General features: G+C 42.7%; 1 protein-coding gene across 3 annotated transcripts; it reads left to right on the forward strand.

The window, feature by feature from the left end:
- The first annotated feature begins 62,443 nt into the window (after positions 1-62,443).
- rcor1 (REST corepressor 1) lies at positions 62,444-226,278 on the forward strand. Of its 3 annotated transcripts, none has more exons than XM_068038962.1 (12): positions 62,444-62,859; positions 62,971-63,027; positions 124,671-124,751; positions 195,427-195,479; positions 200,997-201,158; positions 207,582-207,703; positions 209,988-210,072; positions 213,048-213,245; positions 215,438-215,515; positions 220,812-220,869; positions 220,983-221,212; positions 223,992-226,278. In XM_068038962.1, the coding sequence occupies exons 1-12, from the start codon at positions 62,706-62,708 to the stop codon at positions 224,031-224,033; spliced, it is 1,320 nt and encodes a 439-aa protein (XP_067895063.1). In that variant the 5' UTR covers positions 62,444-62,705; the 3' UTR covers positions 224,034-226,278. The 3 variants fall into 3 exon arrangements, with proteins under 3 accessions (XP_067895063.1, XP_067895064.1, XP_067895065.1); XM_068038964.1 differs by having other exon boundaries at positions 62,445-62,859; positions 213,045-213,245; XM_068038963.1 differs by lacking the exon at positions 215,438-215,515 and having other exon boundaries at positions 213,045-213,245.
- The last annotated feature ends 20,944 nt before the right edge of the window (positions 226,279-247,222 follow it).

The following is a 247,222-nucleotide window of genomic DNA, read 5'->3' on the forward strand; positions in this document are numbered from 1 at the left end:
CCTGGTAGCTATTTTCTCAAAGGAGATAAAACAGGACTCGACCTCTTCCTCATTAAATCTTGGTACTAATCGTGAGTGTCTCAAAACTTTGCTGCGAATTGGGGATAATATTTAAATGGCTGGTGGCATTCTCACCTTGTGCTTACAGCGTGTCTAACTCAAACTGTCTCACCACTGCCTTTCTTTGCATCTGTCTTTCTTTTTTCATTTGAAACTGCAATTCTCTTTCCTCTCTTTCCTTTTGAAACTGCAATTCCGCTTTTCACAGGGCAATTTCTTTGTCTTCTCAGATTTTAGCTGGTGCTATTTTTTTTCCAGACTCTGATTCCGTGCCTGTTTCCTTTGGTTCTGGGGTAAGATTAAAATGTCTAGCTAGGTTCTTAAGTATTTCAGGTTTCTTTGTCTTTTGCTTGAAAGTGACTCACACCTGAGTAGATGCAGCTTTTAAATCCTCAAGAAAGTGCATCCAAAAACACAGAGTTAGGTTCCACATGTTTACTGATGACACCCAGCTCTATTTCACCACCGCCTCTCCCAATGCCATCACTGTCTAAATTGTCAGACCGCTCGTCCGACATCCAAAAATTTCCTCCAACTAAATATTGGGAAGAACGAAGCCATTGTCTTCACTCCCTGCCACAAATTCCATTCCCTAGCCACCAACCATCCCTCTCCCTGGTGCCTGCCTGCTGCTGAATCAGACTGTTCGCAACCTTGGTGTTATATTTGACGCTGAGATGAGCTTCCAGTCACATTTCCACGTCATCACTAAGTCTGCCCGTTTCTCCCTCCTTAACATCACCCAACTCCACCATGCCTCAGCTTATCTGTTGCTGAAACCCTCATCCGTGCATTGCCTACCTCTAAACTTGACTATCCAACACACTCCTGGTCAGACTCCCATCTTCACCCTCCATAAACTTAAGCTCTTCTGCCTGTATCCTCACTCACACCAAGTCCTGTTCACTTATCACTCCTCTGCTCGCTGACCTGCATTGGGTCCCAGTTAAGTAATGTCTCGACTTTAAAATCTTCATCCTTGTTTTCAATTTCCTCCATGGCTCCTCCCTATCTGCTTAATTTCCTCCAACCCTACAACCCTCCAAGATATTTGCACTTCTCCAATTCTGGCTTCTTGCACATCCCCAACTTTAATCGCTCCGCCATTGAGTTCAGTTGCCTAGACTGTAAGCTCTGGAATTCCCTCTCTGCCTCTCCTTCCTCCTTTAAACCTACCTCTTTGACCAATATTTTGGTCATCTGCCTTAATATCTCCTTATGTGGTTTGGTGTCAATTTTGTTTGTAACACGGGGCGGCGCAGTGGTTAGCACCGCAGCCTCACAGCTCCAGCGACCCGGGTTCAATTCTGGGTACTGCCTGTGTGGAGTTTGCAAGTTCTCTCTGTGTCTGTGTGGGTTTCCTCCGGGTGCTTCGGTTTCCTTCCACATGCCAAAGACTTGCAGGTTGATAGGTAAATTGGCCATTAGCAATTGCCCCTAGTATAGGTAGGTGGTAGGGAAATATAGGGACAGGTGGGGATGTGGTAGAAATATGGAATTGGTGTACGATTAGTATAAATGGGTGGTTGATGGTCGGCACAGACTCAGTGGGCTGAAGGGCCTGTTTCAGTGCTGTATCTCTAAACTAAACTAAACGCCTGTGAGGTGCCTTGGGACGTTTCACAATGCAATAAAGGCACTATGTTATAAAGTTGCTGTTGTTGTTAATTGGCTGTAAAGTGCTTTGGGACATTCTGATGTTGTGAAAAGTGCTATACAAATGCAAGTCATTCATTTTCAAGTCCACTTTGGTCCTATAGCTGCTAGGCTACCATACCTACTTAATTAAATGCATAATGTAACTTTTTGAAATAGGCCATGTAAATGAATTATTGAAATTGGTTCCAGTATATTGCAACATACAAATCTGTAGCCTGACATGTCGCCTTGACTTGTATAATAAACTGCTTTTACTTTTATTCAACTGTTTGCCGCATTCCATTTGAACTTGATGACTAAAGTACTGGTCAAGGGTTTGACCTGGATTAGGGAGGTGAAGTAAATGCTGTAACACCTGAATAAATAACAACCGTTTAGTTTCCATCATAAATTTCACTGACTGAAGAAACCTACGAAGCTCCATTGATGAGTGCTTTTTTCAACCACTTCATTGGTGATGTGTTGATATGATACAGTTGGACAAAAACCCTTGCAGGATAACAACTCCATTACATTGTAACAATAAACCCATATTCTATTCTGAAGAAGTTGATTTTTCCAATGGGGTATAGTTCCACTAGTGTTGATTCCCCTTCCAAAAGCTCACACAAATGATCATTATTTATTTTTGTACCTTGATAGTGAGTATAAGCAAGACATTCAACTCCAGCAGGCATCATAACCAAAGCTGTTCTAGTTCTTGCTTAACAACTATAGATATGTACTTCCAGCAGGGGTTGCTACATAATAGTCAGGAGCAGGAACCTTTGCTATATCCTCTCCACCCGCTAATCAGCAGCACTAACTTCATTGTTGGTTTATAGACCAATTGTGGATTACTTTTTGTTTGCTTTTTTCAGTCTCTGTTGAATATTTACATGTTAACTTTTTTATGATATGACAGATCTGGAGGGTCTGAGGTTGGGCTTACTGCAAAAATAGCAGCAAACTGCAAACATTCAAGAATGAGGCTCACAGGAGGAACTTTAGGCTTTTGTAGAATTGTGCTAAAGCTCAGTCTACTTATTTAAAACATTTATTAAAGAGAATTTACTTGTACTGAAGATGAGTTTCCAACTCACCCAAATGTATCCGTTTTTACATTATTACTACCAAAAACAAGTTAGGTTGTTTTTATACAATGCTTCCAGTGGTGCTCCAAGTTAGGTTCAATGAGTAGCCTGCTGATGGCTGCCGATGCCTTGTAAAGTATCTGACAACCATTTTGAGTCAGGTGATTAGTACCTGCTGTGTTTACCACTTCAGGCTCCGTTTACCTGTGACAGACATAAGAACATAATTTCTAAAAAAGGGCTAAAATTAACCCCACCTGTTTGAGGGACCTTCTTCATTCATTTAATTTTTAGTTTAAACAAATACTTAATTAGTATTGACTGTTTTCTGATCAGGTTAATTCCAATATTGGCCTTGTAAACTGAGCCTAATATAAAATTGCAATTACACTTAACATCTATTTGTATCCTTACCAGCAGTCTGTCCGCAATGCTGTCCAGCTTTGCTTGTTTTTAGCCTAACCTAAATAGGAATTCATGTTTAAGTATAGCAGGCAATTTTATTTGCAATAAATCACAATTCACACTTGATGTGATCTTTGCTTAACAAACCAGGTTAAATATTAATGTAGCCCTTTTCAATGGAGAAAGTAATGTAGTAACTGGTCATTCACTGTCCTCCCCCCCGCCCACCCCTATTCAATTGTGCTCTTCATATGCATTTGTAATACTAAAATGTTCCATTGTATTGCTGTGGACAGCAAAATTAAGCTAGGCTTTTGCCACTTTAATGGAGAGTGAAATGTTTCTTGCAGCATCTGCTCTGAGCTTTATTCCTCACAGCTCTGCTGTTATCATTTTCCTGAAGTCAGTAAAAGCAAATTTAAAAATCAGTACTTTCCTGTTTTCACTTACCTGATAACTGCCAACTATGTGCCTTGCAGAAGTTGTTAATTGAATGTCCTCACTAGATGATTCAGCCTTCAGCTGAAAATAGATCAGGACAAAAATCTGCCTGTTTTAAAAGATTACATGGAAATTGATTTTCTCATTTATTTAGAACTGCACACAGATGGATTTCCCCATAAAAAATTGTGAATTGAGTTTTCTTGGGATTTGCTGCACTGTGAAGAAATTGTTTGGTCACCAGTTTTTATGCACTGTATGCAATGAGTTGAGAGTTAACCATTTCATAAACTACAAACTTAGGCAGCTATCAAACTATGCAGGTGATTTCTTTCATATTATTACTGAAACAAAATATTTTCAGAATATTCCTAATGATAGATATTGTGAATTGTAACAGAAATATGAATCATGTCAGAGAGCCGACAATCCTAACATTTGCCCCCAGGTAAGGCCCAGTCTCTGAATACAAAGGTCAGAAAAACGTCAGATGCCGGGACATTGAGTAAATTTAAGGAGGAGATTGACATATTTCTAATTAGTAAAGGGTTGAAGGGTTATGGAGACCAGGCAGGAAAGTGGAGTTGAGGCAGAGATGAGATCAGCCATGATCATAATGAATGGCGGAGCAGGCTCGAGGGGCTGAATTGCCTACTCCTGCTCCTAGTTCTTCTGTTCTTATGTTCTTTCTTAGAAAAAAAGGGCAGAGACTCAGTTCACCAGGATTCTGCCCCTTTTACCTCGCCCTGAGAATTCTGAGACTTTCCCTGAAGAGTGAGATAGCCCAAATAGGCGTAAAACTGTAAATAAGGTGGGAAGAGACATTCCCAGCCTTCCATCTCATTTACTCGAATCAACATATTCAGGGTGACAATAGGTACGCCTAACAAACATAATGCTCTGATCTTCCCCTAACTCCAGCCGACCAGGCATTTGCAAGGAACATGGGGCAGACCAAAGACTAGAGTTGAGGGCTGTACTGAAAATCTTTAATTGCCTGCACCCCAGCTCTGGAGTATAAACATAGCATTGAACAGAGATGGATACACTGTAAACCTGGAGAAATTGATTTTTCTCCTTCTCCCCTATGTTTCTGAAGGAGTTGTGACCTTTGTGGGTCGGGGGAGCAATTTTCACCATCAGATTTACATCGTTTCTAAACAGTTCAGAGCAGGCGCTAATCCCTTCCTAAAGGTCAGGGAAATTTTTCACCTTCACCACCTGGTTGGTGATCTGAAAGAGTAGGTTTCCCCTCTGCCCCACCCCCTGTTGTGGAACCCACATGATTTTCATTCCATTGATGTAGGATGAAAAAGCATAGGTTCTACAACAGGTGAGTGATCCACTCTGCTGGATCGCTGCACTGGTGCTGACATTGGAAATTATCCCAATCAAGAGCAGATAGCATTTAAGTCTCTGTTCTAAGGTCATTTGAATAATTACCTGAAATTCCAAGTGCAGACTAGACAGATTGAACGAAGATGCTGGTGGAAGAGAAAATTTATGAAATTTAAAACGATTAGCAAAATTAAAGGTGAGTGGCACAATGGGGATGGGTGGAGGGGATAAAAATTTGCCAAATATCAAAAAATGTTTTCATAACCTCCTAGGGGATAACTGGACAGATGTTAGGAAATCCACATCCTTGAGTGTTCTCTTGCTTTTGATGGGCTTTCTTCTCCTCCAACATCAGTGCAACAAGTGAGATTATTACGATTATATACTGTACTACCCAAGTGCCAACATGTAACTGAAAATGGGTTTGATGGTATATTGTAGCATCAGGCAGCTGTTGTTGTGAAAGTACTTCCATTTTTTAAATTTTTGTGAAGACTCGTGTTTTAAATTTATGGATATGGATTCCTTTGGAGGATAAAAGTGATTCCATAGATGCTGAACTTTGATTTTTTTTTTGAAAGGTCACTGAAAGAACTTTGGCACTTTGTTTAAAAACACTTACTGGAAGTCACATGTCTTCAGCTAAGTAAACAGCAGGTGCCTTCTGACTATACTATGGGAGTTGTTTAAAGAGAAGTGTCAAGATTTATGGTGGTCAAGAGTTGATTTCATTTTGGCTTGTTTTGAGTCAGTTGGGGGTCAGCCTGCTAAAAGAGAAGACCAGTTCATTCTTTCTCCACCTCGCTGAGAAACCCTGAGAATCCAGCATGTGATAGCTGAAACCCCTGATGCCGCATTTCTCCTGGAAAGCCTGCCAGACTAATCCTCGATGTCACCTGAAGAAAACTGCTCCAAAAAGATCCCAGTGACAGCTGATTACATGTATTTGGGATGCCAGGAAAAGGGGCATCTGATATCATTCCTGTGTGTTAATGTTAATGTTCATCTTTACTGAATAAGTTTTGTTTTATAATAAATTGATAATTTTGTTGTTTATTAAAGAAATCTGGTTGGTTGATTTTATTCTGAAATAAAAATAGAGTATATAATTGGCCATATCGGTAACTGGGTAAACATTAAAATATATGTTGTGACCTGTGGAGGAGTGGAAGGAAAGAAAGACAGTGCACTCCTCCCGCCTCGATCATAACACTGTGTGACATGAAATGGATTCCTTTGTCTGAAGGCTTATAACATGAATGTACCAACAATTTCAGGGAAGAAGAGAACCCCACAACATATTGGGAAATCCTGCCAGCATCCGCAATAAAGCGTGGCTACCCGACCCGAACCCAACCAGACCTGACGACATGTGTCGGGTTCGAGTCAGGTCAGGTCTCTCTTCCGGGTCCAGCATTTGGGCTCGGGTCAGGTCGGGCTGGACGTGGACAGTGCTGCCTTGCTCCAGGAAGTAATCTTCAAATGAACATTCAGGAGGTAAAGGCGGGAAATGTGCAGTCCGGACTCCGCACTCTGCAGTAAAGCCTGGCTACCCGACCAAACCCGACTACATGTGTCAGGTTCGGGTTGGGTTGGGCATTTAAAAGAATTAGAGGACTCAGGCCCGGATCATGTTCAGGTTGGCTGTTGTCAGGTCGGGTCAGGGTCAGGTTTTAATTTTATACCCGAGCCAGGCTTTAATCCGCAATAGAACCAACCCCCAGTCCCCCACACCCCCACACACATCAACACCACCAGGCGCCCACAGCAGAATTTCTAAGGCCAGATTTGATAAACAGGAGACACAAAATTCATTCACATAGAGCCACTTTGTGAGTCAATTGGTGTGGTGCATGCAGGTGTGTCCCCTGTACAAGCCCAAAATCGCTGTGCGTGCACGGTCAGAATGTCATTGACCTGAACAGACTGGTGCAATGCAAGACTATAAATTTGGCCAACGAATGTGCAGGCAGCGCCCTCCTTAGTCACTCCTGAAACAACAGAAAGCAAGACGGGCCCTGTGCTGGAGCTTAGTTGGTGGAAGTACAGTGGTAAATTGCTGAAGGAGTTTGGAGGTTTTTGCCGACTCTCACATGGGTATGGGGGCAGTAGTTGTTGTGCCACTTTTTCTGCAACATCAGCAGGATATGCAGAGGGGGAGACAGATAGGGAAACCTCCGTAAGGAAGGAGGATAAGGAGGCCTCTCCATAGAAGACCCTACCCAGCGAGTACCAGTCCTACGTTGGGATGAGCCAGGTGCAGTCTCTCAGGAGGCTTCACTTTACTAAGGAGGAGTTGTGTCACCTCCTTCATGATGACCTGGAGACTCAAACCAGAAGCGAAGACCAGGATGAGAGGGCATGTGCATTCACCAGGATAGCAGACTTCCCAATGGTGCATAGCCATCGATTGCATACACGTGGCTCTGCGCGTCGTGCTCCCCCCCTCCCATGTTAACAGGAGCAATACTGCAAGGGCCATAACTCTGTTAATGTGCAACTACACCAAGAAGTTAATCTCAGTGAATGTCCGCTAACGCACAATGCGTTTATCCCACAACAGTCAGGAATACTGACCATCTTTGGGCCTCCAAGACATACTACAGGATGGCTGTTTGGCAACAAGGGATACCCTCTCCACACATGGTTCATGACTCCCTTCCACCATCCCACCATGCGAGGTCAGAGGGTCTTCAATGAAAGGCATGGAGGCAGCCAGAACACCATGGAACAAGCCATAGATCTCCTAAAGCAAATGTTTCGCTGCTTAGATCACTTGGAGGAATCTCTGCAGTACACGCCTGAGAGGGTCTCCATGTTTGTGATGGTGTGCTGTGTCCTCCACAACCTTGCAGTTATGAGGGCCCAGCCACTACCTCCTGGGATCAGGCGGCCACCTACAGAGGAGGAGGAGAAAGACAAGGAGGAAGAAGTGGAGGGGAAAGAGAGAAGGAGGAGGAGGAGGAAGGGAAGGTTACGGAGTCTTCGCTTCAGTTAAAAGGAACTTCCCAACCCCAATGTGTACCCACCATTCCCTTACAATACATCCATTTCAGACTCCCCGTGACAAAGTCCCCTTGGCCTACCTCACCCAATAAAGGCTAACAGCAAAAACCTTCACACAACAATTTTATCCAGCAATAAACCAATAATACAAGAAAAAAAACTGAACTAATCACCCTGTGTATCCCCTTAGTGCCTTTCTTGTGGGTGTCCTTACCTGTCCTAGTGCTCCTATGCAGTGCTACCCCAGTGGCTGCAGCATGGCTGGTGGAAGGCTGCTCCCCTTTCACTGGGGCAACTGCAGATATCCTTGTAGGACGACCTCAAGTAAGCTCTGAGCCTTGAGGGCCTTGATTCAGACTGTACCACCTCAGCATGAGCAGCGACAATCTGGGCTGGCTGGCTGAGAGGCAATAACAAGGGCAATGGTGGAGTGGCATATGACCGTACGAATTAGGAGCAAGAGTAGGCCACTCGGCCCTTTGAGCCTGCTCCACCATTCAATAAGATCATGGCTGATCTGATTGTAACCTCGATTCCACATTCCTGCCTACCCCCGATAACCTTTCACCCCCTTGCTTATCAAGAATCTATCTATCTCTATGCGAATGGTGGGAGGACGAATGCTATCATTCTGTGAGAGTACAGGTTTGTGCTCCAGTCCCATGCACCCAGGGTGGCACCTCAGCAATCCTCATAATTTGCTGTAGCACAGATTGCTGGACTGCTGTGAGAGCCAACATGCCCAGTCAGGCACTGAGATCCATATCCATGATGGCAGCTGCTGTGCCTGGATGGCAGCAGTCTAAGCCTGCATGCCAGAGATCTCATAACCTCTGTCTGAGCTTCTACTGCAGCAGTGTCTGACAGGCCTATCAATGCAGCAAGCATCTAAGTGTGCACCGTCATCAGCGTTTTCCTACAGTCCACCCCAACAAGGTCCTCATCTGAGACCCTGCAGCAGAGCTGATGTGTGCCTTCACCCGTTCGGGTGTTCATACACAAATTGACCTATCGCCCTGAACTACCTGCAGCTGACCCATGCCTAGTGACTCACCATGAACAAATCCCTACTCAAAACTAGCCTCTAATGTTCATGCAGTGCCAGTATCTGAGCTGGTGGCTGTGAGTGTAAGGCAAGTGATGGTGCCTCTTCCTCAGAGCTCTCTTCCTCCTCTCACCCTTCCGTCTGAGGCTACAGTAGCTGAGAAGCTGGAAGCTCCTGACTATCTGAAAGCACAAAAGCATAAGGTGTGAGGGAAGGCAGGTGGGGAGGAAAGCAGGATATCCACGGTCACTCCATCTGCAGTTTCCACTTAATGCCACCTTTCAGGATAACAGTGAGGAGTAAGTAGAGAGGGGCATAAGGCAGCAACTTACCTTCATTCGGGATGGCCTTGGCAGCACCAGGTGCTACTAGCTCTGTGACACTGCTGCCCATGATCCTGTGGACCATCTGCTCGAGGGCACCTAGGGGATGGATTCTTGGTGGTCCTCCATCCATCATCTGCCTCTCCCTCCTCTTGTGGGTGACCTCCTCCCCCAAGAGAGAGGGCAGAATGTTAGTGACTATGTGTCAGTATGTTTGGGTGATGTACCTGTCATTGCTGAATAGCTGGAGATGTGAGGAGGCAGTGAGGCATGGATGTGAGGCTGTTCGTATTGGTAAGTATGTGGGGGTGAGATATACTGCAAGGATGTTGGGGGTGAGTCCTGAGTGTTGAATGTGCTGCTGGGTGAGTGATGGTGGTATGGTTCATTGAGCATATGAGAGGTGAATGGTGTGGTTGGTGAGAGAGGTGATGCATTCACTCACCTAGACCACCCTAGTGAGGTCATTAAACCTTTTGTGGCAGTGCTGCCAGGTTTGTGCAGCCATGCTCTGGGCATCCCCAAGCTTCGTCATCTGCTCCCATTCTCTTCGCAGGGTTAGTTCAGAAGGCCTCCTGTTCCCTGCCAGAAACATTGCCTCCTTCTTGGCCTGAACCTCTCAACACAATGAGTCCAGGGTAGCGTTGATAAATCAAGGAACCCTCTCCTTCCTCTGGTCTGCTATTCTTTATCCCTCAATGGCAAGAACTAGCCTGTAACGCATTCCTGCAACTTCACTTTTATGGGGACTGCACCTTTAAAAAGGGAAGGCTGCCTGGAGAATGTGGTTTCTAAAGAATGCTACTTGGCACCCTGAAGTGTGCAGAGGATGCTGGCACAGGAGCCGTTCATAGCCACAGCACAATAAGGGAAATCTTGGACAGCAGCAGGAAACAGCGAGAGCATAGTGGGGCGGAAAGAGCCCAGGAGAGAGAGAGAGCAAGGCTTCACTGCAAGAGCAGCGGGAAACAGTGAGAGTGGAGCGGGCCAGGCCTAGCTGCCGCCATCAATCTGTAGGTTCAGAGCTAGCGTTCGGAAAAAAAAATCGAGGTGTGACATCACAGGGAAGCAGGCAGTTGACTGGCTAGTGAGTATTTCCTATTTATCTTATCTAAACTACGGAATAAACTGGTGACTCATATGTTTCTTTTTTTTTAAGTAAGGTTTATTACTACTAGTGTGTATTAAGTATTAGAAGGGTTTATCAGTATTAATAAGATTTAATAGCATTAGTAATGTTTATTAATAGTAGTCAGGTTTATTAGTATTGGTAAAGGTTTATTAGCAGTAGTAAGGTTTATTAGCAGTAGCAAGGTTATTGGCTAAGGGATAGAGGAATGGCAGGGCTGCTCCAACCTCTAGAGTGCGCATCCTGTGCTATATGGGAACTCCAGGACACTTATGGTGTCCTGGATAACCATATGTACAGGAAGTATCATCGGTTGCAGCAGCTTGAGCTCCAGGTTTCAGAAGTTGAACAACAGCTGACATCACTGCGGAGCATCCATGAGGTTGACAGCTTATTGGAAAGCACGTTTATAGATGTGGTCACCCCTCAGCTTAAGAGTATGCAGGGACAAAGGGACTGGGTGACTGCCAGACAGTCAAAAAGAAACAACATAAAGGGAAAATCATGTTTAACTCACTTGCTGGAGTTTTTTGAAGAGGTAATAGAGAGAGTTGATGAGGGCAATGCTGTTGATGTGATGTACATGGACTTCCAAAAGGCATTTGATACAGTGCTGCACAACAGACATGTGAGCAAAATTATACTTCATGGAATAAAATGGACAGTAGCAACATGGATACAAAATTGGCTGAGTGACAGGAAGTGGAGAGTAGTGGTTAATGGATGTTTGTCGGGCTGGAGGAAGGTTTGTAGTGGAGCTCCCAGAGTTCAGAGTTGGGACCCTTGCTTTTCCTGATATATATTAATGACCTAGACCTTGGTGTACAGGGCATAGTTTCAAAATTTGCAGATGATACGAACCTTGGAACAATTGTGAACTGTAAGGAGGATAGTGTAGAACTTCAAAAGAACATAGACAGGTTGTTGGAATGGGCAGACAAGTGGCAGATGAAATTCATCTCAGAGAAATGTGAAGTCATTCATTTTGGTAGGAAGAACATGGAGAGACAATATAAAATAAAGGGTACAATTCTGAAGGGGGTGCAAGAGCAGAGGGACCTGGGGGTATATGCGCATAAGTCATTCAGCATGGCAGGACAGATTGAGAGACTGGTTAATAAAGCATACAATATCTTGGGATTTATTAATAGGGGCATAGAGTACAAGAGCAAGGAGGTAATGTTAAACTTGTATAAGATACTCGTTTGGCCTCAGCTGGAGTACTGCGTCCAGTTCTACTTTAGTAAAGATGTGAAGGGATTGGAGAGAGTACAGAAAAGATTCACAAGAATGGTTCTAGGGATGAAGAACTTCAGGTATGAAGACAGATTGGAGAAGTTGGGACTGTTTTCCTTGCAGAAGAGAAGGCCGAGAGGAAATTTGATAGGTATTCAAAATCATGAGGGGTCTGGACAGAATGATAGGGAAAAGCTGTTCCCACTCATGAAATGATCAAGAACAAAAGAACACAGATGTAAAGTGATTGGCAAAAGAAGCAAAAAAAACATAAGGAAAAACTTCTTCACATAGTGAGTGGTTAGGATCTGGAATGCACTGCCTGAGAGTGTGGTGGAGGTAGGTTCAACCGAGGCATTCAACAGGGAATTAAACTGCTATCTGAAAAGGAAGAATATGCAGGGTTATGAGGAGAAGGCAGGGGAAAGGCACAAGGTGAATTGCTCATTCGGAGAGCTGGTGCAGACACGATGGGCTGACTGGCCTCATTCTGAGCTGTAACAAATCTCTGATTCTGTGAAGTGAGGTGGTAGACAAATTTTGTCTTACCCACCTCGTTTCCAACAGACGCAGGCATGCAGCAAATCGCAGCTCCTACGCCAAAAATCGGGGCAAATTAATTTTGCATCCAGGGTGTTCTCCGCACTTTAGATCTCCTTCGAAACCAAGGAAGCTTGCAGCTCTGAAAAGTCAGAAACCTGGTTCTTTTAAATTCCGAAGCAGCACCTCATTTTCCACCCTCCAATTGGGAGGGAGCATCACAATCAAGCCAATTCCTCTGATCACTCAGCATTGAACATGTACAGTTCCATCAGGGGGTCAACAGTTAATCAGAAGTGAGAACCATTGGCCAGCTTTTCCTCTCCACTGCCCCAGTTGAGATCAATTCACTCGACACAGATCATGGATTGAACCTGGAGTTGAACCACATAGTATAGTTTACTCATTGAACAACTGCTGGGACCTGACTGGTCACATCCTCCTGCATTCAATCAGGCATTATTGACTATGGGATTTCTGTAATCATTCCCTGTTGCTTGGTAGGAGTTAGTAACATTCCTTTTAATTTGTTCATGGAATGTGAACATCCCTGGCAAGGCCAGCATTTATTACCCATCCCTAATTGCCCTTGAGAAAGTGGTGATGAGCTGCCTTCTTGAACTGCTACAGTCCATGTGGTGTAGGCACACCCATAGTGTGGTAGGAAGGGTGTTCCAGGATTTTGACCTAGCAACAATGAAGGAATGGTGATGTACCTCCACGTCAGAATGGTGTGTGACTTGGAGGATAACTTGCAGGTGGTGGTGTTCCCATGCGTCTGCTGCCCTCGTCCTTCTAGGTGCTAGAGGTTGTGGGTTTAGAAGGTGCTGTTGAAGGAGCCTTAGCAAGTTGCTGCAGTGCATCTTGCAGATGGTACACACTACTGCCACTGTACGCCAGTGGTGGAGGGAGTGAATGTTTAAGGTGGTGGATGGGGTGCCAATCAAGTGAGCTGCTTTGTCCTGGATGGTGTCAACTTTTCTGAGTGTTGTAGGAGCTGCACTCATCCAGGCAAGTGGAGAGTATTCCATCACATTCCTGACTTGTGGCTTGTAGATGGTGGACAGGCTTTGAGGTGTCAGGCGATGAGTTACTCACCACAGAATTCCCAGTCTCTGACGTGCTTTTGCAACCACAGTATTTATATGGCTGGTCCAATTAAGTTTTTGGTCAGTGGTAACCCGCAAGATGTTGATGGTGAGGGATTCAGCTATGGTAATACCATTGAACATTAAGGGGAGATGATTAGATTCTCACTTGTTGGAGATGATCATTGCCTGGCACTTGTGTAGTGGGAATGTCACTTGCCACTTGTCAGCCAAAGCTTGAATGTTGTCCAGGTATTGCTGCATGCGGGCAGGGACTGTTTCAGTATCTGAGCAGCTGCGAATGGTACTGAATACTGTGCAATCATTAACGTACATCCCCACTTCTGACCTCATGTTGGAAGGTCATTGATGAAGCAGCTGAAGGTGGTTGGGTCTAGAACACGACCCTGAGAAACTCATGCAGCAATGTCCTGGGACTGAGATGATTGGCCTCCAACAACCACAAACATCTTCCTTTGTGCTAGATATGACTCCAAACAGTGGAGAGTTTTCCCCGATTCCTATTGACTTGAATTTTGCTCAGGCTCTGATGCCACGCTCCGTCAAATGCTGCCCTGATGTCAAGGGCAGTCAGCCTTTTTTGTCCATGTTTGGACCAAGGCTATAATGACGTCTGGATCCAAGTGACCCTGGCAAAACCCAAACTGAGCATCAATGAGCAGGTCATTGCTGTACATGTGCCACTTGATAGCATTGTCGAACTCCCATCACTTTGCTGATGATTGAGAGTAGACTGATGGGGCAGTAATTGGCCAGATTGGATTTGTCTTGCTTTTTGTGTACAGGAAATATCTGGACATGTCCACATTTTCAGGCAGTTTCAGGCAGCTACAACCAATGTTGTAGCTGTACTCGAACATCTTGGCTAGGCGCGTGGCTAGTTCTTGAGAACAAGTCTTTAGTACTACTGCTGGAGTGTTGTCAGGACCCATAACCTTTGATGTAACCAGTGCCTTCAGCCATTTCTCACTATCTTATGGACTGAATTGAATTGGCTGAAGACTGACATCTGTGATGTTGGGGACCTCAGGAGAAGGCTGAGATGAATCATCCATTCGACACTTCTGGATGAAGCTGGTTTCAAATGCTTCAGCCGTGTCTTTGGCATTGACACATAACATTTATTAAATGAAATTATCTTCATAGCTATAGGTACTGCAATTGCTACTAGTGAGGAAAGTTCCAGGTCAGTGTGAAAATATCAGTAAGAATGACTCTGCCAAGATGAAACTAACATAGATGCAGTTGTACAGAGACCCTGTTGTTTGATTTTTGTTCTGTAAATCCTTCAGAAAGGACAATTGCTCTTCCTCCAAAACCTTCTTCATATTTCTCCACTGCTTAATAACTGCCACATGCCGCGTACAAAGCCAAATTAACAACTGCTGCGTACATAAACAGATAAACTTCATTTAGCCTACAGCTTTTAATTCAACTATGAGGTGTACTGGCAGATTCACCAAATTAAAAGCAGTCTTGTAATGGAAATAATGTGCAGCAGGGAAATCAAGAATTGGAATTAAAAATACTCCAGCACTCCTTCTTGGATTTGGAAGTATTTTGCTGCCGTTTACATTGAAATAGAATATAGCCATTCAGCCCTTTAAGCCTGTCCACCATTCCATTTGATCATGGCTGACCTGCACCTCAACTCTATTTGCTTGTGTTTGTTTCATCTCTGTTGACACCCTTAACTAATAAAAATGTGTCCTCTCAGTCTTGAAAATTTTAATTGATCCAGCATCCATTTCCTTTTTGGGGAGAGAATTCCACATGGTGGCAAAAGTGTTTCCTAATTTTAATCCAAAATGCCCTCGCTCTAATTTTAAGATTGTGTCCCCTTGGTCTGGATTCACCAGATGATAGATGCCAGTAACTTCCCCACAAGTTATTTTAAGTTGACAAGTCTGTAGTTTATTTGTTTCTCCCTCTCCCCTCACCCTTTTCTTAAATAATGAAGTGACATTTGGAATTTTCTAACCCAATAGCATAGTTCCCGAATGTAGAAAACTTCAGGTACTGACCCCCTTCCTTTCAAAACCAGTATTATCAGCTCCTCCTTGAAGTCCAACCTCTGCCCTTGCAGGTTACTGCCACATCTGTAATCTCCCTCCTTCTCCAAAGTCCTTGAACCATTCCATGTTTGAATCGCTTCACTTTGAATCTCACCAATCAGGTTTCTGCACTTGCTATAGCACTGAATTGACCCTGATCAGTCAAACAAAACATCCTCTATAACTGTAACCATTGTGAATTTTCCCTTCAACTCCTCCTTGGCCTTTCTGCAACTTTGATACCGTGGACTAGATCAACTTTCCCCAATGCCTCCCTTCTGTTGTCCAACTCAGTGGGACTGCCCTCACTGATCCTACACTTACTTATTCAATCATTTCCAGAACATTTCCAGCAACAACTTATCTTTCCAACTCAGAACCATTAGTTCTGGAGTCCACAAAACATCTATCCTTAGCCACTTCACCTTCCTCATTTACATGCTACTTCTTGCCAACATCATGCAAAGACACAGAGTCAACTTCCACATGAATGCTGATGACATCCAACTCTACATGTCCACCACTCTCTCGACCTCTCCAGTGTCCCTGTGCTTTCAGATTGCTGGTCCAACACCCAGTTTTTGATGAGCCACAACTTCCTCCTTTTAAACATCGGTAAGACCAAAGTCATTGTTTTTGTCCCTGACCACAAACTCCATACGTTTTCCACTGATCCTATTTCTCTCCCCAGCACTGTCTCAGGTTGAACCAGAGTATATACAGTCTTGGCATCCTATTCGATGCTCAGCTGAGCTTCCATATATCGTCTCCATCACAAAGACCACCTACTTCCACTTTAATAGCATTGCTGGCCTCCACCCTGCCTCAGCTCATCTGCTGAAACTGTCATCCAGGACTTTGACCCCTCAGGACTTGACTATTCCAATACTCTCCTGGTCAGTCTTCCATTCTCCACACTCTGTAAACATCAGCTCATCTAAAAACCCTGCTGCCAATATCCTATCCTATGCCAAGTCTCGCTTGTTCATCACTCCCATCTTGCTGATTTACATTGGTTCCCAATGTCCCAATGCCTTCAATTAAACATTTTCTTCCTTGTGTTCAAATCCCTTCATTGTCTCACCCTTCCCTACCTTTGCCTTCTCTATCTCTATATCTCCATTCTTCCACCTCTGCCCTCTTGTACATCCCATCCTCCCTTCAGCTGACCATTGGCAATCATGCCTTCAGTCACCTAGGTCCTTTGCTCTAGATTTCCCTTCCTAAACCCATACGTTATAGACCCTAATTAAAACCCACCTTTCTAACCAAGTTTCACGTCACTCCTCCTAGTATATCCTGCTTTGGATTGGTATCCATTTTTTTCTGATTACACTTCTGTGAAGCACCTTGGGATGTTTTTCTACATTAAAATTATTTTGGGAACCAATGCAAACTTGTTTTCATTGTACTTAGGACTTCAATTTGCTTAAAATAGACAAAACGTAATTGCAATATATCACCAGAAATCTATTATGACTGCACCCTGGATAAGAACTGGGCTGCAGTCACCCTTAATTTCTGGCACTAAGCCCACCTAAACAGGGTCAGGGGAGGTCCATTCATTTAATACCAAAAAGAGCCGTAGTGTGCTGTTTCTGAGGAAGCGAGGGTACTGCCCTGCCACTCCAGAAACACTACGTAAGTGCCATTCCGATCTATTTCTAAGGGGAAAAGTTTTTTTTTAATTCCCAGGCTTCATTGAGCATGAAGGCCCTAGCACCCAGTGATTCACACTTCCACCTTTCATTGGGCAGATACACAATACCCGGTGAATATGAAGCTGGGGGTATTGAAACTCCTAGCACTGAGAGTCCTTGCCACTGGCCTCATCCCACTCACATGAATGTCCTTGTTTGCGGCAAGGGGAAATTTCCATCTCTTACAAGTTATCAGGGGCTCCAAGAAAGCGAGCCAGCATATCTTGTTCCTAATTTGTGATCCTTCCTGCAAATGATCAAAAAGAGGAACTCACATTAGGAAACCAATTGATGACATTAGTTGGTAGGATAAAGAACGCCTCAGAAAAATTGCTACAAATGCTCACGAAAGCAGAAAAACAATGCAGTAATGTCGTTAATACAGCATATGAATCTTCTTACAAGGCCCATTAAACTTGCTTCTGTGTACAGATCAGTACGTAACAATGCTTTATGCCTATCATATAGAGACATCATTTATAATCCTATGCTGAATCAGTGCAGCAGCCAACAGAAAAACGCAAGGCGCATGGTGACCACTTCAGACAGCAACTTACTCCACACCCACCTCCACAAACAGACCAGAGATCCAATTTTATGGATCTTTGCACCTTGCCCTGGTTAATAAGGCCCATAAACTGACATAAATGGAAAGCGGGTGCTTTGGGAGGGTGGGGGGGGGGGGGGGTGGGTCCTTCAGAAACTATACAAAGCCAGTTGGGAATGTAAGCTGTGAGGAGGACACAAAGAGGCTGCAAAGAGATATAGACAGGCTAAGTGAGTGGGTAACAAGGTGGCAGATCAAGTATAATGCGGTTAAGCGTGAGGTTATTCATTCTGGTAGTAAGAATAGAAAAGCAAAATATTTTTTAAAAGGCATGAAACTTGTAAATGTTGATGTTCAGAGGGACTTGGGTGTGCTTGTACAAAGAACACAGAAAGTTAACATGCAGGTACAGCAAGCAATTAGAAAGTCAAATGGCATGTTGGCCTTTATTGCAAGGGGATTGAAGTACAAGAATAAGGAAGTCTTGCTAAAATTGTATAGGGCTTTGGTGAGACCACACCTGAAGTACTGAGTGTACTTTTGGTCTCCATATTAAAGGAAGGATACACTTGCATTGCAGGCGGTGCAGCAGAGGTACACTGGATTGGTTCCTGGATGTCCTTTGATGAGAGGCTGAGTAAATTGAGTCTATACTCTCTGGAATTTAGAAGAAAGAGAGGTGATCTCATTGAAACATAGTAATTCTGAAAGGGCTTGTCAGGGTAGACACTGAGAGGTTGTTTCCCCTAGTTGGGGAATCTAGAACACGGGGACACAATCTCAGGATAAGGGGCCGATCATTTAGGACTGAGATGAGGAGAAATCTCAACACTCAAAGGGTTGTGGATGCTCCATCGTTGAGTAGATGCAAGACTGACAGAAGCAGATTTTTGGTCTCGCAGGGAATCAAGGAATATGGGGAGCGCGCAGGAAAGTGGAGTTGCGGCTGAGGATCAGCCATGATCATATTGAATGGTGGAGCAGGCTCGAGGCGCTGTATGGTCTACTCCTACTCCTATTTCCTATGTTCTTATGTTAAAATGGATGTTGGAATCATAATGCAATATTCATCGTGGCCCATTCAATGTGATGCAGTCAGCTAGTGAAATTCATGCTGTCTGCTGATTAACATGATTGTAACGCGCAGCCAGTGCTGGCTACACATCTCAGCAAGGGGCCCAAAATCGTGAGAGGCTAGCACCAATTAAAGCTGGCCTGCACTACTTAAAATCAGCCTGCACCTCTTAAAGGGAGGGGCGTTGTGGATAGAGGAGGTTCTGGAAGTCCTTCGACAACTGATTCTGACCTGGGAAACAAAAAAGAATGGCGCAATAAGAGAGAGCGGGCTTCAAGATTTTCCAACACTGTACTGGAGGCCTTGGTGCTGGTAGTGAACAGAAAATTTCTTGTATCGGCAGGGGACCAGGAGGCCCTCCAGAGAAACGCTCAGAAAGCAGTGGGAGCAGATAGCTTTAGAGGTTGTAATGCACACAAGAAGTGCGATGATACAAATTTTGAACAAAATCTGAAGAGCTATAAAAACTGACTTTACCTTTTAAAAATGGTCCTTTCTTTTAAAAAGTGAACAATGCTCCAAATTGGCCACCGAAGAAAAAAAGGCTTGATGAGGACAAAGGAAAATCTTCAAAGCTGAGAGGTGTCAATTGCACCCATCCTAAAAGTCCCAGAATTGAATGTCTTCTGAAACAAATAAGGTGTGAAGTAGCCATATACTGGACCACTGTATGATCACCATGGGGGAGAGACCAAAGCATCTCCTACCAGGAGGTGAGAAGTAACGCAGCCGTACCTTAATAAGCAGCCTAGAGAAAAGAAGAAAAGCAGCATCCAGAAGCTTGTTTCCAGCAAAGCAGAAGCACATGCCCTGCTGTAGAATTCTGCATCTACACTATACAGCAGTGAACTAGAAGTGATCTACTGACTTCAGCTGAGCTTTCAACCAAGAAAGACATCTACAGTCATCTCAGGCTGCACCCAACAAGAACTCGATTTCCAAGAGAATTCAACAAGTTTACTGTGACCTCCCCCAAAACCTACCCTCCACTTATAATCGCTTACCTCTTTTTTTCCTCTCTTTCTTTGTGTTTGTGTGTGTGTGTGTGTGTGTGTGTATACATGCGTGCATGAGTGCATGTGGTTGCAACAATTTTGGGATAAGGCGTATTGATCAATAAACAATTGATTTTCCATTTTTAAACCTACAAGAAAACCTGCCGCTGTCTGTTTATTTGACAAATAAAACACCAAGGGGTTAAACCCTAATAACAAAACACAGTTGCTGCAGTCAGATGGAAGTTGAACAGTGGGTACCCCCCAAATCTCACCACGTGGTCTTAACAGGGTGAATATCAGGGGTCAAGCCCCGAAGACCTGGATGCACTGCCACCAGAAGTTCAATTAACTGAAACAAGTGGGTAATGTCAGTGAATCCATCTTCCAATGCCATATCCCACCAACCTCAGACAGTGCTCAATTCACCACACCCACATCTCTTACCTACCATCAATCTCTATCAATCAGGGCGCATACCTGACATGCATATGCTTTACCACACCCTCTCATTCTTTGCATTGTTGCAAGCTTCACACCTATATCTCATAGGTTACACACACTGCCAGCTATTCAAGTAGTACAACCTGGCCAGGCAGTGGGGGAACACCAAGCAGAGAGTGATGATGAAGACACAGCACCATCACTTGATTTCACACAGGCAGCCACCAGCTCAGACTCTGACAATGTACATAATTCAGAGGATGACATAGAGGCGGGAACTGCATGCGGTGAAACACAGGAGCATGAGTGGGCTGCAGCCAGAGCAGAAGGCTGGTGCCAGCTCACCACGAGGTCACACACGGGTTCTGCTGAAGAGGGCTCAGATGAGCACTTCAATGGGCAGTGTACAGATGATGGGCATGCACAAAAAAATGCTTGATGCATTGGGAAGCCTGCCAGAAAGCCTGTGGACAATTCACGGAGCATGGAGGAGTCTGGAACCAACTTGGCACAGAGCTTTATGCAGAGCTTGGAGCTCATCCTTTTCAACATAGAAGTAGTGACCAACTCCATCAATGCATTTGTGGACCCAAGCATGGTGCAGTGTCTCATGGTCGATGACTTAGCTTCCATTGCAGCACAAGCAGCTTCCACCAGAGGTCTGAGTGCTACACTGGAAGCTCAGACTACTGTCATGCAAGGTCAACTTGCAGCCATGCAAGCTTAGACTGCTGCCTTCATGGCTGTGGATTGCAGTGTGCAAAGGAGCATGCAGGATCTCACAGCAGTCCAGCAATCATAGATTACTAGGACTGCTGAGGCACCACCCCAGGGAGTGGCAGCTCCATGGAGCATGCACCTGCTGTCCTCCCTCAGGATGACAGAATTTGTCCTCCCAACCCTGCCAATGCTCTTGCTATTGCCTGTCAGTCAGCCAGCTCAGGCTGCTGCTGCCCATACTGCGACGGTGCAGTCTGAAGGCAGGCCTTCCAGGTCCAGAGCTGCTCGAGGTTTTCCTGTAAGGCCACCTGCAGTCTCCCCAGTTGAAAGTTAGCAACCTTCCACCAGGCATGCTGCAGCCACTGGGGTAGCACTGTGTAGGAACACTAGGTGATTAGTTGACTTTTGTATGCAATATGGAATGATTTGATTCATAACTTTGGTTTGGAATGTTTATTTTGCAGTATCTTTTATTTTTGCATTGTGGCCAAGCGGATGGTGTGATGTCAATGACAATCAGCAGGTAAGGTGTAGGACTGTTGGGCAATGGGGAATTGAAGTTGTGGTTACTGGTATCACACTCAGATGAGTTTTTCGCAAACAGCCCAGGTAAAAAGGAGCTGTCTAGTTTGCCACCTCTCTTCCTTTTCCTTCTCATTCTCTTCCTCCTGCTTCTCTTTCTCCTCATACTCTGTTCCTGAGTTGCTCACTGTATAGCTGGTGGCAAGGGCTGTCTCCTCATCATGGCAAGAATTTGCAGCATGCCACAGACCACAACAAATCTTGACACCCACTCTGCCGTGTACTGCCATACTCCTCCAAAGTGGTCCAGGCAGTGGAAGTGTTGTTTCAGCATGCCAATGGTTTGCTCTATCACATTTTGTGTGGCAGCATGGCTTTCATTGTATGCATGCTGTGCACATTTGCGTGGGTTACCTACAGGAGTCATCAGCCACTTGGCCAGCAGATAGCTCTTGTCACCCAGTAACAACCCTTTGGTTTGCCGTGATGGCTTAAATGCAGCTAGCACCACAGAAATCTGCAGAATTGAGGCATAAAGACTGCTGCTGGGATATTGGCATTGACCTGCATGGTTCTCTGCATGGTCACACACACCAGCTGGACGTTGAGGGGGTGGACTCCCTTTCAGTTGCGGTATAGGGCTGAGTTGATATACGGCGTTTGCAAAGCGATGGATATGCTGTCAAAGGTACCCTGTACCATGGAGGAGCTGGCAATTTTAGATGAACCATGTGCTCTCTCCACCTGCTTGTCTCTGGCAAGAGGGAATGAAATGTAGTTAGCTCTCAAAGAATAGAGACTGTCAATAACCTCCCTTACGCAACAGTGGATGTCAAACTGTGAGACGTTGCAAATATCTCCATTTCCTGCCTGGAAGGAGCCAGGTACATAAAACTGCATTGCCACATTCATCTTGACAGTCACTGGCAATGTGGCTCTTAGCCTGCCCTGAGGTTGCAGTTATGGCTGCAGCAGGTGGCAGATTTCATTCAGGATGTTCTTATGGAAGCACTGACCTCTCACACATTGTTCCTTGCTGAGGGTCAGATAAGAAAATTGCTTCCTAAACATCCTGGACAGATATGGCCTCCTATTGAGAGCCGTTCTCCCCTCCTGCTGCTCCCTCTTTGAGCAGCTTGTCCGGCTCCCCGTGGCCTCTGTTCATTCTCCGAGTTATGCTGTATTCCAAGGAGAATGCCTAGTAGTGCACCAATATCTGGGAGCAACTGGTTTCTACAGAAGCCTAAGGTCAACAAAAACTCCTTCAACACCGACGCACAGTGGCAGCAGTGTGTACCATCTACAAGATGCACTGCAGCAACTCACCAAGGCTCCTTAGATAGCACCTTCCAAACCCGCAATCTCTACCAACTAGAAGCACAAGGGCAGCAAATGCATGGGAACACCACCATCTGCAAGTTCCCCTCCAAGTCACACACCATCCTGACTTGGAACTATATCGCCATTCCTTCACTGTCGCTGGGTCAAAATCCTGGAACTCCCTTCCTAACAGCACTGTGAGTATACCTACATCCCAAGGACTACATCAGTTCAAGAAGGCAGCTCACCACCACCTTCTCAAGGGCTATTAGGAATGATCAATAAATGCTGGCCTAGCCAGCGACGCCCACATCCCATGAATGAATTAAATAAAACCATTCCCTTTAGAGTTTTATAACTTTGAACAACTATAGTAAGCACCAAACACTTGTAGAATCGAAGCAACAGCCACAAAAAGTCAAACAGCAACCTGTCAAGTAGTTGATGATCACTTTAAATAGTGCTGGTGGTGAGCCCTTATTGCTGTTGAACGTGTGTTCAGCTGTGTCAGGCTAAGAGATGGCATTAGCTGGAATGTTGAGTCACAAAATGGCAGAGCTGGCATCAATTCATTAGTGAACCAGTTGAATTTTTACAACAATCTGGTAATTTCATGGTCACCATTACTGATACTATTGTTTTATTCCAGAACTATTTAAATAACTGAATTTAATTTCCCAATTGCTGTGGTGGGATTTGAACTAGTGTCACCAGATGTTGAGTCCAGGCCTCTGGATTAATGGTAAAATAACATAACCACCATGTTACCATACCTGTAATTTTATCACCAGTATCCTGGTGCCCCAGTGGGGACAAAAGTAACCGTCTAGTGTTTTAGTGTTTATTGATCCATTCTGTGTCCTACAAAATGTTAACAAAAGCACATATACTGCAATGATTGATGAGAAAATGATTGACTGGGAGACAGACAATGGTAAACCAGTACTGTCATGAAGTAGGAGCAGAGGGAGGCATTATTGTGGAGGTGAACGTAAGTGGCCTTTGTGTTGGAGAAGATTGTTGCATTTGAAACTGAGCTCAATGTCAAACGGGACGGTTGTGTTGCGAAACATCTGATTCAGTCTGCGAGGGAGACTGGGGAGGGGGAAGGAATCGGTTGCAAGGGAGCAGAGTTTATGGCAGGGTCTTCCTCATGTTGAGCTGGAGAAAGTTGAGCTTCATGTAAGACTGGCTCCTGTGAAGTGCAGTGGGATGTTTTACTATGTTAAAGGTGTTATATAAATGCAGGAAGTTGTTGTTAGTGCACTATGGCAGTTGACTCCATGGCTATGGATGATGCTACTGAGGGGCAGTGTAAGGAATGGGACGGGACCAAGAATAGACCCTTTGATTTCAGAGATGATGGCGAGTGGAGCTGGTGGAAGAAGTGGAGCTGTTGCTGGAGGTGCACTCATTACATTCCGAAATTAAGGTAGCCATAGGACCATGGGAAAGTCCCAACAGAATGACATGGTCAATGGTGTTGAACACTGCAGAGAGATAGAGTAGAATGGGGTTAGATAAAGCATGTCCCATCTGTGTCTGTTTCCAGAGTATAACACAGACTAAATGGTCACAGACCTGAAACATTAGATCTGCTTCTCTCTCCACAGATGCTGCCTGACTTGCTGAGTATTTTCAGCACTTTCTGTTTTTATTTCAGATTTCCAGCATTTTGCTTTAATTTACTAAAATTGATCCCCACTGGTACATAGTATTTCTGAAACAGTTATACAATATGACGGTGAACATATACATACTGGATTTAAACATAACACACAAGCTTGTTGTAAGTTCTCACTGACTTGGTATTCTATAAAATGTTTCAGGTCCCACTGAATTAAAGTAAAAATGTTAACTTCTTTGCATCAACCTATGTTCAACTATGGTTGCTGTTGTACTGTGGTGTCCAATTAAAATTTGCTTCTAACAAAATTAATGAATTTTCCAATATATTGATTTATTTGTCAGTTTTAATTTTAGCAATAAACTTACCAAACCTGTTGAAGCCTTTTTCTTCCACGCTCTTTTTGTCCTTACATGCTTAACTCTTTCTCACCCAGACTCGATACAAGGGTTATTTTCACAGCCGTTCCTTGTTGCCTTGGCTGGAAAAGAGTTATGTGTGCATGTTTGTTATTATTGTCACACCCCTGGAGGGGATGTAGATGCCATAATTAGAATCCTTTGTCTGCACCTGCCTCGTAACTAATAATGGATACATTTCAGTCAAAGAGGGAAAACTGAAAATGTTAGAAGTCTGGAGTAAAACAAAAAATGTCAGAAACACACAGCAAGCTTTCCAGTATCTGAAAAGAGAAAAGGTAGCTTAGTATTTCAAGTGTAGATTCATCAGGAATGTGTTTTCCTCTTGTGCTCAAAAATGATTTGTAGTGAAGCCATATTTAGCAACCACCAATCAAAATGGCAAGTGCTTTCGATGGCTTTACCCAGTTTGAAAACGTGAATAACAAAAACCAGCCAATCACAGTGCCTTTGTAAGAATGTTCATTCATACTTGTCAAGCAACTGAAACAGCAAGTAAACAGTAAAATGGGAAAAATTAATTCTTAAAGCTGGAGTGTGCAAAGTTAAATCAAAATGGCCCAACAAAGAACTTACAAAGGCCTCATTACACATTGTGTTACAGTGGTCCCATTATGGAGCTTGATGCATGGTGCGTGATCCAACCCCTACTCGCGGATCCAACTTGACCAGTTGGCAGTTCATGTAGTCAAAATGAATGAAATTGCTGTGGATTGGTCAACTTCATTAATTTGTGTCTTTTTTTCCCAAAAATATACTTTATTCATAAAAATTTGCAAAAATACATTAGAAAACAGTTCTAAACACATAGAGATCAGATTTCTTTGATACAGAAAACATGAATTGCCTCACAATTCTTGCCATTCCATTTTAAATGCAATGTACATTGGCATTACATAGTAAAAAACATTTTGGTGCATACAGCCCAAGGGGTTTTATATAGTTTCCAGACCTTCGGTATACTATGGGGGGACCTTATACAGTGGCCTTTCCCCATTGAGCCTTTGCGGCAGCTGCCCCAAGCTTTAGTGCATCCCTCAGCACGTAGTCCTGGACCTTGAAATGTGCCAGTCTGCAACACTCGGTTGTGGACAACTCTTTGCTCTGGAAGACCAGCAAGTTTCGGGCAGACCAAAGTGCGTCCTTCACTGAGTTGATGATCCTCCAGTTGATGTTTATCTTGGTGTGCGTCCCTGGGAACAGCCTATAGAGCACAGAGTCCTATGTTACAGAGATGCTCGGGATGAACCTTGACAAAACCACTGCATCTCTTTCCAGACCTGCTTTGCAAACGCACATTCCAGAAAGAGGTGGGCAACAGTCTCTTCCTCACCACAGCCACCTCGAGGGCAGCGTGTGGAGGCGGTGAGACTCTGCAGACGTGCAGGAAGGATCTGACGGGGAGGGCCCTTCTCATCACCGGCCAAGCTACGTCTTGGTGCTTGTTTGAAAGTTCTGGTGATGAGGCATTCTGCCAAATGACTTTGACAGTCTGCTCGGGGAACCATCCGACAGGATCCACCATCTCCTTTTCCCATAGGGCCTTGAGGACATTCCATGCAGACCACTGCCTGATGGATTGGTGGTCAAAGGTGTTTTTCTTCACAAACTTTTCCAAGAAGGATAGGCGATACAGTACGGTTCAACTGGATGGAGCGTTCCATGGCAATGAGGCCAGACCCATCCTTCGCAACATCGGGTACAGATAGTACCTCAGCATGTAGTGACACTTGGTGTTTGCGTACTGGCGTTCTACACACAGCTTGATGCAGCCGCACACAAAGGTAGCCATCATGAGCTGTCAGCAAGAGTTGAGTTAACTGGGGCTATTACTGAATGTGAGCTCATTGCGACTACTGGGAGTTGGGTTATAATAAGGTGAAAGTGACCGATAAGTCCGGCTCCGTCATCGATTATTTTTCAGTAATATGTATTACTTGTGTTAACAACTGACTTTTAACAGCGATTTGTTTCAGCTATTTGCTTTTTTAGCTTTTCACAGTGTAAGCATGGCACAGAATAGCACAAAGTGGAATTTTTGGTATGTTTCTGCTTCCAGCTTGTCCTGCTTGCCTGTTTACTCATCTCTACTTCATCTTTCACTTTACACCAAGAGAAAATCTAACTTTTACTTACTGTATTATGACACAAAAAATACATACATTTTATACAAACATAATGAATGCAATGCTTACAGATCATATGATAATTTATATTGAATCTACTAAAGCTTTACTATTGCAACAATTATATTTTTGTAACACAGCCACCTCTCTGATTTCACATTATGGCCTAGAGGACACTAGTGACAAACCATGAATCTGGAGAGCCAAGGCCTATGTGACAGAGCAGGAGGCCAGACAGAAAGTGTGTAGGTGCGTGGGTGGGTAGGTGAAAATAATCAGGAACTTGGAATCAGTCCAGAGGAGTTGGATCTTCAAGCCAGGTGTAAGTATATGCAGGCAAACTGCAATTGGAGTTATTTGAAAACTGCAATGCTGGTTCTGTTGTAAATCAGCTTCATCTGCTATTTCAGAACCATGGCTGCGTATCAATCATGCCATCTTTTTTCTAAATTCAAAGATTTTCTCATATTTTCTACCAATACATTAGTATCCTTCATTTTGTTTTGTTTGGTGAATTTCAGTAATAACAATTATGCAGTAGTAAATGTTTAAAATAAATTGTAATAGCTGAGCATTAAAAAGTAGAGCAGGCGTGAACTCTATATTTGGAATACACAGAATATGAAGAATTAACTAGGCACTTAATATGTTCTGGGTTCTCACTGTATGTGATTAATTGCCTCACTTTAAAAGTGCAAAGGTATGACCATATGGAGCACCTGCTCAGAATTTCAAAGAAACAAAGATTATTTTATGAACGTTGTACAATTCTCCACATCATCATTGCCCCCTTTTTTTGAGAGCATCAGTCACAGATGCACTGCAGCAACTCACCAAGATTCCTTCCACAACACCTTCTAATCCCGTGACCTCTACCATCTAGAAGGACAAAGGCAGCAGATGTATGGGAATACCACCACCTGCAAGTTCCCCTCCAAGCCACATACCATCCTGACTTGGAACTATATTGCCTTTCCTTCACTATCACTGGATCAAGATCCTGGAACTCCCTTCCTATTAGCACTGTTGGTGTACCTACCCCACACGGACTGCAGTGGTTCAAGAATGCAGCTCACCACCACCTTCTCAAGGGCAATTAAGGATGGGCAATAAATGCTGGCCTAGCCAGTGAAGCCCATATTCCCACACAAATATTAAAAAAAATGTGCTTGCTTATTTTGTAATGTAGCTCAAACAGCCTGGGTAGTTAGTATGAACTCACAATTCCTGTTCTACTAAGTACCCTATTGCTAAACTACTGAATAAGTTTTCACCTGTTCTATGTGCTGTGACACTGTTTTATTTCTAGATTTCATTGAATAAAAACTTGATCTAATATCCTTATTTATCCATTGAACAACAACCTTTGATACACTTCTTTTTCCTGACTTGATTGTACCTTTTTCTAGCTCCTGTTTAAACAGTTCACATTTCTCGTTCACAGTTCAATTGCTGACTTTTCCTTCCATTTAATGTGAACATTATCTTTTATCTAGTTTTAATTTGCTTTCTCCAGTTAAATACCCTTGTCCTTGAATTTTCCTTTTCTGATCTTATGGTGATTGTATTTGTATTTTGGTGACCTTGTCTCTCATGGATGGCTCTATACATGTCTGTTATAGCATAAGATTCTTTTCTCTGTGCCATTTCTCTCTTTTTTTACAAGAATTCTCCCATTGCATGTGTTTCTGTCACCATTTTATTCCTATATACGTGTTTGAGTATCTGCCACTCACTATTTATTCATGTGCATCTCTTTCCCAACTTGTGTATCTTTTTGCATTGTGTTATTTAGTTTTGTGTGTAGGCAGCTACTTTTTCTTGCATGCCCTTGGATGGTGGTATTATGCCTTGAAGGTGAACTGAACATGGTGTGAGATGATCCACTGAACTTGTTCTCACATTGAACTCCTTCTCCTTCAACTCCACTCACTTCCTTCAAGTAAAAGGTGTTGCTATGGGTACCCAGTTATGCCTGTCTTTTTGTGGGATATGTCGAACATTCCTTGTTCCAGTCCTACTCAGGCCCCCTTCCCCAACTCTTTTTCCGGTACACTGATGACTGTATCGGTGCCGTTTCCTGCTCCTGCCCGGAACTGGAAAACGTTATCAACTTTGGTTCTAATTTCCACCCTTCTCTCACCTTTACATGGTCCATCTCTGATACTTCCCTTCCCTTCCTCGACTCCCACAGCTACCTTGACTACACTTCTTCACACACTGCCTCCTGTAAGGACTCCATTCCATTCTCCCAATTTCTCCATCTCTGATCCATCTGCTCTGTGCTACCTTCCATGACAGCGCTTCTGACATGTCTTCCTTTTTCTTCAATCGAGGATTCCCCCCCACTGTGGTTGACAGGGCCCTGAACCGTGTCCGGCCCATTTCACGCACCTGTACCCTTACCCTTTCCCCTTCCTCCCAGAACCGCAAAAGGGTTCCCCTTGTCCTCACTTTTCACCCCACCAGCCTCCACATCCAAAGGATCATCCTCCGCCATTTCCGCCACCTCCAGCGTTATGCCACTACCAAACGCATCTTCCCCTCCCTTCCCCTGTTAGCATTCCGAAGGGATCGTTCCCTCCACGACACCCTGGCCCACTCCCCCATTACCCCCACCACCTCGTCCCCTTCCCACGGCATGTTCCCCTGCAATCGCAGGAAGTGTAATACCTGCCCATTTACCTCCTCTCTCCTCACTATCCAAGGCCCCAAACACTCCTTTCAGGTGAAGCAGCGATTTACTTGTACTTCTTTCAATGTAGTATACTGCATTCGCTGCTCACAATGTGGTCTCCTCTACATTGGTGAGACCAAACGCAGACTGGGTAACCGCTTTGTAGAACACCTCCGCTCAGTCCGAAAGCATGACCCTCAGCTTCTGGTTGCTTGCCATTTCAACACTCCCCCCTGCTCTCATGCTCACATCTCTGTCCTGGGATTGTTGCAGTGTTCCAGTGAACATTAACGCAAGCTCGAAGAACAGTACCTCATTTACCGACTTGGCACGCAACAGCCTGCCGGACTGAACATTGAGTTGAATAATTTCAGAGCATGACGGGCCCCCCTTTTTATTTTTATTTTTAGTTATTTTTTCTTTTTTCGGTGTTTATTTTATTTTAGTTTGTTTAGTTTGGTTCTACTGTGCCTACCCACTGTTTTTTTCATGTTTGTGCTTGGGGCCAAGCTGCTCAGTTTTCTGTCCATTAACACCCTCTCTGTACTAATGCTTTGTCTTTCAGCACATCATTAACATACCGTTTGCCTTTGCTCCATGACCTTCTGGTCATTCTCTGTGACCTTGTCCTATCAACCTTCTCTTTTGTTGTCTCATGCCCCACCCCGGCTTTACTTGCTTAAAACCTTTTACATTTCTAATATCTGCCAGTTCTGATGAAGGGTCACTGACCTGAAACGTTAACTCTGCTTCTCTCTCCACAGATGCTGCCAGACCTGCTGAGTGTTTCCAGCATTTCTTGTTTGTGTTTAGGATTTACTCCCTTGTGGTTTATTGCCTTTGGTAGCATCCTGAATTATACTTCCATTTTTGCCTTGATGTACATCCAGTTTGAAAGTGGAAGGGTAACTGCACAGTTCTTCTCACTTCATGTCTGTATATCTCTTCTTGTGCTTCTTTTGTTCTTTCTCTCCCTATTTCTTTCTCCTTCCTATAGCTTTGTCCTTTTCTTTCTCATTGTCTAATTGTGATTATATGTCATTCTCTGTATCATTTTCTCGCTCATGGTGTTTCTTTCTCATTGTATTTCTTTCACGGCACTTACTAGAGTGTCCCACTTTTACTTTGCAGTTATCTATTTTTCTTTCTCACAGGATATCTCTTTTTCACTATGTCAATGCGTTTTTCACTGTATGCATGTTTGTCTTGCTCATGTTCTTGCTGAATATATGTGTCTTTCCCTCTCTTCATTCTACTATATATGTTTGTGTCTTTCTTATCTGTGTATATTTCACTGTATCTGTGCGAGCATGCTGTCCTCTCCTCTCTATTTTGCATGCTTCTTTGTGCAATGATGTCTATCTTTCTCTTTATCACTGTCTGTATATGTTTATTATGATAGAAATACACTTTTTGTTTTTGTTCCTTTCATATCTTTTTCTTTATACTTCACTTTCCAAATAAACCTCTCATCAGGATATGTAATGTATCTTAAAGCACAGAGCCATGATGATTTGTGACTATTTTAACAGATTGTTAGATTATTAAACACATGAAAAATGGCAATTGTTAAATCTCTTACATTGAAATCTGAAGCACTCATTCTTGCTGACTTGGATGTTCTCTTTATAATTCTTTCTTCATACAGTGTCCCAAAATTGGATGCAAAGTCTTTAATGCTTATGGAGTGTATTCTGTGTTCCAAGGGCATGACTGTCTGAAGATTCTATTTGTGGGTTTCTGGTTTTAACGTTACAAAATAAATTGGAACAAGATATTATTGACCTGCATAACCCATCTGAACATCATAAAAATATACTTTAAATTTCACTAAAATGCAATTTTGTCTTCTTTGAACATTCCAAGTTGTTTTAATACAGCATCGAGTATGTTTGAGCACGATCCCATTCTGTGGAACATGGAAAATGAAAAATTACCTGTATTACTGTGGGAAATGATTCTCTTTAGCTAGATTTAGAACATGCACCAATGTTGCTAAAATAGTTCCCAATAGAAAGAATAAATACAACGTAACAGAGTGTAAACTTCCTGCTAAACGTTCAATTACTATGACTTTTCTTCAGAATGTATATATTTAGCTAATAATAATTCTCTATCTGTCTGAGATTGACAATTTCTTTTGCACTATTTCTTCTCATGCTGGCAGTACTCATACTGGCCTCGCAAGCTACTCAGTTGCATCAAGCTGTTACAAAGAACAAAACTGGATTGACCACTCGATGAAGGCACACCCAACCCAGGTGATCCTGCAAAGTCCGCTCCATTAGCATCTGGGGACTGGTGCTAATGTTGGGAGAGCTGTCCCACAGACATGTTAAGCAACAGCCTGACATACTCACAGAATCATATCTATCAGCCTATGTCCCAGATTCCTCAATCAATATCCCAGAGGTTGAGGGCACAGTGGTATATATAATTAGGGGGGAAGTGGCTCTTCGAGTCCTCAGCATTGACTCCAGACCCCATGAAGTTTCATGGCTTCAGGTCAAACATGTGCAAGGAAACCTCCAGCTGATTACCAGCTACTATCCTCCTTCAGATGATGAATCAATACTCCTCCATGTGGAACACCACTTGGAGAAAGTGCTGAGGGTAGCAAAGGGCATAAGTCTTGGTGGGGACTTCATGACCTTTATCGAGTGGCTTGGTAACATCACCACTGACTGAACTGACTGAGTTCTGAAGAACATAGCTGCCACTGGGCTTGTATCAGGTACTAAGAGAACAAACACAAGGGAAAACCCCACTTGACCTTGCCCTCACCAATATACCTGTTGCAGATGCATCTGTCCATGACAGTATAAGTAGGAGTGACCATCACATAGTCCATGTGGAGACTAAGTCCTATCTTCAGTATAAGGACACCCTCTGGTGCGGTGTGTGACACTACCACCATGTTAAGTGGGATAGATTAAACACAAATCTGAAAGTTCAAAACTGGGCATGCATAAGACACAAAGCGCCAGGAGCAGCGGCAGAATTGTACTCCATCACAATCTGTAACTTTGTTGCCCAACATAGCCCTCAATGCTCCATCACCATCAAGCCAGATGACCAACCCTGGTTCAATGAAGAATGTAGAGGAGCCTGATAGGATAAGAACCAGATATTTCTGAAAATGAAGCTGCATCACAGGACTACATGTATGCTAAATAGTGCAAGCAACATGCTATGGATAAAGCTAGGTGATCCAACGGATCAGGTCAAAGCTGTGCATTCCTGCCACACCAGTCGTGAATCATTGTGGACAATTAAACAATTAACAGGAGGAGGAGACTCCATGAACATCTTCACCGATGGTGGAGATCAGTACTTTATGAGTGTAACTGACAAAGCTGAAGAATTCGCAACCATCTTCAGCCAGAAATGCTGAGTGGATGATTCTTTTTGCCCTCCTCCTGAGGCCCCCACTATTACAGATGCCAGTCTTCAGCTAATTTAATTCACTGCGCATGACATCAAGAGATGGCTATGGGCACAGGACACAGCATAGACTACATGCCCCGTCAGCAACCCGAATGAAGTACAAAAACTTGTGTTCCAGAACTAGTTGTGTCTCTAGCCAAGCTGTTCCAGTCCAATGACAACACTGGCATCTCCCTTCCAATGTGGAAAATTGCCTAGATATGTCCTGGCCACAAAATGCAAGATAAATCCAACATGGCCAATTACCACTCAATCAGCCTACTCTCAATCATCACCAAAGTGAGGGAAGGGGACTTCAACAGTGCTATCAAGCAGCACTTTCTGACCAATAACCTGCTCATTGATGCTCAGTTTGGACCACGAGACTCCAGATTTCATTACAGCCTTGGCCCAAACATGGCACCGGTGTTGAATTCAGAGGTAAGTGGAATGAGAGTCCTTAACATTAAGGCAGTATTCGACTCAAAGTGGCACCAAGGAGTCCTAGCAACACTGAAGTCAATGGGGACAACTCTCCATGGCTCCATAGTTGGTACAAAGGAAAATGGTTGAGATTGTGAGAGTACAATAATTTCAGCCCCAATCCATCGCTGCAGGAATTCCCCTGAGAAGCATCCTAGACCCAATTATCTTCAGCTGCTTTATCAAAGATCTTCCTTCATCATAAGGTCAGAAGTGGAACTGTTTGCTGATGCTTGTACAACAATCAGATCCATTTGCAATTTCTTAATGAAGCCGTCTGTGCCCACATGCAGGAAGATCTAGACAATATTCAGGCTTGGATTAATAAATGACGAGTAACATTCTTGCCAAACAAATGCCAGGCAATGACCATCTCCAACAAGAGAGAGCCTAACCAACTCCCTATAATATTCAATGGCTTGGTGAGGCCACACCTGGAATATTGTGTGCAGTTTTGGTCTCCTTATCTGAGGAAGGATGTTCTTGCTATAGAGGGAGTGCAGCGAAGGTTTACCAGACTGATTCCTTGGACGGCAGGACTGACGTATGAGGAGAGATTGAATCGGTTCGGATTATATTCGCTGGAGTTCAGAAGAGTGAGGGGGAATCTCATAGAAACCTATAAAATTCAAACAGGACTTGACAGGGTAGATGCAGGAAGGATGTTCCCGATGGTGGGGGAGTCCAGAACCAGGGGCCATAGTCTAAGGATATGGGGTAAACCTTTCAGGACTGAGATGAGGAAAACTTTCTTCACCCAGAGAGTGGTGAGCCTATGGAATTCGCTACCACAGAAAGCAGTTGAGGCCAAAACATTGTATGTTTTCAAGAAGGAGTTAGATGTAGCTCTTGGGTCTAAAGGGATCAAAGGGTATGGAGCGAAAGCCGGAACAGGCTACTGAGTTGGATGATCAGCTATGATCATGATGAATGGTGGAGCAGGCTTGAAGGGCCACATGGCCTATTCCTGCTCTTATTTTCTTTGTTTCTATGTTTACCATTGCTAAACTCCCCACCAAGAACATCTTGCGGATCACGGTCAGAGCTGGGTATTCTGCAGTAAGTTGCTCACTTGACAGGACTTGACAGGGTAGATGCAGGAAGGATGTTCCCAATGGTGGGGGAGTCCAGAACCAGGGGCCATAGTCTAAGGATATGGGGTAAACCTTCGCCAGCACCTCCCAAATCCAGGAAACACTACTGCCTAGAAGGACAAGGGCAGCAGATGCACGGGGACACCGTCACCTCCAAGTTGCCTGCAAGTCTCACACCATTCCGGCTGGACATATTTCATCATTTATTCATTGTTGCTGGGTCAAAATCCTGAAACTTATTATGTAACATTGTTTTGGAACTATTGTTGCCACATGGCTGTGGCTCAGTGGGTAACACTCTTGCCTTTGAGTCAGAAGGTTAAAGTTTCAAGTCCTACACTAGGGACTTAAACACTAAATCTAGGCTGTCATTCCAGAGCAGTCCTAAGGGAGTGCTGCACTGTTGGAGGTACTATTCTTCAGATGAGCTGTTAAGCCAAGGCCCTGTCTAGATGTAGAAGACCCCATGGCGCTATTTGACAAAAGCAGCAGAGGTATCCTTGATGTCCTGCCTAATATTTAACACTCAAAAGAAAACAGATTATCTGGTCATTTATCTCAATGCTGTTTTTGAGATCTTATTGTGCACAATTTATTTAGAGATACAGCACTGAAACAAGCCCTTCGGCCCACTGAGTCTGTGCCGACCATCAACCACCCATTTATACTAATCCTACATTAATCCCATATTCCTAACACATCCCCACCTTCCCTCAATTCCCCTACCTATACTAGGGGCAATTTGTAATGACCAATTTACCTATCAACCTGCAAGTCTTTAGCTGTGGGAGGAAACCAGAGCACCCAGCGAAAACCCACATGGTCACAGGGAGAACTTGCAAAATCCGCACAGGCAGTACCCAGAATCGAACCCGGGTCGCTGGAGCTGTGAGGCTGCGGTGCTAGCCACTGCGCCACTGTGCCACCCGAATTTAGCTGCCGTGATTCCTACATTACAACAGTGATTACACTTCAAAAATATTTATTTAGCTATAAGTGCTTTGGGATGACCTGAGGTTGCGAAAAGTGTAATAGAAATGCAAGTCTGTCTTTCTTTTTGTCATGGACTGCAGCAATTCAAGAAGAATACCCAATGCCATCTTCTCAAGGGCAATAAGGGATATGCAATAAATGCTGGCCCTTCCTGTGACACCCATATCCTGAATTTTTTAATAAATAACAGGCCTCCAGTACTTTGCTTCTGTGGCTATTCTTCACATTTTAGTTGTAGGATGGAAGGGTTTTCGTAAATCAAGGACCTCGGTAAGATTAAATGAGATATTGGCATATTGGTATTGGTATATAATATTGGCATAAATATATATATTTAAATCGATCATAGGATAAATTTTGTGAGGCCTGCAACACTGCATAACTTTCCCTTCCTGTCTGTGGAGGAATGGCACTTCGGGAAGGAATCTAACTTCTTGTTGAAATCCAAGAATCCCACTTGGACACCAGGAAGTTTATTTCTAATATCAGTAGAGTTGCCAACCATCCTGAATTGTCCTGGAATCTCCAGGAATTAAAGATTATTCTCTAGGTCACTGCTGCAAACAACCTGGGAGAAAAATCATAAGGAGTGTTTAAAAATGTGTCTATTTTTCATTTTCATTTATTAGTTATAACTTTAACTTGGGTAGGCAGATTCTAACTCCATAAAGTTTGTTCTGCATTATGGTTACCAGAGTCAGTTCAAAGCATCTGTGAATCCTACGGTCCCATAGATTTCACAGATTGACATTGGCCTTAATGCTGAACTACATAAGCCTTATATCTTACTAAGTTATGAAATGTGCATTGATCAGCTGTAAATGAGATCAGGGAACAGAAGCACAGACAAAGAGTAACAGAGAAGCACAGAAAGAAATGGGGAGTGTAGCAGAGACATAGCAAGAGAGATCAGAGAAATCAGGAAAAAGAGGAAAAGTAGCAGACACTGAAGAAGAAAAGAGAAACTCAGGGAAAGAGGGTGAGTAGTAGAAATGGGATGAGGCACTGAAATTTTTCATCTTAATTGGAGGAAATACCACCTTATAATGGTCATACATTTTTGTAAACCTTGTGAAAACTTGCTTGTCAGTCTCAGGAAAAGACCAACAGAAGGAGAAATGAGACATGGGGAGTAAATAACAGTTAAAGATGTTTCTATTGGGCTCATAAAACCAGGAATGAGAGACTGTCCTATCAAGACCTCAGTCAAATCAGTAAATGAGCTAAGTGCAGGGGTGGACTGTTTCTCCCTGAAGTTCACGAAATTCTTTGCAATTCTCATGTTAAAAAGGGCGTTGCTGATATCGGAACCATTCACATGTTTCAGAATGATGGTTGTGGATAATTTTGGAATGTCATTCATCCAAGGAGATAGAAGCATACTTCAGGAGGACATAGACAGACTGGTGAAATGAGCAGACACCTGGCAGATGAAATTCAATGCAGAGAAGTATGAAGTGATGCATTTTGGAAGGAGGCAAGGCAATATAAATTATGTGGTATATATGTTGGGGGGGGGAATTTATGTCCTCCCCCATGGCAAGTTTGGAGGCAAGGAGAGCATTTAATTAGGTGGGATGGCTCATCCCCATTAAGTCCGTGGCAGGAAGGCCCGTGGACGTATTTCCTGCCCTGCCGCCAATTGAGGACCTTGTGGGCGTTTAAGGGCATCATCCATCTCCACCAGTATTAGCCCTGTGGCGGGTGGGCCTGTCGCCACATGGGGACCAATGCCAAGAAAACTCATGTGGGCTGCTTGCCAGCTCCTGGGTGGGTGGGGGGGCATATCCCTTGCTCAAAGGCACTTGGTGCTTGATCAAGGGACCTGGCATCGGGAAGGAGGGGGCCCACTGAGAGCCACCCCCTGCCCTTGCTGCCGAGTCCGCACAACCCCTTCCCCATGGTTCCCACCCAACGAAACCCCTCCTGCCATGACTCACCTGTGACCTGGGTACCTCGATGATCCTAGGCCTTGGGTGGGTGCAATAATGGCAGCAGCCATCCTCTCCACAGTGGCGCTGCTCAGTAAAAGAGCTGCTGGCCTCTGATTGGCCAGCAGCTCTCAGCAGGCGGTATTTCCATCCCTGGGGAAGGCCCGCCACTGTCCACTTAAATGCCTGATTGGCACGTAATGCAGCGGGCCTTCGCACAAAGAGGTGATGCAGGGCTCTCGCCAGCTCTTCAGCTGGTGGCCAAGACCCCTGTTGCCGACAGAAAATCCCCCCATGTTAGATGGAATGCACATACACAAATCTTTGAAGGTGGCAGGACAAGTTGATAAGGCTGTTAAAAAAGGATACGGGATCCATGGCCTTATAAATAGAGGGATAGAACAGAATTTGTACTGCCAAGGGGAGGTGGGTTCGAGTGCGGGCCAGGGGGGTTAAAGACCCAACAAGTGGCATCGGGACAAGAACGCGACATCATCTCGTCCACTCTCAGGTTTAATCCAGGTGGGTTTGTAACCCGAGGACAGATTTAAGATAATTGGTAAAAAAGCCAGGGGAGATGAGAAGAATTTTTTTATGCAGCGAGTTGTTAAAATCTGGAATACATTGCCTGAAAGGGTGATGGAAGCAGATTCAATAGTAACTTTGAAAGGAGATTTGCATAGAAACTTGAAAAGGAGAAATTTGCAGGACTATGGGGAGACAGCAGGCAAGTAGTTCTAATGGCTAACTCTCTCAACGTGCTGCCACAGACATGTGGGCCTTCTGTGCTGTATGATTGTATGAATGTAAAAGCATATAAGAACGTAAGAAATAGGAGCATCCACAACCCTCTTGCATAGAATATTAAATATTCCAGAATACTTAACCTTTAGGAGAGATAGGCAAAATGGAAAAGGAGGGGTGTGTGTGGTGTAGCCATGATAACAATGGATGGGAGAAAGACAGTAGAGAGAAAGGATCTTAGCTCAGAAAATCAAGAAATAGAATCAGTTATTGGAGCTAAGAAACAGCAAGGAGCAGGAAACACTGATAGGAATAGTTTATAGGCCCCCTAACAATAGTTGTAGTGCAGGGCAGAGTACAAATCAGGAGATTAGTGGTGCATGTAACAAGGGTGATACAGTAACCAAAGCGGTCTTTAATTTTCATATTGACTGGGCAAACCAAATTTGCATTAACAGTGTGGAGGACAACTTTTTGGAATGCATTCATGATAGTTTTCTAGATCAATGTGTCAAAGAACCATCTAGGGAACAGGTTATTTTAGATCTAGTATTGTGCAACAAGACAGGGAAAATTAATAACAAAGTAACAAAGGAGCCTCAGGGGAAGAGTGATCATAACATAATAGAATTTTATATAGAGTTTGAGAATGATTTAGTTAAGCATGAGACTAGGGTCTTAAATCTGAACAAAGCAAACTATCTTAGTATGAGGGGAGAGTTAGCTAAGCTAGTTTGGGAAACTAGATTAAAAGTGGAGAAGCCAAGCAAACATAATTAAATAATTAACCCATAATTTGCAACAAATATACATTCCCTTAAGGAATAAAAAAAATCATGGGAAAAGTGGTCCAACTGTGGCTAACAGGAGAAGTTAAAAATAATATTAGATTAGATAATGTTGCCAAAAAGAATAGTGAACCTGAGGATTGGGAGGATTTTAGAAGCCACGAAATTGATAACGAAAGAGAAAATAGATTGAGAGTAAACTAGCAAGAGACATAAAAACTGATTGTGAAAGCCTCTATAGGTCTGTAAAAAGGAAGAGATTAGTAAAAGTAAAGATGGGTACCTTAGAGCCAGAGACAGGAGAAATTATAATGGGAGATAAGGAAATGGCATAGACATTAAACAAATACTTTGTATTTGTCTTCATGGTAGAAAACACAAAAAAACAGTCTGGATGTAGTGGGAAACCAAGGGCTGCATTTTATTCTGAAGACGGAGATCTCGGCAGCAGGCCAGAAGATAGGAGAAGACCCTGCCTCAGCCCTCCGTCAGACACCCAAAGCCATTCCATGGCAGGCAGGCAATTAACTGCTTGCCATTGGGGACGCCATCTCTTTAAGGGACGGGCTTCCACCTCCAGAGCTGCTGGCCGGCCCTGCATAACCGAGGACCTCATGAGTGGGGTCGGGGTCGCCGGGGCCATTCCGGCAGGCGCTGGTGAGGGGTGGGGTATGTTGGTGAGGGTTGGGTGATGTCTTCCTGCGGGGGGGGGTGGGGCAGGGGTGGCAATCCCTGCAGGGGTGCCCTCCCGGGGTCCTGGATTGCCCCTAAAGGAGGGACACCCCCCAACCCCAAAAGGAGGCCGCCAGGCTTTATCTGGTGGAGTCTCCCCATGGCAGCAGGCCCCTTTGCCTTTTCCAAAATAGAGGTGAAGGCGGAGAAAGGCCCTTAAGTAGCCATTAATTGGTCACTTAAGGGCCACAGTTGGCTCAGGGGGTTGAGTGGGGTGGGGGTAGGCCATCCTCAGCCTTCCCCGTCCTGGACAATATGGCAGGGGGCTTAGGCAATGTCGGGAATGGCACCCCCTGCTAGTTTATTCGCACCCCTCCACCTCAATGCCTGCCTCCAAGGACACAATAAAATTCTGCCCCAAGGGTCTACTGAGAATGAGGAATTTAAAGAAATTTGTATTAGTAGAGAAATAGTACTGGAGAAATTAATGGGAATAAAAGCTGAAAAATTCGCTGGACCTTATGGCCTACACCTGAGAATTTTAAAAGAAGTGTCTCAAGAGATGATGGATGCATTGATTTTGATGTTCCAGAATTCCCTTGATTCTAGAAAGATCCCCATGGATTGGAAGACAGCAAACACTAAGAACGGGGACAGAGAACAAACTGAAAACTATATGCAGTTATCCTGACATCAGTAATAGGGAATATGCTAGCATCTATTATTAGGGGCCTGGTAACAGGGCACTTAGAATATGACTGGACAGAGTCGGCATGGATTTATGAAAGATTTATGGAAGGCAAATTGTGTTTGACAAATCTACCAGATTTTTTTGAGGTTGTAACTAGCAGGGTGGTTAAGAGGGAACCCGTGGATGTAGTAGTGTATTTGTATTTTCAAAAAGGATTTGATGAGGTGCCACACAAGAGGTTATTACACAAAATCAGGGCTAATAGTTTGGGGTAATATATCAGCATAGATTGAAGATTGGTTAATGGACAGAAAACAGAGACTTGGCATAAACTGGTCATTTTCAAGTTGGTAAGCTGTAATTAGGGGTTCCCACAAGGATCAGTGCTTGGGTGTCAACTATTTACAAACTGTATCAATGACTTAGATTAGGGGACCGAATGTAATATATCCAAGTTTGCTGACGATACAAAGTTGGGTGGGAACATGAGTTGTGAGGAGGACACAAGGAGGCTGCAAAAGGATATAGACAGGTTAGGTGAGTAGGCAAGAACATGGCAGATGGAATATAATGTGGAAAAATGTGAAGTTATGTTCTTATGTTTCTTATACACTTAAGGTCTTGTGAATCTGATACCTCTTGTCCCACTCTCGCTATTTAATTTTAAGTAATTTTGCAGATTTTCAATACCATTTACTACCTTAAACACCTTTATAATATCATCACTCAATTACCAGCTTTTAAGACTTAAAATCTAGGTTTCTTCAGTTTCCTCATATTGCAGATTTCTGACACGACAGATCGGCTTCATTAGTCTCTCTGTACCGCCTCCAGCAGCTGAATGTTTCCCTTGTGTCTTGATAATCTGAACTGGATACAATTCTTAAGGTCTGATCTGGCCAAAGTACTATATAGTTTAAGCATTGATGACTCTATTTGTACTCTTACTGTTTTGGCTTTATTCTTTACCCTTCTATTTAATTAGTTGATTGTTGCTCTGAAGTAGTTGAATAAGTTATGCACCAAGTGCACTAAATCTCTAAGATCTCTTTCAACTTCATATTAGCCATTTAACACAATTCAAGGAGCACTTATGTCACGCATTCTTTCTTCCGTTACATAATACACTATATGCACATGATATGAATTTTCCAACATGTGGCTCAAATACATATTTTGTTTGGTGCATTTTGTAGCATCTGCCTTCTTAGAATCAGCCGCCTTTCCTCGTTTCTCAGCTGCAAATTGATCATGTTGCATTAAGTTTCTCAATTGAAGTTCCAATACTGATCTCCAAGGCACCCCATTTACACCTCTCCCTTACCCAATTTAACTCCTCTAACTAGTCCCTACAATCTTCTATCTGTTAGCCAATTTTGTATCCTTTACCAAGACTTAATTTGAATCTCCACTACTTTCAACTTTACTGGTAGCCTTTGTGGAAGTTTGTCATTTTTTTTTGGGAATTCTGAACACAACACAATGTATGACATACCACAGCCCACCTGGGCTGTCAATTCCACAAAAATGTAAATACGATTGGCCAGGCATGATCGTCCCTCTTTCGAAGTCATGTTACTTTTCTCAAGATGAATCCTGATTGATTCCATTATTTTACACAATATTAAAGTAACATCAATTGGCCCATCAAGCCTGCTCCGCCATTCAATACAATCATGGCTGATCTTGGGCTTCGATTCCACTTTCCTGCCCGCTCCCCATATCCTTTGATTCCCTGCGAGACCAAAAATCTATCTATCCCAGCCTTAAATCTATTCAATGATGCAGCATCCACAACCCTCTGGGGTAGAGAATTCCAAAGGTTCACAATCCTTTGAGTGTAGTATTTTCTCCTCATCTCAGTCCTGAATGATTGTCCCCTTATCCTGAGACTGTGTCCCCGTGTTCTAGATTCCCTGACCAGTGGGAACAATCTCTCAGCTTCTACCCTATAAAGCCCTTTCAGAATCTTGTATGTCTCAATGAGATGGCCTCTCATTCTTCTAAACTCCAGAGAATATAGGCCCAATTTACTCAGCCTCTCATCATAGGACAGTCTCCTCATCCCAGAGACCAGTTTAGTAAATCTTCGCTGCACTGCCTCCAGTGCAAGTATATCCTTTCTTAAATGTGGAGACCAAAACCTGCACACAGTATTCCAGGTGCGGTCTCACCAAAGCCCTGTAAAGTTTCAGTAAGATTTCTTTATTCCTGTACTCCAATCCCCTTACAATAAAGGCCAACATGCCATTTGCCTTCCTAATAGCCTGCTGCACCTGCATGTTAACTTTGTGTGTTCCTTGTACGAGTACCCCCAAGTCTCTCTGAACATCAAGACTTACCAGTTTCACACCTTTAAAAAAATATTCTGCTTTTCTATTTTTACGACCAAAGTGAACAACTTCACAATTCCCTTCACACTTTGCCATTTTGTTGCCCACTCATTTAACCTATCTATATCTCTTTGCAGCCTCTCTACATCCCCCCCGCAGCTTACCTTTCCACTGAGTTTTGTATCATCAGCAAACTTAGATATATTACTCTCTGTCTCTTCATTCAAGTCATTAATATAGAGTGTAAATAGTTGAGGCCCCAGCACTGATCCTTGCGGCACCCAACTATTCACTGCCTGCCAACTTGAAAATGCCCCATTTATGCCCACACTCTGCTTCCTGTATGTTAACCAATCCTCTATCCAGGCTAATATATTACCCCCAACATCATGAGCCCTTATCTTGCCTATTAATCATTTATGCAGCACCTTATCGAATGCCTTTTGAAAATCCAGGTATACTACATCTACTGGTTCCCCTTTATCTACCCTACTAGTTACAGCCTCAAAAAACTCTAATAAATTTGTCAAACGGGATCTCCCTTTAGTAAAACCATGCTGACTTGTTCTAATCATACTATGCTTTTCCAAGTGCGATGTTAAAACTTCTTTAGTAATAGTTTCCAGCATCTTCCCAACGACTGATGTTAGGTTAACTGGCCTGTAGTTCCCTATTTTCTGTCTACCTCCTTTCTTGAAAAGCAGCGTAACATTTGCCAACTTACAATCTGACGGGACCATTCCTGAGTCTAAGGAATTCTGGAAAATCATAGCCATATCTCTTTTAGAACCCTAGGATGTAGGCCATCTGGTCCCGGGGACTTATCAGATTTTAGTCCCTCAAGTTTCTCCAGAAAATTGTGAAATTGGGCTCTCCCAGTGCCAGGCTTGCCATGTGAGAAGCTCACCTGCCCCTGCAACCAATGCCTGCTTACCATGGGGAGGGAATTGCCAAACCCTCACTCATATCGGTCTCCAGCCCCAACCCCCAAGGACTTACTTTTGAGGTCCAGTGCTAGCCTGCACAATTCACTGACATTTTATGTCTTACTTACAAAATATAGCACTCATCCTCTGTGTCTCCTTTATTCCAAACAGGCCATCAGATTACAGGCTGGCTCATGACTCTGATCTGGAACCTGGGCACAGCTGTAAAGATGGCCTTTAATGAGAGTCATGTTGCAGTCAGAAACATTATTGAGCAGACAGTCGGCATGCTCAAACAACTCTTCCACTGCCTAGACCATAATGAAGAAGCTTTGTAGTACAGCCCCGAATGTATATTCCGTTTTGTGGTTGGCTGCTGCATGTTGGAAAACTGTGCCATAATATGGGACCAGCCCTTACCACCACCTGGGCAGCAAGAAGGGGGAGGCAGGAGGAGGAGGAACAGGAGGAGGAGAATCAATGATGAATGAAGATGAGTAAGAGTTGAAGCGACATTAAAGACCAGTGGTCCCAGTATTTATCCCTCAATCAACTTTACAAAACAGATTATCTGGTCATTACTACATTGCTTTTCGTGGGAGTTTGCTTTGGTGGTTGTGAAAAGTACTATATAAATGCAAGACTTTCTTTCTTTCTTACAGTGCCTCTAGCTGTCAGGGCTCCCACAGAGCAGCTCATCCAGGGTGCTTCATGTGAACCATCCCTCCCATCTAGAATCTATTCTGAAGGATGTGATAAATGGATACTTAGATTATAATGATCTGATTGGGCATAGTCAACATGGATTCATGAATGGGAAATCATGTTTGACGAACCTGTTGGAGTTTTTTGAGGATGTTACTAACAGAATTGATGAAGGGGAGTCAGTGCAGGTAGTATACTTGGATTTTCAGCAGGCTTTTGATAAAGTCCCTCACAGGAGGTTGGTTAGAAAAATTAAAGCACATGGGATAGGAGGTAATATATTGGCATGGATTAAGGATTGGCTAACAGGCAGAAAACAGAGAGTAGGAATCGCATTGGCAGGCTGTGGCTAGTGGGGTCCCACAAGGATCAGTACTTGGGCCCCAGCTGTTCACGATATATATTAATGATTTGCATATGGGGACCAAATGTAATAATTCCAAGTTGGCGGATGACACAAAGCTAGGTGGGAATGTGTATTGTGAGGAAGATGCAAAGCAGCTTCAAAGGGATTTGGACAGACTTAGTGAATGGGCAAGAATGTGACGGATGGAATATAATGTGGAAAAACATGAGGTTATCCACTTTGGTAGGAGGAACAGTTGTGCAGAATATTTCTTAAATGGTAAGAGATTAGAAAGTGTAGATGTACAAAGGGACCTGGGTGTCCTCGTCAATGTCACTGGAAGATAACTTGCAGGTACAGCAAGCAATTAGGAAGGCTAATGGTATGTTAGCCTTTATCGCAAGAGGATTTGAGTACAGGAGTAGTGAAGTCTTGCTTCAATTGTATAGAACCTTGGTTAGACCACACCCTGGACTACTGTGTGCAGTTTTGGTTCCCATTACCTTCGGAAGGATATTATTGCCATAGAGGGAGTGCAACGAAGGTTCACCAGACTTGTTTCCGGGATGGCAGGACTGTCCTATGAAAAGAGATTGGGGAAGCTGGGCCTGTATTCTCTAGAGTTTCGAAGAATGAGAGGTGATCTTATTGAAACCTACAAAATACTGAAAGGGATAGACAGGGTGGATGCAGGTAAGATGTTTCCCCTGGTTGGGGAGTCAAGAACCAGGGGATACAATTTCAAAATAAGGGGGAAGCCACTTAGGACTGAGATGAGGAGAAATTTCTTTACTCAGAGGCTTGTGAATCTTTGGAATTCTGTACCCCAGTGGGCTGTGGAAGCTCTGTCACTGAGTATGTTTAAAGCAGAGATTGACAGATTTCTAAATACCAATGACATAAAGGGATATGGGAATAGTGTGGGAAAAAAGCATTGATCAGCCATGATCGTATTGAACGGTGGAGCAGGCTTGATGGGCTGAATGGCCTACTCCTGCTTCTATGTTCCCTATGTTCCAACCCCAATATACCAAGAATCCTGAATTCCTTATCACCATTGTACTTATTACCATCTACTGCCTTCCTTGAAACCAGCCTTGTGGGTCTTGCCCTCATTTTACTACAAATATAAATTCCAGCACTAAATTTTGAACAAAAAAACAAATTTATCAAACAATCTAGCTGCATTTGTCTCTTATAGTTGACAGGAATAATTAAGAATCACCTTTATGCAACCCCTTAGTTCCTGTCTTCTACCCATCTCAGTGCTCCAGTGAAATGTTTCCCCAGTTGCTAGCCCTTCCATTGAGGAGGCTTCAGCTGGATATGCTGGATAAGCTTGAACAGCTCTAGGCTTTGAGGTCCCAACTGCAGACTCCAGCATCTTGGTGCCAAGGCAGTCTGGCCTGGCTGGCTGTGTGGCACCAATAAGGGCACTGGCAGAATGGGTGGTGGGAGAGCAGGCATGCTGTCTTCCTGAGAGGACAGCATGTTCCTCTTTCATGGAGCCTAGGCCACTCTCCTGGGACTCTCCACACTCCACACTCTTATAGCTCTGCATGAGAATAGAGTGCAGGAGCGATGTGACACTCTAGAAGCCCTTGTCAACATATAAGATAATATATTAGCTATCTAAGCTCCTATGGCAACAGTGTGAGCTGCCATGAAGCTGTCAGGGTTGCCAGCAGAGGCTCCATCATGGTGGGTGCCACTGTCGTATTCATGTTGCTGACCACATGATGCATGTTGGACAGAATAGTCTCCATGATCTGCTTATAGCCCTGACATGATTGGAGGTGGACTCCTCCATGCTCTGAGCCATTGTGCACAAGCTCACTAGCAAGCTGGCCTGTGCACAAAGCATTTCTTGGTGTATGCACATCAGCCTCCTTCGACAGCCTGATCCCTTGAAGTCAACTTTTGAGTCCTCCACAAGTATGTGATCTCATCCTCCAGCAAGGTGGAACCTATGGTGCACTATCAACATGCTGTAACTCCTGCAAGTGCCTAGTAAATCACCACCTAATGACCCTGTCCTCTAGTCTACCCTCTAAGGTACACATGGTGCCAGTCTCTGAGTTGGTGTTTGCTAGGGACAGATGGAGTGCCAGTGCATCTTCTGGAAGAGGCAGAGGCGTCTCCACATTTTCAGCACCTGAAATAGAGAGGGACAAAGTTTAGCTTTTAATGTGAATGGACAGCAGAGGAATGCGTGGCTGATGAAAGCATCTGAAGTTTGCCACCCAGGGTGTGCAGGGTGAAAGAGAAGTAATAAGGGGGGAAAGTGTGTTAGTGACATCATAGTGCAATGCTTAGAGAATGTCATGCAAGAATAATTGGTATGCAGTGTGTAAGATATGAGAGTTGCAACAATGGTGAATATGTGAAGAAGGAGGTGGAGTGAAGTGTATTGCAGTGATAGGAGGAGAGAGAAGGTAAGCAGGGGAGGAATGTATTGTGAGTAGTGCAGCTGGAGGTGTGAACTAAGAGTAAGATTTTCTGGGACCCCCAAACAAGTATGGATAATGCTGGCTGCACGCCTGAAGCATTTTAATGAGCTCCCAGAAACAATTTCATGCTTTTGGGAACAATTGAATTTTTAGGCCAGCTACTTTTAGTGGTCTTAAATCTGAGCACAATTTAAAGTTACTCGGGTTTTGCTAACTACTCCTTTTCAAATTTTTATGGCAGATTCACTTTTATATTCATTGCTCAGTCTTTGCCCTTTTGAAACTGATATTGGAATTAAATTTGCCACTCAATCAATTGAAATGGGAAGAACAAACCAATTGTACAGCACTAAAAATGGTAAAATATATTTTTTGTTTCAGGCAACAATTGCTTATATGTTCCTCAATTTTAAATCTTTGGTGAACATATTATTTTGTTTATTATTTTGAATTGAATTACATTGCTTTGTGGTATTGGACTTTAGACCTTATGTTGTTAAAATTCTCTGGTTTCTATTGATATTTCAATACATTGCTACTATGGAGCTCATTGACCTTAGTCTGCCTATCATCTGTGTTCACACATTTTGTTTTAATAAACAGAATAACTTTAGCTTCTTTCATGTTTTTCTGGAATTCATAAATTGTGCTGTAGCAAAAATTAATGGGGAGAAAATATAACGATTTGCAATAAGATGGGCAAGGAATTGAAATATTTGTTGTCCATTTTTGGGTGCTATGAGTGCCTTTAGAGCTCCAAAATGACATCCGTGAAGTGCCCGGATACTGGTGGGGCGAATCATACCAGATGCCATATTGGTGAAACTGTTAGCGTGTGCATAGTGTCTGTCTGCAGGAGGTATGCGGAGCAGGCGGATCATGATGCCAATCAATGTGCAGAGCTGATTTGATGCCTGTGGTGCCATTTTGGAGCTCAGTGCTCCAGCTAATGCCTCTCTTAGCATGGCTTAGCATACTCTCAGCTGCAGGAAGGACGCCCACCAACACTATTTACAGGGATCATCAACCACTTATAGGTTAGATGCTGGTTGATTTCTTCTGTCTGTTGGAACAATTCTACAAGTGTTTGGTACTTTCTATAATTGTTTCAAGTTGCAAAAGTCTACAGGCAGGGGTGTGGCAGGTGCTGAAGGAGGTTTTGCTGACTTCAACAGTTCTGCAGAAACCAGTTGCTCCCAAACATGGGTGCACAAATAGGTATTCCCCTTGGGATATAACATGTCTTGGAGAATGAACAGAGGTCATGCAAAGCAGGACAAACTGCAGGAAGAGAGGAGGAGGAGGAGGAGGAGGAGGAGGAGAAGGAGGAGAAGGAGGAGGAGGAGAAGGGCTATCAACAGGAGGCCATATTTGCCCAGGGTGTTCAGGAAGCAGTTCTCCTACCTGAACCTTAATGAGGAACAATGTATGAGAATGCTTTCACTTATTGAAATCTGCCACCTGCTGCAACCTCAGAGCAGGACAAGAGCTGCATTGCCAGGGGTTGTGAAGGTGCCCATAACAATGAACTTTTATGCATCTGGTCCCTTCCAGGCTGGAGCTGAAGATATTTGCAACATGCCGCTGTTTGCCATCCACTGTTGCATAAGGGAGGTCATTGAGGCGCTCGACTCAATGAAAGCCAACTCCATTTTATTTTCTCTTGCCAGAGAGAAACACACGGCTTTGTGAGGACTGCAGGCTTCCCCATGGTGCAGGGTGCCATTGACTGCATGCATATCACTTCACAGTCACCACATATCAATTCTGCCCTATACCGCAATTAAAATCCGCTGCCTCAATGTCCTGTAGGCAGAGAATCATACAGGTCAACGCCCGCTATCCTGGCAGCAGTCATGATGCCTTCACTCTGCTGTGGCAGCTGCATTTGAGCAATCAGGGCAAACCAGAGGGTGGTTACTGCGTGACAAAGGCTATCTGTTGATGACATGGCTGAGAACTCCAGTGCACAAACCACACAAGTGTATAGCATGCATTGAAAAAGAGCCATATTACTATATGAAATCTGTTAGAGCAGATCATCAGCATGTCAAAACAATACTGCCACTGCCTGAATCGCTCAAGAGGATCCCTGCAGTACTTGGCTGAGTGGGTGTCAAATTTCGTGGTGGGCTGCACAACCACATCATCATAAGGGGAAAGCCCTTGCCACCAGCTGCAAGGTGAGTAGCTAAGGAGCAAGAGCATGAGGAGGAATAAGAGCATGAGATCAAAGAGGAGGATGAGGAAGGGAGAAGGTAACCTAGGCAGCCCCTTTTTGGCCGGACTGTCCATGAAGAATGCATCCGAATATGATACCAGTTACTGCAACCCCAGTTTCCCCATTTACCGACGGTCCCATACCTTTCCTTCCCTCTGTCACTGGCCATCACAGTGACTGCTTGGCCACAATGTAAAAATAAGAGTCACCACAAAATAAACAACCCAAACAAAATTTATCAAAATGCCATATTTCATACAAACATCAACTATTCACCCTTGTGCATTCCCTTAGTGCCTTTCTTCCATGTGCTTTTGCCTGTCCTGGTGCTGCTACATAGTGCTACCCCACTGGCTGGTGGAAAGCTGCTGACTTTCAGTGGAGGAGACCGTAGATGGCATTGGAGGATGACCTTGAGTAGCTCCGGGCCTGGAAGGCCTAGCCTTAGATTGCACCACCTCAGCAAGGGCAACAACAGTCTGAGCTGGCTGGCTAACAGGCAACAGCAAGGGCATGGGTGGAGTGGCAGGGGTTGAAGGATGAACCCTGTCTTCCTGAGCAAGGACAGTAGGTTTGTGCTCCGTGGAGCCACTGCCAGTCCCCTGGGGTGATGCCTCAGCAATTCTAGTAATCAGTTGGAAAACAGATTGCTGAACTGCTGTGATATCCTGCAAGCTCCTTTGCACACTGAGATCCAAAGCCATGATGGCAGCAGTCTGTGATTGCATGGGAGCAAGCTGACCTTGCATGACAGCAGTCTGAACTTCTACTACAGCACTTAAATGTTGGGTGGCTGCTACAATGGAAACTGTGACACTGGCCATCAGATGTTGCATCATGGTTGGGGCCACAAGTGTGTGAATGGAGTTAGCCATCACTTCTATGCCTGAAAGGATGGGCTCCAAGCTCTATACAAAGCCGTGCGCCAATTTGGTGCTGGACTCCTCCATGCTCTTTGACTTTGTGCGCATGCTTTCTGGCAGACTTTCCAATGCACCAAGCATTTTGCTGTGCATTGCCATCAGCCTTCTTCTGCTGGAAGCCCCAACAAAATGCTCATCTGTAACCTCTGCAGTAGAATTCTTTGTGCGATTTGGCACCTGTGTTATCCTTGTCCCTTGCCTGGCTACAGCACACTCATGCCCAGTGCCTCATGACATGCACGTCCTGCTCCTTTCTTCTTCTTTGGCCTCCTTGTCTCGAGAGACAATGGGTAAGTGCCTGGAGGTGGTCAGTGGTTTGTGAAGCAGCGCCTAGAGTGGCTATAAAGGCCAATTCTAGAGTGACAGAGACTTCCACAAGCGCTGCAGATAAAATTGGTTGCCGGGGCTGTTACACAGTTGACTCTCCCCTTGTGCTTCTGTCTTTTTTCCTGCCAACAGCGAAGTTTCTTCGATTCGCCACACTTTAGCTCCGCCTTTATGACTGTTCGCCAGCTCTGAAGCTCAGCAGCAACTGACTCCCACGACTTGTGATCAATGTCACAGGCCTTCATGTCGCATTTGCAGATGTCTTTAAAGCGGAGACATGGACGGCCGGTGGGTCTGATACCAGTGATGAGCTCGCTGAACAATGTGTCCTTGGGGATCCTGCCACCTTCCATGCGGCTCACACGGCCAAGCCATCTCAAGCGCCGCTGACTCAGTAGTGTGTATAAGCTGGGGATGTTGGCCGCCTCGTGAACTTCTGCGTTGGAGATACGGTCCTGTCACCCGATGCCAAGGATTCTCCGGAGGCAGCGAAGATAGAATTGAGACATCGCTCTTGGCTGACATACGTTGTCCAGGCCTCGATGCCATAGAGCAAGGTACTGAGGACACAGGCTTGATACACTCAGACTTTTGTGTTCCGTGTCAGTGCGCCATTTTCCCCATACTCTCTTGGCCAGTCCAGACATGGCAGCGGACGCCTTTCCCATGTGCTTGTTGATTTCTGTATCGAGAGACAGGTTAATGGTGATAGTTGAGCCTAGGTAGGTGAACTCTTGAACCACTTCCAGAGCATGGTCGCCGGTATTGATGGATGGAGCATTTCTGACATCCTCTCCCATGATGTTCGTTTTCTTGAGGCTGATGGTTAGGCCAAATTCGTTGCAGGCAGCTGCAGTCCTGTCGATGAGTCTCTGCAGACACTCCTCTGTGTGGGATGTTAAAGCAGCATCGTCAGCAAAGAGGAGTTCCCTGATGAGGGCCTTCCATACTTTGGTCTTCGCTCTTAGATGGGCAAGGTTGAACAACCTGCCACCTGATCTTGTGTGGAGGAAAATTCCTTCTTCTGAAGACTTGAACGCATGTGAGAGCAACAGGGAGAAGAAGATCCCAAACAGTGTAGGTGCGAGAACACAGCCCGGTTTCATGCCACTCAGGATAGGAAAGGGGTCTGATGAGGCACCACTATGCTGAATTGTGCCTTTCATATTGTCATGGAATGAGGTGATGATACTTAGTAGCTTTGGTGGACATCCGATCTTTGCTAGTAGTTTGAAGAGACCACATCTGCTGACGAGGTCAAAGGCTTTGGTGAGATCAATGAAAGCAACGTAGAGGGGCATCTGTTGTTCACGGCATTTCTCCTGTAGCTGGCGAAGGGAGAACAGCATGTCAATGGTGGATCTCTCTGCTCGAAAGCCACACTGTGCCTCAGGGTAGACGCGCTCAGCCAGCTTCTGGAGCCTGTTTAAAACAACTTGAGTGAAGACTTTCCTCACTATGCTGAGCAGGGAGATTCCACGGTAGTTGTTGCAGTCACCGTGGTCACCTTTGTTCTTATAGAGGGTGATGATATTGGCATCACGCATGTCTTGTGGTAATGCTCCCTCATCCCAGCACAGGAAAAGCAGTTCATGGAGTGCTGAGAGTATTGCAGGCTTGACACTCTTGATTATTTCTGGGGTAATGCTGTCCTTCCCAGGGGCTTTTCCACTGGCTAGAGAATCAATGGCAAAACTGAGTTCCGATCTTGTTGGCTGTTCATCCAGCTCATCCATGACTGGCAGAGACTGGGCTGCATTGAGGGCAGTATCAATGACAACATTTTCCCTGGAGTACAGTTCTAGGTAGTGCTCCACCCAGTGGTCCATTTGCTTGCGTTGGTCTCTGATCATGTCCCCTGATTTAGACTTGAGGGGGGGTGCAATCTTCCTGATGTTTAGCCCAAAAGCTCTCTTAATGCCATCATACATTCCTCTGATGTTTCCGGTGTCGGAGGCCAGCTGAATACGAATGCAAAGGTGCTGCCAGTAGTCATTTGCACAGTGCCTGGCTGTTTTTTGTGCAGCGCTTCTGGCTACTTTAAGTACTACAGATGTTAACTCGCTGGGGGCTTTCTTGTAGATCAGCACTGCAATGCACAGTGGCTATGACAGGTTCCAGCTCTTCAAAGTGAGATTAAAACCAGTCTGCATTCTGCTTCACACGTTTGCCATAGGTGGTTATTGCTGAGTCATAGATGGTGTCTCTGATGTGGGCCCACTTGGTCTCTGCATCCCCTGTGTTTTGAAGGGCTTTTTCAAGTGAATTTAGAAACTTATGTAACAGCTGTGGATAAGAAATTCTGCTAGTGTTGATGCGCGGGCGGCCCTTCTGCTTGGAGTGATGCAGCTTCTTTGGTTTGAGTGTAACCTTGATGCACACCAGGGAGTGGTCGGTGTCGCAGTCCGCACTGTGGAAGCTGCGTGTGATTTGAACGCGGTTTTAAGAGGCTCGCCTTGTGACGATGAGGTCCAGCTGGTGCCAACGAAGTGATCTTGGGTGCCTCCATGAAACCTGGTGATAGAGTTTAGTATGAAAGAACGAGTTGGTGATGCAGAGGTTGTGATAGGTGCACAACTCTAGCAGTCTCTGTCCATTCTCATTCATCCTTCCAATGCCATAGCGCCCAAGGCAGGAGGGCCATGAGTCATGGTCGGCCCCAACTTTGGCATTAAAGTCCCCCAGCAGGAACAAATGTTCGGTATTGGGAATGCTACTAATGATAGTATGGAGTTCCTCGCAGAACTGGTCTTTAACTTCAGGTGGGGAGCAGAGTGTTGGAGCATAGATGCTGTGTGGATGTACTGGACCAGAGGCTGCGAGCAGTCGATGGACAGTATGCATTCCGAGCCATTTGAAGGTGGCTCTATCATGCTGAGCACAGAGTTTCTGATGGCGAAGCCCACTCTATTGCTGTCTTGGTTCTTCAGGATCCCTACCCTGCCAGAAGAAGGTGTAGCCTTGCTCTCTTAGAGATCCGCTCCTAGGGAGGCGTGTCTCCTGAAGTGCTGCAATGTCCACATTGAGTCTACTGAGCTTGTTGTTAATGATGACGGTCTTCAGAGAATCGTTGATTTGTGTAATGTCTTCTGACAGGCCAGGACACATAGTTCTGACGTTCCAGCTTGCAAAACAAAGGGCTGGTACCTTCTTTCCTTTTTCTGTCGTGTTGTTTGATGCGGTGTTACAGTCCACTTGTCGGACAATGACCCTGAGCTCCAAGCACCCATTGAAGCAGGTGGACTGTGGCGGGACAGAACCTTTCTGATCGAGGGCTGCCCGGTTTGAGGCGGGCGGTAGCTGTCCAGTGAGATGTGATGACCTCTCCCACCGACAAAGGCAACCCGTGGCGCCCAATCTCTACGCCAATTGAGCTGGACTTATAACCTGTAACTGCTGCCTTCCGTGTTGTTTTGGTCGCTGTGAGGCAACTATGGAGTGACCTCTCCATGGCGTATGCCTGGGCACATGTATGGAGGTTGAGTTGCACAAGCGTCAAAACCACCCTCTTGGTCCTCCTGGTGGGGTCCAAAGGCGTGCAGAGCACGATGTTTGGCACTGGTATGGCTACAGGAACTGCCAGAAACATGCCAAAGGTGACACATGACCACCTTCGGGGTTCCACGCCAGATGTTCTGTTAGGGTTTACTCCCTTAGCCTTGGCCTCTCCCAAGATGCCCACAAGGCAGTGGGGTTGTTAGCTCCTATCCCTGCCCCTTTACTATCCTATAAATTACACACAATATCAGTATTGGAGCTGGTGGCTGTGAGTGTAAAGTTGAGCAATGGTACATTTTCATCATTACTGTTTTCTTGTTGTTCCTCCACTGTCTGGCTAGTTTGCAGTTCTTGGGTATCTGAAAGGAGAAAGGCACAAGGGCACACTAGTGGTACAGGAAGAGGGGGGAAAGTAAGAGGCGCATTTTTGCACCATCTGCAGCATGTAAATCGAAAACGGGTGTGAGATAAGGGGGAGGTGGGATATGAGAGGTCGGATTAGGTGTGAAGATAATGTTGTCTTCGATGGTTTCAGCCCCTCTACTGCCCTTGTGGCCTCAGCAATGGGCATCCCAATAATGGTCAGCACTGTTTCCTCCATGGAGGTAAGGACATGCAGTTACACCTGTCCATTTCCAGTTAGCTCTTGCTGTCTCTGGTTGTGAGCCCTGTTTTCATGAAAAAGAGAGGGAAGTGTGTTAGTGAGTATTGTGCAATATGTTTGGATGATATGACTGTCATGGCTGAATAGTGTGTTCCATCTATGATATGTGGGTTTGAGACTTGCAGCAGTGATAAGTGTGTAAGGGTCCAGTGGAGCAAATGAATGTCAGGTATATGTCCTAATTGATAGACATTGTTGGTAGGTGAGTGATGGGGTTGTGGGGAATTGAGCAGTGGCTGAGGCTAATGATGCATTTGGAAGGATATGACATTTGAAGATGCACTCACTAACCTTAACAAATTGTGTGAGGTCATTGAACTTCTTGCGACACTGCATCCAGGTCCTTGGGGCTTGACCCCTGGCATTAACCACCACGGCTATCTGCTGTCACTGTCTTCTGAGCATGCGTCTGGAGGGCCTGCTGTGGATTCAGGACATCTCTACTCATTTCCATCTCCTCCATCAGAGCCTTCCATGCAACGACTGAAAATCTTGGAGTCTGCTCCCTCCCAGGTTGTGCCATTCGTTAACCGTTCCCATTTCAGAATCACTGCATGCATAATTGCCACTGCTCCAGTCACAATCCACCTTGCCTTTAAGAGGTGCAGGTTAGCTTTAAGTGGTTAGTCACTCACGATATTGGCCGCCTATTGATGTATCCAGCCAATCAACAGTGGGGGTAGTGGTGACTCAACGCTGAAATCATTGCAATGAGTAGGCAGCACGAAATTGGCACACTGCTTGCATTGTGATCAACGGGCTTGGGTACACCGTGATCCCTGTGCCTGTTTTCGGCGGCTATCAAATTTAACCCCCGATTACTACATATAACATGATTTTAAACTGAAGATTAAGGTCAACACCTATAATATTGGAACCAGATTATAGACTACAAAATATATTTTTAAACCCTCAAATTTGTTTTAGACGTATAAAATAGGCTTTCAGGAACTGTGGAAGGAGTGTTCTGCACAATGAATTTAAGTCATTTGAATGCTGAGCTGTTCGATGAGCCAAATGGCCGCCTTCTGTGCTGTAATGACTCTATGACTTTAGTTTTAGAACAAACTTTTGCGTAATTCTGCTCCGTATTCTGGTTCGGATATTGTAAATGGTATTCATATTCCTCAAGTGTAAACATTTTAAAATCATGCTTTATACATTATTTTTTTATTATCAATCATTATAAATGTTTTTAATTTGTCTGCATTGCAGCACAGTTTTAAAACTGTGGCAAAGCCAAATGTTTATGTCCGCTAACTTCATGTCCAGTAAGGCCACGCTGAGATTATTATCCAATCTCAGTCTTCATACCTTAAAATGGATATTGATTTGTTAAGAGTAGAGAGAAGAAAAACATTGACAAGAGGAACATTTAGATCGATCAGTTACAGGTTTAGTTAAAAAAAAGTGTGAACATGGATCACAGGTAAATTAACATTAGTGAACTCATGTGGAGACAAACTAATTATTAAAATAGTTTTAACTACTAAAAATGTAAGTACACAAGAGGAAAATAACTTTCAGCCTGAACAGAGGATACAGAAACTAGCGACTCAATATGGGGGACTATTAGGATTAAATAGGGAAATCTGACAAAATGGTTAACAAAGTGTAATAGAAGAAGTCACCAAAGAAGACTATTGAAGCAGCTGGTATAAATAGGTCATAGAGACAACTTTTTCTGGACAATGAGTGGCTGAAAGATACAATGAGAAGACTGCGAGATTGACTAAAGACCTTTGCTAATATTTCCTATGTTCTTTTCACTGATCTAATTGCAGCTATTGATTGCTTTTAATTTAATTTACCAGCTTTTACTTTATCTATTCTAATCAAATCAATATTCACTTTTATCTTGCTAAATAGAGTAATCTTAGTTCTTGTAGTGTCTTCATAGTTGATTGATCCATTTCTGCCTCATTCTACTTTGTATTCTCTGTACTTTGTCTAATGCATCAGTATCTGGAGGTCAACTAAATAATAAAAGAATTGTTACAATATTTTTAACAAATAGTGGCTTGTTAATCCAGAACTTGAGTATTTTTGAAAAAGAAACATGCTGTTGAAGCTTTTCATCTTGCACTCATCAGGACAGACCTCAAGAATGTCAAATTTCAAAGGGAGCAACAATTTATACTGCATGAAAAAAGGGTGCTGATTGGTTGGCAAGTCAACTCTGATTGGTCGAGGCATTGCCATGGAGAATGCGCCAAGGAACTGGTGTCCCCCACGCTTTGTTTAATTCAAAAAGGCACAATGCCTGGACATGTTCCTTTTGCCTGCAGAGGACAGGTTCCTGCATATAAATATATGAAGCTTCTAGCAAGCATAAGTGAGCCACATTGCGAGCCTGACTGATAATCATATGATAGTGTAATTCTTGCACACTCGGGATTGTTCAGTAAGTGCTGTCCGATCACGGAATCACATCTAACGTTAAACATTGTTTCTGAGTTTTGCAAGCACCGGCTGGTTGAGTATGGTCAGTACTCTGCCCAGTGCGAACAGCTGAAGGGACATCTTGTTTGATAGGAACAATCCCCAGTGTGCTAAACTCAATAATCTTGACCTTATTTGTGAACCTCCTGTGCCTTTGCTCATGGTACATCTTTTAGTTGTGTTTGTTAAAACAGGTCGAGAATGTTTACAGTGCCATCTCTGAAATAAGTAAGAATAACAGGCAGTGCATTCCAAACCTTAACCACTTGCTTCGTTGAAAAGTTTTTCCTCATGCCTCCATTGCTTCTTTTACCAATTTCTTTAAATCTGTGCCCTCTTGTTCTTGATCTTTTCACGAGTGGGAAAAGTTTCTCTCTATCTACTCTGTTCATACCCCTCATGATTTTGAATACCTCTCAGCTGTCTTTTCTCCAAGGAAAGCAATCCTAACTTCTCCAATCTATCTTCATAACTGAAGTTCCTCATCCCTGGAACCATTCTCATAAATCTTTTCTGCACTCTCTCATACCTTCATATCTTTTCTAAAGTGCGGCGTCCAGAACTGCAGTACTCTAGTTGAGGCCGAACTAGTTAAAAGCAGATACCTGTAATCCTGGGTGGATTCAAAACATGAATGATGGAACTTCAGTTGGAATCCACAAGGAATAGGTTGGAGTCACGACAGCACTTCTGACATGTCTTCCTTTTTCCTCAACCGAGGATTCCCCCCCCCCCCCCCACTGTGGTTGACAGTGCCCTCAACCGTGTCCGACCTATATCCCGCAGTTCTGCCCTCACCCCTTCCCTTCCCTCCCAAACCACAACAGGGTTCCCCTTGTTCTCACTTTCCACCCCACCAGCCTCTACATCCAAAGGATCATCCTCTGCCATTTCTGCCACCTCCAGCGTGATGTCACCACCAAACACATCTTCCCTTCCCTTCCCCTCCTCTGCCAGTATTCCGAAGGTATCATTCCCTCCATGACACCCTGGTCCAATCCTACTTTACCCCTGACACCTCGTCCTCTTCCCATGGCATCTTCCCATGCAATCAAAAGGAGGTGTAATACCTGCCCTTTTACCACCTCTCTTCTCACCATCCAAGGCCCCAAACACTCCGTCTAGATGAAACAGTGATTTATTTGTACTTCCTTCAATTTAGTATACCATATTCACTGATCACAATGTGGTCACCTCTATATTGATGAGACCAAACCCAGATTGGGTGAGCACTTTGTGGAACACCTCTGCTCAGTCCGAAAGCATGATCCCAAGCTTCCAGTTGCTTGCCATTTCAACACTCCCCCTTGCTCTCATGCCAACATTTATGTCTTTGGCCTGCTCCAGTGCTCCAGTGAACATCAACGCAAGCTCGAGGAACAGAACCTGATCTTTTTATTAGGCATTCTGCAGCCTTGCAGACTGAACATTGAGTTCAATAATTTCAGAGCATGTCTGGCCCTTTTTTATATTTTATTTTATTTTTAACCATGTGCCTGTTTTTCATGTAGACAGAGCTGCTCATTATTCCACTATTAACACTCTCTCTGGACTAATGCTTTGTCTTTCACCACAAGCATTAACACACTTTATGCCTTTGTCCCAGAACAGCTTTGTTATTTAATCTCTAATGCGCTCTGCCCTATCACACTTTTGTTCTCTTCCCCACCATCAACCACCAACCCCCCTTCACTTGCTTAAAACCTAATTGTTTTCTAACCATCTGCCCATTCCATCAATTTGTCCAAGTCCTTTTGAAGTTCTACACTGAGTGTGACAGTGCCACAATACGTCAAAGTATGTAGTGCGAGTGTTATCTGTTACGTTAAAGAACTGGAATATGTCACTGATTAAAACGTTACTTAAGTGTTACCGTGCCACAATAAAATCTAAATTGGGACAACAGAACAAATGTGTAAAATTTCAAGAATTTTAATACATATTGGCCAATGTGCAGACAAAATGTAGTTTTCAGGTGAAGTAGGGTTAAAGGGTGGATCGAGCACACAGACATGATTCAGTCACCGTTTTAACATCATATATTCTGCCCTTATTTTTATCTAATACTTTGATTTTACATATTGTTATTTATAATTGTTATTAGCTAAATAGCAAAATCTATCACAATTTGGTGAAACAAGAGGCAAAGTTGGTTAAAACATCGGAGTTTTTCTGCAGCACAGACTGAACAGTGAGATGTAAAACAGTGCCATTCCTGGTGGGAGGGTGTAATTACAATATGACAAGTTTATGTAGCAGTTTCCATTATGAATTGAGATATAAGAATTTATAATGGGAAAAGTTAACCCGAGTGTTACAAAAACACAACTCTCATTAAACTCTTATTAAAACATAATATTTTATTTTGAAATCATGGTACAAGCTTTTTGAACCTACATTTGAACCTGTGTGGAGTTTGCAAGTTCTCCCTGTGTCTGCGTGGGTTTTCTCCGGGTGCTCCGGTTTCCTCCCACAAGCCAAAAGACTTGCAGGTTGGTAGGTAAATTGGCCATTATAAATTGTCACTAGTATAGGTAGGTGGTAGGGAAATATAGGGACAGGTGGGGATGTTTGGTAGGAATATGGGATTAGTGTAGGATTAGTATAAATGGGTGGTTGATGGTCGGCACAGACTCGGTGGGCCGAAGGGCCTGTTTCAGTGCTGTATCTCTAATCTAATCTAATCTAATTTAAACTTTTATCTAAGTGATGAAATACCATGTGTCTTTTCCAGCTCAACTGTTATTCCTCTCCAAATCTCTTCCAATAGTATGGCATATCAGTCTTCCCTACACATACTGCCTTCCTGTAAATTCTTTTGATACAGGCATCTAAGTCATTTATGTAAATTGCAAATACAATTTTTAAGCAGTCGCTGGGAAACTTCAATATTAATACTATTTATGAAGATAGCTTTTGTTAATGACAATGAAAATTAGTTTCCTGTCTGTTATGGTGTTATCATGTGCCAGAATTTACTCACCAGGTAAGCAGTCCCGCTGTCAGGACTGAAAGCGGAACCCAAGCCCTGTACTGGCAGGTGGCGGGACCCTAGGGGGCAGCCAATTAAGAGGACGCCAATAGGACAGAGGTCCAATTGAGTATGGCGGCTAGCCTTCCAATCAGAGGTCCCCTTGCTCGACAGCCTTGGCAGCACCACTGATAGAAGTGACCGCTGCTGAGGTTGCAGGAACAAGGTAGATTTGTTTATGTACAGGGCCAGGCAGGCCTTGGTGATCGGAAGTGGGGTGCACCATCCAGCGGTGGCGCTGTAGCCATGGGGACATGCATTGCTGCTGGAGGGCCTCTCCGTGGGCCATGGAGCGGCCATAAAGGAGGCCCCCCCGCAAACCCACTGGGAAACTGTCAGGGTTTATCTGGCAGTCTCCCCATGTGATGGTGGTGCCTTCCGATGCCAGTAAAATGCCAGCAGGGGTGGGAAGTGGCCCTTAATTTGGCAATTAATTGGCATAATAGGCCACCAGTGGGCAGCTGTGCCTCTGAGGTTCCTGCCACTGGGAATATCCCATGGCGGCAGGAAGCTGAAGAGCTCCCCTCCCAACACCTTCTGCTGCCATATTAGCTGCCAAATTGATAAATGGAAACAATCAGTCTGAAATAAAAAAAAACGTTCAATATATCACAGAGTGAAGACTTTTGATGTACAATATTAACTATATTGCATGGATGTCTCTAGTTTTTCTTTAAAAGGCTGTACAAACATTCACACAAGAGGTGGTTTACCTTGTGGGCTTCACTTTAAAGGGTGTAAAGCACCACTTTAAGGACAGGATATCTGATTTCCATTGTTCTTTAGTCCAAACTTAATTTTAAGGAATTCGTAAAGGCAAGTCATCATTTGACATTTTGATTTTTAAGTGTTCACTTTCTTTCACAATGGTTAGATATGCCCAATGTATTTTCATTGACATTGATAAAATTGCAATGGGACAAAAGCTGCTGAAACAAATTCAATGTTCAAAAAGATTTATGTGGACTGCTGGTGCTTCACAAAGGCTTTCAAGGAAACGATCTTGGTAACTAAGTTTTCAGAAGTAAAACATTTTTGTTTACTACACTCTAGAGTAATGCTGTATCCCTGTTACATTACATGAAACACTATCTTTAATTGCCTCCTCCATTGCAACCAACTGCATGATGCTGGGCAAGAACCTAATGGTGAATTGAGGCTTTTTAGGCTTACCCAATAGAAAGTATCAAATACCATGTCACCGATGTATGTCTCAACCGTCACATATCTAATGTTGCAACATTATAATCTCCACTATGCTAAACTATTAGGAGTTTGTTAGTGGATATGATGTAACCAAATATTTGCATTGCAATATTAAAACCATCATGCATTGCGTGTTTTCACAAAGGAATAGAAATGATAGACGTTTTTATAAATATTTTATTAAGCATTTATTAGAATTTTTGTTAAATTCACACGTAGTCGAATTATGGGCGTTAATGAACTAGAGTTGGACCCGAACGCGGTTGGACGCCTTAAATCATGAACAATCTTCCAGCGTTTGTGGACCTAGTCTAGTACATTTGGGTTCTTTTTAATGCATTTAACTTTCTAGAGCTAGAACAGTCTAATAATTTATTATGTAATCAGCTTAAATAATAGCAATGATCAAACACATAACTTTAAGCCTTTTAAAAAGCACTTCTTCTAGGCTACGAGTTTATCCTTCTAAAGATGGCAAATTTTTCTGTTCGATGCTAATTCCCAGTTTATGGAATAATTTAATCTACACCTTAAGTGTAATTATAGAGGAAGAGCTGAAAGAAACTTCACATTTCTTTTAAATAAAGACAATTCCTCTATTCCAGCCAGCTTCAGTGTTCCATTTTGAGTCCTCCGCAAGAATAAGTAGTTCTAAAGCATGACCAATATTCTTCATCAAAGACGCGCAACGTATATTAGTAATATTATACAGTTAATTTTTTTTAAAAAATCTTCAATTATTCTCCGAGCTTGTGCACCGGATAAAAGTATAACAAGGAGAAAAAAAAGTAGATGTGCTGAGTGTGTATTGGTGGCGGAGTAATTGGAAACCACATACAGGAGTGCGCGCTCAACCTAACTTAGCGACGGGAAGTGCAAACGGCCCGTTTGATGGACGCACGCTTCGGCCAATAGCGTGAGGGTCGGGTGCGGACGTCGTCCAATGGGGAAGGGGCGAGTGGAGGCGATCAGTTTGGGGTGCGCGCCAGTGTGTGGTGGCTGGTGGAGAGCGAGCGCGGAGCTGCGCCGGGGGCTGAGGCTGGTGATAGTGTTAGAGAGTTCGAGCCCGAGCCAGAGCCGCCGCTCACAATACACACAAGAGGCGCTGACAGTCAGAGACACAGCCAGAGCCGGGAGGAAAGTTCAACACCACAGAGTGTCTCGCCGCAGCGAAAGGGGGCATCGCGGCGGCCAGGCAGCGCTGGCCGTACAAGAGCAACAATGCCGACCATGATCGAGAAAGGGCCCGAGGTCTCGGGCAAGAGGAGAGGCAGGAACGGGGCTAAAAGTTTTGCCGGGGGAACGGCGGCGGCGGCGGCGACCAACGGCAACAACTCCTGGGAAGAAGCGAGCAGTGGCTCCGATGACGAGCACGGTACTGACAGTAGCCTAGAACTGACTTCGGAAAAAAAGCTGGTTTTATTGAAATGCACTGACATCGGTTTGTTATATTTTAATAGAAATGCATGTTAACTACTTGTTACAGGTGGAGGAATGCGAGTGGGCTCCCAGTATCAGGCCGTTGTCCCTGACTACGATTCTGGTGAGTTTTTCTTCCTTGAATTCTGTGTGTGGAGATAGCCTAAAACTCCTGCCTTCACCCCCCCCCCCCCCGTCTACTATATTCAGGGGGTTAAATTCAATAGAGATCAGTGAAGGAGAGCGGTGAATGAGGGAAAACTGATTGGCTATTTCTTCTGGTTGGTCGTGAGAAGAGTTAATAAAGCAGGTATAAAAGTTCTGGACATTAATTATAACAAAATGAGGGCAGATGAATATTCCCCCCCCCCCGCCCTGCTGTTCGTCTTGAGAATAGCAGTAACAGCAGCGTGTATTGCAGGCGTGCTTTGACTTAAATCATCATTTCCTACCCCACCCTGGATAAAACTGAAATATTGTACCGATATTGTTAGTGCATTCAAAAGTTCTTAATGATAAAAAAAAATCTTCAGCTCCCGTGTTTAAATGGCACTAATTGGTCCGTGTGATTTATAAACTCCTCCGTACGGTTACTTTCACATTCGCTGTGAATAAGCATGAAAAAATGCATTTGGAACAAATGTGGACTTTTGTAGCTACTTCCATTCTCTTTTCAAATTTCGTGAGGTTATATCGGTTTAGCTCTGGTCGACAACGTGATTTAAAAACTAAAGTGTATTTTGAAGTCTGCATAATTTACCTGTGAGCGCATGTGCGAGAAATAGGAAATCAGGAGGGCACCTTAAACGATGCTAAAGGTGTTGCCTTGTGGATGTATGTGTCGATTTATAATTAAACATTGGGCAGTTACATATTCTAATGTTTATTGCGAATAAAGCTTTGGTACTAAAGCCCTTGTATTTGAAGTGTACTGTAGGAAAGACTTTGAGTGCAAAATTTCAAATCGACATTTTTCATGTAGACGTAAGTGATTTTACTTCCATAGTGAGTAGTTTGTAGTTTACTCACATTAAAAGATTGATGTTTATTACACATCGCAAAAGTTATGCTTGGATTTTGTAGTTTGGTTAACAAATTTTTATAAGGAAAATGTTTTAAAACCCCACAATTTTAACTTATCTGCTTGTCATTGCCACAATAGTGACAAGGTTTATGTCAGAAAGCTACAACTTAATGCTAAATTGATTTTGTTTAGAGTCAGAAATTGATCTCAAAAGAGAACTCAACATTGAGGTTTTCCTATCTAATGAGTTTCAGATTTTATCTTGGGAGATGTTGGAATGTAGGGGATGTCATATTAATAAAAGTCTATTTACAGTAAGTACAGTAGGGCAGGTATTAAGCAAAGCTTAAGAACTGTGGTAAATTGATTTTCTGTTTCAGTGTAATGGGCTCGATGGTGATATTAGGAGCAGTGACCCAAAGATTAAATGGGTTTGATGTAGCAACTTAGAGAAGAGGGAGCTTAGGGAGGGCCGCATAGCAGGGGAATAGTGCAGTTGAGGGACTTTGTAGTGTTGAAGGTTATAGAGATGGGGAGAAGCAAGCCCATGAAAGGATTTATCAGAAAGGTGAGAAAGTTATTTGGGGGCTGGCAGTTGATGCAGGTCAGTGAGGAAAGGGTAATGGGTGAATGGGACTTGGTGTGAGATAGGATGTGGGTAGCAGAGGTTTGAATGAGAGGAAGTGGTGGTTGGGACGCTAGCCAAGAGAGCATTGGAATAGTCGAGGCTGGAGCAGTCAAAGGCATGGGTGAGAGATTCGTTGGCAAATGGGGTGAAGTAGAGGATGTATTGGGGAGATCTTTGTGATGGAGAGGATATGACTCGGGGCTGAATAGATGCTGAGGTTATGAACAGTCTCGTTCAGCCTGTGATAGTGTCTGAGGAAGAGAAATAGAATTGGTTACAAGGATATATTTTTATGCATGGACCCTTGGAGGACCTCCCAAGGTGTAGGAATGAGAAACCACCTCGGTGTTTTGCACTGAGCTGCAGTTACTGTCATGGAGGAAAATTTATTCATTATTGGGTGAGTTTGTCTTCAATTCCTACTCTCACCCACCCCAACCCACAATCCTTTGTAAATGTTAACACCCTGCTAGGAGATAGCCTCGCAGATGCAGGTTGGTTGTTCTCAAGTACCTTGCCCAAGTGTCACCGTTGTGTGAAGAAAATGAATTTTGGTGGGCTAGCCATCTGCAGGCATCACAGCTGGGCCCAATCTATCTATGCTCAACATCCAGATGTAAGCTTTCCATACGAATAGCTAAATAGTCGGCAGGAGTATAGCCCTTAATTGTCCTTTTCTATTCAACAACAATTTGCATTTATGTAGTACCGTTAACAGTAAAATGTCGCAGGATGTTTCACAGGAGTGTTATCAACAAAGTTTGACACTGAGTAGCATATGGTATTAAGACAGGTGATCAAAAGATTGGTCAAAGAAGTAGGTTTTGAGGAGCGTCCTGAAGTAGGTTTTGAGGAGCGTCCTAAAGCAGGAGAGAGCGGCGCAGTGGTTAGCACCGCAGCCTCACAGCTCCAGAGACCCGGGTTCAATTCTGGGTACTGCCTGTGTGGAGTTTGCAAGTTCTCCCTGTGTCTGCGTGGGTTTCCTCCGTGTGCTCCGGTTTCCTCCCACAGCCAAAAGACTTGCAGGTTGATAGGTAAATTGGCTATTATAAATTGCCCCTAGTATAGGTAGGTGGTAGGGGAATATAGGGACAGGTGAGGATGTGGTAGGAATATGGGATTAGTGTAGGATTAGTATAAATGGGTGGTTAATGGTCGGCACAGACTCGGTGGGCCGAAGGGCCTGTTTCAGTGCTGTATCTCTAATAAAAAAAAAAAGAGGCTAAGTGAGACAATCCCAAAGCATGGGGCCCAGGCAGCTGAAGGCACGGCAGGCACTGGTGGACTGATTAAAATCACGGATGCACGGGAGGGGTGACCCCATGGAGGGATTTGAAAATAAGACTTATATACTTTATCCATAACTCAACAGTACTAAAATTGTGGTTGCTGTAGATGAGATCAGCTCACTCAACACAGTGGATTGAACTTGGGTCTCTTCTGGTCTGTGTCACTTGTTACTGATACCATAAATTCTTTTGAGCCATTTGGATGGCAAACCTGAATTTCGATACGTCAATTGTATATTACAATTATGTTCTAGGCTAAAGAAGGCTAATTAGAAAATATTTATGTTGTTAAATGGATGACCTAGTCATAGAATAGAATTTTGTTTACGTTGAAATGGTCTTGGATGGAATTTTGTTACCTTGAGTTTGGTTTGAATTCTTAGAATTAATTGTAATCTACTTTAACAAGAAATCTGTTTTTCAAGATTAAATTATGGTACCAGTATTCCTGTTTTTCCTCACAAATGTTCTGGTTTTTGAGACTACTGTTTTTAAAAAAGTGGTATTTTGCCCTCTGTGGTTGTACATTTGGTAAATGATTAAAAGTAGTGGCCAGTGGGCTTGTGTAATGAAAGTTTGGGGACACATGGAACCAATAGACATAGTGAGTCTGATGGATATTGCTTCATAGATGATTACTGATGGAACAAACCCAAGTATTTTCTTCCTGCTTCAATTTATTGGTAAGCAGAAACTTTCATGTAACCGTTTGAACCACATAGAATTACTATTTTTTGTGACGGGGCATCATTGATTAAAACGAATGTCTATCGGACTTTTGAAAAGAACACAATGAACGGAAGTTTCAAACCTTTTTCATAAATATTAAGTGAATCATTTATAAATGTAGGAGTGCACCTAAGGTCCAAACTTCAAATGTATTTCTTGGGTGGGGTGGGGGGTTGGCAATCTGTTCATTAGTTGGTTTGTAAAAGAAGAGATTGACTGTTTAGCAGAGGAAGAATAAGATATGCTAGAGATCTAAATGGATGTTTGTGTTTCCATTTTGCTAATGGTGTTCTAATCTGCAACCAAATGTGAAGTTATGATGACTAGACATATTGCTATGAAGAAAGTTGGTTTTATTCCAAATTTATTAATTGCTTGCACTTGATCATATGCCTCCAAAGGTATTCAGCTAATGGGAAGCAGAGGAGAAAGACAGAAATGTAAGATCAGAATGGACTACAGAAAAGATTTTTTTAAACGAAGAAAACAAGACCCTGACATGTAGACTGTTTTATTTTTAGAGAAAATATTGGAAATAGAAAACGATTCCCCAAACTTCATATTAAGTGGAACAAATGGTTTAAGGGATGTAGCTTTTGCTTAATTAAATCTTTTTATTTAAGTCTTTTTCAAAAAGTGAACTAAGAAGGACTTTAGAGTGGTAATTAACTGGTAATTTTAACTTCTTTCTATTTAGGATATGTTGAGATTTGGAATAAAGATCTGAAGAGGTAATAGAAAGCATTGGATATATATAATCCATAAAATATTGGTTCCTCTTTGTTTTGGGGCAAATGTAGGTGCTGTAAAAAGAATACAGGAAAGAGAGAAAGAGAAATTGGATCCAGCTCCAGTAACTATAGGGTAAATTGAAAAAACTTTTGTTTATTTTCCTTCAAAGGAGAAAATAAACGGTGTGTGAAAGACACAAAGTACTATTAGTGTGCTTATGTTTTTATCCTTCCCAATAGTGGATAAAGTAAAAAGTAAGTTAAATATTTGGAGTTTACAAACAGCATATAAACCAGGTTGTGGAATACAGTGGAAGTATGGACACGTGTCTGGTTGACTCTGGATTGTTAGAGCAATACATTAAGATAGCTGAGCTAATTTTTAGTTGCACAAAACTGTAAAAAGCTTGCATGTAAAAACTTAACTTTTAAATGCCACTTGGTTTATACAGTTTGTGGCTGATGTGAAATTGCAGAGATTGATTTGGGTAGAATCGCAATCTTGATTGAAATGAAAATGAATTATTGTGTTCATAGTTTAAACTAGTTACTGTTACCATCATTTGATGTGAGAAATTATGTGATGAACCTTGTATATTCAAAATTTCAAAACGCTAAGCGATGGAGGCATCTCCACAGTTCTGAAAGTACAGTGCAACTCTACCCAGTGGTGGTCCTCTTGCCTCTGAGTCATAAGGTCACGGGTTCAAGCCCAACTCCAGGGACAGTTGCAGTACTGAAGGAGTTCTGCATTATCTGGTGCAGTCATTCAGATGAGCTGTTCAGGCAAAGCTCCATCTGCCTATGCATATGGACTTAAAAAAAAATCTCATGGCAGTTTTCAAAGAAAACTATTCTTGTGTCTAAATCCACGCTATCCCTCAATACCACCAAAAATAGCTTAACTGGTCATTTATCTCATTGCTGTTTGTGGGACCTTAGCACAAATTGACTGCTCAGTTTGTCTTCATAACAGTGGCTACACTTCAACACTTCACTTAGTGGTAAAGCCTCGCGAGAATGAGAAAAGCACTAGCTAAATGCAAGTTTTTTTGTGTTCTTTGTTTCTTTAGTGTTGGTGCTTGGGTTGGTTAGTAGGAGGTGCAGCTTCTTGAAGGGAAATGGTCTAGCCAAAACGAAAGTCAGAATTTTAAAAGTTGGATAAGGTCTGAACTTCAGTCAAAATGTAGGATTTGATATGTAACTGACTTCAATAATGACTTTATATGGTGCTTTTAACGTAATAAATTAGCTCAGGGAGCTTCACGGGAGTATTGTTAAGCAAAATTAGACACAGACCCACATACGGCAATTTTTAAGGCAGATGTCCAAAACCTTGGTCAAAGAGGGGAGGGGCGAGGCTGTGGAGGGATTTGAAAGCAAGATGAGAATTTTAAAATTGAAGTGTTGCTCAACCGGGAACATTTTAGGTCAGCGAGCACAGGGGTGATGGGAGTTGGTGTGAATAAGGACACAGGCAGCAGAGCTTTGGATGACCTTGAGTTTAGTGAGGGTAGAATGTGGTAGGCTAGCCATGAGTGTGTTGGACTAGTCAAGTCTAGAGGTAACAAAGGCATGGATCAGGATTTCAGCAGCAGATGAGCTGAGACTGGCTGAGTTGGATAATGTTACGGAGGTGGAAAGAGACGTTCTTCGTAATGGCGCAGATAGGTGGTCGGCAGCTCATCTTGGGGTCAGATATGACACCAAGGTTGCAAGCACTCCAGTTTGGCCTCAAACAACTGCCAGGGGGAAGGATGAAGACAGTAGCTAAGGAATGGGGTTTGTGGTGAAGGGACTGAAGACAATGACTTTGGTCTTCCCAATATTTAATTGAAGGAAACTTCTGCTCATCCAGTTCCAGACAAGTAGTTTGATTTAGTGACAGTGGAGAAGTTGAGAGAGGTGATAGTAAATGAGAGCTGGATGTCGTCAGCATGCATGTGAAAACTTGACATGTTTTCGGATGATTTAACTGAGGAGCAGCTTGTAGATGAGAAATAGGAGGCCAGGGATAATCCTTGGGGGACTTCAGAGGTAACTGCGGGAGCAGGAAGAGAAGCCATTTCAGGTGATGCTCTGGTTAAGATTGGATAGATAAGAGTAGAACCAGGCGAATGTAGTGCCATGCAGTTGGACAACGGTGGAGAGGCGTTGGAGGTGGATGGTTTGGTCAGTCGCGTTGAAGACTGCAGGCAGGATGAGGAGGTATAGTTTACCTTTATCACAGTCACATAGGATGTCATTGGTGACTTTGATGAGAGCTGTTTCAGTTCTGTGGCAGGGGCAGAAACCTGATTGAAGGAAATTTGACATGGAGTTCCGGAAAAGATGGGCACGGATTTGTTCGACTACACGTTCGAGGACTTTGGAAAGGAAAGAGAGGTTGGAGATGGTGCTGTAGTTTGCAAGGACATAGGGGCCGAGGGCTGTGTTTTTGAGGAGGGTGGTGATGACAGCAGGTTTGAAAGAGACGGACAGTACCTGAAGAGAGAGGACCATTGACAATATCAGCTAACTTGGAGACCAGGAAGGGAAGTTGAGTGGTCAGCAGTTTCATGGGAATAGAGTCGAGGAAGCAGGAGGTGGATCTTTACGACAATGTGAGTTCGAAGAGGGCATGAAAGGTAGAGAAACTAGAGAACCATGATGGAAAAAGGTGAGTGTGGGATGTAGTCTTCTAGCTGATTTCTACCACTGTAATTAGCTGTTTCATTTACTGTGTTCACTCTGCAAACTCTAGAAAAATTTTGTATTCTGGTAACTATTCCATCTTGTTTCAGGACTGAGTTCTTTTTGTCTTGCAAAGAAAATAAAGTGTAGACTGCACTTCACTTTGATTTGCTTAGGCATCAAGCTGGGACATATGTGCAGCACAGATAATAGAGCTGAACTAGGCAGTCGGAGAACAAGATAGCAAATGGTAAAAAGTAAAATTGTAATTTTCTTCTATTGCCTGGAAACACTATCATTTAGATTTACAGCGATCATGTGTAAGTGCTCTTGGAGATGATTAACCTGTCACTGCTTCAGTTCCAGCAGCAATCAACATTGAAACATATGCCCCATATGTTTTCAGTGTGCTTGCGCTGCAACTTTCTTCTACTAAACCATTGTTGTAATGGTTCTGTCTATCTAATACATCACACAGCACAAAAGCAACCATTAAGCTTTTCTGATTGGTTCAAATAGTCACTGATTTTGTGAGTTGTTGGATTAACATTCAAATTGCTTCAACAATTTTTTATGAATCCTATCAGTTGCCATGCTCTCTTTTTACCAATCAGAGACTTGTGTTGCAAGATTCTGCAGAAATGTACCTATCAATGTGTCCCTTTGCAGCCCTAGTGATTCGGCCATTGTTTAATCTGGCCTATTCCTGAGTGCTTCTGGGCATCTGACCCATGCTCACTGTTTCCAAACTATCCTTAAGTTCTTCTTGGCTTTATGAATTCCTCTTTCAGAACTCTTGCTTTGCTCCCAGCCTCACCATCAGGTTTGATGGTGACCCCTGTGCCTACCTGTTTTATTCCTCCTCCCTTGTAGCCACTACTTGGCCAAGCTTCTTGCTGTCCCCTGCCAGGGAAGCCTGTCTACCGAAGGCCCTTTAGAGGCTAAAACAGGAGAGATTATGGAAAATAAGGAAATGGCAGAGGCCGTAAACAAATATTTTGTATCTCTATGCACAGTAGAAGTACAAAAAGATACCAGAAATAGCAGGGTACCAAGGGTCGAATGAGGTACTTAAAGTAATTAATATTAGTAAAGAAATAGTTCTGAAGAAATTAATGGTACTAAAATATGACAAATCCCCTGGACCTGACTGCCTACCTACATTTCAGGATTCTGAAAAAGGGTGGCTACAGAAATAGTGAATGCATTGGTTGTAATCTTCCGAAACACTCTGGATTCTAAAATAGTCCCAGTGGATTGGAAAGCAGAAAATGTAACATCGCTGTTCAAGAAAGGAGGGAGAAGGAAAATGGGGGGGCTACGAACCAGCTAGCCTGATGTCGGTTGTTGAGAAAATGCTGAAATCCATTCATAACGAAGTGGTAACAGGGTATTTAGAAAATCATAATATGATTAGGCAGAGTCAACATGGTTTGATGAAAGGGAAATACTGTTTGACACATCTACCAGTGTTTTTTTGAGGATATAACTAGCAGGGTAGATAAAAGGGATGTAGAATATTTGGACTTTCAAAAGGCATTTGTTAAGGTGTCACTCAAAAGGTTGTTGCACAAGATCAGGGCTCATGGGTTGGGGTTAATACATTAGCAGGGATAGAGGATTAATTGAAGGGCAGAAAACAGTGTAGGAATAAATGGGCCTTTTTCAGGTTGTCAGGGTGCCACAAAGATCAGTGCTGGGACTACAACTATTTGTAATCTTATATTAATGACATAAAGAAACCAAGATTAATGCATCCAAGTTTGTGATGATACAAAGTTAGGTGCGAAAGTAATCTGAAGTGGACAAATTCTACAAACGTATAAAGATAAGTTAATGAGTGGGCAAAAGGAGTATAATGTGAGGAATAGAAAAATATTTTTTTAAATGGTGAAAAGCTATTAACTGTTGGTGTTGAGGGATTTGGGTGTCCTTGTACACACAGTACAAAGTTAATGCAAAAGCAAAATACTGCGAATGCTGGAAATCTGAAATAAAAACAGAAAAAGCTGAAAATACTCAGGTCTGGCAGCATCTGTGGAGAAACAAAATTAATGTTTCATGTCTGTGATCTTTCATCAGAATGGAACAGAAAGTTAACATGCAGGTACAGCAAGCAATTAATTAGGAAGGCAAGGGGCTTGGAGTACAAAAGTAAAGAAGTCTTAATGAAATTGTACAGGCCTTTGATGAGACCACACCTGGAGTACTGTGTACCGTTTTGGTCTCTGTACCTAAGAAAGGATATACTAGCCTTAGAGACGGTTCAATGAAGATTCACTAGATTGATTCCTATATTGAGGGGGGGTTGTCCTATGAGGAGAGATTGAGTTGAATAGGCCTATATTCTCCTGGTGTTTAAAAGACTGTGAGGGTGATCGAATTGAAATGTCTAAGATTCTGAGGGGGCTTGAACGGGTTGATGCTGAGAGGTGGTTTCCCCTGGCTGGAGAGCCTAGAAATTTAGGGCGGCACAGTGGCGCAGTGGTTAGCACCGCAGCCTCACAGCTCCAGCGACCTGGGTTCAATTCTGGGTACTGCCTGTGTGGAGTTTGCAAGTTCTCCCTGTGTCTGCGTGGGTTTCCTCCGGGTGCTCCGGTTTCCTCCCACATGCCAAAGACTTGCAGGTTGATAGGTAAATTGGCCATTAGCAATTGCCCCTAGTATAGGTAGGTGGTAGGAAAATGTAGGGACAGGTGGGGTTGTGGTAGGAATATGGAATTAGTGTAGGATTAGTATAAATGGGTGGTTGGTGGTCGGCACAGACTCGGTGGGCCGAAGGGCCTGTTTCAGTGCTGTATCTCTCTCTAAACTAAACTAGGGGACATTGTCTCATAAGGAGTTGGCCATTTAGGAATAAGGTGAGAAATGTCTTCACTCAGGCTTGTGAAACTTTGGAATTTTCTACCACCGATGTCTATGGATGCTCAGTCATTAAGTGTATTCAAGGCTGAGATTGTTAGATTTTTAGACTCTGAAGAAATCAAGGAATATGGGGATCGGGCAGGAAAGTGAAGTTAAGGTTGAAGATCAGCCATGGTCTTGTTGAATGGTGGAGCTGGCTTGAAGGGCCATATGGCCTGCTCCTATTTATGTTCTTCTGGCTCTGTTCCTGACCAGTTCTAATGAACACTGCCACAGGAGATCAACTAGTATTACATTGAAACTGTGAAATGCATTTTGAGTTGTAGAAGGGAGATTTTACTCACCAAGGAGGCAAATTTAATCTTAGTATCTTTAATTGTTTGCAGAATTTAACTGCGTTGAAGATCCTGTAAATGATGCAGTGAAACTGGGTTTCTTGATTAGCTGTGAATTATCACTGTAGCCCTACACTTTTGAATTCTGTCCTTAGAACGCACACTACCTCTCCTCTTTTAAGATCGTCTATAAAACAGCCCTTCGAGCACATCCTCTAGTCACGGCTCCTAATATTTCCTCCTTCGCTTGTTGTCTTGATTACACTTCTGTGAAGCATCTTGTGACAGTTCCATATGTTATACATGTATCATAAACTTGTATAAAATAATGTATTTGCCTATACAAAACACAATGCTGCACAATAGAATTAATAGCATTCATAACACAATTGACAATTTGTCCCAATCAAATTGCTTCACATTCCTTTTGGCAACCCAGATCTATGTATTCTTTTAACACTTTTCCCAGGTATATTAGGAAGCCCTGTTTTTGATGAAAGGTCATCAACCTCAAACTTTAACTCTCTTTCTCGCTCCACAGATGCTGGCAAATCTGAGTTTCTCCAGCATTTTCTGTTTTTATTTCAGATTTCCACAGTATTTTGCTTTTGTATTAGGAAAACCTGCATTGCTCTTGGTAGAACACTTCTACAATAAGAAATGAGACAGAAGGTAAAGAGCCATGACTTTTGTCCCTCAGTTCTTCCATCATAATCAGCAGGATTAGTTGCTTACATTTGTTCCCTCAGTGATTGTTCCATCCTAATTTATAACCATAATTGTGCAGTGTTCTCTTAACCCTGTAGACGGTGGACAGGCTTTGGTTGATGCCATTTGCATCAAGATATATTTAACTGCAAAGCAACGTTTACTTTTTTCAAGTACTTCTTATAAATTTAGGGTGCTTTGCTATAAGCCTGCACAAAGTTTCAGGTGCTGTAAGCTCTTGTTTTAATTATTTCAGCTTCTGGCCATCTAAAGTATCTTTATCTCCCATCAGGATAATAATTTTAATGCTTCAAAGGTGCATTTATTTCTTTCAAATGGGCATGTCAAGACAAAATCCTTAAGTATTCCTGGGGTGTGGGCAGAAAGGATGGCTTTGTTTTGCACAGGTATGATTTTTCACAGTTAAGTCTACCATCTAAATCTAGAAAGCAGTACAACTACTCCACATCAGACAGGGATCAGATAGTATAGGAGACCTCTAGTCTGTCATGGAACGTGTCATGTACAGATTTATTTGTTGAAGCAAGTGTAGTGGTTGGATTACTGGACTGGATTTGCAACTGCTCAAGTACTGAAGCAGTTGTGTCCATATGTAGCAAGGCTTGGGCTGATATGTGGCAAGTGACATTTGCAGCACAAATGCCAGGCAATGCGATCTCCAATATGAGAGAATCTTGTCATCTCACCATTGCATTCAACGGCATTACAATTGCTGAATCCCCCACTATCAACATCCTGGGGGTTGCCATTGACCAGAAACTGAACTGGAGCAGCCACATAAATACTGTAGCTACAAGAACAGGTCAGAGACTGGGAATTCTGTGGCGAGTAACCCACCTCCTGACTCCCCAAAGCCTGTCCACTGTCTACAAGGCACAAGTTAGAAGTGTGATGGAATACTCTCCACTTGCCTGGATGGGTGCAGCTCCAACAACACTCGAAGCTCAACACCATCCAAGACAAAGCAGCCTGCTTGATCGGCACCCCATCCACAACCTTAAATGTTCACTCCCTCTATCACTGACGCGTAGTGGCAGCTGTGTGTACCATCTGTAAGATGCACTGCAGCAGCTCACCACGCCTCCTTTGGCAGACCAGTGACTGCTACCACCTAGAAGAACAAGGACGGCAGATGCATGGGAACAGCACCACCTGCAAGTTCCCCTCCACGTCGCACACTATCCTGACTTGGAACTATATCACTGTTCCTTCAATATTGCTAAATCAAAATCCTGGAACTTGCTCATTAACAGCGCTGTGGGTGTACCTGCACCAGATGGACTGCAGCTGTTCAAGAAGGCAGCTCACCACCTTCTCAGCGGCAATTGGAGATGGCGTTGCTAGCACTACCCACATCCCATGAATGAATATAAAACAACCCGAATAATCCAGAGACCAGGACTACTCTAGAGAATCTGTCCAATGGCAGTTTGAGAATTTAAGTTCAGTTTTAAAATATCTGGAACTATAATGCTGCTCCCTGTGAAAGTGACCATGAATTATTGTAAAACCGTAACTGATTTACTAATGTCTTTAGGGAGGAAAACCTGTTGTCCTTTCCTGGTCCAGTCAACATGTGACTCCAGTGTCACACCAAAGTGACTCTGAAGTGGCTTAGCAAGCGACTCAGCTGTATCGAACTGCTTGCGGAATTTAGGGATGGCAAATAAATACCACTCTTGCCAATGACCCCCACATCCTGAGAGTGACATTTTTATATATAAAGTTCCAGACATCCTTGTATGGCTGGGAGAAATAAGCCAGTGGTTTTCTTCTTGGCAATTCCAGTGTTGCTTCAGAACATCTTCAACTCTGATAAGGTTACAGGCTTACTCTGTGACCTTCTGCAATATTTGCTTATATCTATTGTGCATGCTTTGTTTTACTCTATTTTTGCAATGTACTTTGAGGTCTTTCTGCCTTGAGGGATGGAAAGGAGATGTAGAAAATAAAGTCTTGTCTTATGGTGATCATCACTTGATACCTCTGGACAGATTTCTGTGTATTTTTTTGTCCAGTGCTATTGCATTTGGATTTATCACTTGCATATATAATTATTGCACTTGCAGCCTATGAACCTATCCTGAAACTTTTTGAAGTTTCTCTGGCCAGTGATTTCTGAATTTCACACTCTGCCTTCTTTTGTTATCTGCCCCATATTTGGTTTGAATTATCGGGTTAACTTTTCATTAACTGCGGCTGAGCCAAGAATATGTAAGTGCATTGTAATGAGGAAATATGTTTCCAGAGAGGAATTCAAAAAATGTAATGAGCACCAGAAGGGTTCATTTCCAGGGACTTTAGAAATGAGGATGGCTACAGTCCAAACACATTGAATCAAGTTTTGTCCACCAGTAAGTAATGCAAATTGGCCCAGATTTTCCAGTGAATAAGGTTGACCACACTATGGATTGGTGCCATCAGCTTAGAGAACTTGACTTCTGATATTCCAAGGATCATTTAATGAAAACAAGAAACTGAGTGGGGTTAAGTTTGTGAGGGTCTCCCTTATTGGTACTGTAACAATATGGTGGAAGTCACTGTTTCTACTTTCTGTGTCTTGTGTGGAAGTTGTGTGCCCAGTTCAGCTGCTCAACTAGACACAAGAAGTCTGCTTGTCATTTGAGGTCTGGAACAAATATTCTAATGAGGGCCTGAGATATTTAAAACTGCTGTTCTGATTTTTTGTGGACATTAAGAGAAACCCTTCACTTCTAGGTTAAGAACATTATGAATTAGCTCTGAATTATTGATATACCAGGTTTTGATTGTAGTCATTAGCTGTGAATTCCATGAGCTTTGACATGGATGATCTATGGATATTATTATAGTTATTAGGGCCTGACCAATGAATGGATACAATGTTTAATACTTTCCATTCAATTGAAACTGTACTAATTGATAGTAATAGTACAGGGAAAACAGCTTAGCTCATTCATCACAGGAATTTAATCTCATCTCCCATTTATATTCAGTAGTTTTTCTCTGGGATCAAGCTTTTAAGGTTCAACTTCCTTGTGCCTCACCGCAACTGCTGGTCGAACTTTTAAAACTGTCCTTAATCTTTGGATGCCTTTTATTATTGTTCATTCATTGGATGTGGGCGTCGTTGGCTAGGCCAGCATATATTGTCCATCCCTAATTGCCCTTGAGAGGGTGGTGGTGAGCTGCCTTCTTGAACCGCTGCAGTCCATGTGGGGTAGGTACACCCACAGTGCTGTTAGGAAGGGAGTTCCAGGATTTTGACACAGCGACAGTGAAGGAATGGCGATGTAGTTCCAAGTCAGGATGGTGTGTGGCTTGGAGGGGAACTTGCAGGTGAAGGTGGCCCATGCGTCTGCTGTCCTTGTCCTTCCAGGTGGTAGAGGTTGCAGGTTTGGAAGATGCTGCCTAAGGAGCCTTGGTGTGCTGCTGCAGTGCATCTTGTAGATGGTACACACTGCTGCCACTGTGCGTTGGTGGTGGCGGGAGTGAATGTTTGTAGATGGGGTACCAATCAAGCGGGATGCTTTATCCTGGATGGTATCGAACTTCTTGAATGTTGGAGCTGCACCCATCCAGGCAAGTGAAGAGTATTCCATCACACTCCTGACTTGTGCCTTGTAGATGGTGGACAGGCTTTGGGGAGACAGGAAGTGAGTTAATTGCCGCAGGATTCCTCGCCTCTGACCTGCTGTTGTAGCCATGATATTTATATGGCTGCTGCAGTTCAGTTTCTGGTCAGTGGTTACCCCCAGGATGTTGGTAGTGGGGTTTCAGCGATTGTGATGCCCTTGAACATGAAGGGGAGATGGTTAGATTCTCTCTTGTTTGAGATGGTCATTGCCTGGCACCTGCGTGGCGAGAATGTTACTTGCCACTTATCAGCCCAAGCCTGAATATTGTCCAGGTCTTGCTGCATGTGAACACAGACTGTTTCAGTATCTGAGGAGTCACGAATGGTGCTGAACATTGTGCAATCATCCGCGACCATCCCCACTTCTGATCTTATGATTGAAGAAAGGTCATTGATGAAGCAGCTGAAAATGTTTGGGCGTAGGACACTGCCCTGAGGAACTCCTGCAGTGATGTCTTGGAGCTGAGATGATTGACCTCCAACAACCACAACCATCTTCCTTTGTGCTAGGTACGACTCCAACCAGCAGAGGGGTTTCCCTTGATTCCCATTGACTCCAGCTTTGCTGTGGTTCCTTGATGTCATACTCTGTCAAACACTGTCTTGATGTCAAGGGCAGTCACTCTCACTTCACCTCTTGTCCATGTTTGAACCAAGGCTGTAATGAGGTCAAGAGCTGAGTGGCCTTGGCGGAACCCAAACTGAGCGTAAATGAGCAGGTTATTGCTGAGCAAGTGCGACTTGATAGCACTGTCGACGACACCTTTCATCACTTTACAGATCGAAAGTAGACTGATGGGGTGGTAATTGGCCGGGTTGGATCTGTCTTTTTTTGTGTACAGGACATACATGGGCAATTTCCCACATTGCCGGGTAGATGCCAGTGTTGTAGCTGTACTGGAACAGCTTGGCTAAGGGCACGGCAAGTTCTGGAGCACAGGTCTTCAGTATTATTGCCTGAATGTTGTCAGGGTCCATAACCGTTGCAGTATCCAGTGCTTTCAATTGTTTCATGTGTGAATCAAATTGACTGAAGACTAACATCTGTGATGCTGGGGCCTTCAGGAGGCCGAGATGGATCATCCACTCGGTGACTTTTGGCTGAAGATTGTTGCAAATGCTTCAGCCTTATCTTTTGCACTGATGTGCTGGGCTCCCCCATCATTGAGGATGGGGATATTTGTGGAGCCACCACCTCCTGTTAGTTGTTTAATTGTCCACCACCATTCACAACTGGATGTGGCAGGACTGCAGAGCTTGGATCTGATCTGTTGCTTGTGGGATCACTTAGCTCTTTCTATTACATACTGCTTCTGCTATTTGGCTTGCAAGTAGTCTTGGGTTGTAGCTTCACCAGGTTGACACCTCATTTTGAGTTATGCCTGATGCTGCTCCTTACATGCCCTCCTGCACTCTTCATTGAACCAGGTTGATCCCTCAACTTCATGATTGTAGATTGGAGGATGTGCTGGGCCATGAGGTTACAGATTGTGGTTGAGAACAATTCTGCTGCTGCTGATGGCCCACAGCACCTCATGGATGTCAGTTTTGCATTGCTAGATCTGTTCGAAATCTGTCCCATTTAGCACACTGATAGTGCCACACAACACGATGGAGGGTCTCCACAATGTGCGGTGGTCACTCCTATCAGTACTGTCATGGACGGATGCATCTGCGGCAGGCAAATTGGTGAGGACGAGGTCAAGCATGTTTTTCCCTCTTGGTTTCCTCACCACCTGCTGCAGACCTTCTGTAATATGTTAAACTTTTCTTTATCTACTAAGGCAATGGGTTGTGATAGTAGATTTGATTAACATCCAACAGTTTGTGGAGCCTTGTTGACAATTTGTACTAAAGGACCATTGAGTCCTAATTATCCACAATCTTTTAGTCTGATGAGGGAATACCTGTAAGCATTCCATTTGCTCCTGATTCTGAATTTGGTACATAATTTTCTTACGAAGCAATGCGATAGTAATCCTGTTTTATAAAAGTCTAGTTTTTGTATCTGTTAAACTTCAATGCCTGTCAACTGTTAACTGCTGCTCGTAAATTACCAGATCTGATTCATTTTCTCTCGCAACTGGTTCTTGGGCATTTGGTTAATTACTTCTCCCCCTTCAGTGGCGCACTCAGCATTCAGAAAAATTTCATTTTAGTGGGAGGTGGAAGAGATATATTTTAAGTGGTTCAGAGTTTCATTAATCCTGATGTTATGACCAGGTGGTTCCCACTGTTCATCTCCCAACTGACTGCAGTTGTGTTTTTTGTTTTAAGTGATGAGTTATCCCTTGAGTCTTTTACTTGCCAAATAAACAGTGACAGGTTTTCTTGTAGGTTTAAAACAGAAGATTAACTATTTATTTATTGAACAATATTCATTCCCTGAAATGTTTGCAATACCACTCACGCATGCATTCACTTTCACATGCATTGTTGAAGATCGATAGAAGGTAAAAGGTTCACTAAAAGCAAAATACTGCAGATGCTGGAAGTCTGAAATAAAAACAAAGTGCTGGAAATACACAGCAGGTCTGGAAGCGTCTGTGGAGAGAGAAAAAGTTAATGTTCCAGGTCTGTGACCTTTTTATCACATCAGAGTTCTGGGTAAGGGTTCAAGTTGTGGTGGTTGTTCATGGTTTACAGTAAACCTGGTGAATATTCCAAGTAGAGCAGTCTCTTTTAAAGATGTAAGCCTGTGTTTGTAGTCATGTCTTGTTGAGGTGTTGTAGATTTTTGGTGGTTAAATTTTCAGATTGGACTTGGTGGGTCACCTTTCAGTTCTCTGCTGTATTAAGTTGAAGTGTAGAATTAGCAGCAGGTCTCCTTCCTGGCCTGGCTGGATGACTTTCCATAGCCACTGGCTGGATTGCTTTTCTGTGGTGATCTTGTTATCTCCCTCTCTTCAGAGGGTTACCTTGTAGGATCACAATTCATCATTAGCATTTCTGGTACCTGACAAATGTTTTTTCTCCTCTGGTGTAACCACACAGTGGACCAGGCTGTGGAATCCATAAACATCCATTAATGTCTGGATGAGTGTAATCCTGTTCTTATGCGGCTACTTCACATCTTTGTTTCAGAAGAACACATTCAATTCAGGAATGTGTCTCGATGGTTTCAGGGTGGGTATAATTGACTCCTCTTAGCCTGGAATGTATATTTTTGTCCTTTAACAGACAGTGAGGCAGTGTTCAAATACACAGGCCATGTTGTCTGACCTTCAGTGGCCATCTTCAGCATTGTCCACCTTTTTTTAGAAGGTAAAGTCAATTTTAAAGAGTCTACCTTAAATAGAATTTGTATCTTAAAAGTAGGGATATGATGTGCCTTTACTGGGCATGATACTGATTATAGCTTATCTAGAAACCATACTGTATTGCACACCTGTGGAAGGAACATGTGTAGGAAAGTAGCTGTGAAGTTGTTTTTATGAGAAAGATCTGGATAAATGAGCATTTTGGCTGAACTTTTCCCCTATGTGGGATTGATATGCATTGCTTCTAAGCATTGCTTTGCTTCTGTTTTTAACTTTTGAGTATGCAACCCTTTACATCTTAAATTTCTTGCTCTTAATGCATTTCTTGCCTTTTTAGGCTTGATTTTGGTACGTAGCATTATGAAGTTTGAAGCTTGGCCTACTGAATTTTATCCATTAATCATTGGGCTGTCTGACTTCATCTGAAATTTTTCTTGAAACTTGAGGTTACATGCACAAATTCATTTATATTTATGTCCCTCAAAAGTTACCTCATGGTAAACTCCTGATTAAGGTCAGAGCATGTGGAGTCAGAACAATAAGCAAAATGACTAGAAAACAAAATAGGGGTTAAGGATAGTTACTAAAATTTCAAAAGGTGGATATTGGTGTTCCACAAGGATTGGTGCTGGAGTTACTGTTCACAATTTAAATAAACAATCTAGAATCTGAAGCACAATTGCAAAATTTGTGGCCAACACCAAATTGGGGGCCGGCATAGTTAATACCAAGGACGACTGCGACAAAATACAAGACACAAAATTGCAGATTGGGTGTATAATTGGCATGGTGGTGCATTGTGGTAGGAAGTATAAGGAGACCACATGCTCCTTGGAAAATGAGAGTCTAAATGAAATAGAGGAGCAAAGGGTGGGGGGGGAGGGGTACAGGTACAAAAATCACTAAATATAGTGACAATTAATACTACCATAAAAAAAAAACTAAACACAGCACTAGGGTTCATTTCTAGAGGGATAGAATTGTAAAGCAGAGAGGATATGATGAATTTATCTAGAACCTTGGCTGGATTTCATGCCATTATTATAAAGAGATTTAAAAGGATGTTACAAGAACTGACGGGCGAGCATTCTTTTCTCTAGAAATGAGAAGGGTGGGGGGGCGGAAGCGGATGACCTGATAAAGGCCTTTAAGATTATGATAGGGTTTAATAGGGTAGACGCAGACAACTTGTGGGAGAGAAAAAAACTAGGGGCTATAAGTATGAGTCACTAGTAAATCCAATAGGGAATTCTGGGTAAAGAATTTTTTCCTGAACAGTGGTTAGATTGTGAAACTCGCTACCGCAAGGAATAGTTGTAGCGAATAACATAGATGCATTTAAGGGGACGCTAGGTAAACGTGAGGGAGAAAGGAATAGAAGATTACACTGGTAGGGTTGGATGAAGGGGAGTGGGAGGAGGCTTGTGTGCAACATAAACACCAGGATGGATAAGTTGGGCTGAATGGCTTGTTTCTGTGCTGTAATTTTATGTATCACTGGCCTGCCATGAAAAGCAAAAGTCCATTTAAAGTAAGCCAACATGGAATTGTCTTCGCTTTATGAATGCACGTAGCAAATGTAGCCTACCTTGGTGAATTGATGTCCTATTTTGGCTCCAACTCCTTAAGGTCAAATCATAAATAGCCATTTTTCCCGCAGCTGTGCGAATACAATTTAGGACAAAAGATGAATGAGAAACAAAGTTGATTATCTGCTGTAGGTATTGTTGTAATTGTTTTTCATGCTCTGCATACTACATACTAAATCCTTATCTCAATACCCAGATGTTCTTATTTCTGTTTTCTTTCCATATATTCATATCCTTCTTGAAAGGTTGCTTGCATTGCTGAACTAAGGTGAAACTCCAGCTTTTATGTTGTGCATTTGAAAGATTCAGTTTTCTGTAAGTCTCATGAGCAAAATCTACTCTAATGCATTCCTAATGTATTTGGAGGGTAAGCTGTACCCCAAGAATAAGATCAGTAATAAAAACAAAGTGCTGGAAAAACTCAGCAGGTCTGGCAGCAGCTGTGGAGAGAGAAGCAGAGTTAACGTTTCAGGCCAGTGACCTTTCATCAGAATTGTTAACTTTCCTTCTCTCCACAGATGCTGCCAGACCTGCTGAGCTTTTGCAGCATTTTGTTTTTATGTCAGATTTCCAGCATCCGGAGTATTTTGCTTTTAATAAGATCAGTATGTAGTTTTGTCTTTCAGAATTCTGAAACATACAACACTACAGGAAGTGGTTGAGGCAAAAAGGAAACTAGATGAGTACGAGGGAAAGGGAAACAAAGATATGCTGAAAGGCTGAGATATGGTTGATGGAATGGGAAGAAACTCGTACGGAGTGTAAACACAGCACAAAGTAGTAGGGCCTAATGGGCTGTTTCTGTGCTGTTTTCTATAAGATGTGTGTGATAACTTCAAGCCACCTCTTTTGAGCAGGCTGGTGAGTTGAGTTACATCAGTTCATTTTCATGTTACTGCTTTCTACAGTTGAGGTCATTTTATTACAGAATAGACTGTGGGACACTTGGGTAGTCAAGTAGTCTAAGATCTGAAGCATGAAGGAACCATGTAACTGTTCAGAAATGCTTATTAGGACTAAATCATGTGTTTCTCTGGTACAGATGTGGAGCAGATGTTACTTACATTTGCTGATTTATGGTCATGGTTGAAAATGTGACTGGATTGCTCTATGGAGAGCAGACATGGACCCAACGGGGTGAATGACTACCTTCTGTGCCATAATGACTGATTTTAATACTCTATGGAGTGAAAGGGGGAGGATGCAGTTGGTGTGGTCCATATAGGAACCAACGACTTGGGTAGAATCAGGAATGAGGTTCTGTTCAGTTTGAGGAGTTGGGGTCCAAATTAATACAGAACCTCAAAGGTAATAATCTCGTGATTGTTACATGAGCCATACTATGGGTCAGGCAGGTTAGAGAATTGAAAGCGTGGCTCAGAAAGTGACATAGGAAGAAGGGGGTTTGATTCATGGGGCGCTGACACCAATTCTGGGAAAAAGGGAGCTGTTCAGTTGGTATGGGCTGCACATAAACTGGTTGGTGTCAGCGCCCTAGCGAATTGTTTAACTAGGGCTCTAAACTAAAAGTGGGGAGTTGGGGGATGGTGGTGGTGTCAGGTGAAGGGAGATTTAGAAATCTAAAAGGAAAAGTTGAGGCAATAGAGCAGTTTAGACAAGCAGAGTGAGACAGGAGGCAAAGAGTTTAAAGGTAATAGTGCATCAGCGAATAATATCCATACGAAGGATAGTGGCTTTAAAAAAAAAAATAAAGGCTCTTTATCTAAATGCATGAAGCATTCATAACAAGACAGATGAACTAGCTGGACGAACTGAGTCCAAAAACTAAATACTGCGGATGTTGGAAGTCTGAAATAAAAACAGAAATGCATCAAGTCCTGACGAAAGATCATAGACTTGAAACATTAACACTTTCTCTCCCCACAGATGCTTCCTGACCTGCTGAGTATTTCCAGTTTTCTGTTTTTATTAACTAGATAGACTAACTACAAATAGAGATAAATGGGTTTGGTATAATTCTAGGATTTAGGTTTAAATCCAGACTGAGCTGAGAGTCTCTATTGTTTTAAATGTGCTGACTGAATTTGGGCAGTCTTAATCTGTTTTAAGTGAGCCTGCAACTTACTTTTATGCTAAGTGACAGTTTCACTTGGCAAAGCTGGGGCATAAGTTTAGTTTCCTATTTACCTCCCTTCTGAAGGCACTATTGGTTGGATTATGGTTCTGTGCCCATGCATGAGTCCAGGCAGCGAATGTCAGCAGATCATTGCTGATGTAATTGAGCTCAGTCATTGTGATGTGAACATGGGATCGATCGCAAGAACTTCTCGGGGGGGGGGGGGGGGGGGGGGAAGCTGTCCACTGGTTGGAGTCGTACCTAGCGCAAAGGAAGATGATTGTGGTTGTTGGAGGTCAATCATCTGAGCTCCAGGACATCACTGCAGGAGTTCCTCAGGGTAGTGTCCTAGGCCCGACGATCTTCAGCTGCTTCATCAATGACCTTGCTTCAGTCATAAGGGTGGATGTTTGCTGCTGATTGCACAAGGTTCAGCACCATTTGTGACTCCTCAGATACTGAAGTAGTCTATGTAGAAATGCAGCAAGACATGGACAGTATCCAGGCTTGGGCTGATAAGTGGCAAGTAACATCTGTGCCACACAAGTGCCAGACAATGACCATCTCCAACAAGAGAATCTAACCATCTCCCCTTGACATTCGATGGCATTACGATCACTGAATCCCCCACTATCAACATCCTAGAGGTTACCATTGACCAGAAACTGAACTGAAGTAGCCATATAAATACCGTGGCTACAAGAGCAGGTCAGCGACTAGGAATCCTGTGGTGGGTAACTCACCACCTGACTCCACAAAGTCTGTCCACCATCTACATGAGACAAGTCAGGAGTGTGATGGAATACTCTTCACTTGCCTGGATTGGTGCAGCTCCACAACACTCAAGAAGCTCGACACCATCCAGATCAAAGCAGCCCGCTTGATTGGCATCCCATCCACAAACATTCACTCCCTCCACCACCGACACACAGTGGCAGCAGTGTGTACCATCTATAAGATGCACTGCAGCAGCACACCAAGGCTCCTTAGACAGCACCTTCCAAACCCGCGACCTCTACCACCTAGAAAGACAAGGGCAGCAAATGTATGGGAACACCACCACCTGCAATTTCCCCTCCAAGCTACACACCATCCTGACTTGGAATTATATGGCTGTTCCTTCACTGTCGCTGGGTCAAAATCCTGGAACTGCCTTCCTAACAGCACTATGGATGTACCTACCCCACATGAACTTCAGCGGTTCAAGAAGGTGGCTCACCACCACTGTCACAATGGCAATTGGGGATGGGCAATAAATGCTGGCCTAACCAGCGACGCCCACATCCCATAAATGAATTTAAAAAAAAACACTTTCTGACTATACTAGGTTATCTGGTTATCGACAGAGCAGCAGGTTTTTTTTAACTTGGAAATTTTGCAAGGGTAGTTGTGAAGGAATGAGATAGTTATGTTCACCTGATCTTGAGTTTTGGTACCTGAACGAGATCATATCTTTGGAGGAAAATAGTGGAAGTTATAGTGTCAAATTTAATGGTATTCAGTTTGGGGGAAAAGCTGCAGGACAGGCTGATTTGGCTTCTACTGGTCTTAGAATTGTGTGTTAAGTATCATCTAGTTGTGTTCCATTTGTTTTTTGAACCTAAGGCTTCTTTACTCTAGTTTTAATCATTATTCAAAACAGCAAGCTCATTCACTCTTTTGCTGTTGGCTGTATGACGTGCTGCATAATCACAGTATTGCTGATATCCAAGTGTCTTGGAGGGTTTGCATATACCCATTTTTAAGAAAATCTATTTTTACTTTGGAATTCTGCACCAAAGGAGAGTGAGTGAATATTTGGAAGGCATAATTATCCAAATGTCAAAATCCAGCATAATATAGTCTAGATTTACAGCGCACTTATTTTGGGTCATTTGACACCTACTTAAAAGGAGCTAAATTGAGAATGAGCTCAATACCTGTTGGTTAGCGAGGTTATTAACAGTTGAGATAGTAATAGAAGCTTCAGGAGAGGGAGGAGAAACAACTTGTCCCCTAAAGAAGGTGGTGGGAGGAAAGCCTACATTAGAATAATACAAGGACTCTGGGTAGAGTGGACTTGGACCAAATTTTGTTTTCTCTGTTTTGGAATTTTTTTTCTGTTCACTTTTTTTCAAATAAGTTTGTATTCCTCTTTTAGCAATATTCAGCTGAAACTAAATTTTATCTCCAAGTAAGTCATGTAACTTCAGTATCATTTTGTCAAAGAAATATCAATGTCATGGATCAGGGCTAACCTTCCACATTTTTGTATTGTGTAGTTTTGCTGTGGGTCACGACATTTGTGTAATATTTGAGTTTTTGCAAAATGATGTGGGCAGTTCATTCAGGGAATATTGTGTATGTTATGCTTTATCAAAAGAACATGTAAACCAATCTGAACTTGGTTTTATGTACACCTGGCTTCCCTTCAGTATTTTTTCCATTTAAAAATAGTTTTATTGGAACAGGAATAGGCCATTTAGCCCTCAAGCTTGTTCTGCCATTGCTTGAGATCATGGCTAATCTGTAACCTAACTCCATATACCCCACTTTTTGCCCAGTATCCCTTAATACCTTTGGTTAATAAAAATCTATCAATCTCAGACTTTAAAATTAACAATTGATGTATTAATTACAGTTTGCAGAAGAATGTTCCAAACTTCCATTACCCTTGTGTGTAGAAGTATTTCCTAATTTCATTTCTGAAAGGTCTTCTAATTTTTTGACTATGCCCCCTAGTCTTAGACTCCTCAATTAGTTGAAATATTTTCTCTGAATATCATCTTTGGAATCTCTCCAATCAGGTTTCCACTACTGCCACAGTACCGCAACAGCTCTTATCAAAGTCAGTAATGACAACTGATGTGACTGACAAATGTAAACTATCCCTCCTTGTCCTCCTTGACCTGTCTGCAGCTTTTGACACGGTTGACCACACCATCCTCTTCCAGTGCCTCTCCACTGTCATCCAGCTAGGTGCGACAGCTGTCACTTGGTTCCATTCTTATCTAATTGTATCCAGAGTATCACTTAAAATGGCTTCTCTGCCTGCTCCTGCACCGTTACCTCTGATGTCCCCCGAGAATCTATCCTTGACACCGTCCTGTTTCTCATCTGCATGCTGCCACTTGGCAACATCCAAAAGCACAGTTAGTTTTCATAAGTACGCTGATGACACCCGCTTTACCTCACCACACCTCTCTTGACTCCTCCACTGTTGCTAAATTATCACTGCTTAATCAACTTACAGTACTGGATGAGCAGAAACCTAATGAAGACTGAAGCCATTGTTTTCAGTCCCTGCTCCAAACTCTATTCCCTAGATTCTGACTTCATCCCTCTCCCTGGCAACAGTCAAAGATTAAGCCAGTCTGTTTGTAACCTGGGTGTCACATTTGACCTCGAGATGAGCTCCCGACGACATTTGCGCCACCATTAAGACTGCCTGTTTCCACCTCCATAACATCGCTGACTTCGCTCCTGTCTCGGCTCGTCTGCTGAAACCCTCATTATGCCTTCGTTACCTCTAGACTTGACTATTCCAACGCAATCCTGGCTGGTCTCCCAGATTCTCTACACTGTGTAAACTTGAGGTCATCCAAAATTCTACTGCTTGTGTCTTAACATCCTATTGCCTATCTTTGTTTTCAGATCCCTTCATGGCCCCTCTCCTCCCAATCTCTGTAATCTCCTCCAGCTGCACAGCCTTCAAATATCTCTAATTCTGGCCTCTTGAGCATCCCCGATTTTAATTAGAGAGTCATAGCGTAACACAGCACAGAATCAGGCCCTTTGGCCCATTGTGTCTGTGCCGGTTCCACTGTTGATGGCTGTGCTTTCAGTTGCCTAGGCCTAAAGCTCTGAAATATCTTCCCTACACCTCTCTGTTTACATATCTTTGTGTCATCAGCAAAATTGGATATGCGGCTTTCTATCCCATCATCTAGGTCATTAATAAATACAGTGAATTGTTGAGACCCCAGTACAGCTGCTTGTGGGACACCAGTAGTCACATCCTGCCAGTTAGAGTACTTGTCCGTTATTCCTACTTGCTGTCTCCTGCAGCTCAGCCAGTTTCCCAACCAGATCAGTAACTTGCCTTCAACTATATTGGCCTCAACTTTAACTAACAATCTCTTATGAGGGACTTCATCAATTGCCTTCTGGAAGTCCTTATAAATAACATGGACATTCCCCTGTCCACTACTTTACTCACCTCTTCAAAAAAATTCAGTCAGGTTTGTCAGACATGACTTACCTACCCTTTGCAAATCCAAGCTGGCTCTCTCTGATCTGAAAATGTTTAAGGTGTTCAGTCACTCTATTAATTATAGACTCTAGTAATTTCCTGACAACAGATGTTGGGCTAACTGGTCTATATAGTTCCTTGGTTTCCCTACTCTTCGCTCTTGCACATGTTACTCTGCTGTTGAATTTTCTAATCTAAAGGAATGGTTCCCAAATTGAGAGAACTTGGGAATGTTATAGTCAGGGCATCTGCAGTGTTCTCACTGACTTCCTTTGAACCACTGGGATGGAAACCATCTGGTTCTGGGGAAATTATCACTCTTTAGTTCCAATGTTTTCTTCTTTTACTGTTGCTTTGCTGATAATTTTGGTGAGTCCCTGTCCTTGATTCAGTGTTAGTTTCCTTAGGATGTCTGGCATGCTGACCTCTTCCTGTGCTTTAAATACTGATGCAAAATAATTATTCAACATGTCTGCCATTTTCTTATTTTCATTGACATCATCACCGTTATCAGTTTTCAAAGGGCTCACAATACTCCTGACCACCACCTTGTTCCGAATATAATTTTTTTGGTGCTGGTTTTGATATCCCTTGCAAGTTGCTTTTCATACTCTCCTTTTTGTAGCTCTTGCTATCTGTTTTGTCACCCTTTTCTGTTCTTTGCATCTCTCCCCAGTTGCAAGGACCTATGCAATTTTGTATGTTTTTTTACCTTTTTAGTTTTATGGTGTCTCTTATCTCTAGTCATCCATGGCTGTTTTATTTTCTGCAAGTAGAACTCTTGCCCCTTGAGGGTATAAACTGGTTTTGTATCACCCTAAATTCTTTTTTGAACACTTCCCACTGATCTTCTGCAGTTTTACTTGTTAACACATTTGCCCACTTTACTGTGGACAGGCTCTCTCATGCTTTGAAGTAAGCCATACCTAAATCTCGAATCTTCGCTGTTTTCATGCTTCTCCCTTTCGAACACTTACACTGAGGTTTTCAAAGCATTGATTTCATGGTTGTGTATACTTTGGTTATTAAGCCACAAGTGAACCCTTGATTAAATTCTGGCATTATTCCCCTCAATTTTTGGTAACTATTTAACAGGCACCTAACGTGTGTTTATGTATTAACTCCAAGTCCTACTTGGAGAACTACCTATTTTGTACTGTAGCCTAGTTTCTATAGTAACTGGATTCAATTTCAGAGCTGTTTTACAAGATTTACAAGGATGGTACCAGAACGGCCAGATTATACCTATCATGAAAGGTATAATCAGGAAGGGATGAACAATCTGGATTTTTTATTGTCTTGTAAGGAAGGATGATTGAGAACGGGCAGAGACTGCTTGAGTTGTGTACCTATCATAACCTCTGCATCACCAACTCGTTCTTTCACACTAAACCCTGTCACCAGGTTTCTTGGAGGCACCCAAGATCACGTCGTTGGCACCAGCTAGACCTCATTGTCACAAGGCGAGCCACCTTAAACAGTGTTCAAATCACACGCAGCTTCCACAGTGCGGACTGCGACACCGACCACTCCCTGGTGTGCAGCAAGGTTAGACTCAGACCAAAGAAGTTGCATCATTCCAAGCAGAAGGGCCACCCGCGCATCAACACGAGCAGAATTTCTCACCCACATCTGTTACAAAAATTTCTAAATTCACTTGTAACAGCCCTTCAAAACACTCCCACAGGGGATGCTGAGACCAAGTGGGCCCACATCAGAGACGCCATCTATGAGTCAGCTTTGACCACCTACGGCAAAAGTGCGAAGAGAAATGCAGACTGGTTTCAATCTCATAATGAAGAGCTGGAACCTGTCATAGCCGCTAAGCGCATTGCACTTTTGAACTACAAGAAAGCCCCCAGCGATTTAACATCCGCAGCACTTAAAGCAGCCAGAAGTACTGCACAAAGAACAGCTAGGCGTTGCGCAAACGACTACTGGCAACACCTATGCAGCCATATTCAGCTGGCCTCAGACACCGGAAACATCAGAGGAATGTATGATGGCATGAAGAGAGCTCTTGGGCCAACCATCAAGAAGATCTCCCCCCTCAAATCTAAATCGGGGGACATAATCACTGACCAACGCAAACAGATGGACCGCTGGGTTGAGCACTACCTAGAACTGTACTCCAGGGAGAATGCTGTCACTGAGACTGCCCTCAATGCAGCCCAGCCTCTACCAGTCATGGATGAGCTGGACATACAGCCAACCAAATCGGAACTCAGTGATGCCATTGATTCCCTAGCCAGCGGAAAAGCCCCTGGGAAGGACAGCATTACCCCTGAAATAATCAAGAGTGCCAAGCCTGCTATACTCTCAGCACTACATGAACTGCTATGCCTGTGCTGGGACGAGGGAGCAGTACCCCAGGACATGCGCGATGCCAACATCATCACCCTCTATAAAAACAAAGGTGACCGCGGTGACTGCAACAACTACCGTGGAATCTCCCTGCTCAGCATAGTGGGGAAAGTCTTTGCTCGAGTCGCTCTGAACAGGCTCCAGAAGCTGGCCGAGCGCGTCTACCCTGAGGCACAGTGTGGCTTTCGTGCAGAGAGATCGACTATTGACATGCTGTTCTCCCTTCGTCAGATACAGGAGAAATGCCGTGAACAACAGATGCCCCTCTACATTGCTTTCATTGATCTCACCAAAGCCTTTGACCTCGTCAGCAGACGTGGTCTCTTCAGACTACTAGAAAAGATCGGATGTCCACCAAAGCTACTAAGTATCATCACCTCATTCCATGACAATATGAAAGGCACAATTCAACATGGTGGCTCCTCATCAGAGCCCTTTCCTATCCTGAGTGGTGTGAAACAGGGCTGTGTTCTCGCACCCACACTTTTTGGGATTTTCTTCTCCCTGCTGCTTTCACATGCGTTCAAATCCTCTGAAGAAGGAATTTTCCTCCACACAAGATCAGGGGGCAGGTTGTTCAACCTTGCCCGTCTAAGAGCGAAGTCCAAAGTACGGAAAGTCCTCATCAGAGAACTCCTCTTTGCTGACGATGCTGCTTTAACATCTCACACTGAAGAATGCCTGCAGAGTCTTATCGACAGGTTTGCGGCTGCCTGCAATGAATTTGGCCTAACCACCAGCCTCAAGAAAACGAACATCATGGGGCAGGACGTCAGAAATGCTCCATCCATCAATACTGGCGACCACGCTCTGGAAGTGGTTCCAGAGTTCACCTACCTAGGCTCAACTATCACCAGTAACCTGTCTCTAGATGCAGAAATCAACAAGCGCATGGGTAAGGCTTCCACTGCTATGTCCAGACTGGCCAAGAGAGTGTGGGAAAATGGCACACTCGGACTTTTCTGTTCCGTGTCAGTGCATCAGGCCTGTGTCCTCAGTACCTTGCTCTACGGCAGCGAGGCCTGGACAACGTATGCCAGCCAAGAGCGACGTCTCAATTCATTCCATCTTCGCTGCCTTCGGAGAATACTTGGCATCAGGTGGCAGGACTATATCTCCAACACAGAAGTCCTTGAAGCGGCCAACATCCCCAGCTTATACACACTACTGAGTCAGCGGCGCTTGAGATGGCTTGGCCATGTGAGCCGCATGGAAGATGGCAGGATCCCCAAAGACACATTGTACAGCGAGCTCGCCACTGGTATCAGACCCACCGGCCGTCCATGTCTCCGTTATAAAGACGTCTGCAAACGCGACATGAAATCGTGTGACATTGATCACAAGTCGTGGGAGTCAGTTGCCAGCATTCGCCAGAGCTGGCGGGCAGCCATAAAGACAGGGCTAAATTGTGGCGAGTCGAAGAGACTTAGTAGTTGGCAGGAAAAAAGACAGAGGCGCAAGGGGAGAGCCAACTGTGCAACAGCCCCAACAAACAAATTTCTCTGCAGCACCTGTGGAAGAGCCTGTCACTCCAGAATTGGCCTTTATAGCCACTCCAGGCGCTGCTTCACAAACCACTGACCACCTCCAGGCGCGTATCCATTGTCTCTCGAGATAAGGAGGCCCAAAAGAAAGGAGAAGGCTGAGGGTGACCTAATAGAGGTCTTTAAAATTATGAAAGGTTTTGATGGTGTCGATACAGAGCGTGTTTCTGTTTGTGGGGTAGAGCAGAATTTGTGACTATCTCATATTGATGGCTTCTGAGAAATCAAATTGGAAATTCAGAAGAAATTCCTTTAAGCAGAGAGTGGTGAGAATGTGGCACTTGTTCTTATGGGGTATATTTGAGGTGAATAGTATAGATGCATTTAAGGGGAAGCTAGATAAGTATACGCGAGACAAGGGAATAGAGGGTTATGCTGATAGATGTGGAGGATGGGAGGAGGCTTGAATGGAGCAGAAACGTCAGAATGGACTGGTTGGGCCGAATGGCCTGTTTTTGTGCTGTATATTCTATGTAAACTGAGATCCAAGTACCTTTCCTGATCCATGTTGTTCAACAGTTAATTACCCTGCCAACTTGTGTAAAGTGGAAGTGCAGCCCTTCCTCCTCCCCTCTTTTGAATGGCTGCTCATATAAGATTAATGCCATATAGGTAATCTATACTGTAGATTGATGTATAAATTGTGTCTGCCACTCATGGTTACAGTTTCTTTACAGAGTACAGCTTCACCCTGTTTCAGAAATTTGGGATTGGTTAAGTGGTGTAAGTGTTTTTACCAAAGATTTTTGAAACATCTAATCTGCAACAGATCCAGAGTTTGTAAACCAGCCCATTTTGTAACTCCAGCAACAGAAAAATATAAAATGGCATTGCATTTGCTTCATTGCACAAGCAAAGATTTAAAATATTACTGAATCTACTGAAAATATCTCTTTCTGGGGGTTTCTGGTATGTTATTGTGACATTTATGAAACTCTTTACTGCATGCCATTGTTCCTGTCTCAATATTTTCCAACATTTTAGACTCTAAGCTACATGGAGCAGCTAGGTGGTGAAGAGACTGATGCTTGCAAATTTGTAAACCTGCCCCCCTCCAAAATGTTGTGAAATGCTATGATCTATGACCGGGACAGTGATATAACAGCTGACTATGCCTCAGCTATAAGCGATCACCCCAAAGCACTTCCTATTTAGATTTAATGACAAACAAAATTCCAGTGGCTTATTCCTAAGTCTCATTGAAATGAAAACGAAGCTTTGTGTTTCAAAGTGTAATTTGATCAGAGATGCTTGCAGAATTTAAGGCTTTGTTACAGACTCTGCCTTGGTTTGATGCAAGATTTTAAGCCAAAGCATTTGATATCTAGGTTTTCAAATCACGCTTCATCACAAACTGAATGTTGCACCTGTTATGTCTACGAACAAAACAGATGTACGATGAATCAGAAAAGACTCGAGCAACAGCAGTGCTGTACAACTGCTTCCATTGAAGAGAACGGAGCATGAGTTCAAATCTTGCACAGCAGAGAACAATTGTGTGTATTTCACAGGCTCTGTGGAGCTTAGCTCCTAAAAGTACACTTAGGACTTTGACAATTGATCTAATCTTTGTGAGGACTAAAAATCAAGATTTCTGTGCCAAAAATAATGAAGTTGCTATTTCAGCTTTTTACTTTTAATATGGTAAGCTATTTGACAAAATTGAAAAGCATTTTGTAATTCAAGGTTTACTTTAGAATTTGTTTTCTGTGGCTAAAGGCCGCTTGGACATACATGGACAACTTCTTTGTAGGCAATCCCTCAGGATTGAGGGTAACTTACTTCCACTTTGGTTCGATGGGTTTTGAGATGGCTGATAAGTCCAATGCATGATCTGTTGACTGTCACATGAGGGGCAGGTGGTGTTTAAAGGGTCAGGTAGATGAGTAGATTGGAGGTTTGTACTGTTGGCCACGTGGTGTGATATGGATGGTTCCTACTGTTCAACTCCCTACCTGACCACAGAAAGTGTGTTTCATTATTAGGGTTTAACTCCTCGGTGTTTTATTTTTCAAAGAAACAGGCAGCGACAGGTTTTCTTGTAGGTTTAAAAAGAGAAATCGCTTGTTGATCAATATGCCTTATCCTGAAATTGTCGCAACCGCATCCACTTGTGCATTTGCGCATTCTCTCTCTCACTCACTCACTCACTCACTCACACACCAGATAGAGAGAGGGAAAAGTAATTCTTAGTTGGGGGTGGGGTGTGGAGAGGTCATGATAAACCTGTTGAATTCATTTTCGGCCCTGAAAAGTGCCCAGTCTACCTCAAATTACCCTGGAAGAGTAATGTATCCCAAAATATTGAGCAACAGGTGAAACTAGCTGTTTGATGCTACTGCTATGCAGTAGCAACACATGGGTGTTCGCCACTAACAGGATGCTGCTGTTGAGCCAAAAAGACGTCCTGCCTATCACACAGATGAGTAATGTGAATTTCAATGCCAATGTAATGCTAGGTATATAGGCCGTACGTCCCAAAGACTGGCGTATTGTATCAAACAAGATGTCCCTTCCGTTCGCAACGGGCAAGGAACAGGCTGTATCCTTGCCCGTGCTTGCAAAACTCAGAACGCAGTGTCTAGATGTGATGCCACGATTGGACAACATTTGCTAAATAATCCTCAGTGTGCTAAGAATTACGTTGACAACCAGTTGAAGATTGTCACTCGGGCTTGCTGTGTGGCACATTTTGCGAGTACTGGAAGCTGTGTATATTAATACACGGGGCCCTATTCTTTGCTGACAGAAAGAAGATCTACAAACATTGCGGCTGTTTCAGCTAAACAAAATGGGTGACAGCCATTTGCTGCTCAAGGCATTGCCCTGAGGAATGGACCAATCTGAGTGAAGCTGCCTGGTTTCAATTTCAAACAAAGCTTGGCAGTTAACTGTCAGTCACCGTAACCTGCATTCTCGGTGGCAGCACCTCTACCAACCAATTAGCACTCTCTTCTCATACAGAATAAAAACATTGTTTTCCCTTACATTGGTATTCTTGCAGATTGTCCTGAGTGCAAGACGAAAAGCTTCGACAGTATGTCTCTATTTTCAGCAATACTGCTGAATTCTCTTGGAGATCAAATTCTCGCTAGGTGCAGGCCTGAGATGATTGTAGATTCCTCTCTTGATTGAAAGTTCAGTTGATGACTGTGGATCCCTTCTAGTTCACTGTCTAGTGAAGATGTAGGGTTCTACAGCAGGGCACGTGCTTTCTGGCTTGCTGGAAAACTTTTTTTTAAATTCCAAAATATACTTTATTCATCAAAATCTGTTTTTAAAAAAAAAAAATACATTACCAAACAGTTTCAAACAGCACCAAGTCAAAAAATTACGAACAGTGCAAAGGAGGTCCGTTTCCTTCAATACAATCATGAGTTGCCTCACAATACTTCCTTCCATTTCATTGTCGTGCCAGATACATTTTTACATTTTACAGCAGACAGAATTTTCCCGATTCAGTTCGAGGGGGTTTCCCATGGATCCAGCCCCTCAGTTCAGCTTGGTGGGGGGACCTTACACAGTGGTCTTTCCCCATAGTGCCTTTGCTGCGGCTGCCCCAAGCTTTAGTGCGTCCCTCAGCGCGTAGTCCTGAACCTTGGAATGTGCCAGTCTGCAACATTCGGTCGTGGACAACTCGTTGCGCTGGAAGACCAGCAAGTTTCGGGCAGACCAAAGGGCGTCTTTCACCGAATTGATAGTCCTCCAGCAGCAGTTGATGTTTGTCTCGGTGTGCGTCCCTGGGAACAGCCCGTAGAGCACAGACTCCTGTGTTAGAGCTGCTTGGGATGAACCTCGACAAAAACCACTGCATCTCTTTCCACATCTGCTTTGCAAAGACATATTCCAGAAGGAGGTGGACAACTGTCTCTTCCCCACCACAGCCACCGCGGGGGCATTGTGTGGAGGGGGTGAGACTTCGGGCATGCAGGGAGGATCTGATGGGGAGGGCTCTTCTCATCACCAGCCAAGCTACATCTTGGTGCTTGTTTGAAAGTTCTGGTGATGAGGCATTCTGCCAAATGACTTTGGCGGTCTGCTCGGGGAACCATCCGACAGGATCCACCGTCTCCTTTTCCCGTAGGGCCTTGAGGACATTCCATGCACACCACTGCCTGATGGATCGGTGGCCAAAGGTGCTTTTCCGCAGAAACTGCTCCACGAAGGATAGGTGGTACGGCACAGTCCAACTGGATGGGGCGTTCCGCAGCAATGCGACCAGTCCCATCCTTCGCAACACCGGGGACAGATAGAACCTCAGCACATAGTGACACTTGGAGTTTGCGTACTAGAGGTCTACACACAACTTGATGCTGGAAAACAGACTGCTGAATGGTGCTTTGTCTTCTCTCTCTTTCTGGAGTCTTTCTTTCTCTATGGAGTTTTTCTCTCTAGGCTGTCTTTTTTTTTTAAGGTAAAGCTGTGTTAGTTTTCACCTCTTGGTTGGAGACACTCTGGTCTCTTCGCCATGGCGATTGCACAATGGGCCAGGACATGGCTACTTCAAAAGGGCACATTCAATTCTGGAATGTTTTAGGATGGGTGCATTCGCACCTCTTGGCTTTGAAGATTTTTCCTTTGCCCCTGTCAGACATGTTGAATCCACAAAGGCCAATCCCTTTTTTTCTTCAAGGGTCATTTTGGGATCATTGATCACTTTTTAAAATAAAGGTTCATTTTTAAAGGACAGTTTTTTTTTCACAACTATTCAGGTTTAGTCTACAATTTGTATCATCGCACATCCTGTGTGCGTGACCAACATCTCAACATCGTCACCACATGTCCCGACGAAGTCCCTTACTGTTTACGATGCCTTTCCAAATGAGTTTTCTCCATCTAGGATGGTCACGAGCCAGGGACTCCCACAAGTTGGTGGGGATGCTTTGGGGGCATCTCTAAAGCGTTTCCGCTCTCCTCCTGGGAGTGTCCTGCTGCAATCGGAATAGAAGAGCTGCTTCATAAGTCTCGTGTCGGGCATGCAAATGACGTCTTACCTAGAGGAGCTGTTTTTAGGTGATTAGCATCCTGATGTAAGGAATAATAAAGGAGAGCTAGCATGGATTTGCTAAGGGAAAACCTTATTTGACAAACTTGATTGAGAATATAACATAAGAAATAGGAGCAGGAGTTAGACCATACAGCCTGTCGAGCCTGCTCCGCCATTCAATATGATCATGGGCTTTCACTCCACTTTCCCGACCACTCCACACATCCCTTGATTTCCTGAGACACCAAAAATCTGTCTATCCCAGTCACTACCCTTTGGGGTAGAGAATTCCAAAAATACGCAACCTTTTGAGAGTGAAGAAATTTCTCCTCATCCCAATCCTAAATGATCGTCCCCTTATCCTGATACCGTGACATTGTGAGGTGAGAGTGACTGCCCTTGACATCAAAGCAGCATTTGATTATGGCATCAAGGAGCCCTAACAAAACCGGAGTCAATGGGAATCCGGGAAAACTCTCTGCTGATTGGAGACATATCTAGCACAAAGGAAGATGGTTGTGGTTGTTGGAGGTCAATCATCTCAACTCCAGGACATCAGTGTAGGAGTTCCTGAGGGTAGTATCCTAGGCCCAAACGTCTTCAGCTGCTTCATCAATGACCTTCCCTCAATCATAAGGTCAGAAGTGGGGATGTTTGCTGCTGATTGCACAATATTCAGCACCATTCGCGACTCCTTAAATACTGAAACAGTCTGTGTGGGAATGCAACAAGACCTGGACAATGCCCAGGCTTGTGCTGATGAGTGGAAAGTAACATTTGCGCCGCACAAGTGCCAGGCAATGACTATTGCAAACGAGTGAATGTACCTATCTCTCCTTGACATTCAATGGCATTACAATTGCTGGAACCCCACTATCAACATCCTGAGGGTTACCATTGACCAGGAACTGAATTGGAGTAGCCAAATAAATACCGTGGCTACAAGAGCAAGTCAGAGGCTAGGAATCCTGCGGCGAGTAACTCACCACCTGACTCCCCAAAGCCTGTCCACCATCTGCAAGGCACAAGTCAGGAGTGTGATGGAATACTCTCCACTTGCCTCGATGGGTGCAGCTCCAACAAACTCGAGAAGCTCGACACTGTCCAGGACAAAGCAGCCTGCTTGATTGGTACCCCATCCACAAACATTCACTCCCTCCGCTACAGACGCACAGTGGCAGCAGTGTGTACCATTTACAAGATGCACTGCAGTAATGCACCAAGGCTCCTTAGACAGCATCTTCCAAACCTGCGACCTCTACTACCTTGAAGGACAAGGGCAGCAGATGCATGGGAACATCACCACCTGAAGTTCCCCTCCAAGTCGCACACCATCCTGACTTGGAACTATATCACCATTCCTTCACTGTCGCTGGATCAAAATCCTGGAACTCCCTTCCTAACAGCATTGTGGATGTAGCTACCCCACGTGGACTGCAGCGGTTCAAGGCGGCAGCTCAGCACCACCATCTCGAGGGCAATTGAGGATGGACAGTAAATGCTGGTCTAGCCAGCGACATCTACATCCCATGAACGAGTTTATAAAAAAAAAAAGATTCCCCAACCAGTGGAATCAGACTGTTGTCTATCCTGTCGAGCCCCTTCAGGATCTTGTAAGTTCCAATGAGATCACCTCTTCTGAACTCTATCGGCCCAATTTACTCAGCTTCCCATTCTAGGACAACCCTCTCATCCCAGGGATCAATCTCGTGAAGCTTTGTTGTACTGCCTCCAATTTAAGTATGTCCTTCCTTAAATTTGGAGACCAAAACTGCACACGGTACTCCAGGTGTGGTCTCATCGAAGTCCTGTGCAATTGTAGCAAGACTTCTTTATTCTTGTACTCCAATCCCCTTACAATAAAGACCATCATGCCATTCGCCTTCCTTATTGCTTGCTGTACCTGCATCCTAACTTTGTGTTCCTTGTCCAAGTATACCCAAGTGTCTCATCAACATTTACAAGTTTCACACCTTTAAAAAATATTCTGCTCTTCCATTCTTATGACCAAAGTGAATAAGCTCACATTTCCACGCATTATACTCCATCTGCCACCTGGATGCCCACTCACTTAACCTGTTCTATCTCTTCGCAGCTTCTGTGTCCTCCTCACAGCTTGCATTTCACCTACCTTTGTATCATCAGCAAACTTAGATACATTACTCTGTCTCTTTGTCTGAGTCATTAATATTGCTACGAAGTGCCTCTATGTTTTAAATATATTTTTTGAGGATTCATTTTTGAAAGATTTGAAGAAATGTTAAACTTTGGAGTTTTCAAAGGGGGTCACTTGACTTTGAAAAGCGGTCCCTGGAAATGTTTTTTAAAAGCGGCACTGAGAGGTCTTGTAAGGAAAACGGGCTTTTCCGGGAAACCACATGAATTCCAGCAGCAATAAGCCTTTCTGGGAAAACCACCTGACTTCCAGCTCAATAATCACCAGAGAACTTTGAACACCTGGCGAAGTTGTTTACAAAGAAGCGACAGGTCAAGATTGATTGTGGTCAAAAGGTTGATCTCTTGTCGGTTTTGCTTTTGAATTGTCTTGAGTTGGGGTTGAACTGTATAAAAAGGGAGAGAACTCCCAAGGAGGGGAGAGAAGACCACAATCTAGCTCAGTTGCCAGCATCTCTCTGAAAGACCCTGAGAAGTACACTGTGTCAACTGATCTCGTCTCCTGCCTTTTTTAAAAAAAAGCTTGCTAAATTACTTCTCAACGCCGTCTGAAAAGAACTGTTCTAAAAGATCCCAGTGGCCCATCTACATGTACTTGGAGGCCAGACTGTCTGCCAGTTTTGGAACACGACATATCTCATCTGCTGTTTCTTCAAGAATAAGTAAGTATTCAGCCCAAGTGTATTTTTGTCTGTAATAGAGCACTAAAAACAAAATTCCCTTTTATTTTTCTGTTTAACCTGTGCGTGTATACGTGTGTATGGGATGGGGGGGGGGGGGGCTAAGGGCTAAGGTAAAAAGGGAACTTTAATCTTTCAATCTGTGTGTTTATGCTTTACTTCCTTACTGGTTAAGACTAGTTTAATAATCTGATAATTTTGTTGTTTATTAAAGAAGCCTGGTTGGTGTGTTTTATTCTGGGATAAAGAGTAGAGTCTATGACCGTATCAGTAAGTGGGAAAAAATTTAAATATATGTTATGACCGTGGAGAAGTGAAACTAGAATAAACAGTGCACTCCTCCCACTTCGGTCGTAACATAACACAACTCTGGTTGATCTATAATTTTAATACCCACTTTCTCTGTGAAACTGAGGCAATATTCTTAGTATTACTAATTTTTTGTAGCTTTTCTGCATTTACCATGGTTCTTTTATTTATTCTATAAGCATTGCTTAATGTTTTGATTTTTCTGATTGATCTGATCTCCCTACTTTTCCAAATACACTACTTTTCCTTACTGCAGTAATTGTACCCTTTGCACCTGTTCAAATGTTTTGTTGCCAATCCCCAGTTCCGGTTAGTCATACGGTCATAGTTATACAGCATGTGTCTGCGCTGGCCATTAAGCATATCTATTCTAATCCCATATTCCAGCACTTGGCCCATAGCCTTGTATGCTAAGGTGTTTCAAGTGCTCATCTAAATACTTATTAAATGTTGTGAGGGTTCCTGCCTCTACCACACCTTCAGATAGTTCCAGATTTCAACCACTCTCTGGGTGAATTTTTTTTTCCTCAAATCCCCTCTAAACCTCCTGCCCTTGCCTTAAATCTATGCCCCCTGGTTATTGACACCTCCACTACAGGAAAGTTTCTTCCTATCTACCCTATCTATGCCCCACATAATTTTGTATACCTCAGTCAGGTCCCCCCTCATCCTTCTCTGTTCTAAGGAAAATAACCCTAGCCTATCCAGTCTCTCTTCATAGCTGAATTGCTCCAGCCCAGGCAACATCCTGGTGAACCTCCTCTCCACCCTCTCCAGTGCAATCACATCATTCCTATAGTGTGGTGACCAGAACTGTATACAGTATTGCAGCTGTGGCCTAATTAGCCTTTTTTTATATAGCTCCTTCATAATCTCCCTGCTCTTATATTCTGTGCCTTGGCTAATAAAGGCAAGTATCCCATATGCCTTCCTAAACACCACCTCTACCTGTGCTGCTGCCTTCAGTGATCTGTGCTCTGACCCTCTGTACTTCCTCAGGTCCTACCATCCATTGTATATTCCCTTGTCTTGTTAGTCCTCCCAAAATGCATCACCTCTCACTTGTCAGGATTCAATTCCATTTGCCACAGCTCTGCCCATCTTACCAGCCCATCTATATCATCCTGTAATCTAAGGCTTTCCTCCTCACTATTTACAACACCAGCAATTTTCATGTCATCTGCGAACTTACTTATCATACCTCCTATATTCATGTCTAAATCATTAATGTACACTACAAACAGCAAGGGTCTCAGCACCGATCCCTGCGGTATGCTGGTCACAGGCTTCCAATCACAGAAACAACCCTCAATCATCACCCTCTGTCTCCTGCCACTAAGCCAATTTTGGATCCAATTTGCCAAATTACCCTGGATCCCATGGGCTGTTACCTTAAGGTCCCGCAGGGGAGATTGGTATCAAAAGCCTTACTGAAGTCCCTGTTTTACCCTCATCTACACACCTAGTCACCTCAAAAAATTCAATCAAATTTGTTAGACATGATCTCCCCCTGACAAAGCTATGCTGACTATCCCTGATAAATCTCTGTCTCTCCAAGTGGAGATTAATCCTGTCCCTCAGAATTTTTTCCAATAGTTTCCCTACCACTGATCGATTCACTGGCTTGTAATTACCTGGTTTATCCCTACTACTCTTCTTAAATAACGGTACCAGATTTGCTGTCCTCCAGACCTCTGGCACTTCACCTGTGGCCAGAGAGGATTTGAAAATTTGTGTCAGAGCCCCTGCAATCTCCTCCCTTGCCTCAGTTTTTCATTCCATTTAATCTTGGCACATTCTTTTTCATTTTTTTTCAATTAAGTACAGTTTGTCCTCAACCTTTCATTATAAAAATGTGAAATAACTTATCTTGTGGTCACTGCTTCCAAAATGCTTTTAGGTCACCCATTTGCTCTGCTTTGTTACCCAGAACTGGGTCAAGTAGTTCTTCCCTAATGGAGTAGCAACGTATTGACTGATGTAGTTTTGCATGCACTACAAAAAGAAACCTTGTTTTCTTCTTAAATGTTTCCTTATTCCAGTCTATTTTGGATGATATCTTTAATTTGTCTATGAATTTCAATTCATTGTTGCCAGACCTGCTGAATATTTCCAGCATTTTCTGTTTTTGTTCGTGATTTATTGTTCAATTTCTACATTTTATTCGGAGTGAATGCTTATTGTCTTTGGAGTATAAGTAATGGAGTTTTCCCAAAAGGTGCTTTTATATTGCACTCTTGCCATTGTTTCCTTCACGTGGGACTCGAGTTGAAAACTGGTCTCCCAGTCTTGTGGAATCCTGATAGTTTTACATTTGATTTCGGACAACTGCATAAGCCGTGTTTTGCAAACTCAGTAGCACCAGCTTGAATCTCATGCATTTTAGAAGTCCCTGAAGCTACCTTGCTATTCATTTTTTAAAATTTAAAGTTGATCCATTTAGCAATACTTATGTTTGGGAATTAGATTTTATTTTATTTTTAAGTAATGTTCCCCTGTGCCACCTTTGCTGAACAGTACTGTCATGGCAGGATTTCAAGTCTGAACTGTAACAATGGTCAGGACAGATGTTGAAGAAATAGTAATTTATATCAAATAGAAATGAGACTTTGAGCTAGAAATAGTGTTGTATGGGTGCTGAATAGAGTCACAAATGGTTATTTTTTTGTAATTGGTGTTCTCGTACACCAGTCGCTGAAGGTAAGCATGCAGGCACAACAGGCGGTAAAAAAGGCAAATGTTATGTTGGCCTTCATAACTAGAGGATTCGAGTACAGGAGCAGGGATGTCTTGCTGCAATTATACAGGGCCTTGTTGAGGCCACACCTGGAATATTGTGTGCAGTTTTGGTTTCCTTATCTGAGGAAGGATGTTCTTGCTATAGAAGGAGTGCAGCGAAGGTTCACCAGACTGATTCCTGGGATGGCGGGACTGACGTATGAGGAGAGATTGAGTCGGTTAGGATTATATTTTCCTCAAACCCACCCCCCTCCTGCCCCTTGCCTTAAATCTATGCCCCCTGGTTATTGACACCTCAGCTAAGGGAAAAAGTTTTTTCCCATCTACCCTATCAATGCCCCTCATAACTTTGTATACCTCAATCAGGTCCCCCCTCAGCCTTCTCCGCTGTAAGGAAAATAACCCCTAGCTTATCCAGTCTCTCTTCATAGCTGAAATGCTCCAGCCCAGGCAACATCCTGGTGAATCTCCTCTGCACCCTCTCCAGTGCAATCACATCATTCCTATAGCTGGTAGCTGTGTTTTCGTCGCCTGGGCTCTGAAATTTTGGAATTCCATCTTTGTACCTTTCTTTAATACACTCCTTAAAGCCTACATCTTTGGCCAAATTTTTGGATGTCCCTCCTAATATCTCATTTGGTTCATTGACAATTTTTTGTCTGATTGTGCTAGTGTGAAAAGTGTTGACATTTTCCTACGTTTAAAGGCATGACATAAATGCATGAATGCATAAATGCATAAATGCATGTGTCCTCAGTACCTTGCTCTACGGCAGCGAGGCCTGGACAACGTATGCCAGCCAAGAGCGACGTCTCAATTCATTCCATCTTCGCTGCCTTCGGAGAATACTTGGCATCAGGTGGCAGGACTATATCTCCAACACAGAAGTCCTTGAAGCGGCCAACATCCCCAGCTTATACACACTACTGAGTCAGCGGCGCTTGAGATGGCTTGGCCATGTGAGCCGCATGGAAGATGGCAGGATCCCCAAAGACACATTGTACAGCGAGCTCGCCACTGGTATCAGACCCACCGGCCGTCCATGTCTCCGTTATAAAGACGTCTGCAAACGCGACATGAAATCGTGTGACATTGATCACAAGTCGTGGGAGTCAGTTGCCAGCATTCGCCAGAGCTGGCGGGCAGCCATAAAGACAGGGCTAAATTGTGGCGAGTCGAAGAGACTTAGTAGTTGGCAGGAAAAAAGACAGAGGCGCAAGGGGAGAGCCAACTGTGCAACAGCCCCAACAAACAAATTTCTCTGCAGCACCTGTGGAAGAGCCTGTCACTCCAGAATTGGCCTTTATAGCCACTCCAGGCGCTGCTTCACAAACCACTGACCACCTCCAGGCGCGTATCCATTGTCTCTCGAGATAAGGAGGCCCAAAAGAAATAAATGCATGACAAATGCAAGTTGTTGATTCAAACTACAAAGTGCTTTTGTTATGGTTAGATATGTAAGTGTAATCCTTATTTATTCTAATACAGAAGGAGTGTATTCCTATATTAAGGGGGACTGCAGCATGGTGGTAATGTTATTGGACTCGTAATCTAGATCCCAGACAAATGCTACAGACACACGAGTTCAAATCCCATCAGGGCAGCTGGGGAATTTCAATTCATTTAATTAATAAATCTGGACTAAAAAGATAGTCTCAGTAATGATTGTGATTGTCATAAAAAAAAACCATCTGCTTCACTGATGTCCTTCAGTGGAGGAACTCTGCCATCCTTACCTGGTCTGGCCTATACAGGACACCAGACCCACAGCAATGTGGTTGACTCTTAGCTGCCCTGTGAAATGGCCTAGCAAACCACTCAGTTGCAGATAAGTCAAATAAGAATAAAATCAGACAGACCACCTGGTCTGGACTTAGGCACCAGAAATGACAAAGGGGCACCCTGCCAGGTCGACCCTGCGAAGCCCTGTTCACTAACATCTGGAGAACCTGTGCCGAAATTGGGAGAGCTGTCCCACAGACCAGTCAAGCAAACAGCCTGATGTAGCCATACTCACTGAGTCAAACCATACAGCCAATGTCCCAGACTCCTCCATCGCCATCCCTGGATATGTCCGGTCTCGCCGACAGACAGACTCACCAAAGGTGGCAGCACGGTGTTATACAGTCAGGAGGGAGTTGCCCTGGGAGTCCTCAACATTGACTCCGGACCCCATAACGACTCATAATGTCAAGTCAAACATTGGCAAGGAAACCTCCTAATGATTTCAACCTACTGCCCTCCCTGAGCTGATGAATCAATACTCCTTCATGTGGAATACCATGGGTAGCAAGGGCACAGAATGTACTCTGTGTGGGGGACTTCAATGTCCATCACCAAGAGTGGCTCAGTAGCAGCACTACTTACCGAGCTGGCCACTTTCTGAAGGACCTATCTGCCAGACTGATAGAGTCAACAAGAGCGGAAGAACCTACACAGGCCTGAAACGTTAACTCTGTTCCTCCTTCCACAGATGCTGCCAGACCTGCTGAGTATTTCCAGCACTTTCTGTTTTGATTTCAAATTTCCAGCATCCACAGTATTTTGCTTCTATTTTAGTACTGAAGACTTGTGATCCAGAACAGCCGTGCCCCGAGACGAGCTGTTCCAGTACAGCTGCAACCCTGGCATCAACCTGACAATGTAGAAAATTGCCTGAGTGTCCTGTCCACAAGAGGCAGGACAAATCCAAACTGGCTAAATACTGCCCCATCAGTCTAATCTCAATCATAAGAAAAGTGATGGCAGATGTTAACAACAGTGCTATTACATGGCACTGAGTCAACAATAACTTGCTCACTGATGCTCAGGTTTGGGTTCCGCCAGGGCCACTTAGCTCAAGACCTCATTCTAAGTCCTCCAGTCTTAGTCCTAACTAGAACAAAAGAGCTGAATTCCAGAGGTGAGGTGAAAGTGACTGCCCTTGGCATCAAGGCAGCATTTGATAGAGTGTGGCGTCAAGGAGTCCTAGAAAAATTGATGATGAGAATCTAGGGGAAAACTCTCCAGTAGTTGGAATCATACATAGCACAAAGGGAGATGGTTGTGGTTGTTTCAGGCTAATCATCTCAGCCCCAGAACATCACTGCAGGAGTTCCTCAGGGCAGTGTCCTAGGCCCAACCTCCTTCAGCTGCTTTATCAATGACGTTCCCTCCATCATAAGGACAGAAATGAGAATGTTTGCTGATTGTATAGTGTTCAGTACCATTTGCAACTGCTCAGGTACTGAAGTTTGTGACTGTATACACAAGACCTGGACAACATTTCCGGCTTGGGCTGGTAAGTGGCAAGTAACATTCACGCCACACAAGTGTCAGGCAATGGCCATCTCCAGCGAGAGAATTCAACCATCTCCGCTTGACATTCAATAGCTTTGCCATCACTGAATCCCCCACTATCAACATCCTGGGGGGTTACCATTGACCAGAAACTGAACTGGACCAGCCACATAAATACCATGGCTACAAGAGCAGGTCAGAGGCTGGGAATTCTGCGGCGAGTAACTCACCACCTGACTCCCCCAAAGCCCATCCACCATCTACAAGGCACAAGTCAGGAGTGTGATGGAATACTCTCCACTTGCCTGGATGAGTGAAGCCAGCAACACTCGAAGCTCAACATCATCCAGGATAAGCCAACATGCTTGATGGCACCCCATCCACCATCTTCAAAATTCACTCTGTCCACCACTGGTGCACAGCGGCAGCAGTGTACCATCTACATGATGCACTGCAGCAATCCGCCAAGGTTCCTTCAACAGCATCTTCCAAACTTGCGACCTCCACCTGCAAGTTTCCCTCCTAGTTACACACCGAGTTGGAACTATATTGCTGTGCTCTTGCTGCTGGGTCAAAATCCTGGAACTCACTCCCTATCAGCACCGTGGGTAGTACTGTACTACATGGACCTCAATGGTTCAAGAAGGTGGCTCACTGCCACCACCTCAAAGGGAGTTGGGGATTGGCAATAAATATTGGCTGTGCCAGTGATGCTCGCATCCCATGAATGAACTTTAAAAAAAAAAGGTGGCTCCGTAGCACTTTTTGATGTCCTGGTGTAATGAAAGGCATTATATAATGACCGCAATTGTTGACAACGCGATCGGTAGGTGGCGCTGTTTTGGCACATGCGCAGATACAGTATGTGCCACGAAAACGTCACAGCCTGCGACTGTTGCAGCTGCCAGGACTAAAGATGGCGCTGCTCAAAAAATCACAGATGAAACCTAACAAACACGTGGCAGAATACAATGGCCGGAGTGAGAGAGCAGCGCGGGGGCCGGGGAGAGCAGCGCGGGGGCACCAGTGGTAGCGGTGCCGGGGGGGAGAGGGAGAGGGAGGGGGGAGGGGGGGGGAGGAAAAGGAAAGGGGGAGAGTGGGGGGGGGAGCAGCAGAACGGAAGAGGAGTGCCTTTTTCTGTGCATGCGCCATAAACACAACAGCAAAAGACTTACTGGCCAGTCCCTGGACCCGGTGACACCAAGGTCTTCGCACGCTCGCTCCCCGCGGCTCTCTACGGCCTCTCGCTTCCGGCCCTCTCCATTCAGCCGTTCCCTCCAGTTGCTTTCTCCCCCTACCCAGTTGCTTTCTCCCCCTACCCAGTTGCTTTCTCCCCCTACCCAGTTGCTTTCTCCCCCTACCCAGTTGCTTTCTCCCCCTACCCAGTTGCTTTCTCCCCTTCTCAGTACTTCAGGCATTGCAACTGTTTGGTCCCTGCATTTTGCATGCTCCCTCTCCCCACCCCTCCCCGCACTCCCCACCCCTCCCTCTACCCCCCCCCCCCCCACCATAGTTGAATATCTGAAGTGCAGTTGCAAAGTCGGGGAAATAGCATGCAAAACAAAACCTCAACAATTCTGGGTTTAATTATTGAAAAGTTTTATTAAGTTCATTAAGTATCCGAGGAACTGCTGTGCATGGATACATGAGTGTTGTGTCCAGCATTCCCGTTAGACAGACAGGCCGAGTCTCTGCTATGCACAGCTAAAGAGATTGTTCCTGGAGAGCCTTGTGGTGAATAAACGCTTGGCTCTCTATTCCACTACTGTATTGTCCATGTGAAGAAGGCAAAGTCACAAGAGTCTGAGCTCAGTCTATTCTTGGTGAATGTTCCCCAAGCGCATCCCAATGTGCATTCCCAATTCATCCATAAATGCAATGTTCCTTTCCACATCGTGATGAGCTCCGCAGCATGATCCAGTTGCCTTCGTTGCTTGAATGCTGACCTTAAGGTCTCAGATTGTTTTCTCGACGGCATGTTTTACATGAAAAGAAATAAAACAAATTAGAGTCAGAGCTTGCCTCCCTCCATCCACTGAAATTACTGTTGAGCACACCTTTTTAAGTTCTGCAGTGAAGGCACCAATTGATAACGTCGCCAATGAAGCACTTATTACCCACCTCAGATGCAGGAATCAGCACATCCTTGCGTCCTCTCCCGCACTGCCTCCTTTGCTTGAATGCCATCCTTAAGTGTCAAGGATGGTTTTCTCAAGGGCACGTTTTACATGAAAGAAAATAAGGAAAGAACATCAGTGTCAGAGCTTCCCTCCCTCCAATGAAATTACTGTTGAGAATGCTTTGTGTTCTGCGGTAAAGGCATGTACTGATAACACCGCCAATGAATCACTTAGTACTCACCTCAGCTGTAGGAGGCAGGATGATGTTATTGCCCCTATCTCGTGATGGTTCAATGCTGCTCTCAGGGAAAACATGAATGATGTGAGGGTGCTGGAAAAGAAGCACATTTCTTTTGGGCTATGAACATAAAGCTGGCCATTTAGCCCAGCAGTTCCCTGCTAGTGGTTATGTTACTCGTGCATCTTCCCATCCATTCCCATTTAATCCTGCCTACTACTATCACCAGTTGTGTTCACAGCAAGAGCATTCACATTTCTGCTACCACTGGACACGGCATGCTTGTTTCTTTTAGTGCTCAGTCTCTTCTTGCTGAATGTTCCCCAAGTGCTTGACCCCTTTGGACGCCCTCTCTGCTTGACAGGCAGCAACTGGCAATTGCGGAGTCTCACAAGGCTCTGCATGGTTGTTTCAACGTCGGATGGGGAAACAGGTAACTGTGTGTCCATGTGCACTGCCCTGATGGGTGTAGGAGCAGGTAACTGTGTGTCCATGAGCACTGCTCTGATGGGTGTAGGAGCAGGCAACTGTGTGCCCATGTGCACTGCCCTGATGGATGTAGGAGCAGGTAACTGTGTGTCCATGTGCACTGCTCTGATGGGTGTAGGAGCAGGTGACTGTGTAACTGAGCAGCAAGGAGAGGGTACCGCAGGTAGGGGAAGTGGAGATTTGAACAGGCAGGCATATGTATGGTCTATCAGATCATTAGGCCAGGGGGTGAGACGCTCAGGATCCAGGGTTTGTGACACGTGACTGATGTCCAGCGCGTGGCCACCTCCATCCGAAGGTGCTTCCGGGCAATTGTTGGGCATAGTAAATGGCTCCATCTCATCAGCCAGTCCTTGCTGCCAGCGGAGAGTCTGTTGCCGCAGCCAGTCCAGTCTCCTCATGAATGCTGCCGTTCCACTCTGCAGAACGGCCTGTTGTAACTGGTACAATTGATCTGAAAGCAAGCGGTATTTTTCATTGTGGCTGAGGGGCCTTGGCTGTTCCTCTGTAATCACAATGGCAGCAGCCATGCCTGTCGTCGTTGGTGTCTGAGATGCACGCCAGCGACAATTGGGGGCGAGCCTGTCCAAAGGCAGACCCAGATGCCTCTGCACAACAACAGCATGTTTGCAGGGCAACAAAGTCTGAATGGAGAAGATGCAGCTGCAGGTAGCCTGGCCATCATGTATCTGCAGTGTGTACTGTTTGGCACCAGAAATCACAGTCACTGTGCCTTCATCCTGCTCCTTGACATGTACTCGCTGAATGTGGCTATGATCCTGATGCATCAGCTTCATAGCATGACCGGTGAATCCCGTGTAAAATGATTGCAGATCTGCTGGCGCCTCTGCGATGCGCTTGAAAGAGGCTCCCTGCAGGAATGTGTAATAGGCACGCTCCCGATCCAGGATACTATTGTGGAAGATCAGCGCTGAGATGCATTCCTTCATGGATGAGGAGGAATGGAGCAGGTGCTTTACCTTGCCATTCTCTGACTCAATGCGATAGTTGGTGTTGTTCCCAAACGTTAGGACTTTACTGCGTGAACATGCTGCCCACATCTCCTTCTGTGGAATCCAGTTTGTAAGCAGGTAGTCCTGCAGGGGTGGGTAGAGGTGTCCAATCCTTTCTACACAACTAGTGAGCTTCTCCTCCAAAGGTGCATGAACCATTTCCTTGCAGATCATAAACAACTGATCCCTCAGTTCACCATTCAGTGGGTAGCTGCTGATCTTCCTCCTGCATCACATGGAACTGACAGAGGAGAACCGTTGCAGCTGGGAGATGCTTTCTGATCGCATTGATCTCATTGATGTCTTTATCCACAATGGCTGATCTCACGCGGCAGGTGCTGGATCCCATGAAATCAACAAAAACACCCACAATCTCGTCCAGCATCTGAGCCGTCTCATTCCTCACCATGGCATAGAACACAGCCCTGCCCCTACCAACATTGTCCTGCACCATCACTTGGTACAGAGGGTAGCCGCATTTGTTCACCTTGTACGTTCTGTCCATGAACAGCAGTTCAGGAAAGGCCTGCATGTGGGCCTTCATGGCTGGTGCCATGAAGGCAATATAGAGGATGCTGCTTCCCTGCAAGCCAACCCGCACTGCAGCCCCGTCCTGCTGAATCTTCTCCAGCGTATCACACAGCGCATCCATGCTGTCATCCCTTGTCTTGAGCCGGGATTTTACATTTCTAATGTCACTAAGGGTCATGGTCTTATTGAATGAATGCTCGATATAATCCTTCAGCTGTTTGTTCCCAGCCTGCAGCTTGACCAACTCTTCTACCTTCTGCCTTTCATCGTGGTTCAGTTGTCGTCTCCTTGCATAGAAGCGTAAACATTCTGGATGCAAAACATGACCGGTATGCACAAGATGGTAGGAGCTGACACACAGTTTGTTCTTGGTCGTATTGAATTTCACACTGATGAAGACCTCACAGCCCAGGGCGAGATACCTGAAAGATAACAGACATTCAATGAGCACGCCCCACGTGCCTCATGCCCTCACGAAAACGCCAGCCATCCCCAGGTGTGTTGCTGGCAGCAGTTTACATGTGCACCATGACAAGGTCCCAACATCTGGTGCGCACCTGTTTCGCAGTCCAGAGGAGGTTGCGCTGAGGTAGTCGCCCAGCCATTGGTCTATCCAGGAAATCACAACAAAGGCAGTCTGTAGACACGGGGGCGGTATGCACGTGGCTTTGTGGGCACAGGATCTCACTGACGAGATGTATTGATACTGCAAATCGAATCTTGGTTCAATGCACATCAAGGAACAGCTTTACAGGACTGACAAGCTACACAAGTGGAAATGTAGTGACCGCAGCACCTACCTCTGATTCGGTCTCACTCCAGTGGAACGGATGCGTGGCTGCCTATAGTGTACACAGCACAGCCTCACTGAGGCATACTTAAAGCGGATGGGAATTTCGACTCGCCGTCTCTTGTTTTCCCTCTCAAGCGTATGGGTGCTCACTTTTTTAAATAGACTCCCCGTTGCCTGTAAGCACAACAGTAAAGCGCATTTAAATAGCATTGTTAACATAGTGAAACATAAGGCACATCACAGGATGTGCCTGCAGACCATGCTACCTGTTGAAACATCTCAAGTTTACTGCTGAAGTCGTCATAACTCTCGAACCCCTGGGTTGTGAAGGTGGCAAGGAACTGCTCTGTGGAATCTACTGATGTTGCCATGACCGAAGTTTGAGGTTCAGGAAGGCTATTAAGGGACCACACGGGAAACATGAGATAAGAAATACAGAATGCACTCCATTAAAACGTTACAAAAACGAAAGTGACCGTTAAGACGGTAGGTTGCAGCACATGTACTGCCTGCACACAGCAACTCACAACAGGGGCTGGAGAACATGCGGTGGCACAGACAATGGAAATGTTTTCAGAGCAACTCACAACAGGGGCTGGAGAACATGCGGTGGCCCAGACAATGGAAATGTTTTCAGAGCAACTTACCTTGGAACAATCTCCTGTGTCAAATAAAAATGAAGCAAGTCTCCAAAACAAATAAATAATTAAGATAAAATGCGAGAAAATGCCCGACGAGACCTCTCCTCCTTCCACTTTCAAAAAGTCGCGCCGAAGCTTTGACGCATGCGCAGAGGCCAACCTGGCACGTTGCCCGAGGAAGACGACGTAACGCGATGACGTCATCTGCGCATGCGCACAACGGTCCTGGCATGTCGGACCGCAGCGCATGCGCAGAGATGAGGAGACTGTGCGCATACTGCGTCATCTGCGCATGCGCAAAGCGGTCCTGCCAACCCGGACTGCAGCGCATGCGCAGGGGGCATGAGACCGTCTGCGCATGTGCGCACCGCGGCGCATCCTGATGACGTATGCGAGAACGTAGCATTGTCATGAATTACTTTGTTATATAATTGCAAGTTGTTTCTATTTTCTCCATTTTTTTTTCCAAGGCTGCGTTTGCTGTTAACGCAACCAATAGGTGGCGCACTACTGGCGCATGGACGAATGCAGCCTCATCAACGGAAACATTACTGTGTGTGATGCCTCAGGCAGCTGCCAGTAATAAAGGCGGTGCTGCTCAGTTTGACCCAACAAAATCAAATTAAACCCAAAACCCCTCACCCCTTAATGGCCGTGATCGCCGACCCCCCCCCCGCCCCCCCAAAAAAAAAGCATACCCCACTTCCGCCTGCGATTGCTGCTTCCGTTCACTTCTGCTCCCGACTGTTTGCCGCTCCATCCTGCCGTTCCTCTCCCGCGCCTGTCTTCTCCCCGTTCTCTCCTGCTCGCTCCCCACCTCACTGGCTGGGGAAGAGGTGCAAGCAGAGGTGGGAAGAGAGCGGCAAAGAGCCCGGAGCGGTGATTGCAGGAGGAAGCGGGAAACTGAATGCGGCGATTGAGGAGGCAATCACAGGAGGGAGTGGGGTATTCATTCTTGGGGGAATGGAGGCAGCGATTGCAACTTTTGAGGGGTGAGGCAACACTTGGATGTCATTACATGTCAACATAGCCATGTGCATGCATGGACTCATACTGGGCAAGCTGGGAAATGTTCGGACGCGCTGATAAGGTCGGCGGTCGCTCTGCATTGTCACGCAACACTCCATTTTTTTCAATGGGCTCCTATAATCAGGCTTTTTAGCTGCCCCAGATTACGGTCAGACTATAATCCTGACGACGGGAGCATGCAAACATATGAATTAGGAGCAGGCGTAGGCCACTCAGCCCTTCAAACTTGCTCTGCCATTCATTAAGTTTATGGCTGAACTGATTACTCCACATTTCCCCTTACCCCCGATAACCTTCCCCCCCCCCCCCCCCTTGCTTATCAAGAATCTATCTACCTCTGCCTTAAAAATATTCAAAGACTTTGCGTCCACCACCTTTTGAGGAAGAGAATTCCAAAGACTCATGATCCTCAGAGAGAAACAATTTCTCCTCATCTGTCTTAAACGGGTGACCTCTTATTTTTAAACAGTGACCCCTAATTCTAAAATCTCCCACAAGGGGAAACATCCTTTCCACATCCCCCCTGTCAAGACCCCTCAGGATCTTGTATGTATCAATTAAGTTGCCTCTTACTCTTCTAAATTCCAACCCTAGCCTGTCCAATCTTTCCTTGTAAGGCAGCCAGCCCACTTCAGATATTAGTCTAGTAAATCTTCTCTGTACTGCCTCCAATGCATTTACATCCTTCCTTATATAAGGAGACCAGTACTGTACACTGTACTCCAGATGTGGTCTCACCAATGCCCTGTATGGCTGAAGCATCACCTCCCAACTCTTGTATTCAATTCCCCTCACGATAAATGATAATCTATTAGCTTTCCTAATTGCGTGCTGTACCTGCATACTAACCTTTTGTGATTCATGCACTAGGACACCCAGATCCATCTGCATCTCAGAGCTCTGCAATCTCTCACCATTTAGATAATATGCTTTTTTATTCTTCCTGCCAAAGTGGACAATTTCACACTTTCCCACATTATATCCATTTGCCAGGTCTTTGCCCACTCACTTAACTTGTGTAGCCCCCTTATGTCCTCTTCACAAATTACTTTCTTACCTATCTTTGTGTCATCAGAAACTTTAGCAACCATTCCTCGGATGATGGCAAACACGAGGGGACATAGCTTTAAGTTGAGGGATGAAAGATATAGGACAGATAATTAGAATTAGAACATTACAGCGCAGTACAGGCCCTTCGGCCCTCGATGTTGCGCCGACCTGTGAAACCATCTGACCTACACTATTCCATTTTCATCCATATGACTATCCAATGACCACTTAAATGCCCTTAAAGTTGGCGAGTCTACTACTGTTGCAGGCAGGGCGTTCCACGCCCCTACTACTCTCTACGTAAAGAAACTACCTCTGACATCTGTCCTATATCTTTCACCCCTCAACTTAAAGCTATGTCCCCTCGTGTTTGCCATCACCATCCGAGGAAAAAGACTCTCACTATCCACCCTATCTAACCCTCTGATTATCTTGTATGTCTCTATTAAGTCACCTCTCCTCCTCCTTCTCTCTAACGAAAACAACCCCAAGTCCCTCAGCCTTTCCTCGTAAGACCTTCCCTCCATACCAGGCAACATCCTAGTAAATCTCCTCTGCACCCTTTCCAAAGCTTCCACATCCTTCCTATAATGCGGTGACCAGAACTGCACGCAATACTCAAGGTGCGGCCTCACCAGAGTTTTGTACAGCTGCGTCATGACCTCATGGCTCCGAAACTCAATCCCCCTACTAATAAAAGCTAACACACCATATGTCTTCTTAACAGCCCTATTAACCTGGGTAGCAACTTTCAGGGATTTATGTGCCTGGACACCAAGATCTCTCTGCTCATCTACACTACCAAGAATCTTCCCATTAGCCCAGTACTCTGCATTGCTGTTACTCCTTCCAAAGTGAATCACCTCACACTTCTCCGCATTAAACTCCATTTGCCATCTCTCAGCCCAGCTCTGCAGCCTATCTATGTCCCTCTGTACCCTACAACACCCTTCGACACTATCCACAACTCCACCGACCTTCGTGTCATCCGCAAATTTAATAACCCACCCTTCTACACCCTCATCCAGGTCATTTATAAAAATGACAAACAGCAGTGGCCCCAAAACAGAACTTTGCGGTACACCACTAGTAACTAAACTCCAGGATGAACATTTGCCATCAACCACCGCCCTCTGTCTTCTTTCAGCTAGCCAATTTCTGATCCAAAGCTCTAAATCACCTTCAACCCCATACTTCCATATTTTCTGCAATAGCCTACCGTGGGGAACCTTATCAAACGCCTTACTGAAATCCATATACACCACATCCACTGCTTTACCCTCATCCACCTGTTTGGTCACCTTCTCGAAAAACTCAATAATGATCAAACAGAAATTCTGCTAATTTCCCCTCCGTGCCTGTAAGCATCAAGACAAACCCATCCATCTCCTTGCTTCCCAGGTTGAAGCTAATTTACTCAGCAGAATAAGCAGGGTAGAATTTAAGATAGGAAAGGGAGGAACTTCCATTTATGTGTTCAGAGCATCCGAGAGCATTTTACAACCAATCTAATACTTTTCGAAATGTAATTACTGTAACGGGGGAAACATGGAAGTAAATATGTACACAGCAAGGTCCCACAAATAGTAATAAATTGCAAGAAATTATAATCTATTTTAGTGGCGTTGGTTGAGGGATAAATATTGGTCAAGACACAAGAATTCCCCTGCTACTCTTCATAAAGTGTCATGTGATCATTTGTATCCACCCAAGGATGCAGACTGGGGCTCAGTACATCTCATTCAAAAGATGGCAACCTTGATAGTGCAGCACTCCCTCAGTACTGCATTGCAAGTGCCAGCCTAGACATGTACTCATAATATCTGGAGTGAGGCTTGAGACCACAACCTTGCGATAGAAACGGGAGTGCTACAAACTGAGCCAAAGCTGGCACGAAGAATCTTCTCTTACACAACTAGTACTATACTTTGCGACACACCTAACCATCAAGACAGCCCTTTGTGTTGCTTCATGACTGAACTGGCATATGAAACTGTAACAGATCAGTTATCTATTCTCATGAGAACTGCTGAAACTAGAGACATGTTGTCGAAGCCCCTCGCCCAGATGTCAGAGGTAGTTTCTTTACACAGAGAGTAGTAGGGGCGTGGAACGCCCTGCCTGCAACAGTAGTAGACTCGCCAACTTTAAAGGCATTTAAGTGGTCATTGGATAGATGGCATGAAGAGAGCTCTTGGGCCAACCATCAAGAAGATCGCCCCCCTCAAATCTAAATCGGGGGACATAATCACTGACCAACGCAAACAGATGGATCGCTGGGTTGAGCACTACCTAGAACTGTACTCCAGGGAGAATGCTGTCACTGAGACTGCCCTCAATGCAGCCCAGCCTCTACCAGTCATGGATGAGCTGGACATACAGCCAACCAAATCGGAACTCAGTGATGCCATTGATTCTCTAGCCAGTGGAAAAGCCCCTGGGAAGGACAGCATTACCCCTGAAATAATCAAGAGTGCCAAGCCTGCTATACTCTCAGCACTACATAAACTGCTATGCCTGTGCTGGGACGAGGGAGCAGTACCCCAGGACATGCGCGATGCCAATATCATCACCCTCTATAAAAACAAAGGTGACTGCGGTGACCGCAACAACTACCGTGGAATCTCCCTGCTCAGCATAGTGGGGAAAGTCTTTGCTCGAGTCGCTCTGAACAGGCTCCAGAAGCTGGCCGAGCGCGTCTACCCTGAGGCACAGTGTGGCTTTCGTGCAGAGAGATCGACCATTGACATGCTGTTCTCCCTTCGTCAGATACAGGAGAAATGCCGTGAACAACAGATGCCCCTCTACATTGCTTTCATTGATCTCACCAAAGCCTTTGACCTCGTCAGCAGACGTAGTCTCTTCAGACTACTAGAAAAGATCGGATGTCCACCAAAGCTACGAAGTATCATCACCTCATTCCATGACGATATGAAAGGCACAATTCAACATGGTGGCTCCTCATCAGAGCCCTTTCCTATCCTGAGTGGTGTGAAACAGGGCTGTGTTCTCGCACCCACACTTTTTGGGATTTTCTTCTCCCTGCTGCTTTCACATGCGTTCAAATCCTCTGAAGAAGGAATTTTCCTCCACACAAGATCAGGGGGCAGGTTGTTCAACCTTGCCCGTCTAAGAGCGAAGTCCAAAGTACGGAAAGTCCTCATCAGAGAACTCCTCTTTGCTGACGATGCTGCTTTAACATCTCACACTGAAGAATGCCTGCAGAGTCTTATCGACAGGTTTGCGGCTGCCTGCAATGAATTTGGCCTAACCACCAGCCTCAAGAAAACGAACATCATGGGGCAGGACGTCAGAAATGCTCCATCCATCAATACTGGCGACCACGCTCTGGAAGTGGTTCCAGAGTTCACCTACCTAGGCTCAACTATCACCAGTAACCTGTCTCTAGATGCAGAAATCAACAAGCGCATGGGTAAGGCTTCCACTGCTATGTCCAGACTGGCCAAGAGAGTGTGGGAAAATGGCACACTCGGACTTTTCTGTTCCGTGTCAGTGCATCAGGCCTGTGTCCTCAGTACCTTGCTCTATGGCAGCGAGGCTTGGACAACGTATGCCAGCCAAGAGCGACGTCTCAATTCATTCCATCTTCGCTGCCTTCGGAGAATACTTGGCATCAGGTGGCAGGACTATATCTCCAACACAGAAGTCCTTGAAGCGGCCAACACCCCCAGCTTATAAACACTACTGAGTCAGCGGCGCTTGAGATGGCTTGGCCATGTGAGCCGCATGGAAGATGGCAGGATCCCCAAAGACACATTGTACAGCGAGCTCGCCACTGGTATCAGACCCACCGGCCGTCCATGTCTCCACTATAAAGACGTCTGCAAACGCGACATGAAATCGTGTGACATTGATCACAAGTCGTGGGAGTCAGTTGCCAGCATTCGCCAGAGCTGGCAGGCAGCCATAAAGACAGGGCTAAATTGTGGCGAGTCGAAGAGACTTAGTAGTTGGCAGGAAAAAAGACAGAGGCGCAAGGGGAGAGCCAACTGTGCAACAGCCCCGACAAACAAATTTCTCTGCAGCACCTGTGGAAGAGCCTGTCACTCCAGAATTGGCCTTTATAGCCACTCCAGGCGCTGCTTCACAAACCACTGACCACCTCCAGGCGCGTATCCATTGTCTCTCGAGATAAGGAGGCCCAAAAGAAGGATAGACATATGGATGAAAATGGAATAGTGTAGGTCAGATGGTCGGCGCAACATCGAGGGCCGAAGGGCCTGTACTGCGCTGTAATGTTCTAATTCTAATACCTTCGGTCCCTTCATTTAAGTCATTTATATAAATTGTAAAAGATTGAGGCCCCAGCACGTATCCCTGTGGCACACCACTCGTTACATGCCAACCAGAAAATGACCCATTTATGTTTACTCTGTTTTCTGTTAGCTAGCAATCTTCTATCCATGCCAATATGTTACCCCCTACACCACGAGCTTTTATTTTCTGCAATAACTTTTCATGTGGCACCTTATCAAATGCCTTCTGGAAATCTAAGTGCAATACATATCTTGTTGGAAAAGCTATTTGTATTTTACTTCATCTAATTCTATTTGTAAACTTTTTCTACCTACCACTTCAGTTTTCTTACACGCTTTACATTTCTCAAAATAATACACATCAGATTCCTGTGGAAACTTTGAGATGCTAATGTTTTTCCACTCATTTTTGAAATTACCAAACTTTATAATATGGAAATATTTTATTTTCACAACACAGCTACGGATGGAATCAGTTTATTTGACCTTCATTATCGCTCAGTTTCTCTGCAAATTTTCCTTTTGTTAGCGGATTCATTCTCATTTATCTTGCTGTTTTGTATGATTTTGTTTTTTGGTTCTGTCTCATTTCTGGTGTATCTTCCATTATATGAAAGTTAGATGCAGGTGGAGTGTTCTTTTAACTGGTTGTTTTACAGAATTTGGTCAGTTGAAATTTTCTCTTGCAAATCAGCAGCTTGACACATCAAGCTTACAAGGGCAAGAGAACAAGCATTTGTTGCCAGGTACCTTAGCTAGATTGGTTGAAGTGGGGGATGGGTGGATACAGGCGATTGGACTCAGGGTCCTAATGTTTGAAGGGTGTTTGTTCAGTTTGTTGGATCTTTGTAACCATTCACATGCTTGACAATGTAGCATAGTGCAGATTATTTCCAATTTGTCATATTTAAATACTCCAAAACTGTTAAAGCTATTTTCTTAAAATATTGTTTACAAACTTCAAATTTGTATATCTTGTATGCTTTTAAAAATGTCAAGATTGTGCAAAAACTCTGCTTTATATTTAGTGCTTCTCTCTCTCAGAATGTGGGTGAATGAAATCTATTAGATTCCAAGTTTGCATTATTAAACTGGCACCTTTAATCCTAATGGCAGATCATAAAACCAGAAGCATGGGAGCAACCCCCCCCCCCCCCCCCCCCCCCCCATCCCCTCTTAGAGAATAACCCTTCCTCCTCATATATGCCAGGGTGTTGGAGCAAACCACTAGTTCTGCTGAGGGGTTTGGCTTGCGCATCTTATCTATATACTGTGATGACAACTGATGATCTCTAAAGTGCTTTCTCTAGTATCTTTGTGAATCTTTTATTTCATATGTGACATCAGAAATGAGTTGCAAGGCAGCATATTCAAAAATTCTTCCAGTAGTTGTGTAGGCTCGGAAAGGGACTGTTGGAGGATAAGTCTGGAATTTTTGAACTTTGACCAAGGATAATCTTGACTATAAATAAAATTTGAAATAAATATAGTAGTGGTTGGTTTATGTTGATGCCAGTGTTCAACTTGTCTCTTGGCTGAATTGCCATCTCACCTTAGTGTTTGAGTTTTATTTGCCTCTACTGTCTGCTTTAATTTTTGTTGTTTTTATGTAATGTGGAATTTAGTTTTTCCTTATCTGTACAAGATCTATTTTTATTTTGCTATTTGTTCATGCAGTGATCCTGCATGGGATTAATTCTTTGCTTCTAGTGAGCCACATGGCATGGTTTATGTGAAACAGTTGATGCCATTGAAAACACATTTTGGAAGAAAAATGTATTTAAAGAAGCTAACTTTTGCCATTCAAGTCATTGCTTGAAATGCACTTAATTTTGGGGGAAATATTGCTCAGTTTTATGTCATTTTCATATGACCAGATTTACAGTTGATACTATATTCTACTTCTTGCTGGATAGTTATCTTTTATGTTTTATAATTGTTCAAAGTAAACAAAATATAGATTTTCAAAAAGATTTTGATAAGGTTCCACATAATAAATTGATGAATAAGGTCAGAACGTGCAGAGTCGGGACAAGAAGCTGAGTGGACAGCTAGCTGGCTGCAAAACAGAAAGCAGAGAGTAAGATGAAGGGTAGCTATTCAGAGTGGCAAAAGATGGAAAGTGTGGTCCCACAAGGATCAGCGCTGGGACCACTATTCAGTTTTTTTTTAATGATTTAGACTTTGGAATCAAAAACAATTTCTAAATTTGCAGGTGATACCAACTGGGAGGTATAGCCAATATTCAGGACTGCCACACATTACAAGAAGACATGAATAAATTTGTATAATTGGCAGATGAATTTCAACATAGATAAGTGTGAAGTGTTACATTCTGGTAAGAAAAAGGAGGAAGTCACATTGCTTGTAAAATAAGAATCTAAATATGGTAGAGGAGCAAAGGGATCTAGGAGTACAAATACTCATCAAGTAAAAGTAGCAATATCCGCTAATAAGGCTATTAAAAGCAACCAAACGGTTTATTTCTAGAGGAATAAAATTGAAAAGTAGAGAAATTATGCTAAACTTCTACTGAACCTTGTTTAGATCACAGTTAGGAATGCTGTATGCAGTTCTGGTCACAATGTTTAAAAAAAAGAATTGAGGCACTGGAGAGGGTGCAAAAATGATGTGGAAGGATGATACTAGAACTGCAAGCTTTCACCTATCAGGAAATGACGAGGTCTTCAATTTGAGGGTAAGCTAGATATGCATACAAGGGAGAAGTGAATAGATTTTGATGGGGGAAATTAATGGCACAGTACCCCTCCTGATTCTTCCAGCGCTACAACCCCACCCTCTGAATTGCTCCATCTCTGCCCTTTTTATCAGGGGACACAATCTGACCGACGCAGGTAAATGGACAGCTGGGTGGAACTACCTAGAACTGTACTCCAGGGAGAACAGCAAAATCGGAACTCAGTGATGCCATTGATTCTCTAGCCAGCGGAAAAGCCCCTGGGAAGGATGTCATTACCCCTGAAATCAAGAGTGCCAAGCCTGCTATACTTTCAACTCTGCACGAACTGCTTTGCCTGTGCTGGGACGAGTGTGCAGTACCACAGGACATGCGCGATGCCAATATCATCACCCTCTATAAGAACAAGGGTGACCGCGGTGACTGCAATAACTACCATAGAATCTCTCTGCTCAGCATAGTGGGGAAAGTCTTTGCTCGTGTTGCCTTAAACAGGCTCCAGAAGCTGGCTGAGCGTGTCTATCCTGAGGCACAGTGTGGCTTTCGAGCAAAGAGATCCACCATTGACATGCTGTTCTCCCTTCGCCAGCTACAGGAGAAATGCCATGAACAACAGATGCCCCTCTACGTTGCTTTCATTGATCTCACCAAAGCCTTTGACCTCCTCAGCAAACGTTGTCTCTTCAGACGACTAGAAAAGATTGGATGCCCACCAAAGCTGCTAAGTATCATCACCTCATTCCATGACAATATGAATGGCATTGTAGTCACTGAATTTCCCCACCTTCAAAATCCTGCAGGTTACCATTGACCAGAAATTTAACTGGACCAGCCATATCAACATTGTGGCTGCAAGAGCAGGGCAGAGTCTGGGAATCCTGTGGCAACTAATTCCCCACCTGACTTCCCAAAGCCTGTCCACTATCTACAAGGCATAAGGCAGGAGTGTGATGGAACAACCCCCCCCCCCCCCCCCATTTGCCTGGGTGAGTACAGCTCCCAACAACAATCAAGAAACTAGACACCATCCAGGACAATGTAGCCTATTTGTTCACCCCATGCTCCACTTTAAACATTCACACATTCTGCTACCGGCGCACAGTGGCAGCAGTGTGCATCATCTATAAGATGCACTGCAGCAACTCACCAAGCCTCCTTCGACATCACGTTCCAAACTTGCGACCTCTCACCTCGAAGGACAAGGCCAGCAGTTGGATGGGAACACCACCACCTACAAGTTCCCCTCCAAGCCACGCCATTCTTTCCCTGTCACTGGGTCAGTATCCTGTAACACCCTTCCTAACAGCACTGTGGGTGTACCTACACCACATGGATTGTAGTGGTTGAAGAAGGATGGCTCACTTGGCACCTTCTCGAGGGCAATTGGGTATGGCAACTGCTCTCATCCCATGAATGAATAAATAAATTATGGAATGTGGGCTGATCTGCCATTTTTGTGTAGTGCTGCTTTGGGATGGTAGCTTTTAGATGTATAATTAACACTCTTGTGTTTCTGTATTCTTTAAATTGGATTAATCTGGAAAAGAGACTTGCTATAATGCTGCTGGTTTTGGTGATAGCTGCTTGAATGTATTGCTGTAAATCAGGCAGAGCAAGTGGTGCTATTAGTTTTGAACCTGAGCAGAGTTTCAGCCATGTGATGCTCACTGCAGTAGGAGTGTGTACTGTTCACTAGCTTTCATAAAAAGTGGAGAGGGATGGATTTAGAAAGGCAGTAGGTAAGGAAAATTATTTTGGCTGGAGTTGCACAATAGTACTTAATTGGTTTTGGGTTTCACTGTTCCTATTTGTAGGTAAGCAAAAGGGATGCTCCAGCCTTAATAAAATGTGCTTGTGCTGATCAGATTCCGGGTATAAAAATTGTAGAATATTCTTTGAGGTGCAGTAGCGTGATTTAACACTTTAAAAAAAAAATACAGAATGTACCTTGTTAAAGCTCCCAATTGGCATGTACAAAATTAGTTGTACAATGGAAATCTTAATCATTTCCTTGATGCTCAGTGCTGTTAAATGTGGATTTAAAAGAAAATTATCATTTTTTGAAATTGAAGCATCGTATGTTTGGACATAGTTCATTCTTTTCAAAAGTCATATTGCACATTTGTTTGAGGTTTATTATGCAACCTGTCTAGGAAATAACCTTCAAATCCACATTTACATTTGTGTGCCTGTAATCTCATATGAAATTGCTTTCAAGTTGTAGGGGTTGACCCTGATCAATATTACTTCAAAAATAATTTCTGTGCTGCAACCAGGGCGCAAACCTTCCAGCACATTTTGCATTATTGTGAATGGGTTAAACTGGTAATTTTATTGCATTGTAGTGAAATTTTCCCATTCTATATAACCTGGATGTAACATTATTTCAATATTTTCAATATTCTTTCAAACTGTAGATCCCCAGTACACTGTTATAATGCACCTTTCCAATTTTGTGTGTAATTATTCAAATGCTTTTAAAGGTGCAGTTTCACAATTTTAATGGTGTTTTTAAAATAGTATTTTAACATTCAGTGACTTCTGCAAAAATTTGTCCTTTTCACTGATCTGATGCTTGTGCTTTATATTGCTAAATTGTACTAAATGTCAACCTATTCAAACTTGAGATATGCAGATATATGTATATTCGTGCTAAGTTAGAAATGGGCCAGTTAATCAGCTTATCACAGTAACCTTGAAATAACTTGTGTGGGGGAAGGGAGACTAAAGGGAGAAAGAGAAAATTGAATATAAGAATTGCTTAGTGTTTAACATTTTATATGGTGAATGGGTGCTTGATCCTTTGAAATTAAAAGGGAAATCATCTGGTCTTGCCATTGTTTCCTAAATTTCTCCCCATCTTCCTCACTTCTCCCTATTCTCTCACAAACATACATACTAGCTTGGCCTAACTAAAGCCTAGTCTGTAGTTATAATGTAATAGCCAGTTTTTAATTTAAATTTTATTTTAAAATGCCAGAGAAAAATGTGTAGTGAATCTAAATGTTAATGTTTGTTTTTATGCTCCCCACACAGAGGTTGCAAAGCATTGTCAGGAAAGGGAGAACCTTGGAATGCTGGTCTGGTCACCTAATCAGAATGTCTCTGAGTCTAAATGTAAGTTGGCACTTCTTTTTATAGTCTTATTTTCTTTTTAGAGACGTGATAAATTTGAGTGCAAATGAAAATTTTCTCCAATTTTTGAAGTAGTTTCTGATGAATATTCAATCTACACCTTTAATTGCTATTAAGTATATTTGGAGGAAAATAATGGAAAACACAGTCCACACAGGTGAATAACCTGTTCTGAATTTGTGATCAGTCAAGTTGTAACAAAATGTAATGCTATCTCCTCGTAGCATGATTTCAAGGTATTCTAAGGTGAGGCCATGTGAATTTTAGCCTCTAACATCTTTTGACAGAGCAGGCAAGGTGAGGAAGAGAGGCCAGATCTAATTATATATTGTCTGTGTGCTTGCATGCACTCGTTTTACACCAATAATGTGTACGTAAAAACGGAGTTCTTGACCATGCTTGCAAGTCTATGTATGAGGGACATATCTTTTTCACTTTTCTAATAGGAATGGACCTAATGTAGAACCATATTAATTTGAACCAGAACCATTTCCGCATTTTTGTATCTATTTGTTGCTACCCTTTTTTTTTTCTCGTAATTAATGTACATAACATTGGTCTGAATTTTGCAGTCAGCAGCGAAGGGATGGCACTTGCCGCTGACCTCAAAAGCTGCCCATACCCTAGAGCATTGATTTTCCCCAATTCCTGATGTGACTTCGAGTCTGGCGCCATCTAGAGGGGATCTATGCTGTTCATCTACCATAAAATCATCAAACAGACTGATCAGCCAATCAGATTGAAGAATCTCACAGATGGCAAACCAGGAAGTATAAAGCACAGATTATAGTTAACTTTTTATATTTGTTTTGAAGAAAGCAAAAATACACATACACATAGGGTTAAGGTAGAAGTTGAAATATCATAAACTTTAAGAAGTATTTTTCATTATTTAAAAAATGGTAGAACTTTTAAAAATGTTTTGATGAAATGACATTTCACCTTGTTAAAATTAGTTTTTCATGGCCAGAGAGGTTGTTCATGAGTGATAATGACTTAGCACGTCGTTTTAAAAATTCAATTACACCTTATTCAACAAAGCTTGACATTTTCAATTGTTTTTATAGCATGAGTAGTGCATTAAAAAAAACGCAATTGGTAAATCCCTGATTTCTGCATGGATCGTATTTGCAAAGACTGCAACTGCGCTCCCTGTGGAGGAGCAATGTATCACTGCCAGCAGCTTCGGTATTTCTGCACTTAACTGCAGATGGCAGAAATTTCTGTCACTTTCACACAGTAGTGATGCTGAGTGCTAACAGCTTTGTCATCCATACTACTGCAAATTCTGGGCCAATAATTTTGCTGACTTTGTGAGGTGAAGTCTGAGGTCTGCTTATCATTGTCTTTCAGTGGGCAGAGTGTTGCAGTGCATATTAGAGGTACTCTGAAAGATGTGGAAAGCTTTATTTACATGGCCTTTGGTCTGTTGGTAAGGGCATTATTAGCACTGGCAGCTTCACTCTAGAGCACAGTTTTCCTAAGATATATCTACATAAGCTTGGAAGTTTGTTCATAACTGAGAATTGAAAAACTCTTAGGAAAGTGTTGTTTCACCCTTGTCTATCCCATTCTGAAGTATATACCGAGGACATATTTTCAAAATTTGAGTTGAGCACTGAAAAATCATGCCACAGTTGACATAATTATTCTTCCACTTATCCATATAGGACCTCCAGTATCTGCCAGAACTTCAAAGTTGCCAGCATACAACTGCTTGAATACTTGTTTTAAGGTGATCCAAACTTTGTAACTGCCAATACTGTTTGAACAGTGAGGCAGAACTGTTGATTTTCAGACTTTTAAGAAGCTTTTACTTAACAAGTATATGCTGTAGTTCCAACTTTTACTTTTAAGGGCATCTAATATAGTGCATGTACAGTGATGAAACAAGCATAGTTTCTCCAAGTAGTTAATAAAATATCTGATGTCTTGAAGCAGTGTTAATTGAGATTATAGTTCATCAGTATGATTATTGTACATATTAGTTACTATACACAAAAAATCATCAGTGAAAATGTGCTTTTGATGGCAAAATATTGCTAGATTTCTTCTTTCAACTTACCTGTCCAGTAAAATCAAAATCATGAAAAAAAGGCTTTCTCTGCTGTATTTGTTGAAATTTGTTTAATCTGAAATACCAGAGCAGTCAATTTTTTCAAGCAAAAAAAAACTTTGAATTGACAGGAATGGACTTTATTTCTTATAAGCATCTAGTGGTATTACGAATCCTAATCCCCATCCCCTTAAAGTAAAGGAGGGAATGTGATATTCATACATGATCTCCCTTCATTTATCCACTGTTATGCATTTTTGTCTAAGGTGGTGCATAAATAGGTTATACAAGAACACAATTTCCAGTTCCAATTCTTGCTTATTGCTATTTTTCACCCCACTGTGGCTTCCCCAGGGCAAGGCTACAGATTTGCATGTTGGCAATGTCTTGTCCCCAAATGTGGTGCAAGTATTTTGGCCTCAAATGTGTTCTAAAAGCAAAGCCACAACACTCCTGGTTTAATGAACATTTGGCACTGGGGTTACGCTGTAAAGTAATATACTGCTTGCGTGGCACATCTGTTTTCTGAAATTAATATGATTTAACTACAGATTTGTACATTAATAACAGTGCTACATCAGTGAATGGGCAGGTGTTTTTGAATCTGCTGCTCTAACACTTGAATAACGCTGTTTTTATAAAAATGGTAAAGCTGGGTTATATTGCATACAATTTTGTAGTGTTTATATATGTAGCATCAGTGTTGTATTGTGAGGTGATTTGCTAAGGTTGTTGCATCTTTCATTCATTTCTTGCCTTTTAGGTCTAGTAATTGAAGCTTTATTTGAACTTCCACATTCAGATCAAAAGTGGTGCCTATACAACCTACAATAGATTAAATCAACTGCAGACTTGCCCCTAAAAGCAAAATACTGCAGATGCTAGAAATCTGAAATAAAAACAGAAAGTGTTGGAAATACTCAGCAGGTCAGGCGGCATCTGTGGAGAGAGAAGCAGAACTAACGTTTCAGGTCTACCATCTTCAGTCTCTCCTATTTTCTGAAATTTACAAGTTTTTAAAACACAAGATTGGCATCCCCCAGTCCAGGTATAGTTTCACCTGCGGATGAAAATGAAGCTGCTTCGGCTGAGGCATTACCTTACTTCCCACCCATAAGTGCCTTCTGACAGCCTTCCTGGCTTTCTTTGGACAACAAGAAACATTTGATCAGTTCTGTACATGTATCATTAGAAACTCCAAGTCTGGTCAGCTGCTCATCATGTCTTATGGGTGACCAATTTGAAATTGTCACCGGAAAGTGGATAGGAGAAATTACTTCAGACAGTTGTTGGATAAAAGAATATTTTGCCATAGAGTGTAGTTGAGACAGTGACCATAATGTATTTTATAGGAAAAGTAGGTAACGAAGTAGAAAATGGTCTTGGGTTATGGAGAGATAGCAAGGTAACAGAATTATTTTGGTCCAACAAAGATTCAGTACTGAAATGATGGTCTGAATGTCGTGCTTTATTTGCTGTAAAATTTGGTTCTGTAGACCATAATGAGTTATTTCAAAACAAAAACTGATCTACAACTGCTTCATGAAATGCAAAAAGTATGTAAAGCTGAGACCTAAGAGCCAAAATGATCAAAAACACAATCTTTACAGGAGAATCGCTGCCATGAACCCCATTTTAACACATTATTAAAAGCAATCATTCTAGTTGATTTACTGAAATTTTAAATTATATTATACCGCTGGAACCTTTTTTTTTGTTTCAGCCAACAAAGACCGGTGTCAATTGGTAAAAGCTGACTTAAGCCCTCTACATTACAGTGCACCCTCAACTTTGGCACCATAACTGTCAAGGAAAAAGGTGGAGAAGCTGCGTTAGTAGAAGCAGTATTTCCCAGGGCTGCTGTGGAGGCAGTAATACCAGCAGCCTCCTGTTAGTTTCGCTGATCATGTGGGATAAGTGCCATGATTTTTATTTGGTTTATAGACCCCTCCTTTTGCTAAGTGTTAGAAAAAGTGAAGCTAATAGAAGTGAAAAGATTATAATTTTTTTTTTACATCTGCACTTGCACAAATTGCAAATGCATTGGGTCAGATTCAGCAGCACTAGCATCCTCAGTATATTTCAGAATAATAACTTGTATTTATATAGTGCCTTTAATGTAGCAAAGCATCTCAGTGTTTCACAGGAGTGTTACCAAGCAAGACTTGATACCAAGGCACATGAGGTATTAGGGCAGATCACCAAAAGCTTGGCCAAGGAGGTAGGTTTTAAGGAGCGTCTTAAACACAAGAACATAAGAAATAGGAGCAGGAGTAGGCTGTTCGGCCCCTGGAGCCTGCTCCGTCATTCAATAAAATCATGGCTAATCTCATTGCGGCCGTAACTCCACTTTCCTGCCTGGTCCCATACAACCCTTGACTCCCTTGTAGAGCAAAAATCTATCTAACTCAGCCTTGAATATATTCAGTGACTCAGCCTCCTCTGCTCTCTGGGGAAGAGAATTCTAAGATTAACGACCCTGAGAGAAGAAATTCCTCCTCATCTTGTCTTAAAAGGGCGACCCCTTATTTTGAAACTGTGCCTCCTAGTTCTAGATTCCTCCCTGTGGGGAAACATCCTCTCAGCATCTATCCTGTCAATACCCCTCAGAATCTTATGTTTCAATAAGATCACCTCTCATTCTTGGAAACTCCAATAAGTATAGGCCCATCCTGCTCAACCTTTTCTAAAAGACGAACCCTTCACCCGAGGAATCAGCTTAGTAAACTTCTCTCAACTGCTTCCAATGTAAGTATATCCCTCAGGTAAGGAGACCAAAACTGTACACCGTACTCTAGGTGCAGTCTCACCAATGCCCTGTACGGTTGTAGCAAGACTTCCCTACTTTTATACTCCATCCCTCTTAAAAGAAATGCCAACATTCCATTTGCCTTCCTGATTACTTGCTGTGCTTGCATGCTCACTTTGTGATTCATGTACAAGGATACCCAGATCCCCCTCTACAGCAGAATTTTGCAGTCTCTGTCCATGTAAATAATCATCTTTTTCTGTTCTTCCTGCCAAAGTGGACAACCTCACATTTTCCCACTTTATACTCCATCGACTACATTTTTGTCCACTTATTTAGCCTATCTATATCTCTTTGTAGGCACTTGGTGTCCTCCTCAACTTGATTACCCGCTTATCTTGGTATCGTCTACAAATCTGGCTATAATACAGTCATTCCCTTCATCCAAGTCATTATAGATTGTAAATAGTTGAGGTCCTAGCACTGATCCCTGTGGCACTCCACTAGTTGCAGTTTGCCAACCTGAAAATGTCCCATTTATGCCAACTGTTTCCTGTTTGCCAATCCTCTACCCATGCTGCTGTATTGCCCCCAACACCATTAGCTCTTATCTTATGCAGTAACCTTTTATGTGGCACCTTTTCGAATGCCTTTTGGAAATCCAAATACATGACATCTACTGGTTCCCCTTTATCCACCCTGCTTGTTACTTCCTCGAAGAATTCTAAATTTGTCAAACACTATTTCTCTTTCATAAAACCCTGTTGATTCTGCCTGATCCCATTATGATTTTCTAAATGTCTTGCCACTACTTCCTTAATAATTGAATCCAGCATTTTCCCAATGACATGTTAGGCCAATTGGCCTATAATTTCCCACTTTGTGTCGCTCCCACCAACCCCCCCTCACTGCCGCCGGGCCTATTTTTCTTAAATAGAGGTGTTACATTTGCAGTTTTCCAATCCACTGGGACCTTTCCAGCACATAAGGAATTTTGGAAGATTACAACCAATGCATCCACTATCTCTGCAGCCACTTCTTTTAAGACCCTCGGGTGCAGGCTATCAAGTCCAGGGGACATGTCAGCCTTTAGTCCCATTAGTTTTCCAAGTACTTTTTCTAGTATTGCTTTTAAGTTCCTCCACCCCTTTTGCCTCTTGATTTTCTACTGTTCTTGGGATTTTTTTGTGTCTTCTACTGTGAAGACAGATACAAAATACTTGTTCAAAGTCTCAGCCATTTCTTTGTTTCGTAGGAGCAGGGGTAGGCCATTCAGCCCTTCAAGCTTGCTCTGCTGTTCTAGATCATGGCTGATTGTCTACCTCAATGCCATATTCCCGCGCTGTCCCCATATCCCTTGATGTCATTAGCAACTAGAAATCTATCGATCTCTGTCTTGAACTTACTCAGTGACTGAGCTTCCACCACCCTCTGGGGCAGAGAATTCCAAAGATTCACCACCCTCTGAGTGAAGAGGTTCCTCCTCATCTCAGTCCTCATCGACAATTTCCAATCTCTCAACATTTAAGAAATAGAAACTTAGAAAATAGGAGCACGAGTTGGCCATTCGGCCCTTCGAGCCTTCTCCGCCATTCATTATGATCATGGCTGATCATCCAACTCAGTAGCCTGTTCCCACTTTCGCCCTATACCCTTTGATCCCTTTAGACCCAAGAGCTATATCTAACTCCTTCTTGAAAACATACAATGTTTTGGCCTCAACTGCTTTCTGTGGTAGCGAATTCCACAGGCTCACCACTCTCTGGGTGAAGAAATTTCTCCTCATCTCAGTCCTGAAAGGTTTACCCCGTATTCTTAGACTATGACGCCTGGTTCTGGACTCCCCCACCTACTCTACACCTCTGTTCCTCCTACCAAAGTGGATAACCTCACACTTATCCACATTATATTCCATCTGCCATTTTCTTGCTCACTCAGCCTGTCCAAATCCCCTTGAAGCCTCTTTGCATCCTCCTCACAACTCGCATTCCCGCCAAGTTTTGTGTCATCCACAGACTTGGAAATATTACAATTGGTTGCCACATCCAAATCATTGATCTAGATTATGAACAGCTGGGGCCCAAGCAATGATCCTTGCGATACCCCACTGGTCACAGCCTGCCAATCTGAGAATGACTCATTTTTTCCTTTTTGCATACCTATAGAAGCTTTTATAATCCATATTTATATTTCTTGCTAGTATACAGTTATATTCTATTCCCTGTTTATCAATTTCTTGGTCCTCCTTTGCTGGATTCTAAAGTTCTCCCAATCCTCTGGTTTACGACTTTTTTTTGGCAACTTTATAAGCCTTCCCCCCCCCCCCCCCTTTGATCTAATATTATCTTTAACTTCTTTTGTTAGCCACGGCTGACTCGCTTTCCCTATTGGGTTCTTTTGCCTTAAAGGAATGTATGTTTTTGAAAACCTTTGCATTAATTCTTTAAATACTAGCCATTGCTATCTACCGTCAAACCTTTTAATGTATTTTTCCAATCCACCATGGCCAACTTGCTCCTCATACCTTCATAATTGTTCTTGTTTAGATTTAAGACCCTAGTTTTAGATTGAACTACATCTTTTTCAAACTTAATGGAAAAATCATTTTCCCTAAAGGTTCTTATACCACCAGATTATTAATTAGCCCCTTCTCATTACACATTACCAGATCTAAAATAGTCTGTTCCCTGGTTGGTTTAAGAACGTATTGTTCTTCGTGTATTAAGAATAGTTTCTACGAACTCCTCCTCCAAGCTACCTTTTTCAATTTGATTCATCCAATCTATATGAAGATTAAAATTGCCTACGATTAAAACAGTACCTTTCCTACAAGCCCCCCATTATTTCTTGATTTTATACTCTTATCCTGCAGTACAGCTACTGCTAGGTGGCCTATAAACTACTCGCACTAGCAAGTTCTTTCCTTTGCTATTGCTTATCTCCACCCAAACCGATTCTACATCTTGACCTTCTGAGCCAAGATCATTTTTTGTTACTGTACTGATCTCATCATTTATTAACAGAGCTACCCAAACTCCTTTTCCTTTCTTCATATCCTTCCGAAATGTCAAATACCCTTGAATATTCAGTTCCCAGCCTTGGTCTCTTTGCAACTACATCACTGAAATGGCTATCGTAGGAACATAAGAAATAGGATCAGGCGCAGGCTATTTGGTCCTTGAGCTTGCTCTGGCATTCAACTAAATCATATCTGATCTACCTGAATGCCATTTTCCTGCACCATCCCCATATCCCTTGATATCTTTAATATCTAGAAACCTATCAATTTCTGTCTTGAACGTAATCCATGCCTGAGCCTCCACAGCCCTCTGGGATAGAGAATTCCAAAGATTCACAGCCCTCTGAGTGAAGAAATTCCTCCTTCATCTTAGTCCTAAATGGCCTATCTCTTATTCTGAGACTCTGTCCCCTGGTTCTAGACCAACTCCCCAGCCAAGGGAAATATCCTTGCTCATCAACCCTGTCGAGCCCTGTAAGAATTTTGTATACGTCAAAAAGATCACCTCTCATTCATCTAAACGCTAGAGAATACAGGCCCAATCTTCTCAATCTCTCCTCGTCAGACAATCCTGCTATCCCAGGAATCAGTCTTGTGAACCTTTGCACTCCCTCTATGGCAATTCTATCCTTCCTTTGGTAAGGAGACCAAAACTGTACACTGTACTCCAGGGGCAGTTTCACCAAGGCTATACAATTGCAGTAAGACTTCTTGCACTCAAGTCCTCGTGCAATAAAGGCCAGCATACCATTTGCCTTCGCAATTGCTTGCTGCACCTGCATGACAGCTTTCAGTGACTATGAACAAGGACACTCGGTCCCTTTGGACATCAACACTTCCCAATCTCTCACCATTTAAGCAATACTCTGCATTTCTTTTTTCCATACCAAAGTGAATCACTTCACATACTCCTTTATTTCTATTTGTGCTATCAATTTATCCATTGTTTTACAAATGCTGCGTGCATGCAGACAAGGAGCCCTTAATTCTATCTTTTTACCATTTTTCCCTACTCTGACCTTATTTGCTGTTGCAGTCTTAAATTTGTACACTCCGTCCCTTCCTATCACACACTGGTTATCATTACCTATATTGCTACCCTGCACTGTTGCTTTGTCCTTTTTCATTAGCTTTCTAAATTTCCGCTCACCTGAACCCTCTCCCACTATTTAGTTTAAAGCCCTTTCTACAATCCTAATTATACGGTTCGCCAGGACACTGGTCCCAGCGCAGTTCAGATGAAGGCCAGCCCAGTGGTACAGCTCCCTCTTTCCATGAATCGAAACCCATTTCTCCCACACCAGTCTTGAGCCACACATTCAGCTCTCTGATATTAACACTATGCTAATTTGCTTGTGGCTCAGCTAGTAATCCAGCAATAATTACCTTTGTGGTTCTGCTTTTTAATTTAGTCCCTAGCTGTTCATACTACCTCAGCAGAGCCTCTTCTTAGTCCTATCTATGTCATTGGTACCCACGTGGACCACGACAACTGGATCTATCCCCTCTCACTCCAAGTTTCTCTCCAGCCCCAAGGAGATTCCTTAACCCTGGCACCGGGTAAAAAACACAGTCTTCGGGACTTGCGTTCTCGACTACAGAGAAAGTATCTATCCCCTAACTATACTGTAACCTATCACTACTACATTCATTTTTACTCCCCTCACTTGAATGGTTCCCTGCACCACAGTGCTGTGGTCAGTTTGCTCATCCTCCCTGCAGCCCCGTTCTCATCCACACAAGCTGCAAGAACCTCGAACCTGTTGGCAAGTGCAAGGTCTGAGGGTCTTCCATTACTACCTTCTGAATCCCCTTACTTGTCTGATTCGTAGTCACACCCTCCTGTCCCTGAAAAGGCCCCAAATAGGAAGTACCTAGCCTAAGGGGTGTTGCTACCTCCTGGAACAAATTGTCCAGGTAACTTTCTCCTTCCCTGATGCATCGCAGTGTCCGAATCTCGGACTCCAGCTCATCAACTCTGAGCCGAAGTGCCTCAAGCTGCAGACACTAACTGCAGATGTGGTTATTGTTACCCATATCCCTACCCTGCACTGTTACGTTGTCCTTTTTCATTAACTTCCTAAATCTCCCCTAACCTGACACCATCCCCACCACCTCCCCCCCCTGCCCAATGTATTTATTCCATTTAAAGCCCTCTCTGCAGTCCTAGTTATGCGATTTAAAAATTGAGAGGTAAGGTACTAAAAAGGCTGGATATGCTTAGGGTAGATAAGTCACCTGGTCCAGATGGCTTGCTAAAGAAAGTGGGGATGGAGATAGTGGAAGGGCTTGCAATAATCTTCCAATCTTCCCTGGATATAGGGGAGGCGCCAGAGGATTGGAGAGTGGCAAATGTGACGCCCTTCGTCAAGAAAGGGTATAAAGACAGTCCTAGCAACTACAGGCCAGTTAGTTTAACATCAGTGATGGCTAAGGTTTTAGAAACAATAATCAGGGAAAATATCAACAAACCGTTAGAGGTTTGAGCTAATTAAGGATCGCCAACACGGATTTGTAAAAGCTGGGATTGTTCTCCTTTAGAACAAAGGAGATTGAGGGGAGACTTATACAAGATCATGCTTGACTAATCAAATTGATTTCTTGTTTGGAGAAGGGAATGTGGTGGATGTTAGTGGACTTTAAGAAAGCATTTGAGAAGATACCATATAAAAGCCTGGTTAGCAAAATTGAGGCTCATGGAATCGGAGGGTCAGTGTCCAATTGGAAAAAATATTGGCTTAAGGACAGAAAACGAGTCGCAGTAAATGGTTTCATTTCAGACTGGAGGATGGTAGATAGTGTTCCCCAAGGATCAGTGCTGGGACCACTGCTTTTTTGGCTATACATAAATGAATTGGATCTTGGAATACAGAGTAAAATCTCAAAATTTGCTGATTCTGAACTTGGAGGTGTATAATACAAACCACCTGCACCAGGACATAGGCTAGCGGAGTGGGTAGACAAGTGGCAGATGGTATTTAACACAGCCAAGTGTGAGGTGATGTATTTTGGCAGAAGGAATAGGGAGAACCGATATATACTTAATAGCACAGTTCTAAAGAGAGTGCAGGAATTGAGGGAGGTGGGGGGGGCGGGGGTGTGCATGTTCATCGATCTTTGAAGGTGGCAGGACATATTGAGAGAGTGGTTAGTAAAGCATATGGGAAATTGAGCTTCATAAATAGAGATGTTGAGTACAAAAGCAGGGAAGTTATGCTGGACCTTTATAAAGTTCTGGTTAGGCTCCAACTGGAGTATTGCATCCAGTTCTGGTCACCACACTTTAGGAAGGATGTGAGGGTCCTTGAGAGGGTGTAGAGGAGATTTACCAGAATGGTTCTGGGGATGGGGGATTTTAGTTACAAGGTTAGGTTGGAAAAGATGGGTTTGTTCTCCTTTAGAACAAAGGAGATTGAGGGGAGACTTAATACAAGTGTACAAGATTATGGCAGGCTTAGATAAGCTAGACCAGGAAAAACTGTTCCCATTAACTGACGGTACAAGGACTAGGGGACACAGGTTGAAGGTTTTAGGCAAGAGATGCAGGGGGAATATGAGGAAGCACTTCATTACGCAACGGGTGATAATGACCTGGAACTCGCTGCCCACAAGGGTGATGGAAGTGGAGACAATCAATGACTTCAAGAGGAAGTTGGATGGCCACTTGAGGGAAATAGACTTGCAGGACTACGGGGATCAAGCTGGAGAGTGGGACTGACTGCATAGCTCTGATGAGAGCCAGCATGGACTTGATGGGCTGAATGGCTTACTCCTGTGCTGTAAATGACTGAGTCTATGGTTACAGTGGTTCTCACTGGTGTCCACCAGTTCCGACACCCTACAGCTGCAACACATCACCTGCCCTGCCATTTCTATTGTGCTTTATTTAACCAACTAGGTTTCAAGTTTGGAAATATCGCTGATGATTTGTTATATTAAGTAGTTTAACTAGTTAAGCTACAAATTAAAGGATGAGAGAGAGGTAGAGAGGTGTTGAGGTTTAGTGAGGAGCTTAGGGCCTAGGCAGCTGAAGAAACAGCTGCCAGTGGTGGTGCAATTAAAATTGGGGATGTGCCCGCTACCAGAATTGGAGGAGAGCAGAGTCCTCAGGGTTGTACAGCTTCGGTAGGTTACAAAGATAGGGAGGGGTGAGGCTTTGGAGGAACAAGGATGGGAATTTTAAAATTGAGGTATTGCCAGACTCTGACCCAATGTAGATCAGCAAGCACAGAGGTGATGGGTGAATGGATCTTGGTGCGAGTAAGGACATGGGCAGCAGAGTGCTGGATGAGGTGAAGATTATGTAGGACCGAAGATGGGAGTCCGACAAGGAATGTGTTGGGGTAGACAAGTCTAGAAGTAACAAACGCATGGATGAAGGCTTCAGTAGATAATGAGTTTAGTCAGGCAGTGTTACAGAGCTGGAAATAGACAGTCGGTGCAGATATGTGATTGGAAGCTCATATTGGGATGAAATATGACACCAAGGCTACAATCGGTCTGGTTGAACCTCTGGTGATTGCCTGCACGAGGGATCGAGCTGGTGGCTAGGGAGCAGAGTTTCTGGTCGGGACAGAAGACAATGGCTTTGATCTTCCCAGTATTTAGTTGGAGGAAATTTCTGCTCATCGAGTACAGGATCTTGGACAAGCAATGTGACAGATCAGTAACAGTGGAGATGTCTAGAGAGGTGGTGAGGCAGAGCTAGATTTCTTCATACCTGTGGAATTCTGAAGTGTTTTCAGATTTCTTCAAAGGACAGCGTATAGATGAAAAATAGGAGGGGGCCATGGTTAGATCCTTGGGAAACTCTGGGGTAACGGTGTGAAGAGGGAAGAGAAGCCATTGCAGGTGATTCCCTGGCTATGACTGAATAGATACGGCAAAGGCAGCCGTATCCAGCTGGATGACATAGAGGTGTTGGAAGAGGATGGTGTGGTCAACCATGCAAGAGGCTGCAGATGGGTTGAGAAGGATGAGGACAGATAGTTCACCACTGTCACAGCCACAGGATGTCATTTCTGGTTTTAATAAGGACTGTTTCAGTCTTGTGGCAAGGGCAGAAAGCTGTTGGGAGGGATTTAAATATGGAGTTGTGGGAAAGATGGGCACAGACTTGGGAGATGACAACACATTCAGGGAGTTTGGAGAGAAAAGGGAGGTTGGAGATGGAGCAGTAATTTATAAGCTCAGAGGAATCATGAGTGAGTTTTTTCAAGAAGTGATGACTGCAGATTTGAAGGACCAATTATAATTGATATATAAAGGGATGGGTGGGGGAGATCAAGGATCAACTTGAAATCAACATGGAGATTGACTAACATGAAATTAATTTTAAGATTTAAGTAGCTTTGTTCATTGCCCAACTTATTTGCTATGAAGACTACTTACAAGCTATTGCACTGTTATTTATAACTTGATGTAATAGGGAAATGTTTATGATGATCAAGTCAATACTGTAATTAAATTACTTGAAACTGCTCTGACAGAAATGCTTTAAGCTTTGTACTGAAGAGCTAAAGTTTTTACTCAGACTAACTCTAAAAATTATTACTGGATTTTAATGTCTGACTTTATGATTGCACTATGTCGATGCTGCTTTAACATCTCACACTGAAGAGTGCCTGCAGAGTCTCATCGACAGGTTTGCGGCTGCCTGCAATGAATTTGGCCTAACCATCAGCCTCAAGGAAACTAACATCATGGGGCAGGACGTCAGAAATGCTCCATCCATCAATATTGGCGACAACGCTCTGGAAGTGGTTCAAGAGTTCACCTACCTAGGCTCAACTATCACCAGTAACCTGTCTCTCGATGCAGAAATCAACAAGCGCATGGGAAAGGCTTCCACTGCTATGTTCAGACTGGCCAAGAGAGTGTGGGAAAATGGCGCACTGACACGGAACACAAAAGTCCGAGTGTATCAAGCCTGTGTCCTCAGTACGTTGCTCTATGGCAGCGAGGCTTGGACAACGTATGTCAGCCAAGAGCGACGTCTCAATTCATTCCATCTTCGCTGCCTCCGGAGAATCCTTGGCATCAGGTGGCAGGACCGTATCTCCAACACAGAAGTCCTCGAGACAGCCAACATCCCCAGCTTATACACACTACTGAGTCAGCGGCGCTTGAGATGGCTTGGCCATGTGAGCCGCATGGAAGATGGCAGGATCCCCAAAGAAACATTGTACAGCGAGCTCGCCACTGGTATCAGACCCACCGGCCGTCCATGTCTCCGCTTTAAAGACATCTGGAAACGCGACATGAAATCCTGTGACGTTGATCACAAGTTGTGGGAGTCAGTTCGCCAGAGCTGGCGGGCAGCAATAAAGACGGGGCTAAAATGTGGCGAGTCGAAGAGACTTAGTAGTTGGCAGGAAAAAAGACAGAGGCTCAAGGGGAGAGCCAACTGTGCAACAGCCCCGACAAACACATTTTTCTGCAGCACCTGTGGAAGAGCCTGTCACTCTAGAATTGGCCTTTATAGCCACTCCAGGTGCTGCTTCACAAACCACTGACCACCTCCAGGCGCTTACCCATTGTCTCTCGAGACAAGGAGGCCAAAGAAGATGTCTACTATAGTGTGTCCAAAATATTTGAATAGTATGAAGGGAACACATGTGTAAACACAAATTGAAATGCTTTGACTTGCATTTCTTGAAACTAAATTAGCCGTTTATGAAATAAAAACAAGAAATGCTGGAACCACTCAGCAGGTCTGGCAGCATCTGTGGAAAGAGAAGCAGAGTTAACGTTTCGGGTCAGTGACCCTTCATCGGTTCCACTTCTCTTTCCACAGATGCTGCCAGACCTGCTGAGTGGTTCCAGCATTTCTTGTTTTTATTTCAGATTTCCAGCATCCGCAGTATTTTGCTTTTATTTTAGTTGTTTATGAATTTGAGGACATCAACTAATTGTCACTTGCAGATTTGGAATTCTTTCAAAAGTGTGAACCGTGGAAGCAAGACAAAATTAGAACTAACTCTGTGGGGAAACAAGTTGATGTATCATTCTCTGAACAGTTACTGAATTCTCCTTTTTTGGTCGGTTGGATGAGTGACATGCAGAGAAACCCACGTTTAGTCTTGAAACAAAGCTATTGTGAGATCTGCACAAGTAAAGTTTGTTTGTCCAGTATGAATTGCACATTATCTCTCCCAATCGAGACACATCCAGCATGCCTAAATCCAGAGACTAGATGAACTGCAGCAACTCTGCAATGCTGCTTCAACAGCATCTTCCCAATCTGTGACATGTACCATCTAGAAGGACAAGGGCAGCAGAGTCATGGAAGCACCACCACCTGCAAGTTCCCCTCCAAGTCTTACACCATCCTGACGGAACTATGTAGAGTCCTTATAGCACAGAAAGAGGCCATTCAGCCCATCCATTCCATGCCAGTTTCCTGTAGAGCAATCCAATCTGTCCATTCCCCTGCACTATCCCTATAGCCCAGCAAGTTTATTTCCCTCAATTACACATCCAATTTCCTTTTGAAATTGGTGATTGTCAGCAAAAAGTTCCAGGTCATTGCCACACTGCATATAAAAGTTCTTCTTCGTATCTTCCCTGCATCTTCTGCCCACAACCTTCAGTCTGTGTCCCCTATTCCAAGTACCATTAGCTAATGGGAACAGCTTTTCTTTGTCTACCTTATCTAAACCTGTCATAATATTTTGCACCTCTATCAAATCTTTTTCCAGAGAACACCCTCAGCTTTTTCAATTTAAACTTGGTAGCTAAAATCCCTCATTTCTGGAACCATTCTGGTAAGTCGTCTCGGCACTCCCTCAAGGACCCTCACATCCTTCCTAAAGTGTGGTGACAAGAACTGGATTTGGTACTCTAATTGTGGCCTAACCAGAGCTTATATCTTGTCTGCTTTTGTACTGTATTTATGAAGCCCAAGATCCTTTATGCTTTGCTAATCACACTCTGAAGGTGGCAGGATATCTTGAAAGGTCTATGCACATGAACCCCCAGGTCCCTCTGTCTCTGTGCACTCTTTAGAATTTGCTGCTGCTTCACTGTCACTGGGTCAAAATCCTGGAACTCTGTCCCTAACAGTACTGTGGTGTACCTACACCACATGGGCAGCAGCAGTTCAAGAAGGTAGCTTTGCACCATCTTCTCGAGGGCAATTGGGGATGAACAGTAAATACTAGCCTTGCCAGCGACGCTCACATCCCGTGAACGAATTAAGAAAAAGCTTGTGTATAAGTTGACAGAACCAACACTTAGCAACCCCCAAGAGTGGATTACAGTACTACTCGAATCCAACTAGCAAAGACTACATAACCTACCCAGACAGAACAATGGCAACTTTTAAATTTTTTTTTTTTTTATTCATAGAATATGGGGGTTTCTGGCAAGGCCAGCATTTATTGCCCATCTCTAATTGCCCTTGAGATGATGGTGAGCCTCCGCTTTGAACCGCTGCAGTCCGTGTAGTGCAGGTGCTCCCATAGTGCTGTTAAGTAGGGAGTTCAAGGATTTTCATCCAGTTTTGATGAAGGAATGACCATATATTTCCAAGGCAGTATGGTGTGTGACTTGGTGCTTGCAGTTGGTCCCATGTGCCTGCTAGGTGATGAAGGTCACCTTTTTCAACGGTGCTGTCAAAGAAGCCTTGGTGAGTTTCAGTAGATGGTACACACTGTGCCACTGGTGGAGGGAATTAATGCCCGAAATTTTACCCACCCCCCAAACGAGCTGGCTGGTGGAGGGGGCACGGATGGTGTTCCTGCCCCCGCTGCAATTTTACACGGGGCGGCAGTGACAAGAAATGGCTCCCCCACCTCAGGCCAATCAAGGCACTTGAATGGCCAATTAACTGGCACTTAAGGGCCTCTGCCTGCCGCTGTAGGTATTTTACCCTTGGTTGGTGGGCCACTGAGGCCTCAAAGCCTACCTGGTGGGCAGCCCTCCTGATCGGGCACCCTGTGCCCCACGGAGGGCTGTCCCTAAAGCCCCAACGCACAACACTCCTCCCCGCCCCCTATTCCGTTCATCTACAAGGCATAAGTTAGTAATGTATGAAAAGATTTTGACGAGTTAGGAGGTGAGTTACCCGCTGCAGAATACTCAGCCTCTGACCTGTTCTTATCATAGTATTTATGTAACTCTTCCATTTAAGTTTCTGGTCAATAGTGACCCCAGAATACTAATGGTGGCGGATTCAGCGATAATAAAGCCCGCTATTTTCCAGCTACTCCTCTAGCCATGGCGTCCCTATCTATTGTGGCATTGACTTGCAAGGGTATATGGAGCCAAGTGGAAAGAATACAGACCTCAGCGACAGATTTACCAACCCCCCGCAACCACTGCTCAGGTGCATTAATAACCAAGTTGGCTGGCCAATCATCCGCTCAGGTAGCTGGCACAGTTGAGTTTGTTGTGACTTCCATTGGCATGCATATCATGGAGCCACCACTTCAAATAGGATAATTCCATAAATACCTGTAACAAATAAGTTGCATTTTGTCACCTAATACTGTTGCTTAGTCTTTCAACTAGTTTTGTTGCTACATTGTTGAGTTGAGATATCTCTATTTGGGTAAGATATGAAATACTTAAACTAGCCAAAATTGAAAGACTATGTTTCTGTGTGACTGGCTGGCTGATTTGTTTTTCCTTTTAACATAATTTAAACCAATCCAATATATTTCTTGACTGTTGTGAAATCCAGTATCCAACACTAATGAATTGCACTGGCTTGTACTAAGAGTTCGTATTTCAGTTATACTCACCATGAACTGATATTTCAAAGTGTTTTACAAGCAGAAAATGAAAAACCTGGTTAAGGGAAGGAAGCTCCTAGCTTATAGCATTACCATTCTTACACTTCTATAAAAAGGCAGTAAAGTGAAAGTCGAAAATCCAATTTTTAAGAGAAGTAGTACCAGATTTCCCATCTCCAACTGAAACTCCATCTCTCACTTTTGGAGTAAGGTTGACTCCATTAGAATTTGAGTGAACTCCTAAGCAATGCTATGCCAGTACATGTAAGAAACTGCTGTCTGTTGTTGCTGCTTGCAATTTGTATCAAAAACCTAAGTGTATTGTAACCTTCTGGTTGATTTGCTTCTCTAATTTTGGATTTCAAGTTCTTGAATATTGTTCAGAATGAAACAGTAAAAATGACTGCAATAATGTTGACAAATTAATGGTGATATAGCTGTCAGTGCTAATATTTTATTTGCTGATATTTTAGGAGAGAGCAGGTTATTCCTGTACTATAAATTTGTTTGAAGTATTTTGAAACAGTATTGATATACAGACTTGTGTGGTTTTTTTGGTCTCTGTGCTGTCTTTTCATTGTGATATCTCCATGAAATCTCAGTAAATAAAATCATCTTGGTGTTAAATGGAAATTTATTCAAAATAATTTCAGTAACTACCTAGGCCACAACACTGAGTAGAAGGCACCACCAGCATTGGCTAATATGCATGAGGAGTATTGCTATTAATCTATTTTGTATCTATCTACTGCTGACATCAAATACATTTGCAAATGTATTTGACATCTTGAATTATTCTACAAACAATGAGAATTAATACTTTTTCTATCCCAAGACCTATTGCACAGTTAAAATTTTTTTTTTAAACTTTATCTTTTGTCTTATTGTGAAAGATTACTGTTTGCTTCTCGGTCTCCTGTATCGCACTATATTCCCCAGCCAGTACATCATTACAGTCAAGATGGAGAAGCTGTGCAACATCGTATGGGTTGACTTTCTCTCTCTCCCTTTAGCAAAGGACTTGAACTCCACTTGTCGTACATAGAATTACATTGTGCAGTACAGAAACAGGCCATTTGGCCTAACTGGTCTCTGTCAGTATTTATGCTCCACACAACCCCCTTCCACCCCGCTTCATCTAACCCTATCAACATTACCTTCCATTTCTTTCTTCCTCATATGTTTATCTAGCTTTCCCTTAAGTGCATCTAGTTGTTTGCCTCAACTCTATCTGGTAGTGAGCTCTACATTCTAACCATTCACTGGGTATAGAATCTCCTTACTAATTCTCTGTTGGATATATTGATGACTGCCTTATATTTATGGTCTGAATTTTCTACTTCCCATCAGCAGAAATATTTTCTACCCTATATCAAACCCTTTCATAATATCTCTACCCACCCTTCAGTCTTCTGACTTCTAAAGGAAAGACCCCAGTTTTTTCAGTCATTCCTCATCGGTATAATCTGAGTTCTGGTATCATTGTAATTCGTATTAGCATCTTTTCCAGTGCATTTTTGTCCTTTTATAACATGGAAATCAGACCGTAAACAGCAATCTACAAGTGTGGTCTAACCAAGATTCTATACAAGTTTAACATAATGTCACTGCTTTTCAATTCAATCCCTCTAGAAATGAGCTCCAGTGCTTGCTTTTGTTTTATGGCATTATCCTGTGTCGTCACTTTTAGTCATTTGTGTATCAGTACCCCTAGATTCCTTTGCTTCTCTTATCCCATTTAGATTCTTATTTTCCAAGAATATGGTCTCCTCATTCTTCCAACCCAAATGTAACATCTTGCATTTATTTGCTAATTACATGCCATTACGTTCTGCAGATTAGTTTGTTTTCTTGTAATTTGTCACAGTCTTCCACAGTGTTGACTGTACTAGAAATTTTGAATTTGTACTAACTTGATTTGCGATATTTCTGACAAACAATTGTACATGTTTGCATCCTACTTTACATTTACTGCGATGCTGCTCTCAGTTGAGTATCATTTGAAAAGGGCTTATTTTCAAAGATAAATTGTGACGTATTTCCATGCAAGATTCAGTTTTGAAGGTGAATTAACAATTTCGGAGGTAAATTGCATGCTATGTAATTCACAAGTCCTATTTTGTATCTCTTTCTAGTTATCTGTGATTGGGGTTTTACTACAAATCAAATTTCCTTGCTTACTGAACCAATTATGTGGATGTAAAATATTTTTCTGACCCACTCATACTTAACAAATCAATTGCAAGATCCTTGGGAGGAGGCAGATTTCGAAGCTGGATAACAATGTAGTAATATTTGGGTTAATTTTGAATTTTAGTCATTGTTGATGGCTATGTTCCTTGTTCTAAAATTCTTTGTAGAGAATGTATTTCATGAAATCCTGAGCATTTTGAGGATTCCCTTTCAAAGAAATATCTACTGGTTGATTCTGACTCTATTCATACAGTTCTCCCCACCCATCCCGCCCCTGCGCCAAACCAAATCTCTATGCTCAGCCAGTTCTGGTCTCGTGAGAATTCCCAGTTTTAATTACTCCACTACTGGCAGCCACATGCTTTTAGTTGTCTAGGCCCCAAGTTTTGGAATTCCCTCCTGCACCTCTCCCCTCTCTCCTTTAAGACACTGCTTAAAAATTACCTCTTTGCTCAAGCTTTTGGTCATCTGGCATAATATCTCCTTAATGTGACTCGGTGTCAGATTTTGTTGCATAATGCTCCTGTAACATTACTTGCCTTCAAATATTTTATGAATATTAATTATTTTTGCAATTCTCTTGGTTTGTCAAGGGATAAATTTTCTTTATTCTCTTCTCTTGTTCCTGCTTCTCTCTCCTTTCATCACTTGAATTTTCTTTTCTCTCTCACTTCTCTGTCCTATTCGTACTCATTCCTGTCTTTTTGGTCATAGGTCATAGTTGGTGTGCTAGAGAGTGCAGCATTTTATTGCAGGAGAGGGATCTGCAGGTTGGTTGTGAGTGCCTTTTTGGTGAGGGAAAGGTTGAGGGCGAAGAGAGACGACAATAAAGAGGTACTCTGATGGGAGACAATAGGATGGAAAAGGTGAATGGTAGAAGTAGTGAGACCATGAAGTACATGTCCACAGATGCCTGAAGGTGGCAAGACAGGTAGATAGAGTGGTGAAGAAGGCATATGGAATGCTTTCCTTTATTGGCCGACGTGTAGAATACAAAAGCAGGGATGTAATGCTTGAACGCAGGTTAGGCCACATCTGGAGTTTTGCATACAGTTCTGGTCACTACATTACAGGAAGTACATAATTGCTCTGGAGAGAGTACAGGGGAGATTTACAAGAATGTTGCCAGGGCTTGAAAGTTGCAGCTATGAAGAAAGATTGGATAGGCTAGGATTGTTTTTCTTAGAACAGAAGAGGCCGAGGGGTGACTTAATTGAGGTGTACAAAATTATGAGGGGCCTAGATAGAGTAGACAGGAAGGACCTGTTTCCCCTAGTGGAGATGTCAATTACCAGGGGGCATAGATTTAAGGTGATTGGTAGAAGGATTAGAGGGGGCATGAGGAAAAACTTTGTCACGCAGGTGGTGGCTGTCTGGAATTCACTGCCAGGGACGGTGGTGGAGGCAGAAACCCTCAACCCTTTTAAAAGGTACCTGGACATGCGCCTGAAGTGCTGTAACCTGCAAGGCTGTGGACCAGGTGCTGGAAGGTGGGATTAGATTGGGCGGCTAGTTTTTTTTCAGCCGGCGCAGACATGATGGGCTGAATGGCCTCCTCCTGTGCCATAATTTATCTATGGTTCTATGGGTAAAATGAAACAGGTGTTCAGGATGGGAGAGTTGCTGAGAGTATTAATTTCCCCCCCATGTAATCCCATATTTGGGGTAATTCCTGTTGCTCAAAACCTTTACAATTCAGCAATTTGGGAGGGTGGGGGTTGGTGAGGGATTACCCAAAATTATGGGGAAGCCTTTAAGAGGATCCATTTCTCCAGTTGAAAATATTGTTCCTGACTTTAACTGGAAGCTGATTGTTGAATTGTGGGGTGATATTCCATAAAGTACATCCCCCATGACTTTGGTAGGCTGCCAATATTTAAATTGAATGCATCTTCTATGAAAAGGCTTCCCATAATTCTGTGAAAACCCGTTCAGGGAATCCCACCCCCACACTTGAAATAGCCGGTTTCTGGTTAAGTCCAGGCTTTTGAAATGGAGTGAGGATTCTAACCTGTGGGAACAGTAGGTGTGGTCATGGATAAGGTAATGCCAAGGAGATTTGAAGAGCAGCTATCTCAAGGGGAGTGGGCAGGTGATCAAGGTCTATTGAAGGAGGGGATCAGAGAGTAATTTATTTTGCTCATTTTTAGCAGGCTCTGGGATGGGGAGTCGGACTGGCAGTTGTCTGGGAGGCACATAATGGAAGGTGAAGCTGGATGATTTTCCCCACAGTGTCACAGTGGAGAGGGAAGACTGAATAGAGGGTATCAATGTGAATGAAAGTAGTACAAGCAGTAACAGCTTTCATTTAAAAGCAAAAAGGCCTCTAGGTGTATGAAAAATTGCAGGCGGTTTTGGCTGAGGGACTAGAGGTGTTGGACTTTAAGTGTGACCATATTAAATATCACAAAACTGATTAATTTGTGATGACAGAAAATAAGTGTGATAAATTTAAAGTTGAAATAATTTTTATGTTTTGTAGATTGTAGATGGAATTCAGGTATTTATCCCATCCTGATGGTGCTAAAATTGAGTTTCTGGAAGTTTTTATGATATGGAAATCTGAACACTTCAGATAAAACATGCACAGTAAACAGGAATTTTGTGGGTGAAAATGCATCTGGTGTTTTCAAGATGGCTGGAATATTATTTATAGGCAGTTCTGGTGTATTTAAGCAGGTACACGAGCTAATTGTACCAACCCAACTCAAATTACTAACTTGGCATAGACTGGAAATTGAAGCTATGACTTCTAATCTGTTCAGCTTGGTGCTACAGCAAGTAGTGCACTTACTCATTGGAAATGTGAGTCCTTGCTCTCGGGAAACAGCAGCCATTTTGTATATCGCAAGGTCCCACAAACAGCAATGAAACTTTTTTTCTGTGGTGTTTAAGGGATAAATATTAGCCCTGACATGGCGAGAACTCCCTTGCTGCTTTTCTAATTTGTCTACTTGAGAAGGCAGATGGAATCTCAATTTTACATCTCATCCAAAAGGCAGCATTTTTGACAGTGCAACGCACCCTCAGTACTGTATTAGATTATCAGCCAAAATTATGGACTCAAATCCTGAAGTGAGGCATGAATCCACAACCTTCTGATTCAGGCGAGAGTGCTGAGTCAAGGCAGACCACTCAATTTAAAGAAAAAAATTAGTATCATTGGTTCTCTTTCTCCCTGTTAGTTGTTTGCTGTTTCATAGTTTTGTAGCTTATTGGTAGGTTTTCTATCTGCAGCCCTACCTTAATATTTCGGACAGTTAGAGTTTTTTTTGAATGAATGTTACCCGGATATTTTAATTGAATACTTTATACATCTGGACATGCTGTGGTTTTGTTGAATATAGTTAATTCATTTTAACTGGTTTGAGACAGCCATATGTTCCGTTAAGCCCAACAATTTAGTTCAAATCAGCTGAAGTTCATTTATTGCAGGTATTTGTGGGTGTCTGTACATGTGAGATTCTAATTATTACATTTATGCCACAGTAACTTGAAAGCTGAACTAAATGTATCCTATATTCACAAGCCTTGTGTAGTTATATTGTTTTTTTTCTCAGTTATATTTAAACAATTTTCAGAACCACATCCACTTTATCAGTATTATTTTCAACTGGGGATTTTTCTACGAACTCACTTTTCAATTCAAAATTTAATAGGATGTGGTAAACCAGCTCAATTCAAACTGGTCGAAAGGCACCAACATTTACCTCTACTGACATCTCTAATATTGAATTGTCAAAAGAAGAAAATACTGAATGTTTTACAGTACTTTGTAAAGTGCTGAAATAAAATGTTATTGCTGATAGTAAAATGTCTCGTATGTGGCTTATCATTTAGCTGTGTTGCATATGAAAGTGATCTGCCTGTGGATGACCTGAAGGATACCTACCACCTTTTGGAAAATATCTGCAATATTTTAATGTTGACTTAGCTTTGTTGAGTTTAGTGACTGCAGCTCAGATTTTAAACTAGGGGCCTGTTACTGGCTGAAGATGATCCCAGAAGCAATGCTTGTATGGACTATGTCAGCATCTGTAACATTGCACACAATGTTAAGTGTTTCTTATCGATTACCTTTTTTGCTACTGAGCAGAACTTATGCAATGAAAAAGCAGTCTTGTTTAATTCATATCACGTTTTTAATCTTTTCTATCCATCTAAAATTTTTGGCTTCCAAATTTTAGATATTTCTCTTTGGTGAATCCCAACTTTCTGCGCCTTTTGAAAGTGTCTTTAATAGCCATGATACCTAAATGAGCTTCTGGGTAATTCACTGGGATGATAAACAGAATAACCTTTGCTTTTTGCATTAGATGCAAAATTATGTTGTGCCTCCATAAGATTCTGATTTTTCAAAAATAGTACAGCATCACATCAGACCTTTTAGCTTTAAACTATTAAGAAGCAAATTAATTGAAAACAATAAGATCACAATCTCTAAGCTGTTAGTTAATAGTGCTTGTGTGTGTGTATACATATATATAAAACTATTACTTTTTTCTATATATATATATATATATATAAAAAAAAGTAATAGTTTTATATATATATATGTAAATATGAAATACCTCTTTAAATTCATATGGGCTTAATAGAACTCTATGGAGCAATTCTCCTCTGTTAATGCTGCTTAATGAACAATTCCAGCTACTGAAATTCCTTTTGGTTAGCTGTTGAGGCTTGTTTGCTGAGAATTGGAATAACTGACTTAGATTCAACAATTTAGCTTAGGACAGTAAAGCTTGCTTATAAATTCTGTCACAAAAATAAAGGGGCAGCTGCCACACCAGAAACAGAACGGCTTCATTTTTGGCATGCCGTATTTTCCACACAGCATTAGGTTATAGGGAAATTGTGTGTTGAGCACACAAAGATGTCGTCTTGACGTTGAAGGTAGATTGTGCTGCATGTGGTCTGTAACTCCCACTTGTGTAAGGACCTGCTGTTGTACTAGCTAAAGGCTTTTTTGCTTCAGACCTCTTGCAGTCAGTGGTAGAGACCCAGAATCCTGTGTCTTTATAAGAATAGGCTAACTTACATCAAAGTACATTATTCGGTTGTTTAATCTAGTTTGTCCAGGATTATTATTTTTCCTTTTTTTAGGTGCCCAAAGCAGTTGGCATCAGCTGATGAATTCTCAAAGTATACTACAATTGCCTTTTAGGGCATATACAAAAGAAAGCACAACACTGAACTTGTGTTGTTTTGAAGAGTGAGAAGCCCAGTTATTGCATTTTTAATTCATGAAGCTGAGGCACATTGGCAAGTCATAGTATTCTCTTTTGCAAAAAGCATTTAATGCAACTATTGCAAATATCAGTCATTGAGAGCGCACTGTTGCATTTTGTGCAGCAAACACTTTGGTAGATGTTGGTACAAACATGCTCATCAGTGGAAGCATTTACTTGTTTTTGATACAGGCAATATATTGTATGGGTCAGTGCTGGTCAGCATACCATATGACCCCCATGTAGTTGGGACATACTGTCAGTATAGCCCTTGAGCAATCAAAGCTGGCAAAAACAAGCCAGTAAGAGTATGTGTAAAGACTCTAAAGTACAGACTAGAATTCTGCACCCATTATAGATATGATCCTGACTGGACAGTAAGGGGCCAGAAAATTTCCATGCTGCATTCATCTTTGATGATTTCAGGTCACTGGACCATTGGCTGCATTAGGAATGAAGCTACTATTGGAGGTATTCGCATTAAAGATGTCATCCCCAAAATTTAAAAAATAATTTTTTTTCAGCTAATGAAAGAAAGAAACCTATGTATTTATATAGCATTTTTCACATCCTTGGGAGATTCCAAAGCACTTCACAGTCAATTAAGTATTTTTAAAGTGCAGACAAAGGTGACAGCCAATTTACACACTATAGAGTTTCATAAGCAAGACTGAGAAAATGACCAGATGATCTTGCTTGAGGGGAAATTGTTGGTTAGGACTTTGAGAACTACAGCTGCTGCTGTTTAATGCTCTGGGATCTTATGCGTCCATCTTAGCCAGGGAGATGAGGCATTGGTTCAACGTCTCGTCCAACAGTACAGCACTCTTCAGAGCCTTGATTACGTGCTCTTGGTTCTAGAGTAGGCCTTGAACCCATAATTACCCGAGAGTTCGATAACTGAGTCAAGGCTAAAACCCTAAAAAAATTTGTCCAATAAAAGTACTACTTCCAGGGTGATATGGTAGGTGCCAATAAGGGTTGTGCACATTCTACTTTGTAATTAAAGCATATTGTATTTATATGTCATCTTAAAAGTGTCCCAAAAAACATTCACTGAGGCAGTGAGGACACAAAGCAAAAATGAGAGCCCAGCCCAACCACATGTTTTGATCAAGCGTGAGGTGCTGATGTCAACTGAAAAAAAGTCACAAAAATGGTGTATTCGTTTCTGAAGTACGTTTGGAAGGAAACAATTTAAACTGAACTCAGATTGTTGAATAGAAGGTGGTATCAGTCTGTTGGCTGTGATGGCTTGTGTGAAATGAGCTTAGGCCCTCGCAATCCACTTCCAAATGTTTGTGCACATGTGAAGCTGCCCATAATTTGGTAGAATTGGTAGATTCATTTGAAATGAAAACAAGATAGCTGGTGTGAGAAGTTAAATAAAAGACTAGAACAAGAGTGTTAAAGATGCAACTCATGAGCCAAATTTGGCAGATGAGCACTCCCAAGTTCCTGCCATTTCTTTTTGTCTCTTGTGCCCTTGTGCTGAAGCTGCTTTTAACTTCAGCTCAACCGTTGCTCTGTAAACTTCCTGGACCAAGAGGCTGCTCCCTGATTTGATTGTCGGGAATCAGTCTGTATCAGTTCTCTTAATTCTGTGGCCGGGGTAAAAGACCAGCGGCAGAGAGCGAGAACACAGCGAGACTGGAGGCAGGGATCTGGAGGGTGCAGAGTGAACTGACTGCATGTAGAAAAAAATCTTTGGTGTCACAGGGAAGCAGGTAAGTGGTTGATTATTTCTCGCGCTCTGTCCTCTCGCGCTCTGCCCACTAGGACATTCGTTCAAATTTTGAGCTGGGAAATCAAAAATTTCCATCAGGCTAAGTGTAACAGTAAGTGATTTAAGATATTAGCGCAAAGCTGGTCTAAAAGTGTTAGTAAAAATTAACGGTTTAAATAAGCTACTTACTGAATTCTAAAAGAGGGAAGAGATTTTTGTATAGATCATGGATGGGTAGCTGATGCTGTTGCTTGCAATTCCTGCGCCATGTGGGAAGTGAGGACACCTCACGTCTCCTGGGGGAAACCATGTGTGTAGGAAGTGTCTCTTGCTGCTTGAGCACAAGCTCAAGATTTCTGAGCTTGAGGGGCAGCTGGAGTCACTGCGGAGCATCAGCAGGCTGAGTGTTTCCTGGATCGTACATTCCAGGACATGGTCTCTTCACAGGCAGAGTGTGTTCAGGATAGTAAATGGGTGGCCATCCAGAAATATTGGAAGAGGCAGGAGGGTACAGGAGTCTTCAGGATGTGCGCCACGCTGAAACTGGTACTCAGCTTTGGAGACTGCTGGGAGTGATGATACTTTGAAGGAGGCGTGCAGTCCAGACCATGCAACAATGTGCAAGGGATTGCACAGGAGGGAACAGCAAAGAGGAGAAATGCAGTTTTTGTAGGATTCCATAGTTAGCGGGACAGAGAAGCAATTCTGTAATGTTATCGTGAGTCTCACATGGTGTGTTGCCTCCCTGGTGCCAGGATAGGATATTCTGCGGTGGGAAGGGAGTGGGCCAGAAGTTGAGATGCATGTTGGTACTAACAACTTAGAGGGGGCAGGTACTGAGGTCCTACGGTCATATTTTCAGGAGCTAGGGAGGAAGTTAAGAAGTAGGACCTCTAAGGTAGTAATCTCTGGATTATTCCCTGTGCCACACGCTAGCGAGAATAGTAGGAAGACGGGGAGTATCAATGCTTGGCTTGAGGCACTGGGTCTGGTTCTGGGGCAGGAGGTACCTATTCAAAAGGGATGGGTTGCACCTCAGGACTGGGCCCAATATCCTCGTGGGGAGGTTCACTAGTGTGGTTGGGAAGGATTTAAACTAAATTGCAGAGTGGGCACTGGCATATAGAAGTAGAAAAGAGGAATAGGGTGCACAAAGTGAAAGTGTTGGATAGTACTGAGAAGGGGATAGTACTTGGGAGCAGTCTAAGAAGGACTTTTCAGAATACAAAGACAGGATTACATTGCATGTATGTAAATGCACAGTGTAGTGAATAAGGTTGGTGAGCTACAAGCACAAATAGCCATGTGGAAATATGATGCGGCAAAAATGGAAACGTGGCTTTTAAATGGTGAGGAATGGGCGCTTAATATTCAAGGATACAGCGTGTTCAGAAAAGATGGGGAAGGAAAAAAGGGAGATGGGGTGGCAGTACTGATCAGGGAAGACATTGTGGGGTTGAAAAGAGTGGTGTCCTTGAGGGGGCAAGGACAGAATCCATTTGGTTAGAGTTGAGAAGTAAAAAGGGATGATGCTACTGGGTGTATTCTATAGGCCTCCAAATAGTGAGAGTGTGATAGAGGATCAAATCTGCAGGGAAATCAGATGTGCAAGAACTATAGAGTGATGATATTAGGGTTCTTTCATTACCCAAGTACCAATTGGGATAATAGAGTAAAAGACAAGGAGAGAGAGGTATTTCTGAAATGTGTTCGAGAACTTCCTTGACCAGTATGATCTCAGTCCAACTAGGAAAGAGGCATTGCTAGATCTGGTGTTGGGGAATGAGGTGAACCAAGTGTCTGGTGGGGGGTGGGAGGAGCACTTGGATAAGAGTGATCATTGTATCATAGGTTTAGACTAGTAATGGCGAAGAATAATGGAGAAGAACCAGAACAATTTAAAGTAGAGCATCGAAATTGGAAGAGTACTACTTTCAATGGGATGAGAAGGGATCTCACCAGGGTAAAATGGAACCAAAGACTGTCGGGAAAATCTGTAACGGAACAACGGGTGGTCTTGAAGGAGGCGATTCTTCAGGTACATCCCAACCGGGCCAGAAGGGAGGGGAAGTACAGCCAGGGCTCCTTGGGATGACGAGGGAGATAGAGAATATGATGAAACAAAAAAAGGGTGCATGATGCATGTCAGGTGAATTGTTCAAGTGAGAGCAAGGTCAAATAAAATTAGTTGAGAGGGAAAGTGAAGAGGAAAATAAGACTGGCAGAGAGAATATGAGAATAAAATTTTTTTAAAATTCATTCATGGGATGTGGGTGTCACTGGATATGCCAGCATTTATTGCCCATCCCTAATCGCTAGTCAACATAGAAGAGAACCCAAAAATCTTCTACTGGCATGTAAATAGTAAACGTGTAGTAAGAGGTGAGCTTGGGCCTATTAGGAAAAAAGAGGCGCAAGGCAAGGCTTGAATACTTAATGTGTCCTTTGCAACAGTGTTTACTAAGGATGAGAATACTAACAAAATATCAGAAGTGGAGATGGTAGAGGTAATGGATGGGGTGAAAATTGAGAGGCAGGATGTACTGGAAAGACTGGCTCTGCCTAAAGTGGATAAGTCACCTGGTCTGGATGGCTTGGATCTCGGGTTGCTAAAGGAAGTGAGGGTGGAGATAGTGGAAGGGCTTACCATAATCGTCCAGACCTCTGGCGGATTGGAGAGGAGCAAATGTGACACCCTGATTCAAGAAAGGGTGTAAAGACAGTCCTAGTAACTACAGGCCAGTTAATTGAACATCACTGGTGGGTAAGATTTTAGAAACAGTAATCGGGGGGAGAAAAAATCAACAGGCACTTGAAGAGGTTTGAGTTAATTAAGGAGAGCTAGCACAGATTTGTAATAGGCAGATCATGATTGACTAATCTAATTGAATTTTTTGATGAAGTAGCAGAGTAGGTTGATGAGAATGCAGTGGATGTTTATTTAGATATTAGTGTTTGGCAAAGTACCACATAAAAGGCTGATTAACAAAATTGAGGCTCATGGAATAGGATGGTCCATGTCAGCTTGGATTTTAAAAAAAAGGCTTAAGGACAGAAAACAGTGAGTTGTAGTAAATAATTGTTTTTCAGACTGGAGGATGGTAGACAGTGGTGTTCCTCAAGGGTCAGTGCTGGGACCACTGCTTTTTTTTATATATATAAATGACTTGGATTTTGGAATAGAGAGTAACATTTGAAAATTTGCCGATGATGCCAAAGTTGGAGGTGTGACAAACGGCGAGATGATACAAATCAACGGCAACAGTATATAGTGCTAGCAAAATGAGTAGACAAGTGGCAAATGGAATTTAATACAGAGAAGTGTGAGGTGAAATATTTTGGCAAAAGGGATGGGGAGAGGCCATATAGACTTAATGGCACAGTTGTCAAGAGTATACAGGGACAGAGGGACCTGGGGGTGCATATGCTTAGATATTTGAAGGTTGCAGGATATATAAAGGAAGTAGTCAGCAAAGTATATTAGATAAGCATAAATTGAGACATTGAGTGCAAAAACAGGGAAGTTATGCTGAATCTTTATAAAGCTCTGGTTAAGCCACACCTAGAGGATTGAGTTCAGTTTTGATCGTCACTTTTAGGAAGGATGTGAGGGTCCTTGAGGGTGCAGAGGAGATAGCAGAATGGTTCCAAGGATGAGAGATTTTAGCTACAAGGTTAGGTTTGAAAAGCTGGGGTTCTCGGAGTAAAGAGACTGCAGGAAATTTGATAGAGATGTACAAAATTATCATCGGTTTGGATAAGGTAGACAAAGAAAAACTGTTCCCATTCGCGGATTGTACAAGGACTAGGGAAGACGGGTTTAGGTTTTGGGCAAGAAATGCAGGAGGACTGTGAGGAAGAACTTTTTTATGCAGCGAGTAATAATGACCTGGAATTTTCTGCCTATGAGGGTGGTGGAAACAGACAATCAATGATTTCAAAGGAAATTGGATGGACACTTGAAGGAAATAAACTTGCAGGGCTATAGGGACAGAGTGGGGGAATGGGACTGACTGGATTGTTGTACAGAATGCCAACATAGACTCAATGGGCTGAATGGCCTCCTGTGCTGTAAATGACTGACTGAGTTGAAGCTCCAACTTCATGTTTTCCTGTTGCAAGAGAGGAGTGGACTTTGAGCTTTGCATGTGAAGTAGCCTGGATTTTTGTATCTTTCTGAAGAAATTTCATTTTTGTATTTGAGGCAGGAAGCTTAGATTTTTAGGCATGAAATATGCAGTGCATTTACTAGTTGGGCACATGTATCCAGGGTGGGACATTCAGCTGTACTATGGGATGCTGTTTTGAGGCTGAGGCTGGGTGAACTTGAAGCAGAGTGGAGCGAGCTTTACCTTTTCTCGAATTTATTTTTCATTATTTGTTTCATGGGATATGGGCGTCACTGGCAAGGCCAGCATTCGTTGCCCATCCCTAATTACCCTTGAGAAGGTGGTGGTGAGCTGCCTTCTTGAACTGCTGCGGTCCATCTGGTGCAGGTACACCTACAGTGCCGTTAGGGAGGGAGTTCAAGGATTTTGATCCAGCGACAGTGAAGGAATGGCGGTATATTTCCAAGTCAGGATGGTGCATGGTTTGGAGGGGAACTTGCAGAGATGGTGTTCCCAAGCATCTGCTGCCCTTGTCCTTCTAGGTGGAAGAAGTGTGGATTTGGAAGGTGTCGTGAGTTGCTGCAGTGCATCTTGTATATAGTGCACGCTGCTGCCACTGTACGTCGGTGGTGGAGGGAATGAATGGTGAAGGTGGTGGCTGGGGTGCCGAACACGTGGGCTGCTTTGCCCTGGATGGTGTCAAATCCTCGCTGGATACAGGTGAGGTACCAGATGATTGGAGGTCTGCGAATGTTGCACCATTGTTTAAAAAGGGTGCGAAGGATAGGCCAACGAATCATAGGCCGGTCAGTCTGATCTCAGTGGTGGGTAAATTGTTAGAATCTATTCTGTGGGACAAGATAAACTGCCACTTAGAAAAGCACAGATTAATCAGGGATAGACAGCATGGATTTGTTAAGGGAAGGTTATATCTTGCTAACTGAATTGAGTTTTTCGAGGAAATAACAAGGAGAATTGATGAGGGTAGTGCAGTGGATGTGGTCTGTATGGATTTTAGTAAGGCATTTGACAAGGTTCCACATGGCAGACTGGTCAGTAAAATGAAAACCCATAGAATACAGGGGAATGTGGCAGGTTGGATCCAGAATTGGCTCAGGGCCAGGAAACAAAGGGTAGTAGTTGGCGGATGTTTTTGTGAATGGAAAGCTGTTTCCAGTGGCGTTCCACAGGGCTCAATGTTGGGACCCTTGCTGTTTGTGGTGTATATTAATGATTTGGACTTAAATGTGGGAGGTATGATTGGAAAATTTGCTGATACAAGAATTGGCTGTGTAGTGGATAGTGAAGAGGATAGTCGTAGACTCCAGAATGATATCAATGGTTTGGTTGAGTGGGTGGAAAAGTGGCAAATGGAACTCAATCCAGAGAAGTGTGAGGTAATGCATTTGGGGAGGGCAAATAAAACGAGGCAATACACAATAAACAGGAGGCTATTGAGAGGGGTAGAAGAAGTGAGACACCTTGGAGTGCATTTCGACAGATCCCTGTCGGTGGCAGTACAGGTAGATAGAGTGGTGAAGAAGATATGTGGAATGCTTTCCTTTATTGGCCGAGGTATAGAATTCAAATAAAAACAAGAAATGCTGGAAGTACTCAGCAGGTCAGGCAGCACCTGTGGAGAAAGAAGCAGATTTAATGTTTCAGGTCGGTGACCCTTCATCAGAACAGTTCTGATGAAGGCCCACTGACCTGAAGCGTTAACTCTGCTTCTCTCTCCACAGATGCTGCCTGACCTGCTGAGTACTTCCAGCATTTCTTGTTTTTATTTCAGACTTCCAGCATCTGCAATATTTTTCTTTTAGTATAGAAATCAAAAGCAGGGATGTAATGCTGGAACTGTATAAAACGCTGGTTAGGCCACAGTTGGAGTATTGCGTACAGTTCTGGTCACCACATTACAGAAAAGACATAATTGCTCTGGAGAGGGTACGGAGGAGATTTACAAGAATGTTGCCAGGGCTTGAAAGTCGTATCTATGAGGAAAGATTGGATAGGCTGGGGTTGTTTTCCTTAGAACAGAGGAGGCTGAGGGGTGACTTAATAGCTGTGTACAAAATTATGAGGGGCCTAGATAGAGTAGACAGGAAGGACCTGTTTCCCCTAGCGGAGAAGTCAATTACCGGGGACACAGATTTAAGGTGATTGGTAGAAGGATTAGAGGGGACTTGAGGAAAAGCTTTTCCACCCAGAGAATGGTGGGTGGCTGGAATTCACTGCCAGGATCGATGGTGGAGGCGGAAACCCTCAACCCTTTTGAAGTGCTGTAACTGGCAAGACTATGGACCAGGTGCTGGAAGGTGGGATTAGATTGGACGGCTAGTTTTTTTGGCCAGCACAGACACGACGGACTGAATGGCCTCCTTCTGTGCTGTAATTCTTTTATGGTTCTTTCTATCCACATCCCATGAAAGAATAAAAAAAACAAGTTCATCACATTCCTGGCAGACAAACAGCAGCAGTGGCATGAAGAGAACCCTGGTTTTTTTCGTCAAATCTACTTCAGGAGTGTAATTGACACTTATAGGCCACTGCCTTCAATTCAAATGTATTCATAAAGTGCAAGGTCTATGACTTAACATACTGGCCATCAGCAAATAGTACAGGTCCGTCCACATGCACCGTCAATAAACAATCCATAATGACTCCATTATTTGAAGTAGATCGAAGAATATAAGGTTGGCTCTCAAGTGAGCAACATTATAAGCTGGAGCCATCACTTGAGGCCACCTCTCAGAAGCACAGAAACACTGAGATGCATACGCTTGTGCAGAATATCATACGAGACGCACCCCACTGCTCCCTTACACTGCAATGAAAATGTGCCTCATGTTGTCGTGGTTGTCATACTTTACAACTTGTGCCTCATGTAGCAAAAGCATGGAGTGAGTGGTAGAAGAAGACCACCCTTGCAGCCAGAAAACGAGCACTATAAGCAAGAACAGTAGAAGGATCTACCTTCAGAAGTACATTTGCAGGCTGCTGTAACTATGCAGGGCCCTTAATTCAGTCCATCCAAAACATGAACTGTTTAATTCTACATATTCAACATGCTGTACCCAAATATGCCTTTATCTAAAAGTTTCTGGTTTCTTTGTATCCGCATGGGACAGGCTAATATTTTGTGTGTTGCTTCCTTTTGGTGATGCTGTATAATTTTTATGTTGTAGAACAGTAACTTAGGGTCATTTTAAATAGTCCCTATTGCAGTGGTAAGCGAGATGGCTGGACGTTGTGCATCAGTGGGAGCTTCTTGAGAATAAGGTTGCTCTCGATCTCCTTTTGTCCGATCTTCCACATCTGCAGCTGCATGCTCTTTCCCGCTATTCTGCTATCTATTTAATCATAGTCGTTGGCCTCCTGTGCTGTAAGGACTTTCAGCCCATTGAGTCCATGTCAACTCTATAGCAATCCAGCCAGTGCTATTACCCTGCTCTATCTCTGTCACCCTGCAAGTTTATTTCCTACGAGTGCCTATCCAATTTCCTTTTGAAATCATTGATCATCTCCACTTTTACCACCCTCATAGGCCGCAAGTTCCAGGTCATTATCACTCGCTGCGGTAAAAAAGGTTAGTCTTCATATCCCCCTTATTTCTTGCCCAAAACCTTAACTCTGTGTCCCCTAGTTCTTGTACCATCAGCTAATGGGCACAACTTTTCTTTGTCTACCTTTATCTAAACCTGTCATAATCTTGTACACCTCTATCAAATCTCCTGCTCAATTTCCTTAACTCCAAGGAGAACAACCCCAACCTAACCTTGTCGCTAAATGACCTAATCCCTGGAACCATTCTGGTAAATTGCCTCCTCTGCACCCTCTCCAGGACCTTCACATCCTTCCTATAGTGTTGTGACCAGAACTGAATGCAATACTTTAGTTGTGGTCTAACCAGGGATTTATACAGGTTCAGCATAACTTCCCTGCTTTCGTATTCAATGCCTCGCTTTATGAAGTCCAAGATGCCATGTGCTTTGCTAACTCTCAATATGTTATGCCACCTGCCAAGATCTATGTATATGAACCCTCAAGTCCCTCTGTCCCTATATACGCCTTAGATCTGTGCCATTAAGTCTGTATTGCCCCACTCTATCCATTCTGCCAAAATGCATCACCTCACACTTGTTTGTATTAAATTCCATCTGCTAGCCTATCTATGGCCTGTTGCAGTCGATTTGGTATCATCATCCTCACTGCCATATCTCCAAGTTTGGTATCATTGGCAAATTTTGAAATTGTACTTTGTATTCCAATATCCAAGTCACTTTTATTTATATCTAAAAAAGCACTGACTCTTGGGGAACATGACTGTCTACCTTCCTGTCTGAAAAGCAATCATTTACCATGACTTACTGTTTTCTGTCCTTAAGCTAATTTTTTTTTAAATCCAAGCTGACACTGTGTCTCAGCTTTGTTAACCAGGCTGTCAAACTTATTCTCAAAATTCATATAGACAACATCAACTGCATTCCTTTCATCAATCATCTCTGTTACCTCATCAAAAAATTCAATTTATCAAACGCTATCTTTTTGCAATCTGTGCTGGATCTCTTCAACTCAAACCTCGCCAAGTGCTTTTTAATTTCTTCCCTGATTTTTTTTCTCTCAAATCTTACCCACCACTGATGTTAAACTGTAGTTACTAAGAATGTCCTTACACCCTTACACCCATTTGAGCAGGATAGTGGGAGGGTCTAAATCTGTTTATCCAAGCACCAGTTCCATTTGGGAGGGATGATGGGGCCTCAATTTAGTATCTCATCCAAAAGATGGCCACTCCCTCAGTGCAGCACTCCCTCAGTGCAGCACTCCCTCAGTGCAGCACTCCCTCAGTGCAGCACTCCCTCAGTGCAGCACTCCCTCAGTGCAGCACTCCCTCAGTGCAGCACTCCCTCAGTGCAGCACTCCCTCAGTGCAGCACTCCCTCAGTGCAGCACTCCCTCAGTGCAGCACTCCCTCAGTGCAGCACTCCCTCAGTGCAGCACTCCCTCAGTGCAGCACTCCCTCAGTGCAGCACTCCCTCAGTGCAGCACTCCCTCAGTGCAGCACTCCCTCAGTGCAGCACTCCCTCAGTGCAGCACTCCCTCAGTGCAGCACTCCCTCAGTGCAGCACTCCCTCAGTGCAGCACTCCCTCAGTGCAGCACTCCCTCAGTGCAGCACTCCCTCAGTGCAGCACTCCCTCAGTGCAGCACTCCCTCAGTGCAGCACTCCCCCAGTGCAGCACTCCCCCAGTGCAGCACTCCACTCCCCCAGTGCAGCACTCCACTCCCCCAGTGCAGCACTCCCTCAAATGTCAGTCTCGATTATGTATTCAAGTTTGGAGTGGGGATTTCAATGTGGAACCTTATGACCAGGTATTGGTGGCTTGTTATACCTTGTTTGAGCCAGTGTAGCCTCTAAATTTCCACTTGCCTGGATGGGTGCAGCTCCAACAACACTCGAAGCTCGACACTGTCCAGGACAAAGCAGCCCGCTTGATTGGTACCCCATCTACAATCATTCACTCCCTCCACCACTGACGCAGAGTTGCAGCAGTGTGTACCATTTACGAGATGCGCTGTAGCAACACACCAAGGCTCCTTAGACAGCACCTTCCAACCTTGTGATCTCTACCAACTAGAAGGACAAGGGCAGCGAATGCATGGAAACACCACCACCTGCAAGTTCCCCTCCAAGTCTCTCACCAACCTGACTTGGAACTATATCGCCGTTCCTTCACTGTTGCTGGGTCAGAATCCTGGAACTCCCTTCCTAGCAGCACTGTTGGTGTACCTACCTCACATGGACTGCAGCGTTTAAGAACAAAGCACAGTACAGCACAGGAACAGGCTATTCGGCCCTCCAAGCCTGTCTAAACTAAAACCTTCTGCACTTCCAGGGACCGTATCCCACTATTCCCATCCTATTCATGTATTTGTCAAGATGCCTCTTAAACGTCGCTATCGTACCTGCTTCCACCACCTCCCCTGGCAGAAAGTTTCCAGGCATTCACCACCTCTGTAAAGAACTTGCCTCGCACATCCCCTCTAAACTTTGCTCCTCGCGCCTTAAACCTATGTTCCCTAGTAACTGACTCTTCCACCCTGGGAAAAAGCTTCTGGCTATCGACTCTGTCCATGCCACTCATAACTTTGTAAATCTCTATCATGTCACCCCTCCACCTCTGTCGTTCCAGTGAAAACAATCTGAGTTTATCCAACCTCTCATAGCTAATGCCCTCCAGACCAGGCAACATCCTGGTAAACCTCTTCTGTACCCTCTCCAAAGCCTGCACACCCCTCTGGTAGTGTGGCGACCAGAATTGCACGCAATATTGTGGCCTAACTAAGGTTTTGTACAGCTGCCAATTTTTATACTCTGTGCCCCGACCAATGAAGGCAAGCATGCCGTATGCCTTCTTGACTACCTGATCCACCTGCGTTGCCACTTTCAGTGACCTGTGGACCTGTACGCCCAGATCTCTCTGCCTGTCAATACTCCTAAGGGTTCTGCCATTTACTGTATACTTCCCACCTGTATTAGATCTTCCAAAATGCATTACCTCACATTTGTCCGGATTAAACCCCATCTGCCATTTCTCCGCCCAAGTCTTCAACCGATCTATATCCTGCTGTACCCTCTGACAATCCTAATCACTATCCGCAACTGCACCAACCATTGTGTCGTCCGCAAACTTACTAATCAGTCCAGCTACATTTTCCTCAATCATTTATGTATACTACAAACAGCAAAGGTCCCAGCACTGATCCCTGCGGAACACCACTAGTCACAGCTCTCCATTCAGAAAAGCACCCTTCCACTGCTACCCTCTGTCTTCTATGACCGAGCCAGTTCTGTATCCATCTTGCCAGCTCACCTCTGATCCCATGTGACTTCACCATTTGTACCAGTCTGCCATGGGGGACCTTGTCAAAGGCTTTACTGAAGTCCATATAGACAACATCCACTGCCCTTCCTTCATCAATCATCTTCGTCACTTGCTCAAAAAACTCAATCAAGTTAGTAAGACACGACCTCCCCTTCAGAAAACCATGCTGCCTCTCGCTAATAAGTTCATTTGCTTCCAAATGGGAGTAAACCCTGTCCCAAAGAGTCCTCTCTAATAATTTCCCTACCACTGACGTAAGGCTCACCGGCCTATAATTTCTTGGATTATCCTTGCTACCCTTCTTAAACAAAGGAACAACATTGGCTATTCTCCAGTCCTCTGGGATCTCACCTGTAGCCAATGAGGATACAAAGATTTCTGTCAAGAAGGCAGCTTACCACCACCTTCTCATGGGCAATTAGGGATGGGCAATAAATGCTGGTATAGCCAGTGACACCCACATCCCATAAACAAATTTTTAAAAAAGTTGCAACCAGTTCCTCTGTTGATCTCTGCATCTTGTACAATGTCAACTCCTGCTGTTTGGTGCTCTGTTGTGTGGACCTTGTCCTGTGCTTCCAAAGGAGTCCATTCTGTCTTGCAGCAGCAAATCTTCCCCAAAAGCATCTGGGAATTTATGTACACATGGTGCTGCAACACTTCTCTTCCTGTTGGTCTACACAATCCTTGAAGTGAAGTTTTGCAGCTGATGTATTGCAGCTTCCCTTTAAACTGCTGCTGCAGGACTTGAATTCTGCAGCAGCATAGGAAATCCAAACCCTCAGATAGCAAGTTCCCACTTGCATGTGTTTATGCCAGGGGCTCACTGGAAAAATTGTATTGATGCAAAACTGGATGTTCTCGCATAGTCAGCATTCACCTAATGCGGTGCAAAACCTGCTGTTGCAGCTTCCACCTGCTCAGACTGGAAAATTTATATTTGACTGTCCAAAATGGAAAGTGCTGTTTCAGAATCACTTACCTTGAGTTCATGTGGGAGGGGGAAGGAAAGTTTCCCTTTTCCTTGTTTTAAAAAAAAAAATAGAAAGGAAGGAAATCTTGTAAATTGCATTTGTTCATTCCAAATGCAGTGAAAAGCATTTGATAAACCTGAATTCTTAATTGCTGCTTTTCAATATTTCACTTGTTCTGAAATGTAGTCTATAGAAAAACAAAGATTAGGAAAACACAAAAAGATTAAAACAGAGTAAAACTTAAAGTTTACATGGAAATTAAGTTTAGTATTCAACTGAATCATGTCAGATTATTTTCCTCTTCCCTCACTCACCACCCCAAATGTTATCCACTGTTCCTAACCAAGAGTACATTAGTGACTTACTTTCTGGTTGCTGAAATATCATTGAAAGCCCACGGGTGGCCTGACGGTAGTTGCTACCTTCCTTCTTTTAGATTAGATTAGAGATACAGCACTGAAACAGGCCCTTCGGCCCACCGAGTCTGTGCCGAACATCAACCACCCATTTATACTAATCCTACACTAATCCCACATTCCTACCAAACATCCCCACCTGTCCCTATATTTCCCTACCACCTACCTATACTAGTGACAATTTATAATGGCCAATTTACCTATCAACCTGCAAGTCTTTTGGCTTGTGGGAGGAAACCGGAGCACCCGGAGAAAACCCACGCAGACACAGGGAGAACTTGCAAACTCCACACAAGCAGTACCCGGAATCGAACCCGGGTCCCTGGAGCTGTGAGGCTGCGGTGCTAACCACTGCGCCACTGTGTCTCCCCACACAGCCCAGCTGAGATCAGAAACATGGAGTAGAAAATGATGGAAAAATTGCAAACATTAATGAAAGTTTAATTTAGCGTCTCAATGTTTAAGATCTATACACAACCAATTGGGACACTAAGCACATGGGATCACAACACCTTGGTCAGTCTAAAGGCCAACGGCTCAGTAAATACAAAAGCTTTCAATATGAAGGTTGCATTCCAAACATTTCCCCAGTTGCCATATTTTGTATTTTGCATTGTACCTTTTGTACTTCGGTTTTTCATTTCAGATTTCCGAATTTGTTTTTCTTTGTCGAAACAAAAACAGTACAGAAAGCTGCCTGTAAACAGCAGCACAACTGTGCTCCTCCAGTTTCATCTTGATCGCAGAATAAAGATTCCACTCAACCACGCATAGTTAATATTCAAGAGCTGTGCACTTGCTGCTGAGAAGGTAAATTTGAAAGCTGCAAGCAAGCCCATAAAATGGCAGACAGGACCCAGTAGTCAGTGCACATTTCATCTTTCATACCTCCCTGAGCTGGGACCAAGTGCTGAAATTCAGCCTAAAGCTGAAAACCAAATGCCCAAGCTAGGGTCAGTAATCCATTGGGCAGCTTGTTGGCTTGCTGGAACTTTAAAATATCTCTGAGGGATTAAATTGGGCAACAGGTCCATAGGGATTAACAGGCTCCAAATGGTAACGCACTTTCCTTAAGAGCCTCTTGGCACTTTGTAGATTGTAACCAACATAACTTGACCTGGAACAGTGGTCCACACCTTGCTGGAATTTCAAGAATACTGCTACAAATTAAATATGGTGGCAAGCAAGAATAGCATAGGCAGCTTAAGGGAATTATTAGGGGTGCACTATATGACTGCTTAGACAGAAAATGCCATATCGGGGCACCTAACATAGCTTCTGGAAAAGAAGATTGTGCTTTATGATGTCATGTACTTTTTGAAGAAGTCACTAGGATAGTTGATAAGGGTAACCTGGCAGCCATTCTCCTTGCTCCCTGCCCCCCTCCCCCAATGGAAGCACCCTTGTCACATGTTCAAGAAGTGGGATGATGAAAAAATACAGACTAAAACTGGAGTTATAAAAATTGACTACCTTTTTAACAAATGGACAAATCTGCTAAAAATAGCCACCGAAGGTAAAAGACCTGGCCTTTGTATATTCAAACTATCTGACCGGACAAAGGAGTAACTTTTAAACTGGGAGGGATCCTAAAACACTTCTGAATTGAATGGGTTCTTCCGAAAGAAGGTATAAAGTGGAAACGTCATAACTGGATTATTCTCATCCTGAATCCATCAAAAAATACTTTTGAATTGAATGGGTTCTTCTGGGGAAAAAAAGGTGTGAAGTAGCCATATCCTAGGCCATTGTTGGTCACCATAGGGAGAGAGATCCATATCTCCCAACAAAGGCAAAGGTGTGAAATCATTTTTGACCTTAAAGGTAGCTCCTTGAGGGGAGAGAGAGACACCGAGAAAGAAGCCTCACCAAGCAGCTTGTTTCCAGCTAAGGGGCTGGGAGAAATCCAGCAAGCCAGAAGGGAAGTGCCCTGCTGTAGAATTCTGCATCTTTACTTATGCAGCAGTGGATTAGAAGTGGTCCACTATTTTCAACTGAACTTTCAACCAAGAGAGAAACCTACAAACACCTCAGGCCTGCAACCAACGAGAACTTGACTTCCAAGAGAATTCAATAGATTTACCATGACCCCACACCTCCCCCCCCCCCCCCCCCCCGCCCGAAACCTATCCCACTTAAACCCACTTACCCCTTTTTCCTCTCTATCCCGTGTGTGTGTATGAAAGAGAGAATGTGAGTGGATGCGGATGCGACAATTTCAGGTTAAGACACATTGATCAATAAATAAGCGATATTCTGTTTTAAAACTACAAGGAAACTTTTCGCTGTCTGATTATTTGACAGATAAAACACAAAGGGGTTAAACCCTAATAAAAAAACTTGCTGCGGTTAGGTGAGAGGTGAGCAGTGGGAACCACCCAAACCCCTCACCATGTGGCCGTAACACCCTCTTCTAGCTCTCGCTAATTACATGGCAAAATCTCAATGCTCTCTTCTCCGGGTCTCCATTTACTATAATATCTCTACTGTCTTTGCCTTTGTTACCTTCAGATCAGTTACTGTCTCCCATCTCACTGTTCCCCTGGCATAATCCCCCATCTCCTTTCCCTCAATTCAGAGGATTGTAAATTTGAACACACATGCATGTTGCACATCCGCTGTGATTTTCCATCTCCAGATTTGGGTATTGATGTCTTACTCTCTCTAGCCAAAACCTGTTACTAGTCCAAGCTCATCTGAAAGGGCAAGAGCAATCAAAGTCTCCATTTCTACACTGCGAATTGCCTCCTGAAGCACTTCTCCCTGCTGTATCCACCTTTGTGTCCAACGCATTATGAAGAGTTCATGGATTTATTTGTATAGTTGTGACTGTCAGTGCAGTTGCCTCTGCATTTAATTCCCCTTCCTCTCACTTATCCCACCATAGCTCCTAATGTCTATGTAATCATCCACCCACACTAAGATCAGAACCTGAATCTGTCACTCTGCAGTTTATTCGCCTTTTCCACTATCCTTTCATTACTTATTTCTTTTAAGACCCATTTCCCTGTGCTCTTGATCCCCATCCTTCCTGGCTCCTATGCGAGCTTACGTGGCACCTTCCTTTTTAAAGCTGTTGTCATCACCTTGCTCTTAAAAATTCCAGCCTCAACCCATTGATTTTTCTCCCAACACCATCCTATTTCTTAACGTCCTTTTTCATCTGATATTCTCAAACACATTGCGTACCACCTTCATGCTCATCTTTCAAAACTCCATTCTAATTCCTCCATTCCAGTTTTTGCCCTGATCAAAGCACCGAGGCTAAAGTCACAAATGGCACTGACTGTGAAGGTGTATTCCCTCATTGTCTTTCCTGACCACTCTGGAGCATATTATACAGTGGTCCATGCTACCTTTCTCCATTGTGTGTCTCAATCGGATTACCCTTGCGTGGTTCCACCCATGTATCCAAATGCAAGAAATTCATCTCTAACGGCGGTTTCTCTTCCCACCCTGCGCTATTAGCTCTGGACTCCCATAATGAGCTGTCTTTGAACACCTTTTCATCTTGTACATGCTGCCATTCAGTAACATCAGCTGGTATTGGTCAGCTTCCCCATGAATGCTGGTGATACCCAGCTCTATCTCTTGACCCATGATCACCCCAGTTTATGTCAAGTTGTCTGCTTGACATAAAATAAAAAAACAAACTTGCATTTTAATAGTGCCTTTCACAACCACAGGATGCCCCAGTGAGTTACTTTTGAAGTGTAGTCACTCTTGTAATGTAGGATGCATGCAGTCAATTTGCGCACAGCAAGCTCCCACAATGCAATGACGACCAAATAATCTCTTTTTATGAAGTTGATTGAGGTGAATATTGGCCAGGACACCAGGAATAACTCCCTTATTCTTTTTCGAAATAGTCCCATTGGATCTTTTACACCCACCTGAGAGGGCAGACATGGCTTCAGTTTAATGTCTTAAGTGAAAAGCAAGACCTCTCAGTGCAGCACTTTGAGTATGGCACTGGAGTGTTGGCCTTTTTTTGTGCTGAAGTCCTGTAATGGAACTTGAATCCACAACCTTTTGCCGCAGCAGCGAGGGTACTACCAACTGAGTCACAGCTGACATAGGAACAGGATTAGGCCATTCAGTCCATCGAGCCTGCTCCGCCATTCAGTGTGATCATGGCGTATCATCCACTTCAATGCCTTTTTCCCAAATTATCCGCATATCCCTTTATGTCATTGGTATTTAGAAATCTGTCAATCTCTGCTTTAAACATACTCAATGACTGAGCTTCCACAGCCCTCCGGGGTAGAGAATTCCAAAGTGTCTCAACCCTCTGAGTAAAGACATTTCTCCTCGTCTTGGTCCTAAGTGGCTTCCCCCTTATTTTGAAATTGTCCCTTGGTTCTACATTCCCCAACCAGGGGAAACATGTTGCCTGCATCTAGCTATCCCTTTCAGTATTTTGTAGGTTTCAATGCAATCATCTCTCATTCTTCGAAACTCTAGAGCATGCGGGCCCAGTTTCCCCAAACTCTCTTCATAAGAGAGTCTGGCCATCCCGACAACAAGTCTGGTGAACCTTTGTTGCACTCACTCTATGGCAAGGGGACCAAAACTGCACACAGTACTCCAGGTGCGGTCTAACCAAGGTTCTATACTGTTGAAGCAAGACTTCACTACTCCAGTACTCAAATCCTCTTGCGATAAAGGCTAACATACCATTAGCTTTCCTAATTGCTTGCTGCACCTGCATGCTAGCTTTTAGTGACTTATTGATGGGGACCCCCAGGTCCCTTTGTACATCTACACTTTCTAATCTCTTACCATTTAAGAAATACTCTGCACATGTGTTCCTTAGTGGATAACCTCACATTTTTCCGCATTATATTCCATCTGCCATGTTCTTGCCCACTCAGTAAGTCTGTCCAAATCTGCTTGAAACCGCGTTGCATCTTCCTTATAACACACATTCCCACTTAGTTTTGTATCATCTGCAAACTTAGAAATATTACATTTGGTCCCCATATCCAAATCAATGATATATATTGTGAACAGCTGGGGCCCAAGTACTTTAGATCCAAGGATGAGGCATGTAAATTTGCTAGAAAAAACAACAGACCTGAGGATTGGGAGCTGTTTAGAATTCAGCAGTGGAGGACCAAGGGATTGATTAAGAAGGGGAAAATAGAGTACGAGAGCAAGCTTGCAGCAAACGTAGAAACTGACTGTAAAAGCTTCTATAGGTATGTGAAAGGAAAAAGATTGGTGAAGACAAATGTAGGTTCCTTACAGTCAGAAACGGGAATTTATTATGGGGAACAAAGAAATGGCTGACCAACTAAATGTATACTTTGGTTCTGTCTTCACAAAGGGGGACACAAATATCATACCAGAAATGTTGGGGAACACAGGGTTTAGTGAGAGGGAGGAACTGAAGGAAATCGGTATTAGTGGAGAAATGGTGCTGGGGAAATTGATGGAATTGAAGGCCGATAAATCCCCAGGGCCAGATGGTATGCATCCCAGAGTACTTAAGGAAGTGGCCCTAGAAATAGTGGATGCATTGGTGGTCATCTTCCACGATTTTATCGATTCTGGAACAGTTCCTACAGATTGGAGGGTAGCTAATGTAACCCCACTATTTAAAAAGGGAGGTAGAGAGAAAGCAGGGAATTATAGACCAGTCAGCCTGACGTCGGTAGTGGGGAAAATTCTAGAGTCCATTATCAAAGATTTTATAGTAGAGCACTTAGAGAACAGTGGTAGAATCAGGCAGAGTCAGCGTGGATTTACAAAAGGGAAATCATGTTTGACAAATCTGCTAGAGTTCTTCGAGGATGTAACAAGTAGAGTTGATGAGGGGGAGCCAGTGGATGTGGTTTATTTGGACTTTCAGAAGGCTTTCGACAAAGTCCCACATTAGAGATTAGCATGTAAAATTAAAGCACATGGGATTGGGGGTAGTGTATTGTAATGGATAGAAAATTGATTGGCAGACAGGAAACAAGCAGTAGGGATAAATGGGTCTTTTTCCAAATGGCAGGCAGTGACTAGTGGGGTACTGCAGGGATCGGTGCTACGACCCCAGCTATTCACAATATATATTAATGATTTAGATGAGGGAACTAAATTATTATATCTCCAAATTTGCAGATGATACAAAACTGGGTGGGAGGGTGAGTTGTGAGGAGGATGCAGAGGGGCTTCAGGGTGATTTGGACAAGTTGAGCGAGTGGGCAAATGCATGGCAGATGCAGTATAATGTGGATAAATGTGAGGTTATCCACTTTGATAGCAAAAACAGGAAGGCAGATTATTATCTGAACGGCTATAAACTGAGAGATGGGAATATGCAGCGAGACCTGGGTGTTCTCGTACACCAGTCGCTGAAGGTAAGCATGCAGGTGCAACAGGTGATTAAAAAAGGCAAATGGGGTATGTTGCCCTTCATAGCGAGAGGATTAGAGTACAGGAGCAGGGATGTCTTGCTGCAATTATGCAGGGCCTTGTTGAGGCCACACCTGGAATATTGTGTGCAGTTTTGGTCTCCTTATCTGAGGAAGGATGTTCTTGCTATAGAGGGAGTGCAGCGAAGGTTTATCAGACTGATTCCTGGGATGGTGGGACTGATGTATGGGGAGAGATTGAGTGGGTTGGGATTATATTTGCTGGAGTTCAGAAGAGTGAGGGGGGATCTCATAGAAACCTATAAAATTCCAACAGGACTTGACAGGGTAGATGCAGGAAGGATGTTCCCGATGGTGGGGGAATCCAGAACCAGGGGTCATAGTCTTAGGATATGGGGTAAACCTGTCAGGACTGAGATGAGAAATTTCTTCACCCAGAGAGTGGTGAGCCTGTGGAATTCATTACCACAGAAAGCAGTTGAAGCCAAAACATTGTGTGTTTTCAAGAAGGAGTTGGATATAGCTCTTGGGTCTAAAGGGATCAAAGGGTATGGGGCGAAAGCGGGAACAGGTTACTGAGTTGGATGATCAGCCATGATCATAATGAATGGCGGAGCTGGCTCGAAGGGGCCTATGGCTTCAGATTGAACTATCTCACTTTCAAACATAATTTAAAATTCTATCATATTATGGTCATTCATCCCTCAAGGTTCTTTTGCAACAAGATTATTAATTAACCCTTTCTCATTACATAATACTAGATCTAAAATAGCCTGTTCTCTGGTCTGTTCCTCAATGTACTGCTTAGAAAACTATCTCTAACACGCTCCAGAAACCTGTCCTCCACAGCATTAGTGCTCATTAGCTTTACCCAGTCTATATGCAGATTGATGTCACCTATGATTACTATATTACCCATGCTACTCTAATCTCTTGACTAATACCATGCCCCACACTACCACTACTGTTTGGTGGCCTATAAACAACTCCTACCAATGTTTGCTGCCCTTTGCTGTTTCTTTGCTCCACCCAAACAGATTCCATATTTTGTTCATCCAATCTGAGATCCTCCCTTACGAATGTCCTGATCCCGTCCCTTATCAGCGCAACAACACCTCCTTTTCCTTTTTGCCTGTCCTTCCTAAATGTCCAATATCTTTGAATATTCAGTTCCCAGTGTTGGTCACCCTGTAATCACGGTTCCGTAATGGCAATTAGATCATACCTATTTACCTCTATTTGTGCCTTTAAATCATCCACCTTGTTGCGAATGCTGCGTGCATTCGGGTAGAGTGTCTGTAATCTTGTCGTCTGGACGTTATTCTGCTTTCTAAATCCAGTTGATCACCTTTGTTTCGCCTGCTTTCTAATGTCGCATGCTACTTTTCTACCTCCTACACATGAGAAGTGGTGGATCCGGACATATTAAATAGGAGCCACACTTATTCTAGTTTAATTTCAGGAAGACTGAAACCATTCTTTTTGGCCTCTGACTGAACCCTGCTCCTTTTGGCACTGATTCCACTCCCTTTACTGGCCACCTGCTCTGGCTGAACTGGCCAATACAGAACCATGGCATCTTGCTTGACCCTGACCTGAACTTTAAAGCCCACCTCCTATTTATCACAAGGCAAACTATTTCCATCTGTGCAACATTGCCTGCCTGCACCTGTACCTCAGCTCCTCAGCCATGGCAACCTTTATCCATGCATCTGTTACCTCTAGGTTTAATTTATTTCACCACCTTTCTTGCCTACTATTCTCCATTATCTTTCAACTACAACTTGTTCAAAATACAAAGTGACTCCTGACAATGCAGCCCTGCGCCGACGTCATCAGAGTGCTCCCAGCTTCGCCCATGCACAGAGCAGATGCTTGCTGTCAATACTGTGCTGCACACGCGCAGCCTACGCCTGCAGCCAGCTTGCCAGGAGTAATTTGCGCATGTGTGTGAAAACGTCTTCGCGTACTCCAGCGTCTGTTCACTGCTCGCTCCCCACCTTTCCACTTTCATCATTTCTCCCCACTCGGCCTCTTGCTCCCCGCCTCACCCCCCCCCCCCCACCTAATTGTGGGCCATTTGCTCCTGGCCTTGCCACTTCCTCCCCTCTGCTCTGCCTCTGCTTCCCCGCTCCCTCCCGCAATCGCCACCTTTCTTCCCCGGGTGGGGGGGAAGAGAGGGGAGGGAAGCTGCGAGTGGGATGGAGCGGGGAGCAGAGACAGAGCAGTGGGGATGAAGCGGCGAGGCCGGGAGAGAGTGGGCCACAGGTGGGGGTGGTGGGGAGGTGGAGCGAGTGGCCGAGGGGGGAGATGTGGCGAGGTGTGGAGGAGGCAACGACGAAGAGAAGCGCGATGGTCGGAGGGAGTGGGGTACTGTTGGGGTTGGGATTAGGATGGAGGTGGCGATCGCAGCCACTGTGGGCATTTGGGTTTCATTTCTTTTGTGATAATTTGAGCAGTGCCATCTTACTACTGGCAGCTGCCAACAAGGTCTCAGTGCCTGAGGCTGCATTTGTGCCTGTGCAAGTACTGCACCACCTAGTGGTTGTATTGTCAGCAAACGCAGCCTCCAAAATATAACCATCTTTTTGTTCTTGCTGACCCACTGGCTTTCTGTCCCTGTCCTTCAGCTCCCAACCCAATACATGAAATTTGCACTGGTGTAAATCACTGTATAGTTTTGCCCCAGCCTACCTCCTCTCCAGCTTTAATTCCCTTTTCTCGCTGCATTCCTGTGACTCTTTTGTGCTTTTCCACTCAACCCCTTTCCTCACCTTTGGCAGCCTTCTCTCTTCCCCTCCCACTCCATCTGCATAATTTTGTAGCTTTAAACCTTTCTCGTTTTGTTTAGGTGTTTTATAACTGTATACATGCAAATTCCAGTTATAGTGGTACCTGAACTCCACATTCACTTTTTCTGTCATGACTGGCTGGATGTATTTCCAGCAATGTCAGTGGCACTGCTATCTATTACCAGTAGAGGGTGCATAGTGACTTGGATACGAATCATCTAGAAGATTGGAGTGAAAATACCAGTTTGTGCTCAAAATTTAAGATGGCTATATAAAATTTCATTTATTTAGCAAAAGCTGTGTTAAGTGCTTAATTAATGCACAGACATTTTCAAATTACTTGAAACTCCAAAGCTCCATCTCTCGGAGAGGCAACATGCAATGTTTACATTTTCCCAGACGTTTCCTGTTTGTTTTGTGCAATACAAGCATATTGGCAAAATTAGCACACTAGTTCTTAATAACTGAGTGCAGTCTCAGTTTGAACATATTGCATATACATTTATAGCCTGATTGACCAAATAATGGAGGATATTGTTCTGTGCAGTTGTTCAGTGTTGCTGTGTACGTTGTGTATTTTCCTCCCCCCCTAACTTTTCTTTGCTGTTGTTTAGATATAGACACAGAGGAACCAAGTCCTGTGTAAGTTCCATAGGGACAACTGGAAGCTCAGCCCAGTTCACATGGAGCCTGTGAAAGTTTTCCTGTTTGCTCCTGAAGGTAGTGACTAGTGGTGGGGTCTGGTTCCATAGGCAAGCTATCACCTCATTCAACTGACCAGTATTTTTGTGTGAACCTGGTCGTGGAACTAACCACCTGTGGAAAGGATTAGGAGAATTGTCCATCCTGTTCTGACTTGAATGGCATCCCCCAACAATGTCCCAAGTGGCTGATGCACATTGTAACACCACTGTAGCTAAGATTAGCGAACTCTGCATTGTACATAGAATCCTATAGTTCAGTTTGACATTGAGTTGTAACTTTACTAATGAGTGTTGTGGGACTGTGGATAATACATATGTTGGTATGACAGTTGTCTGGTAGGTTTTAGGACAGAAAATCAAATCTACCAGAAAGGTTGGTTTTGTATACAGAAACCAGGTATATCTTAGTCATTTTTTAGCAAATTATTTTCGTATGGAGTCTCATCTTCTAATTTATGCCTAATTACTTACTGTTGAGGTTTACAGTGGTAACCAAGTTCCTCACCTCATCTTAAAAGAGCAGGTCATAGTGTCCCTTAACTACACTTTGACATATTAAATGTTAATTTTTAATGAAGGATTTTTTACTTTACGTGTGTGTGTGTGTATATATATACATACACACGTATATACATACACACGTATATACATACACACGTATATACATACACACGTATATACATACACACGTATATACATACACACGTATATACATACACACGTATATACATACACACATGGGAGGCAGCACTCCAGTTGTCAGGTTCATGTCATCTAGGGGTAGGGACTTTATCACTTTTGCTTGTCAGTCAAATTTTACTATACAGCTAAAGACGTCATTCCATTTATGATGAATCATTTGTTTTCCTTATTTGTTTGATGGATTAATACTGCCTGCAGTAATAAAATATCTTGCCATCTCCCTGGGAAAATAGCTGGGCGATACCCTGATTTTATTTCTGCAGTTGGTAGGGCTTTACATCTACTTATATGTATATTCAGATATATATTTGAATAATAGCAAATGAAAGCCTTTTCATCAAATGTGTTCTCACTAATGAATGGCATTTAAATGTATTTTGAATTGGAGGAAATTAATCTGACTATAGCTTGGCAGCAAGAGTAAGAGGCTTCATAACTTTTTTGATCTGTGAAATCGCCACCATTAATATATATGCAAATATTTTGCATTCAGGGTAAACCAAAATGTTGAAAATGTACAGAAGCCTCTACTTTTAGAATGCAAAAACCCCAAATGAAAGCGATTTATAATATTTTGGTTTCATGCATGTGATTTGGTGGTGGTAGGTTTAAACAAAATTGTGCAGTCTTTCTAGTTATGTGGTACCAATGGTTGGGTGGGTGGGCAGCCTACATTTTGCTCAGTAGTAGCTCCTTCCTGTCTGGAGGTGTCTGGTAAATGGAAGCTCAGTAAGTTTGATGAAAATCCAGTGGAGCAGGCATCAAACTTGTTCGCCAGTCCCCACCCTTTATTTGATTCACATTGCAATACTAACCAAGAATTTGAGAATGACATTGACTTTGTTTTGCATTACAGTTGGAGAAAAATTCTTCTGGGGGAAGAAATGGAGTTGCAGAGAAAGTATGATTTTTGGCTGTGCCTGGGATGGTATTATTGAAAGCAATTGAAATTCTTCAGCTTTGTTTGCTTTGTATTCATGACTAAGTACAGCCTTTTTTTTTTAAGGGCTTATTTGAGGTACTCAAAATAATTTCACCAGCAGGAAATGCATCATGTACGGAGACCCCTATTCATTTTGAATAAATTAAACTCCTTACTTCATGGTCATTCGATTGAGAAGAGAAAAACGCACTCATTTCTAGAAATGCAACAACTGCTGCTACCCTCAAAATATACTCCAGCAATGTTAATCTAAGAGGAATTTTAACTTGTGTTTGGTAGGTTAAGCTAAAAATAAGAAGCAATATTAAAAGTAGCTTATCTGTCATATGGGCACCACACTTTAGGAAGGATGTAAAGGCATTGGAGAGAGTGCAGAAAAGGTTCACAAGAGTAGTTCCAGGGATGAGGAACTTATGTTACCTGGATAGATTAGAGAAGTTGAACTGTTTACTTTGGAGAGGCAAAGGTTGAGGGGAGATATGATAGAGGTATTCAAAATCATGAGGGGTCTGGACTGAGTAGATGAGGAAAGACTTTCCATTGGGGAGGGATCGAGAACACGAGGGCACAGATTTAAGGTAATTGGCAAAAGAAGCAATGGTGACATGAAAAGCTTTTTCATGCAGTAAGTGGTTAGGATCTGGAATGTACTGCCTCTGTGTGGTGGAGGCAAGTTCAATCAAGGTATTCAAGAAGGAATTGGATTGTTATCTGAAAAGGAAGAATGTGCAGGGCTATGAGGAGAAGGCTGGGGATTGGCACTAGGTAAACTGGTCTTTCAGTTTTGGCGCATATATGACAGGCTGAATGGCCTCCTCCTATGCTGTAACAATTGTGATTCCGTGATATTAAAAATCTATCTTTTAGTATGTATTGAATGCCCAACCATCTTCAGCTGCTTCTCAATGACCTTCCTTCCTTTAATCATAAGGTCAGAAGTGGGGATGTTCACTGTACAATGTTCAGCACCATTCGTGACTCCTCATATACTGAAGCAGTCCATGTAGAAATGCAGCAAGACCTGGACAATATCCAGGTTTGAGCTGATAAGCGGCAAGTAACATTCACGCCACACAAATGCCAGGCAATGGCAGTCTCCAACAAGAGAGAATCTAACCATCTCCCCATGACATTCAATGGCATTACCATCGCTGACTCCCCCACTATCAACTTCCTCGGGGTTAGCATTGACCAGAAACTGAACTGGAGTGGACACACAAATACTGTGGCTACAAGAGCAGGTCAGAGGCTAGGAATCCTGCAGCACGTAACTCACTTCCTAACTCCCTAAAGCCTGGCCACCATCTACAAGGCACAAGTCAGGAGTGTGATGGAATACTCTCCACTTGCCTGGATGGGTGCAGTTCCAATAACACTCGAAGCTCGACATCATCAAGGACAAAGCTGCCCGCTTGATTGGCACCCCATTCACTCCCTCAGCCACTGCCACCCAGTGGCAGCAGTGTGTACCATCTACAAAATGCACTGCAGCAATGCACCAAGGCTCCCTAGATAGCACCTTCTAAACTCGCTACCTAGAAGGAAAAGGATAGCAGATGCATGGGAACACCACCACCTGCAAGCTCCCCTCCAATTCACACACCATCCTGACTTGGAACTATACCGCCGTTCCTTCACTGTCACTGGGTCAAAATCCTGGAACTCCCTTCCTAACAGCACTGTAGGTGTATCTACCCTACATGGACTGCAGCGGTTCAAGAAGGCAGCTCACCACCACCTTCTCAAGGGCAATTAGGGTTGGACCATAAATGCTGGCCTAGCCAGTGACACCCACATCCCAGGAACAAATACAAAAAAAAAGTGAGAGGTTGCTAGGATTGATATTGATGGGAGCAGGGTCTAGCAGTCTGTGGGGGAAAGGGGAATAAGGGAATGGAATTGAAAACTGTCCTTGCTCGCCTTAAAGCTTGTCATGCACCTTATTTCCCCACCACATCTATCTAGTCAGTTTCCTGCCTCACCCATTATACCATGTGTCCTTGAGTAGCCTTCCCCAACTTTCCCTGTTATCAGCTGGTTCCTACCGTTTTACATTTTGCTTTAAGCATTTTATGGGTAAATTGTCCGTGTCTGGACTTCTAGCATCCAAAGGGAGTGTGTATTGCACCTCTAGCCTGTAACATTCCTACAATTAATTTTAATGGGCTGGTGTGATATTTCAAAATGCAGTTTATATGCAATTCGTGCAGAAGTGGAAAATTTATCCTTTAGTATGTTTTTGAAAGTTTGCTAATTTGTAGTCTTTAAAAAAACATATTTTTAAGTTGGCCCAGTAAATCACTTCATGTCATTAATTCACACTTCTGTATGTTTAAAAATTCCTTATGTTCAAAAATGGTTTTGAAGAGGCAATTTCAATAATTAAAACAGTTCATACATGATAAACAATCTTTTTCTCTTAAATTCTGCCAGCAAAGAAACCACATCTGCTCTAATCACAGGTGCTGTCTGTCTGTAAAATGTTCTTAAGCAGCAGTTAATAAATTTAAATGTCAAATCTGCCTGAAAACAAAAAATCAATTTTTCAGTCTTCAGTTTAAAAGTCCTCTGGGAAAAGTTAAGAAATTCTCAAATGCTTGTGAAAATATCCAGTTCAAGCCCAGACTTTTGAGTTTACTCCAAATACAAAAAAAAAGTGAGAGGTTGCTAGGATTGATATTGATGGGAGCAGGGTCTAGCAGTCTGTGGGGGAAAGGGGAATAAGGGAATGGAATTGAAAACTTTGTCCAAGCTCCCTTTATCACCAGTGCCCCGGCTTGACGACTGTTTGTTTTATTGGGTAATAATGAACAATATCAGATGAAACTTCGAAGTATTTTAAATGTAACTTCCATAAATCTCAATAAAAGTAAGATATAACATAGTTCTCTGTTACATATGATGCTAAAAGATATCAGTACCATTTATAGCTCTATCTTCTCGGCTGTAACTTAAAAATCTACTCATGAACTTTATTTTTTTAAGCGTGCTTTACTTTCCGAGAGACTTCATTAAGTTGTGCATGATCAAACATTAACGTAGGGGTGGCTGTCAAATAGAAAGGAACTCATCATTTTTGACAAAGTTCTTTATTCAATTGTTAAAGTATAAGGTGATCATCTTGAATTGTCTTGATGCATTAAAAACCCATAAACTTAATGAAAACCAGTGACAATGTAGCCATGCAGATTGCAGTCTCTGAAAACTTGTCCCTCTTAGCATAGGTTTTAGGGGTATTGATCATAGAAACATAAAATTAATAGAAATTTACAGCATGGAAGGAGGCCATTCTCCCCATTGTGACCATACCAGCTGACAGGTGGCCATCCAATATGATCCCGCTTTCCAGCTCTTGGTCCATAGCCTTCTAGATTACGGACCTTGAAGTGCATATCCAAGTACTTTTTCAATGTTATGAGAGTTTCTGCCTCCACCACCCTTTCGGGCAGTGGGTGCTAAATCCCCACCACCCTCTAATTCCTTCTAAACGTCCTTCCTCTTATCCTAAATCTATGCCCCCTAGTTATGGACCCCTCAACCAAGGGGATAGGGCCTTCCTATCCACTCTGTCTAGACCCCCCATAATTTTATACTCACCAATTAGGTCTCCCCTCAGCCTCCCATTTTCCAAAGAAAATAACCCTGGACTATCCAAATTTATTCATAACTAAAATTCTTCAGTTCAAGCAACATCCTCAGAAATCTCCTCTGTACTCTCTCTCTACTGCAATCTCATTTTTTCTATAGTGTGATCAGAACTGCACACAGTAGTCCAGCTGTGGCCTAACTAGTGTTTTATACAGTTCCAGAATAACCTCCCATTTCTTATATACTGTGCCTTGGCTAATAAAGGCAGCTATTCCGTACGCTATCTGTACCGTCTTATCGACCTGTCCAGCCACCTTCTGGGATCTGTGGACATCTATTCCAAGGTACCTCTGTTCATAAGATCATAAGAAATAGAAGCAGGAGTAGGCCGTTCGGCCCCTCAAGCCTGCTCCGCCATTCAATAAGATCATGGCGGATGATTGTGGCCTTGACTCCACCTTCCTGCCTGCGCCCATAACCTTTGATTCCCTTATAGATCAGAAATCTGTCTAACTCGGCCCTTTTATTCGATGACCCAGCCTCTGGGGAAGAGAATTCCAAAGATTAATGACCCTCGGAGAGAAGAAATTCCTCCTCATCTCTGTCTTAAATGGAGACCCCTTATTTTGAAACTATGCCCCTAGTTCTAGATTTCCCCAGGAGGGGAAACATCTCAGCTTCTGCCTTGTCAAGTCCCCTCAGAATCTTAGATATTTCAATATGATCACTTCATTCTTCTAAACTCCAATGAACATAGGACCAACCTGCTCAACCTTTCCTCATAAGACAACCCCTTCATTTTTGTTGTTCGTTCATGCGATGTGAACGTCACTGCCTGGGACAGCATTTATTGTCCATCTCTAATTTTCCTTCAGAGGGTGATGGTTAACCGCCTTCTTGAACCACTGCAATCACTGTGGTAGGTAGATCCACAGTGCTGTTAGGAAGGGAGTTCCAGGATTCTGACCCAGCGACAGTGAAGGAACAGCAATACAGTTCCAAGTCAGGATGGTGTGTGGCTTGGAGGGAAACTTGTAGGTGGTGGTGTTCCCACGCATCTGTTGCCTTTGTCCTTCTTGGTAGAGGTTGTGGGTTTGGAGGGTGCTGTCTAATGAGCCTTGGTGCGTTGCTGCAGTGCATCTAGTAGATGGTACACGCTGTTGCCACTATGCATCGGTGGTGGAGGGAGTGAATGTTTGTGCATGGGGTGCCAATCAAGCGGACTGCTTTACCCCACCACCTTTTTCTAGCTTCCTGTCCTTCCAAAATACCCTTGAATATTTAGGTCCCAGCCTTGGTCACCTTGCAGCCACCTTTCTGAAAGGCTATCAGGTCATACATATTTACTTCTACTTGTGCTATCAATTTATCCGTTTTGTTATGAATGCTGGGTGAGCCTTTAATTCTGTCTTTTTACCATTCTTGAAAGCTCTGGCCTTATTTACTGGTGCACTCTTCAGTTTATATGCTCTGTCCCTTCCTGCCACACTCTGGTTATCATTACCCATATAGCTACCCTGCTCGATTGCCTTGTCCTTTCTCTTTAATTTACCACATCTCCCCTCACATGATCCCTCCCCTCCACCCCCTGCCCCCCCCCCCCCCCCCCCCAACTCTAGTTTAAAGCCCTCTCTACCACCTTAGTTGCATGTCTCACCAGAACACTGGTCCCAGCACGGTTCAGGTGGAAACCGACGCAATGATACAGCTACCTCTTTCCCCAGTACTGATACCAGTGCCCCATGAATCGAAACCGCTTGCTCCCACACCAATCTTTGAGCCGCGCATTCAACTCTCTAATTTTATTTACGCTACATGAATTCGCTCGTGGCTCGGGTAGTAATCCAGAGATTATTACCTTTGTGGTTCTACTTTTAAATTTAGCCCCTAGCTACTCATAATCCCTAAGGAGAACCTCATTTTTCATCCTGTCGTTGGTACAGACGTGGGCCACGACAACTGGATCCTCCGCCTCCCACTGCAAGTCCCTCTCCAGCCCTGAGCAGATGTCCTAAGCCCTGGCTCCGGCAGGCAACGCAGCCTTCTGGATTCGCGCTCTCGACTGCAGGGAACTGTGTCTATCCCCTAGCTATATTGCCCCCTACTACCACTACATTTCTATTTACTCCGCCTATTTGGCTCCCTGCACCACAGTGTCATGGTCAGTTCTCTCATCCACCCTGCAGCCCCTGCTCTCATCTGTATAAGGTGCAAGAATCTCAAACCTGTTGGACAGTTGCAAGAGCTGAGGCGTCTTCACTTCTACGTTATCGCTCCCTATACCTGCCTGACTTGCACGCACACCTTCCCTTTCCTAGCTATGGACTAAATCAGAAGATCCTAGCCTAAGAGGTATGACTGTCTTCTGGAACCAAGTGTCCATTTATCTATTCCCCTCCCTGGTGCATTGTAGTGTCTGAAGCTCGGCCTCTAGCTCATTAACTCTGAGCTGAAGGTCCTTGAGCTGCAGACACTTACTGCAGATGTGGTTGCCATGGATTACACTGGTGTCTACCCGATTCCACATACTACAGCTGCAACACATCACCTGCCCTGCCATCCTTATTGTTTTAATTAACTTTTTTCTAAATTAACTTTTAATTAATGTCTCTCGTCCTTTTTGTGCTTATATTATTATTATTTCTATTAATGTTACAATTAGTTGATAAAAGTTTCCTAGTCTAGATAAGAGAAAAAGAAAAATACTCACCAACCTATCACTTACCTTCTTTCCTGTTGTGTCGCACTTCGATTTTCTTTAGAGTGCTCCGAACCCATAAACTCACCCCCCACCCCCCCCAGCTCTTCTAACTCGCACTGCCTCTGGGTTACCCTCTATTTCTGGAATGCTGTCACCTATTTGCCCACCTAATTAATGCTTCTGGGCTTCTGTCAGAGCAGTACCTCCTCCCTCACTGCACCGGATTATGAAATTCCTAAGCTCTCACTGTCTCAAGCTGCACAGTTACGAGCTGCTACCTTTGTGCCTCCTTATTTCATATGCTACAGCTGTTCCTGTACACTTTTCAGTATCCTACCATTTATTGTGTATTCCTTTGCCTTGTTAATCTTTCCCAAAAGCATTACCTCTCACTTCTCTGGGTTGACTACGCTTCAAAAAGTACTTCATTGTTTGTAAAGCGTTTGAGATGTCCAGTGGTCGTGAAAGGCGCTATATAAATGTAAGTCTTTCCATTGATCTCTCCCTGCAGTCTACAGCTTATTTATTCATTATCAACCGCATTGACAACTTTTGTGTCATCTGCAAACTTAATCATACCGCCTACATTCAAGTCCAAATCATTTATGTGTAGCACAAAAACGAAGGGACCTAGTTCTGAACCCTGTGGAACCCTACTGGGAACTTCTTCCAGTCACAAAAACGCCCATCGACCATCACCTTTTGCTCCTGCCTCTGAACCAATTTTGGATCCAACTTGCTACTTTGCCTTGTGTTACGGACAGGTGGAAAGGGGTCTGGGTGGTTCCCACTGTTCATCTCCCAACTGATCACTATCGTGTTTTGTTAAAAATGGTTCATTAATCCCTGAGTGTTTCTTGGGTCAAATGAACAGACAAATAAATGATTGGTTCTCTTGTGAGTTTTTAAAAATTAACTATTTTTACACAGTTCCTGAAATGGTTGCAACCTCACCCACACGCACACATATACAAGGAAAGGTAAATAGAGAGAAAAAGGGCAGAATGTAGTTTAAAGTTCAAAGTGAGGTAAATGTTTATGGTTTGCAGTAAACCTGTTGAATCTTCTCAGGAGGAAAGTCTTTTTAAAGGTGCAGGCCTGAGTATTTTTTGTCTTGAACTTGTTAAGGTGTTGTAGAGTTCTCGTGGTTACAACTCAGCACAAAGCTGGTGGTGTGGATTTTATTGCCTTTACAGATGGAGACTCTTAAAGTCACTCTCCGATGCCTCTGCTGTAGTAGCTGTTCTAATTGTTGTTCACGGTTCTTGCTTGGCTGGATCTCTTGCACAACCTCTGGCTGGATTGGCTTTCTGAGGTGTTGGCTCAAACTCCCCCCTCTCCAGAGGACTACCTTTTTTAAGATAAAAATCCATCACATTTGAGTTTCTGTTAGGATTTCACATGGTCCTCTCCCCTGGTGTGACCACACAATGGACCAGGATATGATAACCATGGCTATCGATTGATGTTTGAATGGGGACCATTTTGTTACGCAGTGCTACTTCACGCTATTCATTTTGGTTTGGGCTATGAGTCGGTCTGTCTCTAGAACCTTTTGTTAGTTTATTCATGTCGATAGTGGTCATCAATATGCAGTGGTGCTCTTTTCAATTTTAAAGGGGTTCTCCCCAGAGCGATTTCAAATGAAGTTAATGAGTTCCATCTTTGCAGACCGGTTTGTTGATTTCCAGTACAGGAAGGGTTACGTGACTGCTACTCCATTTTGGCTGTGGTACAAATGTGCTTGTGGTTTTGGTGAACAATTGACTTTTTAAATTCATAATTCTTCCAGCTCATTGTTTATTTCATCTCGGCTCCTCCCGTGCATGACACTTGGATCCCATGGGCTTTTACTTTTGTGACCAGTCTGCCATGGATTTTAGTAAGGATCTGATATAGATTACATGAAGTGCACTACCCTCATCGGACCAGCCTTGTTATCTCCTCAAAAAATTCACTGTTAGTCAGGCAAGGCCTTCCCTTAAATCTGTGTTGACTGTCTGTCTTTGATTAATCAGTATCTTTCTAAATGATTATTTATCCTGTCCCTCAGATGTTTTTCCAGTGATGTTCCTACTAAGGTTAGGTTGACTGACCTGTAATTAATCGGTCTATCACTTTCTTAAACAGTGGTCCAATGTGAGTTGTCCTACAGTCCTTTGCCACCACACCTATAGCCATAAGGGTTTGGAAGATGATGGCCAGAGCCTCCACTTTTTTTTTTCTTGCTTCCCTTAACAGCCTAGGAGACATTTCATCTGGGCCTGGGGATTTATCCACTTTCAAAAATGTTAAATCCCTAATACTTGCTCTGTCATTGTTGATTTAATCTAATAGTTCACACTGCTCCTCCCTGATTGCAATATCTGCTTCATACCTCTTGTGAAAACAGATGAAAAGTATTCATTAAGAGCCATGCCAACGTCCTCCATGTCCACACACCGGTTACCTTTCTGGTCCCTAATGAGCCCTACTCTTTCTTTAGTTATCCTCTTGCTCTTTATGTATTTATAAGAAATCTTTGGGTTTTCCTTGATTTTACTTGCCGATATTTTTTTCATGCCTTCTTTGCTTTCCTAATTTCCTTTTTGATTTCACCCTACACCTTTTATACTTAGCACCGCAGCCTCACAGCTCCAGCGACCCGGATTCAGTTCTGGGTACTGCCTGTGTGGAGTTTGCAAGTTCTCCCTGTGACCGCGTGGGTTTCCGCCGGGTGCTCCGGTTTCCTCCCACAGCCAAAGACGTGCAGGTTGATAGGTAAATTGGCCATTGTAAATTGCCCCTAGTGTAGGTAGATAGTAGGAGAATGGTAGGGATGTGGTAGGGAATATGGGATTAATGTAGGATTAGTATAAATGGGTGTTGTTGGTTGGCACAGACTCGGTGGGCCGAAGGGCCTGTTTCAGTGCTGTATCTCTCTTTTAAGTTCCTCTCAGTTCCATCACTGGTGACCATGTCTCCAGCTGCCAAGCCCCTAAGCTCTGCAATTGCCTCCCAAAATCTCTCTCCTTCTTCCTTTGTTTCCTTCTTTAAAATGCTTCTCAAAACATAGTTATTTGACCCAAGTTTTTGGTCATCTTTCCTAATATCTCTCCTTATGTGGCACGGTGTCAAATTTTATTTGATAATGCTTCTGTGAAACACATTGAGACATTTTATTATGTTAAAAACACTATATAAATACAAGGTGGTATTTAATAAATCCTTAGGCATTTCTCATTTGCAGTTTTCTGCTTGCATGTTCCCTATCTCTGTAGTTCTTATTGGCTGAAAGTAAATCAGAATATCAATAAGGTGCAATGATAAAGTATTCCACATATAAACTTAAAATGCATGACTGAAAATGCTAGGCTGTGTACAGGAAATGTGTGCTACAAGCAAGGCATTTTTGCAAATTTAAGTGGTTATTGTCAAATATTCACCAATTTGGTACATAGACTTAATGGACTATTAAACATTTTGCCTGCAGCAAAAGTAAACAAATCCTCTTAAAATATATCAGGGCAAAGTGACCATATTTTTGGAACTGGACTACAGAAAAATATGGTTAATGTGGTTCGATTCTTAGATGGATGCCTGTAAACAGAACTGTTGTGACTTAGATCTAATAATGGGTCTGTATTGGCATAGCAGAATTTACTCCTTATTTCATAATAGAATCCTCTGTGCCTGGATATTTTAAATGTTATTGCATTATTGTGTTCATGAGCAGCAAGAGAATTGAATTTTCATTCTTGCAATATGTACCATGGCTGAATGGCCCAACCATAAAGTAGTATGTACGTGCTAAATAATTGGAAGTGCATTTTAGTTCGAGATAAAACCTCAAGTTGGCGATCAGCTTGTCTCATTGCTTTGGTAATTGAGATTGTTGTGGAGCCTTTGTGCGGAAAATAATGAATTTCTACAGCTGTGATAGTTTGCAGGAGATCCTTTTGCAAACTTAACCTAAGTTTTAACTTAACTATACTAGGTGCTTAAACGGAGATAAAATTTGCAAACACATTACCATAACCTGCAAAAGAGTCAGTGTAGCTGTACACAAAATATGACCTTTTGAGTTTGAGCAGTATTGTACAGCAAAATTTGGCTGAGACCATATTGTCTTCCATCCTCCCTATGATATCAAATAGAATTGTTTACAGGTTCAATAGCAGACAAGGTTAACAAAAAATATAAGGTAACCAAGTTTGTAACCCAGTTTTGGGAACACAGGTGTGCAAACTACTAAAAGTAGCAACACAAGTTGATAAGGCTATAAAGAGTACAATCGGGTTCATGTCTAGAGAAATAAAACATAAAAGTATGGAAACAATGTTAAATTTACATAAACCACACTTGGAGCACTATGTGCAGTTCTGCATTCATACTACAATAAGGGTATTGAAGCATGAGAGAGTGCGTGCTGAAAAGACCAGCATAAAGTTGTTGAACCGAATGGCCTGTTCCTGTGCTGTGGATTCTTTGTAATTCTGTGTATGTAATTCTAGTGTAGCATGCATCTTAAGTGTTTTAAAAAAAGGAAAAATTACAAAGTATTGCAGTCATGCATGTTGATTTGCAACAAACCTTTTTGCAATTCTCATTTTAATGCAATGTCTTCTATAGATCCTATTTTTGCTATATTACCAAAAGCCTGGCATAGTTTTACTTACAGAATCATAACACAGCCAACATCCAGACTCCTTCATCACCATCCCTGGGTATGTCTGTCCCACCAGCAGAACAGACCCACCAGAGATAGCAGCACAGTGTTATACAGTCTGGAGGGAGTGTCCCTGGGACTCCTCACATTGACTCCAGACCCCATGAAGTTGCATGGCATCAAGTCAAACATGGGCAAGGTGATCTCCTGATTACCACCTACTGCTCTCCCTCAAGTGATGACTCAGTTCTCCTCTGTGTTAAATGACATGTGAAAAAAGCACTCAGGGTAGCAAGGGCACAGAATATATTGTGGGTGGGGAACTTCAATATCCATTACCAAGAGTGGCTTGTTAGTACCACTACTGACTATGTCAGCTGGCTATGTCCTGAACAACGTAACTGCCAGACTGGGCCTGCTGCAGGTGGTGAGAGAACCAACATAATGGCAAAACCTACTTGACCTGGTTCTTGCTAATCTACCTGTCACAGGTGCATCTACCCATGACAGTATTTGTAGGAGTGACCACGGCACAGTCCTTGTGGAAACGAAGTCCTATCTTCACACTGAGAGCACCCTCTATCATGTTGTCTGGCACTACCAGCATGCTAAATGGGATAGATTCAGAACAAATCTAGCAGTTCAAAAGTGGGTATCCATGAAGTGTTGTGGGCCGTCAACAGTGACAGAATTGTATCCCACTGCAATCTGTAACCTCAGGATCCAGCTTATCCCTCGCTCCACTGTTACCATCAAGCCAAGAGGCCAACCTTGGTCCAATGAGGTGTGTCAGAGAGCATGTCAGGAGCAGCACCAAGTGTAGCTGAAAATGTAGCATCAGCCTGGTGAAGCTACAACACACGCATGCTAAACAGTGAAAGTTACATGCTATAAACAGAGCTAATAGATTGCAGAACAAATGGATCAGATCAAAACTCTGCGGTCTTTCCACAGGTAGTCTTAAATGTAAGTGGACAATTAAACAACTAATATGAGGAGGAGGGTCCATTAACATTCCCATCCTCACTGGTGGTGGACCCCAGCAGATGGAATACTCTCCAATTGCCAACAACATTAAAGCTTGACACCATCCAGAACAAAGCAGCCCGCTTAATCATCGCATCTGCCACCCTAAACATTCACTCCCTCCACCACTGACGTACCATGGCTAGAGTGTGTACCATCTACAAGATCCACTGCAACAACTCGCCAAGGTTTCTTTGACAGCACCGTACAAATCCATAACCTCTATCGCCTAGAAAGACGAGGGCAGCAGGTGCACGGGTGCGTCACCGCCTCCAAGCTACCCTTCAAGTCACACACCATCTTGACTTGGAAATATATTACTTCCTTAGTTGACACTGGGACAAAATCCTTGAACATAAGAAATAGCAGCAGGGCTAGGCCTGTTCAAGCTGCTCAAGCCTCCTCCCCATTCAATAAGGTCATGGCTGATCCTTTACATCAACCCCTTTTTAAACAATGGTGCAACATTCGCAGACCTCCAATCATCTGGTACCTCTGCATAGCAGGGGAGGAAAAGGGGTGGAAGAGCTATAGTGATAGGGGATTCTATCGTAAGGGGTGCAGATAGGCGTTTCTGTGGCCGCAAACGACGCTCCAGGATGGTATGTTGCCTCCCTGGTGCTAGGATCATGGATGTCTCTGAGCAACTGCAGGACATTCTGAAGGGGGAGGGTGAACAGTCAGAGGTCGTGATGCACATTAGTACCAACAGCATAGGTAGAAAGAGGGATGAGGTCCTGCAACAAGAATTTAGGGAGCTAGGTAGCAGATTAAAAAGCAGGACCTCAAAGGTTGTAATCTCTGGATTATTCCCTGTGCCACGTGCTAGCGAGTATAGGGATAGGAGGATACAGCAGATGAATGCGTGGCTGAGGAGATGGTGCAGGAGGGAGGGCTTTAGATTCCTGGATCACTGGGTCTGTTTCTGGCAAAGGTGGGACCTGTACAAGTTGGATAGGTTGCACCTGAACCCGAACGGGACCGACATCCTTGCTGGGAGGTTTGCTAGTGCTGTTGATGGGGGGGGCGGGGGAGGGTAAACTAATTTGACAGGGGGATGGGATACAGAATGGAGTTACAGTAGAGGGTAAGGCACAGCCAAATATAGAAGAGAAACTGAGTCAGTCTGGAAGGCAGAGCAAATATAGACCTGTTACGGCACAAGTGAAAAATGCAAGGCTGGATTGCATATACTTTAATGCAAAGAGTCTTACTAATAAGGCAGATGAATTGGGGGCGATGATTAGCACATGGGATTATGATATTAGTGCTATCACAGAGACATGGCTGAGGGAGGGGCAGGACTGGCAACGGCATTCCAGGGTATAGAATCTTCAGGCGTGATAGGGGAGGGGATGAAAGAGGAGGTGGTATTGCACTGTTGATGAAGGAGTCAATTACTGCAGTAAAGAGGATGATATCTGAGAAGGTTCCTTAAATGAGACCATATGGGTAGAACAAAAGGGGGTCAATAACTTGGCTGGGCATGTACTACAAGCCTCCGAACAGTCAGGGAGAGATAGAGGAACAGATATGTGGGCAAATCTCAGAGTTGTAAAAATAATAGGGGATTTCAACTTACCTAATATCAACTGGGATAGTCTTAGTGCAAAAGGCTTAAAGGGGGAGGAATTCTTAAAATGCATCCAGGAGAGATTTTTGAGCCAGTACGTAGAAGTCCTACAAGAGAAGGGGCAATACTCGACCTAATCCTAGGGAATGAAGCTGGACAAGTGATAGAAGTATCAGTGGGAGAGCATTTCGAGGATAGTGACCTTAATTCTGTAAGATTTAACGTAGTTATGGAAAAGGAGAAAGACGGGCCAGAAATAAAGGTACTGAATTGGGGGAAGGCCAATTTTCAATTTGATAAAACAAGATCTGGCCAAAGTGGACTGGGAGCAACTACTTGTAGGAAAGTCTACATCAGGCCGGTGGGAGGCATTCAAAGAGGAAATAGTGAGAGTACAGAGCCAACATGTACCCTTTAAGATGAAGGGTAGGACCAACAAGTCCCTGGATGTCGAGGGATATAGAGTATTGGATCAGAAAAAAAAGGAGGCTTATGGCAGATTCGGAGTGCTGAAAACAGCAGAGGCATTAGAGGAGTATAGAAAGTGTAGGGGGGTACTTAAAAATAAGTAATTAGGAGAACGAAGAGGGGACATGAAAAACATTGGCGGTCAATACAAAGGAAAGTCCTAAGGCGTTTTATAAGTACATTAAGGGCAAGAGAATAACCAGGGAAAGAGTAGGGCCCATTAGGGACCAAAGTGGCAATCTGTGTGTGGAGCCGGAGGACATAGGTGACGTTTTAAATGATTACTTTTCATCTGTTTTCACTGTGGAGAGCGTCGATGTAGGTGTAGAGATCAGGGAGGGGGATTGCGATATACTTGAACATATTAACATTGAAAGGGAGGAAGTATTAGATGCTTTAGAGGGCTTACAAGTGGATAAATCCCCAGGCGCAGATGAGATGTATCCCAGATTGTGTTGAGGCAAGGGAGGTGATAGCAGGGGCACTGACACAAATTTTCAGATCCTTTTTGGCCACGGGAGAGGTGCCAGAGGACTGGAGGACAGCAAATGTGGTACCATTATTCAAGAAGGGTAGCAAGGATAGACCAGGTAATTACAGGCCAGTGAGTCTAACATCAGTGGTTGGGAAGCTATTGGAAAAAATTCTGAGGGACAGGATTAATCTCCACTTTGAGAGGCAGGGAATAATCAGGGATAGTCAGCACGGCTTTGTCAGGGGGAGATCGTGTCTAACTAACTTGATTGAATTTTTCGAGGAGGTGACTGGATGTGTAGATGAGGGTAAAGCAGTTGATGTAGTCTCCATGGACTTCAGTAAGGCTTTTGATAAGGTCTCGCATGGGAGATTGGTTAAGAAGGTAAGAGCCCATGGGATCCAGGGCAATTTGGCAAATTGGATCCAAAATTGGCTTAGTGGCAGGAGGCAGAGGGTGATGGTCGAGGGTTGTTTTTGCGAGTGGAAGCCTGTGACCAGTGGTGTACCACAGGGATCGGTGCTGGGACCCTTGCTGTTTGTAGTGTACATTAATGATTTAGACATGAATATAGGAGGTATGATAAGTAAGTTCACAGACGACATGAAAATTGGTGGTGTTGTAAATAGTGAGGAGGAAAGCCTTAGATTACAGGACGATATAGATGGGCTGGTAAGATGGGCGGAGCTGTGGCAAATGGAATTTAATCCTGAGAAGTGTGAGGTGATGCAATTTGGGAGGACTAACAAGGCAAGGGAATATACAATGGATGGTAGGACCCTAGCAAGTACAGAGTGTCAGAGGGATCTTGGTGTACTTGTCCATAGATCACTGAAGGCAGCAGCACAGGTAGATAAGGTGGTTAGGAAGGCATATAGGATACTTGCCTTTATTAGCTGAGGTAAAGAATATAACAGCAGGGAGGTTATGATGGAGCTGTATAAAACGCTAGTTAGGCCACAGCTGGAATACTGTGTACAGTTCTGGTCACCGCACTATAGAAGGATGTGATTGCAGTGGATAGGGTGCAGAGGAGATTCACCAGGATGTTGTCCGGGCTGGAGCATTTCAGCTATGAAGAAAGACTGCAAAGGCTAGGGTTGTTTTCCTTAGAACAGAGAAGGATGAGGGGGGAAATGATTGAGGTATACAAAATTATGAGGGACATAGATAGGAAGAGACTTTTTCCCTTAGCTGAGGGGTCAATAACCAGGGGGCATAGACTTAAGGTAAGGGGCAGAAGGTTTAGAGGGGATTTGTGGAAAAAAAAATTTCACCGAGGGTGGTTGTAATCTGGAATACACGGCCTGAAGATTGGTAGAGGCAGGAACCCTCACAACATTTAAGAAGTATGTAGATGAGCACTTGAAATGCCAAGTGCTGGCAAATGGGACTAGAATAGATAGGTGCTTGATGGCCAGCACAGACACGATGGGCCGAAGGGCCTGTTTCTGTGCTGTATGACTCTGACTCTATGACTCTCCTGTATCTAGTGAGGATTTGAAGATGATCCCCAGCGTATCCGCTATTTCCTCCCTGGCTTCCTTTAACAATCGGATGCAATCCATCCGGCCCTGGCGATTTATCCGCTTTGAAGGATGTCAGACCCTCTAGTACTTCCCCTCGTTTTTTTTTTAATCTCCTGACCTGAGCAGGCCTTTAACGAGACGAGATAGGGAGCAGCTGTTCCCCTTAGTTGAAGGGTCAGTTATGAGGGGACACAAGTTTAAGGTGAGGGGCAGGAGGGTTAAGGGGGATTTGAGGAAGAACTTTTTTTACCCAGAGGGTGGTGACGGTCTGGAATGCACTTCCTGGGAGGGTCTTGTACGTTTCAGTGAGAGATCTCCTCTTATTCTTCTAAACTCCAGAGACTATCGACCCATTCTACTCAAACTCTTGTCATAGGACAGCCCTCCCATCACAGGAATCAATCTAGTGAAACTTTGTGTATCCACCTCTTTCCCCTGCCCCCCTCAGGTAAGTATATCCTTCCTTAGGTAAGGAGACCAAAACTCTACACAGTAATCCAGATTTGGTCTCACCATAGCCAATTTGCTTATACTCCAACCCCATTTCCAAATAAAATGCTAACGTACGATTTGCTTCCTAATTGCTTGTTGTGCCTGTATGTACTCCCTACCTAACAGCACTTGCTGAGTACAGTCACCACATTGGTGGCACTCTTCCACGATCTTGAATACAACTAGACATGGGCAATAAATGCTGGCCTTGCCAGCGATGCCCACATCCTGTGCAAAAATACATAAAAATTGTGAAAAGTTTATTTTGTGATTTCATTTATTCACTTATATGCAAGCATGGCAGACAAATTCCTGCGAGACTTTCCACCTTTGAATGCAAAACTTTCAGCTCATAGTCTTATTGGGTTCATTGCTCAACATTCTGTAAAACTAGTTTGACCTGGTTCACAGGCCTCCCATATTTTATTGTTGTTTGGTTGCAGGAGGGCTGGAAGCCGAATTTCAAAATGGCTCAATAAAATAAGCACTGTGACTTGTTGCTGCGGTAGGAAATGGATATTTTGAATAGTGTGGAAGGATTGAAGGTTCAAAAGCTATTCACACAGGCACGCATGCCATTTATGAATCGCTGGTTTCTAGAACTCTGAAAGAAAAGCGAATGTCTTGGAGGATTGGGAAAGAAATGAAAACTGGGATAGGAAACAAACATGACTATAAGCTGAGCTCAGTTGATGCTGCAACTGCTTAGATGGTCTGGTCACAAATAGCTCAAAGTATTGCATAATAGTTGCCCGATGAAAGCTAATGAGCTTACCAAAGTGGAAGAGCTTGAAGCATCAGTGGGTTACTGTGCTGCTGAAAATTGAGCCAACATTTCCAAAAAACCATGTGGTGAGAAAGCAGACAGCAATGACCCTGCTGCAGGTGTATGGACTGAGGGAATGTTACTGGATTTGTAGGAGTATTCACCCATGTGCAGTAGTGGCGAGAGCAGATTTTCCTATCAAACTCAGTGCGATTAAGGATGCAATGCCTAGGCAAGATGACTTCTGTTTTAGATTTCACTGAGAAGGCTGCCAACTCACAGGTTGTGCTTGTAAGGCTTGGAATGCACTGATATTCAGCTGCATCAGCAGCTGCTTTAGAAACTGCATCTTGGTTTCTACGAGGAAGCCAATGACCCAGTCAAAGTTGGGATCGATAAGAGATTCCCAGTGGTTTGAGTGAGACAGAGTTCAACTTTTTGGTTTCATTGATGACCTTGATCTCTGTGGAAAGATGGAAGAAACTGAAACCATTTTTTCTTTGAGATACTCTGAAGCAGAGGCTATAGAGGAGGTAAATGAAGATGTGCCAGCACTGGAAGTTCCCATAATGAGAGAGCTGAATTCTGCACTGTGCTTTTTGTGTCAATTCTTTGAGTCAAAACGAATGAATTTTATGCATAGGAAGGGAATGGCGGTGGTTGATGGTTTCTGATCAACAAAAGAAAATCAGAATTTCTCACATTTTAATTTTAAATTTTTAAAAAAGTTGTGCCTTTTTCTTCAAGATCTTTTACTCTTTTCACCTTTGTGAAATGTTGTAAGAAACTTGTGCAAATAAATTTGATATACTCAAGACCAGCCTTGATTTTTGTTATTTCCCGCTTTGTAGAAATTCCCATTTTATTGCAATCTGTGAGGTAGCCATTGCAGGTTAAGTGGGCTTGTTTAGCTGAGGGCAAGTTTGATTTTAAAGCCTGTAGATCATTGTGGAAGGAAAGATTTAATAATGCTCTGAATGGTGAATCATTGACGGTATTCTCACCTTCTGTTTGATATATCGGTTGGCAATGGTTTCTGTTCTACAAACTTTTTTATCTATCTCATTAATCTCTTACATAAGAACATAAAGAATAGGAGCAGGAGTAGACCATATGCCCCCTCAAGCCTGCTCCACCATTCAGAACGATCATGACTGATCTGCCTCAAATCCACATTCCTGCCCACTTCCCATATAGCCACAAAAATCTGTTTCTCAGCTTTCAATCTACTCAAATGAGCATCCACAACCCTCTGGGGTAGAGAATTCCAAAGTTTCACAACCCTTTTGAGTGAAGAAATTTCTCCTCATCTCACTCCTAAATGATCGACCCCTCCTCCTGAGACTCTGCCTCTGTGTTCTAGATTCCCCAGCCAGGGGAAACAACCTCTCTGCCTCTACCCTGTCAGACCCCTTTGGAATCTTGTATGTTTCAATGAGATCACCTCTCATTCTTCCTTACTCCGGAGAGGATTAGCCCAGTTTACTCAGTGTCTCATTATAGGACAATCCTCTGGTCCCAGGAACCAATCTAGTGAACCTTCGCTGTACCGCCTCCAATGCACGTACAACCTTCCTCAGATACGGAGACCAAAACTATGCACAATACTGCAGGTATGGTCTCACCAAAGCCTTATACAATTGCAGCAGGACTTCCTTGTTCTTGTACTCCAATCCCCTTGCAACACCCCTTGCCTTCCTAATTGCTGTACCTGCATGCTAACTTTGTGTTCCTTGTAAGAGTATACCCAAGTCTGTATGAACACCCAACATGTAGAAGAATCATGCCTTTTTAAAAAAAAAAAAATTCTGCTCTTCTATTCTTACTACCAAAGTAAATAACCCCTCCCTTCCCCACATTATACTCCATCTGCCACCTTGTTGCCCATTCACTTAACCTGTTAACCTGTGCAGCCTCTTTGTGCACTCCTCACAGCATACATTCCCACATAACTTTGTATTGTCAGCAAATTTGATACATTACCCTTGGTTTCTTCGTCTAAGTCTTTAATCATTCAGGTTGTTTTGGCCCAAAGGTAGAACAAAATATTCTAATTGAATATGCAGGTGCAATAAAATATTAGAAATTTTTTATTACTGTACAAAGGTACAGTAGATTTGCAACCTTTAAGAGGCATCTGGGCAGGTACTAGAATGAGCAAGGCATCGAGGGATATGGAATTAATGCAGGCAGGTGGGATTAGTATAGCTAGGCATTATGGTCGGCATGGACACGGTGGGCCAAAGGGCCTGCTTCTATGCTGTACGACAGTATGACTCTATGACTTTATTTATACTTTGGCAAACTTCAGCTGCAAAAGCTTTAGGTAATGAAAACAACACATTTACTGCCCAGGGATGTGATTCTTGGCCTGAAGAGCAAGCTTTTAAGTAGTATTTCAGTTGTCCTGTAGCTGTTGGTACATTGAGGTACAGTACTTTGTATATTGATGTATATTTTCACTGATTTCTTTTTTTGAGGACCTTATTTCATCATGAGTCTGGGTAGTCAGTAAGATGATGCACTGGTGTAACCTGAAAGATTAGGTAAATTTTTCTCTTCACTTCATGGGCTGATGGAGTGGATTGCTTGCCCATTATTAAATCTGCCCAATTTCATTCCATTAATTTTAAATGGAATTAAAATTGGGTGAGTTCCTCAGTGGGATGGGCGATTAACTCCACTAGATTAAAATTCAGGTGAAGACGATGATCCTTTTTTAATTGTCACTAAACATGCTAATTTGAAGTTGTAAAATGTTTAATTTTTTTTTGTTTTCCATTTTCAGTGGATGAGTACATCGCAATAGCTAAAGAGAAGCATGGCTATAACATGGAACAGGTAATTAAACTTGAAGATCTAAAATGTAATCCTTGAGCTGATTCTGACTAATCTGCTGAACACCCAACTTCCTTTCCTGCCCTCCTGCTAACTGACATTGTAAACAGCTCCTTCTCCTCTGATATTGACGCCTCCATTTCAAAACTGCTACCATCACATCCTCCCCCTCAATAAACCCATCTTCAGCCTCCTTGTCCTTTCAAGCTACTGCACCATTTTCATTCCCTTGTTGAACATGTTATCCCGTTGCAAATCCGTGCTCATCTTTTCCGCACACCATTAGAATACCTCCATCAGGCTTCCGTCCTTGCTGCAGCACTAGAATGAGCACAAATGGGGTTCTCTGTGACTGTGGCACATAATCCCTACTCATTCTTTCTCCAGTATTTAATGTGGAACACAACATCCTCCTCCAACTCCCCTCTGTTGTCCAGCTCGGTGGAAATGCACTTGCTCAGTTCCACTCTTACCTATCCAATTATAGGCAGAGCAGCTGGAAGGATTTTCTTGCTGCCTCTACACTACTACCTCCGGAGTTTTTGATGGATCTATCCTCGGTCCCCTCCTTTTGGTCATTCATATGCTCCCCTTGGTGATATTATCTGCAGACGTGAAACCAGTTTGCATGTGTGTGCTGATGAAACCAACCTACCTCTTCACTGCCTCTTTGTTGTCAGACTGCTTGTCCAACTCCTGCAGTTTCCCCCAACTAAACTTTGAAAAGACTTGAAGACATTGCCTTTTGCGCATGTCAAAACCATGTACCTTAGCCACCAATTCCATCGCATCCCCCAACACCTCAAATGTAAAATTACCATTCTTGTGTTTGAATCCCTTTCTGATTCTTCCCAATCTCTTTCACCACCTCCAGCACTACAACTAACTTATCCCTAAATTCTCCGTACCTATGACTCTGGACTCTTGTGCTATCACCTGCCTAGACCCCATGCCCTGGAATGCCTTTTCTAAACCTTTCCATGTTCCTATCCTCCTACAGTTTTCCTTTAAAACACATCACTTTTTGACCAAGCTTTTAGTCACACCTCCTGTTTTCAATCCTTTGCTTGGCATCCATTTTTCGATAATGCCCATGTGAAGCACTTAGAAAAAGAAAAAGATGCTATATAAATGCAAGTTAATGATTTCACAATGTTAATTTCTGGAACAGCCTTGTGCATTGAGGATATTCTGAGATCATCTTGCTAAATACCAATGTCATTGCTTTTATTCATCCCTTAGGGTGAAAGCAAACCTTTTTAATTCTTGGAATTATGGAAGGAAAGAAAGACTTCTCTTATATAGCACTTTTCACAACCTCAGGGTGTCCCAAAGAACTTTACAGCCAATTAAGCACTTTTTGAAGTGTAGTCTCTGTTATATTGTACGCTGTCACAGAATTTTATCTGCATAGAGTGTAGTCAATGTTATAGAATTTTATCACACAGGAGGCAGCCACTTTGGCCTATCATGCCTATATTGGCTCCTTGAGCTATCCGCATGGTCCCATTTTCTTCTTTCCTCATAATCTTTTAAACTTTTTTCTTTTTTTAATTTGTGCATGGGGTATGATCTTCTCGGCAAGGCCAGCATTTATGGCCCTTGGGAAGGTGGTGGTGAGCTGCCGCCTTGAACCGCACAGTCTGTACGGTATAGGTACGCCCATAGTGCTGTTAGGAAGGGATTTCCAAGGTTTTGACCAAGCGACATTGAAGAAACAGGGAAATAGTTCCAAATCAGGATGGTGTGTGACTTGGAGGGAAGCGTGGAGGTGGTGGTGGTCCCATGCGTTTGCTGCCCTTGTCCTTCTAGGTGGTAGTTTGTGGGTTTGGAAGGTGCTGTCAAAGGAGCCTTGACGAGTTGGTGCAGTGCATCTTGTAGATGGTACACACTGCTGCCACTGTGTGCCGGTGGTGGATGGGATGCCGATCAAGCGGGCTGCTTTCTCTTAGCTGGTGTTCAGCTATTGAGTGCTGTTGGAGGTGCACTTAGCCAGGCAAGTGGAGAATTTTCCATCTCACTCCTGACTTGTGTCTTGTAGACGGTGGACAGGCTTTGGGGAGTGAGGAAGTGAATTACTCGCCATATAGGACAGGCCCATTATTCAACACTGAAAAATCAAAAGGGCAGTGCTCCTTTTAAGAGCTTTACTTGCTGTAGACTCCAGAGCTGTGATCTTGACTCCATGTTGTATAATATAAGTTCTCATTTTTCCTGCACCCTTGTTTGGGAACAATAACTTAGGGCTGTTCTTTCCATCTCTTAAAAGAAATGTATTTCAGTTCCTGTTCCAGTCGGAAAAGTTCTAGATTTCTTTAAATCAGTCATCCATTCCAGCTATCACCTTTGTTTATTTAATTCATTAACAGTATACAGGTCTTTCTGGTAAGACCAGTGTGTTTTTGCCCTTGAGAAGGTGATAGTAAGCTGTCATCTTGAACCACTGCAGTCTGTTTTAGCAGTTTTTGATGCAACTGAGTGGCTTGCTAGGCCATTTCAGGTGGCAGTCGAGAGTTGACCACATTGCTGAGAGTCTGGAGTTACAATAGGCCCAACCGGATAAGGATGGCATGTTTCCTTCCCTAAAGGACGTTAGTGAACCAGTTGGGTTTTTATGGCAATCTGGTAGCTTCATGATCCCAACTCGAATTCTGGTTGTCGCGCTTTAGGAAGGATGTGCGGGTTCTTGAGAGGGTGCAGAGGAGATTTACCAGAATGGTTCCAGGGATGAGGGATTTTAGTTCCAAGGTTAGGTTAGAAAAGCTAGGTTTGTTCTCCTTGGAGCAAGGGAGTTTGAGGGGAGATTTAATAAAAGTATACAAGATTATGACCGGCTTAGATAAGTTAGACAAGGAAAAACTGTTCCTATTAACTGATGGTACAAGGACGAGGAGGCACATTGAAGGTTTTGAGCAAGAGGTGCAGGGAGAATGTGAGGCAGAACTTTTTTATACAGCAAGTGGTAATGACCTGGAACTCGTTGCCCATGAGGGTGGTGGAAGCAGAGACAATCAATGATTACAAGAGGAAATTGGATGTATACTTGAAGGAAATAAACTCGCAGGGCTACAGGGATTGAGCAGAGGTATGGGACTGACTGGATGGCTCCGTGGAGAGCTGGCATAGACACGATGGGCCAAATGGCTTTCGTAAATGACAATGCCCTCAAGTCAGAAGAATATGACATTTGTTAAAATTAGCTTGCAGCAACATACACAAGAGGACTGACAAACTAAGTACAGTGCTTCTGTTGACTGGCAGATGTAAGGTATAGCATAACAAGTTTACTTGGGCAGCTTCCATCCTAAATGTGAATGTAGATGTTTATAGTGGAAGTATAAAAATAAAGACAATAATAAAGCTTTAAAATGGAGACTGAATTATATCTGTGCAAGCTAGTCCAACTCTTCCTCGACCTTGAACCCTTCCTTACATAAAGACTAGATTTTGCTGTGGAGTTCAACTAGTCTGTAATCTTTTTCTTCCTCTTCCTATCCCCTCCATTGGATAATAACTATACCATAATGTATATGGAGAATAAACTTCACAGAGACACCACACCAAAAGTATATATAACTTTTTACGGCCTTGACCCTGCCCCCACCTCCCAACCTGCTCATCACTTTTAGTGCTGCATTGTTGGTTTGGGCTGCAGACTACTTTGTGGGCAATACCTATTCCATTCTGTGACTGGCTGTGATGCACTGCTGTACAGTGGAACTGAGTGCAGCAACTTTCACTTCCCTGGTGTTGGTATGCTATGCCATCATGTATGAACACTGGGAGCTAACATTGCAAGTGGAGGCTAACATTGTGCAAGTTACTAAGCTAGACGGTGCAAATATTTTTTTTTTTATGTAAGTATTCCTTGATTGGAAGACCTGTTTATATTCTGTTCTACACAGCTTTGTGAAGCAAAATTTGGGCTGAGTGCTCTTATATAAAAAATGTTTTTTGTTGTAAACTGTCCATGCTAAATTTAGCCACTTGCTTCATTCTGATATGCAAAGCATAGCTTCAGATGCCGAATTAGTATGGTGCTGCAGACTGGGCTTCCTGACCATCTGATTAAGTAATAGTTGATAACATCTATGGATAACAGACAAATGTCATTTTAAATGTGCCTAATAAAACTTGAAATGCAACAAAAGTCAAAAAGATTTTACAATTGGTAGAAGTTGACCAGAGTACAACGTCTGAAAATATATTGTAGTCGTGTCTTATCCTGAGCATACTTCATGTAATATAGTATAACAAAGTGATAGGATGGTACCCACATTGTAGACATTTGTCCATATCCCCATTGAATGTGAAGTTCTGCTACTTATTTTTTAAATCAAATCTCTAAGCTAAATTTTTTTTTAAAGTCATGTGCTTAGAATGTTTTGGTAGAAATTGGTTGAATTAGCCCTATATTATTTCTAAAAGACAACTGTTGATCCTCAATCATGGCTTTCAAATGTTACACTGAAACCGAACAATTTAGTACATTGTAACACATTAAGCTACAAGACTTTAATGAACAAATTTTGTAATGCAGTACCACTAGTAAAGAGTTTGAAGTAGCCACTTTGAAGCTGACATCTGTTTTTATTTAATCTGCTCGTCTAGTTTCACTGCAAATTGTAATGATGTGTCTCTGGAGTTTGCAGGTGAGAGCTTTTCTTCATTCTGCCCACGATGCCTCTTATTCTGTCCATGAGCGTTCTCTCATTTAATTGAGTCATGTTAATGGACAATAGCTGTTGTTTCAGCTGTATTGAGAGATGATCAGCTAGCAAGTAGCTGGTGATGATTAAATGACGCAAGCAAGTCATAAAAGAAAGAAAAACTTGCATTTATATAGCACCTTTCATGGCCACAGGACATCCCAAAGCACTTCAAAACCAATGAAGTACTTCTGAAGTGTAGACACTGTTGCAATGTAGGAAGCACAGCAAGCTCCCACAAAAAGCAGTGTGATAACCAGATAATGTTTGTATGAAGTTGATCGAGATAAATATTGGCCAGGGCACTGGAGATAACTTCCCTGCACTTTTCAAAATTTTACATCTAGCTGAGAGGGCAGACAAGGCCTCGTTTTAACATCCCATCCAAAAGACAAAACCACGTTCAGTACTGCACTGGAGTTTCAGCTTTTAAATTTGGTACTCAAGTCCTGGAGTGGAATTTGAGCTCACAACCTTTTGTCTCTGAGGCGAGTGTACTACCAGCTGAACCACAGCTGACACGGGAACCTTTTCTAATTCAGGACTAAGCTTGGGAGTAGGCCATTTGTAAATAGAAAGCTTGGTTACCCAAAAAGCTACCACTGTTGTCACACTTTGCCAATGAATGACCAAACTCTTGGGGTACTGGACATGCAGATCTGCATGTATACTGTCATGCCAATTTCAACATCTGTTCTGCCACTCGTCTGTCACCTTAGAATTTTGTTCCAATTCTCTCTTGCTTCTGCATGCAACATAATTTTAATGTCTTGACGAATTTATTTGTGCTCATTCAATGAATTTTTCATAGGCTTTAGGTATGCTGTTTTGGCACAAACACAATATTGAGAAGTCCTTGGCTGACCTTCCAAACTTCACACCATTCCCAGATGAGTGGACTGTGGAGGACCGGGTCCTCTTTGAACAAGCATTTAGTTTCCATGGGAAAACCTTCCACAGAATTCAGCAAATGGTAGGAAGAAATTACTTAAATTTTAAATTTCTTCAATAGATTGTGAATATATGGGAATAGTTGTAAGTTGTATGAAGCAATTACATTAAGTTATGCTTGTTGCACAAAGCATGTGTATTTTCTTCTATGACCTTACCCTGCTGAAACATGGTGGCTGGGTTATGCTAAACATAAATGATCACAACATTGATATAGTTCAGCCTTTTGTGCATATTATGCTTTTCTTTCTGTGCTGTGTACCTTCCCTGTCTGAGAGGATGAGCTTGAGACAGGCAGACTCCTGTTACAGTTAGATGATGCTGTATAGTCAGATACTGTAACTTGTGGAATCTGCTTGGTGTATTTCTTTGAAGTTCACAGTCCAATGAATCACCACGGTACTATTAAATCATCAGTAAGTTCATTTTCTAGTCGGGGATCTCCATGAAATTCAGTATTCCTTGTTTGAAGCTACCAGATGCATTTTGAAAGCTTTTTAAATACAGTAAAATAGAAGCAAGATTTGCTGACTTGCAGGACGTAGCTTTCAGCATCCTTCATCCAATGAAGGTGTCATGTGCTCAGGTTGCTGTTTCAGCAATCAAGAGTAAGAGGAGCCTTGTATTAATAGGGAAAAGCATTGTGGATTCAGCTCAACTATTACCATCCAGAGGCCACTGCTGGATAGGGTAAAGCTGGGGTTCGCTGAGATCACTCCTGCAGTCATAAGCCTACCGACAGTCATTATCAAGTAGATTTAGTGGATGAAGTATTAGTGAATTCTTTGCAAATGTAGAGCCATGAGCCTTGTAGATTACGGCGCTTCAGGTGCTTATCCAAGTATTTTTAAATATTTTGAGGGTATCTGCCTCTACCACCCTTTCAAACAGTGAGTTCCAGATCCCCAATATCCTCTGGGTAAAAAGTTTTCCCCTCTAACCCCTCTAAACCACCTACCTCTTACCCAGAATCTCTGCCAACTGGTTATGGACCCCTCAACCAAGGGAAATGGGGCCTTTCTATCCACTCTTATCTAGACCCCTCATAATTTAGTACACTTCAATTAAGTCTCCCCTCAGCCTCCACATATCCAAGGAAAACAACCCTAGCCTATCCAGTCTTTCCTCATAACTAAAATTCTCCAATCCAGGTGACAAAGACGGTGGCATAGTGGTAATGATGCTGGACTCAAATCCAGAGGCCAAATCCAGAGGCTCAGGCCAATGCCTTGCAGACATGCCAGCTGGTGGAATTTAAATTCAATTAATTAGTAAATTAAATAATTAATAAATCTGGGATTGAAAGCTAATCTCTGTGATGGTGCCATGAAACTATCATCGATTGTCTTAAAAGCCCATCTTGTTCACTAATGTCCTTTAGGCAAGGAAATCTGCTGTCCTTACCTGGCCTGGCTTACATGTGACTCCAGAGCTGCAGCAAGGTGGTTGACTCTTAACTGTCCTCTGAAATGGTCTAGCAAGCCACTCAGTTGTCAAGAGAAATTAGGGATGGGCAACAAATGCTGGCCTTGCCAGTGACGCCCACATCTCATGAAAGAATATTTTTAAAAATCCTACTATATCTCCTCTGTACCTTCTCCAGTGCAATCACATCTTTTCTATAGTGCCGTGACCAGAACTGCACACAGTGCTCCAGCTGCGGCCTAACTAGTGTTTTATACTGTTGCAGCTTAACCGTCCAGCTCATACTCTGTGCCTCGGCTAATAAAGGCGAGTATCTCATATGCCTTCTTGACCACCTTATCTACCTGGCCAGCCACTTATAGGGATTTGTGGACATGCACTCCAAGGTCCCTCTGTTCTTCTAGACTTCTCAGTATCCCAATCATTTATTGTGTGTTCCCTTGCCCATTTAGCCTTCCCCAAATGCAATACCTCACATTTCTCCGATTGAACTTCATTAGGCACTGTTCTGCCCACCTGATGAGTCCATTGACAACTTCCTGCAGTCTACAGCTTTCTTCTTCATTATCAGCCACTTGGCCAATTTTTGTATCATCTGCAAACTTCTTAATCATACCTGCTATATTCAAGTCCAAATCATTGATATATACTACAAAAAGCAAGGGACCTAGTACTGAGTCCTGAACCCCACTTGAAACAGTTTTCCAGTCACAAAAACCCTCATTGACCTTTGCTTCCTGTCTGAGCCAATTTTGGATCCAAGTTGCCACTTTCCCTTGAATCCCCTTGGCTCTTACTTTTGTAACTAGTCTGCCACGTGGGACTTTTATCAAAAGCCTTACTAAAATTCATATACGCCTTCATTGACCTGCCTTGTTACCACCTCAAAAAATTCGATGATAATCAAATATGACCCTCCCTTAACAAATTGGTGCTGACTCCCTTTGATTAATCCATGTCTTTCGAAAAGAAGATTTATCTTGTCCCTCAGAATTTTTTCCAATGATTTTTCCAACACCAAGATTAGGCTGACTGACTTGTAATTACTCGGTTTATCCCTTTCTCCCTTTTTAAACAATGGTACAGTGTGAACTGTCCTCCAGTCCTCTAGTACCATGCCTGTAGCCAGAGAGATTTGGAAAATGGTCGGAGGTTCCGCTATTTTTCTCTTGCTTCTTTGAACAGCCTAGGATACATTTTATCAGGCTTGGCGTTTATTCACTTTCAAAAACCCCTTAATACTTTCCCTTTCACACTCCTCCCTGATTGTCCCTCTCTTTTGTGAAAACAGACACAAAATATTCATCCAACGTCCTTCGCCTCCACACACAGGTTACCCTTATGGTCCCTAATAGGCCCTACACTTTCTATCGTTATCCTCATACTCTTTATTTTAATATTTTGAAAAGCTTTAGGGTTTTTCTTAATTTTACTTGCCAATATTTTTTCATGTCCTCTTTTTGCTTTCCTAATTTCCTTTTTAATTTCGCCCTAACTCTCTCTATACTCCTCTGGGTTTTCTGCAATATTGAGCCCTTGGTATCTGTCATAAGCTTCCCTTTTATTCTTCATCCTGTCCTTTAAGTCCTTTAACATCCAGGGGGCTCTGGATTTTAGTCCCACCCTTTTTCTTTAAGGGAACATACTTGCTCTGAACCCTATTTTTTTCTTTGAATTGCCCCCATTGATATGGTACTGATTTACCTTCAAGTGGCTGTTTCCAGTCCACTTTAGCTTAATCACATCTCAGTAAAGTTAGCTTTCCCTAATTGAGAACTTTTATTCTTAATCTTGCTTTGTCCTTTTCCATAACTACCCTAAATTTAACTGAATTATGATCGTTTCCACATAGCTCAGAAAGATTAGGAAAGCATATACAGAATACTGACCTGCCAAAGCTGTGATCCTTTGTGCTCGGCATAGGCAGACCATTAAATGTCAACAGATAAGATCACAGAAGGAATTTAAAAAATTACACAAGCATAATCTGTTGCAACTACTATAGCTACACATGAATAGGAAAGATAAAAATAGCTTAATTTGGGTGTCTCGGTAGAAAATTTACTATTTTCCAAATGTTTTACATTTGTGATTTTACTGGTACTTGTTTACTGTTTATTGCTTTTCTGTTTTGGGGGGGGAAAAATAGCTTTAGAAAATACTGTTTCTTTTAAAATATAGCCAGATAAGTTGCATCTCCACATCAGTTAATTTTTTTTCTTGCTTATAATGTGCTGATGTTTTTACTTTTTCATTGACTAGTTACTAAATTTTAGGAGATAAGATAAAAGAATGCATTTTAATATCCACATGACATTGGTTTCATAGAAATAAAAGTATTTGCATCTGGTGGGGTTTTTGAGAACCTTAAGTTATGCAAAAAATGTTATGTCTGATCCTTAGGATCCTGTTTGATTCGTTAACGGGTTTCTATCATATGGCTCAGTAAAAGGAGGCTGTGCCTGAAACCCTGAATTACTGTAGACTACAGATTACAAGTTTGTCATCAGGTGTTTAAAAACCTGAGGTTTAAAAAAAAATATCGACTTGGTGGCTAACAGGCTGAGTAAATGTTGAAGGTAACTGGTGGAATGGGACTCTTGACGGGGATTCGGTAACTGATTTGATTATTTTTATCTTTTGTTGTGATAAAAGTATTGCAAGGCAGATCCATCTTTTCAAATCACTGGGAAGTGTACATTATATATTTGCTCGTTTGATTGTTACTGAAGTGTAAAACCCTGCTGCAGTTTCTGAATGCAGCTATCGACATCTGAATACTTCTATGTACATTTATATTAAAATTTTCACATTTTGTGTTACACAAAATAAGGGTCAAACTGTAGTGGAACAGTGTCACTATTTACTGACGTTTCTAAGACTTCGTCTTTGTGATTAAAAACCCTACTAATGTAGTTAATAGACTCTCAGATGGTATACTACATGAGAAAGGAATCTTTTTAATAAAAATTCAGTGTTTTCTTTAAAACTGTCTTACTATTTGCTTAAATAGATTTGTTTTAATGGAGGGCCCTTTTTAAAAACAGTATCTCCCACATTGTAGTGTAAAAGAATGCTTCATTGCATAGAATGTGCTCTAATCTAACCTAAACTCTACTTGTCCTCCACATCCCTAACTTCGGTGCCTATTTTTATAGTTAGTGTCCCTGTTAAGACACCAACAACCCACTGGTACCTCATACAAGAGGCAATTCTTTTCATCTATGAGCATGGGGGTATTGAGTGTTAGGCAATTTGACAGTGGAAGCCAAATACTTGTCTTCTGTGCACTTTTCAGCAGGTGTCATTGGAGAGGAATTAGAACATTACAGCGCAGTACAGGCCCTTCGGCCCTCGATGTTGCGCCGATCATCTGACCTACACTATTCCATTTTCATCCATATGTCTATCCAATGACCACTTAAATGCCCTTAAAGTTGGCGAGTCTACTACTGTTGCAGGCAGGGCGTTCCACGCCCCTACTACTCTCTGCGTAAAGAAACTACCTCTGACATCTGTCCTATATCTTTCACCCCTCAACTTAAAGCTATGTCCCCTCGTGTTTGCCATCATCATCCGAGGAAAAAGACTCTCACTATCCACCCTATCTAACCCTCTGATTATCTTGTATGTCTCTATTAAGTCACCTCTCCTCCTCCTTCTCTCTAACGAAAACAACCCCAAGTCCCTCAGCCTTTCCTCGTAAGACCTTCCTTCCATACCAGGCAACATCCTAGTAAATCTCCTCTGCACCCTTTCCAAAGCTTCCACATCCTTCCTATAATGCGGTGACCAGAACTGCACGCAATACTCAAGGTGCGGCCTCACCAGAGTTTTGTACAGCTGCATCATGACCTCGTGGCTCCGAAACTCGATCCCCCTACTAATAAAAGCTAACACACCATATGCCGCCTTAACAGCCCTATTAACCTGGGTAGCAACTTTCAGGGATTTATGTGCCTGGACACCAAGATCTCTCTGCTCATCTACACTACCAAGAATCTTCCCGTTAGCCCAGTACTCTGCATTGCTGTTACTCCTTCCAAAGTGAATCACCTCACACTTCTCCGCATTAAACTCCATTTGCCATCTCTCAGCCCAGCTCTGCAGCCTATCTATGTCCCTCTGTACCCTACAACACCCTTCGACACTATCCACAACTCCACCGACCTTCGTGTCATCCGCAAATTTACTAACCCACCCTTCTACACCTTCATCCAGGTCATTTATAAAAATGACAAACAGCAGTGGCCCCAAAACAGAACCTTGCGGTACACCACTAGTAACTAAACTCCAGGATGAACATTTGCCATCAACCACCACCCTCTGTCTTCTTTCAGCTAGCCAATTTCTGATCCAAAGCTCTAAATCACCTTCAACCCCATACTTCTGTATTTTCTGCAATAGCCTACCGTGGGGAACCTTATCAAACGCCTTACTGAAATCCATATACACCACATCCACGGCTTTACCCTCATCCACCTGTTTGGTCACCTTCTCGAAAAACTCAATTGTGGATAACTTCTCCACAACCCTTCATCCAAGTGAAGGAGTACCAAGGCTAATTGTAATGCTCCTAGAGCTACCCTAGTTGCGATCAACTAAATTAGCACGAACTGGGATTGAACCCGAGATCCTTCTGGATGTTTAGCTCTGCAGGGCAGCTGAAGGTGATGCATTTGCCTGTTGAACTCTCAGGTCACCTTCGTCTGTATTTTTAATGACCGGTGTATATATAATTCTATAAGAACAGAAGAAATAGGAGCAGGAGTAGGTCATATAGCTCCTCAATGCTCTGTCATTCAGTAACATTATGGCTGAATATAACTCCTTTCCCACTGTATCCCCATATCCATAGATTTTTGGGAACTAAGGGAATCAATCATTCAATCTTGAATATACTCATCGACTGACTATAAACACATTTGTTATAATAAAACCACAACTGTGAGGTAGATGCATTAACTGGATTTTTGAGATTTAATTCCGCTTCACAAAACTTGTTAACTATCCCCTACAGTTGCCTGACAAATCCATAGCTAGCCTGGTCAAGTTCTATTACTCATGGAAGAAGACACGGACCAAGACCAGTGTAATGGATCGTCATGCTCGCAAACAGATGAAAAGGGATAAGGAAGGAAGGTAAATAAATGTATACCAGCTCATGTGGTTAGAACAAATTGCTAGAGGCAATAAACCATAAAGTCATAGTCATTGGCGCAGAAGGAGGCCATTTGGCCTATTGAGTCTGTGTTGGCTTTCTAGAGCAATTCAGTCAATCCCACTTCCCAGCTCGATCCCTGTAGCCCTGCAAATTTATTTCCTTCAAGTGCCCATGCAATTTCCTTTTGAAATCATTGTCTCCTCTTTCACCACCCTTGTGGGCAGCGGGTTCCATCATACAATAAATATTCTCCGATTATAGACAAATGTTGATTTCTGTAGTGGCATAGTTTATGATATATAGTATTGGAATAAATAAATGCTTCAGAATGATTTTTTTTTTAAAAAGCTACTAATAAAGGAGTGAATTTGCTTCCCTAATGAAATATATGCAGTGTATAAAATAGAACCCCCTCATTGGGAAACTGAGTGGAGCTGGTCATCTTAAAACTGGGTAATATATATCTAATGTGTGAAATGGATAGGTTGCCTTTAAAGTTTAAATAGTTCTCTATAAAGAAGTAATTTTCTCATCATTCCGAACATTTCTTTTTGCTTTTTAAGATTGGGATGCATTTATTTATTTGCTCACCATCTGTCTGGTGAGAGTTCCTAAAGTAGTGGTTTTCCAAAAATTGTGATACTTTGCAAAAGGAGTTCAATTTCCTGTTAGTACAGTTCTGAGTGTAAATTAAAAGTCCAAGTACGGTTTACTCCCATTAATTCAAAGCTTTGTTTTAACTGGAAAGAGCGAATGTGTATTCAATAGTTCATTTTAATGGGAAAAACACAATTACTGCAACACTAAAGCAGACATAAGACATCAGAACTCAAGTTTCGATTTCAACTTGTTATTTCTGATTAGCTTCCTGTCAATTGCATTCATTCATCCAGTAATTATTGCAAAATCAAATTCCATTGGAACATCAAGTTTTGAACCATTTCCTCAGTCATCATACAGCTGTGGCCACTGGGGTGGAGGTGGGTTCTTCTACCTCCAGCATGCTGGATCCACTTGTTCTGACTTTTGTTCTTTCACGAGCAGTATTATCTTCCATCATAGCAGCAGTATTCTGAACATCAAGACTTCCTTATCAGTAGTAACGATGGTTTCAAACCTCATGAGCTGGTAAACACAACAGAGAATGAATGCGCAGAGTTTTGCTGCTTCAGAACGTGCTATTGGTGCTCATGCAAGATCCTCAGTAGTCAGATCCTGCTCCGTCCTTTGCCGACTGGATGAATTAACAGTGCCAAAAGAAGTTGGTGATTGTTTCTACTTTAAAATGCAGGTATTCATGACAGTCCCGCAGTTGTCAGCTATCAAGATGACTTTTTTGCTTTGTGATGCCATGCTTTGATCAAACTTATGTACCCTCTCCTCAGAGAGCTCCAGTCATCCAGCCTTTTGATTATTTTTGTAGGCTACAGGCAAACAAACAACACTACGTTGAGGCATTCTAAAATTCCCAATTACCAGCAGCTTTCTTTTCCTCCCAGATGTGCGAATGTAGACCATGAGGATAATTATACTGCTTAGCTTTTTTTCTCCCCATAACATTTCTTATTGATGAAAGCTGCATTCTCCTTAGGTGCACCTTGTAAAGGAGAATATCAACATTAAATAAATGTTCTGGCCAATGAGGTAAAATTTCAGAAATGTTATCACTCACTCAGTTGTGAATGCGTTCTGTAAGAACATTACTTGCCTCAAGTGTGGACCTAGAATTTATTGTGATAGCTTTTGACATTTTTGATCCACAACAGAACAGCATGATCCATTCCAAATTTTTCAACACATTTACCTTTTCCAGTAAGATGACCAAGAAAGGTTTGCACCTCCGGCCTGTATGAATAGATCTGAATCTGAATTGAACAGTAGAATCAACTGAATTTAGTTAGGAAATGCAAATTCAAATTAACCAATAATTTTTTGAGGAACAAGCTTGAGGGGCTAAATGGCCTACTTCTGTTCCTATGTTTGAATTGAACAGAAACTGTCCATGCATTTTCAGCGGGATTCGTTTCTGCATGGTTTAACTTAAATTAACATAACTTTAAGTTTATATTTGAGAGAACTGTATAGCTGGCGTTTGCGGAACTGAAAATTGTGTGGTTTTCTTTGAGGCAAATTTTCAATGTAAAGGTTTTGCTTGCAATTTTTCTGTTTAGGGCTGTCGTGTAATTTGAGTCTAATAAGTATTGTCTTTGCATAGTAACTTGCCAAGTTCTGTGATTCATCAAGTCCTGTATTCCTTTGCAGTGGTGATGAGATTGAAGAATCTAATGCAAATACAGCCAGTATCGTTGACAATGAAATTGATCCAAGCAAAGAAGCAAAAAAAGAGGTGGGTTGGCTTTCAGATCAACTGTATACTTGACTGGTTTTCTATGACAATATTCCTATCAAGTTAGATAGCAATTAATTTTAGGTAGAGTTTAGGGTTTTTACCAAAATTCCAAATGCTGAACTATGTAAATTAATATAATTATGGATTGTAAAATCTGTATGGCTCTATTTGTACAATTTGTATTTAACCCAAATCAATTCCTGATGCAATACAATTCCACATACAATTGAGTTAGGGATCCAGTGTGCACTTCTAACTGCTGCTTTTCAGAATTTATCCTAAATATTACTCACTCCACTGAGACTGACTCATTTATAAAGCCTTCACAGTAGTACTGTCCAATTACAAAGTTACTGCTTTGGCTGAGCGCAAGAGCTGCAAGCCCAAATTGCATTTAAGTTAATTGCACATTTAAGCTTCTGACCCTGCCTTGTTTGTATTTGATTAAAACCACTGAATACACTTAGTATCATTCTATTTGATCATGTTTATATGTTGGCATTCTTTATTGCAAGCATCTTTTAATGAGAGTGCCAGTGTAAACTTTGCTTTCAAGTTGAATGTGCTTTGGATTTACTCTGTCACCAGTGCAAATGTGACTAAGATAGCAGAAGGAAATGATAGAGGAGAAAGTAGCATATACTATGGGTTTGTTCTGTGAGTAACTGCTTGGCATTTAAGAAAGATCAGGAGACGATAGCTTGAAAAAAGGGTTATGTAACCTCATTGCAAAAGTGTCACTCGAATGTACCTATGGATTTGAACAAAATATATCAGGCGAACTGGCCATCTTGGAAATCTAGAGATTTCCCATGTGCCTCTTGAATGATTTCCAGAGTGCTGTATTATGTTCCCCTGCCCCCCCCCCCCCCCCCCCCACAAAGAATATCTCAATTTAGGGAGCCAGTCCACCCAGCTTGATAACACTTCACTGGCATTCAAACTTGTGTAACAAGGGTGCTTTTTGGTTGGGTCCTTGGCTGTGGTCTAAAGTGAGCTATCTTTCCTCCATTGTAATGATTTTGCAGCAGCTTGTGTTACTAAAAATAAATGCTGAGTTCAGTACCGGACATATGTTAAAGAATTATGTACAACCTATAGCAAATGTTTGAAGTTGTGCAAATAGAACATGTAAGAAAATAATGGTAAAATATAAAAGATGTTTATATATCTGATCCTATTGAAGCCTTTTGAAGGTTGGGATTCAGAACCTAGTTTGTCTGTTCATGCAAAGTAGCACCTATACAAATAATGCCAGCAACAAAGTCTAGCATAGTTAACAAATGTTTATAACTAAATAAGAAATTTATTCTCTAATCAAATGTGGAAGCTCATTTGTAATCCCTAGATTTCAATTGCATTCATAGCAATATGTTGGCTTCAAAGAACGGCATCTACTCTTAGGTTACAGAATTAAATTAGCATGTAAACAAGACTATACTGTATTGCAACAAGGAAGTTTCAATGTACCTTCCCTCGCAACGCTGGGAATTGCCCCAGAGTGGATAACTAGTCTGTCAGATGAGATGGAGGAACTTCCTTAATTTATTAACCAAGCTGTTCAATTTATAATGAAATTAAAATGTGCCTGCAGTAACTTTTGAAGTTGTCTGTCGTGATTTTTTTAATTACAATTTTAACTAGATTTGTGGATACTTGCGTGTAAGCAGTTAGAGAAAGTATTGTGGATCTCCTGTCTTGAAGCAATACATGAAAGGGTTCACTGGCAAAATGCCACCATGCTTAAAGAGACAAGCTGTACTCTGGGCTGGTGCTCAGTCAACAGATCTTAGATTTTTTTTTTAAACTACATTTCTTTAATGTTTGAAGTTCAAGTTTCTAAAACTAATCCTACATTGTAAGCAAACCCATTTAGATTCAGGAGGTTACAGGGAATTGGGATTCAAGATTGAATTCCATATACTAGTTTAGTGGCTAGTGCAATTATAATATCTGGTTGGCAGTTGGCAGCATTCAGGTGAGTTTGGTTGATTTTTCAAGCACAGTAGACTGTTTTAGTTTTCCAAACAGCATATTTAGAACCCTTTACATACTTTACCAAACTCTTGAATTTCAGAACATCATTTGCTTTTCCCATGCAAATTTCCAGTTGAATGTTGATGCTTAAACAGTTATTCACTTCCTGCATGGTGAACCACTACCATGAGGTGTATCTCTGTACCTGTTGACTGAGTTAGGTGTAGGCTCCCCAGGAATAGCCTGCACTTGGAAACTCCACGCTTCAGTGCTGTTAGTCAAATAAAAAAAAAGTTAGTCAAAGGGATTTGAATCTTTTTAGAATGGTTTTGAAATTGATTTTAATTTGTTGAGTTATGATCTTATTCTGTACCCCTCCTGCTGCTTGTTGATCCGCAGAGCATTCTTCTTGGAAAAGAGGCTGGTATCTAAAAATTGCATTAGCAAAATGTATAATTCCTATGGTAACATGTATTAGAAAGAATGATTTAATTTTATTTGTGCATTTTCATGGGGAAACATTGTTATGTTATGGATTAGTAATGGAAAATTGCTTTCTCTAAATTCCTTGGAACGGAGAAATTTAAGGGGTGACCTAACACAGGTTTTTAAGATGAGAGGTTTTGATGGAGTAGATAAAGGAAAAAACTTCCTCTGTGTGTCAATAACTAGAGGTCATGGATTCAAAATCATTTTTTAAAAATGTAGAGGGGAAATCAGAAGAAATGTTTTCACTGAGTTGTTGGGATCTGGAATGCTATTCCTGAAAAGGTGGTAAAAGCTGATTTCATAAATAATTTTAAAAGGAGTTGGTCATTTACTTGAGGATGAGGAACTTACAGGGCTACAAACAAAATACAGGGCTGTGGGACTAGACATGACTGCTCTTTGAAAGAACCAGCACAGGAACGACAGAACAAATGGCCTCCTCCTCTGCTGTAAGGTTCTATGATTCTATGCCTGGTGACTTTAATGTGCACCCTTTTATTTAGCAGCAGGGATCTCAAACTGTGAAAAGTGTCCTGCCCAAGAAGGAGATACGAACGGTCCAAGGAAAGCAAAGAATAAGTCAGAAGCCTCCAAGAGGGATGTTCCTGATTCAAGAGGATCTTGATGCATTGTCTACAAGTTCTGGTGCTGCCGGCACAGTCCTCAGACAGCTTGATATGGAGTTGGTCTCACTTAAACATCAAGTAAGCTCTGCAGCTTGTTCATTTTAGTTACATTCAGCAGAAATCCTTTCTAGTAGCTATTTGAAAGCTTTTGTAAGAAAACTTATTTGGTTTTCCTTATACTTAACATAGTATTGTGCTTACAATATTAGACATGCAGCTGGAAAAATTACTTATGTCTAGCCTTTCAGCTGGGATTTTTCCTTTTTCTGGCTATTAAACTGGACCTTCATGCATAACACCTGCAATATGACTTGTGCATGACATTATGTGAAACTTCAGGATTTCTATGCTTTTCCTATACAAGAGTAAAACTGTAAATGAACAAACGAGCATGAAGAGAATGGGTGGAATATTTAGGAATAGTCAGATCATAGTTATGAACATTTTCGACTTGATTAATTTGTAATATCTCTCAGCTTGCATGTCAATTGCAGATATCCTTAAAATAAATCTCTGTGCAGCCCCTCCTATTTTGCCTTGTCTGCTTCAGGGTTGGAATGACACAAATTAATATATAAACAATGAAAAAGTTTGTTTTCTCAAAGGCAGTCAGTGAATTTAAAAAATATGAATCTGGTAGAGCTGCATATTAAATGCTGAGCTGGCTCCATGCATGAATCATTTTTCAAAAATAGATTTATGCTGATATTTTCTGATTTGTTCCTGCAAGAAATAGTTTCTGCTGCAGAATGCATGTGACTTTATTGTCTTTTCATTACATTATTTTAAAAAATTGCTTCCACACAACATGCTTTCCTGCACGTTTCAATTGGGATGTTGTGAAACTGCAATTACATTTCATGAATTAAATAGCAGGAATATTTAACAGCAGAGTTTTCTTGCCCATCCTGCAGTGTAGTCGTACATGGGAAAGCTGATTTGCAAATAAACAGAAATCCTGGACAGGGCAGAACATACCAAACATCAGTCTCTGTTTAGAGGTGTCAGTCACTTCCTTGAGCAGTCTGAGCATCTTTATGGCCTTTGACTCTGAATTCTCTGTATTTACAATTGTAAAATGCGAAACCCAAATAACAGTGGAATTGCATCCCCCCCCCCCACCCCCCAACCCGCCCATGGTGACCTGGAATATCAATATCTTTGACATATATTTCTTCAGTCACCTGAGGCGAGATTTGTGTTGAATCATTACATTACTTTATTTCAAGGTTAGGTGAATATACAGAACAATGGTTTTGATCAGGTTCATTTGATTCAGTCAATGCATGTTCGTGTAACATGAAAATAATGTACACACCATATTACCCTGCTTCAGTGGATCACTTTGTTTGACTTAAACAGACTGTTCTGAATATTGGCTTTATGAGCATGTCTTTTCTGGAACTTTTCTGATTTGACTGCAGCTTCTGTTGCAAAGGCTACAGTGCTTTTAGGAGTCTGACCTTCTGTTCAATTCTTGAATGTTGAATCACAAGGAGACCAAAAATCTTACTACACAGTGGATGTGAGGTATTCACCAATTACGGAAACATACCACAAAATTGCTTATTTCCTCATATTAAATAATAAGGCGAGTTCATGAACATCCTAATTACATGACATTTTAAACCTTTCTTTTAAAATACATTTAGAGTAACACTTTTTCATAAATCTGTTCGGTAGAAAAGTGGTCAAGAATCCTGAAACTACTTCAGCTCATGAAGCTGTCTGGTTTGATCTGCAGTTTGCGCTGAGCTCATAGAATGATACAGCACAGAAGGAGGCCATTCGGCTCATCATGTCTGTGCTCTCAAATAGGAGAGAATTATATATGCTATATTCTGTGCCCTGGAATTACATCGAGGAAAAAAATAGCTATTGTTGACACCACTGATTACAATCCAGCAAACCCTGTGTGATGAAAGTGTTTGTGTGATGTCAAGAGCAACAGTGTCACCTTTGGCTACGAGGTCCCCTAAAATCAAATGGCCTGCTGTCACTCCCAGTTTAAGCTTACACATGAAGAATGACAACCTGAGCAAGGCACTACAGAGTTCAAAGTGTCCTTGGAAATGTACCCCAGCAAGGAGTTGGTGGCTTTGGACAATAAGGAGGGGAGAAAATGGTCATGCTTTGTCTAGTCTCCTGTACTGCTAATGGGCGAATAAACTGTGTGCCAGGGTTTGAAATATATAAAAACATCTTAGTCTGTTTTGACAGTTTTGTCAGTGACTTTATGTTTATTGGGTCATTAAAATCTGATATTCTAGATCCAAAATGTGAAACAGATAAATGGTGCTCTCAAACAAAAATTAGACGGTGGGATAGAGGAATTCAAGCCACCTGAGGTAAGGAGCTATTCACCTTGTTAAATAAAATCGGGGGGGGAAGCGGTGTCTGTGCCTGCCCAATGCACTGAATTTGAAATTACAGTAAAATCCATTCTTCAGTCCACATGATCCATGCACCTTGTTTGGGCTAGCTTCATGGCACTTTTTTAGCATGCAGATAGACAGTACCAAATATGATTTATTGCATAAAGCCACATGACTTGTGCCATTGTTTCTGTTGATATTATCCTGTTACAGATTATTTTCCTCTTGTCACCGAACATTGGGACAAAGTTTCGAATTAATGATTTTTGTTTTAAATGACAACTTCAGATAAGCCAGTTCTGCCAGTGGTACTTAGGCCAATCTTGGCCTTTATCTGTCCCTATATGATGATCACTGGTGAACAGTATATTGTAAGGCAATCCCCCTAAAGTTGCTTTGCCATAATTGCTAATAATAACAGATGTGCACTTCATAGGATAATGCATTCATCCGCAAGGAAACCATGCTCAGGGCAAGTCTACAATAGAGGAGCCCACCTCTTTGACTGTGAAAGTTTGTATTTTTTAAATTTGGGAAACTGTTCATTTTAGTTTTATGTCTCAGAATTATTGAACTGTAACAACAACTTGCACTTGTATAGCAGCTTAAACTTAGAATAGCACCAAAGCATACATTTCAGCTACCCTTTTTGTGAAAGTGCTTCCTGCATTTTCTCCTTAATGGCTGAGCTCTTAATTAAGAATTATGTATCTCGTTCTTGATTCCCCAGCAGAAGAAGTTGTTTCTCTGTATCTACCCTGTTGAATCCTTTTAACATTTTGAATGACTTGATTAGATCACCTCCTCAATCTTCTGTATAGGGGAGAATACAAGCCAGGTTTATGCAACTTGTCCACATAATTTAATCCTCTAAGCCTGGTATTATTGTACTGAATCTGTGCTGCTCCGAAGGTGCAGTACCCAAAACTGGGGAGTGCAGTTTTTCAGAAAGGATCTGATCAAGGTTCTATTGCAACTGAATCATAACGTCCTCCCCTTGCAATTCCAGCCACCTTGAGGTTAAGGCCAACCTGCTTTAGCCTATTTGATTACTTTTTGTATCATTTATAAACTATTAATGATTTGCATACCTGGACTCCCGTACCTCTTTGCTACTCTACAGTTCCTAGTTTTTCACCATTTAGAAAATACTGAGTTATTCTTGAGTCCAAAATGGATGTTCTCACACTTGCCCACATTGAACTTTATTTGCTATAGCTTTGCCCCCTCACTTAATCTCTGTCATTTTGAAACTTATTACTCGTTGCTCATCCTACCTTAGTGCCATCTGCAAATTTGGATAGACAACTCTATAATCCTTCTTCCAAGTTGTTATTAAATATGGTGAAAAGCTGAGGCCCCAGAGAAGATCTCGAGGGAGCACCACTTATTCCATTCCACCAATCAGATTATGTACCCTTTCTTCTCACTCTGTCTCCTCCCTCCCAGTCAATTTCCAACCCAAGTCAAAAGGCCATCTCCAATTTTGTGTGCTTTTATTTTTGCTGCTAATCTCGTGTGGAGCCTTACTGAATGCCTTATGGAAGTCAAGATAGATAACATCCCATAGGAAATAGTTTAGGAGGGGGAGAGTTAATATCAAGAAGTTAGTTCATTTAGATTAGCTCCAGGTCAAAATAAGCTGTCACAATGATAGAAATCCAGGAGTTTTACAAAGTGTACAGGTAGTGGAGAATATGTGGCACCAGCCTGAAACTTAGTGACACTTTCATCTGCATGTTCTTATTTTTTTTCGATCTCTCAAGTTTAGGTTAGACTGGTGTGGGAAATTCATATTTTAAGAAATTAGAGGGCCCTACTAGGTAATTAGTTTATTTTGAAAAAGCCTTGATTAATGTATCATCCCTTGAGAAGGTAGTGAGCTGCCTTCTTGAACCTCTGCAGTTTTGGGGGTGTAGGTACACCCACAGTGCTGTTAGGAAGGGAGTTCCAGGATCTTGACCCAGCGACAGTGAAGGAAAGGCAATATAGTTCCAAGATAGGATGGTGTGTGGCTTGGAGGGGAACTTGCAGGTGGTGGTGTTCCCATACATCTGCTGCCCTTGTCCTTCTAGGTGGTAGAGGTCGCGTGTTTGAAAGGTGCTTTCGAAGGAACTTTGGTGAGTTGCTGCACTGCATCTTGTAGATGGTACACACTGCTGCAACAGTGCATCTGTGGTGGAGGTGGTAAATGGAGTGCCAGTCAAGCGGCTGCTTTGTACTGGATGGTGTCAAGCTTCTGGAGTGTTATTGGAGCTGCACTTATCCAGGCAAGTGGAGAGTATTGCATCACACTCCTGACTTGTGCCTTGTAGATAGTGGACAGGCTTTGGGGAGTGAGGAGGTGTTACTCGCAGCACAATTCCCAGCCTCTGACCTGCTCTTGTAGCCATAGCATTTATGCGGCTGGTCCAGTTCAATTTCTGGTCAATGGTGACCCCTAGGAGGATGTTGATGGAGAATTCAGCGATGGTAATGCTGTTGAAAGTCAAGGAGAGACGGTTAGATTCTCTCTTGTTTGAGATGGTCATAGCCTGGCACGTGTGGCATGAATATTACTTGCCACTTATCAGCCCAAGCCTGGATGTTGTCCAGGTCTTGCTGCATATGGACACGGGCTGCTTCGGTATCTGAGGAGTCGCGAATGGTGCTGGACATTGTGCAATCATCAACGAACATCCCAACTTCTGACCTTATGATGGAGGGACGGCCATTGATAAAGCAGCTGAAGATGGTTGGGCCTGGGACACTAACCTGAGGAACTCCTGCAGTAATGTCCTGGGACTAAAATGATTCACCTCCAATAACCACGACCATCTTTCTTTGTGCTAGGTATGACTCCAACCAGTTTTCCCACTGATTTCCATTGACACTAGTTTTGCTAGGGCTCCTTGATGCCATACCCAGTTAAAATGCTGCCTTGGTGTCAAGGGCAGTCACACTCGCCTCATCTTTTGAATTCAGCTCTTTTGTCCATGTTTGGATCAAGACTGTAATGAGATCAGGAGCTGAGCCCAAACTGTAGATCATTGCTGAGCATATGCCGCTTGATAGCACTCTCGATGACACCTTCCATCACTTTGCTGATCAGGAGTAGACTGATGGGGCGGTAATTGGCCTGGTTGGATTTGTCCTGCTTTTTGTGTACAGGACATACCTGGGCTATTTTCCACATTGCCGGGTAGATGCCAGTGTTGTAGCTGTACTGGAACAGCTTGGCTAGCGGTGCGGCAGGTTCTGGAGCACATCTTTAGTACTGTTGCCCGGATAGCCTTTGCAGTATCCAATACCTTCTACCATTTCTTGATATCACGTGGAGTGAATCGGATTGGCTGAAGTCTAGCATCTGTGATGCTGGGGACTTCAGGAGGAAGCTGAGATGGATCATCCACGCGGCACTTCTGGCTGAAGATGGATGCAAATGCTTCAGCCTGGTCTTTTGCACTGATGTGCTGGGCTCCCCCATTGTAGAGGATGGGGATGTTTGTGGAGTCGCCCCCTCCTTTCATTTGTTTAATTGACCACCACAGTTCACGACTGGATGTGGCAGGACTGCAGAGCTTAGATCTGATCTGTTGGTTGTGGGATCGCTTAGCCCTGTCTATCGCATGCTGCTTCTGCTGTTTGACATGCAAGTAGTTCTGTGTTGTGGCTTCACCAGGCTGACACCTCATTTTTAGGTATGCCTGATGCTGCTCCTGGCATGCCCTCCTGCACTCTTCATTGAACCAGAGTTGGTCCTCTGGCTTGATGGTAATGGTAGAGTGGGGGATATGCTGGGCCATGTGGTTACCAATTGTGGTTGAATACAATTCTGCTGCTGATGGCCCACAGCACCTTATGGAGGTCCAGTTTTGAGTTGCTATATCTATTCGAAATCTGTCCCATTTAGCACGATGGTAATGCTGCACAACACAATAGTGCGTACCATCTCAGTGTGAAGACAGGACTTTGTCTCCACAAAGACTGTGTGGTGGTCACTCCTACCGATACTGTCATGGACAGATGCATCTGCAACAGGTAGATTGGTGAGGATGCGGTCAAGTATGTTTTTCCCTCTTGGTTTCCTCACCACCTGCCGCAGACCCAGTCTAGCAGCTATGTTCTTTAGGACTCGGCCAGCTCGAACAGTCGTGGTGCTACTGAGCCACTCTTGGTGCTGGACATTGAAGTCCCCCACCCAGAGTACATTTTGTGCCCTTGCTATCCTCCTTCCAATTGGAATTCATGAAGAAGCACTGATTCATTAGCCAAGGGGGGGTGCAGTAGGTGGTAATAAGCAGGAGGTTTCCTTGCGTGATATTTGACCTGATGCCATGAGATTTCGTGAGGTCCGGAGTCACTGCTGAGGACTCCCAGGGCAACTCCCTCCTGACTGTATACCATTGTGCCGTCCCCTCTGATGGGACAGGACATATCCAGGGATGGTGGTGGTGGTGACTGGGACATTGTCTGCAAGGTATGATTTGGTGAGTATGACTGTGTCAGGCTGTTGCTTAACTAATCTGTTGGACAGCTTTGCCAATTTTGGCACAAGCCCCCAGATGTTAGGAAGGCGACTTTGCAGGGTCGACAGGACTGGGTTTGCTGTTGTCGTTTCCAGTGCCTAGGTTGATGCTGGGTGGTCTGTTCGGTTTCATTACTTCTCTTAGACTTTGTAGTGGTTTGATACAACAGAGTGGCTTGCTAGGCCAATTCAGAGGGCATTTAAGAGTCAACCACATTGCTTGGGTCTGGAGTCATATGTAGGCCAGACCAGGTAAGGACAGCAGATTTCCTTCCCTATAGTGAACCAGATGGGTTTTTACAACAATTGACAATGGTTTCATGATCACCACTAGACTAGCTTTTTAATTACAGATTTATTAATTGAATTCAAATTCCATCATCTGCCCTGGTGGGATTCGAACCCATGTCCCCAGAGCATTAGCCTGAGGCACTGGGTTGCTGGTCTAGTGTCTGGACTAGACGTTACCACTACGCCACTGCCTCCCTGGTATTAGATGAGCTATTAAAACAAGGCCCTGTCAACCTTGATATATAATAGTTGAATATGAGAAAAATCTTGTAATGAATGCCAACATTCATGCCTCAACCATCATTGCCAAAATATATTAACTGGTCATTTATCTTGTTTGCTGTTTGTGGCACCTTACTGCACTTAAACTATTCTGCCACATTTGCTAACAAAATAATAGTGACTATCCTTCAAAAGTAAATAATTGGTTGTGGAGCACTTTGGGACACTAAATGCAAGTTTGTTGTTTAGACAAATCAGAAAGTTAACGCTCGGTGGACAACTGAAGAGCAACTACTAGCTGTGCAGGGTGAGTAATTATTCCACTTGTGTTTACATTTCAGTTTGAAATAAAAATGTAAGAATGTTAGTTAAAATGCAATAATGTTTTTGTTGATCAGTAGAATTTTTATTTCCCCACAGCAATAAGAAAATATGGCCGGGATTTTCAAGCTATTTCAGATGTAATTGGCAATAAGACAGTAGTACAAGTGAAAAACTTCTTTGTGAACTATCGTCGTCGTTTCAATCTTGAAGAAGTTCTACAGGAATGGGAAGCAGAACATGGCAGCGGAGAAGCAAATGAAAACATGACTGACAAACCCCAAAACTCTCCAGATATTACTACTAAACTTTCTGAAGAGGAGGAAGAGGTAACCCTCCATCCTTTGCCTTAAGCATTGTTTATTAAACTTGAATTTAAAGTAACCTGATTCTATTGCTTTTTGGACACTGGAAAACCTGTTTGGCAAGGATGTTGTGTGCAGCTCCTAAAGATGGAATACTCTGTGCCAATTGACATTTAGGTGCTAGTGCAGGAAATTTTGATTCGTTGTTCTGTCTTTGTGTAAATGCTATAAAACAGTTAATTGTACAAATAGCATTTAGCAGGTTAGCTAAATTATTGCCTGTAGCACTTACAGTTGAGCTACACATCTAGTTTATTTATTTATTTAGAGATACAGCACTGAAACAGGCCCTTCGGCCCACCGAGTCTGTGCCGACCAACAACCACCCTAACACACTAACCCTAATACTAACCCTACAGGTATCCCTATTGTAGCATAAATACTTTAAAAAGCAAGCATGCTGTGAAGAATAACAGGTTATTTTTCTGCTTGGAGCACAAGGATTTAAAAAAAAAATTCAGTTGGTTTAAGGGAAAAAAATGTGATTAGTCAGTTGTGAAATGTTTTTCAAATTTTACTGAAAATGTTATTAATGTGTAATAATTGGTACCTAGTACAATAGGTGCACCTCTGTAGACTCTAGGAGAATAGAAGAATGTACATGTAAATCAAGCCTAAAAATAAGGCCACTTATTGAGGTTGGACTCAAAGGCTAAGTATATTAGCTGTGAAAGGAATGATGGGTATTGTTGTCTGCAAGTTTAATCACAGGCAAAGCTTGCACATCATTGGCTGTATAAGATTGATATACGATAATGAATTATAATGTGCAGTTGGAATTTATCAAATTTAGTGTATATTTTGCTGCTATATGTTTAAGGTGAAAATTAGCAAAGGTTAAATGTGCATCGAGCTATATAATTACAGAAAATGCTGGAAATACTCAGCAGTCAGGCAGCACCTGTGGATAGAGAAACAGTTAACATTTCAAGTTGATAACCTTTCATTAGAACTGGGAAAAGTTACAGCTGTAACAGTTTTTAAGCAACTGTCGAGGAAAGGGAGGGAAGAACAAAAGGCATAGTTTGTGATTGGGTGGAAGGCAGAAGTGATTAAATGACAAAAGGGATGATGGTTCAAAGCAAAAGGGGGTAGTAATGGGACAAGTAAAAGACAGAGGTGGGTTTAGAGGAGCTGTAAATGGCAACAGCAGAACCATTACAAGTAAATCCTTCCAAATGAAACAACAGTTTACTTGTTAATAGTTATTTGGTAGTACAGAACTTGAGTATTGCTGAAAACAGACATTTTGTTAAAGCTTTTCGTCTTGCACTCGTCAGGACAATTCGCAAGAATACCAATGCAAGGGAAAGTAACAAATAATCCTCAGTATGCTAAAAATTATGCTGACAACCAATTTAAGATTGTCAGTCGGGCTCACAGTATGGCACATTTGCGTGTGCTAGAAGCTGCATATATTAATATATAGGGGCCTGTTCGTTGCAGACGGAAAGAACATGTACACACATTGCGTCTGTTTCAGCTAAACAAAATAAGTGACAGCCATTCGCTGGTCCATTCCTCAGGGCAGTGTCTTGACCAATCACAGTCAAGCTGCTTGGTTTAAATTTCAAACAAAGCTTGGCCGTTAACTGTCAGTCACCATAAACTGCTGCATTCTCCATGGCAATGCCTCTACCAATCGGAGTCCAGTCAGCACACTCTTCTCATACAGTATAAATTTGTTGCTTTCCCTTACATTGGTATTCTTGTGAATTGTCCTGATGAGTGCAAGACGAAAAGCTCTGACAAAATATCTCTCTTTTCAGCAATACTCCATTTACTTGTACTACTTTCAACTTAGTATACTGTATTTGCTGCTGACAATGAGATATCCACTACACTGGGGAGACCAAATGCAGATTGGGTGATCACTTTGCTGAACACATCCATTCAGTCTGCAAGCGTGGCCCTGAACTTCTGGTTGCTTGTCATTTTAAGTCTCCATCCTAATACCACTGTCCTCTCAGTCCTCAACCTCCTACACTGTTCCAGTTAAACTCAATGGCTCTAGGAATATCGCCTAATCTTTCAGTTTGGCATTTTACAACCTTCAGACTCAGGATTGAATTCAGCAATTTTAGATCATATACAACAGCTCTCAATTTTTCACGCAGGTGCTGGTAATGGTAGTGCTCTTGCCGTTTACAGCTCCTCGGGACCCTGTTTTGTTTGTTTACCTCTCCAATTTCCGTCCCCTTTTGCACAAACCTTCCCTTTTGTTCTTTCCTCTCACGTTCCCTGCCTCTCTGCTTGCTTAAAAACTGTTACATCTGACTTTTTCCAGTTCTGATGTAAGATCATCGACCAGAAATGTTCACTGTTTCTCTCGTCCACAGATGACGTGACCTGCGTGACCTGATTAGTATTTCCAGCATCTGTATTGTTTTGCTTTTGTGCACTGTAATTGCAACACAATGTGTGGATGTCAGGTAAGGGCAGGTCAGGTATGGCTGTGATGCCCCTGCTCGACATAAAGTCTAAAATAAAAGCAGAAAATGCTGGAAATACTCAGGAGGTCTGGCAGCATCTGTGGAGGGAGAAACATTCCAGTTCAATGACCTTTCGCCAGAACAGGAAAACATCTATTCTGACGAAGGGTCATAAAATTGAAACATTGACTCTGTTATCTGGTTTCTGCTGCAGCTAAGCTAACAAGCTTTTTATAAAGTTCTTAAAATTTGTGTAATTATTTCTGAAATTCTGCACATGTAACCTTTTCTTTTAAAACAATATTTTTCAGGCTCCTTCTGTGCTTGATGTAAGATATCATTCTGCATCGTGAGAGTGATGCACAGTAGATGATCTGAACATGCTATGTTGACTACTGTTTAGTCCAGGTCATCCAATGATGCCAAACTTCAACCAACCACCTCCACAAACTCACCAGGACCAGCTTCTAGCTTAACACCAAAAAAGCTACTATGTTCACAAATGGACACTTCTGCCTTACCCTGCCTCTGCCACTAGGACAGCTTCCTCGCTTCATGGAAATCATAGAAATACCTTTAATTTGACATTCTCCTTTTTTTAAAAAAAAAAGGAATTCACAAAAATGCATGTGAATGTCTATTGTCTTCACGTAACCAGTTCATGACTAATGTCCACAGGGCATTAATAATTTGTATATTTTTGGAACTGTGACTGCCATCGGATTACTTTCCTCACAGATGTTTTATGATTTAATGTGAATGCCATGATTGTATAGCTTATTAACTGGCATACAGGAAATGGACGTCTGAACTGTCTCTAAATTATTGGGTACTTAAAACTGTAGTTTGGACTATGTATTGTAGACTTTAAACATACCTCCCAGTCTGAGGAAACTTGAAGGTAAAATAGGGCCTTTTATTAGCATATTCATGAAAAGAAAAATTGATCTGTTTTTATTTAAGTTGCATCTTTTTTTTTGCTGTACAGTATTTTAGAGTAGTTTTTCCACATCAAGTATGGAGAGACTTTTTACTTGAATATTGCAGTTACTGGATTGAAACTGATCATATTCAGGTACTGAAAGGTGGCACAGCTAAATTGTCAAACGCATTGGAGAATCTGTTGTGCTAACCATATGAGGTTCCTGCTTATTTAGCATGGTGTGGGTTAAGCACAATGTGCTACAGACCCATTGGGTTCATTAAAGTCATTTGAGTCTATGCATGTTTCTGTGTAAGAATGGGTGTTTACAATTTCTATATTAATATTTACCTGAAATGCAAACCCTTATTAGTCCTTTCTGGGAGCAATATCTCAGCATTTAGAATTTTTTTAAATTAAGTTTGTTAAATTTGCTTTATGGGTTGCTGCTGATATATGTAGTGATGTTTGTCAGAATTTCAAAAAAATATATAAGGATTTAGTTTGCAATAAATTGAGCATGTTTTTTATATAGCCTCTTGATGTGCTCAATAGGATGACATTCTTTTTTTAAAAAGTCAGTGTGTTTATATTGCAGATTTATATTTTATTGCCTGTTACTGCTAATTTTAACTGAGAAATAATTGTGACTATTTCTAAGGTTTTGAGCATTATATACCATGGTTCCACATTGAGAAATGGTAATATTACAATACTGCTTTGAATATTGTGCAGGGTTCTTGCTAACCTTAAATTTTTAAGAAATTTATTATTTCAACATTGCATCTTTGTGTTCAGAAAGAGTGGGAGGGTGTAAATCATTGAGCAGAAAAGGAACAAAGAAAAATGTAAATGCCACTTGTATAAAATTGTACTTCTAACTTCTCAATATGCACACAAGTTTTACTACAGCAAAGCAACTTTGCAAAATAATTTTCAGAATGGAGAGGTAATTTGAATCAGTAGATCAAAATTGCTTAAGTCAGTCTATTTTGAAGGCTAGACTTGTAAAAATGCTAGTATGCTACTAACATGACTGTGCTTGTGAAGATTGGAACAGTAATAGAAGTCATAACCGTAAATATCTAGTAGCCTAGTAATCATGTTTTATTGGCTGGGAGGGGAAAGAATTATGAAACATTTGATCTCAAGTGGAAAATCAGTTCAAAAATCTACATTTTAATTTGCTTGAAATACCTGCTTGGCGTAAAAAAAAAACAAATTGCATCATTGAATAAAGTATACACAGTAGGTGCTTGGACAATTGCTGTGTTGCAAACATTAGACAAAACAAAATCCTGCATTGCATGTTATGAAAATACGTAAGTTTCCAAGACACAGCATGCACTAATGCATTAACTAAAGTGAAAGCAATTGTTCAAATGCTTTGAAAAAATTCATTGCGTAATGTGGGCAGATTGTAGCGATAAAGTACCTTGTGTGCTGTGAGAAGTTTGAGGAACAAATGGTCATCTCAGAAGGCACAGCGTTGTATTTTTAGAAGTTCTGTCATTTGTTTCACCTTTAAATTTGAAACCCAAATGGCTGTTTAATTTTAAGCAAGCTTACAATGGTTGTTTTTACTCTTTCTAGATTATCTTCTTTCTGACTTGATAACCAACTAAAGTAACGTGAAAAGAATGATTACCGATAAATAAACCATTGTTTGAAACAAAGTTTCTCAGCATGACCAGATTTATTGTATCTTCACAATTGCGTGCAAAAAAAAAATTCTTTTAAAGGTCTGAAAAGTTAACTGAACACACAAACTTCAGTTCGTTCAGTGAAAACGTGGGAATAATGTCATGGTAAGAATACAGTAGCAGGAAGATTTGGATTAATCTTTCAAATTTAGAAATTTGATTTCAATAGATCTCAAATAATCTGAGCAATTCTGAGTGGAAAGAACAGTGATCAAGTGCACTAACTCTAATATCCTAATCCATCCTGATAACTGAAGTTCCAAATAGTTTCTAATCTGAAATGAAGAAGCCCAAGGCTATTTTGATTTCCCTTCTCCAGATACAAATGAAATGTGTTTTTAGAAGTTCTTCATCAGAGACAATGTGACTAAGCATTTGAGCAAGTATCAGTTGATCAAAGAGAACATGAATTTGTGATGAGTAGGTCATGTCTGACTAATTTAGTTGAATTTTTTAAGGAAGTCAATAATGGTGGTTAGGAGAGCGTTTGCACATTGTTGTCTATATGGACTGCCAAGAATGCACAAGCTTATTAACAAAAATGTGAATGCCCAGACTTGGAAGTAATCTTGTGAAATGAGTTGGTAATTGGTTATATCTCCTTATGTGGCTCGGTGTCAAATTTTGCTTTTTACCATGCATGTCAAGTGCTTGGGGAATTTTTATTATGTTAAAGGCACTATATAAATACAAGTTGTTGGGAGGTAGGGATAAAGTGAATGTTCTTTAATTGACAGGATGGATAGATGGTATTTCCCAGGGATCTGTACTGGGACCTTAGTTTTTCATCATATATAAATGACTTGGTTGAGAGAGTTGTATAATCCAGAATTGCAGATAGCACTATAGATTGGAGCAAGAAGTCACAATGGAATAGGCAGATTTAAACAGATTGAGAGCCAAACTATGACAGATGGAATTCAATGTAGAGAAGTGCAAGATCATCCAATTTGATCTGAGAAAGACAAATTGGAATATTTTCTTAACGGTAAGCGACTCGGAAGCTGTTGAAGTACAATGGATTTAAGTGTCCACGGACACAAATCTCAAAACTTGCACAGGTACAAAACATAATCAATAAAGAGAATAGAATGTTGGCCTATATTTTGAAGAGGCTGCAATACAAATGTGAATAATTATTGCTTCTCTACAGATATCCTTCTGGCCAGAATCCATGTGGAGTGAGCAGTGTGTTCAGTGTTGGGCACAACTCCTTAGAAAGTATACTGGTCTTGCGGGTACAAGGCAGTTTCACCAGACTGAAACCAGAGCTTAAGGGTTAAATTAAGGGCAGGTTGCACAAAGTTGTCTTGTATAATAAAATCAGAGTTAGGACAGTTTAGAGTGAAGTCAGGAAGCTTTTTTCAACGCAAAAGGGTAGTGGAAGTGTAGAACTCTTTTCTTTCACTCCACCCCCAGCATCAATGCTATGGTTGCTGGGTCAATTGAAAATTTCAAGACTGAGACTAATGGATTTTTGTTGGATAAGATTATCAAGGTACATGGAACAAAGAGGTGTTGAGATTACCTAATTGAATGATGAAATAGGCTTGATGTCCTAAATGGCCGACTCGTTCCTGAAAAATTGTTGTCTTCTGCTTACAGTTTTTGTTTAATATTATATCTGTAATGATTTCATTCATTATTTTAGACTTCCCAAGAGCATCTGCTCTGGAACAATAGCCCCCACCCCCGAAGACCTGGGTTTTATGTTGGAGGTAGATATTTAAGAATCTGCACAAGAAAGTAAGGACTAAAAGTTATTTGGCCTATCTGTATTCTGATCTGTGCTACTTGTTTGTAGGCAGGGACTCTCAAGTAGCAGATCTGTGCTTAAACCCAGACTACATTTTTATTTTTTACTTATTTAGAGATACAGCACTGAAACAGGCCCTTCGGCCCACTGAGTCTGTGCCGACCATCAACCACCCATTTTATACTAATCCTACAGTAATCCCATATTCCTACCACATCCCCACCTGTCCCTATATACCCCTACCACCTACCTATACTAGGGGCAATTTATAATGGCCAATTTACCTATCAACCTGCAAGTCTTTTGGTGGTGAGAGGAAACCGGAGTACCCGGCGAAAAGCCACGCAGACACAGGGAGAACTTGCAAACTCCACACAGGCAGTACCCAGAATTGAACCCGGGTCACTGGAGCTGTGAGGCTGCGGTGCTAATCACTGTGCCGCCCGTTACGACCAGGTGAGAAAGGTGTCTAGGGTTCAGCCTGGTCTTACCATAACAGGGTTTCAATTTTTTTACACTCCATGTTTTTAGCTCCCCCTTAGTGAATCCTTGTTCACTGCTTTCCAATTATAAGGCTAAGAAACCAGCACAAATTGGTTTTCTTAGGTTTAAAGAAGAAAGGTTGACATTTATTAAACTTAAATTTAAACTCTAATTTGGTTAATGCCTACGGATACACGCGTCCACGCTAGCATACTTTTGTGATACACACATGCAGATAGAGACAGAACAGAGCAGAAGAAATAAAGTGGAAAACTTTTGAGACAATCTCTGAAGAGGATTCGTTGGGGCCTAGTATTCTTCTTAAACCTTGTTCGTTGTAGGAGATTTTTCTCTCTTGAGGTTCATGTGTCTTCAGTGGATTTGGAGTTCTGTGAGAAAGAGATGGGAGCAGGCAGGAGAGGCTGTGGCAAGCCAGCCAGAAGAGGCCTTTTCAGTCCAGGAGCAAACAGACTCTCAGTTCAAACTGTTTGTACAATTCAGAAAAACCCGGTTGCCAAGCAGGCTAGTCACATGACCAACTGGTCTGACCATGTCTGTTTGTAGATTCAGCTATCCCAGCAGTCATCCTGAAATTTGAGCTCCCTCCCCTTCAATGTCTGCTCAAAGTCCATTGTGGGTTAAATTGGATAAGGGAAGTAACCCCTTTGTCTCCACAAGCACTGCCTGTTAACATGCAAATATCTTTTCAGCCAGGGGCTTGGTGATTTTTTCAACAAGTCCTTTCTTCACTTCAACAGTTTTCAAATCAATGTTCATATGACAAAACTAATATGCCTCACTCTTGGCAGGTGGGGGTCTAGCATGACAGTAAGGATATTTTGTAAAAATCCATTCAGCTCTGAATGTGCTTCAGTTCCTTGAGGGATCCAGTGTTAAGCCCCTCATTCCAAAATCATGTTTTAACTATTTGTATATTCCTATTTGTTTTGCACATCAAATGTTGAAACTATATGAATTGCTTCTTTTAAGTGCACATTGTTTGTAGGATTGGACTGTTGTTTAATGGGACATAGCTTTAAGTTGAGGGGTGAAAGATATAGGACAGATGTCAGAGGTAGTTTCTTTACGCAGAGAGTAGTAGGGGCGTGGAACGCCCTGCCTGCAACAGTAGTAGACTCGCCAACTTTAAGGGCATTTAAGTGGTCATTGGATAGACATATGGATGAAAATGGAATAGTGTAGGTCAGATGATCGGCGCAACATCGAGGGCCGAAGGGCCTGTACTGCGCTGTAATGTTCTAATACTTGTGAATGCTCATTGCCACTTTGCAATAATCAAAGGCTGCATTTTTGTATTGCTTGCTTGAAGTATCCATATGGTTACATTGTAAAGATTCAGTACAGCATTCTATCTCCTTGTTAGGGTCTCATAACCCCTTTCATGTTATTGGGATTAACAGCAAAATTGGAAAAAACAGGTACCCAAAATATCAAAGTGTTGTCGAAAATAACTTCCATCAAGTTCTTTGCTTTTGCTGCATCGAGACAATGGAACTGGCAACTACATAGAGTAAGCACTGTGCTTTCCAATGTTTCAGATAAATATATTGTAATGTTGCCAGATTTCTGATAATTTGGCACGAGAAACAGCAATCTGATTCATATCTGATTCCATCTGAATGTGTGCTAGCCTGGACCTGGATGGAATAATATAGAATCATAACAGCATTTATTATGTAATGGATTAGCTCCATAATGTGACATCTCGCCATTTCTTTTTATGTCCATGCCTTCCTGATTCAAGTATACACTGAGAACTGAAGCAATACTAAACAGATGGCCCATTGGGAAGTAGTAAACATAATTGGTGTTTAAGGCTCTAGTGTAAGCAGGCTACTTCTCAAGTACGATCTGATGCAAATAACGTTCTTAAAGCTACTGTTCTGAATATATAATATGCTCTGACACTTCAGTGTAGTACTAAGGGAGTGTTGCAATATCAGTGGTGCCATTTTCCGGCGATACTTTAAACTAGGGTCTGTTAGCCCTCTCAGATAGACATTTAAAAAAAAAAAAATCCCAAGATGCTGTTTGGTGTAAAAGATCCCATAGCACTATTGGAAGCATAGCAACATTCTCTTGTGTTTTAGCCAATGTTCATCCCTCAATCAACACCAACAAAGACAGATTAACTGATCGTTCTTTGATTTGTGTCTCATTACTCCTCCCTTTGCCTTTTGTTCCATGACATCTTTGTCATTTAATCCCTCCGCTCTTTCACAGGCCTTCCTTTGTTGTTCTTCTACCTGCTCCACCCCCAACCTTTTCTCTTGCTCACAGCCTATTATATTTCTAACCTTTGCCAATTCTGATGAAAGGTCATAGGCCTGAAACGTTTCTCTCGCCACAGATGCTGCCAGACCTGCCGAGTGTTTCCAGCACCTTGTTTTTATTAACTGATCATTCTTACTGCTGTTTGTGCAATCTTGCTGTCTATACTGACTGCACCATTTACCTACAAAACTGACTGCAGATCAAAATTAAGTTGTTGGCTGTCAAGTGTTTTGAGATAATCTGAGAGCCTAAAAAGTGCTTTATAAATGGAAAATTACTTTTGTATCTGAATGTTCGGACTTGTAACCTTAAAGATAATCTGGCTCTAGGTAACCCATCATCAGGCAATGTATTGTTAGTGGATTAAGTGCACCTCACAGAGTCGTTAACAGTGCAGAAGGAGGCCATTCGGCCCATCGTGTCCGCACCGGCTCTCTGAAAGAGCAATTCCCTCAGTCCCATTCCCCTGCCTTCTCCCCATAACCCTGCACATTCTTCCTTTTCATATAACTGTCTAATTCCCTTTTGAATGCTTCAATTGAACCTGCCTCCACCACTTTCTCAGGTCGCGCATTCCAGACCTTAACCACTCGCTACGTGAAAAAGTTTTTCCTCATGTCACTTTTGCTTCTCTTACCAAATACTTTAAATCTGTGCCCTCTCATTCTCGATCCTTTCACAAGTGGGAACAGTTCTCTCTATCTACTGTCCAGACCCCTCATGATTTTGAATACCTCTATCAAATCACCTCTCAGCCATCTCTTCTCCAAGGAAAACATTCCTAACTTCTCCAATCTATCTTCATAACTGAAATTCCTCATCCCTGGAACCATTTTCGTGAATCTTTTCTGTACTGTCTCCAATGCCTTCATGTCTTTCCTCAAGTGCGGCGCCCAGAGTTGGATGCAATACTCCAGCTGAGGCTGAACTATTTACAAGTTCAACATAACTTCCTTGCTCTTGTACTCTATGCCCCTATTAATAAAGCTGAAGATACTGTATGTTTTATTAACCGCTCATTCAACCTGTCCTGCCACCTTCAATGACATGCACATATACACCTAAATCCCTCTGCTCCTGCACCCCCTTTAGAATTGTATCCTTTATTCTATATTGTGTCTCCATGTTCTTCCTACCAAAATGAATCACTTCATCATCTGCCACCTGTCTGCCCATTCCACCAACTTGTCTGTTGTTTTGAAGTTCTACACTATCCTCCTCACAGTTCACAATGCTTCCAAGTTTCATATCATCTGCAATCTTTGAAATTGTGCCCTGTACACAAAGGTCTAGGTCATCATCTTTGTGATGAACAAGCAGATCCTCAAACTCATGAACTGAAAATGCATTCTGCTTGCTGTGGCCACTTAGTGAGTCACTTAAGTATTGGTAAAGCATCCTCCACAACTTAAGTACTTAATTTTCTTTGAAAAGGTTCAGACAATATATTGTTGCAGTCTATGACTGGGTAGAAAATTTATACTCCTTTCGACTGTTAAAGTGGGTCTTAGTTTTGCTACATTCATAGATATCTAGTGTCCTCCCATCTAGACTTCAGTTATTGCAGTCATTTATCATTTGCTTAGGAGTTCCCCAAGTACACACCCTCCTGTACTCTTACAATGTAATGGTTAAATAATTGCCTTCTTGAAAGAAAGATAAAATGTAATGAAAATTGCAATTTAATTCCTCGAACACTTCATATCTACAAAAAGTCTAACGAGCACTTAGCATTTACCATTTGGCTTCACCTTTACTGAGGCTATCCTCTTTGATGTAAAATGAAACTTGTATTTCCATTACCAAAGCTGCCTGTAAGAGGCTTAATTTCCTCCATGTCAAATGTGCCTTTATCCAGCAACAGTTCTTAACTTTTAAACACCCAAGTCTGTCCAAGGCATACAAACTGCTTGCACATCTGGGGAGACTATAACCTCTCATGTTCCGAGATAGGATTCAAGAATGATTTTCTCTTACCATCCCCAACCCCAGTCTCTATGGTAACCTCCTGCCTCGTGTCTCAATTTTATTTATACTATTCTGTTCAGTACCATTTTGAACTTACCTATTGATCTTTAAAAGATCCAAATATGCCATGCTACATTCTTTTTCTGCTTGCTGCATCTTTTCATCAAGACTTTTCTCACAATCTCCATCTTTTGGCAGAACTTGAAAACTGCAACTTCTTTGCTCCCTGAATCAATTCTTTTACAATCCTAATCTTGGTGTTATCTAATCACTTGGTTTTACCTCTTTGGAGACCATGGAGATTTAATTTTGATAAATTTCTAGGACTAAACTTAACACTATTAGTTCCTTTTGCTACAACAAAATTGAACTATTCTTGCACAGTGGCCCTTAGGAAATATCCCATGACTTCAGAGATTATAAAATTCATGAAATGAGAGCTACCCTTGTTATTATGCCCAGTTGGATGATAGGCATATTACACAATATACAGAGCAGGAACTTCATTCAAAAAATGAGAGAACCTGCTGGATTTAATTAATATAGCAATATATTCCTGCACGCAAGCAGAATATTGTGCTGAAAATGTAAAATAAAAGCAGAAACCACTAGAAATATTCCTGATCAGGTAGCATTTGTGGAGAGTGAAAGAGTTGGCATTTCAGGTTGATGACCATCAGAATTAGGAAAAGTTAGAAATGTAATAGGTTACCTGTTTGTGCTAGTGAGTGCAGAAATAGAAAGTTAGACCTGATGAATTGTGGCTGAAGAGATGGTGCAGGAGGGAGGGCTGTAGTTTCCTGAGACATTGGGATTGCTGCTGGGGGAGGTGGGACCTGTTCGAGCCGGATGGGTTGAACTGAGACCAGTATTGTTATGACCACTCGGGACAAAGCCCCCAATCAAAACATATGATTCTGATTGCGGTGGGAGCAACGTACTGTTAATTCAGCCCCATCAATCCACAGGTCGCATTATATATCTTTAAGCTTTCCAAATAGAAGAAAGCAGCAGCCGAATTGAGTCAATCTAGTGACCCCTAAATGAGGCAAGCTAAACCAGGTATCTTTAGATATCAACAAATTAACTGTTTACTAAAAAAACTAAAATCTTAAACACTAAGATACACCAATATCTAAAGACCATATAACTTATTTTAAAAAACTAACTCCCGCATTCGCATACATATACTCTAACTGCAGTTTGGTTTTTAATTAGCTGCCCGAAAAAATAGAAAAAAAAGTAAAGTCTTTGCTGATTACACATCCTGCGATCTGTCTTCTAATTCTACACAGTCAAAGTTAACTTGCAGTCTTCCAAGGTCCGATGAATCCAAAGATCCTTCCAGAGATGGGAGTTCAGCAGTTCTAGTAATAAACTCTTTTTTTTTCAGCGATGAACACAGATGAATAATTTGCTATTTCTTTAAGAAATTAATCTGGCTTGAAGCTTTTTTAGAATTTTAAGAGAAAAACTACCCAAGATCGAAATTGACTTAGAGAGAGCTCTCCTATTTCCTTCACGTGCTGGGACTGTCTGTCTCTGCAAAATCAATTTTTGCCAGCCAGTTTCAAAGTCAAAATTGATGCAGTGAATGTCTGTTCTCTGTCTCCGTATGGCTGTAACTTAGCAACCAGAATGCACCTAGGCTCACTGAGCTTCTGAAAAGATCTCTTAAAGATGCACTGATCTCTTTACTCTCAAATGCGCACCGCAATATTTCCAAGGAAAAAAAGGATCATGACCATATCCTCTCGGAGTTTTGCTCGTGCTGTTGGGGAGGGTTTAAACTAACTTGGCAGAAGGATGGGCACCTGAGAGATTCCGAAGGGAGAAAAGAAAAGTTAGAAATGGAAGGCAGAAAATTAGTAAGCGTATTTCGAAGGCAGAGGAAAGAAAGGCTAGAAAATAAACAAGGGAGTTTAGCAATGCTAAATGGTACGTACTTGAGTCCACTAAGGCAAAGGAATAAGGCAAATGAGCTGAGAGCACAGATTCATACATATGAGTATGATGTAGCTATTGAGAAATGGCTGAAAGAAGGGCATGAATGGCAGCTCAACATTCATGGACATTTACAGAGTAGAAGGAGGCCACTCGGCCCATCGGGTCCATGCCTTCGCGAAGTTTATTCGTTCAAGTGCCCATCCAATTTCCTTTTGAAATCATTCACCATCTTCATTTCTACCACCCTCATGGGTAACCAGTTCCAGGTCATTATCACTCACTGCATAAAAAAGTTCTTCCTCGCATTCCCCCTGCATCTCTTGCCTAAAACCTTCAATCTGTTGTTACGAAAGTGCTTCCATTTTTGTTAAATTTTTTTGAGCACTCCTATTTAAATGGTGGAAATGGATTCGATTTTGGAAGGCTAGCGATTTCATAGATTTTTTAACTTGTTTATGGAATATGGACGTCGCTGGCTAGACCTGCATTTATTGCCCATCCCTAATTGCTCTTGAGAAAGTGGTGGTGAGCTGCCTTCTTGAACCGCTGCACTCCTTTGGGTGTAGGTATACCAGCAGTGCTGTTGGGAAGGGAGTTCCAGGATTTTGACGCGGTGACAGTGAAGGAACAGCGATATAGTTCCAAGACAGGATGGTGTGTGGCTTAGAGGGGAGCTTGCAGGTGATGCTGTTCTCATGCAGCTGCTGCCCTTGTCCTTCTAGGTTGTAGAGGTCACAAGTTTGGAAGTGCTGTCGAAGGAACCTTGGTGAATTGTTGCAATGCATCTTGTAGATGGTACACACTGCTGCCACTGTGCATCGATGGTGGAGGGAGTGAATGTTGAAGGTGGTGGGTGGGGTGTCAATAAAGCGGGCTGCTTTGTCCTGGATGGTGTCGAGCTTCGAGTGTTGGAGCTGCACTCATCCAGGCAAGTGGAGAGTATTCCATCACACTCCTGACTTGTGCCTTGTAGATGGTGGACAGGCATTGAGGAGACAGGAGGTGAGTTACCACAGAATCTCTAGCCACTGACCTGCTCTTGTAGCCACAGCATTTATGTGGCTGGTCCAGTTCATTTCTGGTCAATGGTAACCCACAGGATATTGTTCGTGGGGTATTCAGTGATGGTAATGCCGTTGAACATGAAGGGGAGATGGTTAGATTCTCTCTTGTTTGAGATAGTCATTGCCTGGCACTTGTGTGGCGCGAATGTTACTTGCCTCTTATCAGCCCAAGCCTGGATGTTGTCCAGGTCTTGCTGCATATGGACACTGGCTGCTTCTGTATCTGAGGTGTTGTGAATGGCGCTGAATGTTGTGCAATCATTAGCATCCCCACTTCTGACTTTATGATGGAGAGCACGTCATTGAAGCAGCTGAAGATGGTTGGGCCTAGGACACTGCCCTGAGGGACTCCTGCAGTGATGTCCTGGGACTAAGATGATTGACCTCCAACAACCACAACCATCTTCCTTTGTGCTAAGTATGACTCCAACCAGCGGAGAGTTTTACCCTGATTCCCATTGACTCGAGTTTTGCTCTGGCTCCTTGATGCCATAGTCAGTCAAATGCTACCTTGTTGTCAAGGGCTGTCACTCTCACCTCGCCTCTGGAGTTCAAATCTTTTGTCCATGTTTGAACCAAGTCTGTAATGAGGTCAGGAGCTGAGTGGCCCTAGTGGAACCCAAACTGAGCGTAAGTGCGCAACCTACCGCTGAGCAAGTGCCACTTGATTGCACTGTCGACGACCCTTTCCATCACTTTGATGATCGGGAAGATCATTGGCCAGGTTGGATTTGTCCTGCTTTTTGTGCACAGGACGTACCTGGGTAATTTTCCACATTGCCGGGTAGATGCCAGTGTTGTAGCTTGGCTAGGGGCACGGCGAGTTCTGGAGCACAAGTCTTCAGTACTATTGCCGGAATTTTGTCAGGGCCCGCAGCCTTTGCAGTATCCAGTGCCTTCGGCCGTTTCTTCATATCACGTGGAGTGAATCCGATTGGCTGAAGACTAGCATCTGTGATGCTGGGTACCTCAGTAGGAGGCCGAGATGGATCATCCACTGCGCACTTCTGGCTGAGGATGGATGCAAATGCTTCAGACTTGTCTCTATCTATCTATCCATACATCCACCCCTCCCTCCATCCATCGTTGATCCATCACCCCCTCCCTCCATCTCTCCCTACCATGTGGCCTCTCTTGTTCCCTTTGAGGAACGTGCAGGTATGTCACACAAGGCTATCCAATACTGCATAAGGTGTAATGCAAACCTTCCCCAACGCTGTGTGATTAGATACTATCTGAGAAGTTCGTGCTTTCTTAAAAATTCAGTGTATGAGATGAGGGTGTGCTTTGTGTCTATCTTTCCCTGAGCCTACTGCGTGGTCAGGCAGTTGCATCTCCTCCATTTTTCTTCCCACCCTCAGTCAGTATTATCTGGACCTCCTTGGACTGGGTAGTCCCTGGAATCATTTGTTGTATGGAGCCCACTCCACAAGCCCTTCTGCATTGTCAGACTGCAGCTGCCTGCCTTGGATCAAAAAGGCCAGCTATGCCCCATGATCTCACCTTTTCCCTGAGCCCCTTGGCATTCATGCCATTACTTATCAAATGGCATGTAAGGTCACCGCAGATGATCACAGAAGTACCAGTATTTGATTTCATTGTCTTCAGATATTTGCCTTTGGCTTATATAGCCCACTGGACTCATCCAAGATAGGCTAAATTTGTCTGAGATTACATGAAGCATTTGGTCTCCCGTGTAATGGCTCACTTGTGCTTCTCTGGCCAACTTCACCAAGTGTTTTGAAGAACTGACATCACAAATTGATAGGGAACCTCAAATTACATAGTGCAACCTGTACTTCTAAAATCTCTGCTTACAGTAAAAAAGACTCTTGATAAAATAGTGGTGAGTTCAATGATAAGATACAAAAGTGGATTAGTAAGTTGCTTAAGAAACTTTAGGTCATAATGGGTGAAGGTGTTGAATGGGGTGCCTCGGGTCAGTGCTGGGGAGCTTCGTGATCCTGGTATACATAAATTGCGTAGAATTATAATTCCAATGCAATAACGTTACATTGATGCCAAGCCAAGCGTAAATGTGGACTCTAGATAACCACAGTGTTACAAAGGAGATTTGACAGGGTTTGATCCTGGACTATTCAATGAAATGCAATACAGTCAAATGCAAGAAACTAAATATTGGAAATTGAAAAGAGGAGGCATGTACACACCATGCTTAGAATAGAACTTGACACGGAATATTGGAATCCGTGTAGGATCTAGTTTCACTAGTTCATGTAATATTACTTCCTTTAATGTATGAACTATTGTAAGACTCACAGGATTACAAGTAATATCCAAAGAAAACATGGGTTTTTAGTCTACTTTAACTAAAACATATACACAATCCACACATCTAAATACACCTCACTATCGGGCTACACCCAGAACTCCTTGACCTATGTGTGACATGACATCACTTCCTCCGGTGACCTTCACTTGCTTCTTAAGGTGGCCCACTTTTAAGGTTGTCCCACAACAGCATGCTTCTGATTAAACAGTGAGGAAACAAAACAAAGGAAACAGGATGCTGGGTTATACTGCTGCATCAATTAATTGTAAATCCCCAGAAGTTATGCTGAAGCTGTACAGAGTTTGTCAGGCCACACCTGGAATATGATGTCACCACTACATAAGGAGACCAGTCAAGCATAGAGACATTGCTGCAGAAGAGAGCAATAGGCTGATACCAGTATTGGAGGAATGAACTACAAAGTACAACTAGCTAAGGACAGAGGGCACAAATACATACCATCAAAACTCTGGACTCACTATAGAAACAGCTAAGTGCTCTACTCAGATGACGGTAACATTTGTGTCTGGAAAGATGAAATGAAATGCATTGAAAGGCCTTCTTCATCAGAGATTATCTTGTAAACATTTTGTGGTTAAATTATCTTTCTTCATTTTTACTAGGAAATGCAACATTTAAATCATTGACTAGAATCACAGTTTTTTTTAAAAAGTCAAAACTGCATAATTCCAGCAACATTATGTTCAAACTGTGGCAGGTGCCTCCACATGCTGTTCTCTGAACAAAACAACACAGCCATAATAGCATTCCATATTGTCCATTCAATTGCACCAGAGTGCCCATTTGGCTGTCAACAAGAATTGAACTAAGAAAGAAAATGGTTATTTACAGATTAAAGACAGAGCAAGCTGCCCAGGATTCCTGTTTTGTGATATGCTTTTTAGACCACTTTACCACAATCCACAGTTCCATTGCACAGAAGTTGTTGGTATTTTATTTGGCTAAATCCAAGGTTTTAATATAAATTTTGGATCTGTACTTGCATTAAGAGAACCAATGTATATTTCTGTTACTTGCGTTCTCTTCATGCATTTGCAGCCTGTTGCTAAATAGTCACTTGATCATGTTAAGGTGATAAATTAGCACAATTCACTCATTACTAACAAATGGTTCAATTTACTAACCGTTGTAAATTGCCATGTAGAAGTGAGGGCAATACCATACAGTTCTTGACAAGCATTTACTACGAATGTTGTTACAGTCAAATGCCCCTTAATCATTCAAATGATTGCCACTTCCTTAATTTTATCACATCAAAAAAGAACCTTTTGCAAAGTTGCAGAAATGTACAATTTTTAATCTTTGCACATAGAGGGGCCATTCATTTGAAGTACACAAATTACTCACTGATGTGAAAGATATGCCTTTGTTGTATATTTAACACACCAGGTTTCAATTAACTGAATTAAAAGCAATTGAGGATTTTTATGAAATACTTAAAATTTGAACTGGCACACACTTAAGTTGGAGAGACAGCATGTTTGACAAACTATAACGAATATCTCGATACAAATTTAGGTAAAATAAAGTTCATGTAAATGGAAGAAAGCTGTTGGTGTCAGGTTACACCCGCAGGTATTGAAAAAATGTGCCACTTTCACAAAACGTTTTTGTAAAATTATAAAAAGGTTGTTAAACGCAAGGCATTTTAACGTTTTGCTGAACTACTGTTTCATGCAATTAGTATCGATTGTTTAAATCTATTTCCTGCAACTGAGGAAAAGAGAGAATTTTTGACCGGTCGCTTAGTTTTCTGGATCCATTCAGGATCTCACTTTGTTTAATAATGTCCCGAGAATTCCATTAGGTAACAGTGTCACTTTCTAGTAAAGCCACACCCCTTCCACCAAGTTTGCTTTGCATGACATCTGCTAAAGGTGCTCTTAAGAAACTTCTACAGAGTAGCCAAATTTTCCAAGTTTAACTAATTTACACAACCAGGCATTCAAAGTGAAGCTAGTTGTAGTTTGTCAGATAAATCCAAATGAATTGAAGTGAAAGTCAATTATGTCTGAATGTTTTGTCCTATGGGCTTAAAAATTCTGAGCTTTACAAACGGTAGGTGAGGGAGCAATGCTCTTGATTTAAATAGGCCTTGGGCCATCACAAAGATAATGGGAGCATAATAATAAAAGCAAAATACTGCGGATGCTGGAAATCTGAAATAAAAACAAGAAATGCTGGAACCACTCAGCAGGTCTGGCAGCATCTGTGAAAAGAGAAGCAGAGTTAACGTTTCGGGTCAGTGACATAATCGGAGCATAGCGCAATCAAATGTAACTGTTGATTGAGGCTAACTCCTAAATTCCTTTAGGTAGACAACTCAAATTTACAGTGAGCTGTTTTAGTGTATTAAAATATTTCCCACTAAAACAAGGTAGCTGTAGAGAAAACCAAACTGTGCATTTTACTTTTCCAGCATAGATTATACAGTTGCACTCTTACCTTAAGTGAGGTTTAATTTTAAAATTCAGAATTTACAAAAGAGAGTTTCAATTGTCATTCTTCAAACGTAGTACTTTATATACTGAAATATTACTAACATATACTTTTCTATTTCGCCCAACTATTAAATATGGTAGCCAACCTCATATAAATTATGGTTATAAATTACTTCATCAAAAAATACTGAAAATGTCTATTTAATGCGTAAGCATCCAAAATAATACATTTAGAGACAATGCTGTGTTAATCAACATCATAGTGTTGAATATAGTAAGCCATCCTTTGCCTGATAAGTGATTTTGTAAGACCAGGAAAACTTCAAGATTGAATGTTATATTTGTTGAAAAACTGCTGCAATCTGTTTCAAACTGTTACTTGCTTTACATTAGCAGGAGTTACTGTTAAGTAGGACGCTGGGATATATCCTCTGATAGATCTTGACCTATTTTGTGAAGTGTGATATCTGTTATTTAACCTAGCCTTATATGCCTTCCATAATACAATGTTCTTCATTAAGATGAGATCTTGGTATCCAGTAGTTTGGGAAAATACCTGGCTGATTTGGAAATTTCCTCAGTTTTGTATTTAACTGGTTACAGAAAGGTGAACACTGTACCTTTCTACAGTGTCAGTTGCTCTACCACCTTCACAAACAATAAAAAGGGGCTTTCCTGCATGAAGCCTCAGCCGTAATAAGCTGCTTCCTGTTCTAACACTTCAGGTTGAATGCAGAAACCTTGCAGAATGATGATTTGTTTCTGATCTGTCCACAATCCTGTGTGTTTGTATGAAATTGACCAATACATCCATTAATGAACAACATTGAGACAGAAATTGTCTGTAATTTCTGGGGAAAGGGAGAGATGGTCTGCTTCACTGATGTCAGAAATGGTGTATGTGTTTATAAATCCAAAGTGTTTGATATTGCCTCCCCTGCAAAATTAAACTGCCTGCTTGACTTAATAACAGACCAGTGCAGCATTCCAAGATTGGAGCTAAATGTTGTTACATTTATACAAACACTGCATTTAACTTCAAGCAGTTAATGGGTTGGTCTGGCTGGCCCTAATTTATGAAAGCTACTAGATCTCCTATTATGTATTAATATGGCATCATGCTTCTGTCATAAAACAATGTGTTACTCCACTGCTAGGATGAAGCTGTGTTTCAGAACAGCGTGGAGATCCACAGTTTAATTGTTGCTTAGTCAGGGAAGTGTTTATCAGTTGCAAGTATAGCCTCAGAAGCAGATTGCTTTTCAGCATAACAAATTGTGATGTGTGCACATATTAAAGTCCTATTATTATATTTACTAGTCAATCTACTGAGGTGTTGCCCACAATAAATTGGAGAATGTGATCTCTCTCACCTCTGCTGTCTTCATCTTGCTAATTTTTCATTGGCGGTTCGTGATCTTTTTGACCAATGAAGCACAACTATGCCTGCCTAACCAAGCAAGCATGTAACCCTGGTAATGGGGCCTTCCTGTCAAATCCCACCATCAACTTTTATAAGCTGCAATCGCAGGAGGTGTTCTTTTGGGCCTCCTTATCTCGAGAGACAATGGATACGCGCCTGGAGGTGGTCAGTGGTTTGTGAAGCAGCGCCTGGAGTGGCTATAAAGGCCAATTCTGGAGTGACAGGCTCTTCCACAGGTGCTGCAGAGAAATTTGTTTGTTGGGGCTGTTGCACAGTTGGCTCTCCCCTTGCGCCTCTGTCTTTTTTCCTGCCAACTACTAAGTCTCTTCGACTCGCCACAATTTAGCCCTGTCTTTATGGCTGCCCGCCAGCTCTGGCGAACGCTGGCAACTGACTCCCACGACTTGTGATCAATGTCACACGATTTCATGTCGCGTTTGCAGACGTCTTTATAGCGGAGACATGGACGGCCGGTGGGTCTGATACCAGTGGCGAGCTCGCTGTACAATGTGTCTTTGGGGATCCTGCCATCTTCCATGCGGCTCACATGGCCAAGCCATCTCAAGTGCCGCTGACTCAGTAGTGTGTATAAGCTGGGGGTGTTGGCCGCTTCAAGGACTTCTGTGTTGGAGATATAGTCCTGCCACCTGATGCCAAGTATTCTCCGAAGGCAGCGAAGATGGAATGAATTGAGACGTCGCTCTTGGCTGGCATACGTTGTCCAGGCCTCGCTGCCGTAGAGCAAGGTACTGAGGACACAGGCCTGATACACTCGGACTTTTGTGTTCCGTGTCAGTGCGCCATTTTCCCACACTCTCTTGGCCAGTCTGGACATAGCAGTGGAAGCCTTACCCATGCGCTTGTTGATTTCTGCATCTAGAGACAGGTTACTGGTGATAGTTGAGCCTAGGTAGGTGAACTCTTGAACCACTTCCAGAGCGTGGTCGCCAATATTGATGGATGGAGCATTTCTGACATCCTGCCCCATGATGTTCGTTTTCTTGAGGCTGATGGTTAGGCCAAATTCATTGCAGGCAGCCGCAAACCTGTCGATGAGACTCTGCAGTCATTCTTCAGTGTGAGATGTTAAAGCAGCATCGTCAGCAAAGAGGAGTTCTCTGATGAGGACTTTCCGTACTTTGGACTTCGCTCTTAGACGGGCAAGGTTGAACAACCTGCCCCCTGATCTTGTGTGGAGGAAAATTCCTTCTTCAGAGGATTTGAACGCATGTGAAAGCAGCAGGGAGAAGAAAATCCCAAAAAGTGTGGGTGCGAGAACACAGCCCTGTTTCACACCACTCAGGATAGGAAAGGGCTCTGATGAGGAGCCACCTGCCCATTTACCTCCTCTCTCCTCACTATCCCAGGCCCCAAACACTCCTTTCAGGTGAAGCAGCGATTTACTTGTACTTCTTTCAATGTAGTATACTGCATTCGCTGCTCACAGAGTGGTCCACTCTACATTGGGGAGACCAAGCGCAGACTGGGTGACCGCTTTGCGGAACATCTCCGCTCAGTCCGCAAGCAGGACCCTCAGCTTCCGGTTGCTTGCCATTTCAACACTCCCCCCTGCTCTCATGCTCACATCTCTGTGCTGGTATTGCTGCAGTGTTCCAGTGAACATCAACGCAAGCTCAAGGAACAGCATCTCATCTACCGATTAGGCACACTACAGCCTGACGGACTGAACATTGAGTTCAATAATTTCAGAGCATGACAGCCCCTCATTTTACTTTCATTTTTAGTTATTTTTTCTTCCTTGTTTTTACATTCTTTTTTACATTTTTAACAATTTTTTTTGCATTTATTTCATTTCATCTTAGTTTGTTCAGTTTGCTTACGCACTGTTTTTTTTTCAGGTTTGCACTTGCTGCTGTTCAATATTTAGTGTATTAACACCTAATCTGTACTAATGCTTTGGCTTTCAACACACCATTAACATATTGTTTGCCTTTGCTCTGTGACCTTTTGGTCAGCTATGTGGCCTGGTCCAATCTTAGACCTCCTTTGTTATCTCTTGCCCCACCCCCACCTCACTTGCTTATAACCTGTGACTTTTCTAATATTTGTCAGTTCCGAAGAAGGGTCACTGACCCAAAACGTTAACTCTGCTTCTCTTTTCACAGATGCTGCCAGACCTGCTGAGTGGTTCCAGCATTTCTTGTTTTTATTTCAGATTTCCAGCACCCGCAGTATTTTGCTTTTATTTTTTATTTTTATAAGCTGTAAATTGGCGTGGATTTTACTGAGTGGCAAAGAAACAGTACTTGCATTCACGTTGTTGATATCTGCCCAGAATTTGCACGGGCTTGTTAGAGTAGATTTCCTCTAATCTGGCATCTGATTCAGTGCGATACTCTCTACAGGGATTCTGTAGTGTCTTGGACCAGTGAAAGAATCAGTGAGGCTCTTCAACCAATCAAATTGAAGAATCCTCACTGAGACGTGCAGAGTTTAAACCAGGAAGTATAATATGGGGGAGACAGTGGCCTAGTGGTAATGTCACTGGACTAGTAATTCAGAGGCTAATGCCCTGGGGATGCGGGTTCAAATCCCACCACAGCAGCTGGTGGAACTTTAAATTAAGTTAATTAAAAATCTGGAATTGAAAGTTAGTTTCTGAGATTAGTTTACTGAGACTATCATTGTCATAAAAAACCCATCTCGTTCACTAATGGCCTTTAGGAAAGGCCTACATGTGACTCCAGACCCACAGCAATGTAGGTGACTCTTAACTGCCCTCTGAAATTGCTTAGCAATCCACTCAGTTCAAGGGCATTTAGGGATGGGCAACAAATGCTGGCCTGCCAGTGACACCCACATCCCAAGAAAGAATAATATTTTAAAATGATTTAAATCATGCACAGAAAGCAAAATAAAGGTTGGGAAAGACAGATAAGATTAATGAAGATAAGAGACAGACAGAAAAAGTAAGAAATAAATATTTTTTTAAATCTCCAACACTAACTTCTCCACACTTTTCAGGGCCAAAGATGTTGTTTGGCAGTAATTATCACTTATCACACTATTAAAAATTCACTCATTACTGAATGAACCAGCCCTAACTTTTTCTGGCATGTTCAGTGGAGAATGAGTGCGCAAGTACCTCAAGTTCACACCGTTACAGTGATTTCAGTGCTGAATCTATTCAGAACTTTTACAGTACACCCTGTGGAGGAGTGGGGTATCCCAGACAGCATCTTCTGGATTTCCATGGTTAACTGTGCATGTGTGGATGTTAGAAGTTGATGTTAGATTTTCTCCATTATAAATGTGAACGCTGTTAGCCTTGCCGTTATTTCTATCAGAAAATTTGAGCCATTACCTTTTCTTTATTGTGTTTTCAGCCATTTATTTACTTTTAAACCTTTACATCCAAATTTACAAAAAAAAAACTAAAACTTGGAGATAAAACTAACTTAGTATGCAGGTACAGCAAGTAATTAGGAATGCTAATAGAATTATCATTTATTGCGAGGGGAATTGAATACAAAAGTAGGGAGGTTATGCTGCAGTTATTCAGGGCATTGGTGAGACCACATCTGGCGTACTGTGTACAGTATTGGCCTCATTTAAGGAAGGATGTAAATGCGTTGGAAGCAGTTCAAAGAAGGTTTACTAGACTAATACTTGGAATGGACAGGTTGTCTTATGAGGAAAGGTTGGACAAGCTAGGCTTGTATCCGCTGGAGTTTAGAAGAGTAAGAGGCAGCTTGATTGAAACATATATAAGATTCTGAGGGGTCTTGACAGGGTGGATGTGGAAAGAATGTTTTCTCTTATAGGAGAATCTAGAACTAGGGGTCACTGTTTAAAAATAAGGGGTCGCCAATTTGACAGAGATGAGAAATATTTTCTCAGGGTAACGAGTCTTTGGAACTCTCTTCCTCAAAAGGTGGTGGAAGCAGTGTCTTTAAATATTTTTAAGGCAGAGTTAGATAGATTCTTGATAAGTAAGTGGGTGAAAGGTTATCGGGGATAGACGGGAATGTGGAGTTGAGATTACAATCAGATCAGCTATGATCTTATTGAATGGTGGAGCAGGCTCGAGGGGCCAGTGGCCTACTCCTGCTCCTAATTCGTATGTAACTGGAGTAATGCCAAGTTGTTTCACAAATTTTGCTGTTCAGGGCTGTCTAAAGCTCAACGAGCAATAAATCCATCCTGGGAACTTTTTTGCGTGACACTACAGGAAATAAAATCAAGCAGGGATGCAGGATTTATTTTAATAGTGAGGCTGAGAACTTTCTAGCAGGACATCCTCCCTCACGTTACCACAGTAAGTCTTGAAAGTTAACTCAGGATGCTGGTCTACTACTGCCTGAAGATGAAAATTACAATATGTCTCTGGAATGGGATTTGAAATCTTTCATTAGACTACCTCCTGGAGGGTTTCTAAGGCAGATAGACTGAGGAAGGGGTGGAGATGGATGATTTTAGAGGTTGAAACAGGACATGAAGTCAGAAACCCAGCTCGGGGTGAGACTCCTCATCACAAAGGGAAATGAGGATAAACCAGAAAATTATAAACCAATTACTTCAACTGGTGATAACCTACTGGGATCTACACTACAGGATCAAATTAAAAGTGCCCGGAGAACCATTAGCTGCTAATGGTTACTCAAAGATTTCTATGAGGCAGATCATATTTGAAGACCTATCAAAAAGGTAAAATACAGGAAATCAATGGATGTGCTTTATATGAATTTTTAAAAGCATTTGATAATGTCGAGCTCGACATTATTCCTGACAGCAGCCCACTACCCCCCACCAACCATCTGCTGTTCTTCCTCTGCTCCTCCATGCACTTACCTGAGGACAACTACCAGCAAAACAAGCCATTGTTAAATGGTTGTCTGAAATGGGTAAGCTGCCTATAGTTGAATGGCAGGCATAGGCAGCTGACCCACATTATTTAGTTGAGCCTCAAGACCTAATGTAGAGGAGGTCTTGGGGCCACTGGATCAGATGTGCATTGCCTATGCTGCACCAAGTGTAGATTTGAAAGTGGGTACGAAAAGATAGCTGAAGTCAGTGGGAGACTTGAAGTCTTTTCTGTGAAAACTGTTCACCCTAGTCTACAACAGCTGGGCATCAATCAAGAAGTCTGATAGGGTGGCTACTGCCAGAGGACAAGAATACCGAACACCAGACCCTGCAGACCAGTAGTGCTGCAGTGCAGGGGGAAAGGAGATGACACCATTACGGGCCTCCCAGCTACAAGCC

This window comes from Heterodontus francisci, chromosome 9 (assembly GCF_036365525.1).
Source record: "Heterodontus francisci isolate sHetFra1 chromosome 9, sHetFra1.hap1, whole genome shotgun sequence".
Lineage (NCBI taxonomy): Eukaryota > Metazoa > Chordata > Chondrichthyes > Heterodontiformes > Heterodontidae > Heterodontus > Heterodontus francisci.

Excerpts from the sequence above, each read along its gene's own strand:
- rcor1 (XM_068038964.1), top strand. The coding sequence starts at position 62,706 with ATGCCGACCATGATCGAGAAAGGGCCCGAGGTCTCGGGCAAGAGGAGA. Across the intron at positions 210,073-213,044 it reads GCAAAGAAGCAAAAAAAGAG|CAGCAGGGATCTCAAACTGT; the intron begins GTGGGTTGGCTT and ends CCTTTTATTTAG. Across the intron at positions 213,246-215,437 it reads TGGTCTCACTTAAACATCAA|ATCCAAAATGTGAAACAGAT; the intron begins GTAAGCTCTGCA and ends CTGATATTCTAG.